Consider the following 286,320-nt stretch of genomic DNA (forward strand, 5'->3'; position numbering starts at 1 on the left):
TTAGACTGTCGGACAGTTTGAGGTGAAAGTGTGACAACATGTGCGGTTTGGGGTTTGAGAAAGTATTGGAGTAGCTGAGAAAACCATTACTAGCTGTTTTTATGGATGTGTTGTCTGCCGTCCAGAAACGTATTCCACCTGACAAATGATGAATCCGTTCATATGAGCGCTGCTTGATGGTTTTATTATTAAAGGCACCGAACTGGGAAATGAGTGAGAGCGAGGAGAAGGAAGTTCTGGTGTCTGTTAATGTTGTTGGCCCTCGGGCGGCTTTTCTACTGGCAGAGTGTTTGTGTTGGTGCATGTGTGTGTGTGAGTGTGCGTGTGCGTGTGTGTGTGTGTGTGTGTGTGTGTGTGTGTGTGTGTGTGTGTGTGTGTGTGTGTGTGTGTGTGTGTGTGTTTGTGTGGGAGCTGCTTTTACAGGTCACAGCTAAACAACTCTAGAGCTGCTCTCGGCCTCTCTGTGTTTCTAGAGTTTCAGTTGAACCAGAATTAGATTTCACCTGAGTTTAACTTGACCAAAAACACAACAGAGCTTATGAGCAGTAAGTTATTATAAATTAGAACCAGCTCTGTGGGTGGGCAGAGAGCAATTTGCTTGTAAACTAAATGTTATCGGGGTAAAGACTATATCCCCTTTGAACTGAGGTGAGGTAGAATTAGCATACAATGGAGTACAAGTACTGAAGTACTGAAGTAAATGCTCTTATTGTTGCAGGCCTCTACTGAACTTGTGATGGGCTTGCACTGCTGGGAATGTTTTATTTGAAAGTTAGCGTATGAATCTTTTTCCCTTTGGACTCATCGTCCACTAACCGGTTTTCATTTCCTCCAGAGGGGTCGGGGCGCGAGGACGCCCTCTACCAGAGTTCATAAATATCACCTACGTACCGGCTGCGGTGAAACAGACTTCGGCCGCAGTGTGTGGACTGAACCGCTCCTACCTCCTGCTGTGGAGTCACAGTGGTGTCATCCGCAGGCCGAGGCGCTGAGAGCTGACTAACGTGCTGCTATTTACGGTCGTCAGTGAGAGCTTCATGATTAACTGTGTCAAGTGTGGGAGGCAGCGCTTTCACACATTGGAAAATTTACATCACGTCCTTCCTCTCCACTGATTCGCTGGGTCTGATTTATCTAATGGCTTCGGTATCTCATCGGCAGCGAGCCTCCCCGATGCCCTTCACTGTGTTATTATGATCTACAGGAGGAGGGAGGAGACAAACATATGGTTCTCAATGAAGGAGGGAAAGCACACGAATCACAAAGTGGCCTGATAACACAGGCAGAAGTGAAACTGATGTGCCGCTGTGGCAGCTCCGCTCTAATGCAGGTGCAGTGTTGCCCTGAGCCAAACGCCAGCATCAGCTGATCATTAGTCTTTCTATGGGGAAATCTATTGTGAATTCTGCAGGTTACATCCAGTTATTATCACAGGCTGTCACCCTGTCCATACTTTTTGCAAAACAACATCTTCTCTGTGTTTGAGCCTCTCATCCACATGCAAACAGAGATTTAAATCACAAAAATAGGTTTTCTGAAACTCTGGTTTCTGTATGTCTATTACGTGACAGCTTATCCACTGTTGCTTTGCGTAATGATGGCATGCACCAGACACAACAACAACAACAATGGCGACTATATTTACCGGTTTCTCTATGCTTTAGTTAGCACTGCTAGGTCACAATTACAAGTTTCCAGCTAGATTTGGCAACACAGCGTTCTTCTTCATCTTTGTGTGTAGTAGACTTTATCGCCACCTACTGGCCCGATATCTGTGTTCTGGACAGAAGTATTATGTAAAAGGGAGAGAGAGAAATATCCATTCAAGTAAATATCAGCAGTAGTGTAGACGAGGCCTGCACGCAGATATGGAGGTGACTGATTATCTCCAATGCCCAGCAGAGGGCGACTCCACTGATTGCAAAAACAAGTCAGTTTCTGTAGAAGCGTGTGAGAAAACGATCCTCATGGGATCATTTTAGTCTAAATCTTTAGTTTCAAGTCTTCCTCAAAACAGCGTGATGTTCACTCTGTGAATTATTATAATCATTTAGAGTCAAATAGACATTAAAGCACATAAAAGTTTAATAAGGAGACTTGTACTCATCCCCTGAGGAGCATGAATAACGCCATTCACTATATATACCATTCATTAGTGTAGTCATTTCGCTGAAATCTATAACTGTGAATCTCAGGTTGGTGATAGAGGGGAAAGTCAAACAATCACCACAGTCAGTAGGTTTCATCCTCTGGAGACCACGAACGTCACCAGTAACATAAAGACGAGGGAATGAGGTCGTTCTGCAGCAGCTGAATCGCTCCGAACTCTCGAGACACATGTCTGCCTCGTTCTGAACATGTGGCTCCGGAGCAGCCGAGCAGAGATGGACGAGTGCTGCTGGGGAATCATTTGCCAGCGTGAGCAACGGCTTAGCCGAGGAGGCTCGGCATGCCCTGCCTCTGACAACCACATTGTTTAAGGCTTGGGGAGATTAGCTGAGCCACAGCCGCTGCCAGGCGCTGATACGACTGCAGCCGAACGCACAGAGTGGCCCGCTGGCTGGAAGCTGGGTCTACTGGGGGCCGCGAGAGGCAGGTGTGCTTCTTCCAGCTGAGCAGTGGGAGCAGGAAAAAACACATCTGTAGTGTTGTCAGAGCTGCATGGGGGGGGGGGGGGGCAGAGGTTAGGGCCCCCTCGGTGAGGCCCCAACCCGAAGGCAATCTCGTTTTAAAAGGTTCTCATTACCCTCAAGCCACTGCAATCACATGTGCCGTAAATCGTCCGGATCCAATTTATTCCTGAGTGGGCTGACAGGGAGCCTCCACGCCGGCTAATAGCTCTGCAGGACTCCTCACCTTCACACACACGGAGCTAATCCTCTGATTACAATACCTGACAAGGCCCGAGAACTGCTGATCAAATGGATTAACATTAACTGGGTTCATAATGTTGACCGTTAATTAATTTCTCACATCTTCAATAAAACACTATAGAATATCTTTTGGTTCATATTCTAACTTCCATTAAAGCCATTAAACTTCAATATTATAGCTTTGAATTTGAATCCATTCCAATCTTATACAGTGTCACTTTCTGTGCGTCTGGTGGGACTGATGGAAAAGCTTAGGGGTGGCATGGTGGTGCAGTGGGTAGCACTTTCGCAAAAGGGAGGCGTGTTCCTGGTTTGAATCCCGGTGCCCTGAGGTCTTGCTGTTTGGAGTTTGCATGTTTCTCCTGCTTCCTCCCAATAACAAACGAGAAATGTAAAGAAACGGAATAGACAGAATTATTTTTGATTGCCCATAATATGAATTTTGTAAACACAGTTTTTTCCCCATCTACAATGCCAAGCTGTAACTGGGATGAGAATCTCACCAGTTTTAACTAGCTGCACGAGACCCCAACATTTCCCAGCACATGCTCAGTGAGCTCAGCAGATGGTGCAGGAGCTCGGAGCCATGTTGCTGAACTAATGAGGACGCTTTAATTCCTCCTTCGGTAATAACAGAGAAAAATTGTTAATAACAGATGTATATTAAATCTGAATTTAATATTTGAGGCGTTTCCCTGAGGATATGAATTAGTTATTTTTTTAGTTTTTAAAGGAAAAGTTCTTTCAGATTGTGAAACAGCAAAAAGACAAATCCTGCAGCTGCTCCTCTGCCAGTGAATGAAAACCTGGTGATATGATGTTTTCATATTCAAAGCCTCTAAAGCTTCAGGGGGCTAAAAACTGAAATTTAATTTGGATGTAAAACACTAAAGCCTGAGTCGCCCAAAATCCTTCTCGTCATTAATTATTGGTGCAACAGCTCCGAGTTCGGTCTCTGGATGATTTCACAGATTGAGGCTCTTTGGTTTCCAACGTTTTTAGATTCATATGTTGAAGGGAAAGTGTGCACATGCTAATTCATCTATTCCAGTGCTATGAGCATATACCTCACACCAGGCTCCTTCACCCTAGTGGTCCAATTTATTCCTCATTATACAGAGGCCGTCCCAAACGCACCACATTCCCTCCACTTCCCAGCAAACACTGCTCATGAATGAGTAATGAAGACTGGAGGTGGCCTGCTGTGTGCACCGCGGCATTTTCTGCTGTTAAACGCCTTGTTAGCGGCACATCCCTCTCCTCTCTCCCTCCCTGGCGTGATTGGAGGTAATTGTGTTTGGTTTGCATGACTGAAATCCTCAGAGAAAGCAATAAAGTGCCAGAAGAATAACAACAACACAACCTCTCGGCCTATATCGCTCTCTCTGTCAGATTTGTTGTTATGGACAATTAGAAGGTTTTTATTATTGATTTTATTCTCATCTGTACGTCATGATGGAGTTTTAATGGAGGGTTTTGGTTTGGAGTGCGTGGCTTTCATCCTTGTTACCCCGGGATGAAGGATGTGGAAAGATCTCTCTGTTGATAACAACACAAACACAAGTCAACACGTATTTTCATTAATATATTCATTTATTTGCAAAAGATAATTGTTCAGCTGCGGATTGAGATCACTGGGGTGTGTTTTTTTCTCATCGCAAGTTTCCACATTCTTCAAAATCTGCAAAGCAGCCGTGGCTGAATTTACCCATTTTACAGAATTTGCATATTTTACATTCTATGCATTTCCCTCAGATGATTTAAATTTTAAAGAAGGGATCCGGAGGCATCTCCTATAAAAGGTTGGAACTTTCCCCAGGAGTTAAAGAACGGGTGGTTTGAATACTTTTGAATTGGTAATTTGGAGATATTTCACCATGGTTCTGCACAACAGCGCTGGGGGAGTAAATCTTTGTGACGCAGTTCTTGTGTCACCGTGATATTGACATGTTTCCAGTTTATTGAACCGTCTCTACGGCTATTAAATAAATTGTGTTGACGTTTGAATGACATTCACGCTGCTCAGGGGATGTGACAATAGCGATCGTCTGACCTTTCCCTTTATCTCCTCCTCGAGGTTTACATTTGTGGTTTTTCGATTGAGCCATATTGATAAATATTGATTAGATGTCATCACATGAGTAGCAGACTGTTCTTTCCCCGCAGCCTGAAGGGAATTGAGTTTAAGTATCTCAGGGTCTTGTGGGAGGGATCGTGAGATGGACAGTGGGTCGGTGCAGCGTCAGCAGTACAGCAGGTGTTATGTCATGTTATGTTGTGTTGAAGGAGTTGATAGAGGAGACAATTTTTTTTACAAGCTCTTGGTGGTGACGGAGAGAATGAGGTCACGAAAACAGCCTCCTCAGATGGATGGCTTGGTTTAGATTTGGTGATAAGGTTCAAACATCGTAACGCAGCTCCACCATGTCGAAAGGGTACAATATAGATGCCTAAGAGCATTCTAGGCGTTGGATGTTTCCTTAGCACGGCCAACCCCTGGAGAAGACCCTGGGGTAGACCTAGAACTCAATGGAGGGTCTCCATGTCCCATATGTCCTGGGAAAGCCTCAGGAGTCCGGATAAGCAGAAGGAAAAAGGATGGGTGGATGGTAAACTAAACAATATCTGCACAACATCGGCATATTAGCGTTGTCAGAGTGAGCATGTTAGCATCCTGAAATCTTTATTTTGACCCTTGACTCACAGATCTGCTGTCTTAACTGTAAATTAGTTTCATGAATGGCTGAGTAGAGAAAATTAAATTGTAAAAAAAATGTTTCCCATTGGAGTGAAACTGTAAATGTGTAGCTGATGTTATTTTGCCGTGACACAGGCTGTTGCAGCTGCTCGGGGGTCACGGCTCGGTGCGGCTGCCTGAAGTGTCCCCGTCCTGCTGAGTGAAGGGGACGCTGCAGAGCGAGGCCTGGTTCGTGTCTGATTGGAGACGATCCCTGGTCATGCTCAACTCCTCACAACACTGTGAGGCCGGCAGCGTTTACTGCCTGAATCGCATCTACAGACTGGGTTTGCTCCGCCTCCACTGGGAAACTGAGCAGAAAGAACTCAGATTTTCTAAAGGCAGAATTGAGAGAAATAAACAAGCAAAGTGGTAGAAATGTTTAATCACTGACTTGTAGCCCTTTGTCTGAAATTAAGTTTGTTTTAACATATTTGTTTGTAGAAGAATAATCATCACAAGGGATATTTCTATGGTGTACACAGTAATGTGTAATAATGGGTCTCGTTGCTGCTTGTATAGAAAGATGTTGCTCATAGATTTTTTTATATCACAGCAGCTTGTTGATCAGATGATAAAGTTCAGGTGCAGGTGGATTTGTTGGAGATCAGGAAACCAGAGGCCAGAAGTCAAACAACAAAAAACCACAATCCTAACTGAGATGAGACAAATGTCAATGTCAATTTTTTTTCTTCACATCATTACGAAACAAAAGAAGAGAATCTAGCAGAAGCCTAACTCGTCTCTCTGGAGATGGATTTGCCGGGATTTCCAGGATTGTTGGCAGCCGTCACCTATGATGAAATAATATTTGAACATTGCAGATTTGAAGCATTTGAACTAGTGTCACATACTGCACCTGAGTTTGAGGATTCTGGTTGTTCAATCAGAAGATTTATGGGAAGGTTGAAGATGTGACTGACATGTGGAGACTGGATTTGAATGGAGTGACAGCTGACAGCGATGGAGAGGAGGAGCACAGGTTTAAAGTTTGACAGTAACAGTATGATTGGTGGATTTAGATCCTTGCAAAATCGGATTGGATCAGCGTAAACACCAAAAAGTGATCTGATTAGAGGGGGCAGTCCAATTTCCATTGGACCAATCAGCTCCGGACGTTCAGGTGTGATGTCAGACTTGGCTATTTCTTTATTTCTCACCACAATAAATCACCATTCCATCTCCCTCCTCAACCCGTCTCACCATCCGTCCGGTGTACAGGCGCTGATGCAGCAGAGCTACGGGATGTGACAGTTTGCATATGCATCAGCTCAGAACTTAGAGCAGATCAAAGCCTGGGAGGAAGAACAGCCGGGGGACAAACTGAACGTCTGTGCAGAAACTGCGTGGGCTGCGAATCAAGCACAAATCTGATTTGAATGAGATAAGCAAACGACTTTTTTGCTAAAAATATAGAAGCTCTATCATTTTTTTATTTGATTATTTCTGTCTCTTCAATCATCTGTAGACTCCGACTTTTTTCCTCTCACACTCACATTTTTACGCTGACACTTACTGCTGTGAAGCTGGGTTCAGTATAAAGTTATATATGTGCCCTGCTCAACAGCTCGGATCACATCCAGCTCATTTGTCTTCTGTCTCCGCAGCTGATAAAACTGACAAGTCGAGTCCCCGTTCGTGAAAAGTAAAGAAGCCGAGATATTAATTCCACCGCTGCCTTTGAAATGTAAGCAGCGGCTCTGAATCGTCAGGAAGACATATCCCATTCCCCTCATTTATCTTTTTCAAAGTGAAAACCGCGAGCCGGGCGTTTTGAGGTGTTATTTATTTATTCTACTTGAAAGATGAAACTTCCTCACAAAGGTCATCGGGAGGCTCCACTTACACAATCCTCTCACAAACTGGCAACTTTATACACAAGTGTCAGCAGGGATTTCAGTTTCTTCCCTGTTAGATTCTGCTTGTTGCAAACTATAGATGCCTGATGTTAATGTGAGGCCAAAGTGTCTGGATCGCCCCCTGGTGGCTGGCTGCAGCACAGGTCATAAACCCGGCCTTCTCCATGTCGGTGGACGGGACATGGACCAAAGAGCAAGATGGAGAACATCCCATGCATAGATTTATTTAGATGCCAACAACTAGTTGAAGTTAGCGGATGCTAGCGACCACCAATGTGTTTATACTGTATGTACACACACACACACACGTAAATATATGTGTATGTTTGTGTATCTAATATTTCCTTTATTTGAAATCCAGTGCAGCTCTGAGTTAGTTAATTATCAAACTGTCTGTTGGAGCTGACGTTCAGTCTGTTGAAAGGTAATGACGAGTGTTGATGAAGGAAATCAGACTCGGCGTGTGGAACCGATCTGTGATGGTGTCTGTCTGCTTCTCTAACCCAGACACTGAGGATGATGAGTTTTACAATTAATTAGCACAGTGCGTATGTGTGTGTGTGTGTGTGTGTGTGTGTGTGTGTGTTTGTGTGTGTGTGTGTGATGCGTTCATAGACCACATCAGTATTCCCCTCCAGCTATTGTCAACATTTTCAGCGATAGCGTGTCATGCCGTGCGAAGATAACTGACAACATGGATCCAGAGGATAAAACAAGTGCGTTGGCTGGAAGAGCAGCTAGATGCACTGATGGTTGAACTATATACACATTCATGTTTAAGCAGTTCAGTGTTATACTGCAGTGAAGAATATACAAACTCAGTATTGTGCCACATCTGTCCTGACATGTCACGTGACGGAACATGTGCACGGAGCACACATCTGAAGATGATGATGTCCCTGTTGACCTCCTCCTCGATGAGCTGCCCCCTGTGCAGAGTGGCAGGTTTTTTAATGACTTCCTGCTGATCCCAAATGAATCAGAGGGACTTCTCATGCTTGTAAATCGCCTAATGGGATAATTCAAGTGGAAACACAATACCTCTGGTTAGGAAGGCGTCATACGGATGAAATAACCAGAGAAAAAGGAAAAATGACTTCCTGATGGGAGGTGTTTAATATCTGTTTTATTTTGAAAGTGTAATTTCGTTTAATCTGATTTTTCATTGTCTTGATTTGCATGGACTCAACAAATTAAACCTCACCTATTTTTGGCCTTTATCATTCTAGAATAAAAAATATTTACAAATGATTTAATTCATTCATGATGGTTTTAAATCCACCATCATTATAATGTGATGTGAAAAATAAAGTATCTGAGGACGTCAGAGGTCCAGCCTGTCGTCCTGGTTGTGTCCCCGGCTGGTATCTATTCTCCATCTCCTCTGTGGCTGGTGCCAACCCACTCACAAGCTGGGCCAAGTCCACCCACTCCCCCCCCCCCCCCCCCCCCCCGCCCCCGTTATCCACCTGCCACTCTCCGTCGTTCATCACAGAGAGAAAGAGAAGTCCTATCTTATCCTCCAACACCGTCCACCTAAATAAAAATCCCCCCCAAGTGGCCCAGTTTCTTTTGTGTGTGTGTGTGTGTGTGTGTGTGTGTGTGTGTGTGTGTGTGTGTGTGTGTGTGTGTGTCTAAGTGATTGCTCTCCTCTACCTTGTTCCCTGAGTAATAGGAAACCTGGAAACAAATGGATGCTCGACCGATTGCCTCTTCCCTGTCCAACAAACTGCTTCAGGGGAGTTTTCTACTTCCTGATGGAGCCTTGTTTTCTTCCACTTCACCAAACTTCCTCTGAAGTGACATCAAGGACAGGTTCAGCCTCAGACCCGAAGGTGGAACGACTGCCTCACCCCCACCTACTGCAGATGGAGGCAAATGTGACGGTAATTGCAGCCAATTACTTTCCTACTGCCCTCTGGTGTTTTGCAATAGATAAGTATAAGGGGCCTTCATCACGGCAAATGACGTGAGCACAATGTTGTATCTCTCTCTCTCTCCATCCCCAGCAAGCAGCCGCTGTTAAGACCAGAGACAAAGAAGATGTTTGCAAGGCCACATTGATTTTATTGCAGCCTGATCAATATTACTAATCTGAGGTATAGATGCATTACAAGCAGAGGAGGCAGTGAAAGGAAAGGTAGGTGTGGAACACCTTGTTCTTTTGTTTGCGCTTTTGTGCATCACCCTTTTCACATTTTGGGATGTGCATATCCAGCCGTGGCCGCCCCCTGGTGGCTGGTCAATAACCAGCTGCCTCCTCCATGTTGTTGGGTGGAACATGGACTAAAATGTTCCCTTACAAATGGTTTCTGTTTTTAGGCAGCTCTTAGGTTAGTTCTACAGATTCTGGGATATATTTTTGCAACGTAGGAAGAAGTAAGTCCTCTATCTTTGGGGGGGGGGGGGGGGATTGGTATATTCGCCATAAAGGCCTCAACGAGCCTTTAAAATTGCAAAATCTATAATAGATCCGTTTGTGGTCTTTTGTGACGGCTGGTGACGTCTGTGGACAATCTGGTTTCAAAAGTCAATGTAAATCACCTGATTACACCGTTACCAGTCAGTGAAGTGACGCACAAACAGAACCACAATACAATAGAATCAAGTCCCCACATGAACATAAGCAGCTCCGCCTCCAACAGGGCGCCATAAAAGAAGACAAGGGAAACACAAACCTGGGCTTCCAGCTGATTGATTTGATTATTAGTCAGTTTAATGTCCCTCCGGTGACGTCAGGAGACGATTGATCTGTGCAGCCTGACTCCAGCTCCTTAGCCGGAGGTGGAACCACATCAGCTGCTGTGTGACATGATGAAATGCAAGTTTGAGACAATTGCCTGCTCTGGTTTGTCAAACACCTTCTTGTGCAAAGTGTTTATTTAAACAGATGTAATGTTGGAACAGTGATGGGCGGGGAGGAAACATCTTCTGAGCAGTGAGGCCGAGTTGTTAAACCAGCGTTAAATAAATCTGCAGCCTTTGCGTTGCCACATAAAAATAAAACCTTCCCTGTTTCAGGCGTAACAGACACAGCGGACGAATAACGCACTTCTCTGAACAGCATTATCAAGCAAAACGCAGCCACCCATTTCCTGAGGCAAGATTTTTCATCTCAGACTTCTTCCCAGACGATTTTGGCATTGCTTATTATGTTTTAATGGGATAAAACCATTAATGTTTCATGGCAGTAACTAATCCTTTATTCTCATGAATTAGTTAGCTGTGTAGTTATGCTCGATGGCACCGAAGGGGTTTTTTTGTGTATGAGAATCCAGGCTGCAGCTCAAACTCAACGGGAACAGTCGTGGCCGCGGGAGATTATTTCACAACTAAGTGAAATGAGTTCTCGTCCATGTTCAGACCGTGATGAGACACTGTGTCATATGAAATCTGAGCGGAAGTATTTCAGTCAAGATAAATCATGAAAGTGCATCGTACAGTCGGAGTGCAGTGTTGTTGTTCAAAGCGAGAGTGCACACTCTGTGATTTTGACAGTCTTGCACAGCAGAACACTGCACAGCTCATTTGCAAATTGCCAGGTGTGCAACTCTTCTCTCAGACGATACTATAAGAGATGCATGGAATGGAAACAGATGCTTGTTAGCTTTGATAGTCCGATCATTTGAACTCTGTAGCTCTCTCCTCGGATTCATGCAAAAGACAGGAGCATCAAAAAACGTGATAAATAATGTGTCCCTCCGAGAAGAAAGATGGAATCATATCTGTTTACGATCTGAGACAGAGGCTGCTCCTGGCTGTGGTCATTATGTCAGGTGTCGTATTGTATCTATAACCTTGTTCATTCAATGCTCTGGGGACAGTTCTGGTGTGTCTCTAAAAAGCCTGTGCTCTAAGTCTTATTCCTCATTTAATTTTCCATGTGGATTGGCATCATTTTCCCTCTTATGGCAGTTGTACAAAAAACATCCATAACCAAAAGAGAGCTCACTAAGGCTAATGCCATCTTGTGAAATAGATCTTGATCTGACCTTTTAATCTTACATTTAAAACGTTACAACTGGTGTCAAGAACGAGTGAATGTCTTCTGCCCACCTGCACCAGGGGGCAGTAATGAGCCCATTTCAGTGAGGCGAACCACAGTGAAGTGAAGAAAATGTTGGGCGAGAAAACTGCCCTGCACAAGCGATGTCAATTTTAAATTTGTGTTTTATCAGAACGGATTTCAAACAGTATTTTACTGTGTTGGGAGTTGAATCCTGAGCTTTTTGAGTCATTACTGCACAGGGCTGCCTCTTCCAATTGTCGTACACTGTCTAACGTTCTTTTACACAAACATAAACAGTGGTACTCTCTGTAGGTGCGTTAGATAATGACGACATTTGAGCTGATATGTATTAAAAGCTGTATCTGCAATGCACTTTCATTAAAAAGCCCATAAGGACAATCAAAGCCTGCATGATAACACAATAAGTCAAATCCAAATCTTGTCCGTTAAGTTTCTGAATATTCTCCCGCAGAATATATTTATAGAGGAACGAAGTGCTTTGCTTTGGGAAGGTGCAGATAAACAATGTTCTTCTGCTGACAGAGCTGTCAGATCAGAAAACATGTTTATTGTTCCGGAGGCTGAGTGCTGTCAGGCGCATGAAACCCACAGCAATTTATTTTTTATTTTCTCTACAAGGTCTCTTTATTGTTGGTGTGTCTCCTGTGCGGAGCGAGTCTCATTGATCCACAGTGTCCTTGCTCCCTCTGCACAGTCTGTTATCTGTGCCATCCTCACACAGAAGCTCCTCAACGCTGGTTCTGTCCAATTCTCACTGGAACCAATCCGCCTGCCACCTGCTGCCAGCTGCTCTGGGACACAGCTTTGAGTTCCGTCGCGATGGAGACGAGCGGGACGTCTTCCTGTGTTTGCTTCTGAGGATGAGAGAGTGTCTGAGCTGAGCTGTGTGACGGGGGAAGCAGCTTTAGGGTCTCCGAACACCCCCCCGCTTTTAAGAGGCACATCACGGTTACAGTATGTGTGATACTTGACGAGGCCAGTGTCGCTTCTGTGCTTGGCTCAATTTTGTGCTCGTTAATAGTCTCCTCCACCCCCCCGCGGCCGACAGTGTGACCAAACCCAACCATATTTCAGTCTGAGCTTGAGCCCCTTGTTATTCTGGAGGATGAGTGTGATGAAGCCCAGCGTGCAGCTCGCGTGCTGCCATCTGCTCCCTCTCATCCGCTTGCCAGGGGAGAGTTATGTTTGCATTTTAAAGCACCACGGCTCCTCCGCTAAACTGCTCCATGTTAACACAACATTGGCAGTTTGTCAGACACAATGCATCTCTGCATGGAAGTCAGTGAGCAAACAACGAGGCCTAATCAAGCCGTGCACTGTGTGTACACCTGGACTCATCTCTGCAGAACAGGAGCCTGTCAAACGGGCTGAAGATTTAAATGCAATAGAAACAGAACTGGCTTCTCTTAGTATTCACGTTCTGTAGGAGCTTTGGCAAGGGCACGGGACTCCTCTGTTATCTATCTTGTGACATTAGCTCCTGTTCTTTTTTATTCCAGGCATAAAGGAAATATTGATCTGGAAGGTTCCAGCTGAAACGAACCGTCACAGGAACTCCAAACCAACTCCTTCATCTGCACCTATTCTCTTTTCTAAAAGCAGAATTCTTAATGAGAAAATGTCAAATCAAACCGCCTTTGAAGTTGTGTAATGTGACAACTAAAGGGAATTCGTGAGCGGTTCACTCAAGCATAACTTCACGTTGCATTGAAATATTCATTGCACTGTAACAGTACTTTGTGATAATATAACGTGGGATATAAAAAATTAATCCATCCGTGTTCATACTAAGAGATTCTGAATCGCCTGACTGCTAAACAGCGCAACTCCAACACGGTGGGATCTTAACGGTTTCATTGTTTTCCACTGATGTTGTGTTGTTCCAGTAGAAAGACTCAAAGCAGCTGAGGTTTGCAGTAAAATGGTAAATGGGTGAGTCGACGTCCCCGTCCCCGTTTTGGATCACTCGGTCCTGTCAGAGCCTGACAGCCCCCGCTGCAGAGGCCGGTGCTTTACGGTCATTTCCTGAACAATTCAATTCGCTGATTAATTACCCACCAGCCCCTCCTCCGGGGTAAAGGCCCTGGGATGCCAGAACAAAGACCTGCAGAATGAATCAAACCACGTTAACGTCCAGTGAGTGGCAGTTTGAAGCGGACGCAGCCAAAACGCCAAATGGCTCCAGAAGCAGATAATGACGGATTGTAAATATGTTTGGTTTTCTTTTTTTTTATCTTTGAAGTGCACGTTACACATATTTCACATCACAAACATGCAAATTGTCGCTGGTGCAGAGTCGAGTGTTTGGACTCATTTGAATAATCTCTTTGATAACATCTAGAAATACCCTCCCTCCGAGAGCCAGGCAGTGAAAACCCACAGTGAGAACCAATTTTTATTCATCATCATATTTGGAAAATAAATAGCTTCATCTCATGATAATCACAATGCAACTTTAGACGGCAGCACAAACAGTATTCCAAACAGATTGTGTTGACTCGTCAGGGTCCGTCTGTGTTTTTTTGCGAAAGGGCTCGTGTGGAAAAGATTGCATTTGCAAAACTTGGCTGAAAAGAAAGGGACGAATCGAGATTGGTTTTTGGTAACACTGCAATAGATATACATTTTAAAACAATGCACGACACTGAGGAATCACTGCTGCATGAACAGTTGTGTTGTTTTGTCCCTGGTCACACGTTTATCACAGTGTTCCTTTTAAAAAGCAGAAGGTTCGGAGGCTTCACACGACAGAAAAGGGGGAAAGGTTAACGCTGACATGTCATGCATAAATAATGACCGTAACAAATGGCAGCAATAAACATGTCCACTCAATGGCTTGCTTCCTATATTACAGCCTTATTCATTAGTCGGCTGTGATCGTTAATAAACCGTAACAAACTTCATCTTGCGATCGCGAGCGTCCAGAAAAGGAGAGTGAGGATTGTCATATTAGAAAAATAATTACATAAATTTAGAAAGAACCCTCCCCTGAAAAAATTATTACAAGTCAATCCTAAAAAAACGTCCCTGCTGGCAAACACGGTATTGATTAAACTCGGGGGAATAAGAGACAGAGGACTGACGAACACATCCGGCGTGGTGCTGCGATCAATGTGACCCGCGTGTCGGTGATCTCAGCGTTTCCCTGAAAACACTCGATGTCCTCGTTGTTGTGCTATCGTTAGTGTGTGCATCATCAGCCCTCTTTGTAAACACGCTCCCACAAACCGCCACAGTCAAACCAGCCTCTGAGCCATCTGGCCAGAATAGAAAATCACTCCCACAGAGCCACCGTCCGTCTTTCCTCCTCCTTCCCTGGTAGTCGGAGAAGTTTCTGGTAAACACTTCAGGGGGGAGCCTGAGTGGGGCACCGGTGAGGGGCAGATAGAGGAATGTGTTTCTACCGTGTGGCAGAACTCTTCACACCACGTTACAGTCACACCAGAGAGGTTATAAACGAAAACGTGTTGTTGTTGATGTCGCTGACAAAGTTGATTTGGCACTGCTCCAATCTGGCAATATCCCCGAGATCCAGCTCTGACAGCAGCTGAGTCGGGTCTGTGTTTGTTGTGAAAATCCTCTGTTTCTCCCACAGCTCCTCCACCTCCTGCTTTTCATCTTTGTTGTCCTCGTCATCCTCCTCCTCCTCCTCCTCTGTGATGGAGCAGAGGCGGGTGGCGCTCCCGGGGTTGTCAGCAGGCGGTCGGTAGTGGCACTGCCCGTTCAGCAGCCTCCTCAGTGGCATCAGGGGCACCGCCTCCTCACCCAGCAGCTGCTGCTGGCAGTGCCGGAAATCACTCTGCCGCTTCAGCCGCTTGAACTCGCTGAAGGCGGAGGTGGCGTTCTGGTAGAGGCTGTGGGAGATGGCCTGGGCCTTCTCCGACTTGCTGACCAGAACGGCGTGACACCGCAGCACCACTGCCATGTTTTTGACCTGGTGCCTGTAGATCCAGGCCAGGATCTTGGGCCGGGACGGGTCAGCGCTGCAGCAAGTGATTCTGTTCAGGGAGTAAAGATGCAGGGGCTTCTTTTTCCCAGATTTGTCAGCGCTCATCCTGATGCCCTGTGGCCCCACCGCTAACCTCATCTTGACACTCTGCTCCCCGTAGTTGCTCCTCGCCCAGATCTTGGCAACCGCCTCCTGGGTGCAGCCGGGTCCCTTGGCCGTGATGGTGACCACACTTCCCAGGTAGCGCACATTGTAAACAGGCTCCTCTTTGTTCAGCTCCACCTTTTGCCGTTTGGAGTGGAAGATGTTGCCCACCCAGTTGAATGGACAGTCCGGCAGCAGGTCCGGACAGGAGCGCAGCAGCGAGGAGAGGATGGACTGGTAGGTCAGCCCGGTCCCCAGGCTCTTGGGTTTATTCTTGGCTTCATCCTCGACTAGAACAAACTTGTTCTTCCTCCAGGGAAGCATGGTGCGGCTGGAGTTGGAGCGAGTGAGCCCCTCTCGGTTTGCACTCGTCAGCTCAGACACAAAAAGAGTCAGAACACCAGTGTGTGCGAGAGTGGGAGGAAAAACAGAGAGAAGCTGCTCCACGAAGCACTGAGGAGAGGCTGAGAGCTGAGAGCTGAGAGCCAGTCGGTTCCCTTCCCTCGCTCCTCCTCCTCATCCTCCTCCTCCTCCTCATCCTCCTCCTCCTCTTGCTCCTCTGTTGTCTGCATCATGCAGCGCTGATCAGTGAAGGAGCCTCAGCCCGGCGCTCAGACACCCTCAACCCCCCCCCCTGCTTTGTTGTTTCGTTCCAAATGGCTCCGCACCAACGCATTATTTATCCGTGTCACTGTCTTTATGTTTCTTGTAAAGTCGAGGACGAGAGAACATCGTCACTCTCTACCGGGGGAAGAACCACACTTCTTGTTAAGTCTGGTATAAAAGTCACTGGAGTCCAAACTGTGAAATAGATTCTTCTTGCTCGGTGTCATGTTTAATGTAAACAGAATGATCTTGTGTCATTGTAAGGACGAGGATTAAATCGAAACCTTGTGCAAGCCTCAAATTGTTTGAGAGCTTGTTTAATAAATAGACAAAGACTAAATCTTAAATTCTGTTCTGTTTGTTTTGCATCATCATTTCCCAGAGAAACTTGAAAGGACATTTCAATGCATCATAGTCTCCGTGTGAAAGTGCAGCTGAAACACGCAAGGATGGTCCAGCTCATCAGAAATGAGGATTTAAAACCCGCACTGTGATATTATCACTGTTTTACAAGTGATCATACTGAATAATTCAAAAAACAACTCCAAGAAAGAGCAAGAGCCTGACATAAAAAATACTTTATAAGCCCCAGCTTCTGAAGAGTCCAATGATGAAACATAAGCATTTCAAACTAGAAGCAGTATATATTTGAAAATGAAAAAAGGGGATTTGTATTCTGCACAGTCCAGGTTATTATATCCACTCTAAAAATGAGGCAGTGAAGCTTGGAGAAAGTCCGAAACCCTCTGTCCTGCAAATTGTGCTCGCACTGATTAATTTGTTTTGCCAATTTAAAGTTGGAGTTATCTCCGGTAAAGTTATTTCCCAGTGAAGAAAGTGCTACAACTTAGAAGTTATACTGGTTGAGGTGCAAAGAGCAACTTAGGCTATTAGGTTAGTTAATCTTAATACACTGACATGTACATATAAATTGGAGCTCAGAATTTCCCGAACTCCGAGTCAGGTGGACATATTACTTAGCCGTTAGTGCGCGTGAAATAATACATTATTATGAACTGTTTTGGCTAACAATGGCTAGCTGGCTAACGTAAACATTGTTTCCTGTGCAACTGGAACGTTATCAACTCTGACGTCATTCCGAGTTTCGAAGTTTAACGAAACGTGACATTATTCCGAGCATGTTAGCATGCAGATATTAGCATCTAGCTAGCCTCTCAAGGCTGCTAGCTTCACTGGAGACACTTCACCTTGTTTAATGTTTAACAGTTCGTTCACCGGACTTCAGCTCGGCCGTAAACATTCAACCGTGCTCTGGCTGCAATGAGCGGATATTGCAAGTATGATTGTAACAGGACAATAAAAAAAGATTGATAGTGTCATCAGCATTTTGTGGCGGGGGCGTTTATTATAAAGTTATTGTGTAAATATAAAGTGCGTCTGTTTCTCTTAAACATATTTGCTTTAGTAAATTGGTGTTTTACTGTATCAACACGGTTTCTAGGTGACTGGGCCGAGTGGCTGTGGTGCAATCTGCTCTGGAACCTGATTAAACCGAGACCGCTGAACATCTGTCTTATTTTACTCGTGTGTCCAAACATCTGTGCGATGGGCCGACACTTAATAACGAGAGCAGATAAAAGCCGAGCGCTCTCGCCGTGGAGGATTCTGCTGAAATGAATCAAAATAACTATCACCTGTTTCTGCCGCTGAGTCGAGCCGGCAATGGGAAATAAATTGTCGCGTGGAGTTGGTGGATGAAGTCCTCTGCTGGGGTCACTGGGGCCACACTGGAAAAATAAAGGTCTCTATTTCTCCCCCTGGTGTTTGCTGGTTTCATTGGAAGAAATCTAATTGCTTTGGAGACATGGCCTCATATGTGATTTACGATGATTATATCAGTTGAATAAAGAGTGACCAGGATGTAGCAGATAGGTATAGTATGCAGGAACAGAGTTGAAGAGGGAGGAAATTATACTGCAGACAGTACTTAATAAAACTCAGGAGACAGAGTTACAGTACATGTGTTACTCAAGGTACTATATGTTTTTAGAAATCAAGAAAGACGAACAAAATATAAATAATTCATAATATATTTAACCTTTGGCCGTCACATTATCACATTTCACCCAAATTTCCACAGGTGAAGATCAACTCAAACTTAAATTCTCCTTCTTTTATCTTATTTTCGAGTGTAGTTGTGAATATTCTGAATCCAAAACAAACTATTTGACGACTCCATGACATCATATACGCACGAATGTTCATTCTTCCCCAGCACTGGAATAACGCAAGATTTCAACACACAGGAAAACATCTATATACATCTACTTCTAATTTCTTAAACTACAACCTGGGTTTCAACGATCTGATCCCTGGATGAACCAGAACTTTCTCGAGAGGCCTCATACAAAAAGCTGTAGTCCCACAATTCACCGCTTGCTGTTAGATAACTCATCTCTCATCACAGAAGATAAACACAGACCCTGATATGCTAAATTGAAATAATCCATCATGGTTTGGCCTTTGCCGAAACAGATGTGTGTATTGACTCATCTGCCGTCTGAGATATGGTCCTGTAACGGGGGCTGTCTGAATTAGGAACTGTCTCGGCTCTCATCTGTTCCATCTCCAGTCGGATTATCTCCAGGTTGCTGGTTCTACTCTGTGTCTGGTTTGGGGATCGTGCAGCTGTTTCATTCAAAATAAACGCTGTAACTGAGGTTAAAAGCAACATATTATAATGATCTGCATCCATTGTAAACTGCTGTGATCAGTGAGGAGAGAGGAGGGGAAAGTTGTTCAGAGTGAATTAGCTTGAGCAGACAGAGAGTGTTCTGAATTTTAATGAGGCTTTCTGCAGTCAAGGTGAATGGTACAGAGTTTATAAAGAATCTTATGAATAAACTTTACTTACAAACAGTGGGCAACTTTAATCGTGTTCCTCATGAAAGGTGACATTATCCGTTCATTCATTTTTTTGTAAATAAGAAAAAGATAAATTATACAAAAAAGTGAAAATATGAACAGAAAAAATTACAAAAAGTGATGAGGATAAAAAAATAAAAGACTTAATATCCCCTCGAAATTATAACTTTGACCTGCTGTTAATTGGAGGAAGAGTCACTGGATAGGAAGTCAGCAAGAGTCCTCCTCTGGGGACCATGAACGTCCAATAAGAATTATCTTGGAACAACTAACCCACCAACACAACCATCCCATTTTCATCCCACACCACAATTCTGGCTTGGAACTGTTCCCCATTTATTGGGTAAGTTACAAAACCATCTCCAGCTGATGCATTGTCATTTCCTGTCACTCTGACTTCCAGCATCCCAGGTTCCCAGATGTTAAAACAACAAATCGATCTAAGAGACGTCCTTCCCTCCAAATGCCTCCTTCTCCTTTGCTTCTTGTCATTGTTCTCGAAGGCGGCTTTTTATCCAGCGTATGCTACATATTTATGTCTGTGCAGCCTAATTGAATTGGGCTCTCTGTTCATCATGCTACACTTACCCGGAGCAGTGTAATCAATGAGAGGGGCCTGGCAGAGAGGGTCGCAGCTCTCACACGGCTGATTAATGGTCGTGCATGAGGGCGGCCGGGCAAGCTGTAAAGAACGAGAGCGAGGGAACGATGACAGAAAGGGCCGCGGCACTCCTCATACATCAGGCGGCTGCAGATAACGCGACTTCGCCCAATAAACAAAAAGAGGCAAGTCCCACAGAAATGATAAGAAAAGACCGTGGACATTTTTGCTGAAGTCGTTTCTTTGTTTACAAAAAGGGTGGAAGTTTGAGCCCAGAGGGATGAAAATCATATCACCTCTTTGCCAGGCTGTAGATTATAATAGGCCGGGCGGAATCCACAATGAAGTTCAAGTGAGTCATCGGGTAACGAGCAGGACGTCAGAGACAGGAGGTTCATTCCTTCCTTTAATCAGGCGAGCGACACAGTCACAGGAGACCTGAAGGTCGACTCATTTACTCCTGAGCGGGAAGTGCTGCACAACAGCAAGAGATTTATTAGTTTGAATGAAAGGTCAGATTAAAAATGTTAATTAGCAAATGAAATAAGTCCATTAGTGCATATTGATGTGAGTAAGACGTCGTTTTTCTGGTCTTTAATCATCCAGATGTGACTCAGGGTTGAAACATATTCAGGTAAGTCGCATTCTCGCCAAGACTAAGACGAGAAGATCTGCCGTTGGAATATAGAGTGACAGTCGGCAGCCGGTTAGCTTAGCTTAGCATTAAAGCAGAAGATGGTAGGAACACGTGACCTGGACTCTGCCTAAGGTGAGAAAATCCACATATCAACTTCTCTTAAGCTCCGAAAACAACAAGTTATATCTAATTTATATATTCTGTACAAAAACTGAAGTGTAAAAATAGGAATAAATGAATAACAGGAACAACTTAATGACCGAGCCACTGACGGTCACAGCACCTTAACGTTAATGAGCCGCTGCTTCTACAGAGCTTTTGATGATTTCTGGAATAATTAGCTATAGATTATAATCGTTTTTAAGACATTTTATTGTATCTGCAGTGTCAAAGCACATTTTGGTTTCATGCTTGACGACATTCACACTAAGTGGATCACAAATAGATAATGTTTCTGTCCTCACTTATTCACACAGCGATAATTGCCAATTACTGATATCCCCCATATTCAGAATCATGAGCGTCATTATTCATTTTTAATGCAAGTGGTTTTTGTCCTTGAGTGAATACGAGAGGCATCACAATAAAAGTCTGGACCGAACAGCTTAATTATACATCCAGAGCCGCTGTTAAATATTCCTCAGAGAACACAATGCCAGCTGATTTCAATATATCAAGGAACTGAGACTGCTTTGTTCCTTTCAGTGGGAGAATAAGCAGATTGAACGCCTGAATAGAGCTGGAAGCTTCGCGATGTGTTGAGAGAACAAAAATATAAAAACCTTCCAATTATTCCAAATGGGTTTTTTTACACAAGAGACGGTACGTTTGAAGTTTCTTTTCTTTATCAGACGCCCAAAACTTTCTATTTTAGATCACAGCCTAGACTTTAAAAGGAACCTCAAGGAAAGTTGAAAGTTTAAAAATTATATCTATAAGCTGAACAATGGTTCAGAATTACATAACAGTTAAAGAGGGAGCTGCACTTACTCTGCTTCTTCAACTAAAACTAGCACAATGTTCAAATCTGACATTTTAAAGGTAAGCAAACTTATTAACGTGGCTTAGAATAATGTTTTTGCACTCAGTTTCTCATGCAGGCATCCTATCGTGTGTCTCTCAGCATTTCAGCATGTGTGCAGTAAATCCAACACAATATCACTATGCAATGCAAGCTGCTGTGTTTGGGTGTGTAATTGGATAAACTCAGGGACGGGGAGCTTGTCTCCATGTTGACAGCTTATCTGAACAGAGTAAATTCCAGCTGTCATCCTTTCAGCACTGCACCATCCATAGGAGACACACACATGATGTTCTTCTCACCTCTCGTGCTCCCGTAAAGCTGCTTCCTCCATCTTCTCTTTGACGATCCACTTGAGCGTGTGCCAGGCTGGCCTTTTGAACAGAAGTCCTTGTGTGACAGGCACAAAGAAAGTGAGGAGGAAGGAGTTCTTACGTGGGCAGCGGCTCCAGAAAGGTGGAGTGAGTCCACAAAACAAGGTGACTAATATCTCACTGACGACCCAAGGACATTTTTGTTCTTTCGCCGGAGTTGGAAAATGAGGTGTCACATTCTTTCGCGGGCAGAAGAAAGCTGTGAATTCTCGTGGGCTTATCACTCACGTGTCAGGTCGAGTTAGTCACACGGAAGTCGCCAGAGGTGCTTCTGTCTGTGCCAGACATTCCTGTTACATTATTAAACCGCTGAAGTTTTAAAAGGTTAGTTCAAGAGATCAGAGTAAAATTTATAATCTGGGACATGTTTTCTGTCTCAATTTAATTTTCTAATGTCAAGCCTGACTAAAACAATTAGTAAAGTATTAAAAGGTATTTAAAAACTATTCTGCTTGTGAATGTACAGGGTCTTTGGGCGAAGGACAAGTTTCTGGCGGGTGAAAGCTTCTGGCTTCCTTTTTCTAGTTTGACGAATCATGTTTGAGCAGCTTTGGTTGTCGGAAGGTAATTCATCTGCGCTCACATGCCGAAAGCTGTTATTAGCAATAAGCCAAATTGTTGTCTTGAATTAAAACACATTGAAAAACTACTATTGTTTGTGTTCGGTTTGGAGAAAGAGACTCGTGTGATAGAGCGAAGCTGAAACTCCAAAAGTCTGAGTCCGGTATTAGAGTGTATTCTATTTTTAATGTTTTATTAAACAACACGGACGAAATACACCAAACATATGTTGTTAGGATGCTATTCAAAGAAAAGGAACACTGACTCACACTGCCTTGTGTTTCCTCAAGTCATCTTTATTTATTTAAATGTACTTGTGTCCGTGCACTGGTGGGAATTGTAAGTCCTGGTTGACCTTGGAGGCTCCCGGTAACACCAGTGTTGAAAATATAATTTGTATTCAGCTGGAGGAAGAACTTCCACCTCAGAGGGTCGACTGAGGGCAAGAAAACAAATCTTCCTGACCTCCATCCGTCCTGTGGGGGCTGGATTCTGCATTTATTAGGGCCCGAGCACCGACGGTGGGAGGCCCTATTGTATTTGGAAGGATTTGTAGAAATCATCAAATTTCCCCAAAGTTAGCAGGAAATTCAAAACCTAAAAAACAATTTGAATTCTGGGCAAATTTGAAATGGGCGTGGCCAAATGGCTCAACAGCGCTATCAAAGGAAAAAGCCCCTCAGTTCGCTTTGACAGATCTTCAATAAAATCGGGAAACCTGTGTATGATGACCAGACGCACAAAAAAATCTGAAGTGCATCCTGAACAGGAAGCCCACCATTTAGGATTTGCTGGAGATTTTGGCCTAATTACACTAATTAGGCCAAAATTAGGACAAACAATAAAAAATTAAATCATTAAAGCAAACTTACAAAAGAAAAATGATTTGCTTAATGAATCTGTTGAAGTGTTCCTCTATATATAGGCTTTAAATAAAATAAAATTTTGCTTTAATGTCAGTGTCAGTGGTGACGAGTTGGATTTCTTTAATTTCTTGAGATATTAAATTATTGTTTGAACATAAAGATGAAATAAAAATACTGCGGAAGTGGAAATTTTACTAATATATACAGAAAATAATTGATATTATGTCACACTGCCACACTACAAGTTTGGAAACCTGAGGGTGGTGACTGCTCTTAAGTTCAATGTAAATGGTCCCTTTCGATAAAGGGTTGTATATCATGTTGACTTAGTTGAAGACTAAGTTTAATATATACATTAAACACACAAGTTATGTTAATATAGTCATTCTTAAGTTATTTGATTTATTAACATTCACTCAACATTATAGAAAACACATAATTAAAAGTGACCATATGTAAAATAAAATAAAGGTACATGTAATTGAAATAAGCTTTAAGCATGATTATTTATTTAAGTGTATGTGGGGACTATGTACTATATATTTATAAAACTCATTAATACAGAACAACACATTAAATATTTAAGATAAAACAGTTGACTCTGAGATTCAAATTCGCATAGTTTTTACTGGTGGTGTTACTGATGATTCGACAGCGACATCTTGTGGGCGGGAGGAGAAACTGCAGCTCGGTGTACTTCCTGCTCCTGATGTTCACAGAGGTTGTTGCTGTTGTTGTTGTTGTAGTTTCTGTTGGTTCCGTGAACTCAGCGACGAGAGACTCAGTGAAAACAGGTTTGAAACACATTTCTCAACAGATTTCCATCTGCTTCGTAACATGACAGCTCACAGGCGTCTATTAAACGAGGGGGTTGACGTGGAATGCTAGCGCAGTTAGCCGAGGGACCGCTAGCAAACGGCTAATTTCAGCTAAGTAGCCAGTTAGCTTAGTAAGAAACGAAACTAGCCGCGTGTCAGTGTTCGTACTGTAGAGATAACTAACTGAGGTTAGTAACTAGTAAGTGGAGCTGAAACTAGTCGTGTCACTTATTAGTTTATTCAAAAGCACAACAAACACAGCTAGCTTGATACTAACCATGCTAGCCCTGTGTCTCTGCCAGAGGAAATATACATACACACACATATATATATTAATAAAGTGTATGTCTCTATATAAAATCTGTATTAGTTCATGGTTTGTGCAGTGGCTCTGAAAGTCAGTTCCTCTTTGAGTTCAAGTCAAAGTTGGATAGATAGACAGATAGAGAGACAGATAGATAGATAGACAGATAGATAGAGAGACAGACAGATGGATAGACAGATAAAGAGACAAATAGATGAATAGACAGACAGACAGACAGTCAAACACAAGAGCATAATAACAATAAAAGGTAAAAATTAATCAAGGGGAAGTTCACTGCAGTGAGATTAAAGTATCGCCACCATGTCTACTACAAAGCTGTCCCCTGTAAAGTATTGTGCTAATGAAGATATGGCAGTAACTGAGAGTACTGCAGAGTATTGAAGATACTAGTATATAGGATAAAGAGTATTGAAGCCGAATATAAAACCAACAGATTGGTAAATGGTGTCGCCTCTTTTCCAGCAGCACAGCTCCCAGGATGGACTCCAGTGGGAAACCCTCCACTGCACAGATCGTGGTTCTGGCCACCAGCTCGGCGCTGACCGGCCTCTTCTACACCATCTACAAGAACAGAGCCACCACTGTTGCCAGACTAAAGGTTGCACGTGTTTCTACTCACTCTGTCTTTGTCGCGTTAATGTCACCAGCGTGGGAATTTATAGCCCTTTTTATTTTCAACGTGTTGATCTTCAAAGTTTGTTTTTCGACAGGAAGCGAAGAAAGTGACCATTGATAAGGATTTGTGTAACCTCCTGTCTGAAACTCCAGGGAGATGTGTCCCCTACGCAGTCATAGAAGGTGCGATCAGCCACCCTGACTCTTTTTAATCCTCTTATCTATACTATTAAATCATGTTTATTTATAACAATAGTTCCACACTAAGTCTTTACTTGTCGCATGCTGCAGGCGCCGTGAGGAACGTGAAGGAAACTCTGAGCAGTCAGTTTGTCGATAACTGCAAAGGCGTCATCGAAAGACTGACGCTGAAGGAGGAGAAGATGGTTTGGAACCGCACCACTCACCTCTGGTAAGTACGACACTGAGAGAGACGTTCACTCACAAGGTCTTATCAGGGGAAACTTCACATCATGAGATCTTTTAAAGTTATATTAACAGAACATTACCCCCCTGAACCCTTTGAAACGGTCATGGTCCTTCAGATGTTAACCTTTGACCTTTTCTTAAAAACCGGCCTTATAGGAAAATACGACCCTTTGCCTTTCCTACCATGTTTGGTACTTTTTTATTAGATTTTGTTTGAATACTTTTTAAACACAAGGTATAGATCTTGACGGCCCTTAAATCCTTTCCACATAGCTGCAAATACCTCTTCTGTGTATTGAGCTGCTGGTTTGGTCTTTAATCCAACGCAGCTCTGAGCAGGAAAATAGTTTTTCACTTACTGGAAAAGTAATAAGCTACATTTCTCTAAATATAAAACTATTAAAAATGCATTTAAAACATTATTTTCCAATGTACAAATTTACAGTTAAAAGTGATTTTATTTGGATTCTAAAGTGACAGACAAACACTTCAAATTAGCAACATGTTCAGTTTTACTTTTGATGATCACTTATTGAATAATAACAGTAGTAACTGGGATGTTTCTGAACAGGAACAGCACAGAGAAAGTCATCCACCAGCGAACCAACACAGTCCCGTTTGCCCTCGGGTCTCACGACGAGGACGTCTCTGCCTTTGTGCGGGTCATCCGTCCGCTGGACGCTGCAGAGCTGGACCTGGAGACCACCTACGAGAACTTCCACCCCACTGTCCAGTCCCTGTCCAGTGTTATCGGCCACTTCATCAGCGGGGAACGGCCCAAGGGGATCCACGAAACCGAGGAGATGCTGCGGGTGGGAGACAGCGTCACGGGGGTGGGAGAGCTGGTGCTGGACAACAACCTCATCAAGCTCCAGCCTCCCAAGCAGGGCTTCCCCTACTTCCTCACCCGGCTGGACTACGACTCTCTCCTGGGGAAGCAGGTGAAGAGCGTGAGACTGTGGAGGATTCTGGCTCTCGTCTCCGGCTTGGCCGCCTGTTCGACGTTCTTCTACATCCTGTGGAAGAGATACGTGCTTCACAAGCAGAGTAAGAAGGAGAGGAGCATGCTGGAGGAATTCAAGGAGCAGCAGAAGAAACGCATGCGTGAACTGAACATCGAGGAGAGCAGCGTGTCGCCCACCAGCTGTACTGTGTGTCTGAGCCGGGAGCGCTCCTGCGTGTTTCTGGAGTGTGGTCACGTGTGTGCGTGTTCTCAGTGCTATGACGCCCTGCCACAGCCAAAGAAATGCCCCATCTGCAGGGCGACTATAGACAGAGTGGTGCCTCTGTACAACAGCTAATGTGGACGTTTCACACACAGAGACTACTCAGCATTTCACAGTCACGGAAACACGTCATTCACAAACTGTCGTCTGCGGCTCCAGATGATTAATAGCTGCAGGTCCTGTTTTTCTTTCCCGTGAAATGGTCAAATCCTATTTGGAAACTATAATTCATCTTGATAAAGAAAATTGAATTCCTTCTTTCAGCCTTACAATGAAATGTTGTTCTTCTGTACACAGAAATACTGATCAGATAAGTCATTGATCTGTTTCCTGATAAAGATAAATAATTTATGTTAAGAGAGTTTTTTGAATGTTTTTTTAATTTAATAAGCCTATATCTCAGCAGAAGAGCAAATGAACATGTAATGAACAGCATCTGAATAAACATTAAAGAAATTAGAAAACATATCTGTAACAAAGCATACGACAGCATAAAAACACTTTAATACTTGGAATTGTTTGGTTTGAAAACTTTTGAACATGTTAAAGTCACATAAATCCTCAAAATAGCTGCACGACAACATATACACAACAAAAAAAAAACATGCCAAAAGGTTCATGTCAGCACTTTATAAGCTCATAATTGTTTAATGTAATTTAATTGGTAATTTAATCTGCCAGTTAAATGTTGTGGAGCTGAATTTATAAGGGACATAAATTGTAAGGATGAAAAAGTGCTTCACTGCATTTAAGAAAATGTATATAGTTACTGTACGATAATTTCTACGAATGTCTTTGCTGTTTCAAGACGGTTTATAAAATGGGTTTTACCATCATGAATTTTTCGGGGATATTTTGTTCTTTTAGTCTCTAATGTTGATCTGAACGTGTGAACAGATTTTTTCTATGAATTTTCAAGGGCTTTATTTCGGGGGTTTTGTTCAGATGAGGAAAACCTACAGCTCACACTGAATATTTCTGTGTCGAGAGTTTAAAGAGTGAGATCAGGTGATTAGAGATGCTGGAGGCGGATAATTGTACAAACCTCCGTCAGGTGGGGTCTGGCTGACCTGGTCTGTTTTCATTATCCACCTAGCACATGATAATTAAGGTTCGTGCTCCCCCGCACTGTGAAGAGCAAGTGGAAACCAAAGAGCACGGATTCAGGGACGAACTCTGAATCCTCACAGACCCTCACACTTGTAACCTGCTTTTGTTTGAAGAAAAACAAATGAACTCACTCGTGAAATCTCATTAAAGACGAATGATGACAAAAAAGAACAACTTTCACAGTCATTGTGTTAATGAAAGAGGAAGATGGAGGTTTCTGCCAGGAGGGGGGGGTGTCAGTCTTTCCAGAACATGCAGAGCCAAATACTCTCCCAGTGGAAGCTGCTGTTTCCACTCCTGCAAGCTGCCTGTGAATTGAAGTATTAAAATATAACTTAGAAGTGAGTCATCATGTATAAGATTTAGTTAAAATAATATAATATTGCACATTTCCCCATTGCCCGACCAATAAAGGACTTCCGATCTAATCTAATAGTTTCCATGGCAGAAAATCATTCTTTACAGAATCGTTAACCTTTATTTTACCCCTTTGCTTTTTCATAAAACAGATGATCCTTCAGGCAGATTTTCAGCTTTTGAAGACAGACGAGGGACCACGAGACAAATTCTTCTCCTCGATTGAATTTGGAGCCGGCAGGAAGGCACGTCCACCTCCGGGGGAGGTCGACTTTCCTCAGTCTGAGGACTGATCCTCCTCTGAGCTTTCAAATTATTCTCTTATTCTCCTTAAAAAAATCCATCTTATCTTCCCACATTATGTCTTGAAACCTCAGTTGTATTATTTAACGTGACACCGGGACCCTGGCATTATCATTACATTAGTATTCAATGGCCGGCCCAGGGATCTATTTTCCAGCAGTGGGCTGATGCTGAGCTAAATGTCAGATATAACGTGTAATCAGAGTATTATTCTCTTCTTCCTGCTGCATGTATGGACGCTGATGAAAGGCAATTTACCACCAGGCCAAACTGAGCCTGGTTTACTTCTAAATCTTCTCCACCCCCCGCGTCTCTTTATTTGTTGGTAGGCAAGATCACAAGAAAACAACTGAAAAGATTTCCATACGATTAGCTAGAAGGATGGGATGTGGGTCAGGGAGGAACCCATTAAATCATGGTTACAATTATTCAATTGCTATTACTGGTTGTGACTGTTAGAAAAGTGGTTTATAAATGGATTTTTTTGCAAATGTGCTGCAGCATTTTTTACTGTTAATGGCTCATATCTCAGTACACTAGTAAATTATCTTTTTAATACTTATAAATGCTTTAATAAACCCTTTACAAATGATCCTTATCAGAAAATCTCTATATCCAGAGGTTTAATCATGTTTTAAAGTTTAACTATAAGGATCAAACAATGATACCTCGAGATCTCACTTGTGAAAACATCACTTGTTCAGCCACTAGTCATGCATTAACAAATCACTGTTTCTCATTGGGCCACTAAACATGAGAGCAGCAGCTCCATGGAAACCCATCAATTTAGCAGTGGGATCTGTCACTGTACTCAACCATCAAACACATTCCCTCTATTATTCTCCTCTTAAGAGGCCGGGGCAAGAACTGCCCGATAAGAGCTGCACACGGGCCTAATGATGGAGGTGAGATGTCTGCCGCTCGCCATTTACTCCGGGATGAAGCACATTAGCAATTTAAAGGAGATCACATTTTCCTGCACGTTCCAGCTCCTCTGCGCTCACACAGCAGCACGAGCCTGTAAATCAGGTCGGACATGTTTCTCTCTCAAACGCACAGACAGTGAAAAAGAATATCAGGCCGACACTGATCTGAACAGCAGCTGGGATTATTGTGTAATCTGCTCCGACGGCCGTGGAAACCAGCACCTGAATCTTCCTATTAAAGCGACCCTGTGTAGCTTCTTTCAGATTCACCAGTAAACTCCCGAGACCCTCTGGGGTTTCTCCACAGGGGCTGCATGTGTGAACCGCAAATGTCAGAGCGGGAGCCTCGGGGAGTTTCTGTGGCCTCCATTTATAAAGTCAGCAGAAACTCAGCAGGATTCCCCACGAGTGATGGGGGGGGGGGGGGGGGGGGATATTTGCTTTTAACACGCGACAGACGCAAAGATGAAAGAAATCTTTGCAGGAAAAAGCGATGTCACACACGAAAAAGACACAAACGAAGATGTCAAGAGAGTTTGAGGTGATGAGAGCGACGTTGATCTGCCGTAAATCACATGATCCCTGCAGCAAAATTAATTAATAATACAGAATTATGTATTAATACCACAATCCCCCACCACCTGAATCCAGCATCAACTCACTGGACCTGATTCTGACAATCGAAGCTGCGTCTCTCAGTCAGTTCCACACTTGTCACAGGAGTTAGAGAAAGAAAAGACGTTAAGGCTGAGGCGTGGGAATGAAAGAATAATTATTCTCTCTATTCTAAAGAACTGAACTCATTTCAAAGCTGCTGTTTTTAGCCGTAGGAGGGAAGGTCACCTCACAGGAGGAAGGTTCTAATCGTCTTTGCATGTTCTCACCTTGTCTAAGTGGGTTTCCTGCAGCTTCCTCCCACAGCCCACAAACATGCAGATTAGCTTCAGCTTAAATTGGAGCCTGTAAATTGACTGTAGATGTAAAAGTGAGAGTGAAAGTTGAGTAGTGTTCTCAAAAGTTGTACAAGTGCACATAGGCCCACTCTTGTGTTGCCTACGTGCCCTTGTGCAACTTCTGAAGATGCATTACCTCCATGACTGATAATCATCACTGATATGTTGCGCAGTGTTGTTTAACTGTGTTATTCTGAATGTTCCTTTTGCAAAATGTTAATAAAGCCTTATTTAAGTGTGTGCTTCACTTTTCTACAGCATGGTAATTTAGTTAATTGCTGTAATAATGTCCTCTGAAGCAGTTTAATGACCAAACTGCAAATCCTGACTCATTCTTTCATGTTGAATTTGATCTTCACTCCACTCAAAGCTCGTAGACGTGTTTATTTGCACCACAGGGCTACTGCAAATGGTTCGACTCTCCAACAGAGCACGATCAGGCTGCCTCACCACAGAGCAGCACTTCACTCCTCTTATCTATAAAAGGGATAATAGCTGTCAAGGCGCAATTGAATTCCTTCCATTTAATATCCAGGCAGAGTGACATCGATTCTTTTCTCTCAACAAAAACAACTACAGTTCTGATAAGTGATCTTTGATTGACTCAGCTTATGTTTTGCACTGATATCCTGGTTTAGTAAATAACAGGATAGGGAAGATTTTAAAACTCTGCCAGCGACACTAACCCGAATAACATCCTGCATCTACAGTGTTTGTTTGTTCATAAATCAATAGTGGCTGTTGTGGACGAAGATGAGAACCTACTCACGTCTTCAGCTGTGAGATGTAAACAAGAACCTGATGCTCAGTGTCCGTGAGAATCCTCAGTGCAGCTCAAGAGTCCTCGAGTCAAACTCTTGAGTCTCAGCCAGCCGTGGTTTCTTTATTAGCATCAGCTTTCCTGCTCTGAGATTCTTCGAGGGTTTTGTTGAGCCACAGTCAAACACACACTGTCTATTAATACCGCCTCCATTAGCCGCCTTATTATTTACAGTATGAAGTAATGAAAGATATAAAAGACGTTGGGATTTATGGAAGAGAGGGGCCAGTGTGTGCACACGGCCTCAGGACGTTCACACTCACATGTCACGGGACAGGATTCATGCAGAAAGATGTCATGGTTAACACCTCAGACTCTGAATCCGTGGGACCTCCATCAAACCTGATTGCTACTGGCTGCGAATGCAAAGATTGAAGCTTTCGAATTTGTAGATAGAGGCTGTTTTATCTCTCACAAGTGTTTCTTGTTTTATTTTGGTAACCTCTGTCTCTTCTTTTTTCAGAGCCCACATCCTGTCAGGTTTTCCTCCTGTGTTTACTTTCTCCGCCCTTATGTGTCTCACCTGTGTGTCCTGTCCTTCCCTTGTCTTCATGTGTGAATAGTCTGCTGTTACAGTGGGAGGAAGTGGAGACACTTAGTCTATTTTTACCTACAGTCTATGACATTGTCCTGCACACACCCAGAAGTGTCAAATTCAAACTTATCTTCTGAGTTTAATTTCCGAACCACCAGTAATGTGATTAGGTTCTTTAATTTTAAAGTTGTTACCAATCATTGCAGGTTTAAGAGCCTAATTTAAAACTATAGCTGTGTTTCAGGGGCCTCATCCTCGGGAGGTTACATTTGAAGACAGATTACATTAGTTATTTCTGAGGGAAACTCTCATGATTACTGCACCGCGGTGAGAAAGCTAAGTGCAGCCTCTCAAACTAGCTAACGATGCACCGGCAGCGACTGGGACAAGCTGCTGATGCAAATCTGGAAAATCCTCCTCAGGTAGGCTAGACCACAATGAGCCAATAAAGAATAAATCAGTTTATTATAGTAGATAAATAAATTATATCTTGTACCAAGGCTAAACAAACATCATGATCTTTCTCCTTGCAGCTCTTCCTTGCTGGTTGACATTAGATAAGGTACTAATGGTTGCCATAGGAACTGCTAATCATGGTCTTAACCCGTCCCTCCCAGAAGTCGAGGCGACACCCCGTGACTCGCCTCTGCACGAGCCTCCAGTCAGACAGTGCTATTACTTAAACCAGCTATTTACGTGCACATTAACCTGATGTGATCTAGTGGCCTGGATTTTATTAGAAACCCGCCTCCTTTCGGCGGCCGGAAGAAATGAAGTGGCAGGAATGTAAACGTATAGTTGTCGGGGACATGATGACAGCTGTTGTTTGAGTGGAGGTGGATGATGGTGTTGATGTTTTTCAGTGTAAACCTAAATTAAAATCCTGTTTGCGTCGGTGGATCCTCATTAAAACTTAAAAAAAAAAACTCTCTTCTGCAGCTTCTCAGTTGAACTCACCTCATCGTTTTCTTTGTTACTCACAGACATAATAAGAATAAACTATATTTGAACTAAATTTATTTCAAGCTTCTTTTTTTAATAGCTTTATTGGCAGTTACTTGGCAACAGAATATGATTCAAAGTTCATCCAGGGTAATTTTCCTCTGTGTATGATATTTGGAAAGTTAACAAGTGTTTGCTGTTTGATTTCAGAAGCACAGGTAGAAGGAGGTGATTAAACGCCTCAGTAATGAGATTGGCTGTCAGTTGTCTTTGTTTGTTTTCAGTCTAGTCTGCCTGACACCCCCCACTCCCCGCCCAGCCCACCGCCTCCATTAGCCACCTGTGTGACAGCTTGACGGCGCAATGTTGACGAGGCGTGTGCTATGTGACATGGAAGAAATTCTACCTGCAGCTGATGTCACCTTGAAATCACATTGACTACTGAACCAGAAGTAATTACACAGAGCGTCTTTCCCCCTGGGACCTACACGAGATGTCCACGTTCATTGTGATTTACAAATGAACAGGTTCAGGATGAGCTGCGTGTGGGAGCAGAGGCTGATGTGAACGCAGTGGGTCGAGGGGAAATCTCAAGATTAACAAGAAGATGTAGGTGAAAGGGATCTATTGGCACTAGTGTGTTTCATCTAAATTGTTATTTTATTTACCCTAGAATGGGCCCTTTAAATTTAAATACTTTATAATAACATCAGGAACAGGTCCTCTCTACGGAGGCCACCATGTTTTTTACAGTAGCCCGAACTGGACCACCTAAACCTTTTGAGTTTTGACAAAAGACGGTTTTCACCTACGAGAGATTGGGTTGAAAGTGGCTTCCCATCATCCAATTGAGAAACCACTGGAGCAGGTTGAGTGGGGTCATCTGGTTGTGAGGACAGATAGAACAGGGCATCGTCAGCATAGTGACGGTAGTGGACGTGAGAAGATAGTCTCACCAAGGGAGAGGGTTTATATTACAAAGACAATGGGTCCCAAGCATTGATCCCTGAGGAACCCCTTAGTTAGTAAATGTACAATAATGGCTACTGAACATGAACTCTTGCTTGTAGAATAATTTTATTACATGCACCTGCAGAGCTGGCCACTGCGTCGACAGATATAAAGACACCACAGAAGCTTCCAAACAGTCAACAATCATTTAGAAAGGCACACACAGCAAATCGAAAGTTACTGCACCATACAACTGACCCGCTACATAAAAAAATACTTCATAATACAACTATAGCTGCACTTACTACAGCGATTTACGGCACAAAAATATTAGAATATGACATCTACTATATTTTTATTTTCATTTCAGTGAGTAAAAATACTGCACTTCAGGCTCTTTTCATTCATTAAACACCGTAACACAAACACATGTGCATGCAGAAGCACTATGCAATTCGGCCTGAGTTACAAAGAAAATGACAGAATACCTGAGTAAAGCAACACTGTGATGGAGTGATAAAAATAAATGGATATTAGAAGAGGATGATACAGGTCACCGATAAGAATCAAGAAGAGGGTCCCCGCTGTATATTATATATTATATATATAGTCATTATCAACACTGATAGAACTGCAGTGGACAGATCTGCATTTTCTTCCGACTTTAAACCTTGGTGAGGCACTTGGTGAGTGACAATGACTGACTGAGTCTTTCCTCTGATTCACAGAACAGGGCTGGTCGCCGCCCACTTTGGAATCAGGGTGCGCTAGCTGTTTGTGAATCTATTACTCAATTTGCCTGTAGACTTCTTCATAGTTCTAATTAGCTAACTAATGATTTAATAAATTAGTTGAGGGTAATTGAGGATTTTCTTTGCTGGTAAAGACTTAAATTGGGTGCAAGTCACTAATGAGCTGTTTGACTTACTCAGGGGTTTTCAAAATAAAAGTTGGGTAAAGGGGAGAGGTGCAGCCAATGTTCCAAAAACAAAATTCCATAAAATTCCCAGGCTAACCTTATATGAGAACTAGCTTGTGTGATGTAACCCCCTTTTAAACAAGTAAGGCATGATCATATTAAATTAGCTTAATTTAGATTATAACTAAGCTCATTATGAGGTTGCCAACAGCTGGTGCAACCGAATCCAGGTTTGTGTGTTAATCTCTACATATAAGAACAAAAGAAAAAATATAAACTGTGTGTATCATAAAGAATGAATAACATGCCAGTGGGATACACATTCAGATTCCCACCCAAGCCACATATTTTTGAAACGTAATCTTAACACATATTTTATATTTTCTTTAGCTTTGTTTGCATATTTTTCTGTCTCTGCTTTTATCGAACAGCACAATGGCAAATATTAAGAACACTGTAATGGTGACATTAGAAAAGACTGGACTGCTAGCAACTACCCAGATGTGTTTCACAATACAATCAGTAGATGTAAAAACTGTAAATGCATCAGTCGGTGGAACAGTTTTCCATTGTTTTTTGCAGCATTTTCCCCATTAACATCAATATGAGGACATTTAAGAGCTTTTCTCAAATGTTGATGGTCAGCGGTCCAGCATGCTACTAATAAAATACTGACATTCATCTCCTTGAAACTCAAACCAGAGGCAGAGATCTGATCAGACCCCTTGCTGACGGGGATCCAGCTACAGTATATGGCACCAGCGAGGTAATAGCTTGCACATCGCGCCTCTGAGAGCCTGTGATATGTTTTGGAGGAACAGCACACGAACAGAAGAAGAAACACATTGTTCACTACTGCGACGGCAAAATCAGAGTCCAGAAACATACTGCAGAATGAGAAACAGAACAGCCTCAGTTAGCATAGTATCGTATGGGATTGAGTGGGTCTGTATCCGCAGGGCTCAGACGCTGTTAGGGTTGTAACAGAGCATGTTCAGTTGCAGGTTCTCATCCCAGTGTCTGAGGATGATGAAGAGCTGGTTGGCAGCAGCCTTGATGGAGGCTAAATCTCGACCTTCCGGGATGTCCTGCGCACTCATCCACATGCTGGCCTTGGCCGCCACCAGTTCCCACTCTATGAAATAACTGGCCGAGCTGTGCTCCAGCCAGGCGAGGGCCACAGCTGTGGCCCACAGCATGCTCTCAGGGTTCAGCATCCTCTTTAGCACGCCGCCGGGTGACGCTCCTTCAAGGCCCCCGGACCCAGAGCTCCGACCACTGTCCCCAGTGGAGTGTGGGGAGACCGGGGGCTCGGCAGCACAGGAGGGACTTCCCAGTGAGGCAGGAGAAGACTCCGTCCAGGCGCTCCGGGGCAGATGAGAGGGGCTGGAGATGCCGACAGTTTGCTCTGCTGGTGGTTGATATGTTTCTGGCTCACACTGGGATTTGTGCCCGTGATCTGCGCTCTCGGTGCGGCGGCTGCTGGAGTGAGACAAGTGGCCCAGGCTGGTGCGCAGGCTGGTGAAAGGGGACGTCCACTTGAGCTTGTCCATGGGAACATTAATGGCGTCACACAGAGCTGTGTCCAGAGGAAAAGCTCCACATGCCAACTGCAACAACACCTGCAAGGGAAGATTGTGACACGTTCGTCTCTCCGGACAAATCTACAGTCCTTATGAATTGGAATCAATCAAAAACATGCCGGCTGACAGATCTGTATAGATTTGTTACGCACCACAGGAATGTAGTCTTTGTTCTCGTTGTCACTGTCTCCGATTGAATCACCGGACCTGCTGTGAGATCGACACATGAAGCCTTTGGCAGCTCGGGTCAGGAGACGAGTCCTGCTGAGGGCCAACCTGACGGAGGAGAGGACTGTGAATCACAATGCACAACATGTGCAGCACACGGCCGCTCAATTCAATCTGCTGCTCTCACCAGGGAAGGCAATTGTTTCGTTTGTAAATGGATTTACATACAGTTTAAATAAAAACAATTGAGGGTAGTGATGAGTGCCAGTTGTCATGTCAACGTGCTAAATGCAAAGATAGGCTGTGAATAAAGATGGAGGACGCATCTGGTAGAATAACTCCTTCAAACCAAACTTACTGGAAAAACAAACACAGCAGGTTGATACAAAATTGCTAAAGTTAAAGAAACTATATTTGGGGAAATGTATTTAACATGTACTTTCAGTTTTTAGTTTAGGTCCCTCTGCCATTGAGGAGAAGACAGGGGGGGCAATGAAGCTTTTGGGGAGCAATCATGTCATCCATCTTTATATAAAGTCCATCTTCATCCTTAGAGCAGCTGTTTTTTGTTTATTTATTGTTGTCAACACTGTATTTAGGAGAAATTTTCCATAATTGAAAGATTCTGTCCGTTTGTTTCTCTCTTTATTGAGCCCTGAGCACCGTCTGAGAAAGCTGCCAACTCCAGCTTCTTATCTTGGCTTTGAAAATCATAATTACATGGTCCTGACTGGTCATAAAAGAGTTTGATTACTCTTACCTCAATGGAGCATTCTCTAAAAGTCAAAAGAATCGGATGTCAATGTGCAGCGAGTCTCTTCCTTGTGACCCAGTTGTTAAAAAAGCTGAAGTTCCTGCACTCGCTCATGCAGCAGGACCACAACCTCAACACATTAGTGCTGCCAGCGAGTGTCCAATCACCCACCTGGCAGAAAAAAGGCTCTCCACCGATTTCTGTGATTGGTCCGAGGTCACAGACGGACTCCTCTGGGCGGCTTGGAGACAGAGAGACAGAGTTAGACAAGGGACGGAGAGAGAGAGAGACAAGCGGCAGCTGTGGCTCTCTCTCTATTTTGTTCTCAGCGTGAGTCTCAGGGAATAAAGGCGACAGAGGATGTTGCCCCTTTTTAAGCCCCATGAGACAAACAGTCATTAGTGAATATGGGCTTTTACAAATAAAATGAGATCAATTGAAAGAGCTAAAACACTTCCACTGAGCTTTAAGAGCAACGGTATATCCTCCACCAGCTGTGTCTCCTCCGCAGGTGAAACACGTCTGTGCAGCATTCGTCAATAGAAGCAACGAAACTATGTCGATTCCTCTCATCACTTACAAGACGAGGGACGACTGAAATGTCAATAAGCTCATGTTTCACCTCGGGAGCGATACTGGGACAAGCAGACAGTTCCGGTCGGGCTGATGTGCTGCACTCACCCTCTGTGAAGCTGCATCTCTCCCAGCCAGAGGAGGAGGGGGTGCTGCACGGAGAGACGCCATCCTCTCCACCTGAGACACAACATCACATCAGGTCCATTAATCCCCTTTAATTCTCAGAAGCCACATGGACATTGTTGTGTTGTTGATAAAATAAAAACAGACACTTTCATGGGAACATACTGGTGCAGCCCCCCCCTGCATCTGTGCACCTTCTTTTTTAACTGGCACATGTTCACCAGTGTGCTAGTCGTGCTGCTTCCTGTTGCCATGCCACCACTGAGAAACCAGCTCATTTAAAGCACGGTGCCCTTTTGCAGAAGTTGAAGTATTTTTTTTTTATTGTAAAGCAGGAGGCAGCTCCCTGACGCTGTTCAACAGGTGTCTGCAACCTTTAATATTTCATATAAAGACATTTTAATAGGAGCCTTAGTAAAACTTCTATTAAACCGCCGTCTGAACTGAGCTGAACACGACATACTGTTGGGCAGCAGTTGGACGTCCTCAGCTTCCTGCGACATGCCGCCGGACTGCGAGCGACCCAGTCCGATGGAGTAGCCTCGGTTCTTCCTGCTCCCCGAGCGAGAGCCGGAGTGTGAGCCCTTCTTCAGACCTTCGCCTGAAACCAAAATTCAATTCTCAAACTGAAATCACAGTTTACCACATGGGGAGAAGTCAGAGAGATGTTCTTGTGATCATAGATGTTTCCTTTTCTGCTCCAGAGGATGAAATTTCAGCCCGAAGCAAAACCAACATTTAAATCTAATAATTGACTTTGCTCAGCTTTTCTTAATATTTATCTAGACAAGCTGAAATACTCAAAAAACTTAAATGGTCAAACGTGGTGGAGAGGACCGAACAATGAGTTTCATACAGATTTATAAAGCAGTGTGACTCACAGGGGTTTAAGTGTTCAATGCACGTCTGTAGATACTCGTTCGTGTCCAGGTCGATGGGAACGAACGCTGTGTATTTGCTCAGTATATTGCAGGATTTGCTGGTGTGAATCGCATAATGCTGGTACTTCCTGCCAGAGCCTGGGAATGACAAAGTGCAAAAGTGATTATTTAGCATTGGTATCAGACTATGTGCAAGAATAATATAAATACAGTCACAATACATATTCATAACCTCTATTCAGATTAAAGGAACAGTTTGACATTGTGTGAAATTAACACCAAACTTTAGATGAGATGATAAATGCAACTCTCATATCTACTCATATACTTTAAAAATGACTTTAACGACACAACATTCTCACATAACTCTAAAATAATCCAATTGGCATATTTCATAAATCAAGAAGGAAACTGTTCCTTTAAGTTTTTATTTCCCAAATTTCAACGATTATGTGAAAACAAGCAGATTAGAGATAACAGCTAAATAGAGAAGAAAATTAAACTCCTGTTCTGATAGTTAAGACGAAAAAAGCACGATCTTCCAAACTCTACAAACTCTTGGTGCTGTTCGGAAGTGACGATTAAGAACCTGTGCCCCAAAACGCCTGGTAGATAATCGTTTGTGGGAGCATCATCCTTCTCCCTCCCCAGACCTCCCAGTAAACATCGCAGCCACACGGATCTCACCGTGCTCGATCTCACACTCCTTGTCCGCCATGTGCTCGAAGTCGTGTATGATGGAGTGACCGGCCAGGTGGTGGAAGGTCTCGTTCCACAGCTCCTCGTGAACCTTCTCCTCGCGCTCCCGCCCGTTCAGGTACGGCTCGATATCGAACAGCACCTCCCACTTCACGGGCTTCCCGCTCAGCAGCCCGGACACCACGGCCTTGCAGTCGGCCCTGTGGTGGTTGGCAGAGCCCAGTACCGACACGTGGGTCTCCTGTGGGGTTTCAGCTTGACACAACTGGTGTCCATAACCGTCTGAAACATCAGAGGAACAAGATGCCATCCCTTAATAAGCGTCTGAGGTTGACATTGGTTTCACATCTTCTTTCCTGCGACTGGATTTTAAATCTTTTGACAAGATTCATGAGATAAGAATACGTTTTCAAAGCGTTCCCTGTTTATGCCCCAATCCCAATATGCTAACTTTGCTAGCTGTGTTATTATAATGCCATTTATAGTTACGTCATCGCAACGTTATTTATAGCATATGATGATTGAGCTGATTAACCTGGAGATCATGTCTCTAATCATATTGGTTACAAAAGATATTAAATTATTTCACTTAATGACATAATTTTGTGACTTCATAGTGCTGTCACAATGACGTCATTTCTCCAATATGATTATTGAAGATATTGTTCAACCTGTATAATCTTTAGGTCATATCTGCAGTCCTATAAAATGCTAAGATACCACAGCATTTATTTTAGCTGTGCATGACGTAATATCCTTACTCCCTGGTGACGTAACTTCATATGACATTTATAGAGTTTTTTGATAAAGATCAGCTTAAGATTGTGTCTCTATTTTTTGCGGTGATGTCTGTAAAATGTGTTTTTCTCTGACCCTTTTGTCGACCTTGACCTTTAACCGATCAGCTCCAATAAGTGAATCATCCAGAGATAAACTCCCGAGTAATAATCCAAGTTTGGGAAAAATCTGTCCGTGCATTGTAGAGTTGTTTTGGAAACACACAAACACACAAACACACACACAGACACACAAACACTGGGGGTAAAAAAAATACCCTGCTTCCGGCTATGCTAGCACACAGAGCTATAAATCCATTATGATGGTTTTGGTCTGAATAAAAAGGTAATTTAATTGCCTCAGTTCTTCTATCATTACTTTCATTTGCTTATTCACGTCACATCATTTTAAAAGAACAGTTCTGGGAACTCATCGCTTTCTTTGCGACATTTCCAAGAGGAAATCAATGCCACTCCTTTGTCCGTCCATTAAATATGAAGCTACAGACAGAAGACACTTAGCTTATTATGAAGCAATTTCAATCAATGTCAGAGTTTTGGGGAGGCAACGCATAACTGCTATGATTTCATGATCAAGTCCTTTTATAATAAAGAGCTGAATACATTCAAACAAAGATGATGGCTATTTAAAATCATATGACAACTTTTCTGAATGTGTATCATTTAAAAAAGATCTGGATTAGGTCATAATTCAGGAAAAACAACAAATTCATGAGAAATAAAACCACTAAATTTGAGAAAAATCCAGATTCATCCTAAAAAAGGATTTACATCTGTTTCACATCAGTTTGTTCCTGCTTCATTTAGTATTTTCTCTCCGTCTCCAGATGCACAGACACACACTGCGGTTGATAAGCTGATTTAATTTGCTCCGTTCAGTCGAGGTTCCATATCAGCTCTGTATAACATGATATCTGTAATAGCTCTACGCCCTCAATTTAGGATGTGAGGCAGCAGTGGGAAATTGACCTGAGTGATGAGCGGAGTAATGACCCAACAGGCAGACATGAATCCTGGTATAGAGCCCATCGCCCTTTCCCTAAAACCCAACCTGCAGAACGTTTCCACCTGTTTTATTCCTGCTTTAACTTCGTCACATTCTGGGAAAGTATATTCGATACTTGCATTTATATATTTCAAAGAAAACTCTCTCCTAATCCCTTGCGTCCCAGAGGTTTGCTCTGTTGAAGGCAAAGCTCTGGTGGTTATCAGGTTTATTCGTTAATTGCAGAAGCAACAGACTCACAAGGTGGATTAGCGGAAATGTGTCCCCCGATATCAATTCGTTCATTAAATTTAAAAACAAGCAACAATTTATGAAGATCTGGATTCCCTTTCTACAATATGATGAGAACCAGCAAACTCTTAACCTCTTAACGTGGACGACCAAGCAGCTAATCAGAGATATGAAGGAGGACATTGGATACAACATGGCTGCTTTGAGGATCCTCTATCGGGGAACATAACAACGTGGTTCGTGCAGCTGCTGGTGGATTGTTGTGGGAGGGATGGGATTATATGAACCTTGTGTGTACTTGTAGTTTCTCTGATAAGCAAATAGAACCATTCAAATGTTAACAACATCAATATATATGTGATCTTAAGAATGTTTTATTGCATTCATTTTAGAATTCAACATTCTTTATGGTCATTGACCTGTGGAGAATAATACAATGAAACTGTAATGACCCTGAGATTAAGAAAACTCTATGAAATACTAGAAGAATAAATACAGGGAATACTATACAACTAGAAAAGCACTCAGAGTACATCCCACAACAGTCCCTGATGGAAGCACTTTTTAATTCACTAGATCTAATGGGTTGAGACAGACAGCCGGACGGACGGATAGAACAATTTTGATAGATAGATAGATAGACAGACAGACAGACAGACAGACAGACAGACAGACAGACAGACAGACAGACAGACAGACAGACAGACAGACAGACAGACAGATAGATAGATAGATAGATAGATAGATAGATAGATAGATAGATAGATAGATAGATAGATAGATAGATAGATAGATAGATAGATAGATAGATAGATAGATAGATAGATAGATAGTTAGATGGATAGATGGTTATATGGATATACAGATGGATAGATGGACAGATAGATAGATAGATAGATATATGGATAGATTGATAGATAGACAGACAGACAGACAGACAGACAGACAGATAGATAGATAGATAGATAGATAGATAGATAGATAGATAGATAGATAGATAGATAGATAGATAGATAGATAGATAGATAGATAGATAGATAGATAGATAGATAGATAGATAGATAGATAGATAGATAGATGGATGGATGGATGGATGGATGGATGGATGGATGGATAGATAGATAGATAGATAGATAGATAGATAGATAGATAGATAGATAGATAGATAGATAGATAGATAGATAGATAGATAGATAGATAGATAGATAGATAGATAGATAGATAGTTAGATGGATAGATGGTTATATGGATATACAGATGGATAGATGGACAGATAGATAGATAGATAGATATATGGATAGATAGATAGATAGACAGACAGACAGACAGACAGACAGACAGATAGATAGATAGATAGATAGATAGATAGATAGATAGATAGATAGATAGATAGATAGATAGATAGATAGATAGATAGATAGATAGATAGATAGATAGATAGATAGATAGATAGATAGATAGATAGATAGATAGATAGATAGATAGATAGATAGATAGATAGATGGATGGATAGATAGATAGATAGATAGATAGATAGATAGATAGATAGATAGATAGAGAGATAGATAGATAGATAGATAGAAAGATAGATAGTTAGGTTATCATGAATAAGAGTTTGGCTTGTGGCTTCACCTGTGTCTCCTCCGCTGCTGCTGACAGACGGGCTGTCAGTGGAGGATCTGGACGCTTCCTCCCCAGCTGTGTTCTGAGCTGCTGGCACCAAGCCGCCGCTGCTGATGCTACCGGGCAGAGGGTCGTCTTGTGGCTGCAGAGGGAAATGAGGCTCAGAGTCGGCTTCCTGCTGAGGGAGCGGCGCCGGCTCCTGCTGAGGGAGCGGTCGCTGGCAGATGGCAGGACGCCCTCTGGAAGACGAGGCGCACAGGCTCGCCAACTGTGGCTGAAACAAGAGTGATTTTCTCAGTGTAAAATACCAGGATTCTGTCACAGATTTTAATTAGACCTCAGGAAAAAAAATCCTGAAAAACAAAACCTGCACTTGGATGGATGAACTGATTTTGGAGGTCAGAGGTCAAGGTCACTGTGATCTCATGTTCTTTTTCTTCAGGGATAAAACTGTTTCATATCTAAAATGTAATTTCCTGCAGCTTCACCGGTTAGTGGAGGCACTAATTCTTCTAGTTCTTTAATTTGTGTAAAAATAAAGTAACTGTTTGCTCATGATAATTAGATTTGGATTGATTAAGCGCGACGTGAGGGCAAATAATCCTCAGCTGCGTTTTGCAGGGAGAGGATATCATTTCTTCACAGCCTGCTGAATTCTGTTAAATTATATTAGGACGCGACCTGAGAAATATTCAGACTTAATTATAAATCATAGATTTTGTGCTTTATTACTGAACAGAGCACATTAGCTTGTTCTTGCTCATTCACCTGTGCAGACAAGGGCCGGCTCTCTGTTTAATTTGCCGGTACAGTCTGAATACAAATTACATTTTTCCAAATGCAAAATTAGATTCTGCTGCCGGATGGCGACTGTGGGTAATGAGTCTATTTATGTAGCTAACATATACGTCACATGCTTTATTGTAATGATTCAAGAACTTTCTGTTGGGGCAAGAATTACAAATTAAATCAATATAATTTTAGACCAGAGCTGTAACGTGGATCACACCTGGTAGTCCTTCTTCCACTGGGCCTCGTGCTCCGGACTCATCTGGCCGATCAGCTCCTGGACCTTCGCTCTCCTCAGGGGATTCTTGGCCACCACAGAGCTGGGGTCGCTGGGGGTGAAGACCTTCTTCGCTGGGTTGTAGTCGATTATCTGGTTGGTGCTGTACGCCCTTCTCCTCGGGGACGTCTGATCCAACCCTGAGGTTTTTATCAGAGATGGAAAATACTCAACACAAATTATATCACATCCATCCATTGAAAAAGACACAGTCAGTGCAGCTCTGAAGACTTGAAACTAGATAAACTCAAGTCTTTCCTCTTCGACTTCTTCTTGCAACCAGTGTAGTTGTCCCCTTGTGGTCACTTAAGAGAATACAGGCACTTCGACATTTGGCTTCACTTTCCGGACCTGAAGTCTCGGTAGCAGGTTCTTACCCGTGGTGTCTTGTTCCGTGGAGACAGGGCTGCCGTCGGTCATGGAGTCCTGGTAGGAGTCATACAGAGGCCCGGAGAGCGCCTCCCTGTCCACGCTCCTCCCTGGGTCCTCCTCTTGAGAGTGGTAGAACACAGAGCTGGCTGACTCGGTGGAGCGCATCATGCTATAGCGCCTCCTCTTGTCCTGTAGGGGACACATCAAAGACAAAAAAAAAGACGCCATCTTTGCCTTTAAATTTCTCTGAACTGTTAAATTACATTGCATAATTCTTGTTATATTCTAAACCTCCATAATATGTATAAATATAAATAGCTTCATTAAACTTTTTTGTCTTCGATCTGTTTTCCTTTACCGTAAGACCAGGAATAGACGTGCATCAGTTTTCAAAGTGTGTTTACATTCGATGGACCACGGGCCTCTCCCTCTCTGCTCCCCCTCTCCTTTTCTACTGACCTCGATAATATTATCAGACGAGGATACACGGCTGCTACAACAATTTCAGATTGCTGTAATATCCTCGGCTGTATGTGCGGCACAGTGATGATGATGCTCGCTATGTTATTGCTTATCGAGTTTATCAGTTCAAAGCCAAAAGGACCATCAGGCCTCTGGGAAATGTCCCGGTGGCCAAATGTGCCGTCCGCCACTGAGCTCATCCCTTTCATCTCCACTGGGATGGACTTCAAACACGTTTTAGAGGAAACATAAAAGTGAAGTAACTGAAATTAGCATAAACAAAAGACATGGAGGTTCGTCTGCTGAATCCTCCTGCGTCGTCTCATTAATCACTTCTCACCGAGCGTCTTCCACTTACAGATTTGGGATTGACGTGGTAACGGGTGGTGTCACAAACCACGCTGTACCCAATCAGCCTGTCCCCAGGAAACAGGAAGGTGTTGCCCACAGGAGACAGCAGCACCTCTTTTGTCTCGGGGAAGAGCCACTCGATGGAGATGTCGCTGAGCACCGGAGACATGGTTTTCTTCAGGGACTTTATCATCTGTGGAGGAATACAAAAATATATACTTTCAAACATAAAATACAGCTTCCTTCTGACCGTTACACGCCATAACATTACCCAGAATGCCTCTAAAGTGCCCCCTGAGAATAGCTCTGTGTCGTTAGACGAGTACCTTGGGTTGCAGCCTCTCGCCCTCTGCCAGGAATTCTGCCGTCCCTCTTGAGACGGTCGCCAGCCCCTGCACCAGCCTCCTGCAGGCGTTTTGCCCAATGCCGAATGTGAAGCATCTGCACAGACACAGAAGTTTAATGTGTCAAAGAACCCAATGTGCATTTTGATTTATTCCATTTAATCTAATTGTTATAGATACACTTCTTTGCATAAATAGTTATTACCTAGTATGTAAAGGCTTGCAGTGACAATGTGGAACCTTTAATAATGTCCTGTACCTCTATGTCCACTTTTGGGGGACCCCTCATTACAATGTGACTCCAACTTCGAGGTACCATTTTTGGTGATACAAGTTGTTGTACATTAGCTTTAGTAGACTCCGGCCAGCGCAGACATCGCTCGACTCCATCAAATTCACGTGCACACATCGTTCTAACGAGATGCAGTGGAGATTTATAAATTCAATTAGATGGATATAGCTTGGGGATCTCCACAGGCAGGTTAAAAAGCCTAAATGTCCCTTTCTAATATTAAACTCCACACATGGATTATCCCCGTCTCTGGCTGGCTGTGCTGATTCGTAAGCATGGCGTGATAATGACCCGGGGGGTGTTGGCGAATGGGCCGAGCTCCGTGCACCTAATGCAGTCGTCTGCGGGCAGGCAGCCATTAAGAGGGAGAAGACAAAAAGTCAATTATCTCCAGCGTGACTCAGGAGAGGGTTTCACAGTGTGAGACTCCGATGGAATTATTTCCCTGACAGCTGCCGTCCACATTGCGCGGGGAGCGTTCACGCGTCCTTATTGCGTTGTGTTGTTTTAATCTAAAACTGAGCTCGCACTAATGTTGGCACAGATTCCTTGCAGTGAAATATGACGTTTGACTCGGACACAACATAAGCTGTGTGATTTCATTTTGAAGGGATTACGGCTCCATAACCAGGTGTTGTGTTTAAGTCCCTGACAATCCCTGGATGTGATACTTGTGTCTGTCGGTGAGCTCTGCTTTTGCTATTTGCATAATGAGTATAAACAAAAGAGGAATGTATATTCATTAACATTTCTCTGCTTGTGCCATTACTGCTACATTGCTTCTCAATAAGCTTACATCTGATGCATTTAGTCTTAACCCCGGTACCTTAGAAACATGTTAATGTACATATGTGTAGGTACAAATCCCATCTTAATCAAATTAGCTGCTTCAAGGAGCTGCTTTATGTTTTAACCCAAGTCCATTTGTTTGTTGTTGTTTGTTGACGGCTTGTAAGCAAGATTATGCAAATATCTCAAAAGGATTTCAAAGAACCCTTCGGATATCTGTGCAGATCTGGATCAGCAAGTTGTTTCTTTCAAACACTTAATAATTCATGGATCTTGACGCTGAAAACAATCTGGCACATATAACGCTAACCCTAACGCTAACCTCATGTCTGTGAGTGTGTGAAATTCGATGAAGCCCGGTTGACCTGAGGGGGACTGTTGGGCCTGCGCTCGCCTGACTGACATTCTAGATCTGCAATGTGTTTGTGTGTTGAACCGTGTCGTCCTTTATTCCAGCACAGGGACGGCACTCGCCTGCTGTAGCGAGCGTGTCTGCGGACCAGCTCGATCACTTTGCCCGTGTTGCTGACGGCCCCGTCGGTGAGCAGGAACAGCAGGCGGGGGTGTCCGCTGAACGTCGGCTGTCGCAGGATCCAGGTGAGTGGCGCCAACACGTTGGTGCCCCCCATGTCGGCTCTGATCTTCCTGACATACTCGCACGCCAGGGACACGGCCTCCTGGGTTTATCGTGGCGCGCAGGAGAAAATGAAAAGAACATTCACAGTTGCTTTCAATTAACAGAACACCATCGTGTCTGTCCAGAACCGTCCATCTTACCAGCCTCACACTTTGCATGTGGGCGCGTTACGGCAACTGATTCGTTTTCTCCAAACTTTGGAAAGCATATTTCTGTGCCGACTGATTTAAAAGCTTTACCAAAGAGCTGTAATCTACGAACGTGTGTCAGTGCGTGTGTTAGTGCAGCACAGAGCTCCTTTACCTCCTCGTAGTTCTGGCTGGTTGTGAACAGCGACTTGAACGTGGAGCCGAAGCCGATGATGTTGAAGAGGCAGCCGGGCACCAGGCTCTTCAGAATCACCACCATGGCGTCCTGAGATAGAGATGAAGAGCACGTCCAGAGAACAGAGCAGAGCAGAGGCTGTGAAACCCGAAGTTCTGACAAAAGAAATCAACTCTGCTGCTCATTAGGGGCCTGATGTCATGTTGGAGTGTTTGAACATTGCCACTGCAATTCAACTACATGTCCCGATGGAAGCACCATGTTCTGCTGTCACCACCGTGCAGCAGATTCTCTCCAGGAGGTGAGAGAAAGGTTATACTGTAGAATAACACTTGTCTCAACCTTTATGTAATTACAGGATGATCAGAAATATCTCATCGGCCAGACCATCAAGAATAAAGCAATTCAGGCACATAGAGAAAAGAAAAAAAATCATTAAATATATATATATAATGATCCAGCTGTTCTGTGAGAGTCCCTGAAAGATCAGTGGGAACGAGAATAGCTCTGAGTCAAGTGCGTACCATTAAATAAAATCACAGCTCACAGATAAGCCAACAAAATGCAGTTCGTATCTATCGAACCAATGTGGAAGAATGATTAAAAGACTAAACAAGATTACCCTTTATATTTTAAAACCTTCCAATTGTTTTGGGGATCGACACCAATTTGTATTTTGAAAATGTCAAGAAAAAAACTAAATGTTAAAGGAAGTGATGATTAATTCCTGAATCTGCTCCCTGAGTCAGATCCGCATCAAACCTTAAGGGTTCGGTTCATTAGTATTTGCCTAAACCTTACTTCCTTGGGGGAGGTGACAATAAGTGCAGCTCATACCTCCACCAAGGTTAACGCCATGCGTTGTCATAAAAAAGAGAAACATCCTATCTAACAATAAAAAACAAAAATGAAAGTGGTGAAAAAATAAGGTCGAGAACAGAAAAGCCTCCTTTGATTTAAAGCCAGAGCAGGTCACCAATGAATGGAACCGGCTGCTCAGTAGTTATTTTGTGATCCTGCCGATAAAATAAACTAATAAAACAAATGGACAGGGGGGGGGGGGGGGGGTGAAAACATAACCTCCTTGGTGCTGGTAAATATTCGCCACGTCCCCAGCGTCAGGCTCATCCTGGCCCAGAGCCCAGAACCCTCCAAACGAGACACATCCAATATAAAAAAGCCAGAGTCACAAATAAACATCACGTTACAGGGTCGGTGCACGAGCAGACAAACAACCAGCAAACATGTTCAATCACATGTCGAGCGTGAGTCTAGGTTTTGGAATGAAACCTCACATGAGCTCTGATGAAATGTCGAAGTCTCAGTATAGCAGCTGAGACGTTTGGCTGGTAGTGAATTATGTGTCTGATCGATAGTCGTGTGTACATGCCCTTCACACAGTTGGCTAACCACGTCTATAATCTGCCCAGACTGAGTGTTTGGCCGTGGCTCGGAGCCAAGGAAGCAATTACACAGCCTCTCATGCAGCCGCAGCTCTCCCGTCATATCACATCCGTCACGTGTTCTCTGGCTCATCGCTTTAAAATCATGTTTTCATTTTCTGTGTGTTTGGTTTGGAATCCCGGAAAGTTCTCTGCAGATCACCATTTAGAGAAAGATCCATCTTTAAACTGCTGCTTGCGTGTGCGATGTCTTACAATTTATATGTTAACAGGTGTCTCACACACACACACACACACACACACACACACACACTGACTGAGATCAAAATACCTTCACGCGGTTGATGTTGACCCCGCTCATGCTGCCGCTGCGGTCGATGAGGAAGACGAACTCGCCGTGCACCTTCCTCAGGTCGGAGCTGATGGACTTGAGGTCAGGACAGAAGTTCAGCATGACCACAGGGTTGTGGAGGATGTCCTTGTGGAGACGCCTGTGAATGACGTCCACCTGTGAAGACACACGGGGAACCAAAGGAAAGAGCATTCGTTATAGGAGGATTTGACACTGGGACATAACATAACATTTCCGTGAATGTGTGCAGGCTTTAATTTAACACTCAAGGAAGCCACGAGATGACAGAGGCAAGCGATGGGGGCGACAGACGGTGAATATCAATTATTGTAGATGTGCCGGAAATTCCAGGCAGACTGTGGTGAGCCTTTTGGAGTGTTTCCATAGAAACCGTTTTTTTATGGCCAAGTGCTCTCGCTCTCGCTCCTGCTGGTCTGTTGGTGTGTTGGTCACTTAACGACCTCATCGCCTCCGAGATGTGGACACACAACTCTCTGAAGTAAAGGACACAAAGCCCCTCAGCCCGGCAGCTGGACAAATAATAATACAGATCTGTGCTCACCGGGCTGGAAAGAGCGTGGCTTCCTTTTCTTTAAATGGGCTTTGAAAAATTTATTTGGGGCGGCTGGCAATTATTTGGGTTCTACATAAGGGGAATGTTTCTACCTCAGAGAAGTTATAGGCCTTTCTGTAGAGGTGCTATTCTGAGTCACTGAGACTTTACACGTATATAATAATCAATTACTTCTATGACAAATGATTGCCTATAAACATGCAGAAATCACAGAGGCACTTAGAGCTGCAGGAACTCACCGATGAATCATTGGATTTTTGGCGTTTTCTCCAGAAGGTTAATTATCCAGTCATAATGCAGTCAGTGCAATCAATGGTGCAATGAAACAGAGACTGTTAACAGCTCATTCAGCCGACTTAATTTTCCAAAGTGTGAATAAATAGAGTGTAAGACCAACTGCTGTGTTCATGTCCCTGATTGATAAACTGTGTTATAATGACATGTTATGTTTGGATTAACAATAATTGAGCTGTATCTACGTATATTTGAATAGTGGACTATTCTAAATTATGTTTCTATTGTAGGAATTACTTTTTAAAGTTATTTTATTAATCTATTTACTCTTTTATTGTTAGTCCCTTGGTTTGCCTGCACAATAAACCGAGCACCCCCCCCCCCCCACACACACACACACATTTCACCACATGTTTTACATTGTGTCTCTGTGAATGTGACAAATAAATCAAATCCAAATAATTAAAACTTACCTCATCTTACTTTTCTATTTACCCTTCTCTGGAAAGAAATACTTTTCATTTATAATGTTATCTTTATCTTGGTGGATTTCCAAATAAAAATATTCAGCTCACTCTATTTCATAAAATGATGGCCTTTATTTTTACAATATAATAATATTTTACGACTCTTGTTGAGATGGGAGCTGATTCATGCACATAGTCATGTACCAGACTCGTATTGGATTCCCTCAGATTGCAAGATAGAACAAAATAATGTGACACTATGAGAGGGCTCTGTGCAGGATGCAGCGCTGTCGTGTGCTCTTCAATGAAACTGCCTCGATATCATTGTCCTCGGCTCCGGTAAATGAGGCCGATGTCGATGACACACTCACTTTCCTCTCGTTGCTGGAGTCCTTCTTAGTGGCCTTGATGAAATCACCGCGGCCGTGCAGATACTCGTCGTACTCCTCCTGTGTCATGTCTCCGTTCTCAACGAGCACATGAGGCAGATGAGGCTCTGCAGGATCACAGAGGGTCAAGACAGAGACGTAACTGGATGGGTTGCAGGCAGATTGGAAAGCAGATGGACGAGACCTGAAAGACCTGCAGAGGTGATCTGTGTAAACTCCAAATGAAGATGGCTCTGAAGAAAACGATGAGTTCAGTGGACTGAGAGGATTCTGGGGATTTGGGATTGTCATTTCTCTTCAGTACCAGGAATCTGCATTCCTACAAGAGACGTATGAAGTGTAGATTTCATTTTTATTGAAAGTTTATAGATTGAAAAGTCTTTACTTGATAAAACATTATTTAAAGAATCAGACTGGAAAATTCCCAACACCACTGTTCTCTATTTGCCCTCATGTAAAGCTCATGTGAAGAAATTGTTGATTTGTTTGTTTGTTTTTAAGCAAGATTACATAAAAACTACTGAAGATATGGGTCTGGGTCGATCCTCTGGGAAAATAATAATATTTAAGACTAAATGCAAATAATAATAATAATATATTATTATTTTATTAATTGTACATTTCTTTGGTAATTATATATTTTATTCTACTCCATCTTTATATTAGTATAATAACTGTTCTGTCTTTTTTAATACTTACTTTACTAATTTGTTTTGCTGCTATAGAGCTTCCCTGTTAAAGTATTTTATACTATTATACTTATTTGATGATAAACATCTTGAGTCTCAAAGTACCATTAAGGACAAGTCTTAAAATAACAAACTATGTGGACGTCTTGTATTAAACTGGAGGCTGAATGAGACAGTTTGTGTTTCTGGCTGTTAACGGATGATCAAAACAGACTTCTTGTTTTCTCTGGGCACACACTGATGCCTGTAACGCAGCCGTATCCTCCATCTCTCCTGATGTTGTGACTGAAACTCCAGCGGCGGTCTGAGCTGAATTAAATCGCTCGGCACTGGTTTCAGGTCAGTTTGTGAGCAGAGGCCTCGTCAGAGACGTATTGGATCAGCGAGGCTGAGGCTCATTGCCGCCTTTGGGAGACGAGTGGCCCACTCACACTGGCCTGGAGGTCAAGGCAGCGGGGGGGGGACAGAAAAAAAAGAAAAAGGCCTGGCACTGCACCGCACACCCACACAATGGAGACAGAGTGCACTGATATGTCACACAATAACAACAGGAGGGCCTTTTATTCCAGTTGAGACACTTGTTAACACAATGTGAGTCCGTGAATCACCTCTCCACTGATCTGATTAGTTGTTCAACAGGGAAAACATTGTGTACAAGAAGCTTCTCTCTAGATATTTTACTTTCAAGAGACAAGAGAAGCATTTTTAATTGCATTTATATGAGTTTGGAAGCCGTTGACCTACCGCTGGGGTAAATGAGGATGTTGACGGGGCAGTCGTACGTGTATTTGTCCGCCAGAGTGACGACCACACTGGTGGCGGAGCGGGCCAGAGGGTCAGCGTCAGCTCGGATGGCGTGAGACGGGCTCTCGACACCTACACGCAGAGGAAACCCAAGAGGCAGATCAACAACCAGCGGCAGCTTCACCGTCCTGTGACAACAACTGATAACAAACCAGCAGGAGCCACGGAAACAACTGGTAATTACAGATCATCATCACAGTGATGCTTTCGAGTGCTGTCGCAGTTTGAGAAAACATGAAGAATAAATTATCAGTAATTATGCACCGTTATATAAAGATGTCTGTGATGCTCAAACCACCGAGTGGTCAGGTTTGAAGGAGAAACGTGTGAGTTCAATGAAGAGTACCACTTTAATGTTTTTAGGATAAATGTGATGCTACAGTGGGAATATGGCTAACGTAGCATAAAGACTGAAAACAGGGAGAAATAGCTGAGCAGCTAGTTCTCCCAACAATAATTACTAACATATAATGACAATAAATAGAATTAAATTAATAACTTTTGAAATATCTCAATAAATAAATGTAGAAATAGAGAATTTGCCTTCTTCACCTACTTAAACCCACAATACATTTTTTGATTTATTTTTGATTATGTACGACACTTTTGTTTTTGTTCATCATTTTCTTAAGTCCACTGGTTTTGGTTGCACAGGAGTTGAATCTGTTATCGTCATTAAGGAGCTTTAAAGGTGCCGGTCGGTGGTTTCTTTTTTTAGTTTAGAACAGAGCAGATCTTTATAATAACGCTGAACCTTTACTCCTTTGTTCCCGCTACAACATACCTGCTCAATTTGAACAAGATGTACATTTGAGTACATTTTTCCGGTGCAGCACTTTGTAACAGCGGTCATGGAGGTTGTGTTTTATTTTGTTTGTTTGCAGAATTTTGAAAGAAACACGTTTGGCATCATCCAGAAATTTGTTCTTTAACGTTTTTTGGCATTTTTACTGATTTCCAAAAGAGGAATCCATGGATTTCCTGACAACGAATCCGGCCTATTTAAGTGACTGATTTCTAAATGTGTGTGACATTTGTGAAACTGAAAGTGTTTTGTCTTCAGCACCTGATTGGAAGCCAAGTTTCCTGCGTGGGATAATAAATGACTGAATACTAAAAGCATCTCCAGGCTGCGGCTCCACACTGAACAGTCATGAGAGTAGTGTCCAATTCAACCCTTGAATGAACATATTTCATAAAATATCCAACCCCCCTTTATTCCAGCAGTTGTAATATAACAGACCTATGTCATCAAAACCCACTTCAGCTCAGAACCTGCTGAGAATTTTTCTCCATCACAATTGTCTCGCAGCACAGACCTGCACAGCTTGATTACAGTGAATAGCTCAAGTGATCAGGCTGATTGTAGCAATATAACAAAATCAGTGTCCCCCGAGGAGGAGGAGGAGGTTTGCACTTAAGGGGAAATAGTCAGTTCTCTGACCTGCAAGGAGGTAAGGAGCACGTATCTCCAGCTGGAAGTTGAACTTGTAGTCCATGGAGTTGATGGCCTCCTCCTCCAGCAGGGAGGTCAACCACAGCTGGGGAGAGTTGGGGGTTTGATCGTGAGGACTTGTGGCACAGGGATGTCTGTCCCGCCTGAAAGAGGCAAAACAGAACCATATAAAAACTGAGCCATCTTGATGCCACATAGAAAATATCGTTTCCTTCTACACATATTTCTATTTGAGGCATAAATACTCAGAAATCAATTTTGAACATGCTATAACGAGTAATGTCAACAATTCTTGCTTGCATTGGTTTATTAGGTTGTTTTTCTTACGGTCTTGAGAAGTTCGGGGACAGACCCTGCTCCTCGTTGATCGTCCTCTGTACCCGAGGTGTGCACACCGGTGGGGAGGACACCCGGATGCCCCCGCTGGGCAGGGTGGAGAGCTCCGAGGAGGTACTGACCAGAATATGGACTGTCTCCATAGGAGGGATGATTCCAAGGTTAACCACCAACACCGTCCTCTCCAAATCCTCATCCAACACTATGTGTCCTGGAATGGCAGACTAGATTAGCATTTGTTTAACTTGAATGAAAGTGAGGAGATCAGAACTAAAGTAAAGTTGTCCAGAAAGAGCCTGAAGCTGTAACTGATGTCTGATACCTTCCTTGATTTATTCTAATCCCTAAACAGCTCTCACTCCTAGAATACTGATTTTGCTGATTTATGTAGAGAGCACATACAGGCTTCACCTTCGGTTGTAACTCAGACAAACCTCTCGAAAGTCTGTAAACAACTTAGGCGCCCACAGCAAGGGATCCTAAAGTCGATGACTAATATTAAGAATGAAGCAAGCAAGGCAGTTGTTTGTCTAGAAAAAAGGGAGTTGTGTTATCACTGCTATCTTTAAAAGACTAAGATTTATAAATCTACAGATGGTATTTATATTTACTGTAATTGTAAAATACCAGATTTGACATCTCTAATCTCTATTTAGACCCATAGAGACTGTACAGACTTCATGTGATGGAAATCACATGAATCAAAGTAGCAGATGTCGAGATATCCTGGAATTTAGAAACAGTGGATCCTACATTTCCCATAATGCAACCCAATTTAGACAGACAGACAGTTGGATGGATGGAATGAAAGTTGGATGGATGAATAGATGTACAGTTGGATGGATGGATAGTAGGACAGTTGGATGGATTAATAGATAAATAGACCGACAGGTGGATGGATGGATGGATGGATGGACAGACAGTTGGATGGATGGATGGATGGACAGACAGTTGGATGGATGGATTGACAGACAGTTGGATGGATGAATAGATGTACCGTTGGATGGCTGGATGGATGGACAGATAGTTGGATGGATGAATAGATTGAAAGTTGGATGGATTGACAGACAGCTGGACGGATAGATGGATTGTAAGAATGGATGGACAGACAGTGGGATGGACAGTTAGATGGATGGATGGATGGATGGACAGACAGTTGGACAGACAGTTGGATGGATGAATAGACAGTTTGATGGATGAATAGATGTACAGTTGGATGGATGGATGGACAGACAGTTAATAGATTAATAGACAGACAGTTGGACGGACAGTTGGATGGATGGATGGATAGACAGTTGGATGAATGATTAGACAGACAGTTGGACAGACAGTTGGATGGATGAATAGACAGAAAGTTGGATGGACAGTTGGATGGAAGGATGGACAGACAGTTGGATGGATGAATAGATGGACAGCTGGACGGACAGTTGGATGGATGGATGGACAGACAGTTGGATGGATGAATGGACAGACAGTTGGACGGACAGTTGGATGGGTGGATGGACAGACAGCTGGATGGATGATTAGACGGACAGTTGGACAGACAGTTGGATGGATTCATAGACGGACAGTTGGATGGATGAATAGACGGACAGTTGGATGGATGAATAGACGGACAGTTGGATGGATGGATGGACAGACAGTTGGATGGATGAATAGACGGACAGTTGGATGGATGAATAGACGGACAGTTGGACAGACAGTTGGATGGATGAATAGACAGACAGTTGGATGGACAGTTGGATGTAAGGATGGACAGACAGTTGGATGGATGAATAGACGGACAGTTGGATGGATGAATAGACGGACAGTTGGATGGATGAATAGACGGACAGTTGGATGGATGGATGGACAGACAGTTGGATGGATGAATAAACGGACAGTTGGATGGATGAATAGACAGACAGTTGGACAAACAGTTGGATGGATGAATAGACAGACAGTTGGGTGGACAGTTGGATGGATGGATGGACAGACAGGTGGACAGACAGTTGGATGTATGGATGGACGGCTCATCTCTCCACCACCAATAGAAAGACCCATTGATTGGAGAGGTTTAACTCTCACCACTGCCACTCTGGAGGCCTCCATTAGACGTGTGGCAGCTGTCCTGGTAACAGTCCTCAATCTTTGCCTTGTCCTTGATTTGCAGTGTGATGATCTGACTGGATATCATCGCCTCGAACCCGACGACGATGGAGTTTTCCTCCAGGGGATAAATAAAGATCCCTTAAAAGGCAGAACGAGAGGAAGAAGTAAAAAAAAAAGAAACGAGTGCATGAACCAGAGACAGCAAACAAGCAATTACACATCCAGTCAATAATAATCAGCCTTACAGCAGCATGCGATGGGTTTGAATTGATCCAGAGTGGCTACTACAGTGCAGTGTTCACTCACCCTCGATTGCATGATCCTCAATGTTTTCGTAGGTCATGGAGGCTGTCAGAGCCAGAGTGTAGCCCCTGACACAGGAAGTGATGTCAGAGACGCTGAGGGGCAGGGCGCTCTGGTTCTCCTTGTTAATGAGTCCAGGCATCGTGCTGGTTTTAGGATACTGGTTTGTCAAACGTGGGGAAAAAGGGAAAAAAATAGCCTCATGAGATAAGAACGCTTCAGGAAGAATAGAATAGAATCCACGCGTTGTTTTGTATTAGGTTAATAAGAGAAAGACATTATACAATTCGCATGTGTAGGTTTCACATTGAACCAGCATTTGCTAAACAATGAAATTCAAGTCAACTGTTTTTTCATTACCTCCACTAAGATGGTTATAATCTTATTTGTGTTTTTCATAAAAACATGCCTAGTACCATGAAGGATGTGGTATGAGGGAGAAATCTATTAAATCCGGATCAGGGAGCAGATCCCGGATGTTCTTTTTAACCTTCTTGGGATTTCTTCTTGACATTTTCCCTCATTTCCCAGGGAATAATTTATGGATCTTGATGAAAACAAATCAGGCGTGTTGAGAGGGCAGATATTTATGAGGGTGTGCATTTGTGATGCTTGAGTGTTTGAATTTAAATGTGGTTTCATAATTGGACTGCGCTTATGAAACCAAATCATGCAAAATCATTTGCCTTAATTTTTGGAACAGATCTGGATAAACGGGCGGATTCAGGATTTTTGTTTTTCCCACCAACAGGTTCAGAGGTTCTCCAGCCTCAGTAACCTATGACGTCAAACGAACGGGTTCTCAGGGAAGGTGACAGAGGTGACAGAACTGTTTGAGATAAAGGTCAGAGCCATTAAACACATTTTGAATGGCTTTTAACGCTGTATGTGTCAGTATTCAGCTCCATGTGAGAAAAAAAAAAGAAACTTTAAATGTGTTGAGAATGCCTGATGAGGAATACAGCGTTTCTAAACTCAACAATAAAACGATCTGTTGCTCCGGGGCCGTGCTTCGTCGCTAATGTCGTCTCCTCCACCAGCAATCTTGGTTATGTGCTGTCAAAGGTCTGTGTCTGCGGCTCGACCAGAGCCCCGGCACAGGCTTAATAGGAAGTGTTATGACGAAAGCAATTTCCATAGAGACAGAGAGCGCTTGCTCGTCCGCTCGCCTGCAGACTGACCACTGGGATCTCTGGAGTGCGCCTTTATTCACGGCACAGTGAGCGATTGAAACAACAGGCAAAAATACATTTCAAAATCAAATTTACTTAGAAAAATTCCAACCTGGTCTCTACACACACACACACACAACTTCCACACTTGGGAGTCTGGCTGCATAAGAAGAGCTTCAGAATCAATGTGGGATTCGATCAGTCCTACTAATGGCCAAACTGGGGTTTTAGGCACCACATGGTTATTTATGGCAATGAAAAGGTCATTCAGATGCAGTTAGAGAGTACTGTGTCGTCTGTCTCAACAGTGCCATTGTGTGTCCGGTCCCCCACAGATTGAGAAGCAAACACACATGCATCCCTTTGTTTGGAAACAATCTCTTTTTTTAACATTTAAACAAAGAAAGACTTAATGAAAGAAAGAACATCCTGCAACAGATCCCCCCGCTGTTTTGTGAGCGATGCAACACGGGCACTGAACATGAATGAAAAAATAGATTAAAGATCTAGCTCACGCATGAAAGAGGGTTTGCAGAGAAATTGCACATAAGTTAACTTAATGTGTAAAAAAACCTGCCTTTCCCTGAGCCAGGCAGGTGTTTTTCTCATCTACAGCATTTCCTTTACGGTCTCTCAGATTACAGTAATTACAGTTTATTACAGATTACAGTAGTAAGTGTTGGAAGTGACAGTCCCAGGGGGCTTTCCCTCTGGTTGGCTCAGCCACATGAGTCACCCTGCCTCCCTCCAGGGGTTGCTTCTTTTTTTCTTTTTTTTTTGCTAAAAGACCAGCAAACCATTAACTCTCAATGTTTTCTATGAGCGGCGCCACACTCTTCTGCCCTCATTAGTGTCAAATCAGGGAGCAGAAGCTGTGTCAACCACCTGTTGAAACACACTGCCTGCATACACACAGATAGAAAGACACACACAAACACACAGGATTCAAGACGGCAGTTCCAATCATCATCTCACCGGCTGACCTTTTCTTTTTCATACATGCATAACCAGAGAGACACACTGCCGCATTAAAGTGAATCTGATGTGAACGCAGCATCTTCATCTTACCTTTCATTTGTGTCCACTGGATGTGTGGCGAGGATCTCTCTCTCTATCTCTCTCTCAATAAAGATCTCCTCCTCCTTCTCTCAGACCTCTCTCAACTCCCCCCTTTTTTTGGGTTCTTTCTCTCTCTCTCCCTCTCTCTCTCGTTCTCCCTCTGTGTCGTAGAGGGAATGGAAGTGCTGCCACAGGTGGCAGCCACTACAGATGCAGTGGCCACATCTCGCCAGTTGGAGATGCAGCGCAGAGACGGTGAAGGTTGGAGCTGCTGCAGCAACATGTGATAACAAGAACTGGATCCTTTATCCTCTCCTCCTGCTCCTCCTGCTCCTCCTGCTCCTCCCTGTCGATGCTGGAGCTGGAGGAGCTTTGAGAGAGAGAGGGAGAATGAGAGAGAGAAGTGGGGGTGAAACAGAGGATTGAATCCTTCCAATAAATATCCCCCCCTGCAGCCTCTATCCATTCAAAGCACCACCCACTCCTCTCTCTCCCCCCCCCCCCCCCCCTCCCTTAGCCATGCCTGACACTGATGACCACAGGAACCATCCAGGTAGCGTTTCTCATATCAAGGGATCAGTGTAAACAACGTGTACTGTAACACCAGGAGGAAAAAGAGGCTTGAGTGGGTGAGGGAGCTCTAAATACACACACATACACACACACACACACACATCTCCCCCACATCACCTATAACGCCTCCTTCCTCCTCCCTGGTGCAACTGGAAAGCCCTAAATGTCTCAAATCCAAACGTGGGTGTGTGGCTGTCTCTGTGTTTTGGTAAACACTCTGTTTGATCCATCTGTTTTCCTTGCTGCGAGGGTTGCCATGACAATTAATATGTGTTTATAAAGTAATTTCAGTGTAGTCGTGAAAATGTAGATGTGTGTGTGTGTGTGTGTGTGTGTGTGTGTGTGTGTGTGTGTGTGTGTGTGTGTGTGTGTGTGTGTGTGTGTGGGTGGTTTGGCAGAAAGTCAGCATCCGCCTCCAAATTGAATTTACCTGCAGCCAATAACACTTGGTCTGTATACAGCCCCCCCCCCCCCCTCAACCTCCATCACCACCCCCGCCAACCTCTCAGTGTCTGATCTCAACCTCCCAGACACAAACACAGTCTCTCTCCCTCTCTCTTTCTCAAACATCCTCACAGCAGGAGAGTGAAGCAGAAATCCCTCTCACATTTTGAGGGTATGTTTTACAAACACAGCGGGATAACAGGAAGATGTCATTTTGAATGAAAGTTTATTTGTAGGTCTGTGTTAAAGTCTGTCATGTAAGGTATCAGGAAAAGCACCCAATAAATTAAAAATGTGTAAGAATTGTATGTAAATGTAGATAGATAGATAGATAGATAGATAGATAGATAGATAGATAGATAGATAGATAGATAGATAGATAGATAGATAGATAGATAGATAGATGGATAACAAAATCATTACATTACAAAACCTAAACAATTAATCTATTACATTTTTTTATATAGCCCATATTCACTATTCAGTCTTTGCCTCACCGGGATTAACAAGCTATTTAAAATAATAATAATAATTAATTAAAGGACAAAAAAACAATGGTTAGAGTCAAATTCAATTCAACATTACTAATCCTATTATTTTGTTTGTGAAACATTTACCTCAAACTTTAAGTAGAAGTTTAAGATAAAACTAAATCCCCAAGTAGTATAGATAATAACATAATATAGTATGATTTGTTGAATAGAAATACACTATAGTCTAGAATATTAATGCATAAAGTATTAACATGAACTCAGATCAGTTCATTTCATTAATTGTTAAGTTTCAGTCCAGTTGCTCAGTTCAGCCTGGTGCCTTCAGATGTTGCTCGTAATCTCCATACATCTTGAACCCGCTGCATTAAAAGTGCTTTATTTACGTATTATTATTTGCCACAGATGTATAGAGACAACATGAAGACATAATAATACGTAACTGAAAACTATTATTAAACAAAAACAGAGGCAAAGACGATATAATGTTTTAACCAGCACAACTTTCCTCTCATTATAAACCACTGAATTAAAGTAAGCACTAACCTACGATATAAATAAAGCTTATTTATATATATATATGTATATGACAATTTATAAACAAAGCTGTGTGTGTTGCGGGTCCCTTCACGTCTCAGACCCGTTGTCTGTGGTGACCCGAGCCTTGAAAGCGCCGGTGTTTCCCACGCACCCTGAAGGCGGCCTCAGTGTAGCGGGGCAGCAGCGGGTCAGTTCTGGACGAAACGTCACTTTCACGCCGGCGGTATCAAACTTCTTTCAGCCCGAACTCCCCCGTGTCCGTGCGGCCCCGACATTCAGAAACAACCCGGTTCCTGAGTCAGCATGTCCGAGGACTCGTGGGCGGTGTCGGCGGACGTGCAGGAGGCGACGGCTTCATCGGCTCAGGTGAGTTTCTTTACCCGCAGGTGATGCACGCAGGTCCGGCTAGCTGCGCCCGTTAGCCCCCGGCTAGCTTAATCTCCCGCTCGCTCACCTGCCAGCACGTGTTTGTGTCAAATCTTTATATAAATAAAAATCCTATGGTCCGGTTTAGCTTCGTGTCCGCCATTAACTCCGAGAGATAATGTGCAGTGACGCAGCTCCATCGACTCCCCAGTTTAAAATTCCACTCACCATTGTTTCCAGTATCACTCGGTTGGATGAACTTCATCACAAACCAGTGGAGTCGCCTCACGTGATTCATCTGTGGGACTCTGTTGTTGAAACGGTCTCGTTTCTCTCATTTAAAACCAGTATAAAATATCAACTGGTGCCAAACAAAAGCATAAACTACCAGAACTAAAAGTAGCGCCAAAGCATAAACTACCAAAATTACTTAAAACAGCTCAAACAAATGTGTATTGTTATTATTATTCTAAGGTTTTAATTCTAAACAAAACAACAAAAAAACAATGTTCGACAGTTAAGCATTAGATAAACCAGTATTTAGCTCCAACAGGTAAACTTAGTGTCATTATTGCGTTTTCTCATTAAGCTCGTTAATGTTTTAAATACATCATCTTCTCCATTAAAGGTCATTTTTAAAAAGTCTTGAAAAGCTTTAACTTAGATTTTAATAATGGTGCCAGATCCAGTTACTACTCAACTTTAGACGTCCCCCATGTATGAAACCATTTTTGGCAGAACTGGATTCAGTTGCACCTGATGAATGAACTTTACAAACTTCTATAAAACTACAGTCGTTTGGGAGTTTAAATCTTTACTTTTGATGTTTTTAATGAATCCTGTGACTGTTTTTATTCATCCCTTAATTGTTGTTTTGTTGTTGCTCGTGTTTAATTGTTTGGCCTCTGTTGGAGAAGAGATCTTAATTTGACTGCCTAAATATATTCAATAAAAAATGAGTTTAGCAGGAATTGATTTAAATTCTATTTTCTCTTCACCAGTTTGACATTTCAAAGAAAATGTCCCGAACGAGGAGTTCACTGAGCACGAGAGGAGACATAAACGGTGACTTCCCAAACTCTTTACCCATATTTAATTTAATAAGACCAGAGATTCTATCTCTGACTAACAATATGTGTGTGTCTGCGTTCAGGCAACATTGTGCTGGGGGACGTTGAACGTGGAGACGAGCCGGGCCCGGCCGATCAGTCCCTGCTGCACAAGATGATCCGTCGCTCTCTGGTGAGGAACCGGAACGAGGTGGAGGTCCTGCAGAGGGACCCCAACTCTCCTCTCTACTCCGTCAAGTCGTTTGAGGACCTGAGGCTGTGAGTGTTTGTGACAGGAGCCCCTGCACACAGCTGGGTGCAGCGTCTCAAACCTGGGAGGGGGGGGGGGGGGGTATAATACAACTTCCCTGCAATAAGATCTATTCTTTTAATGCTGCCAAAATGTACACAAAAGTAGTCTGGTGCTAAATCGATATTTAAGAAATGGTGATATTGTCTAAACTGGGCCAGAAACTTTACTTAAAAAGATAAAATAAAGTTAGGTTGACGTTAAGATTGGCGTTTTTATTGCTCAGAAAAATTGGAAGCTGTTCAAAGTATACTCAATTGACATAAACCAATATAAATACACACAAAACTCTGAGCAGGTCAATGTGCCTGAATACAGCCACAATTTCAACCATGTGTTGGTGGATTTTCTCTCAACTTCCAACATCAACAAACGGTAATTTTCTCTGATGTGCACAGACTTTGCATACACCTGAGTTTGACTCCTCCTCCCCCCCACCCCTGTCATTATCCTGACTCAATATTCAACAGGAAACCTGAGCTGCTGAATGGTGTGTACAGCATGGGCTTCAACAGACCATCCAGAATCCAGGAGAACGCTTTGCCCATGATGCTGGCACAGCCGTGAGTTGATTCCAACTCCTTTGAATTTCTGAGACATGTAAATCAGTTCATAGACACGTCAATGGAAGGAAAACACAAGGACAACAACCAAGAGAACTTAAATTGTTTATTCGGTAAACTAAATAATGTCACACCTGCAAACATAAACGCTGATAACAATATATCCGTGAAAGACTCGGCTGATTTTCTTTTTTTATCTGCCAACCAATTAATCAATTTGGACTTTAAATCCATCATCAATAAAGTGTCTAATTACTGTTTTGTCAATCAGCTTATTGTTGCAGCTTTAACATTAACCGCAACTAATCTGATTGAATACCAATAGCTTAGCAGTAGTTGTTTTTAAACCATCCCTCATATCAGGTTTGCCTGTGTGTGTTTTCTGTGGTGGCAGCCCTCTGAATCTAATCGCCCAGGCTCAGTCCGGCACCGGTAAAACTGCTGCTTTCTCTCTTGCCATGCTCAGCCACGTTAACCCAGACAATAAGTGGCCTCAGGTAAGCGTCACATGTCACCAGCAGAGCCAGCCAGTGTTGTTATTTAGCTGAAGGCCCCAGAATGAACTCACCGTTGAAACCTGTTTTCAGTGCCTGTGCATCTCGCCAACGTATGAGCTCGCTCTGCAGATCGGTCAGGTCATCGAGCAAATGGGGAAGTTCTGTCCAGATGTGAAACTGGCGTACGCCATTCGAGGCAACAGAAGTAAGATGTGATCACGAGTGCAATCGCGTCTGATGGAATAGAAAAAGAAAATGGTATTTCAAGCATGAGGTTGTGTGTTTTCAGTGGAGCGAGGCACTAAGTTGCAGCAGCAGATTGTCATTGGGACACCAGGCACAGTCCTGGACTGGTGCATCAAGTACAAGTTCATCGACCCCAAGAAGATCACCATGTTTGTGCTGGACGAGGCTGACGTGATGATCGCCACGCAGGGTCATCGGGATCAGAGCTTTCGAATTCACAGGTGGACACCTTCCACAGGAAACTACAAATGCTTCTTGCAAATATTACGAACCAGCGTTTTTCTGTTGCGTCGTTCAACAAGCTCTTCCTGTCTCGATGTTTTTCAGGCAGCTGACGAAGGATTGCCAAATGCTCCTTTTCTCCGCGACCTTTGAGGACTCCGTGTGGGGTTTTGCCAAAAAGGTGATTCCCGACCCAAATATCATCAGGCTGAGGCGCGAAGAGGAGACTCTGGACACCATCAAGCAGTACTACGTGGTCTGCAGGGAGGAGGAGGACAAGTTCACCGCGCTCTGCAATCTGTACGGAGGCCTCACCATCGCACAGGCCATTATCTTCTGCCGTGTAAGTCCAGAGCCCAGAGACTCCATTTTCACATGATATAAAAATGCTTCATACACAGCCCTGCACTACAAATTCACTCTGGTGTAATTTAAATACACTTGTAATCATTTATTGTTCTTATTATATTATGTTTTATTTAGTATGTATATCCTTATGTTTAAGTTGCATGGTTATAATCGTACATATTTTACTGATGCTTTAAATCTCCTCTGCTGCTGCTGCAATTTGGCAAATCACACCAAAGATAACAAAAGATAATCCTTAATTAGTCCCATGGCGAGGAAACAACCTATTTTCATTTCCTAAATATAATCTTTTTCTGTCTTGTTAAAATTATCAATAATACATTCTGGTATCTGAAAACAAAGTACGAGCAGAGATCCACGTCTGAGCAGAAGTCATGTGATTAACAACATAATTATCTAACAGGTTTTTCAGTTTAGCTTGTGCATGTTTCTTCCCAGACCCGTAGGACGGCAGCTTGGTTATCTGTGAACCTGATGAAAGAGGGCCACAAGGTGGCGCTGCTGAGTGGAGAGTTGGCGGTGGAGCAGAGAGCCGCGGTCATTGAACGCTATCGCAACGGCAAGGAGAAGGTGCTGGTGACCACGAACGTGTGCTCCAGAGGTGAGGGAGATGAACAAGAGCCAGATTATAAAAAGCTTCATCGTAGACTTTGTTTAAAGATGAACCACATGACGGTTCATGGAGTGGAGCTAAAGCATCTCAATCCCCGACTGGTTGCTGGATAGTGGGAGGAAGTGAAGACAAGTCGTCCATCTTTATGTTCTTCTGTCTATGATCTTTATTGAGACACAACTATAAATATCTAAAAACCCGTTCTTGGCTCCGTTCAGGTATTGATGTTGAGCAGGTGTCACTTGTGGTGAACTTTGACCTCCCCGTGGACATTGATGGAAATGCCGACAACGAGACCTACCTGCACCGGATCGGCCGCACGGGCCGCTTCGGCAAAAGAGGATTTGCTGTCAATATGGTTGACAGTGAACACGGCATGGATATTCTCCGCCAAATCGAGATTCATTTCAGTACGTGTGCAGTTCCTTCACTGTGATCATGTCCAACACCAACTATAAAGATCCTGACTTTGTGTCCTTCCCTCCAACAGACAGGTCAATCCCCAAACTGGACCCAAGTGATCCGGCAGCGATGGAGAAAGAGTTCAACCGTTAGCTCTTCCCCCGCACCGCCCGGCGCAGCTCAGCGCGTTACCTCAGCTGTGACTCGAGTTCTTACCAGAGTTTGTGTCGGCAATTTATTGTTTACAGAAGAAATGCATGCAAGTGTTGATGCATGCGAAACCAGTGTGCCAAAGTTCCCACTTGGATTTCATTTGATACTGTGATTTATCACTGAAGTCACCTTAAGCCTTAATGCTGCGTCTCCCAGAGACTTTAAACTAACCACTGGCTGTTATAACAGCATTTAAGAAGGGTGGATATAATCCTACTGTTGATGGTTTGCTGTGTTTGACTTTATTTTATTCTTTGTTTTGTTTTGTTTTGAAGTGTATAAATGGGAGATGAGAAATGTCTCATCTCTAAATCTTTGCATGGTTTGATATAAAATATCCTTGAGTGACTTGAAGCGTTTTAACACTGCCAGTTTGGATCCAGTGGTAGTTGATAGTGAATTCCCTGAACTTTATTTGGTTGTTTATCAGTTTTGTGTGGATAAAAAATAAATAACTAAAGTTGCTCTCTCCTGTAAAAGCTCTTGAGACAGTTTATTGACAACACTTTTTGATTCTGGCTGTGTATCAGCCGCTGAACTTCCTCAGAATACACAATACATTTAAAAGATACGACACCTGAAACATCTGTATTCTCTGGGCACTCTGTGATTGTTTGTTTTAATAAAGAGTGAGCAGGATTCGTCTAGTGTTTTATTTTTTGTGAATACTTTTGATCATTTTCACTTCTCTATATCACATTTCAATCGACAAGGAATAATTCAGCTGCTCCATTCAGGGGGTAAAAATAAAAGTGGTGTTTATGACAATATGATTCATACAAAGAACTAGAAATATTGAAATGTGGTTGTATGAATCCAGAATATATTTTTACTTTAACTGTTGTTTGGCATAAAAGTAGGTTATCTGACAGCTTCCCTTTTGTTTTTATATTTCCACAGTAAAAACTAAATTGTGTGGTTGAAGTTTGTTCTCTACTGAGCTGTGTTCCACTTTTTATTTATTAGGTTTTCTTTTTTTGTCTACAGTATAACAACCCCACACATACAGAGGGAGTGTGAGACTTTAAAAAGCATAAATATAACTTCATTTATTCCTATTAACACACTTGACATGCAGTATACCCTCATTCCTCAAATATCAATATAGTGCATTTTATACAATTGATTTGGCATTAACCATAAAGGGTTGGACAGAGATATCATTCTCAGGGGTCAGAGGTCAAGCATCCAAATAAGGTAAACCATGGAGGAGGGGGCGCTGTACATATCACCACACAGACAAATTTCAACTGCAAAGCAAAACTTAAAAAATGGTTGCATCTCAATCATGTAGCTCCAGGCTGTCATCGTTGTTCCGTGTGATGCACAGCAGTGATCTGTTCATGATGCCGCTCTGGGCCAGAGTCATACTCATGTCCGTGAAGCTCCTGCGTGGCACGTCCATGGTCTCGATGGAGACGTCTCCATAGGTCTCTGTGAACCGGGCCTCTGCACTGGCCTTCACCGTCAGCAGAGCGTCTGTGGACTCAAAGTGCTGCTGAAACCTCCTGCCGCACGGTGCTCGCACGGCTAACAGCAAACCGACACTGGCTCCTAATGGTTCTGGGTCGGAGGTGTTGGGCCACATCCTGAGCGACACATCAGCCCGGTCGGTCCCCCTCTGCTGCGGATCGGTCTCAGCACACAGGCTGTCTACACTTCTGTCCAGGCCTCCTCCGGGCCTCTCCTCTGACCGCCTGCCCTCTATGGGTGGCAGGACCTTGAGCTTGTTCAAGGAATGTGGTGGAACGGCAGGAAGTTGCTGCAGCATGCGCAGGACCTCATCCTGGCTCGGCTGCCACATGGTGAACAGGGAGGGTGGGGACGAGTGGAGGTTGTTGTCAGGACTGTTGTTGCTTCGCCCACTTGAGAAGTCCTGTGTCCTGGGTCGAATCCCGATGTCCTCGTTAAGGACTCGAGCTCTGAACCGTCGCAGACATTAGTTCATCAATGAGTCTGAGAGGCAGCGAGGGCCAACTGCCTGGATTTGCCAGGCTCTTGTCTTTTTGGAAAAATCATAATGAAAAATCTGTCAGTCTGACTGTCTATCTATCTATCTGTGTATTTATCTATCTATCTGTCTGTCTGTCTGTCTATCTATCTATCCATCCATCCATCCATCCATCCATCCGTCTAACAGTAAACAAGGGATAACTTAAACGTGTACCTTACTGAATCCAGAATAGTGCCTGGAGGTTTTCGGCCCCTCAGTGGGAGAATGTGGCCCCTGATCCTGGATCAGCATCTGCATGGAGGACCTGAGCCTTCACTGACTCTGAGTCTGTTGAGTCTCTGGGGCTGGACACTGTGACTGTTTCTTCTTTAACGCATCAGTATCCAGATGTTGTAGAATCACAGCAGCATCTGTCTATAGATGAAGATGTCCACTCACTTCCTGAAGAGAGAGCGAAGAAAGTCTCTTAGTCAACAACAAACCTCCATTTCCCCCAGAGAACAAACATGGCCGACTTTTAAAACATGTCACACAACATGACACGTGTTTACATGTTCGTCCCTGAAGCTAAACTACACGTTAAATACACGCAAATACCTCGTTTCCGTGCGCAGGACTTTACTAACGTCTTCCTCCAGGTTTCACTTCCGGCCTCCAGCGTCCATGTGAGGCTGGTTGTCATGACGAAATCAGAGGCAGGTCGCCCTCTGGTGGTAGAAGTACGCAGACACACACACACAGTGACACACACAGTGACACACACACATACAGTCATACACGCACACACAGGACTCTAGTGTTTGAAGTGTCTTAATTTAATTGTTTGGTGTTATTTGTGCGACTCTATGTCACAGAGGTACAGAAATAATGATATTTGATTTATTTGATTAATGTGCATAAAATTAAATTAAAGTAATTCCCCTAATGAAATACAAAACTATACATATTAATTACAGCGCCCTTAAATTTAATGAAGCTGTTCCAAGTTTCACACACTCACTGATATTAGTTCCCTGTCTGTGCCTGATTTAAGATAGAGTGAGATAGAATGCAGATCAATGTAAAAATATATTTTAACGTATTTGTTTTATTGAGCTGCATTGGAGGCGAGTTCTGTTTGAATTCATAGTAATATATAAACAATATACAGTACTTTGCATGTAACAATACAGCATGCACTTCATGTACATTAGCAGAACCAACACTGGATGTTTGTGCTTCACATTTGGAATAAAAAAAATGCTCAAAGAACATAGAAAATAAAACAACAACTGAACTTTTCATTTAATTCAACACAAAATTAATGGAATTTTCTGATTCTGTGCGTTCGGTAGATATTTAAAGATTCACTTTGTTCAGCACTTTTGATTCTTAGTGTAACAGTCTGTTCTCTTCACCATTGAATTAGTTTGGATTTGGACTTTATTTTGTCTGTGGAGCAGTTTTATAACACTGGTCGAATTAGAGGTATTCTTAATATTTCATTAACTAATACGAGCATCTCACTGACACGTACAAATCACGATTGGTGTCGGATCAAAACAGCCCTGAAACCATTTTCTTTTTTCGCAATCAATCGTTAAAGAAAATCACCTTCAAAATCAAAATAATAAATAAGAACCCAGTGTTTTAAATTAAGAGGCAGCATCAGCGTGTCCTCTTTTTTGGATAAATAATGAAAACAAGCAGCTGTTGGCAGTGATTCCCACTTCAATGATTCCCACTGTAGTTCTCTGTAGAGCCTGATGGAAATACTGGGATCTGCTTACGTTTTACAATATGAAAGCTTATATTTCACAGAATGAACAATATAGAAAAGATCTTCATTTGTTTAATTTTAATTACTTAATAACTTTTTGTTTCTAGTTAATTATAATTAAGTTTATGGTTAAACTGTAAAATATCGATCCTCAATTCTCAAGTCTTATTTGAGGGGGTTTGATATCAACATGTCAGAGCCAATTTTTCTAAATCTATAACGATCGGCCTATAATTTACCGAATTAAACAGATGATTCAGAGATGCATCACTAGAAGTAAAGACAAATATGCAATATTATAGTAAACAGTAGATTTACATTCAGATCTGCAGTAGGAACAGACTAGTGTCAACGTAATAATGAGGAAATATTTGTGCCCAATACCAAACGGATAATACACAACTCTTAGTAGCAGCCCGCTCACCAGCCCGTCACCAGGGACACGTCATTAACAGTGTCACGTATAAAGAGGTAAACAACAGCCCTTCTCGCTCTCTACGGTAAATCAAGGAGGTTATGTTGAGCGTAAAGTTTCTCCGTGATGTCGTAAACCTCAGAGATTAGAGGCATGGCTTCTCCCAGCATGGCCACCACCTGCTCGGGGGGGCCCACGTTCATCACCTCGAAGAAAGCCGGACGCCCGGGGAGCACGTGGAACGCCACGCCCGCGGCCTTGCGGATCACCCAGGGGTGGTACTGGGAGAGGGACTCGTTGTAGGCCTCGCTGCACATGACCGAGGTCTTGCCATCCTCGCTGCTGGTGCGGAGGCGCTCCAGGAAAAGTTCCAGCCACCTCAGCGCGCGGTGGAGCCGCAGCAGGGTGCGGCAGCCGGACTCCTGGTGGATGCCTCTCTTGGTCACGTCCACCAGATCCTTCTCCAGCTCGTACTTCACCATGGACTGGATGGTGGCGTACTGGGACCCGTTCTCGCCATTCAGGTGGCCGACCAGGATGAGGATCTTGCTGGAGGCATCCTTGGAAATGAAGCCAAAGATGCTGCCTAAGCAGTTCAGGAACCTGAAAGAGTGATTACACAAAAACAGACTGTTAACAACATAGACAAATAGCTACGCATAAGTATCATATCAACATATATATGGGATAATGTTTATAAAGTGATAATTAGTGATATTGCTCTATGGATCAGCCATAGTTGAAGGTTGGTAATGAGGTTTGCTTGGAAGTCAATCCAAAGGTTTAACAACTTTTTAGATTTTGTAGTAAATCATTTTCACTCTTTGATTTCAAATTACATTCTAATGATTTGCTTGTTTTCATTTTGCCTCTTAGTGGAGATTGTTTTAAAACGTTCTCTATAATTAAAGTTATTGTTATGATTAGTATTATTTTTTAGCACACAACTGGTGCGTAGGGCTGAATATCACCAGTTATTTCCCAAATAGATTCAAACCTGATCCACAAGGTTTACCTTTCTGATTCACTTTGATTCAGTATTGATTGAGTTTGAGATTCTTCAATTAACAGTTTTGATTTGACTCTCAGGAGAATTAACACTGTAAACCTAACAAGGACACTTGGTGCGTTATTAAATATATTAAGGTGTGTCACGATTACAAAAGGTTGTTGGACGATATATTGTCCTGTAAATATTGCGATAAATGATTTTACAGTCGCCATCTCTTACCGCTGATGTTAATAACGATGATAATGATGATATAATGACAAAAATAATTCAGATTCACACTTTCAGAGAGCAATGGACTTTTAAATCTTCAGAATATTCATTTCTGACTTTGGAATTAGAATAATAAATATTCAAATATCCTAGATAAATAGTACATTTAATACCATAAAGCACAAATAACCAGGACAATGGATAAAATGGACTCTCTGTGTGGAGATGAAACCCAAGCAGCTCAGTGAAGAGGGTTTAATGGAGGATGAAGCACTCACTTGATGAGCCCTCGCCAGCCGTCCACATAGTGCTGGAGATCCACTTCCTTACTGTCAGTCAGACACAGTTTGAAGGTGTCGAGGATCTCCTGGAAGCTGAACTTCTGCTGCTCACTCGCATCAGCCATGTTTTCCAACCAGGAAGTGCAGCAGGTCGAGCAGGAAGCGGAGGAAAGAGCACAGGAGTGACAGACACGGACAGACTTCCGGTGGCGACGCGCACACGCCCGGATGTTTACAGCCGGAGAGGGAAACGCTTCACCTGAGAAAAACACGAAGACCCGAGAGGACACCGGGACATGTCTCTGTAGATGAGATCCACCTGCTACTGCGCAGACTCCCGCCGGGAAGACACCGGAAATCTACGCACGGTACCTTCATAATAAAAGCGGAGGAGGGAGACTGTGCAGCCTGTTGGGAAGAGAAATCAGAAGAAAATGGAGGCAAAACTTTTGCAAAAACAAATTGACACTTAAATGGTATAAACGTATTAACAAAAATCTATTTTTACATGTGTGTTGTTGCAAAAAACGACCATTTGTGTATGTATCTAATGCACAATTTTGTATATATTCTTTCTTTCTATCTATCTATCTATCTATCTATCTATCTATCTATCTATCTATCTATCTATCCTTCTTTCTTTTTCGATCTAATAAAACTCTTGAAACTGTTTGAATCCATTGACTGTTTTCTCAAGACTGGTTTTACTGTGAAGGTGCTCACCGGAAGTCTTGATGGCGGGTAACTTGACAGCCCTAACGCGTCACATGTCCTCATCAAATCAGACAATAAACATCTTTGCACATGGAGGCTCAGTAACAGGAAGCTGCGGAGTCGCGGGATCTAACTACAGCTGTGGAAACATCTGGGTGAAGGAGAAGGAGGAAACATGCCGGAAATAAAAGTAACTCCACTGGGTGAGTAAGGCTACACAGGCTAGCTTAGCACAGCTAGCACCTGCTAGGCTAGTCGTGCTAACATACTTTACCTCAGCTAGAGAACTTAAGGGTGAGCTCGTGTGTGTGTGTGTGTGTGTGTGTGTGTGTGTGTGTGTGTGTGTGTGTGTGTGTGTGTGTGTGTGTGTGTGTGTGTGTGTGTGTGTGTGTGTGTGTGTGTGTGTGTGTGTGTGTGTGTGTGTGTGTGTGTGTATCTGTGTCAGTGTGTGTGTATCTGTGTCAGTGTGTGTGTGTGTGCAAGAGAGAGAGAGAGAGAGAGAGAGTGTAAGAAAGTGAGTGTGTGTGAGATTGAACTATGTTGTGTGTGAGAGAGAGTGTGTATGTTTGTGTTTGTGTGATTGAGCGAGAGAGAGAGAGAGAGTGTGTAAGAGAGTGAGTGTGGGCTGTAAGAGAGAGAGAGAGTGTATATGTGTATGTTTGTGAGTGAGAGATTGTATGAGTATCTGTGTGAGAGTATGTGTGTGTTTTAGTGTGTTGTCAGTTTCCTCACAGCTCCTCTCTCTCTCTCTCTCTCTCTCTCTCTCTCTCTCTCACCCAGGTGCTGGACAGGATGTTGGTCGAAGCTGCATCCTCGTCTCCATCGGGGGTAAAAACATCATGTTGGACTGTGGGATGCACATGGGATACAACGATGATGTGAGTCAAGCAGCTCATCACACAGAAACACACTGAGCAGAGGAAGCTGCGTGTCAACAGTTTGTTTTGAGGCAGATGATGATATACACACCGATATGTATATATTTTAAAATATGTCCCAAATAAACGATAAAACAATAAAGATGATTATCCAGATCTCATCAGATTTTAAATTGGTCCATAAGTAAATGGGTCCGCCTCTTGCATTATCCCAGTTATTCAAAGTCTGTATTGTCGTTCCAGAGACGTTTCCCAGACTTCTCCTACATAACCCAGAATGGACGTCTGACAGAGTTTCTGGACTGTGTGATCATCAGGTTTGTTCTCAATTCAGCTTTTTGTTTTTAAATGTATTTCAAAGTAAATCAACAATCCTGTTGTTTTAACTCCAACCTGTTCGCTTCACAGCCATTTCCACCTGGACCACTGTGGCGCTCTGCCCTTCATGAGCGAGATGGTGGGCTACGATGGGCCCATCTACATGACCCACCCCACCAAGGCCATCTGCCCCATTCTGCTCGAGGACTTCCGCAAGATCACGGTGGACAAAAAGGGAGAAACCAACTTCTTCACCTCGCAGATGATCAAGGACTGCATGAAGAAAGTGGTGCCGTTGAACCTGCATCAAACCGTCCAGGTGTGTAGAGCCTGACGTGCCCTCGCTCTCTGTCTGTGAATCACTCCTGCACCAGCTGCTCGTCTCTTTTGATGGCAAACCTGGCTGTTTCTGTTGTGCTGCTGGCAGGTGGATGACGAGCTGGAGATCAAGGCATACTATGCGGGCCACGTCCTGGGAGCTGCCATGGTGCAGATCAAAGTGGGATCAGAGTCTGTCGTCTACACTGTGAGTGTCAACAAGTCTGCGCCGTGTTCAGACTCAGTTATTCTGCGTTTCATATGAAAAAGGGAGGCGTCTGTTTCAAGTGATGCAACCGTCACTGTCCACCTGTTCATCCTTTAAGTTTGTTAGGAAATCCATCCACCAGAGGGCAGTAAGGTTGTGATAATACAAGAAGAAACCCTGTGTTCAGGCAAAGTCTGTACAATCTAACTCTGTTCTGCCTTTATCTAAACGTCTTCTTCATGTCTTACGGTTGTCTTGAACTATCGATTTCCATCCAGCATCAGAACTCCACAACAACAAGCTTAGAATAATGTCTTTTCCTTTTCAGGGAGACTATAACATGACGCCCGACAGACATTTAGGGTAAGTGGCCTTTGATGTATCAATCAATTTCCTACTGGTGGTAATTTCTTGTGAGGTTACAGTCTTTTCATCCTTGTGTTGTATGTTTTCAGTGCTGCGTGGATCGATAAGTGCCGTCCTGACATGCTCATCACCGAGTCTACATACGCCACCACCATCCGAGACTCCAAGAGGTGCAGGGAGAGGGACTTTCTCAAGAAAGTGCATGAATCCATAGAAAGAGGAGGAAAGGTAGAATATTGTATTTTGGGGGGATTGTGGTTTTTGATTTATCTTGAAGTAATTCAATATTTAATTTTATTATTATCTTTTCAGGTCCTTATCCCTGTTTTTGCTCTTGGAAGAGCTCAGGAACTCTGTATCCTGCTGGAAACATTTTGGTAAGGGGTCGTTCCCAGTGACAAAATTCCCAGAAGTTCTTAATTTTTGATATTTTCAATGTAGGTTTGTGAACATAACAAGTTCCAAATAAATAAAAGGTCCTTTCACGCATGAGGGACTGTGAAGAGGTTACACAAAAGCCTTTTTATTAGATAACAAAAAAGCTACTGCTGGTAGTGTGTGAACTTCTCCATTGGACAGACTGTTTAATTACCCCCTCCTCACCAAACAGGGAAAGAATGAACCTCAAGGCCCCGATCTACTTCTCCACTGGGCTGACGGAGAAAGCCAATCACTACTACAAGCTTTTCATAACGTGGACCAACCAGAAGATTCGAAAAACCTTCGTACAGAGGAACATGTTTGAGTTCAAGCACATCAAGCCCTTCGATCGCTCCTTCATTGATAATCCTGGACCGATGGTAAAAGTTACTTTATGTTTTCCCCCCAAAGTGTGACAGTAAAGCTGCAGTGAGCTCCAACAATTCGTGCCCTTTCAGGTGGTGTTCGCCACACCGGGTATGCTGCACGCTGGCCTGTCTCTGCAGATCTTCAAGAAATGGGCCGGCAATGAGAAGAACATGGTGAGTCTCACGGGGAAATCGAAGGTGCTTTTAAAAAAAAACAACAATACTTGATATACAACTAATTCATCTTTTCTCAGGTCATCATGCCCGGGTATTGTGTACAAGGAACAATCGGCCATAAGATCCTAAATGGGCAGAGGAAGCTGGAGATGGAAGGGAGATCAACGGTAAGATGTTTGTTTATTTTCTGCTGCATGACTGCGAGTCGTGGGATCTTTATGCTAAGCTAAGCTAAGTGTCTCCTTGCAACAGCTTCTGCATTTTATGAGCAATCTAAAACCAGTAAGAGCACAATTCAATGGGAAAAGAAAAAGAAGAACACGCTGACATTGGTTCTTTGTTTCTCCTCCTTTGTGACAGTTGGAGGTGAAGATGCAGGTGGAGTACATGTCCTTCAGTGCCCACGCAGACGCTAAAGGCATCATGCAGCTCATTCGAATGGCAGAGCCTCGCAACGTGCTGCTGGTGCACGGGGAGGCTGCCAAGATGGGGTTTCTCAAGGGCAAGATCGAACAGGAGTTCAGTAAGAGTTCCTCCACTTGTTCACATCGGTATCGGTATCGTAGATTATGATACAAATATAATATATAATATTTGTGCGCTCCCACCAGGTAGAGCGGGGGGTTTCAGTCCTCCTTAATGTTTCTGTTTTTAAATGTCAGGCATAGACTGTTACATGCCCGCTAATGGAGAGACGGTGAGTGTGACAACAAACCCCAGCGTGCCCGTGGACATCTCACTCAACCTGCTCAAGAGGGAGATGGCACTCGGAGGTAGGTTTTCATTAAAGTTCAGGAGTTTTTTAAGTTTAATTTGCAGCCAAATGAGTCATAAAGGTTTTCTGGCATTTGGTGAACGAGGTTTAGGTGTGTTGTTCCCACATAGTGTGGTTTAGGGTTTGTTCAGTTCTTTAAATGACTGGTATCTGGCCCCGCGGTTAAATATCATGTCCCAGATCTGTTGTCATATGATAAATGTCATTTATTCAAATGACATAAGACATCAGAGGATGCATCATGTATTTAAGAACAGGATAAAACAATTCTTTTATACACCTTCTCCTGACCTTTTGTTCACTTTCAAAGGATGGGTGAATATTTAAATCATAGATATATATTTATGGTTTATGGCCGAGCCAAATAGTTTTCCATTTTACATAACAAAAATGTTGCCTATTTTCCTAATTCAAGTTCTTTATATATGGTTTTATTTGAGTTTTCTTTTTATTTATGCTTATTAATAATATAGTTTATGATCAAACTGTAAAAATGTCCAGGCTCACTCACATATCTTTGTCACAAGTGTTTGATATCAATCCCTGATATCATTCTGCATCAGGCCCCAAAGATCCAGACCTGTCTCGCTCTGGTTGAACTTATCAATATAGTTATTTAGTTATGGTAATACTTTACAATATTTAACAATCTACTTGGTTGTTTCTGTATTTATTCGCTTTTTTATTTTCATATACTTGTTGTCACAATGTACTAAATCATTCTTGTGTTGAAGGTCCTCTGCCTGATCCCAAAAAGCCTCGCACCATGCACGGAACCTTGATCATGAAAGAAAACGTGAGTTTACAAACTAGAAGCCAGAGTGTTTCTCTTTGTTTTGATATTTTGAAAACCTCTTCCAACAGAGGAGCTGCAGTCTAGTGGGATTGACACGTTCTGATTCACTTCTCTTGTCGTTTTCCCTCGAGCGCAGAGTCTGAAGCTGGTATCGTCAGAACAGGCGCTGAAGGAGCTCGGCCTCAACGAGCATCAGTTGCGCTTCACCTGCCGTGTGCAGCTCCAGGACCCGCACAGCGACCCCGACACACTCCACAGGATCTACACGCACCTCAAAAGGTGAGAGGAGGACATCATGTGTCTCATCTGCACCTCTTCTCTCTTTATTCCACCTGCGAAACCCATCAGGTTTTAGTTTTTTATTCAGAAATTAAGCTATTTTCTCCCACTTTGTCGTCTTATTCCTTTCATTTCCTTAAGTGTGTTTGGGAGGTACACTATGTTTCATTTTTGTCCTGTTTTCTAGTTAAATTATGTATCACTAGACAAAAGCAGCAAATGATGGTTCTACTTGTTCTAATGGCTTGTTTTCTGATTCCCGTTCTGTAGCGTGTTGAAAGGTTACACCATCCAGCACCTCCCTGACGGCACCGTCATGGTGGAGTCCATCGTCATCAAAGTGTCGTCGTCCCCTGAGGACACCAACACCAAGGTCCTTCTGCTCTCCTGGAGTTACCAGGTAAAAACATTTTCACTGTCTGAGTTCCTTTTACTTTGGTTTATGAATCAAATTCAACAATTAAAGCTGTTTAGTTTGTTTTTTTAAAAGCAAAGTCAACCTTAGGTCAGTTCGGCCTTTTGCACATGGAACAGGATTGAAATGCTAATTCTCTCTAATCACCGGTGTAAACATATTTTTGTATTTGATTGTTAATGCTTTTGTTACCAGTGCTGAAGATTTTAAATTAAATGAAAAGATGATAACTGAGGTTTAGAATACATGTTTTTTGCTCCGGCTCCTTTTAGCCACAGCAGTTTTGTGTGTTTTCTTTGGCTGGAATCTGGTCTGACCACAGCACCTTTCATTAGACGGTTTGTTGTTTGATGCCCACGCAGACCTGAGAGAAGGTCTGATCGGAAGAGGTGAAAACACTGGTGTGGGTGGACAGTATGAGACGAGGGGCTGTGAAAGCAAGAGGTGGGGAAAGCCGCCTGCAGAGCGGTGCAATGGAAGGTTTCTGTGGTTTCATGTGTTCCATGCTAAACAGAAAGGTGGAACCAGAACAGCAGAAAGGCCCGACAGTCCCCCTACAAACCCACGACTCTACTAGTTCACTAGATCTGGATTTTTATTTGGATTTGCACCAAACTTTAATGGCTTCTTCACTAATCCATACCACAACCTGCCATCAAGTTTCATGGAAATCCGTTATGTGTTTTTTGTGTAATCTTGCTTCGATTACAAACAAACTAACAAACAAATGGACAGAGGTGAAAACATATCATCTTGGCGGAGTAAATAAAATACTGTGTGTGAGAATTTATAGTCATCGTAAGAATTGCTGCTTCTTTTTTTTTTTACTTTAAGTTGTGGTTTCCTCCATCAGGACGAAGAGCTGGGCAGTTTCCTCTCGACTCTGCTGAAGAAGGGGCTTCCAGCTGGAGTCTGCTGAAATCCATTTTGGCCAAAAACCATAAACATTTGAAGCTTTACCATTCGTTGGATCCTGGATTCTCTGGAGGCTACAAACTTCTTACCAGTGCTCCCCCCCTCTCCTGTTGTGATCATGAATCTTAAATATATTTGTTAACATTTTGAAGGATTCTGGTCTGATTGGTCAATTTTTTTCACACGGACATTGTAGACTCACCTAGAGGCCCAAGATAAAGAAAATCGGATCCCTGTTTTAGATCCGTCCTTTTATTTGACGTAAAATGACAATTTCAATAAACACTTTTGTATAAAAGTCTCCCGTTCCATTTATAGGCAAGGAAGCAGAGTTATATTTACATTATATATCTACAGGTTCAGTCCTCTCAGTCCACTGCAATCGTATAAACACCACTGCGCCTCGGCACTCGTCTACACAGCCATGTCATCTTCAAGCGCCTCCATTTGAAGTGGCTGGTGGTGACATAGTACAGCACGGGGTCCAGGCACGTGTTGAGGGTGACGAGGGCCATGGTGACCCGTCTGGCGTCGTGGATGCGGTTGGCGGCGGTGCAGCTCTTGATGACACCCATGCGTCGCAGGAGGTGTAGCAGATACACCAGGTGGTTGGGCAGGAAGCAGAGCAGCGTGATGGCCAGGATGGTGTAAATGACCCTCAAGGCTCTTTGGGCTTTGTTAGTCCTGATCATGGAGATGCGCCTTACAACCAGCGGGTAACACACCAGGATGATTACGGAGGGCAGCAGGGAGCAGAAGATCAGGCTCAGCAGGCTGTACACCCCCACACGTGTGTCCCACTCATGCTTGGAGAAGTTCTCAAAACAGCTGTGTCTTTCAGATCGGTTGATTTTGGCTTCCATAGGCCCCCGGAGGACAAAGACCAGCATCGCCACTCCAGCGACGCACCAGAGCGCCACGCACACGGCCAGAGAGTGCCAGGGCCTCCGCTGCCTCTGGTAGGCGTGAGGATGCACCGTGGCCCTGTAGCGGTCCACACAGATACAAGTCATGAAACAGATGCTCATGTAGATGTTGGAGTAGAACAGGACCCCAGTGATGCGGCAGGCGACGTCCCCAAACACCCAGTTGTTTCCTTTGAGGTGGTAGTGGATCCTGAAGGGCAGGGTGCAGAGGATGATGATGTCCGCCAGGGCCAGGTTGCTGATGAACACACTGAAGGCTGTGCGAGGGGTGATCTTGAAGGTGAAGACGAAGAGAGCAGCCAGATTTCCAGGTAGACCCACGACTAACGCCAGGATGTAGACCACTGGGAAGAGGTAGAACTGATACTCCGCTGAGGGGGGGCTGCAGCCGGCGTCCGTCACGTTCATGATGAACGATTGAAGGGGGAGGTTGTTTTGTGTGTGTGTCTGTGAAAGAAGTCAAATTAACATGTGGGTTGGTTTTCATTCACGCTGCTGCCTCACACACAGTCCTCTGTAACTGTAGCAACACAAGTGTAACTCTAGCAACATGTTTCCATTCAGAGTTTTTCCAATTTTAGTTTCTCACAACAATGGAAACCAATCTTTTACCCATCGGCATCGACATTCCTTAATGTCTAATCCTTGCTTCTGATGTATTTCTCAGGAAACTTAACACATTCATCTGTTTTGTTCAGATATAAACTATGATAGAATTTTTTTACACTGCACACAACACATTGTCCTGTATTTGTTACAGAGAATATCCAAAAATACTGAACACAAATAAAGGCATCACTTCCTCTGATGGTGTCTGTGGGACAATAGATTTTTTTTATCTTACTGCTTTCATATTAGATGTTAAACCTCTGTGACTCTCCCCTACATTGAAGGAGCTGCTTCTAAGAAGGCAAACATGTTGTGGAGCAATAAACAAAGGATTTTGACACTAAACAAAGTGACTTACCTAGTTGTTGAGAGTCTGATCTCCAAATGTAGAAAGCAACACCTGAGATTGTTGAGCTGCTGCGTTGTCACCGTGCTGCTGCTCTCTGCGTTGTGTAGACCATGCAGCTCTTTGCTGAGGCTTCTTCATTTCCTGTCAGCGCACCGTGTGACGAGTGGAGCAGGAAACTATAGCATGACATGAGATTCACATCCCACTGCAGTGTAAGAATAATAAACTGAGTTATTATGAATGTGTGGCCATGTGTTTAGATGATTATGAATCTGCTTTAGAGAGTGAAGTTTAATAAAAAAAAAACATTATCTATCTTTTATCTTATCTGTCTGTGTATCTATCCATCCATCCAAACAAATTAATACATTTTTGGACTATTTTTATTGTGCAGGGCTCAGACTGGAAGTCTCTGTGTTTATCTCAGGACATGATGAAGATGAAAGTTGAAGCGCTTTTATCGTTTCAGGCTCATTTTGATGATTATTCTTTATAATTATATATAATTAAACACTATCCGGGTTAAAAACTAAGAGCTTTGAACACTATTTGATCTTATTGACTTAATTCAAGGTTGAACTAGTATTGTTAGCTACCGGCTAAGCTAGCGAAGCTAACCAGGTGTTGCTAAAGCTAACAGGAAGCTGCCAAACAAAACGTAAACTTTACGTGAAATGTAGTTCATTTAAAGTGGTTTTACATATAGATGGGTTTCTAATTATTCAGATGTGATGTTCAGGGTCGCAGCAGAGTTTTAATTTGACATGATTCAGGATAGCCAGGGGTCAGACTCGGTGCTAGGGAAGAAACAAATTGTTCTACACAGGGGTTCTCCATTGTTGGATCTGAAATTCAATGATTAGATTTAAATTTATAAATCAAAAACAGTGGGGTTGGCTTTGGTGTTGCGATGGCAGACACCTTGTAGTGTGGATTTTATCGTACATTTACCTAACCAAAACTATGGTGGGTAAAACAGTTCACCAAACTTTTAATCACACTAACTGATTGATATGCAGCGCAGTAATAGTTAGGGGTTCAAAAAATTCACTGGGTTTTGTAGCACACTGTGGCTCTTTCTCAGGTTCTCTTATCCAACTTGGGCTGATATGCTCGGCAGTAACAGCCAGGTACAAGCATTTTTACATAGGGCTGAAGGCACGCTATGTCTTAATTCAAAAGCATTTAACAGTTACAGAAAATTTCACAGCTTGACCAGTTAACATTAAATATGTGATATTAAAATGTTAAAAGAAATTATTAAAATTTCAACAAAGAACATTCAAATTGAACTATAAGCAATGATAGCATCTTTTAGTGTAACGCTATGAGGACTTAAAATGGTAGTTCCTAATAATGAATTATAAATAAACATTTATTTATGAGTAAATTAAATATCAGCACAATGCACTTGTTTGTAAATACGGTTGAATGTCTACTCATGGTGGCAGACTAGTGGAATTGAATTCAAACCTTTGGCTTGACTGAGATTCTGAATTAATTTTTTTCTGGGGTTAGGCCAAAAATGAAAAACACATTAATATTGCATAGTCATCATATTTGCCAACTGTACTCTGCCTCACACGGGGCACCATCAGTTTTGCGCAATAATGCTTAAAAAGTGTTACCATAGAATGGTGTGCCTTTAGGCATTCAATAAATGTTGTTATCAAAATAAAATATAAAACAATATTTAAAATATTAATATTAAATCCTAACTTGAATTGGTTTAAGTTGTCTCGGGGAACCATCCTTCGAAGGAAGGGAAAAGATAGCCATTTATTGATTAAGATCAGTCTCATTTAGATCTAGTGCAATTAGAAATCTCAATATTTACTATTAAAGATGATATAATGAACAGTGAAGGTTACAGAGTTCTTGACAGTGTAGCGGTCGGAAAAATTCACTTATACACCATTAATGGAAAAACATTGTGAAAGAAAACATTTATTATGAATATAAAGTATAAAAACACAAATTACTAAACAAACGTTCTAACTAAACAAAGATGTGTATCTGAATGTGTGTGTATGTATGTAAATAATGGTGTTCTTAAAATGGTGGCTTGCCAAAAGAGTAACATCTTCCTGTGGGCTTTTAAGATGCCCCCCTAATATAATAGCCCCCTCCCCCCCTTCTTCTGAAGGGGGAGGAGATAAGTAAGGTGAAGACTATGCGTGTGTCTGTGTATATGTTAATCAGATAATGAGAGAGTCAGAGAGAAAGCCTGTGCCGAGCCTAACTAGCATTAACTTTCATCAGAGGTGTGGACTCGAGTCACATGACTTGGACTCGAGTCAGACTCGAGTCATGAATTTGATGACTTTAGACTCGACTTGACAAAATGTAAAGAGACTTGCAACTCGACTTGGACTTCAACATCAATGACTCGTGACTTCACTTGGACTTGAGTCGTTTGACTTGATAAGACTTGCTCTTTTCCCCAAAACACAAAGATTCAAAAGTATGTTATTAAGGAGCGCTCTGTATCTTTCATCGTGTTTGTGTGCGTCTGTGTGTGTGTGTGCAGCGCCGCCGCTCCCATAACGCGCACTACGCGCTGTGCGTTGGGCACCAAGTCCTGAGGGGGCACCAAAAAAAAAGCAACTGAAAAATCATCATAGTTATAATAACTATGTAGCGGAGCGTTTGGTTGTATCATTAGTCCGGCTTCAGCCGACAAAGGACACGAGAGCAAGTCATGCGCTCGGGACAGCACACCCGTTTATTCTCCGTTCATTTTACAACTTCACTCATCACAGCACCCACTTCCTTTAAAACCCCCTTTCAAAATAAGAGTCACTACCAACAACCCACTTAAAACCGGAAATACAAATCAACCCTCAACAATAACGTCATTAAATAAATTAGCTTACAATTATAATGCCGATATTATTTCAGTATAGAAATATTAGGTACCTTTTAGACATGTATATCACAAAAAAGGCAGAACAAGAGATATATTAAATTGCTCAAAAAAAGTTAAAGAAGATTGACTATTCTTGTTTGTACTTATTGATGATTATTTAACGTAATCATAGAGGAGTTATGCTTAGGGCACCAAAATGGCTCGCAGCGGCAATTGGTGGAATCATACTACGTCCCCATCGTGCACAAATGACTGACAGACTTTTGGCCAATGTGGTCTTTTGCAAATGCAATGCAACATAGGGCCCTGACATATAAAAAGCACAACCCTGTTCATTGTTATGTTCAAGTATTTGTTATGTTTCTCACATGTACACACACACACACAGACAATATGACGTGAGATAAACACAGGACAGGATAATGTTGTTAGCACTTTTGTACAAATAATTACAGTTGCACTTGTTTTTTCAAATGTGTTCATTCTGTAGGAGTGGTTTAAAATGAAGAATATTCTTGCAAAATATTAGTTAAATGTTAAAAATGACTGGTTAATAGTGCAATAGGGAAGTGCAATGTTGGCACAATTTTTTCGAAAAGACTCGAAACTCAAACTGCAGGACTTGGACTTGACTTGAGACTTGTCAGTCTTGACTTTGGACTTGACTCGGGACTTGCCTGTCTAGACTTGGGACTTGACTCGGGACTTGAGGGCAAAGACTTGAGACTTACTTGGGACTTGCAAAAAAATGACTTGGTCCCACCTCTGACTTTCATTTAACTTATACCTAAAATATCATAGCATATATCAAACTTATAAACACCACACAGAATCAAATACACAGTCTTCTTTAGTCTCGTATCATTATTAAGCCCAGTATGTTACCAGTCCTTAGAAAGGGAGAGAGTTGCTGTGCAGTTTGCAGTTCTGTTACGTCTCCAGGCTTTGTGTAAGGTCTCTGCCTTAGCGTTGCTGGGGAGCCGTGCGCTCCGATGCTGGTTAGAAATCCTTACCTTCAGGACATTGAGTCGCTGCTAGGAGTTTGTAGAGCTTGAAGGGCAAGGAGGTTTCCTTGAGAAGGTGAACTGGAAGCTAGACCTTTGCATTCCTCTCTTTTGATGCGAAGAGAAGGGTTGAGCTGGAGAAATCAGGTTTCACCTCTCGCCGATGCAGGAGGAGAAGCTGGCTGCCTCCCTGCTGGAAGGTTCTGGAAAGAGATGTGCTGGAGCAGCCAGGCCCTCTCCTCAGCAATGCAGGAGAAACGGCTGGCCGCCTGCTTCGTCGGTGGGTGGATGGAAAGAGAGAGAGAGTTGGGGCAGATCTTGGTCTTATATAGGCCCGGTAACCTCAGAGGTCATGGGGCCAGAGTGACCAATTGGAGTTGACTATTGTGGCTTTTCACACCTATGTGTGAAGATGTCAGGAACAGAAAGAACATGCAGCATCCTGAGAAACAGAGTTCGGGAGGCTTTTTCCAAGAACAAAGAAACATGCTGCTTTCAGGCTTTGACTAACATGTAGGCCGAAAGGGTGCCTTTGGTTTCATAAAAACAGTGTTTCCCAACACTACTGTTATAAGTATTACACCCGTCGTCTGTGCAGCGCGACTCTTGACAACTCGTGCTGCTAGAGGCCTGGGGCTGTGCGTTGGGGACCCATTGCTGTGCTGTACCTTTTCATACCTTTTCATACCTTTTCATGGCTTCTAAATAAATACTTGTTGAACCAAACCAAGACCGGCTCTTCTCATATTTTGGATAAAAGGACACAACATCAGTCATAGCAGTAACCTTATATTTAGTACAAGAGTAAATCCTCCGGTACTTCACGTTTTCAATCACCAGGTCTCATCCTGCAGTCACAGTACTGGAACGGAAGGAAATAAAAAAGTTTTCGACATATGTTAAAGTTATTTCATTATAAAACAGTGGTAGTAATGTTTATTTATAGGTATCACATTGGCTGCCTCACACCTTCATTAACCACAGGCGCTGAAGGTGACTGGATTTGTCCCCCCCCCCCCCCCCCCCCAATAGAGGTGAAGCTGTGGAGTTATCACCCTTATACTAGATACTTAATATATATAAAACCCTTTAGTGAATGGATATTCAAATCACAGATACTACAAATGTTACTGTACCACTTTTTATTTAATGAACTTAAAAAGAAATACAATAACTTGATCAAATTCCTAAATCTTTGCACAGGTCAATTTCTTCTGTTTTAAGTTTAAAAAATATAAAATAACATTCCTTTAACATGAAAAATGTTGATTCTTAACGTCTGCTTGCTGAAGACTCATTACGAGACAGAACTGCACAATATAAAGAAAAGCATATTTTCGATCCTTCCCTTTATTTTGATGTGAAATGACAATTTTAATAAACACTTTTCTAGAAAAGTCTCCGGTTCCATATAAAGACAAGGAAGCTGAGTTATATTTGTTATATATCAACAGGATCAGTTCTCTAGGTCAACAGCAATCGTACTAACATCTCTGCGCATCTCCTCTCGTCCACACAGCCATGTCATCTTCAAGCGCCTCCATTTGAAGTGGCTGGTGGTGACATAGTACAGCACGGGGTCCAGGCACGTGTTGAGGGTGACGAGGGCCATGGTTACCCGCCTGGCTTCAAAAATGCGGTTTGCCGAGGAGCAGCTCTTGATGACATCCATGCGTTGCAGGAGGTGCAGCAGATTTGCCACGTGGTTGGGCAGGAAGCAGAGCAGCGTGATGGCCAGGATGGTGTAAATAACCCTCAAGGCTCTTTGGGCTGTATTAGTCCTGATCATGGAGATGCGCCTTACAACCAGCGGGTAACACACCAGGATGATCAAGTCGGGCAGCAGGGAGAATAAGATCAGGCCAAGCAGGTTGTACACCTTCAGACGCGTGTCCCACTCATGCTTGGATAAGTTCTCGAAACAGCTGTGTCTTTCAGATTGGTTGACGTTGGTTTCCAGAGGCCCCAAGAGGATGAAGACCAGCATCAACACTCCAGCGACGCACCAGAGCGCCACGCACACGGCCAGAGAGAGCCAGGGCCTCCGCTGCCTCTGGTAGGTGTGAGGATGCACCGTGGCCATGTAGCGGTCCACACAGATACAAGCCATTAAACCGATGCTCATGTAGTTGTTTGAGACGAACAGGACCCCAGTGATGCGGCAGGCGACGTCCCCAAACACCCAGTCGTCTCTGTTGAGGTGGTAGTGGATCCTGAAGGGCAGGGTGCAGAGGATGATGATGTCCACCAGGGCCAGGTTGCTGATGAACACGCTGAAGGCTGTGCGAGGGGTGATCTTGAAGGTGAAGACGAAGAGAGCAGCCAGATTTCCAGGTAGACCCACGACTAACGCCAGGATGTAGATAACTGGGAAGAGGTGGTACTGATACTCCACTGAGGGGGGGCTGCAGCTGTCGTCCGTCAAGTTCATGATGAACGATTGCATCACACACCGTCCTCTGTAACTGTAGCAACACAAACATGTTTCCATTCAGTTTTTCCGATTTTAGTTTCTCACAACATTGGAAACCAATCTTTTACTCATCGGATCAGTCACATGTCGACATTCCTTGATGTATTATCCTTGCTTCTAATGCATTTCTCAAGAAACTTTACATATTCATCTGTTTTGTTTCTTGATAAACTGTCACGGATTCACCCTCTTATTACTATCGTTATTTCTCTTATTATAGTTTTTCATATACTAATCCATTTGTCATTTCAGAACTCAAGTCTCAAGTCCCGACCACGGGGTAGGGGTTTCCAGTATCTGGTGGACTGGGAGGGATATGGACTAGAGGAGTGCTCCTGGGAGCCCGCTCGCAACATCTTTGACCTTACTCTCATCAAAGAGTTCCATAGGTCCCATCCTGACCAGCCTGGTGGGAAGTCAGAAGCCGTTTCTAGGTGGAGGGGTTCTGTCACGGATTCACCCTCTTATTAATATTGTATTTCTCTTATCATAGTTTTGCATATATTAATCCATTTGTCATTTCAGAACTCAGCCACTCCCCTCTGCTCTGCACTTCCTCATGTCACAGATCCCTCTACGGGCTCCATCCACAGACGCACCTGCCTTCCATCAACTCATTAGTCTCCCCAGTTTATCTTCCTGCCTGTTTCCCTTGTCCCCTTCCAGAACGTTTAGTGTGTTTGTACCTAGCCTTCCAGTGTTTTCCCTCCTGCCTTATCTTCTAGCTGATCTCCACCGTGATCTGCCTGCAATTTCCCTGGACTTCCGTTTTGCCTGGTCCTTGTCGGATTTGTTTGTAACCGGACTTACTGCCTGGCTCCTGACCCCTGCTACGTTTAATAAACCCTGAACTTTGCTCATTCCAACTCTGCTTCAGTGTCGTTGCTTTTGGGTTCACGCCTGCCATTCTGCCGGCCCTGACATAAACTATGATGGACATTTTTTATACTGCGCAAAACACATTGACTTGTATTTGTTACAGAGATTATCCAAAAGTCTGAAGTTAAATAACCCGAAGAAAATACTGAACACAAATAAATGCAGCACTTCCTCTAACAGTGTTGGTGAGACTAGATGTTTTATCTTACTGCTTTTATATTAGATGTTAAACCTCTGTGAATCTCCCCTTCATTGCAGGAGCTGCTTCTAAAAAGGTAAACGTGTTGTGAAAACTAAACCCAGACTAAATAGAGCAATAAACAAAGAATTTTGACACTAAACAAAGTCACTTACCTAGTTGTTGAGAGTCTGATCTCCAAATGTAGAAAGCAACACCTTAGATTGTTGTGCTGCTGCGTTATCACCGTGCAGCTACTCTCTGCGTTGTGTACACCATGCAGCTCTTTGCTCAGGCTTCTTCATTTTCTGTCAGCTCACCGTGTGACGAAAGGAGCAGGAAACCACCAGGTTCACCTCATATCATGCAATGGGAGTGTTAAAAAATAGACTGAATGAACATGAATTTGTTGCCTTGTTTGGACATGTGTTTATATTATAATGAGTCTGCTTTAGAGAGTGAGGTTTAAATAACGAAAACTTCCCCTTGAAGTTTGACAGCACCACAAACTGCAGCCTCCTAAATGATCTCAAATTTGAATCAACACAACATCACAACCTTCACGAGAGGAGGATTTACTACAGGGCTGTTTATCAGACAGTGTTTGTTGACTTTCATACACAGCTTATTAGAAAGAAAGAGAAAGCAGATAAAGATAATCACTGGCTCTCAGTTCATTACAGTGCTTATTTTTTCCTCTGTTCAACATGTAATGAGATTTTAAAACAACACAACACATTTCGTTGCTCTGTCCTGAACCTCAGACGGCCAACACACAAAAGAAGGTGATTATCTGCAGCGGGTGAAGGAAACTTTCTGTAAAAGTTTTGGGAGACATGTGAACAAACAGTTGCCGGTAAAGCTGAACTGCTCGTGCTGGTCCTGCTGCTCCTGCAGACCAAAGTGAGGATGCAGAACAAGGATGTGGATGATGAAGAGGAGGTGAGCGATGTGGTTATCTGTGAGGAACCTGTCGCAGCGACCGCAGGCAGCAGCTGCTGGAGTGCACACAGTGTGACTCAGGGTGTGATGTACTCGACCAATGCACTCATCAAGTTACTATTCATATGTGGTGTTCAGGGTCGCAGCAGAGTTTTAATTCGACATGTTTCAACCCACTTTGAAGAACAGTACGTCAGTGTTTAGTCATGGCAGTAATGTTATATTTAGATTAAGATGAAATCAAACAGTACTTCCCGCCTTCAATCACCAGGTCTCATCCTGCACTCACACGGACGGAAATAAAAAACGTGTGTACTTTTGTTAAAGTTATTTCATTATAAAACAGTGGTAGTGATGTTTATTTACAGGTATCACATGGGCTGCCTCACACCTTCATTAAACCACGGGCCCTGAAGGCGACCGGATTTGTCCTGACTGTGCAGCTAGTCCCCCCCCCCCCCCCCATACGGGTGAAGCTGTGGAGATATTACAATTATACTTGATACTCAATTTAAATAACACCTTGTAGTGAATGGACATTCAAACAACAGGTACTAAAAATGTTACTGTGCTGTCGCTTTTTATTTAATGAGTTTAAAAAAAGTAATACAATAACTTGTTCAAATTCCTAAATCTTTGCACAGGTGTATTTCTTCTGTTTAAGTTTAAAAAATATAAAATAACATTGCTTGAGAAAAGTCTCCAGTTCCACATATAGACAAGGAAGCTTATATTTTATATTTGTTATATATCAACAGGTTCAGCTTCTCGGTCCACTGCAATCGTAATAACATCTCTGCTCCTCTGCACTCGTCCACACAGCCATGTCATCTTCAAGCGCCTCCATTTGCAGTGGCTGGTGGTGACATAGTACAGCACAGGGTCCAGGCACGTGTTGAGGGTGACGAGGGCCATGGTGACCCTCCTGGCTTCAAAGATGCGGTTGGCAGAGGAGCAGCCCTTGATGACATCCATGCGTTGCAGGAGATGTAGCAGACACACCAGGTGGTTGGGCAGGAAGCAGAGCAGCGTGATGGCCAGGATGGTGTAAATGACCCTCAAGGCTCTTTGGGCTGTGTTAGTCCTGATCATGGAGATGCGCTTCACAGCCAGCGGGTAACACACCAGGATGATCACGGTGGGCAGCAGGGAGAATAAGATCAGGCTCAGCAGGCTGTACACCTTCAGACGCGTGTCCCACTCCTGCTTGGATAAGTTCTCAAAACAGCTGCGGCCTCCAGATTGGTTGACGTTGGTTTCCAGAGGCCCCCAGAGGACAAAGACCAGCATCAACACTCCAGCGATGCACCAGAGCGCCACACTCACGGCCAGAGAGCGCCAGGGCCTCCGCTGCCTCTGGTAGGCGTGAGGATGCACCGTGGCCATGTAGCGGTCCACACAGATACAAGTCATGAAACAGATGCTCATGTAGATGTTGGAGTAGAACAGGACCCCAGTGATGCGGCAGGCGACGTCCCCAAACACCCAGTCATCTCTGTTGAGGTGGTAGTGGATCCTGAAGGGCAGAGTGCAGAGGATGACAATGTCCGCCAGGGCCAGGTTGCTGATGAACACGCTGAAGGCTGTGCGAGGGGTGATCTTGAAGGTGAAGACGAAGAGAGCAGCCAGATTTCCAGGTAGACCCACGACTAACGCCAGGATGTAGATCACTGGGAAGAGGTAGAACTGATACTCCGCTGAGGGGGGGCTGCAGCCGGCGTCCGTCACGTTCATGATGAACGATTGATAGGGGGGTTGTTTTGTGTGTGTGTCTGTAAAGGAGGCAAATGAATGTGTGGGTTTGTTTTCATTCACGCAGCTTCCTCACACACCGTCCCTTGTAACTGTAGCAACACAAACATGTTTCCATTCAGAGTATTTCCAATTTTAGCTTCTTACAACATTGGAAACCAATCTTTTACTCATCAGATCAGTCACATGTCGACATTCCTTAATGTCTAATCCTTGTTTCTAATGCATTTCACAAGAAACATATTCATCTGTTTTGTTCAGGTATAAACTATGATGGACATTTTCATCTTTTATTTGTTAAGGAGATTATCCAAAAAGAGTGAAGTGAAATACCCGGAGGCAAATACTGAACACAAATAAAGAAAACACTTCGTCTAAAGCTATTTGTTAGACAATAGATGTTTTATCTTACTGCTTTTATATTAGATGTTAAACCTCTGTGACTCTCCCCTACATTGCAGGAGCTGCTTCTAAAAAGGTAAATGTGTTGTAAGAACTAAACCCAGACTACATAGAGCAATATACAAAGAATTTTGACATAAAAACAAAGTCACTTAACTAGTTGTTGAGAGTCTGATCTCCAAATGTAGAACGCAACACCTTAGATTGTTGAGCTGCTGCGTTATCACCGTGCTGCTGCTCTCTGCGTTGTGTAGACCATGCAGCTCTTTGCTCAGGCTTCTTAATTATCTGTCAGTGCACCGTATGACGAAAGGAGCAGGAAACCATAGCATGACATCAGATTCACTGCCCACGGCTGTCTAAAAATAATAAACTGAATTATTATGAATGTGTTGCCTTGTTTGGACATTTGTTTATATTAAATGAGTCTGCTTTAGAGAGTGAGGTTTAACTAACAAATATTTCCCCTCAAAGTTTGACAGTACTGCAAACTGCAGCCTCCTAAAGGATCTCACAGTTGAATCAACACAACATCACAACCTTCATGAGGGGAGGATTTACTACAGGGCTGTTTATCAGACAGTGTTTGTTAACTTTCATAAACATTTTATTAGAAAGAAAGAGAAAGCAGATAAAGATAATCACTGGCTCTCAGTTCATTACAGTGCTTATTTTTTCCTCTGTTGTAAAACAACACAACACATTTCGTTGCTCTGTCCTGAACCTCAGACAGCCAACACACAAAAGAAGGGGATTATCTGCAGCGGGTTAAGGAAACTTCTCTGCAAAAGCTTTGGCAGACATGTGAACAAACAATTATTTTTCTACAATACTTCACGTTTTCAATCACCAGGTCTCATCCTGCAGTCACAGCTGCCTCACACCTTCCTTAACCACGGGCCCTGAGGGTGACTGGATTTGTCCTGACTGTGCAACCAGTCCCCCCCCCATATGGGTGAAGCTGTGGAGTTATTACACTTACACTAGATACTTTATATAAATAGAACCCTGTAGTGAATGGATTAAAATGACAGATATGACAAATGTTACTGTGCCGCTTTTTATTGAATGTACTTAAAAAGAAATACAATAACATTGCTTTAACATGAGACCTGTTTTGTTAAGGTTGAGTGAAGGTTTGGACCCAAAGCAGACACGAACGAGTTGTTGGAGGTAAAAGAACAGAGTTTATTTGTAGGAGAGGTAGATGAAGGCTGGAGCGGCAGGGTGCTAGCTGGCTTGGAGATCCTGGTTGAGAAGAGGATGAGGAGCCGAGCGGTGAGACACACAAAGGTTCTGGGTTGAAGGAAAGCACAAAGGTTAGTAGACATCCAAAAGACACAAGGGTCGAGAGTTCTGCAGCGCAATAGCTACCGGAGTAGACGGAATAATCTGGCATTGACGTACATCCAACACTCTGTTTACCGTGTAACAGGGTGGTCCTCAATGTTAAGGCTGGGTGGAGGAGGCTCGGCAGGAGGACTCAGGGGACTGGTGGACACTGGCTTGAGGAGAGGGACGTGGAATGTAGGATGAATCTTGAGTGAAAGGGGAAGTTTAAGTCTTACCGCACATGGATTAATGATCCGATCGATCTCGAGCGGAACAATATACCTAGGGGTAAATTTCCGGGTTTCGGTCTGGAGAGACAGATCCCGGGATGACAGCCAGACCATCTGTCCAGGCTGGTAGTCAGGAGCTGGGGTACGGTGGTGGTCAGCCACTCGCTGATTGCGAGCAGCTGTGCGGACAGGGGCTGCCTGGGCCTCGCGCCAGACCCGACGAATACGTTGAAGATAGTCCTGAACGGATGGCACTGCCACGTCAGTCTCCTGGGATGGGAAGAGTGGAGGTTGGAAACCATTAGTAGCCATGAATGGAGACATACCTGTGGCGGAGCATACCAGGGAGTGGTCAGCATATTCAATCCAGGGGAGGTGTGAGGCCCAGGATGCCGGATGTCGAGCCGTCATACAACGCAGGGCCGCCCCCAGATCCTGGTTTACCTCTTCTGTCTGGCCGTTGTTCTGTTGATGGTAACCTGAAGATAGACTGGCTGACGCCCCCAACGCCTGGCAGAACACCTTCCACGTCCTGGCGGAGAACCGCGGACCCCTGTCCGAGACGATGTCCACTGAGATGCCATGTAACCGGAAAACGTGCATGACCAGAAGGTCTCCAGGGCGGATGGTAACTTGGATAATGGATTGAAGTGTGCCACTTTAGAGAATTGGTCTACGACGGTAAGGACCACTGTGTTGCCTTCAGAGGGAGGAAGGCCTGTGATGAAGTCCAACACTCTATGCGACCAGGGACGGTGAGGGATGGGTAGAGGATGCAGCAATCCAGCAGGAGCCTGATGCATTGCCTTGCTTCGGGCGCAGACAGAATAGGCAGCGACAAATTCCCTGGTATTGGTCACCATGGAGGGCCACCAGAAACGTTGTAGCAGAAGGGCCAGGGTCTGACTTAAACCAGGATGACAGGCAATCTGGGAGGAGTGTCCCCATTGCAGGACTGTAGATCTGACCACAACGGGAACAAACAACAGGTGGATGGCAGTATGGTGCTTCCCGATGTGTCCTCCACAGGGAGGGCAAAATGACCGGACAGCGCATCCGGTTTAATGTTCTTCGACCCCAGTCGGTAGGTGAGTGTAAACTGGAAACGCCCCAGGAACAACGGCCACCGAGTCTGGCATGAATTAAGCCTGCGGGCGCAACGGAGGTAAGACAGGTTCTTATGATCAGAACAAACAATGAAAGGAGGAGTGGAACCCTCAAGCCAGTGCCTCCATTCCTGTAGAGCCAGCACGACCGCCAGCAGCTCCCGGTTCCCAACATCATAATCTCTCTCCGCAGGTGAGAGCTGGCTGGAGAAAAAAGCACAAGGTTACTGCTTAAGGTCAGTGGTGGTGCACTGAGAGAGCACGGCCCCCACCACGGAGTCAGAGGCATCCACCTCCACAATGAACTGTAACGCAGGGTTTGGATGAATCAACACAGGTGCAGATGAGAACAAACACTTGAGTTTAGCAAACGAAACCTCGGGTGCCGGCGACCACACAAGGCACTTTAACTGACATCAGTTGGGTAAGAGGTGTGGCAACTCTGCTATAGTCCCGGATGAACCTGCGGTAAAAATTGGCAAACCAGAGAAACCTCCGAAGTTGCTTTCTTGATGTAGGAGTGGGCCATTCGGCCACTGCCTTAACCTTGGCAGGGTCGGTCTTGATTTGCCCCTTCTCCATAACAAAACCCCCAAAACTAACTGAAGACACATGAAAATCACACTTCTCTGCTTTCACATAAAGTCTATCCTCCAGGAGTCTCTTTAATACTAAATTAACGTGCTGAACATGCTCCTGGAGGTTGTGGGAGAAAATCTAAATGTCATCAAGTTACACAAACACAAAACAATTAAGCATGTCCCTTAACACATCATTAATAAGGGTTTGAAAAACAGCAGGGTCAGTAGTGAGGCCAAAAGGCATGACTAAATACTCGAAATGTCCAAGGGGAGTGTTGAACCCCGTCTTCCATTCGTACCCCTCCCTAATTCTCACTAAATGCCCCCAATGCAGACACAAACGAGTTGTTGGAGGTAAAAGAACAGAGTTTATTTGTAGGAGAGGTAGATGAAGGCTGGAGCGACAGGGTGCTGGCTGGTTTGGAGATCCTGGTTGAGAAGAGGATGAGGAGTCAAGCGGTGAGGCACACAAAGGTTCTGGGTTGAAGGAAAACACAAAGGGTAGAAGACATCCAAAAGACACAAGGGTCGAGCATTCTGCAGCGCAACAGCTACCGAAGTAGACGGAATAATCTGGCACTGAAGTGGTGAGACGACCAGGCTTTTATGGAGGGAATGATGAGATGAAATTGGGAGCAGGTGTGCCTTGTCCGCTGCAGCAGGAGCCTGCCACGCCCCCTGCCACCCACAACCTGCACAGGGAGAACAAGAAGGGAAGGAGGAGAAACAACAAAACACCACAACACCAAACACAATCCTCACATGTTTATTCTTAACGTCTGCTTGTTATAGACTCATTACAAGACACAACTGCACAAGATAAAGAAAATCAGAAGCCTGTTTTCGATCCGTCCCTTTATTTTGATGATAAACACTTTTATATAAATGTCTCCAGTTAATTATATAGACAAGGAAAGCAGAGTTATATTTAAGTTATATATCAACAGGTTCAGCTTCTCGGTCCACTGCAATCGTACTAACATCTCTGCTCCTATGCACTCGTCCACACAGCCATGTCACCTTCAAGCGCCTCCATTTGCAGTGGTTGGTGGTGACATAGTACAGCACAGGGTCCAGGCACGTGTTGAGGGTGACGAGGGCCATGGTTACCCTCCTGGCTTCAAAGATGCGGTTGGCGGCGGTGCAGGATGTCTTGATGACATCCATGCGTTGCAGGAGGTACAGCAGATACACCAGGTGGTTGGGCAGGAAGCAGAGCAGCGTGATGGCCAGGATGGTGTAAATGACCCTCAAGGCTCTTTGGGCTTTGTTAGTCCTGATCATGGAGATGCGCTTCACAGCCAGCGGGTAACACACCAGGATGATCACGGAGGGCAGCAGGGAGAATAAGATCAGGCCCAGTAGGTTGTACACCCCTGCACGTGTGGCCCACTCTTGCTTAGATAAGTTCTCGAAACAGCTGTGTCTTTCAGATTGGTTGACGTTGGTTTCCAGAGGCCCCAAGACGACGAAGACCAGCATCGCCACTCCAGCGATGCACCAGAGCGCCACGCACACGGCCAGAGAGTGCCAGGGCCTCCGCTGCCTCTGGTAGGCGTGAGGATGCACCGTGGCCATGTAGCGGTCCACACAGATACAAGCCATTAAACAGATGCTCATGTTGTTGTTGCAGTAGAACAGGACCCCAGTGATGCGGCAGGCGACGTCCCCAAACACCCAGTCATCTCTGTTGAGGTGGTAGTGGATCCTGAAGGGCAGAGTGCAGAGGATGAGGATGTCCACCAGGGCCAGGTTGCTGATGAACACGCTGAAGGCTGTGCGAGGGGTGCTCTTGAAGGTGAAGACGAAGAGAGCAGCCAGATTTCCAGGTAGACCCACGACTAACGCCAGGATGTAGACCACTGGGAAGAGGTAGTACTGATACTCCACTGAGTTGAGGCTGCAGTTGGTGTCCGTCACGTTCATGATGAACAATTGAGTGTGGGGGGGGGGGGGTTGTTTTGCTTGTGTGTCTGTGAAAGAAGTCAAATGAACGTGTGAGTTTGTTTTCATTCACACTGCTGTTTGGATTTTTTATTTTTTTGCATTTTTGTCAGATTTAAATGATTCAGATCATAAAACAAATTTAAATAATAGACAAAGATACGCCAAGTTAAAACATAATGCTGTTTTTAAATGATGATTTAATTTGTTAAGGGGAAAAAATCTATCCTAACCTACTTGGCCCTCTGTGAAAAAGGAATGTCCCCTAAACCTAATAACTGGTTGTGCAACCCTCATAAAATGTGGTTAATCAGAGTTCATTCATGATTTATCAAGGGGGGCAATTTCTTTTTCACATTTTTGTTTTATTTACCCGGGTTTTCTTTGTCTAATATTACAATTTGTTAGATGATCTGAAACATTTAAGTGTGACAGATATGAAAAAAAAACAAAGAAACCAGGAAGGGGGTAAATGCTTTTTCACAGCACTGTATATCTGTTTCGTTGAGGTATAAACTATGATGGACATTTTTCACACTGCACACAACACATTGTCTTGTATTTGTTACAGAGATTATGCAAAAAGAGTGAAGTGAAGCGGGGGGAGCGTGGCCTAGGGGATAGAGCGGGTGCTCTGCAACAAGAAGGTTGCCGGTTTGAATCCCGCTCTTTCTCATCTGCATGCCTAAGTGTCCTTGGCAAGATACTGAACTCCTAAAATGGCCCCTCATAAATGCTGAGTGTTCTAAAAATGTAAGTCGCTTTGGACAAAAGCGTCAGCTAAATGTAATGTAACCGGAAGAAAATACTGAACACAAATAAATGCAGCACTTCCTCTAATGGTGTTTGTGAGACAATAGATTTTTTTTATCTTACTGCTTTTCATATTAGATGTTAAACCTCTGTGACTCTCCCCTTCATTGCAGGAGCTGCTTCTTAAAAAGTAAACGTGTTGTGAAAACTAAACCCAGACTAAATAGGGCAATAAACAAAGAATTTTGACATTAAACAAAGTCACTTACCTAGTTGTTGAGAGTCTGATCTCCAAATGTAGAAAGCAACACCTGAGATTGTTGTTTTAATGTGCTGCTGCTCTCTGCGTTGTGTAGACGATGCAGCTCTTTCTTCAGGCTTCTTAATCTTAAGAAGCCTGTATGACGCACTGTATGACGAAAGGAGCAGGAAACTATTGCATGAAATGAGGTTCACCTCATGTTACGCAATGGCAATGTTACAGAGATATACTGAATCATCATGAATTTGTTGCCTTGTTTGGACGTGTGTTTAGATTATTATGAATCTGCTTTAGAGAGTGAGGTTTAAATAACGAAAAGTTCCCCTCGAAGTTTGACAGCACCACAAACTGCAGCCTCCTAAACGATCTTACATTTTAATCAACACAACATCACAACCTTCACGAGGGGAGGATTTACTACAGGGCTGTTTATCAGACAGTGTTTGTTGACTTTCATACACAGTTTATTAGAAAGAAAGAGAAGCAGAGAAAAGCCGTCCTTACATAAAGTTTGATAGAGGTTAAAAGCTGCAGACCGGGCCATTTCCAGCAGACTACACAATCTGTATGTTAATTACACTATGTGGCTGTGACTTTGTTGAATTTTTCAAGCCTGAAATCCTTTTTTTTTGTGACAAATAAACTGTGAAAAGTGTTTTTTACAGACGACTATAAGTGAAAATGAGACGTCTCAGTTTGGGTTAATTTTGTACAAACTGGGTTAGAAGCGGTTTTATTATCTTTACATCACTTCCTGTTTTTGAATATAAACAAACTTTTGAAACTGCTGATAAGTCTTTGGTTAAATTGATGACAATCTCAGGCCGGGTTTTGATGTGAGGGGGGATTTGTAAGATGTTATTATCTTGATTAGATTCAACCGAAGATTTTTTTTTGTTTTACTATTGCGACAACTTTTTTTTTTACGAAACAAAATAAAGTTTATCTCAGTCTGTTGTGATTTTAAAGTTCTCTGAAGCTCAAATTCTACATTACTACCACAATATACATACACGTATATTTAGTGCAGGTTTCTCTTCCCATCACAGTTTCCTCGGGGCTCTTATAAATCGAACCTGAGTTATGTTCACTTCTCTGATTTAGAGGTTGGGAATTTCTTTCCTTGCAAAACTGACGGTTGCAGAGCGTCTGTAAATCTGTCTCTGAATGTTTTGTCTTTCATCCAGATGTTCAGACGTCTACTAAACTACATTCCGGGTTTTTCAAAGATCTCTGTATGTATTTATTTTTCAGAAACGCAGATGCTCCGCTCTGTGAGTTGTGTGCAATCTTTGCATCCTCTAAAAATAAATGAAACAGAATATGCTGTAAATGAGCCAACTCCCTCCATGCACATTATTCATTTAAGTGGCCTGAAGTGTGCCGCCAACTTGCTGGAGGAATGGAGGAAGTGGAGCAAAAGATATTTCTCCATAGAAGTCGAGAGGAAGAGAAAGTCTGGTCTGAGGTTTTATTCAGTTTACAGACCTTATGCTGGACAAGTGACTCACGGTTGTGGCACTGATCATCACTTCCTGCTTCTTCCACCGCTTCTCTTAAACCTGCCCGGTTGTATGTGTGCATGAAAGAAACCTCTGCACTCCACTGTCTGACATAATGTACCTGGGCTTCTGGCTGCCGTCACAGGGTCAGACCGAGATAAGTTTAAGTCAATTGTTTCTTTTATTTATGTTCAGTAATGCTTCACTCATATGTTTTGAATATTGTTGTCGAATTTGTCATAATTTGTATCACTAAATATATGTTCCACTCTGTCCCAGTTATTCAGGTCAGTTAGTGCCACTCAGGTCTCCTTTGTAAAAGCTTGATTTCAGTTATTATTTTCAGTATTATTGTTTTTTTACATATTTTTGACACTTTATTGCTTGAATTATTCGTCATGTTGCTGTTTTTCAGAATGAACCTAAACACCTGCTAGGAGCGTCGAGGTCTGCAGTCAGGACAGATCATGTGATTCGGTGAGTTTTCAACCGTCAGTTCACTTCCTCGTAATCAAAATACACAGACAAGAAGAAGGGTTTAACTGGAGCTCCTGACGCCAACAAGCTGAGCTCATCTCTGCAGTGACCTCAAGGTGGCAGCATTGTGTTGAGCACAGATAAAACTATAAAACCTCATTTGAGGAAACTGAGCCTGAAGCTGCAGATGCTTTTCGTTGTGGTTTTCAATGTGCAAAAACTCTCTGAAAGATGAGGTGCTATTTTATACTTTGTTTATTGTAAATAAAACCTTAGAAAAGACCCAAACCAACAATATATGTCACAAAACATGGTTTAGCTTCTAAAATTCGCTTTTCATTATTCAATGATTGAAAAAAAACAAGCATTTCAAGATGAATTTATATTGAATATAATCATTTTCTACAGTTATACAATAACAGACGGATGTGGTCCACATCTCTAGAGCCAAAACCTAATTGTAAAAGCAAGTGAGTGATGATTTATCTTTTGCATCTTGTCGAATCTGGCTTCAGAGTATTTTTCGGTACCAGAGTGTGGATCGACATTTCACTGCCGGTGGACCAGGAGAAGATCTGAGGCGGCTCAGACTATCAAAGACTCCAGACTTCAAACAGGATTCATCTCCTGTGAGCGTCTGCAGGATTCCCTCATCCCGCCTCCCGCGTCGCCTGGCAACGCCAGCCTCAGCCAGTTCTCAGGATGTCGTTCGGCCTTACACACAAACACACACAGACACACACAAACACACACACTCTGATCTGCCGCCTCTCATCGTTTAATCCTCTGGAAGTATTGTGCAACAGCAAAAATAAACACTAATAATGTTATGAAATCACTGCACCAACATTAAACTCAATTAATTTACCTGGAGCCAGAAACATGTGCTCAGGCGTCACCTCAGAGATTCCTGATATCACACTGAAGCTGTTAAATCTCATGTGTTCCCCCTCTCTGTTGATGTGTGTGTTTGTGTTGTTGTCAGTGTGTGTTGTGTTTCTGTGGGCGGGGACGTGACAAGCCTCCAGCTCATCTTGCCCTACTTCCCCCCCCCTACGTGCACAGAAAGACAAACGTCCACCTTCTCCGGCCTGAGATGTTTGTTGGACTGAACGAAATGTCCAGTGTGATTGTTGGAGCTCTCCCAGTTTATTGGAAACATCGTTATCTCATCGGGGGCAGAACTCACACACGCATGTTTCCCGACATGTCTTCATATAAACATCTGTAGTTATTTGTCTGAAGATGCTTTGCTGCTGTGACAAACGTTTCACTTTAACCCTGCACGAACCCGACACCCCCCCGTTGTCCTTGAACCTTTCGCTGAGGATTCAAATAGCTTTTTGGCGAAATGAATATTTGATGCTCTAATGTGGCTGAAGCAGTGAAAAGTACTTTTCTTTGTTTCTCTCCCAGCTCTGACCCGGTGTTGACCCTCTCCACTCGTCCTGGGATCCTGTGCCATGTGTTTCTGAGGATGCCTGCAGAGGAAGAGGAGCTTTAAGGCCTGAGACTCCTGAAGCAATTAGACTTACCTTAGCACGATTAACAGACAAAGGAGCGGGGGTCCAAACTGCTTCTAACTCTCTGATCCACAGAGTCTGTTGATTGGTGTGACCCGTGTGTGCCTAGAAATTGAAAATGTTAGAAGTCAGTGACAGGACAGTGATGAGACTCGAGGGCAGTTTCCACTCGTGAACACAGAATCTATGTTGCAAAAAAATGTCCATGCATGTGAAGGTTTTTGTATTTTTCTTCACATCAGGTTGAAAAACTATTTGAGATTTTATAGAAATTTACTTTTTCTCCACCTTGCCAAGAGTTGGATTAGAATATCAATTCCATCTGTACGAGACTATAGCCCGGGGGTGTAAAAGTGAAAAAGGGAAAACAGTAAAAACACCAATCCTGACTCTGAACACCTACAAAATCAATTCTCAAAACCTTGTTTCTTTAATCTGTCCAACACGTAACTCCTTCTGAAACCACAACTTATTGTGTTTTCATTTCACGTTTTCTTGTGCAGATCCAGGATCGCTGCTGCAGCCACATCGTAATCCATAGAGAAGTTTGCTCGTACACTGTGTGTCCATGAAGATTCAGGGAGGAGACTCGAGGGCAGCTTCTCTGCTGCGCCTGAAATCCACATGAGGACAAACAGAAGACAGAAGCTGTCCAGGACGTTTACAGCTTCAGGAGGAAGTGACATCAGATCCTCCCTGACCCCAAACATCCCTTACAGACCATAAACCAGTAGGTTCAGCGACAGTTTCTTACCCACAAGCCACCAGGCTCCTGAGCTGCTGACACTGTTTCTTGAACACACACCACAGTAACAAAATGGCCAAATGTCTTTTATATGTCAAACTGTTAAAAAAAGAATTGTTGAATACAAAGACGCCATCGAACAAATTCTCAATCCACTCGTCTCTATTCTTCCATCCACCTCTGAAATACACTGGCACACACACACTCACGTTCCCTCCAGTGCGAGCGCTGTTGTCCTGTTGCAATGTTAAAATGATTTTAGAATAGATTTGGGAGTAAATCTTGGGAGTAAGTCAGTGAGAAGACACGTGCATGCATAATACACAACATCCACCCAGCATCCTCGCCTCGTTGGAGGAGGCTTGTAGAGCATCCGCAGTGGGGAGGGGGGGGGGGGGTAACATTACAAGCCGTGTGCTCGGCAGTGCGACTCGCCGCTCGTCTCTCTGCGAGCCAAAGAGGGGAGCAGAAGTAGGTCACCCTCCCAGAGACCCACACTTCTCTGCCTGTGATTCCACGCTGCAGTGGTGCCTGTGCCTGCCATGAGAGGGCCGCTGATGGGAGCGAACAACATGGCAGTCGACAGCTCCCTTCGGTGTGTGTTGTGCTGCCTCCTCCCTGACCTGGGATCTGCCACAGTGCTGAAAACAAAAGCAGCAGGAGATAGGTCACGAAGAGTCGATTTACTGATATGATAGAGAGGCTGCCTGTGCTGTGAAGCATCTCACAGTCATCATATGATACTGATAATCTCACTGACAAGGAAACATGTGATCAGCAAAGACAATAGGAAATAACTGTTGACATCCCCAGAGCCGTGGAGCCAGACTGCTGGCATGGCTAAAACTGATTTAAGGCCAGATGAGCGTCTGGTTCCCTGAAGTTAGTCGCTCAACACTGAATCTGTTGCTGTCTGCTGACTGGCCTGGTTCTGCACACGTTACAAAATGAAAAGGCAATCCTTCATTTCCAATCTGTGAGAGCGAGCAGGCGAATAATACATCAGGTGAACTTTGACCTGCGATACACCCATCACATTTGTGTGCGACCATGTCCACAAGAGCTGATGTGGGAGCAGTGCAAGTTGTGACGTACATGGAAATCAGTTGTGTGGTCGGTGGCGTGATTGAGGTTGTGGAAGTGTTTGTTGGATGAGCAGAAATTTGGAACGGGAAGTTAAAGCAGAGTATTCCCTGTAGAGAGCGAAGGGTTTGTGATTTGGCTTCGGTTGTGAGGATCTGTCTTGTCGTCTGTCCTCGGACATTGTGTCTCTCTGAGTGAAGACCAAACCTTTTGTCCAGTGTCCCAGAAAATCAGAGACAAAACCAAAATTGAAAAGATGAAATCTAATTAAAATCACAGACTTTATGCTTCTGCTCTATACTGCAGTGCTCCTGTATCACATACCACCATCATGAGCTGCTCCTGCTGCTGTGAGGAGAATCTACATGCACCAAGTTCGCTCCTTAACTTCCTCCAGCAGTTTGCACTTTCTGCTCAGTCGACTGCCGACTCAGCAGCTTCGTTCAACGTGCTCGGTGCTTTGATCTCAGATCAGTGAGGGAGCTGGGGATGAGGAGGAAGAGGGGAAGAGGGGAAGGAGGGGAAGAGGGGAAGAAGAGGAAGAGGAAGAGGGGAGGGAGGGTTGGTGGAGGGAGTCAGAGACAGAGAAAGTGTTGTTTTAATCCACAGAGCGGAGGACGACCTTTAAGAAACTAACACAAGGCCACAGGACAGGATTTTATATTTTTAATGGAGAAGTGGTGGAATCGATCTTTGACCTCCAGCTGAATTACAACAAGACTCATATATTCAACAATGATCTTTAACTGATATTCACTGAAAGGGTTTTATAGTTATAGATTATAATGATATTATAATACATTTTAAATAGTCAGTGTGGCCATACAGGCTTTTCGAGGTATGTACTGAATATACTGAATGTGCAGGTGAGGGATAAGATGCTGGAGATGGAAGCTTCTTGTGGTCGTTTCTATTTGGACCAGTCCCGTTTCAGCAGAAAAGAAAGTAGTTGGATTGTAATATGACACTTTTTCTATCACACAAACCATTCACACACACTTCAAGGGCAACGTCGGGGTCCAGGGTCTTGTCCAAGGGCATTCCAGGATGCATCCTGAAGGAGCTGGATATCGAACCACCGGCTTTCTCGCCGGTGGTTCGAGTGCACGAACTGCTGATTCATTTTACTCTGAGAATTCTGAGTTAGCTGCAGGTGATATACTTCCATCACCTCTACAGACTTTTGACCAAAACCAAAAATGATAACCTCACGGTGGTGTAAAGAGTTTGTAATCCAGAGGAGTTGAGTTATTATGATTCGTCCTCTGGGTACTAGATGATTATCTGTCAGAAATATCATTATGATCCATTAAGAGGATGTTGAGACCTTGGACCAACAGATGGACTGACATTCCCATCATGGACGTGGACTCTTTCCTGTGAGATTTCGGTGAATGACGGCGGCACTAACTCATCTCTGCTGGGAGCCGGTGAGATCATCTCCATTCACAGCCCGAGCTGCAGCCTTTTCTAAAGCCGGGATCGCAAGGAACAATGGCGCTCTATGAAAACCTGCAGTGAAATCCCAAGCAGCCGCTCCTTCTCCAGCCTTTTCCTGTTTCCTGTGAATTAATAATAGCCTTGCCGGGGAAATGGATGCACTTAAGATACCCTCATTTAACCGCTGCATGGGAAAGTAGGACTGTGGAGAAACCCTGGAAGGTGTTAAACGTGCGAAAGGTTTCTTCCAAGTGTCGTGCAATTAGATTCAGTGATTGAGGCTTTTACACTAATTCGATTTTCACAGCTTGTTCAGCAGTAAAATGATGATGATCCAACACAGAAAACACAGCAGAGGGAATGGAAGGTGTGAGAAGATGAATGTGACTGCAGGGAGCACGAGGAGAGGTAACTGAGGCTGACGTGGGCGGGGGGGGTGTATTCATCGCTTGAGTTGCTGCAGCAGAGGATGAGAATAACTTCTTCATTTTTCTGCTTCTCAGGAAAAACACAGAACGTGACAAACTCAATTTGAACAGGAACCAGAAACCAAAATCATTTATTATTAGACATTTGAATAAGAAATAGCAACAATATTAAGAAGTGATTTATCAGTCAAGTCATTTTCTGAGGAAACATTTTCACTGGTTGATAAGATTATATATTAGAAGGTGGTGAACATGTCCTGTGGGTATAAAGTTGTGATGATTGAGTAGTAAGTTGTTATTTACCAGTTATTTAGGTCCACGTGATACAGAGTGAATCTATAACTTTTAAAAGTTATAAAGTGCTGGTTAGAAATCTGACCTACAGTGATTTTTGTTTGATATGAGTTATTTGTTCTTTTCTGATTAATTATAAAAACATTAAAAAAAAAATGACTTTGATTCCAGGAGTAAAATACTGATGACGTCACTGAACAGAGAAATCAGGTCGAGTCGATTCAAATGAGATGGAACGTGACGTCAGTGTTCGACGTAGTCATGCAGGGGGTTGAGCGTGTGCTGCGTTTAAGCACAATCGGGAATATTTTAACAGTTGTGTTTTAAATGATATGAAGCAGTGGTAGAAAGTGGTGGAGAGAGATAAACAGCTTCACAACACGTTACATGTTGTATTAATACACGCATCTCCATCTTTCTAATTGTCCATCACGTGGTTTCAACGCTGCTTGTTCCTAAATGTGCCTCTCAAGTAAACTGGCCTGGGGGAGTGTGTGATCTCCGAGTGTACGAGCAGCCCCTGAACGCGGCGCGGGGCTCCGGCTCTGCGGACTCGCTCTGGAGCTTCAGACCCGGAGCGAGTGAAGCAGCGAGCGGCCGCAGCACCAGCAGTAGCAGCCCCCCCTCCCCCGGAGCCAGGCTCTCTGTGTCGGATACTAACCCTTGAATCTACCCGGGACATGAGCCCCGCGTTTTAACCCGCGTTGGAGAAACAGAAACAACCCTCGGCGAGAAAATGACGGTGGATTTTGAAGACTGCATCAAAGACTCTCCCCGGTTTAGGTAAGAAGGAGAAAACTCCGTGTCCCAGTGTTCCCAGTGTTCCCAGTTAACTGTTGAACGCCTCGGCTCTACTCGCAGGGTTCACTCGTGGTGGGTTTCACTCAGTTTCTGCAGGTTGCATGAGAACGTTGCTCTGAAACGTGATGGTGAAGGTTAACAGTCCCAGTGTGGACCCGTGCACCAACAGTGAGGAAGATGAGGGTGACGATGAGGAGGGTGATGAAGGAGCAGTGCAGCCTCACGAGCTGTCACATGGGACTGGAAGATGTCGTCCTGCACGTCCTTTGCCTCACACTGGTTTTCTAATGAGCCACATGTTGTTCAAGAGATTGAATCAACACAGTAAATCTGTTTAAATCAATTTACCAGTAACTCTTTACAAACTGAAATTATAATACAGACAGATCCTGAATCAGTTAAGAGTTCAACAGTTCTGCATATTCATAACCTGATCATATTGCTGCAGTGTATACATGTACATACTATATACATGTGTGTTTATTATAAGTAAAATGAAATGGAAATATGATGGTGAAAGAGCTCATCCCAAGTACAATATAGTATAATCACTGATATATATGTCACAGTATATATATATATATATAGGTTATTATAAAAGTAGTGAAAGTAATTTGATGATTACAGTATACCTGATATTATAACTGACATGCTGTTCAAGCTCTCAACAAGTACTATCTACTGCTAAGTACTGTGTATTCACCTAATTGAAAGTAACCTTCTTAGGGATGGTTGGTTGGATAAGATAAGGCACTAAGGTGTCTCTCTGAAATGCTGAATAATAATATTTTGATATATTAATAGTGACAATGGAGTACTTTTACTTGTAGTGTAGTATGTTCACATTGTATTGTCAGTACTCGTTCTTGGGTAACAGGATCTTAACACTTCCTCCACCTCTGGCTTCCTGTATTAATAATATATATCATTGTCCTGATCAAGAGGAACTAAAGGAAATGGCTGATTTACCGTCATGGACGTTAAGATTTCCAAATCGTAAATTAGCTCCGGTTCAAACCGGGGTTACAACTAATCCTGATTCTCACTATCGGTGAATCATCGGGTTCATGAAGCGTCAGAGGAAAGTGGAAAAGAGTCACCTCTCGTGATTTGAACCAGCTGCTGTCGTGAGATTAACGTTTAAGACCTGAAGATAGAGGAAAACAACTAGTAGGACAAACAGCTGCTTATTAATGCTTCACAGATTAATACTTCACAGATCTATACTTCACAGATTAATACTTCACAGATCTATACTTCACAGATTAATGCTTTACAAATCTATACTTCACAGATTAATACTTCACAGATCTATACTTCACAGATTAATACTTCACAGATTCATACTTCGCAGATTCATACTTCGCAGATCTATACTTCACAGATCTATACTTCACAGATTAATACTTCACAGATCTATACTTCACAGATTCATACTTCGCAGATCTATACTTCACAGATTCATACTTCACGGATCTATACTTCACAGATCTATACTTCACAGATCTATACTTCACAGATCTATACTTCACAGATCTATACTTCACAGATTCATACTCAGCAGATGGTTTGTTTCAGCTGCAGTTCAAACGGCGCCTCTGATCACTGGATCAGAGCAAACTGAAGGCTTCCTCCCGGAGTCGGAGCTCAAGCGTCTGACCGCCGCACACCCGAGGTTACACAAATACGACAGGAATTCTCTACACCCACATCAGAACGTGGTTCCTCAGCTCCCAGAGAGTCGAGAGGCCGCGAGGTGAGACTGAGCTGGCGTCCGGTTACAGCCGCAGAGCTGCGAGATCCTGAAGCCGAAGTGACAGTCAAACAATCAGAGGAGAGGCGACTGCGTTAGAAGAAGAAGTTTAGAAAACATAAAGCGTATATTATTACAGATAGAACTTTATTTAAATGTATCACAGGCTGCAGAGACAAGAGAAGAAGATCAGGTTCACTCTGTTTCTCATCTTTTAATCTTAGTTCTATGTTTAACTAAGCCTTGTATATTTCATGCTACAGTAACTTCTGCCCATATGTGTTCATCCAACCATTTCATGGTTTATCTTTTAAAGGGTCGCGGGTGAGCGGGTCGACACATTAGCAGTTTTCATAAATAAACTCTGGAAAATGTCTAGACGGGTCAGGACGTTTTCCTGGAAAGTTTCACACATGAGGAACGCAGCAGGAGATCGTCTGGGTCAGGCAGATTCAAAATAAGAAGAACTTTTCCAAAAACATTTGGGTGAGAGGAGGGATGGATTCTCCCCAAATCAGAGAGTTCCAGCCTGTGGCAGCTGAATGTCACCAGCCTTCTCCGTCCTTGTTTCAAACACTGAGCAAAGAGTCACCTGCCTCATTATCTATGCCTCGTTGTTTCTTGTTTTTATTTTGGGTGGATAAAGTCGTCTCTTATCTGACTGGATCTGTGAATGGGGGGTCAGAATAGGCCTCTCTCCCTCCCTCCCCTCCCTCCCCCATGCATCCCTGTAGAAAGATGTCCCTATTAGCTGGAGTCATCGTGAGCTGCTCTTCCAGTTTGTGTTGTGGGTCTTTAATCCGCTGCGCAGGATGTTTAAACAACGAGAAGAGACGTGTTCCTCGCAGCCACTGAGGCCGGGAACAGTGTTTTTCAGAGAACATCCAAACGTCTCCGTTGTGCAGCTAAAAGCGGCGCTGCAGCATGAAGTGTTACGTAACAGGCCTGGAGGTGGAGGACTGGGAAGGAAGCAGCGGTTTGAGAATACAGGAAAATCCGGACTTTTCACAAACCAGGACAGGCAGACTCCCACACATGATCCGCACAGTTTCCCCTGACACACTCTGTAGCTATCGGGAATCAAACTCGCAGAGGATGAATCTCCTCACCCTCCAGATATCCCTTTCCGGTCCAGAGCCTGAAGAACCGTCCAGCGAAACTGTTTTGTGTTTTGCCTCTCGTCTCCATGGACACTCCAGATGTGAGTCCGCAAACCGGCGCGGTCCCCACATCTGTTTTGGGAAAGTGGTTCTGTGATGAATACAAGGCTGCAGGAACCCGTGTGTTTGTGTTTGCTCCGGCACAACATTGGCAACACGTGACGTTTGAGCTGTGTTCTCCCCACTGACGTGTTAATTTGAGGCTGCACACGCATTCTGTGAGGGGATGGTGTTCGAGGGGAGGCTGGTATAACTAAGAAAAGATCGCTAATGATGGTTTTCATTCTCCGTGGCCGTTCCTTCCTCGGCCTGTTGTTTGGTGTTTACATTGTTTTATGAAAGCCTCTGAAGACCCTCGGCTGTTTGGGGCAGAGCGCTGTGTGTCGTCGTTTACCAGAATCCACGATGATGTTTAATAATGTTTTTTTTTGTCCAGGCAACGGTTCAGTCCTCAAACACATCCAGTCGTCTGTGAGCTGGGACGGATCTTTGTGCACTTGACTCATTATTTTCCCAGAAACCTGTGACTACATTAAATAATTTGTCATATTTCGTCCCGGCAAAAGTTCAGTATCAAAAAATGTTCAGTTTACTTTGATAGGAACAAAAGGAAAATCATATCAGAGAACAATTCGTTTTTTAATATATAAGCTTTTTAATGATCTCTACCAAAACATGTGAGTGACTACAGCCTCATTAAATGTCGGGAGTTTACTACAGACAGAGTTCACTGTGACTTCAGACCCGATCAAACCACATCCTGCATTTTGCTCCTCTCAATAATTCTTCATCACAAAAAGTTGTCTCTGAACTTAATCCTCATTTCTCAGCTTGTTTTAAACTATACATTCTAAACTGGTCAGATCCACCATGAATGGTTCCAGTCTCTATACTTTGGCCACGACGATCCTTTCCCGCGTCCCAGCAGAATATGACTATTGTCCAGTCAGCGTCTTGTTTCCGCCGAGAGACAGACTCGTCTCACTGCGTCCGAGTGGCCCAGGGCACAGACCCCCCCCCTCCTCCCATATGAACAGCTGGGGGCGGGGGGGCTGAGGAGAGGCTGTCTTCGTGGTGACGGGCCCGTCATCGACTCAGAGAGCGGCGAGCGGAGAGCCCTCGACAGGCGGGGAATCCAAGGCCAATGACCTGTGGCGCTCGCTGCTTGAGTGCATCCAGTGTCTGTGGGAGGACGACTGGATGGATGGATTTGTGACACAAAGTCAGATGACAGGGTGGGGGGGGGGGGGGGGGGGGTTGCATATCAAATCGCCTGGTTTGCAGGAATGTCAAGCATCCGGGGAGACGTCCTGCTTCGAAGGACTGAATTGTCTTTGCCTCTTTAGAGGAACATTAAGGTCAAAGTCAGTAGATCTCATGCGGAAGGATGCATGACGTTCAATAACCTGCGGCTGCAAATTGTAATCGTGCAAATATTTCATGATACTTTTCTCAAAATGGGGTAAATGTGTTAAAAAGCAATCTGATGTTCAGATGGTCAAAGAATGAACCAAAGATTCTTCAGATGTTGGTTTTGGTCGAACAAACAGTCGAAAACAGTTTCTTATCACGAAAGACAACAAAATAATTTCTTACGGTTTGTTGGCTTCCAGCTGATTAGGGGTCAGATCTTCATCAGTGCGCGACTTTTCAAAGCCAATTCGAACTGCATTCCTCCATGTGCCCTTGTCTCGTGAACTTTGAAGTACTGGACTTCAGGAATCTGTTCCAGGATCTGGTGGGAAGGATTTAATGCTTGAGTTAATATTTAAATTTATGTAGATGAACTTTAGCATCTGTCAGATCGTTCCTGTTTCTTACTTCTCCACATGTTGGATTCATATCGGTACCGACAGCAACTGATCTGAGGCCTTCTTGCTCTGAGTCTCTGAGCTGAATCCAGCATCGGGTTCGTCTCAGTTCACCGTTGTGTCCTCTTTGCCTTTGGAGGACGTCTCTGCAGCTGGACGTGATTTGTGCTGCGTGGTCTTGTTGACCACGACCTGCTTCCATCTTGAATGTGTGTCAGTGGCTCCTCTGTTGTGATGGAAAAAACACTTTGTCCGTCACATCCGTCTTAATGATATCTTTACAAGTACATTTACTCAAGTCCTGTGCTGGAGTACAGTCTGGAGGTACTTGTACTGCTTCACTACAGTTAAGATGGAGATGATGTATTTCTTTACTCCACCACATTTATTCAATAACTTAAGTTACTTTACAGAATATTTACTCATAGATGTAATATTTTGTCATAGATGAAACCACTAAGACAATTCTTACTCGAAAAGTCAAATAATATAGATTTAATTGCCATTTGAATTAATTCATTTGAACTTCTTACTTTTCCTGGGTTTCTATTATTACATTTTTGATTTTAATAATTTTTCTTTCATCCAATAGTTGATTAAATCAAACACACTTGATGAACGATACAGACAGAGCCTCCTTGTAGTAACTATATTAACAGAGTCAGCAGGTTCCAGGTCCTTGTGCAGCTACTGCAGTCAAACTGCTTAATTATTGATTCATCAGCAGAAACTTCCATAAAAATTATGTATTACACTCTTTGCAGATAGTATCAGTACTTTTACCTTTTCTGATTTACATACTTATACTTCATTCTCATTTTAAGGACTCACAGGACTTTTACTAGTAGCTAAATACTTTTACAGTTTGGTGTTAAAACTCTTACATCATGAACAATAACAGATATTTTATACTGGTTCTGTTTCTGAGGTCTGAAGCTGGATGAAGGGCTCATCCAGCCTGTGTCCTGGTCCAGTGACCTCTGCTTGTGACCTACACGTTAGACGCGTTAAACTCCGGCTCCACCATCGTCTCCCCCCCGCCCACCAGAGTTCATTCTGCTACTTTAATTTTCATCCTTGTGTTTGATTTAATGGCCGAGCGCTCAGCATCTTGTTAAAGGCGTCAGCGAGCTCCGCCTGCCAAAGCTAACAACTCCAGGTAATGAAAGTGACGGGGATTAGGGAAGCAGCGTGCGGTTTGGTGGCCCCAGTGTCCTAATCAGGGATTGGCCCACATTCAGCTCAATCCCTCGATGGCAACTTGTCACACCTGGAGGCTTAACACCCCAACGGGTGTCACTGTGATGTGAGGGAATGCAAATAGATCTAATGATACCAGCAGCTGGGCGATGTGATGTCTTAATCACGGAGCTGTCGGCCTCCTGCTGAGAAGCCGCTGTGTCATTAGCGGGGGAAAGACTTTCATCTTTTTCAAAATGAGACGAAGATGAAGGGGCCTCAGAGCTCAGCAGGCTCCAGAGCGAGTGGGGCAGCTGCAGGAAGACGAGCAGAGTGTCACTTCAGTGTCTACAGAGGCATGGAGACGTTTTCAGACATGACCGTGTGGGTAGAATCCAGAGAATCAGGTCCGGAGGTTACCCAGAGTTTGCCTTTCAACACAAGCACAACACAGCGTTCACAGCAACACAACCTGTGCGTTATTCAGGCGAGAGGTGGAGCAGCCGGCTGCAGAGACAGGAAGTGATGTAATAACTCTGCTGCGGAGATCACGTGATCGTTGTCACATCAGCCCGACTCTCTTCACATCTTCGTTTGTGTTTTTAATGGTTTTAATGTTGAACAACAGATTTGCCACACGCTAGAAACTGCTTTGCCTAAACATGTCAACTGTGCACGACCTCCTTATCGTCTGAGTTGTTGCTCTTCACTTAAACATGCTCCCTGTTACACTTCAGACTGTTCGGTTGTTTGTGTGTCTCGTAGCTCGTAGACGAGGAAGAGCACGTGCAGTTTTATTCAGTTCACACAGCATGAGTCTCTGCACTGTCTCCATTTCTATGCTCGAGAAGGGAATTGATGATTTGCTGGAAGTGGAGATCGGAGATGATGTCATCCCTTTCTGTTGGAGGAGGGACTCGCTGCATGGGCTCTGTGTGACCGTCCCTCTCCTTCCATTTGAATGAATAGAGAGACGTTTCGCCCACAAAGAGCCGTGAGAGGCCGGCTGCTGCCTGCTGAACACTAATCTGCTCCTGTCAGACGTCCCGAGAAGTGACAAAGAGCCCGCACCAGGCGGAAAGAGAGTGAAAAGTGATGAAAGTGATGAAACCAGAGGCTCAATTCCTCTTCTCTCTTTCAAACCAGCCATCCGGTGTTGCCACAGGTTGCGCTTGCTGCGCCGCAGACATTGAATCAGCACTGTGGCAACATCCTGAGCCCTGAATGATGGATGAGTCGTATTAAATTGGCGTTGCTATCGCAGGCCTCGGTGAATAAAACCAGTGATGACGAACCAGAGCTGCTCCAGCATCACACACACGGTGAAACACACTTTTAACACAGATGATCCAGGCCTCTGGTCTTTGTTCACAGGGCGGGTGAGCAACCCAGCTCACAACTCCACATTTGTTTACCCAGGCAGATTGGATTATGGTAATGGAGGCTGAACATCTGATGTTAATTCTGTACGGCTGCAGATATCAGATGTCTCATGCTGGTTTTTTTCGAAATCCACTTTCCCCCCTTGATAAGTCCATTGGAGGGATGGAGGGCTCCAGTTTGCCTGAGGACAGACCGGGCCACGTGTTTCACCTCCGGGTGGCGAACACAGAAACATCCAGGAACACGGGTGGAGCGTAGAGATCGACGAATCAGAGGGGAGCTAACAACAGGTTGTCGGAATCTCTCGTATCATCCGAGCACCTTTAACCCTTCGTGACCCTGAAGAGCGAGTTAATGTGCAACGTGAGTCAGTGCACGTCCGATGAAATGGACGGTAATTCAGAGAAAACGGTCTGACTGATGCCCCCCCCCCCCCGGATTATCGATGTCAGATGCAGGAGAGTTTGTTTTCTCTTCCTCTCTTCTCTGATCGCTCTCTCACTTGTTTGCTACCGTCCCTATGAATGTAGAGTCAGAGCCAGTTGGCTAGGCTTAGCACAAACTACTACACAAAAAACTTTAACGATGGAGGGAAGGTTTGTGATTGATGACGTGAAGGAGGTCGTGTGACAATATCTGACAAATAAAATACAGACTTGATGAATAAAGCCGTTTTCCCACAACACCAAACTATTTCTTTAACTGCTTTCAGAGGCTGGGTTGTTTTAAATTGCTTCCTCTCTTCCTCCCCCCCCTCTCTCTCTCTCTCTCAAGTGCATGACCTAGAAAACTCTGCACAGAGAGGTTCAAGCTCTAAGTCTTAGAAATCGCATTAATCTGTATCAGGTTTTCTCATTAGTGCGGCGGCGTGTTCACCGTTTCACCAGTTTTACATTCACGTTGGACGACTAATTGGAAAATGGCCAATTTCCTCCGCACACAGCATCTCTGTCTTATCTTGTGGAGCATCTCTCAGCTGCGTTGTTAGACCTGTGCTTCGGGGGGGGGGGGGGGGGGGGGGGGGGTTGTTTTCATCTATTTGGAGCGGGCCCTCCAGTCAGCGGCAGAATGTGAGGAACCGTCCTATCGGGGGAGACGGTGACTGGACTCGGCTCTGCGTCACTTGTCAGCAGACTCACAGATGTGACTTGTATTCGGTCTTAATGTACCACCGGACTCTCACGGCTGGGAACAGAGCTCCTCACTGGCTCCTTACTGGTTAATGTCTGAAACGTAGCGGCCGACGACCGGGCGGCTGCAGGAATCCGCCGTCTCCAGGGGAAAGTGACTGGATCATTTCCAGGTGTGTCAACATCAGCCCGAGCTAAAGGTTTATCACCATGTGGCTCAGGAAGTGGGATGGAGTTATTGATAGGAGGGGGGGGGGGGTTCTGCCGTACAGCTGTGGCCGTTTGTCGTCACCTGGGGAATGAATGAAACAAACGCACGTCCAAGAGAAACACGGAGTCGTTTCCCTGAAAGTGTGAAGAGCTGCAGAGGGAGAGGAATCGTGGGGATCCACCGTCGCTGCTCGGTTGCGAAATGCTGAATCACATGTGTGCTCGCATCTGTTTTTCATTTGTATCGTCCGTCTCTCTCTCTCTTCCCCCTTCTCTTCCCCTCTTCCATCACTCCCTGCCTTCCTCTGTGTGCGGGGGCAGACTTCTGGTCGGGGGCCGGGCCAGAACCGGGTCGAGTGACGGGTCAGGATGTGCGTCAGTCGGTCCCAGTATCAAAAGCAGGTTGGGAGTGAGGGGCCAAAACCCCCGGGGAGGGGGAGGGGGTGTGGCTGTGAGGAGGCTGCTGACTCCTCCGTGGTGACACCCGGACCTGAGTCACTGGATTAATCCCTCAAACACCCCTGAACCACTTCCAGCTTCAACACAACTTCATCACCTACTTCACATTTCTTTATTCCAACAACCTACAGCAGGTGAAGGAACACTTAACTAAACTGAATCAAGGGTTTTAAGATTATCTCGGTTTTAGATGATTGAACATTGTATGATTTGGGCCGAACCTTCAACATTTCTTTGTGTCGCTGGCATGAATTTTAATCGGCAACTATTTTAATGAGAAATGAATCACATCTCAGTTTCGGATAAACTTTAACGAGCATCTCACGGTTTCTGGTCGTAAAAAAATCGGAGAATTTACGGCTTTTCCTAGTTTCAAATTACACCGAGTTGAATCATGTTGGATTTTGAACTATTGTCCTGAAGAACGTTGGCTTAAGGAACTTGTAATGAGACCAAACATCAGATGTCTTACCAGAGAAATAACCATCAAGGCCAATAGATAATGAAGAGGATCGTTTATGCTGTAATTTTGTGGTTTGGGAACGTTCACATGACAATAAAATCCAAATGAGTTGAAGATGCTGTGAGGTCAAATTTGGTCTTTTTGATTGAAAATGACCCCAAGCTGCTGCAGACTGCTGTTCGGCAGCTTCTCCAACATTTGTTCACCTATTTTTTTCCATCCACCGGAGTTTGGACCCTTTTATAAACTTCTCTAGATCAGCCCGAGTTCTGTTCATCGCTCTGAACCGGTTGTTTTCTCTGCTGTGGATATTTGTTGGGGTCGTCTCTGCAGAGCGTGGTTTTGTGAAGAGACCGATGAGCCATGACTAGACTCCACTCGGCAGAGCCACTGTAGATGCAGTTCTCCAGGGAGTCATCTCCAGTTCCATGTTTCAGCCTCGTTAACCGAGGACACTCAGCTTCACTTTGCTGCTCTTTCCCGCACATCGAGTGTCACTCTGGATTTTCCTGTTGCCTGCGTTTTTTCTCACAACAGGAAAAAGATGGAGAAGAGCAGCCGCTATTGTCTTTTCACTTGTTGACCCGCCTGCGAGCTGTGGAAAAACTTCATGTCAGGGTTCCAGGTTAGTTCTCTGTTGACCCGGCAGTGACATCAGCATCCAGGCCCACGGACTGATGGGGCAGGGGTCAGGGGTCACAGAGCTGACGTCAGGGGGCACGCTGCTGACTCGGCACCACAGGAAACACCTGGTGGAAACCCAGGAGGAAATGAGAGGGTCCAACATGTTGCCTCTGACTTTCCTCCAGTCAGCTGAACTGACTGTGACACTCACAGGATCGATGGGCGGACACCGGCTCCACATGTTGTTCAGGGCGTGTCCTCCCAGGCTGCTTGATTTGTTTCGTCTAGTTTTTGGGATCAAATGTAAAACAGCAGACGTTTTGAGTGGTTCTTTGGGGGTGTCAGCGTATTTCACATGGGAGCCGTCTGTCGTTTTTTTCCAGCCGTTGTTTCTTTCGAGCCCCATCTCCCAAGCGCTCGAGACAGGAAAGAGCCGCATGCTTCACACGTCTGGTATGTCTTTCTAGTGCGAGCCAAGCTGCGTGTTTAGCCCACAAATATGCCGGGAAGACTCCCAGCTCAGCCGCACCACGGACACATCGCGTCTGCGTAGGGGATTTCACTGAGCTGTTCCACCGAAATGTCAGGGGTGCTACGCTGAAAAGGACCGAAGGCTCTGCCCGGCTCGGCCCGGCTCTGCTCTGTGTCGGGGGTTTGTTTTGCCCCGGCAGCCTGGTGTGCTGCCCAGAAACAGAACTGCGAGAAGCAACGACGTCTGTAGGCCTCATTGTCTTCCTCCCTTCAATGGAACATTGTGCAGGCCGGGTTCTCACAGCCCAGGCCTCCTCTGAATCCTCTGAGTGTGTGTGAGTGTGTTTGTGTGTATATGTGTGTGTGTGTGTGTGAGTGTGAGAGTGTGTGTTCTTTCTCTCTTGTGCTCCTCGTCCCGAATATCTCCTTTGACATTTTTGTGAGCTGCAGTCATCTCGGACCACCCTGAGCTAATATAAACCTGTGCCGCCAGTCGAGACCTCGCATATCCTGACCTTTCTTTACCCCCCCCCCCCCGCATCCCTCCAATGATCAACAGCGTCCCACTCCCCCCCCACGCGCTGTGACAGCGTCGCACACATCCTCTTGCATTGCTATTTTAATAGCAAACACTCAATTTTGAGACAGTCCCTTCATATCTGTTTCCCTCGTGATGACACACAGGAAGTACTCGCACCCCAGCTGATGACGTTGTCCTGCGTAAAGGGTTGAATCCCTGTGACAGTTCCCGCTACATGGTCATCATTGTTGAACCCCCCCCCCCCCCCCCCTCCTGGTCTGAAGTGCCCTCTCCCCACGGGCTGCGGTGGCCTAATTACATGACCCAACCACCATGTAGCTGATGAGGAGTGGATGGAGCTGTCATTGCATTATGCACGGCCACTACACCCAGCTGGTTTGTCAAAAAGCCTAATTGGAGCCAATAGTAACGCCCGCCCCCCCCCCTTTACCCAGCATGCAACGGTACAACTCTGGTCTGCTCCGTCCTCTGTGGTCAACATCTACATCAGGGCATTGGTTTGGTATTTTTAAGCTCCCCCAGCGGCTCAGCAGTCATTTTTACCACTGATTCAGATTTAAAAACTAAAATCTAATGTCTCCAGATTTTTGGAGATCAATTCCTCTAGATTCATAACCAACAGGTGGGGATGGGGGGGGGGCACTGAACCCCATAGACTAAAGCTTATAGGGACTTTAAACTATCACGTTTAACTGACCTTCGACTAGCTTCAATGCTTTAAATGTAAAATCTTTCTCTAATTCCCTGAACCAGGGTTTGATTTCCTCGCCTGTTTGAACTCTGTCATTTCCCGACCGTTGCTCAAGTGGAGCAGGAAGATGCTGTGGTTGAATGTGACCTTAGTTGCAGACTGTTGCATCACCCCCCCCCCCACCCCCCAGACCTCATTCAAGCTGGTGTTTGATCCCGACAGTGAAAGCGTAGCCGTGGTGGTTTTTCTTCCTGTGCACGTATCAAAGTGGGAGTGGCTGTTTATGGCTTCATCGCTGACCCACAATAACTCGAGGCCACGTGGGACATCACCGGGCACTTTCCCGCTCATTGTCGTCTTTTTTTTCCAGCTGTGTTCCTCCTCAGCTTCCAAGAACAGTGCTGTCAGCAGGAAGTCCAGGGGGGGAGAACATGGCCAGATTCACTGTTATCCCCTGAAATTGACAGCTGCATTTCTTTCTTGAAACCCCTGTTCTGATCCCCTTCTCCTCCGTGAGTGCACTGTCTCATTATGTGCAGTCGGTTTAGCTCTTTGTCTGGACCGAGGGTCGTTGGTTGTGTCGGACAGATCCCTGTAATCTCCTGCACTGTGGCTGTGATGCTCAGGGCAGACGTGGGGGATTTATTAGAAGCTAATAGAGCTCAAACCACAAAGAGGCTTTCAGGAGCACGGACGGCCTGTGTGGAAAAAACTGCGAGAGGAGCCGACCACATCGAGTTAAAACATCGAGACTAAATTGAAATCACAGTTAAAGGGACGGATCATCCTCGTCTGCACATCCTCACTGTCTGATGCCACATCTCTGAACCTTTCCACAGCTGACACCGGGAGTCACAGTGTCCACAGAGAACGTCAGCAAGAGCTCTGCAAGATGCGTTTTCCAGTAAACTTCAAATAGAGGGTGCTTCAAAGCCTGATTGGATTTTAAACAGCGGATTGAGTGGAATCATCTCATGTGCTCCCAGTGACGTTCTGACCCAACAACGCTCTGACCCGCAAAACAGCTGTTTTCATTATCGATAGATGCTATGATTATCTTCAGCTGTTTCATCTTCGACTTAATAAAAATGTCTGAATATAGTGAAAAGTTCCGTCACTGTTTCCCAACCCGACTTTAACCGACTGTCCTAAACTCAAATAGCAAATTTACAATCCTATTAAACAGAGGAAAATCCTCAGATCCTTCACAAATCACCCAAAATGGATTCAACTTTCATGATTACAAGGTAAAATTAACCAACTGACTTTCAGATTAAAGTTCCCAAAGTGACATGTTCTCACTCCTTGTTTTGTTCGACCAACAATCAAAAACCCAAAGATATTATATTCACTGTAATAAAGAAGATTAAGAACAGAAAACTGAAGTGTGGCCCAGTGAGTTACTAGACCACCTCCTCCACATGTCCTCTACATCACCTTCATCCCCAGGCTCTCAGCCCGGAGACACTATGGACACCCGTCCTCTGGCCACACAGGTTTTAATCCTCCCATAATACCTAGATAAACCTCAGTAGTGTTGATTGTTCTGTGGGAACTGTCCTGTCCTCCAACATTGATTGACACCCAGGAGGAACTTTTGATCAAATCCCTCATGGACTTGATAATTCTCTTATCTGTTTAATTAGACTCTGAAAATGTGCTTTGAGTCTTTCTTCTGACTCTTCTCCAGCACTGACATCTCTGCAGCCACATAATGAAAGCCGATATTGTGCAGAAGACATCTGTTCCAAAGCTGACCCATAGTTAAAACTCTGAAGTATTAGTGGAAAGGCTGACACAGGAAATAAAAACCTCACAGATCCAACTCCTGAGTAGCAGGAGAGGAGCTTTCTGCCACATCACTGTAATCAGGGCTTGAAGCTGTGGAGATGTTTTCTACTCGAAGAACTCTGCTTTATCATTTAGCTAATGACTCCGGCTTCACTTGGGTCGTGTTCCTCTAAATTAATCTGAGCAGAAGATCAGTGAATGCAGATGTTTTGTCTGCTGCACGAGTCCTGAGCTGATGAGCTATAAATGGAAACGCTGTTGTTGAGGGTTTTAAAAACAAACTTCAAGGAGCAGAAAGCAGCAGTGATTGTTACATTTGCATATTTTGAACTTGAAAGGGCCTTTTATCATCTGCTGATTATACCCCCCCCCCCCCCCCCCCCCCCCCAGTATTTCAACTCATGTAAATGTGTATTTTGCTTCAATCCAAATTATGTGGATGTCTTTGTCCTTGTTGTCCGGTGGAGCCGGGTTCGGGTGGACAGATATCTAAAGGAGCGGGAACACAAGGCCTCCAGCTGTTGCAGTGGTCAGCAGCAGCCGTCAGTGTGAAACACATTCTGCTTTCTCTTGTTTGTATGCAGCTCTGTGCAGCCTGAGCCCAGAGTGTGATTAGAACATGGGAGTGGTGGTGGTGGTGGTGGTGGGGGGGGGCTCAGGGCAGCTGCTCACTCCCCAGGGGCAGGGACTCTCTCAAAGCGTCGGGGTCAGGACTCCAGAGTGTAGTGGATGTTTTGCACGAGTCAATGAGCTGTGATCTGCGAGTTTATAAACTTTGGGCTGTGGATAAAGAGGTTGGTCAGTGAACGCATCGTTTGAATTTAAATATGTCTAAGTGGGTCCAGAGCTTCAGATTTCAACAATTACACGTTTGCCATGAAATCGTGTGTAAGAAGATTAATGATCCTCTGAGGATGAACCCGGGTGATCCCCTGACATTGAGGTTGACTTTATTGGGTTTTTGGTGATCTGCTTCAACAGCTGCAGTCGGACAGGATGAAATTCACGGTTCCCCTCCTTGACTAATACATATGTATTTTGTTTTTGATGATCCCCTGACCTTTCACCATCTAGCGCCACCATTGGGTCAATCCTTTTTGGCTCCCATCCCTTTTTAAGTCCGGGTTCTGGTTTATCTACTTGATTCTTTTGCACTGCACATGTCTGCAGTCTGGTTAAACATTGGCAGGCGTTTGTGCAGGAACAAGCTTGGCTGCAGATGTTTTCTTTGTTTCTGCAGGAAGACATCTCTGGTCTTATTTTCTTCCCATGCATATTGAGAGGGTTGGGGGGGTTCATCTGTTCAGCTGAAGTGGGGATGATATCCCAGTGATGTGCTCAGGGACGGTCGACCTGCCTGGGAACCTGCTGGTCGTTGGACAGCGCCAGAACTAATGTCTCTCGCCAAGGGAGGATCTGAAAATATGCACATGTGTTGTTCAAGGTCCAACGAGACACTGACTTGCTGATACAGGATATCAGAATATTGTAGAGTTTGTATCAGCGGAAAGAATGTTTCATTTTTTTTTGTTTTCTTTCTTTTGTTTGAAAAACAGTGTGAAAGAAGTGATCATCTTCCATAACTTGTTGTTTTATTTTCATGCAGGGATCTTAAAGGGACATTTTCACATTCTACACGTGAAAGTCATTTGATTTCCACTTAGCTTGTGAAAACTTTGCAAATCGTAACTTTGAATTCAGATTTCGAACAGAAAAACCTGTATGTCTCGTTGGAGGTATTTGAAAGTCTCCCGAATCAATCAGTCGGTAAAACCACAATGAAACTTATATTCGCAATTCTTTTATTGCTTTTTATGAACATTTGAGTCATTCTTGTTTTTCCTGAGTGATTAATGTGTCATGTGAAAATCTAACCTTTTATTTCAATGTGGAAAAACCATGGGGACGAGCGTTTGTCGTTTCTGGTAAAGGTCAGACAGTTTACACTGGCTTTGACCAGTCAGCCTTTTGTGGTATTGGTGTTGGCCGTGAAAAAGCCCTTGGTTAAGGCTTTATTTTAAACACTTGAAATATTTATCTTGCACTTCTGCCTGTGGCTTCAGTGAAAAAGATAAAAACCCAACGTGTTTCTGACTTTGTGTTTTTCAGTGTTTTCAGGGTGATTTCTGAGGAGCTTCTTGGGTTTTTTATTCCCTCAGGATTTATGTGCTGTGGTCTGCGGCTGCAGAGACGCAGCACGCTGCCAACCCGTGCACACGGTGGAGTGAGCTTTTGCAGGGGTGTGGCAGGGAAGGATGGGGGGGGAGGAGGTGTCGGGAGCAGACAGGCAAAAGTTCAGCCGCAGCCGGCAGACTGGTCATCTGAGGTGGAGAGCTCCCCCGGTCGCCAAAAGAAAGAAAACACGAAGGGTGTTGATCTTGGAGAGGTTGTGTGCGTTCGGGGAATCAGAACAAACGACCCAGACTCAAGTTCCCACTCGTCTCTCTGCAGACAGACTCCTTTACCTTTCCCCTCTTCTTTTACATTCTTCCATCCCATTGTTTCCAGTCCAGACAACGTTCTGGATGATCGATGTTCTGATTCCGGCCGGTTGCAGTAAAAGCTCAGTTGGCTCCTCATGCAGATCCTCTGCCTGTTCTGGCTTCTGGGGATTCCTCAGAGTGAAGCCACAGAAGCACACCGTGGAAGATGGCGCTCGTTCAATTGAATGATGATTCCAGTCTTCTCAGCCTTACATGTTTCCCATGCTGGCCTCATCTCTGCGTACCTGCTTGGCCCTTTACACCTTAATAAAGATGGACGACACGTCTCCAAAATCCCACCACGCGGTGGACGTGTCACTTCTCTGAAGCCGTTAGTGCAGGAGTGTGTCGTTGAGGAGAGTTCAGCTCAGTCTGGTGCAGAAATGTGAGCAGTATTTATAGAGCAGCCGAGTTCTCCTCCGTCAGAACAGAGTGCTTGCCGCTCTAAGTATGAGGGACACATCTAAGCCTTCGAGTGGAAATAAAAGCTTTGGCTTATGAACAATAGTCAGAGCTTTGAACACATGTTTGGGGGGGGGGGGGGGGGGGGGATTACCGGAGACATTTGAACTCTAACTGCACCTTCAATGCATTAGGATTGGGTTACTACACATTATGCGGCATTGTAAACCCTAAATTCTTGGGATGATGATGTAAATGTGATGCCAGTTGGATGAGTGCAGAGGCTTTCTGAGGTCATAAGGTCAAAGCTAGGTCTTTCAGCACGGGCAGGTTACGTTCTGCTGAGGAAGCATCAGGTGAACCTCCACCTGCCTCTTTAGTTGTGCTGTGCCTGACAAGCTTTCTGTCCTTGAACGACACATAATGGTGCACTAACTAATGTATTTTTACGGGTGTGAGGATTCATCGATCTGGTTTCGATAAATCAATTCAATGAGCAGCGACACAATGTATGTAAAAGTGAAATCATGGATTTCTCTGCCTCCGTCACGCTTGAGGCACGAGGGAGAAAATACAACAACATTAGGAAAATGACAAAGAGAAACACAAATCATAAAAAAGTACAGTGGTACCTAACTACTGTCTCATAGTAGTACTATAAATATCATAGTACTCTCACCTTAGTAACGTTTCTTGTGGGTTGTGTGAGGAGGTGACTTATTTCTGAGTGACTAGTTATTCTTCTGAAAATGCAGTGAGTGTCGTTTCATGGGCAGCGCAGCCTCCCCTCCCCTGCATTAGTGCACATAGTGGTCTGCAGGAGGAAGAGGAGGAGGAGGAGGAGGATGGGGCGAGCCGGGCAGGGCCACGCATCTAAGAATAACCAGAGCTGCTGCTCAACACAGCTGAATGGAATATGCTCGGGGATCCCACCCGCCCCGGCCTCCAATCAGCCACTCATCCGTGCACTCCAGCCACAATTAGGACACTCAGGCAATCAATACTGTGACAAAATGCCCACTTTTCTCCAGACAGGAAGCTGCTTTGTGACAATGGGTCCCTCAGACGAGACTGGGCCACCCTGTCTCCACCCTCAGCTTCCCTCCCCTCCTCCACGCCGGCCCCCGGCCTCCTTCAGTCTCCACACAGACGAAACCTTCCCTGGAGGAGTTTGAATTAAGATGAGATTAAAGATGTGGAGGAGCAGAGGAGAGAGCAAACGGCAGACTGATATCAAACAGGCGGCTGATTACTGAGGATCACTTGAAGCGAGCATCTAGTGGGCTCAACAGCTGGGCTCATTTCTACGCTGGCACCGAGACTGGAACGCATCACTCACCGGCTAATTCGCTCGCTCCAGCTGGCCTCTGTCTGTGGGTTTAGCTCCCGTGCCGCAGCTGGTGGACTGATTTGGGGTCAGTACCTGGACCCAGTGTTGGCTCAGTCCTTGACGTCCCACCTGCTCGCTCTCCACCCGGACCACCAGCCTCCCTCTGCCTCGAGTCCCCCTCCTAAACACAACCCTCTGGGGCATCCGGGCCCAGCTGCACCGCGCTCACACATCTGGCTCACGCACAAAAGCCAAGACCTGCTCACTGGCTGTGACAGAAAGTGAATAAGTACATATGTTCAAGTTTATATATAGTATTTGAAATATATACTTGTATGTACTTTAGTGAGGACATTATTTTCCCGCTGGTTTTTCTTCTACTGATTATATTTTTCTTTTTACTCAAGTGCATTTATTTGACCGGCGCAGTTGATGGTGTCTTTACATCTTATGAATTTACACATCACACATGAGCTTTAGAAAATATAAGAAATCGTTCATTTGAAAGCATTTGAAACCAAATATGAATCCTTTCAATTTCCGTTACTGAATCTACATCATTTCAGTGCTGTCAAGTTTTTAGCTTCTTCTAATCGCTAATAACCAGAACTTCTAATTGTGATTTAAGGACCAATTACCAGATAAACGTGACACTGACAGTAACACAGTGACTCAATAGAGCGTGCACCCCCGTCAAGCCCAAACCCCCCCCCCCCCCAACTGGATCCGCCCCTTAATCTGCATCCACTGTTCCCATCCCACAAAATGTTGAAAGACGTTCTATTTCACAATGTTAAAGAAAGTGAAAGTGAACTGCCCTCTGATCCGAAACTGCAACAAAAGTTTAAGGAGTTCTTCCGGGGATGGTGTCACACCCTGCCACAAAATTTCATGGAACTGGTTTGAGTGGCGTTTGCATATTCCTGCTAGATGATACACAAACAAACACGCTACCTCCCTGACAGCGGTAATTTCCCATGTGGTCAAATAATTGGTTGTTGCTGGTTTGAGTCTGAATTCGTTGTTTACCTCTGATACGAACCTCTCAAAGTCACAAACTGTAATTCCACATTTCATTTAAAAGAAGGCTTATAGTATGGATTAATAGTAGGGAATCTAATTAAGACTCTGTTTTGGTCATGAATTCCAGAGGTGGTTCTGAGACTCTTGGTCTGGTCGCTCCGTCAGCAGCCAGAAACCACCGGAGCTGCAGCTCACTCAGCACAATCCCAGTGTTTATTATGCCTTTTTTTTACGCCAGCGTTTAACTGCACCGTTCCCCTGTCGGATAAATGATCCCAGACCAGTCCTGCTCACTAACAGGCACATGTAGCCTCAACCTGCCCAGGCGCGCTCTCAACTTATAACCCTGGCGTTCAGAGCAGCCGTGCATGTGTGTGTCAGTCGGTCGGTGTCGTGTTGTGCAGCACGTGTGGACTCACTGCTGTGTAACGGTCTCCTGACGAGCTGTTAATGAGGCAGCGATGGTCATCTCCTGTCACAGAGGCCGTCCTGTGAGTCACGTTATTATCCCCCCCCCCCCCCCCCCCCCTGTGGTGTGAATACGGGTCAGATCACGAGCGCATCAGGTGACCTCTGCGGCCCACTTAGGAGTTGGTTGCTGTGACTACGGGCTCGGGGCCCTGTGTGCATCCATTATGGTCGGCATGTGCAGTGAGACAGGGCAGTGGGGGGGGGGTTACAGCCTGAGGGAGCATGGGCAGCTGCCCCATGAGACAGATTCTGCACATCTGGATCATAGAGCCGGGCTGTGACCATGGTGAGTGTCATCGGTTCAGTTGCATTCGGAGCAGGAGAAGCATGACCGACCCCCCCCACAGCCTCCACCATGAGATAATGGCGTAACTACGTGATTGATTCATTATCTGTATGTTTTGGTGGTTTGTCGAAACAAACCAAGTGAATCTGTGGTGGATGTTTTGTGTTATTTCATTTAGAAACTAGAGCAGCACTCAGTAGAGCGCAGTCTCCCCTTAAATACAGCTGCACCAATTTGCACACACACTTATATATATTCAGGCCCCTAAAGATCCATGAAAAATCAATGAAAATGTTGAAAAACTAAGAAGTGAATGGTCTTGGATCCTCACACCCACTTGAGTTTTTTCTCTGCCCCATAAAACCTCCTTCCACCAAGTTCTGTGACAATCCGTCCAGTAGTTTTTGAGTAATCCTGAAAATTAAGAAACTAACAAACCAATCGAAAAATAGCTGTTGTAGTCTTAAAAGAAAAATGCTGAGCTGGTTCTGTAGCCTGGTGAACACTGGTGACTTTATATTTTAAACAACAAAGATTTAAGAAAAGCCGGAAAAAATGAATCAAATCATGTGCGTGTAAAATTTTGTCGTCTTCGTTCCTGCTCAGTTAACCATCGCGTGACCCCTCAGATGTACTTTATGACCCCTCGGGGGGGATCTTGACCTCCAGTCTGGGCAACACTTCACCAAACACTTTGGTTTTAAAAGTCAGCTGTCAAGAGCCATTGTGTTCTTGAGATATGACGTCTAACAAACGAGCCTAGAAAAGCCACCGGGCAAATAACAGCATTGAACACTCTGTGAAGATTATCAGGCGGCTGTATAAAGTCTGTTTTACAGCATAATGAGGTGAAGATAGAGAAGTAAATAGTTAACGCATTGTTTATGAGGTTTACAATACGTGGAGAGGAACTTTCATTATATCAAAACATAAGAGACACAGACAATTCTGTGGTCAGTGCTTCTGAAAACCTCTGGTTGTTGTTGAAAATAAAATATCCAAACACTATTTCCAGATCAGCCTGGTTCTTGCAGAAGAGGCCGTAGGGAGGGGGGGGGCTCAGCATTATCACATTAAAAGGGCAGTTTCGTAAAATGACATCAGCAACGAAAACAGCTTTGCTCACTGTGAGCTTATCCCTGGGTGTGGCCTGGGTGTGCTCACTCGGAGATCAGCTGAGGTTAAAACAACACATGTGGAATAATACGGTATTGATTATTTAGGGAACGTATGTTCCCATTTCTTCATTTGCCGGAGCTTATGACATATTTCCTCTCTGGAGAGTTTTCTTTCCCTCTCGGTTCCGTATGAAAAGGGACGGTAAAAGCTTGGGGGGGGTGTTAGAGAGGAGTGTGAGAGCATGTGCCATCCTTCACTTCCCCCGAGCTCTGTGCAGCCCGGCCAGGAAGGCTAATCCACCCGAGGCCAGAGAGACAGAGATGAGATACAAGTTTTATATCCTGCCAGGCATGGCCGATGTACGCCACAGATACTCTCATCACACAGCTTCTCTCGGTGTGTGTGTGTGTGTGTAGATCTGTGATTTGTGAAACTGGCTCCTTGATATTAAATTAAAAACTTGCTTTAAGTGTGTGTGTCAGAAAGATCTGCCAGAATTCCTCCTCCCTGTGTCCTGGAAACGATGACGACTGGTGCACGGCCCGTTCTGGAGCTTCGTCTGTGGTGAAGTCGGCTTTTCTTTCTGAAACAGTTGAATTGAGCTGCAGTGAGAAAAGACCTGCAGCTGGACTCGGTCTCTGGAACCCTGAAGCCTCCGCTGCTGCACAAAGAGCTGTTCTTTGTACAGCAGAAAGTTAGTTCACTTTGTGTTCATCCTACCTGGTTTATCTGCAGTGAAGCCGTTGACTGGAATGGATTCCGTTTTTTGCACCAAATTGGTCAAATGTTTTTAAACTAAATTTGCGTTACTACTGTCCACCTGTGTGACTTTTATACACATTTGGATAATCTTCTTCACTGCTGCTATGAATGAATTGGATTGTAATAATTTTGTTGCGCAATCGACACAATAGTTGGACCCAAAATCACATATTTTCAAAATAAAAGCTCAGTAACTAAAGAGCAACATGTGAAACATTGCAGCAACCAAACGAACGCTGTGCTTTTACTTTGTAGACAAATTGGTAAAGAGGAAGTGATTCTATGATGGAGATCAGCACCTGTGACGTCTGTGAACGTCTGTGTCCGATATGATGAAATAGAATCAAAACAAAATCAAATTATTGCCGGTCAGTTGTCGACCAATGCTGGATCTTATCACCAAATTCAACAATTCACTTCTCAGACAGACAGACAGAGATTTCGGAATTCCTAGATAGATTGTAAATTGCGACTTGATGACATTTTATTGTAACGAGGTTTCCATCTTTTGTAATTCATGTATTCATGTTTTTGCTAAAATCACAAATGTGTTGACACCGGGTGTGTTCAACACGTTTTGGTAGCCGGTCTACACGGAGGCAGAGTTTACGATCCACAAGCCGCCTCCTGACGTCAACTTGTGGGGGAAGCTAATGGGCTACATCATCCAGCTGTTAACCTCTGGGTGTGTAAATCACCAGGTGGTTGGGGCTCCAGATGCAACTGGGTGTGGTGGTGGTGGTGGTGGTGGTGCTGGTGGTGGGGAGGTGGGTTCAGGGGCTGTGGGGATGAACCAGACAGCCGGGTTCTCATCGCTCTGCGGAGACCTTGCCTGTCACTTTGTTTTGACAGAGTTGAACTGCTCCCCGGACGGCGTCTCAGCCACTTACAGAACACACACTGACTCCTGCTGCTGCACAAACACACACTCTCCTGCTGCTGCACAAACACACACACTCTCCTAATGCTACACAAACACACAGACTACTTTGGCTTCTCCGAGCTGCGTCTGTCTCTCACAGATTTATGCAGCGTTTCGTAAAAAACTAAAACACAGGAAATCACAAGCAGATTGCAGAGCGGCAGTTTTCCAATGAAGTGCACGACCTTAATGGAACTTCTTTACAGTTATATGAAGTAACTGGAAACCAACACGTGAACTAACGGCCTCTCTTGTTCTCTTTTCTGTGTCTCAGGGCAAACATTGACGAGGTGGAGACGGAGGTTGTGGAGATCGAGGCCAAGCTAGATAAGGTAAGAGATGTTCCACTGTCGCTGTCACTGCTGTTTATCTGTCGGGCTGTCTGGTCCTGGATCAGTTTAAAGCGTGACAATAAATAAATCCCGACATACGTGAAGCATGGGACTTATTCATCAGATCATGTGGCGACTGTAACGTTTACTCAAATGAATGCATGTGAGTAATGATGCTTCCCCCTGAGCACCTGAGCTGGAGCGCTACAGCACCACCAGCTGTGGATTTCTAAGAACTTTGCAAACGTTCTGGAAAATCCGTCAAGATTTGTGGTGTTTGTTGAGGGAGCCCTGACTCCTGATGCTCCCTGCTGGTACACACAACCACATGTGGGCCCAGAGGGAAACCATTCAAATGTACAGTAAAGCACGAGCTGGGTCAATTGAGGTAAACATGAAAATACATCTTGTTTGGCAGAGCTGATTTTCAGCCGTGCCAGCCCCCCCGCTGTTCGAGCATGTTTGTTTTCCTGCTCTGCAAGTCGTCAGTGGAGACGAGTCCGAGCGACATCTGCTCTGTCTCCTGCTGAATCTATAAGGACTGGAAGATCCTGTCCAATCGGCTGCGGCTCTGCACCGGCCACGTTTATAAGAACACACCTGGAGCGGCGGTGACATCACAGAGGTGTGGCAGAGGCACAAGTCAACGTAACTTATCAAATACACAAAGGATTATTTAACCTCACAGTTCATGTTCATTGGGGCTATTTTATTTAACTTTATTCTTAGTATTTCCCTCAGATATTCTGTACACTGACAGCAGCAGTCAAACCCATGTGCAATTTTAATTATGGTTTCAGTTCACAACCTCTCTGTGGGGATCAACCCCCCCCCCCCCCCGCCCCTCAGGTCAGCATGATAGCATCAGAAAACTGCTATTTGTATATTTTCCTACATAAATCATATTAAATCTACTTAGTTTTACTCCACATTTCCCCCCTGGTCATCCACGCCCCCTTATAATTGCTCTATGCCCCCCCTCAGGGCACCCTTTGATAAACCACTGCTTTAGACAATGCTCTTACCCGTTATACTTAGCTGCTCATGCTCAACAGGATGTTAGTCAAGTCAAGTTTATTTATAAAGCACATTTAAAAACAAGAGTTGACCAGTGCTGAACGAAGTACAAGAATAAAACATCATAAAATAAAATCTCATACCAGCTCTATTTGACCCCAGGATTCAAGCAGACGTTAGAACAGATAACAAACTAAAGAACGTGAAGAAGGAGTAAAGGGATCAAGACAGGGACATGGGACTGGATCTGATCTGGAGAGATCTGGGAGCAGGAAGGTGGTGGAGATACTAGAGGTTTATTTGGGAGGTCCAGGCCTTTTAAAGCCTTGAAAATGAATAAAAGAACCTCTTACTCAATCCTATACTTGACTGGGAGCCAGCGTAGGGATACTGGTGAGATGCGGGTGAGATGCGGGTGAGATGCTGGTGAGATGCTGGTGAGATGCTGGTGAGATGCTGGTGAGATGCTGGTGAGATGCTGGTGAGATGCGGGTGAGATGCGGGTGAGATGCGGGTGAGATGCTGGTGAGATGCTGGTGAGATGTGGGTGACATGCCGTCTGTCGATCTAAATATATCGGGCAGTGTCTTGTGGCTCAGTCCCGTTGAACAGCTCAGTTCAGGACTTGTTGAAACGAGACGTGGCAGCAGTGTTAAAACAGGATTCACTGAAAACATGAGTCTCTAGTTGCCCTGTAACGAGGCAGCCAGATGTTTTGCCTGTGATGCTCTTGTCTCTGCTGCATCTGTGCATCTTCTGACTTTGAATCACAGTGTGTGTCACGCAGCGAGAGCCGGGATTAGTCAGCTTGGCTGCTCTTCTTTTTCCTGCTGAAGTTATATGCCTGCCAAAGGGATCCTGGGTGGTCATTTTTCTAACATAACTGAACCAGAGAGACGGCATTTTAACAACTTCCCCTTCGCACTAGCATCTGAATTAACATCATTAAGGGCGAATAGGAAAAGAAGAAACCATTAAGATCCACATTTCAATTGATGGTATGATCCTTCCCAGTCCCCTCGTCCTGAAACCGTCCCTGCAGTCTTACTGGGTGTCTGGTTAGCAGATGGGAGGGAGGGGGGGGGGGGGGGGAGCCTGGCGACAGAACACAGGCTGAACGATAAATGAAAGAAGCAGCTCAACAAAGCAAAGACAATGGAAGATATTTTCTAATTGTGCTGACGGTCGCACAACAGAATGAAGCGTGCTCACTTTGATACGTTACAAAATGTGGTGGACACACAAATCAGACGTCAGACATTCTGCTGGATTATCAGTGTGTGTCCACAATCCAGTGCTGGGCGACATTAATAGTGTTTACGTGTTGGCAGGAGTTAACACATGGTCCCTGCGCGACAATGACACCCACTAGCCTTCGTCATCACAGGTGGTCACTAGACAACAAATACACACATCTGCATCCATCGTCCACATGTGGTTAATTAATTGAAATAACTTGGCATCAGTTGTTGTGTTCTCATAGTAAATTAGGCTTTATTTATAGTCTTACGCTACCTCTGACTTTTATTTATTTTATTTGATCACAAAGGACTGTGTGTGTCAATATATCACATCATTAAAAAACACACAAAATTCTAATATCTCCCTGAACTGCTCACATATACCAGGACATTTAAAAGAGGGGCTGTGGCTCATGAGGTAGAGTGGGTCGTCCAGTAACCAGCAGGGCGGTGGTTCAATCCCCAGCACTTGATCCGAGTATGATGAAATTTGTGTGTGAATGGGTGAAACTGTGTAAACTGAATAAATACAGACCATCCACTTTATATTCGCTCCAGGCATGACTGACATCATCCTTGATTGTAACTACGTCTCTGCTAATATCAATATGTGTGTGATGAAATGTCCGGCCTGCTGATGTGTGTGTTTCTTCTCAGCTGGTGAAGCTATGCAGTGGGATGATCGAGGCGGGGAAGGCGTACGTCAGCGCCAACAAGCTCTTCGTCAACGGCGTGCGGGATCTGTCTCAGCAGTGCAAGAAGGACGAGATGATCTCCGTGAGTTTCTGACGATGTCCTCAGTGGTCTTATATTTCTCTGGCCGTTGCTGGAGGGGTGTTGTTGCGGTTGAACGGGGACTTTCCTCCTCAGCTCTGTGGTGGATGAGTGTGTGTTTGTGTGCGAGCGAACCCGATTACTAACACATTAGTAAGTGAGGATCAGATCGGGTCTGGAAACTCACTCCTCATGGCTCGGCTCGCAGCTCCGGCTTCTCGCACTGTTTTCACTGCCGCTCACATTAAGTGCTATTAAAAGCCTTCTTGGCCGCAGCCGTGTGACTAATTGTGAGTTTCTTGTTAAAGTCTTGTTCATATTTGTAGTTTCCATTGTAAAAAAAGATCTGAATCAGCCCTGCAATTACAGTTTCTTTTCCCGTACAAGGTTCAAGGGGAAAAATATCCTCTCCGGCTCAAACGCACACTTCAGTGACATTAACCAGCTTTGACTTTATTCTATAATTCAAAATAAAGTTCGGTATTACCTTGTAACAGCCTGAACTTCCCTCTTTTTATCCTCAAATATAAACACAGCTGCATTTATGAGAACATTTCTTTATGTATTTTAGAGTTTAAATAGTGTTTTGTGTTATTTTTGTGCAGGAGTTCCTGGAAAAGTGCGGGGAGAGCCTCCAGGAGATCATCAACTACCACATGGTAAGTCAAGCCGCTCTCCAGACTGTCCCCACATGCTCCACATGCACCCGCCTGACTCACACCAGCTCTATGACTCCATCCTGAGACGCTAAGTGGCTTTCAAGGGTCCTGTATTCCCCCCAGTGGGATGCAGAGGGTCAGGATGAGCTGGGCTGGACCCCAGAGAGCCAACAGGACAAGTTTGTCCCCTTGAATGGTTTTATGAAAAAGGGATTCCCTCATATCGGCCTCGCATTCATCAGTAATGAATGGTTTTCATTGTCAAATAGTCAGTAATTGGTTCATCTATAGATTTCAGCTGCAGCTCTTTTGTAGAAATACTCTACAACTACATTTGTACGCAGTTTAGAGTTATGAGTTATGAAGTCAATAAATATAAAAACATGCCCTCCTGAATATGTTATAACAGATCATTAACCCTCCATTAACATTAATAAAGCCCTATTTACATGTTTATAAAGGTTTCCCTGTCCATTCCTGTGAAAAATTTGTTTTTTAATGCAGCTATCGACTGTATTTTCCTAGTTTCCAGCTTTGTGACTGTATTTTAAATTATCTAAATCATGATCTAAATCTTTCCTCAGACGTTAAAGCTTGTGCATCACATCTGTGTAGTTCCCCCGCTCCGCCTTCAAGGCTCCTGACCCCCTGCCCCCATCCTGCCCCTGCACGGCCCTTTGAAGTCCATTAGCTCGAACCCCTCGTGTGCTTGACGATGCCGTAAAGTGCAGTGTGTGTGTGTGTGTGTGTGTGTGTGTCTGTGTGTGTGGGGATCACATTCCTTTCTGAAGCTGCAACAAAGATGTGTCATCACAAATCAGCCTCTCCCCGCGCCCCGCTCGCTCCCAGTCCGTTGGCTCAGGGAGTTTAACATCACAAGCGGAGGGTTAATGGCTCGGGCCGCTCAGGCAGGCGTGAATTAGCTTTAGCCGTTGGACATTAGTAACCCCGTGACCTCTGACACCTCACAGCGAGTTACATACGGGCCGGGCATGTGTACAGTATGTACGTGCGTGACTGTCGACAGCGTGAGAGTGGGTATGAGTAACCTGAGTGGGTCGGAAGTCCAACCAGACGGATCCAGTGAGGAGAGGAGCAGACAGGCAGGTTAAAGAGGAGTTGAGCAACAGTCAACCGTCGGCCTTGTTCAGACCTGGTAGGAACAGGAATCTGTCCGTTAGGGTTTGATTTTAATTAGTTGATTCAAGCTATAAAACCGGTGTGAAGTAAACTGATTGACGGCTGAGACTGAGTCAGGGTTGGTAGAGTAGGGGACTGATAGCTGCTGCCCAGACTGCAGGGGGCAGCGTTCGTTTCAGGGATATCTTTGGCTTCATTTATAAATAGCTGATGGAAGTGGAGACGCGTCGTCCATCTTTACCGATGGTGAAGACGCATTCCTAAGCCAGATGTGAACTGAGGAAGCTGTTCACTTGTGATCGGACTTCTCAGGATGTTTGAAATGACAGAAAACAACTTTAAAATGTTTTATTTAATGTTTAGTTGACTTTTAGTTTGGTCCATGTCCCTATCAACTAAATACATGGGAGGTGGGGTTTGTGAGCGATGCTGCAGCCAACCACCAGGGGGTAAATAATCTTTACGTGGGGTAACTCATATTAATATTGTTTGGGTGGCCACAAATGGATAAATAAGTGTAAAAGTACTTGTGACTCATTAGAAGACTGCAGCATCTCCGTGAGCTCCAGTCAAACTCAGACTCCATCAGAGCTCCTTCAGTCTCTCAGTGGCACAGGGTTCCTCTTGTGTTTTGCGTGTCACACGTTAGAGACCACAACACAGCGTGGTTTGGCCGGGGACCAGCTGGCCTCGTCCACTGTGAGCTCAGCTGGGGATTCGCCCTCTAGTTCCCCCCCCCCAACCTCCGTCCAGTCCATTAGGAGTCCAGAGACGGGCTGGACAGTAACATGATTGGCTCTCTTTTGTAGCTTTGATGTAAACAAAGAACAAAAGAGGAGGAGGAGGAGGAAGAGGAGGGGGGGGGGGGGGGGGGGGGGTTAGTGCGAGACTTGAGGCGATGAGACGGATTCCCCTGAGATGAAAATGATAATATTTTGCAAAGATGTGACCGGAACGCGTTGAGGAACCTCGTGATCCACTGACTTCAGTTTGATGAAGCTGTACAATCTTCCGATGCATGTTCATCTTTTAATGAGGAGACACATCGTGTGCATTTAGGCGTGTTGCTCCAGCTGAGGGACTCGAGCAGCGCTCCGCTGAATAAGAAATGACGATGGTTATATCTGCTCCTCCTGACGGATGTCCCTCCGCGGGCCTGCGGTGCCACGCAGCTGCCACATGTGCTCACATCTGCAGCAGACACTCAGGAATATTAAATAGCGCTGTGCGATGTGGGACCTTCGAGCGCCAGCTGACCTTGTCGAAACTCAGGTGCATTTAAAACCTGTGAAACAAACACAAATGTGTGTATTGTCAAGACGATTCCAGCGTCTGGGCCGTTCCCTCCCTCGGCTTCCTGGTCGCTCTCCTGCCAGGCTGTTAGCACACAACAGAACAAACAGGGTCTGTTTGTGTGAACATCAAACTCGAGCCAAGTGCAGCTCCGTCTCTCTTCAGGTCAGAGACCTTTTACTTTTCAATCTGCGTTTCCTTGCATCAGCAGAATCAGGCCAACATTCTTTCACAGTCTCTCTGTTTAATTCAAGCATGAAAGTCCATATGAACACTCGATAAATAATTGACTTGGGTTTGACTCTCGGAGCATCCATTAGAAATGAGTGGAGACTGACACACAGATGCAGAGAGAGAGACTCTCATGTGGGCTGCCAGATCTTAATGCACCAACACAGTAAAGGATTATATAGGGGCCGGGGGGGATTTACAGCAGGTAGAAGCGAGGAGAACATGATACGAGCGGAGGAATTTAGGTTGAGATCACATGAATTTTAAATAGAACTGGTGTCCTCGTGCAGTGGGGGCCGTACATACTGAATGAGTGAGTGAATTCCTACGGGAGATGCCAGTGTCTCTGAGTTATATTTGGAATCCAAACTGGAAAAAACAAAGAAAGACACAAGAGGAGGGCGTCTCTGTTGTCGTTACTACAGAACAGCAGCATTCTTAGTTTAGAATGGAAAATGAATTTGAAAATGTCACTTTAAATGGGGCAGAAGTGGCCTGACAGGGAAACTGGTCTTTGACAAAACGCTCATATGTAAAAAAACACTTTATTGATATTAAGCATGCATTGAATTCTTGATAATCCCTTTAGATTATCTGGAGGGGCTGTATGTGTAAAAGCAAAAGTACAAGTCAAGCTGATTCTCGGGAGCAGAGATATGCTCCTTGAATCCCGTCTTCTACGTGTTTGGCTCATATTTTCATCCGGAGACACTTTATGATCTTTGATAATCTTCTGCTTTATCCTCACATGAGCTCATCCGGACACTCTCTGGAGTTTTAGCTCGGGGGAAACTCTGGAGAACTTCTGGCAGTTGCTGACTTGGACGTTTGCCGAGAGCCCTGATGTGGATGGTCAACGTAAACCAAGTGTTGTCAAGTAAACAAGTGCACCTCTGTGATGTTTGTGAGCGAGTGGCGGCAGGAGAGCTGATGTGAGACTCCCTCACTCTGAGGTGAGGTGCAGCCTGCAGCATTCCTGAGCTGATCTGTGGCAGGATTTTGTCGGATTAGGGCCACGACACTTTACGATGACAAATACAAATATTTGATGCAACAGTGAATCAGACTCTATAAACAAAGCTCCTGCAGGAGACGGGCCGAACAAACCAGCTGTGACGGTTTGTAAGTAACTTTGAGCACGAAGGATTAAACTCGTCTTCTTCTCTGATGGTGTCTCTGTGATTGCACCGACCGGGCTGGAGGTAATTGCTTGATTGATGTCATTAAATCCGTCCGTGTCCCAACATGCCGGTGCTGTGAGAGGGGGAATTAACGAGGCGGTAGTCGGGACAGTGGTCCATTGTGGTGGTTGTTGTAGCCGTCTCATTCTTCAGCTGTGACGTCAGCCTCGGTGAAGATGTGCCAGCTCTCTCCTTCCCCTCTGACAACATAGAGTTTCCTTTGTTTTATCGCAGCCCCGCTCCGTTGACCCGTCTGTCAAAGAAGAGAGTAAATGTTATGATTACGTTCATAATGAAATGAACGTCTGGAGCCACATTAAAGCTTCGAGCAAAACCGATGACATGAGCACGACAACGAGTTTATTTACTCCGGCTCTAACTTTCCTGCATTCATGTAGTAATTTGTGAATCAGAGCCTGTACGTATCTTTTCCTCTCTCTCTGCAGATCTTGAAGTTTGAGAGCAGGATTTATTGATTTCCGTTTTGAGTTTCTAAAGCTTTGGACCCAACCCCTGCACTTGCACTCAAGTAGCTCCCGCTTGTGCTCAAAGCCGATCAGATGGTTTGTTACTTGCACAGATTTACCCTCCGGCTTCAGCTCTTCTCTTTTTCTTCTGCTCCGCTGGTCGAGGTCGATCTAAACAGGTCTATCCTGGTTTTCCCCGGCCGGGAGCATCAAAGTGTGCCAACTGTAAATCCTCTTCCTTGTGTTGTAATATTTAGACAAATAAGAATTACTCATATATGATGAAATATTTGTTACACAGCCAACCTCGTTCTTGTTCTTCCAGTCAGTGGCTCGTCGCCTTCAGTCAGAGAAGCAGGACGTCTGTGTTCAGATTCCATTTGGCTAAATCTTTTTTTTTTTTACATTTCCAGAAGAGAATGCCTGAGGTCCCAGTTCAATCGGACTGGTTTTCATGTGTTCATGTTGATCTGTGTTGCATTAAAGACTGTGTCACTGAGGACCAGTTAAATCTGCTGAATGCTTCAACTTTCCCATGAAACACTGGAAAAGGTTTTCAAACATTTAGAGGAATACATGATTTACATCAGTTCCTGTGCACCGCTACGTTAAGTGCATGACCCCCGAGTGTAGTCTGTGCGCTGCTGTTGGGGATTGTTGTGCAACTCTGACTTACACAGTGTGGCTCCAGTTTCATGCTGGTGGAGGTTTATCCTCGCACATTTTCTTTCTATCTCATCAGCAGTGGCTTTATTTACAAACTCCTGGTGACTGTGGGGTGGGGTGGGGGTGTGTGGGGGGGTAATTGCTGGTGCCATTTGGGTTCAGAGCATCATCAGCAGCAGGGGATCTCTCAGATGTGTTGTCTCTGCAGATTGTAGAAAGCTTCTCTTACAGTGTCAGCAAACTGCCTTATCGTTGATCTCAGATCTTTCAAGTTGTTAAAGCACATTTTGATATAAGCTTTATGTTATTTTGTCGCTGGTGGTAAATTACGTTAATGCTGCTGCTGCTGCTAAGTGCTTCTACCCTGTGTAACTGACATTCACAAGCTCCAGGCCTTTTTTCTGTAGGTGTTTATAAAGTATTGAACGCAAACCGAAGATCTCGTCTCTCTTTGCACCAGCGCTCGTTGGGAAACGACTTCAAATTCCCTCAAGTGACTTTTGTTGTTTGGCCGCCACTTTAGTCGCGATCATCCACCGATCATCCCCGGAGTCGCTAATTAAAACACAATAACCCCTCAGGCGGAGTGCATATCTTTAGGCGGTGCATTGTTCATCCCGCCTTCCACTCTGGGAGTTCACATCGCGCAGGGACGACTCGTGAAACCTCGACCCGATGAAAGCAGGGTGTCAGCTTGCCACAGAGCAGCTGAGGAATGCTGCAGGCTGCACTTCGCCCCACAGTCACAGGAAGTCTCCCAGCAGCTCTCCAGGCCGACTGCTCACTCACAAACAATCCAGAGGTGCACTTGTTTACTTGTCAACATTTGGTGAGTGTCCACCTCAGCGCCTTCTGCAGGACGCCCGACCTGCTCTCACACCCGGGTGTTTACGGCCCCTGCACACCGCCCGGCCTGCTGATCCTGATCCACTTCTCACTTGCACTTCCCTGAGAGCTTGTTAAGCTCTGTCCCGGGGAAACAGGTTGACCACACATGCACCATTAGTCACTGGTGATTCAGTCAAACGAGGGCTCTCAACATGACACTTTGCATGAAGCCATTAAAGGCAGCTTCTGGTTTTCTTCGGCCTGCCATCGGTATCGGAGGAATTCCTTTGTTTGTTAATTACAAACAGTGAAGTGGATGCTTTCTGATGAGCGTCTTTGTTTTTCCACTTTCACACATATTTAGACCCAGTGGGTTTATAGAGCAGTAAAAACGAGGCCTCAACTCTCGATCAAAACAAACACGTCTCTGGCAGGAATGCATTCAAACTGACCGCTTCCCTGTGAGTCACATTTTTATCCTCAAGACAAATTAGAGTTGTCTATATTTATTTCTTCTGCTGCCTCTGTGCACCGGCTGCACAGCAACAATAGAGAAGTGGCTCCCTCATCATCAGCGCCTGTTATCCCTGAGTTAAAACCCCCGTAAGCCCATTTACAGAGCCCTGAGATCTTCTCATCCACTCACACACTGTTCTAGATCCAGTTATTCAGGCGGGACTCAAACCTCTCGACCTGTCTAACCGCTGCTCAGCTGTGGTGACAGGACACAGGCCAACTGCACGACAACATGTCAGAGAGGGTTTGCACCGCTGCACTGGATGCAGACTCTGCAGTGTCACATCGAACCAAAATCCCTCCCTCTCCCTCCTGCCTCTCTGCCTGAGTGACCTAGTTAACGGCAGCAGCAGCAGCAATCAGACGATGTGCACGGTGTGAAGAGCGAGGAGGAGGGATCTCTGGATGTAACTGAAGGCGGCGTGTTGGTGCGTTGGAGCGGGTGTGTTCCGATCTGAGAGACATTCCTCCCTCCATTCATTCCAATATGCGTTGAGGGAGGATTTTTTTTTTGCATCATTTGAATGCAGCAAAAAAGTTGTGTTGCGTCGCCCCCTGTTGGTCAAAAATACATGTAGGTGGTTTAAATGCAACACAAACTGTCGTCTCTCACACAATATTACATTGGTTATATTGAAGTTGAACTAAGTTGTGCCACTGGGTTGATTAAGCTCTTTACTAGTGGGTTGTAACTGTTGTGTTAAAACTCTATATTGGATTTGTCTTTTGTATATGATTCAATTATTATATTACACATATACAGAGAGAAGGATTCGATATTAAAAGGATTTGAACAGAATGCAACTTTACCATTTTGGGTTTGTGTAAATAATCCAACCATAATATGAAACCAGTGGTTTCATATTCCAAACTGGGTGAAGTTTCCCCAGTTTGGAATTGATGCTACTTTGACACAAGTTGGTTTCTGATTTGTGATTATTACAATCAGATCTTATTTGAAGATTGGAATCATCAATTTATCATTGGATCTTGATGAAATCAGGCATATTTTAAGGGACTGATGTTTATGATGATTTTAACAAATGTATTATTTAACTATCTGATACATTAATATTTACCTTTGAGTCACTAGCATAGCAATACTGACCTGTTTTCAAACTCCTGCTGCACAAAGTCTTGTTGGGTTCTAACAGTAGTTCCTTGTGTTTCAGATTCTGTTCGATCAGGCTCAGAGGTCCGTGAAGCAGCAGCTGCACAACTTTGTGAAAGAGTGAGTAAACAAACAATACTTCAGTTTGTATCCGTGCAGAAATTCACTTGTATGAAAAATTCAACACAGGTAGAAAAAGCTGAGTTCCTGACCTTTAAAGAGCAGATGCACCCCCGCTGCCCCTGAAAACCTTTTTGGTTTTTTTAAATATTAAACAAGGTGCAGCCTGGATATTTTGTCAGAGTCATATCATGAATGATCCAGGAAGTAGGTTACAGCACATCTAACCTCACACTGACCTTGTGACCCCCGGAAATATCCAAACTCTGTTATTACCCTGTGTACATCTCCTGGATTCAGCTTTTCATCCGTTGACTGAGCTCCTTCCTCTCTTGTGTCTGTCAGGGACGTCCGGAAGTTCAAGGACACCAAGAAGCACTTTGACCGGGTGCGCGAGGACATGGAGATAGCGCAGGTGAAGAACGCTCAGGCGCCGAGGAACAAGCCTCACGAGGTGGAGGAGGCCACGAGCACGCTCAGCATCACCCGCAGGTGCTTCCGACATCTGGCTCTGGACTACGTGCTACAGGTCAGAGAAGGGACTCAGATACATGTGACCCAGTACAGGTACAGGGTTTCCTGCGTGTTTTATTCATGGGCCCTGAATTAACTTGAGTCTGTTGTGAGTCTCTAGCAAGTGTAACTGTGGTAGAGTTTTGGTCGTAGAGTTTTTGTCTGAACTCGACCGAACCCCTAAAGAAAATTATCTGAGCCCGACCAAAACCCTGAACCTGAGCTGAACCCATAAACAATTTCAAAAAGTCCCCTGACAGGCCCTCCAAATATACAAATAATCATCCTTTAAAGTCCAAAATGAATGGACTATATATATATATATATATAAATATATATTTAGGATTATTTTGTCATCTCTCCTGGTTCTTTTTGCCTTGATCAAAGGTTGACGGTTCAAATCTTAAACACTTATTGGTAATAGGATCATACACAACACAACAAAACTTTATTTATCCAAAAGGCAAATTGGCCCAGGGAAATCATAAGAGCAGCAACAGACAATAAAGATACAGACATGCATCCTCTAAATCAGTAAAACACCATGAAAAAGTAATTTAAGATACTAAAAGTGATAGTTAATAGATAAATGAGTAAATTAAATTGTTCACTTATTATATCTGCCTTTAAGAGAGAGTGAGAAAAAGAGGACGTTTACTCTGCAAAGAAGTGGCGTGAGAGGGAAGTGTATAATGTACCTGTGTGTGTGAATGCCTGATATCACGTGGACAGTTGAGAAGTGACATTTCCCCTCCAGCCGTGGGTTTATTTTGCCCGTGAGTTGGAACCTCCCACCCGCACGAGAGCCCACGGGGACAAAGAGACGGATTCTGTGCGATCGCTGCGACGGCCGAGTCCTGTTTCGATTCTGGACTCTGTCTGATGGCAGCCATCTCTCTCTCTCTCTCTCTCTCTTTCCCCCTCCCTCCCTCCCTCTCTCTCTCTCTCTTCCTCTCGCTCTCAGACGTCCGACCCTTTTGAGTCTCAGCTGAATGCGTCTCAAAGCGGAAGGAAAGGTCAAAGCTGCGGGGAGATGTGCAGTGTGCACCAGTGACCTCTCAAATGTAGCACAAAAATGTCATTTAGGTTTGCATCGGTTCAGATATACAAAGCACTTCCATTAATTCAGGAGACGTCTAAAAGGGGATGATGATGTGGAGTATAAAAGAAACCACAGAAAGGTCCCCTGACGGCCAGTGGGTTAAGTTTGTTCAGTCAAATCAGAGTGAATGTGGCACAAATAACCAAAAACTGTCAACTACCATGACACTGAGTGGATCTCACACGTTCTCAGATGTTCACGCAGTTTTCTCCTCTGCAGATTAACGTCCTCCAGGCGAAGAAGAAGTTTGAGATCCTCGACGCGGTGAGTCCCCCCCCCCGTCCCCCCCCCCCAACATCTGCATCTTTTACTCTGAACCCAGAAACACGTAGAGGAGTCGTCAGTGTGTTTTTATAACGATGATTTAAAAACTACCTCTGTCCCTCACAGATGCTGTCCTTCATGCACGCCCAGTACTCGCTGTTCCACCAGGGCTACAACCTGCTGGACGAGATCGACCCCTACATGAAGAAACTGGCGGCCGAGGTGAGGAGGGCGACTTCATCTCTCCATCACCCCCCACCCCCCCACCCCCTCGGGCTCATTGTCTCAACTGGAATTACTTTCATCGAACTACGGCCGAGGGACAGTTGCATAACTTGTCCGTTCGATTCCCGCTTCGTGATTGAAACATTGCAGCGGATTGAATTTCGGATCTATTTATATATACTATCCCCCCCCCCCCCCCCCCCCAAGCAGGATGAATCAATGCTTCATCCAGCCACTGAGCCGCTGTGTAGCTCAGTATGTGTTTGAAACCGTCCTGCCGAGTGTTTTTATGATGACTCCGCTGCAGAATGAAGAAGTTTCACATCAACCTGTTCCTGTTTGTGCTTCTCTGTGTGATCGGCCTTTCAGTTGGATCAGCTGGTGATTGACTCAGCCATGGAGAAGAGGGAAATGGAGCATAAACACGCCACCATCCAGCAGAGGGTGAGTTCCTGTTTCTGATCAAATCAACCAAATAGAAATTTGTAAACGATGCACATGCCGGGTATCTGCAGGTCATGAGAGGAACCTTTGACTTAGGGCAGTGGGGGTTTTCACACCTCAAGTTCTGAACCACGGGTCAGTTCGATCCAGACCCAGACCACCTCTTTGTCTGAGGGTCTGGAGAGGGACATGATGCAGCTTTCACACCTGTTACTTTGGTCAGATGGTAAATAAAACTCTTAGAAGAAGTCTGAGAAACTTCTTGAATCAATAATTTGTAATTTATGAATCAATCCGTCAAGTTCAGGTCACGTTCATTGATTCAGTTTTAGGAGTCATTGTTATTGAAAGCTGGAAATGTGATATAATTATAATGATAATTGATTCTACTGGTTTTCCATTGCACTCTTAATACTTAAAGTTTTATATTTCAACCCTGCAGAAACCCTGCTGCACGGTGGCCTTCTGCACATGAAGGATTCATTAGATCATCTATTTATTCAATCCGTGTTTGGTTTCCTCAGAGACGGGAGAGTTTATCTTGTCAACACACACTTGACACAAATTACAAATCCTGGATTCAACAGTTAAAACACTGTCAGGTTTGTAAGGATTCAGGTATTTCTGGGTTGGGCTGAAATGATGATACACCCTGAAAGAATCCTCCTTCTGTCTGCGGGGCTGGCAGGTTGACAGCCAGCCGCACTGTGGAGCTACCAGGGTGTGAATGTGCGTCTGTTGTGACTGGAGGGGGGGAGGGGGGGGGGGATTAGACCTGGGCAGCTGGGAAGTGTTTGATTAATCTCCCTAACAATGTCCAGGCATCGATTTAAGCACTAAATCAGGTGGAATTAAGTGTTTTAATCCAACTGTAGTCTGAGGTGCATGTGCATTTTCTGCTCGTATAACATAAATCTGTTGGTCCATTAAAGTGCTGATCTCATGTTTTGTTGAGGATCTGAATTCGAATGGATTGAAGTGATATTTGAATCACACTGACTCTGATGATTCCCTGGTTACCATGAGGTTCTTGAGATTTGGTCACAAGTCAGGATGATATCAATTTGAAGAAAGACATGTTTTAATCACAATGTCAAGGAGAAGCACTACACTACCCACAATCCTCAGCGTCGTCTCTGATTGCTGACGCTTAACCATGGAACTACAGCCAAATGGTGTCAGCATCAACGTGAAGAGCTACTCTGAGTTCTCTCTCTATCCTGCTGCTGGGTTTATAAGAGGAATAGAAAGGAATCATTCCCAATGGTTTATGGGATGCGTAGTTTCCATCACCAATATGTAATCCATAAATGTAGGGCACTCCCTCTATCTGCCATCGCCTTCTTTAATAATTCACAAACCAAACAGTTATATTCAGTGGGCGTCTGGCTCCTCCGCGCCTCAGGATCAGTGGCCATCTGTCAGGCGGTCAGCTCTCTGCCTGTAGGCAGCGAGGTCTGTGCTGAGGTCTGTGCTGAGGTCTGTGCTGCGGCCTGAGCCGAGGGGCCGGGTCGCACGTGGGGCCGGTTATTGATCTGCCCCCTCCCCCCCCCCCCTCCCCGAGCTGTCGGAGGCTGAGCTGCGTGCTCCTTCCATCCCAGAGGGAGAGAGAAGGAGTAGAGGAACAAGGTCACAGGTTGAAGATGCCTCCTGGAAATGTGCATGAAACTCGAGGTGGGTGAGAACGTGGGAGATGTTTTTCTGTCACTGAGCTGTGATGAGCATCCTCATCACTGGAGGACCTGTAGAGAGGATCATCAGAGGTGCATTCAACCTGAAAGATGATTGTGTTAACCTCATTTAACCCAGTCTGCTTCTGGAGACCTTCTAACGCCGTGTTCTCTCCTCTTCTCTCTGCATGTCGCCTCCATCTCCTCCATCTCCTCCATCTCCTCAGACCCTCATGCAGGTGAGTTCTCCTCTGTTTGTTTTCCAGTGTAAATGTCCATGTTGCACTTGAAGCAGCTCTGGTGTTGTGCAGTGGGGGGGGGGGGCAGAACATTAGCGAAAATCCTTTGAAGTTTCCCTCAGCTGTCGCCCCCCGACTCCGCCGAGCTGAAGTGCTGCGTGAATCATTTATGCGGAACAATTAGAAACACTGAGCGTAGTTGGAATGACCCGTATAGAAACCGTCTGTTACGTCAGCCGCTGCAGAGACGGAACTGACGGCTCCTGAAATAGAAAAAGGTTGTAGACGTTGATGCGGCTCCTGAGTAAAAATAGGTCAAGTCGACTGTTTCCTGTTGTTTTACTCTGAAAATCTGTGTGTTTATACCAGAAACTGTCAAATTTAAATTTACAGATTTGGATATTATGGAGAAAACTATTTCCAATACTGATATAGAAAACATTGGCACAGTTTCCTAAGATGCTGTTTTCAAACCCTTACGACAAAGAAATGCAACTAAGGATTGATGTTTTACTGTTTAACTAAAAAAACACAAATACAACCAAAGATATAGAACTTGAATAAAGTAAAAATAAACATAGATCCACATCTTTTCTGCCATGTAAACATCTAGAAAAGATGAGGATGAGAAAAGAAAAGATTCTAAAAAAGACTAGAACTATGCTATATGTTGTTGACTTGTGTACCTACATTGTCCAAAATGTTTCCGACAAACCCAGTAACGCGACTTTCTGTAGAGTAAAACCTTCCCCGTGACCTCACTGGTGAACTTGAGTCGTGTCACTGGTGGTGAAGACACCAGCTCCCATGATCCCTCTATGCTTCACGATGTCGTCGCTCTAGGTCGTTTGTTATTGTTTTGATTGAGCGACCCCTAGTGGCCCAACGTTGCATTTCGCAAATGCACTGATACTGTCTGAGAAAGATTCAAATTAACACATTTGAAACCAGTTGAGATCCACTACAGCCCTGAATGTTACTCTCCTCCCCTTTGCTCTGTTCATCCTCGTCCTTCGGAGCATGTGCAATAAGCCTTGTGTAAACCTACACAGGGACAAAGGAGCGACCGCTGCTCAGTACAAGCGGGAACCAGGGCGAGCAGAGAGCGAGTTAAAGTGCTCTACCTGTGGACGCTCGCCATCTAACTGCCAGAGCCATTCATTTTTAACCACAGATTTAATGGAGAAGTCCTGTCGAAGGCAGTCAGCTCTGCCTGCTGCTCTATATTTCTGCGTTTGTATCAGCGGTGCAGTGCTGCATGCTGCCCCCCCCCCCAAGTGTGTTACTGCATCTAGTTTTACAGCCTAATACTGCAGATACATGTCTTTATGAAATGCTGTTACTTAGTTTGAATGGTTTGAACTTTTTTATGTACGTCAACAACGCTCTACGTCAGAAATCAAAAACACCATGCATGTGGATATCCAGGAAACATAGAGGCAACATGTATGAAGTAACGTATCATGTAAATAAATAACGTAAAGCGCAGATTTGTCCTCTCTCTGTTTGAATATTCTCATTCTTCAGGGGATGACTCTTCCTCTATAGACGAATCCGGCTCAGTTTATTCTTTAACGTGTGATATATCTGCGCAGGGTCTTCATTAGAAGAATTCATCAGATGAAGCCAGAGACTGAGACATCAAGTCACTCGTAATTATAATGTCTGGAGCGCTGGCTTCTTTAATTTTGCATTCCGCCCTCATTAGAGGATTCTGTGAAGTTTCTAAAGATTCAGAGAAAGATCTGGGTTTTTTAGTGTGTAGAGAGTCCAGTGGAAGGTTATCACACATTGAAACCCTCTTAATTACAACATCTATTTTTCTTTTTGACAGAATATCGCTCAGATCTGGATATTTAAAAAGCTAGTGGCTTTTAGCGGAGGAACATTCGCTTCAGGCTCGACTCAGAACTTGTGATTCCAGTTTTACTTTAAGCATTAATCCTTGAGAAATTCACAAAGTCTTGCAATGTTAAACAAAGTCCTTAATCGAGTCTGCTCCAAAGGTTAATGGATTCTTTCTCGGCACAAACTTCCACCAAGTTTCAAGAAACTCCAGCCCAGTAGTTGCTGCATAACCCTGCAACAGACAATGAAATCATAACCTCACTGGTGGAGATGATGAATTAATGACAGGAGATGGAGGATTTCATGGCTGGAGGAGTTTCATCCTTCAGGTCACGTTGTGCTGAGGTCCAGCAGCTGTGTTGTGGATCAGTGAAGTAGAAGCCGAGGCTGAGCCGGTTTGATGAATTCACTCTGTTTGTCTCATTCTTCCTCCGGCTGCTCCGCCACAACTTCCTCGTTTGGACGTCGCTGGTTCCAAAAGCTCGATCAATAATTCACCGGCGTTCAGTTTCTGTCCTCGTGACGCTGCATCATTAAAAATAGACGACCTTTGTTGTGAGCTCGAGAGATTGCAGAGCGCCGCCCATCATCCAGTGCATCCAGAGCGTCTGTCATGTTCCACGCTCAGAAATCCACGGCTTCAGACAGATGAAGGTAAGATGGATTCCTGTGGGTTGTGCCTGACCTGAAGGGGATTGTGTGTCTGTGTGTGTGAGTGGAGCTGCTCTCAGCCTCAGCTCCAGAGGTCACGTATTTGTTTGGTGATGTTTGGCTGCCTCCCAGATGGAATCCCCCCCCCCCTTCCCCTGTGAGTGGACATGGGGCTGAAACTCCCACTTTCTGCAGAGAGGGAGGTGTGATCAGGGATCTGCAGCCCAGGCTCTGAAGTGTCAAAGCTTTCTGTCCGTGGGTCGAGAGCAGCTACAGTACCGGGCTATTCTCCCTGCCCTGGATGGATTGGCAGCTGTATGGTAATTAGGTGTAATCCTGAGGCTCGCGGGGCGGCGACCAGGAGCTGGAGTAGAGTACACACATGTCAGTGTGGGAATTACTCAGTCGACACAATGTGCTGTGAGAGCTGCAGAGCTCACCGAGAGAAGAGCGACATGTCCCCACTCTGAGGGATCCGGTTTGTAGGAGCCTCTATATTCTATTTTTATTAGATTTGAACTTTTTTCTGGTGCGTTTTAATGTTGCTGGAACAAACCAAACGTCTGAGGATGAAGATTTTGTGCCGGTGGGAACGCAGCTTGGTGGGTTGATTTGTTTTCATCGGCTGTTTGATGCTGTAGATCTCGTGTAGTTGCTATTTTAAATCATCTCATCGGAGTTTGTCCTTTTTTAAATTCCTGGCTTTATCTCAATCCCTCTCATCACTCTTTTCCCTGCAGAGTATTATTGAAATCTGAATTTAAAAAGTAAATATTCAGGTTTAACACTAGTATACTTATCTTCTTTCTATTCATTTGTATTCAGCTGTCTCTGATTTGTATTGTTGTCTTATTTTCTAAAGGTGTTTGTTTGCTGGTTATTGTCAGATTTCGTTTTTACAGCCTGTGGATTTTGGTATAAATATCATAAATAAGCTCCATGACAGAAACGTGGTGTCTCTTAAACTCTGTTGTTGTCTACGAGCTGGAATTCGACCTTTGTTTGATTTGTATTTCAAGTTTAAACTGTGATACACAGAGAGAAGTGAGTGGAGCTGTTATTCAGACAGGGAGAAGTTAACGGTGCTCAGAGCTGCAGTGAGTTCGATTCTCTATCTCTCTTATACAACAAGCGTCTGTGAAGTAGTTTTTATATGGGTCGCTCCAGCAGACGCTTTCATATATTCTGCAGCACAGTGTTTTTTCATGATCGTCACATCTCTGCAGTTAAAGCGTCTGAAACAGCTGAAGTGATTTTGCTTCGGAGACTGAGTTCTGTCTTTTCTCAGGAACCCACATGCATGAGAAGTTGAAATAGAATTCTGAATATATGTTAACTCAGGACTTGCTGCCCCCTGTTCCTCTTCCTTTACAAGAAGCAGCAAAGAACTGATGGAGAAACAGTGATTCCTCGGTTTTAATGTAGGGTTACCTCGGCCCTGACTCCCTGTGTGGTAGCACTAAAGATACAAAGGTGTCATCAGTGAGCTGCAAGTCACAAAAAGGTCAGGAGCCAATTTCCCATGAATCCCTCTGTTTATGTAAGGATCTGCGTCACACTCACATCTGTTGAGTTATGAAATGCCCCCCCCCCCCCCCCCCCCGTGTGTGCCACACAGGAAGATGGCATGCGACTCCACTCTCGTACATGCACGGACTCACACGTGACCGTTTCCACATGGTCGCACACTTCCTGATGACTTGGTTGGTTTATGGACTGTATGTACAGTACGATGCACATCGAATGCCACTGGTATTCCAGGAACAGCACACACACACACACACACACACACACACACACACGCAGCCACCTCATTACGGAAAATGATGGGTAGAGTTTCCCGTTTGACGATTTAAAGGTCAGAGCGTCTTCCTGCCGATGGACAGCTGGTCCTGTGACCTGTTTTTGTGCGATGGCCGGGGTTAACGTTCGGGTTGTGCGTCTCTCTTCCTCTCGTCTTCCAGGACTTCTCGTATGACGACTCGAAGGTGGAGTTCAACGTGGATGCTCCTAATGGTGTGGTGATGGAGGGCTACCTGTTCAAGAGGGCCAGCAACGCCTTCAAGACCTGGAACAGGTAACACACACTCACACGCTCTTTATTAACGTCTGTGAATACAGGGAAATGAAGAGATAAGAGTGTAGAGCTGCAGAAGTTACACACAATTAGCAACTGTGAGATATTAGAACATTATTTGTAAAATATTTGAAAAGGAAATATACAGCACAGCAACACAGACAGGTTAATACAGATAAAGAACAATTATAATGAAATACATTTTCAATAGTAAATTAAGAATTTGAATAAATTAGGGAGAGATGACTTAAAACTGTTTTAGACATGTAACGGAACAATACAATATGTATGAATTTGTGTGTTTTATGTTGTTTTTGTGTTTTAATGCACATTCAATTATAAATATCTTGCCATTGTTCTAAGTTATGCAGATTTTATTCAATTTCCTCCTCCGCTGACGGCTTTTATCTGTTCCTGTCACGTGATCAGGGTTCAAAAGCAGCCTCGGCCAAAACACATCTCACTCAGCGATGCTTTTACTCGTCCCTCGATCCCTCGGCGTCCACGGCGGTTCACCTTTTTGCACGCTGACCCTCAACCATGGAACGAATATCCATCTAAACCATGTTTTATTCATCCCTCCCCTCTCTGCAGGCGGTGGTTCTCCATACAGAACAGTCAGCTGGTCTATCAGAAGAAGCTCAAGGCAAGTCCATACATCTTCCCCCTATTGGTTGTCCCTGGGGTAAAGGGGGATCTGAGAGGTTAAGTGCAACGCTAATGGGGAGGGTGGTTTTTAACGTTATGGCGTTGTCCACTGAAATCCATCATCACTCATCTTCTCACGGATCCTGTGAGTCGAGAGATATCTGATATCGGAGCACTCGCTTTGAGGCCTTTGAGGTTTTCAGGTCATTTTAAATTCTCTGCTGATCCGTACGTGAACATGTCGAACGCGTCGTGTTCTCCAGGTTCGGTGGTTTGTGCCGTTGGTACGAGGAGAAATGAGAATTGGAGGATTTGTGTTTTTCAGGACTCTCTGACGGTGGTGGTGGAGGATCTGCGGCTGTGCTCCGTTAAACCCTTTGAGGACATCGAGAGGAGGTTCTGCTTCGAGGTCGTGTCCCCTACGAAGTAAGACACTCTCACGCTAGCTTCATATCATCAAACACCCTGAGTCACCGCTTTGTTCCGAACTGAAGGATCACGACTTTGGTGCAGAAATTCATGCTCCCCAGAGGATTAAATCAAATGGCATTAGAGCGTTAGACTTTTATCTACAGATCTACTACATAGATAAAGTGTCATTTTAAGTGTAACATGTTCATGTCAATTTTCACTTTGGAATTCACTAACATGGGGGAGGCAGGGTTTATTTGCTATACTGCAACCAGCCACCAGGGGGTGATCCAGATGTTTTGGCTTCACTTTTGGGAGCAGTCATGCCGTGTGTTGCTGTTTTATACACGTTTCATGGATCTCATTCCAGTACATAGACTGAAAAAGGATGTTTTTACAAAATTACTTATTTCATTTAAACCTTACAGATGCTGTGATTTGCTAATAGTCACTTTGTTTTATGTTTTTTTTCCAATTAGCAAAATGATGCTGGTTATCTCATGCTAACATGTTGGTTGGACACGTGTCCCTGAATGTTTTACACACACTTGGAACACATTGGAACTTGTAGCTCTGTCGTAAATTAACCTGTGCTGGTTTGTTTTTCAGGAGTTGCATGCTGCAGGCGGAATCTGAAAAGTTAAGACAAGCGTGGATTCAGGCAGTTCAAGCCAGCATCGCTTCAGCCTACAGAGAGAGTCCAGACTCTTACTATATCGAGGTAAATCACACCAACTAGAAATACACTTTACCTTGATTGTATTTTCTCATTAGACAAAGTAAAGCAGGAGTTTGAGGAACCGGAACTTTATTTTTAACTTTAAATCCGACGTAGCGAGTTCCTTTGCAGTCCGCTCTGTATTGACCTGACGTTTTTTACAATCGAACCTGTTTATATTTAGCACCTGGACAGAACCGCCTCGCCGTCCACCAGCAGCATCGACTCAGCCAGCGAGCCACGGGACCGCAGCGCCCGGGGCGACACCATCCTGCAGCGGATCCAGTGTCTGCCGGGGAACGAGCGGTGCTGCGACTGCGGCCAGGCCGACCCCCGCTGGGCCTCCATCAACCTGGGCATCCTGCTGTGCATCGAGTGCTCCGGCATCCACAGGTAGAGAACATACTCTGGATGTAAATGACCTGATCAAAATGTGGTAATTCCTCCTTCCTCCCGAATTAATCTACAAGTGTGGAACAAGTGTGGAAATATCTTTTTACTCTAAAAGTAAACTGCAGAATTCAAAATGCCTCGTACATCAGTGAAAGTCAATTGTGCAAATCTTCCTCGCGGCTTCTCACCTAAAACTCAGATTACAGACACATGGAAAGTTTCCTTTTTCACAAGTAAAGTTTCAAAACCGGCGTTTGGTTTCAAGCTCTGCTCATCACACCGATCTCAATTCAAGTTCCATAGATTCTATTACATTTGTGTTTTCTTCTCATTTGTAGTTATTCAGTTTGAGGTTAAACTGTAAAATATCAAACCTCATTCACATTCCTCTGTCACGGGGGTTTGATAACTAAAGTGTTTTAGTATCAGCTGTTAAATCGGTATTAGAAACGTTTTGCTCAATAATATCTGTATCAGCATCGGGGGGGATTATTAATCCGTCCTCGTAGAGCTCAGTGAAGGTCAACTGGTGAGGTGGTGAAGTGGTTTCTTCCTCCTCCACCACTTCCATGTGCCACGTGGAAGTGGTGGAGGCTCTCACGACCCCGGTTACATCACACTGCTGCGTCACTAACTTCTTTTCTCAAGCCCCCCCCCCCCCCCCCCCGGAGGAAAAAAATCAACCTTGTGAGTTGTTTGAGAGTGTGTATGTGTGTGTGCAATTATCACTGCTTATGTAATCACAGGCCACGTCCCTGTGTGTGCGCTCAGCTGTTGAATGTTCATGTCCCTGCTCAGCACCCCCCCCCCCCCCGTCACAATGAGCGAAACCTCACTAAACCGAGGGGGGAGAAACTCTATCAGTTTCTTTTCCACTCGACTGTGCCACTGTTGCCAGGAAGCCAGTCGGCGTCATCGGGGGAACTCAGTGATTTGCATGACATTAGCAGCGGCTCCTCTCATTTCTCTCAGGATTAAAAGTCGGTGGGTTCCTGCAGCTTCTCAAACCAGGTCCACCGTCATGGTCAGGGGCGGGTTGTGAGAAACTGGGGCCCGGGGCACAGACAAGTCAAAAAGATCCCCCCACACTCCTGAAATATGTAAACAAGACACAACAAATCTTTATCTTAATTTTCTATCTCAGTGTCTTGTGTGTCTTTGTGGTCTTCTGTAGTTGTTTTATGTCTCTTTGTGGGCGTTGTGTGTCTGTTTTTAGTAAGTTGTCATTTAGTTTGGTCATTTTATTTCTCTTTTGCATAGTTTTTGTGTCTCTCCGTAGTCTTGTTGTGTGTTTGTGGTCATGTTGTGTCTCTCTGTGGCTGTTCTATGTCTCCTTGCAGTATTGTTTTGTCTTTTTGTGGTCATTTTGTGTCTTTCATAGTTGTTTTGCGTCTCTTTGTGGTCATTCCCCTCGTTGGGATAGCTTTAGTTTTTCTCCATTGTCATTTAGTGTCTTTCTGGTCATGTTGTGTCTCTCTGTGGCTGTTCTGTGTCTCCTTGCAGAGATGTTTTGTTATTTTGTGATGTTATCTAGTGTATTTGATACTGAGGCAGCAGTACCAGGTGACCTCTGACCTCTCAGACCTGGTATTGACCTGTTCTATCTTCCATCCACAACCACTGTTTGACGAACCTCTCGAATAGTTTCCTCTTTCTCTCGTTAGCAGATTATAAACCACTGCGGCCGTCTGCTGCTTCGAAGTCACAACAAAGTCACATTCTTCAACTTTTGCCATTTTCGTCCGACCACAGAACATAAACAGAATATTTTTAACTCGACGTTTGTTTTCTGTTGCAGGAGTCTCGGGGTTCACTGTTCGAAGGTCCGCTCCCTCACACTGGACACGTGGGAACCAGAACTATTAAAGGTACAGTTTGCAAAAGAATAAAACAGTTATCTTTTTTATTAGTATTATTATTATTATTGAGTCATTAAGCAGATGTTAATCCATTAAAGGAATATTTTGACATTTGGAGTTGACTACTTAAATTGACAGTCTTGACGAGAGAAATGTGAGAAGATCGTTACCTCTCATGTATCTGTACGTTAGATATGAATCTACAGCCTGCAGTCAGCTAGCTTAGCATAGCACAGACATTTCTAATTGTTCCCTCAAAACGTCTCCATGTCATTCTTCTAGTTGATGTGTGAGCTTGGGAACAGCGTCATCAACCACATCTATGAAGGCTCATACCAGGAACAAGGTCTGAAGAAACCATCGCCCTCCAGTTCAAGGTAAGAATCACAAAAATGAAAAACACCTCAGCTATCCGAACAGAATCGGACTCATTATTTAAAATCTGTCACTTTCCGACACTGTGCTTCTTCACAGGCAGGAGAAAGAAACTTGGATCAAAGCAAAGTATGTGGAGAAAAAGTTCCTGAAGAAAATGGGCTGCACGGAGATTCTCATCAACGGCGAGCGGAAGCCCGAGCGGCGGTGGAGCGTGAAGAAGTGCCGGCGACACAACAGCGCCTCCACCGTCCCCAAAACCCGGCGGAGATACCGACAGGAGCCCGGAAGCACCTCCCCTTCGACCCTCTCCGCGGGTACTTTCACTCAGCTCTGTGTATCTAATGTCCCCCCCCCCCCCCTCTTGTTTATTACTGTTATGCTTACTCATCACTCTCACGTTTGTCTCTCAGCTGCTGCGAAGTTCAGACGAGACTCCCTGTTCTGTCCCGACGAGCTGGACACGCTCTTCTCCTACTTTGACACGGGATCCGGGCCTCGAAGTAAGCACCTCGCTATTCAGTCTGTAGTGTAGCAGCCAGACGCCTGAATGTGCAGTAGAAGTGTGTGTGTGTGTCTGTGTGTGTGTGTGGTGCTTTAAAACAGAACCGGTCAGGCTGAAAGAAACAGCGGTAACTAATGTGTCCATGTTGTGGCGTCTGCTGGTCCGGCAGGCCTGAGCAGTGACAGCGGGTTGGGAGGCAGCACAGACGGCAGCACTGACATCCTGGTGTTCGGCTCCGTGGTGGACAGCGTCACAGAGGAGGGTGAGTCCAGCAGATGGACGTTCAACAGACTGTTGGTAGTTTGACTCTGCAAATGAGTTTCTAAAGACAGACGTGCACATTTCTCTGTGGTCCTCAGAGTGCGAGGTGTCCGAGGACTCGAGCGGCGAGCCGGAGCTGGAGGCCGAGCCGGAGACGTCCGACCCGGAGGACATACGGGACCTTCACCCCGGAGCGCTGCTGTACAAAGCCTCGAAGGCCCGCAACCTGCCCGTCATGGCCGAGGCGCTGGCTCACGGGGCCGACGTCAACTCGGTCAACGACGAGGATGAAGGGAAGACGCCCCTCATACAGGCAGTGATCGGGGTGAGTGGGACATAGTATAAGACCAGTAAATGACACAAACCAGAAACTGAATTTAGCTCAAATATCATTTTATTATTGATTATTCGAAGATCGAATCCCCCCTAAAGACACCAAAAATGACCTGGAATTGCCCGACTGACTGAAAAACTCTAAGTCAGCAGCATTAATGTGCAAATATCCACTTAAACGACCCTTTTAGTCCCAAATCAATACCACCATGAGTGTCTCCGTGCTGAGCTGCTCTCTTCACTCCAGGGCTCGTTGATCGCCTGTGAGTTCCTGCTCCAGAACGCCGCCGACGTCAACCAGAGAGACGCCAGGGGGCGCTGTCCTCTGCATCACGCCACGTATCTCGGACACACGGGGTGAGTCCGGAGGCAGAAAATGTGTTTTTGTGTTGTTTTATTTTACGTCTTCATAGGAGGTTGTGTTTCCTCTCTGTCCCTTTGTTTGTCGGTGTGTTTGGAAGCGTCTGATCGCTGACGTGTGATTGATTTCAGTTTTCTTTGTGTTTCCAGGCAGGTGTGTTTATTCCTCAAAAGAGGGGCCACCCAGAACGACGGGGACGAGGACGGCCAGGACCCTCTGAGCATCGCAGTGCAGCAGGCCAACGCAGACATAGTCACACTGTAAGTGGATTTGATCTAAGCTGTGTCACCGTCCTCCTGCTGCGAGGAGTTTCTAACCCTCTGCTCCTCTTGGTTCTCGATCCCTCAGGCTGCGACTGGCCAGGATGAACGAGGAGATGCGGGAGTCGGAGGGGCCCTTCGGACAGCCAGGTCAATACCCAGTCAGCAGCCCCACTGAGCAGCAGTACAAGAGATGCATTCAGGAGTTTATCTGTCTCACTATAGCCGAGTGCTAGAATCAGCCACAGGTTGAATTCCAGGGCGGAGGGTGCAGGGAGACATTGGACTGACTGAGAGAGAGAGAGAGAGAGAGAGAGAGAGATCCTGTATTTCACACTGTGCATGTCGTCCCTGAGAGGAAACGTTCCATCACCACATTAACGTCTAACATCTCAACATCAGACATATCCAGAATATCTGTAGAGTTCCTCTCCCCGGCACCACCAGCAGTCAGCTCCCCTTCTCAGGATCACAACCAGAACTCAGCGTTAACTTTCAAATGATGTCAGATGTGAGCGACTGACTTTGCCAGAGGAGAATCGGTGTTGTTGTGAGGACCAGTGAGTCCGTTCACTGCCAGGAAAGAGTCAGACGCTTGTTTTTAAAAAGAGTGTCCAGCAGCACCAAGTCATCAGCAGTGTAGTAGGGACCAACCTTTTTTACTTTTAGTTTGAGAGGGAACAGGGCGCTCTGAACCAAAGACCTGCGACAGCTCGAGGGTTCCTTCAGTTCTAGGTTCTATTTCGTTGTGTTTTTGTTGTTGTGCAAAGTGGGACAAGAGGCTTTGTTCGTCTTTGGTTCTGGAAGTCGTTTTTTTCTCATAGACTCGTGTGAAAAAAGGGACTAAACAGTCAAATTTGCATTGGTGAAGAAATTCTCTGGTTGTTCGATGAAAAAGTCGAAGTCTGGGTTTGTGAAGACTTTGGGGCAAAAGTTAACTACGATTCCCATGTTGCATTTGGTCAAGAAGCAAGTACTTTAAATCTAGATGAATTACGGGTGAATCCAGCTTTGAAATGCATCTTGGGAGTCGTAGTCAACTTTCTACCCCAAAACTTTTCTATACACACAGACTTCAACTTTTAATAAAACCACCGGATCCTTTTCTCTGCATGCTGCTGTGAATAGTTTTATTTTCATATTGATATGAATATAATCTGATAAATCCATTAAAAGTGGGTTAAAGTTAACTACAACTCCCAGGATGCATTTCCTCAAGAAACATTAAATCACAGAGCATAAAGTAAACAGATTAAATACGTTTACTTTTAAATGATGGGTCAATAACGTGTGTTTTCTGCAGCTCAGTATCTGTAGCACAGACGACTAAACAATCGATAAGTTCAGGGCGGTGCAGCCAAACTTTCTCTAACTTTCCTGGGACCTGTGGTTCGTGCTCGTTTGTTCGGTGGCGGTAGAGCTCTTTACTTTTCGTTGGATCAGCCGTGAGGGGGAAACTGTGACGCTGCGATAACTGTGACTGAGAGAAAAGGATCCTCGGGTCATTTCTCTGTTTCGATCGAGAGATTGATCAAGTGAAGCTTTTATTTTGAATTAAAAGCGAGATTATGCACTTTTTCTTACCAGCAGTGATTTAAATCTTCTTTTTGCTGTCGTTCATTTGTTTTTTACTGCTTCTCTTTTAATTTATGACAGAAGTCCCAGAGCAATAGTGCAATGCTAACGTCAGCGATCTGTATTTTTTTGTATTACGTTGGACAACAATGCAGAGGGTATTTTTTTAAGCTGGATCTATTTTGTTAGATTTTACTTTGCTGAGCACTCGCACCCAGTATTATATTCTCATGATGAGAGAGAGAGCCATTCCTCCACAGTTTCAGTGTAAATACACACCTGGAGTAGTTCTGCAGAGGAAGATGGACATTTTTGATATTGTTTATTACTGTATATACAGTATTTGTAATTTCAAACGTTTGCTTATGGTAATGTAATGTGTCAAGATTTGGCCGATATTGAATTTGTTCTTTGTTTTTAGTGCATGGGTGGCTGTTGCTCAGGTCCTCTGAAGCCCTGTAATTGATCTCTCGTATTGTCGATTAATGTTAATATCAGTATTCCAAATATATATATTACTAAATCATGACAACAGTGCATGAAGTGACATTCAAGACAAACACCTCACACCGGCTGGATTCCTGTTTGTGCCAAACGCTTGATGACGGTGGACGTGGTTGTTTGGCCGCTTTCTGAAACTGAATCTAATGACCCCTGTTACGCTCTGAAATGATGTCAGGTCTGACGCCTGGTTTTTGTTTAGTTCAAACCAAAGACCAGAGACAGTTTTTCAGAGAAACAGGGAAATAGTTTGACCCTTTTCTATTTCTTACGTTTCAGGGACTGTATACAAATTACTTGAATTGAGGAGGGAGGTAAAAGCTAACTTTAGCTTGACCCAGAAAAAAACAACTAAATCTTACCCACTCCTTTTTCAACTCGAACAATAATAGTGTGGCTAATAAGTGACAGGCCACCAAAACTTCATAACATCCCCTTGTTGACTTCTTCTTCCTCGCTAATAATCTCTATCCCGACCCTAACTTGTATTTGCGGATGTTTTTAACGGACGTGGCATCAACAGAAAGTTCCACTCACTCATCTCCCCCCCATCCTTGTTGCTTGTCGGTGAAAAATTCAACGCACACAATCTATCTTAATCGTCCAGTATTTTCTTATTCCGTGCAGTACTTTACTAAACGTTTTACTACATGAATGATGTCAGCACCAACCGATCGTTTCCATCGAGCCACTGAATGAGAACTGTTCCAGCACCGTGTGTCTGCAGCGTATCGTACTTCCAACAAGTTGACTGTTGTGTATATAAACTAAAAAAACTATTAACACTTTAACTGCTTGCTTCCTTAAATGCAAATTTTTAACTCCGTTGTACTTTCTCTGTCTCTGACTGTTTCTTGTACGATTTCTTGGACTGTTGTAAGAGGATGTGTGTCTCTAAATAAACAGTGTGTGTGCATATTAACACTAAATGCTATCTATGTGTGTTTCTTTTTGTTGAATAACTCCTCCCAGTGTCGTCTGAAATGATTCTGATTAATAAATGGACGATAAATTAACTTCTCCCTTCGATCCTTTTGTCTCATTTCTCCTTCAGTTCTTGCATCTAACAGAATTAACACACTTCTAACCTCCTGTGCTGCTCGTGCACTAATTATAGATATTTCAAATATTCTAACATTTATGTTGTGCACTAGAATATGAACAGCGTGTGTGAATCTGCAAGTTTCTCATAACTGACTCTGAAGAAACAATAACACAGTTATAGTTATAATAATAAATGGTTTATAAAACACTTGATTATAGTCGTAAACATGTATAAGGAAATTATTTGTTAACAATTAAATAATTATTTTAATACTGCAGGATTGATAACACATTGATATTACAGCTTTAATTCTATTTAATTATATATGATTAAATATCATAAAGCATATATTAGTTGTATATTTAAATGTAGAAAGATTTATTCTTTCCCTAAAGGAATATTATGTTTTAAACTCGAGGTCCGATTTACTGCATTTATTCGGGGGCTTTATCAGCTAATGAAAGTGTCATGACAGTTATAGAACTTAAAGAAAATTCAGATTCGGTAATTATAAAAGGAAGTCTCCACCTAGAAGGATTAAGGTTGTTGCCAAATATATAAAATAAATGTTTATTTATATCAATAAACTCTAAAAGTGCACTAAAATCTGCTTAAAGTTCAATTGAAGTGTTTTATAAACCATGTGTAACAAATTGAAATTTCTTGTTTGGTCAAATCAGTAGTTTAAAAACAAAATATTTCCAGTTTACATTGATTAATCAATCGATCGAAAAATTGTTTCATCTCTTGTTTCTTATAAATGTCAAATTCAGAGGTGGTTAAAATAACATGATGGAAAGAACGCGACGTAGTTTAAGGTTTGAACTTACTGATCTCTCACACACACACACACACACACACACACACACACACACACACACACACTCACATATGCAGAGGGAAAGCCAGGAATGTCCATTCCCCTTTTTAATTAGCCGGGTCTGGGAGCTCTCACGGGACAAAAGAGTCGAGCTGCTTTTGTTGAGCCTGTAGATTCAGCCGTTGCCATGGCCCCAGTTAAAGTAAAGGCTCAGTATCTGGAGAGTTGAAAGAGAGAAGCTTCACGGTGCCTCGCTCTGTCTCTGCTCCTCCATTCATCAGGCGTTTCCTACCCAGAACTCCCTCTGTCTCTCTCACTGCTGCTAGTTTTCTCCACTTTCATGTGAAAGATGTTTTCAGTACGAGGGAGAGACTTTTCTCTCTGGGACGAACAGGGACCGGTTTTTATATTTTCATATAGAAATAATGTTCAAAAAGCTTCTGAGGCTGAGACTGAAGTGTGATATCTGCTGCGTGTGAGACACATTCATCCAGAGACCTCTCCAGCAAAGTGTAGAACAACTTTAAACTCAGTTAATCGATGAGTTGATCAACAATAAATATATTTTGATAATTGATTAATCCTTTTTATAAGGTTTTAACAACAATGGCAGAGGATTTGATGCTGTGTTAAACATGTGATAAACTGAATGACTTTTAAATCACAACAGAAATTTGTCTTTATTATTTGTTATATTTTACGGACAAGTGTTTAATCGATTCATCCAGAAAATTGTCAGCGGATGAATTGATAGTCAAAACAATCTTTATTCGCAGCCTTTTAAGAAATTGTGCTCAGAGAACATTTACAGACTGACCCTGAATCTGCCATCTTTCTTTAAAACATGCCTTATACTCTATTCACTGGTTCTGTATATTATTGTTTGAGTGCATATTATAATCTTAAATTCAGGAAAATTATCTTAAATTCAGGAAAAATCTTAAATTCAGGCAAGACATTGTAATGGTAGTAAATGAGGAACGTCAGAGAAATTATACAATAATTCGAATTTAGTGTTCAAATGCACAAATGCTTGATTATATTGCTTCACATGTAATATTCTCCTTAGGAACTTAGATTAAAGAGCATTTTAAAGTCTGAAGCAGTTTGGTGAATGTGGGCCTTGGTATCAAGGTGTTGGGTTGTGGATCATAATTTTCATAATGTCATGATTCTCATCGTTATTATTCTCCGTTGTTTTCCTTCAGCAGGAGACGCCACGTACCTCGACATCTTCCGGGAGTTCTCCCACATGGCCTCCCACAACCCGGAGAAGCTGAAACGAAGGAGTGTGCACTTCCGACACTCCTTCAGGTAGTCGGCCGAGGATCCAGAGCAACGTGACATACTTGAAACGTGCAGCAGCCACTTTCCAGATATCACTGTCCACCACCACCACTTGAGGAAAGATCACATGAATAATACTGTTCTGTCATTTTTACAGTGCAGTGAAGTGAAAGACAGTTCCGTGATGCTGGGGTTCTTTATTATTCTGTGTTTAGATGAGCTCAATCAAATCTGTGCTGTTCTCAGATCAGTCTTTTATTTTGATAGGATTTTTTGCATTATGAGGATTTGCTGGTAATCTCCTCTTATCAGTATATATAAATAAAGCGTTGCTTTTCTCTTTTTACAATGTTAGATTTACCTTTGGATAAAATGCCAAGCACTTGTTTTTATATCTTTTTTTTCTTTAAATCGTCATTTGTTTGCTCTTCTCTCAATGTCATTGAAGGACTTTCATCAAATACTTTACAATAATTGAATTTCTCTGTTACGCATGCATTTACTCTCATTATATTTCAATACTCAAACTTGAATTCTTCTTTGTTAAATGGATAAAGTGTCATATCAGTAGTTATCACCACCGAACCAGCATCTTGAAGTGTCAGTGTATTTCTCTTCTGTCTCTCCAAGAGCAGTTTATTTTGAATGTCTTATTCTGCATCGACTACGCTGGTGTAGTCTGTGTCATGTTTTTGTTTAATTGTACTTTGCAGTACCACTATGAAATACAGCGCAAAGTTATTGCAAGCAAAAATGCTAATATATCTGCAGGAGCAGGGAAGCTGATCTAAAGGTGGAATGAAATAAACATTGTCTGTGTTTACATATGAGCTGTGACATCAGGCCTCCTTTTTTGAAGCTGACACACCAGCGCCCTCTTGAGGTGAAGTGTGAGACCAGTGAGTGAACGTCACAAATGGTTTAATCTCTTTAAATACATTATCTTTAGTGCAACAGAACTTGTTTTTAATTAGATTTATTGTAAGATAATATGGATTTATGATTTAAATATATCCAGAAATAAACAATTAAACCAAACCTGTCATTCAAATTTTCATTTTCACTTGAAATGTAAACATAAATGATTTGATTACTTTGTGAAATAAGTGTTTTCATATATCGTTGACATATCAGTAAACATATACATATATGCAGATACTGTTTGAAACGTTCATATGATTTATATCGGTCAAGTTCCAACACTTTCACATACATGCACCAGAACTAATATCTCTATGCTTTTATAAGAAAATTCAATATTTATGTTAATAGTCCAGATATTTTCTTTCTGACTAATTTTATTTTAAAACCATTTTAAGATATTTAAAGTAAAGTTTGTGGAGAATAGTTTTATAACTTTATATACATTAAAGTAAGTGTATTTTTTTACTTTAACTTACAGTGGAGTTTTTTTTCTTTCTTTATAAACTTTTGAAAACAGATGTAAATCCTAGTTATGATTATAAGTGTTCAGCGTTTGAGTGACAGATTGTGACGTGTGGCCGTCAGTGACGTCATGTTGACAGGAAGTGGGACGTCACTGGCAGCAGCAGATGAAGATGGAGCTGAGGGAAGATGGAGCTGAGGGAAGATGGAGCTGAGTGAAGATGGAGCTGAGGGTTTTCACGCTTCAGGCTCATTACGATGATTTCTGACAGTTCCTTCTCTCTCTCTCTCGCTGCATCATGTGACCTCGGAGGCCAGTCACATGGGACTGGAAGCTCGTAGCTAGCTGTTAGCAGTTAGCTGTTAGCTGTTAGCTTGGTCCTCCATCCTCCCTGTTGCAGCTCAGGTGATCAGCTGCAGCTGAGACAACATGGTGAGACCTTAATGTCCCAACTGCAGCGGTGTGTCCGGACATCTACAGGTACTAATACTACTACTACAAAGGTACTGTTACTGCAACACAGGTACTGTTACTGCAACACAAGTACTGTTCCTGCAACTCAGGTACTGTTACTACAACACAGGTACTGTTACTACTACACAGGTACTGTTACTGCAACACAAGTACTGTTACTGCAACACAAGTACTGTTACTGCAACACAGGTACTGTTACTGCAACACAAGTACTGTTCCTGCAACTCAGGTACTGTTACTACAACACAGGTACTGTTACTACTACACAGGTACTGTTACTGCAACACAGGTACTGTTACTGCAACACAAGTACTGTTACTACTACACAGGCGCTGTTACTGCAACCTAGGTACTGTTACTGCAACACAGGTACTGTTACTACTACACAGGTACTGTTACTGCAACACGAGTACTGTTACTACTACACAGGTACTGTTACCGCAACACAGGTACTGTTACTACTACACAGGTACTGTTACTGCAACACAAGTACTGTTACTGCAACACAGGTACTGTTACTACTACACAGGTACTGTTACCGCAACACAGGTACTGTTACTACTACACAGGTACTGTTACTGCAACACAGGTACTGTTACTGCAACTCAGGTTCTGTTACTGCAACACAGGTACTGTTACTACTACACGAGTACTGTTACTACTACACAGGTACTGTTACCGCGACACAGGTACTGTTACTACTACACAGGTACTGTTACTGCAACACAGGTACTGTCACTAATTACATTGATGTACGTATTAACATATCTCCCATTATTCAGAAATCTGAGTAGAAAGTTACAGATTAAGATGAATACGTTTTCAAACTCTCCAGTGGTTTTTATGAAATGTATTTAAAGTTGAAAATTGGAAGTGACATATGCAACCAATAATGGAATCGTGCAGCCGTGGAAGGCTGGAAGCAAAGTTCAGTGTCAAGTCCAGTTTGATGAAATGTGTGAAATGAACCTGCAGGGATCAAATGACAGGCGTGCAACAAACAATTTAGCAGCATGATGGTGGAGGTGGAATGTGATGTACAGGGTTGATATCGTTCAGATGCTTCATATTGTTTCTGTAAGGTCAGTCTCTTATTCAGCCTCTTGCCTCGGGGGGGGGGGGGTCAGATGTCCAGCTGATGTTTGCTTCGTCTCTTTACTGTCCTCCACAGACATGGCGTCGCAGCTCCAGGTGTTCTCCTCTCCCTCCGTGTCCTCCAGTGCCTACTCCCGTTCAAAGAGGCTCAAAGTGGAGAACCCAGCCTGGGAGGCGTCCAACCAGCTGGGAGACAATGGTTTCCTCCAGCAGAGCCCCACCCAGGGAGCTGCACCCTCCACTTCTGGCTCTAACTTCAACCCAGTGTTCAACCCCAACCAGGTCCCTCCGCCGGCCGCCGGCTCCCGGGAGCAGACGGTGGTGCGGGCAGCGGACAGCACGGGCAGCCTTCGCGGACCTCCCTCCTCCTCCTCGTCCTCCTCCTCCAGCCGTCGGGTCAAGGACACCGAGTCCTCCTCCCAGCAGTGTGACCTCTACCCCAAGCAGTACAGCCTGAAGCGGAAGAGTGAGGAGGTGGACAGCAGCGACAGCGTCCAGATACTGGAGGAGCTCTCAGCCCCAGTGGTCTCGAACCGCACCGGTGGTGGAGGGGGCACCACCACGGCTCAATCCATAGCACATTCCACTTCTACCACGAAGAGCAGCAACTCCCACAGTGAGGGCGACTACCAGCTGGTGCAGCATGAGATCCTGTGCTCCATGTCCAACAGCTACGAGGTGCTGGAGTTCCTGGGACGCGGCACCTTTGGCCAGGTGGCAAAATGCTGGAAGAGGGGCACGAATGAGATAGTGGCCATTAAAATCTTGAAGAACCATCCCTCTTATGCTCGGCAAGGTCAAATAGAAGTGAGTATGATATTTGTAATGAATTAAAAACACCAGGTTGGATAGGTGGAGAGCTGTTGTCACCTCTCAACCTTTAGTTTCACAGATCAAACCCCCAGAACTTTCCTGTGAATCCTCATGTTTCTGTCTTTCCTTCAGTTTCTCAATCAGCCTGTGATAGTTGTCTTTACATTCATGGGGGGCCGGTCCAAACAGGAACTACTGGACCATTGACACCCTCCTCTGTCTTTAAATACTTTCTCAAACCATATAAAGTACCATTAAAACATTTCTAATAAGAAGGGGTTTAGATGTAAATATGAAAACTGCAACATTAACAATGAAACATGAGGATTCAGACACAAAACTGATTCAAATCAATGTTTTACCATCCTGGGCTTGCTGGTTAAAAACACATAGTCCAGCTCTCTCTTGTCACGCTGGTGCACATGAGAGTTAAGGCACAATAATCAACCCTGTTCAGAAACGTCAACATGTCCACATGATGTGGGATGAGTCTTGTGCTTTTAGTCTGTTAAGTCTGAGAGATGTCCTGGAAATGCTTGTCCAGATTAACTGTCTTAGGAACGTAGAGATAGCCCCTCGAGTGGACACTCTCACAAAGTGCTTCTCGCCCAATGTCTGCTGGGATTGGCTCCAGCCCCCTAGCAACCCTTAAAGGATATGTGGTTTAGATAATTGAGGGATGGATGTGACTGATAAAGTTAATTAAACCTGTGGATACACAGGGGGGGGGAGCTGTGTACTGCAGCATGTGTAGTACAACACATTCAACTTCTGAATCCCGCTCACAGGTGAGCATCCTCAGCCGGCTGAGCACGGAGAACGCTGACGAGTTCAACTTCGTCCGCTCGTACGAGTGTTTCCAGCACAAGAACCACACGTGCCTTGTGTTTGAGATGCTGGAGCAGAACCTCTACGACTTCCTGAAGCACAGCAAGTTCAGCCCGCTGCTGCTCAAGTGCATCCGGCCCATCCTGCAGCAGGTCTCCACGGCGCTGATGAAGCTGAAAAGCCTGGGGCTGATCCATGCCGACCTGAAGCCTGAAAACATCATGCTGGTGGATCCTCTGAGGCAGCCCTACCGGGTGAAGGTCATCGATTTCGGCTCCGCCAGCCACGTGTCCAAAGCGCTTTGCTCCACCTACCTGCAGTCACGATACTACAGGTGAGAGTCTGTGCAGGGAACCATCAGCTCATCATGTCTACTACATGTAAACTACCAGCTGTGATTTATGTTCAATTCCCACAGAGCTCCTGAGATCATCCTGGGTCTTCCTTTCTGTGAAGCCATCGACATGTGGTCTTTGGGATGCGTCATTGCTGAGCTGTTTCTGGGATGGCCCCTCTACCCTGGGGCCTCAGAGTACGACCAGGTGCTGCCATGCTAACTGTAATAAACTCCACAACCAGATGAATATACACCAGGTTCATCCACTAACTCATTTTGATCTCATATCATTTGAAAGTGCTTGAAAAGTGGAGCTTTTTTAAACTTCTACCGTACAAAGTGCAAGTAAAGCAAAGCAACGGAACCACAATAGAGTTCAGAAACGCATAAATATGAATGAGCAATGTTTCCTGTGATGCCTCCAACATGTGCTCTATTTGAAATGTCTTGAAGAAGTCCATAAACAACATAGTACACAGTACAAAGCGAATGCCTCCTAGTATCAACCCTCTCATTGAAATCTCAGCTAGAAGGGAAATAAACAATTATTCAAAAACGGTTGAACTGCTCCCTCAAGAGCTCATAGCTCTTCATCTGTGAATGTGTCTGAGGTGTGAGAGTCGGTGATTACTGCTGCTGGCAGTGGACTCATTTGAGTCATGGCAGGTTCGTCAGGGTGTCAGACACCAGAGGGAAGATATTCATTGAAGTCTCTTAGTTCTGCGTGTTTTCACTTGTTCTTCATGTCGGTGGTTAAACCTCCGGTGGATTTAACTTAAACTGTACGTCTCTTTCTCTCACACCAGCCGCTGACATTTTTTGCGTTTCTCTTTCAGATTCGTTACATCTCTCAGACCCAGGGGCTTCCAGCAGAGTACCTGCTGAGTGCAGGGACCAAGACCTGCCGCTTCTTCAACCGAGGCCCTGACTCCAGCTACCCCCTCTGGAGACTGAAAGTAGGTGTCTCTCTGCGGAACCAGGTCATCAGTCACAACATGTCTGCTGCAGCATCTTCACAGGACATTTACTGAGCTCGTGCTGTGGCTCTTTTTTCTGCAGACACCTGCAGAGCAAGAGGCCGAGATGGGAATCAAGTCAAAGGAGGCGAGAAAATACATCTTCAACTGTCTGGATGATATGATGCAGGTGAGGAGCAGTTAAGAGAACATTATCGTCAATGAGACGGGGGAGTCAGGTGAGCTTCCACAGTTGACTTTAATATAATCGCTGGAAGTGTTTATTTCACACAAACATCCTTTCCCCCGGCAGGTGAACATGACCAACCTGGAGGGGACGGACGTCCTGGCAGAGAAGGCCGACAGGCGGGAGTTCATCGACCTGCTGAAGAAGATGCTGACGCTCGACGCAGACAAACGCATCACGCCCCTGAAGACTCTGAACCACCCGTTTGTCACCATGACCCACCTGCTGCACTTTCCTCACAGCTCCCAGTAAGACAGGAGGTCTTTTAATGGTTTATCAGGAGAAGTATTGGTTTGTATCGTCTCGTTGACCCCACGAATCCATCTTTTATCTCCTCTACATTCAGTTTGAAGTCCTGCTTCCAAAATATGGACATATGCAAACGCAGATGCAGCGCCTTTGAGAACGGGAAAAACCTGTTTGCCAGCAACAACACCCCGAGTGCAGCCACCAACCTCACCGTCACCTTCAGCAGCCAATTAAACCAGCACAATCAGGTGAGGAAACCAACTGGGAGCTGGGTCAGAGTCATTTTGTTCTACTTTTCAAACGTTAAACAAAGTGTTTTCCAATGTGCTCCTGTGTTTTCCAGATGTCCTCGACAGGAGGTCAGTCCCTGTCCCTCAGCAGCAACGTCCCGCTGCTGAACTACCAGCCCGGCCTTTACCAGCAGGCCACCATCAACATCCCCGGCCTCACCCAGCAGGGCGTGCCGCTGCAGACCAGACCCACACAGCTCTGCACCCAGACGGAGCCCTTCCAGCAAACACTCATCGTGTGCCCCCCCAACATCCAGGGTGAGAATATTATTATTTTGTTGCCGCAAAGAAAATAATCTGAGGTTCTATAATAATTTGACCAAAGGGCAACAGCATGAATTACACGTGATACTGTGACTTAAGAGAAACAAAGGATAAAAAAAACATTCACTCCCGTTCAGCTAATTTCATAATGTCTTATATTCTTTATTTTATATTTCTCTTCATGTGTGTGTGTTATATTTTTGACATAATCTGTGTCGTCTCATCTTCTAGGTCTTCAAACTTCTAATAAGCCCTCTGGTTATCCACTGAGGATGGACAACTCGGTGCCATTGGTTCCTCAGAACCAGTCGTCCCAGTCTCTTCACATCCAGCCCGGCATAATGGCACAGGTAGGAACCAGTGTGGACCCGAACAGATGTTTTAATGAACCTGAATCCATTATTAAATTCATCAGGGTTGAATTGATTAGCATCAGCAGTGGTGGAATGTAACTAAGTACAGTTACTCTGTACTTAAGGTGCTGTGCTCAAGTTAACTGCTTTGATACTCGTTCTTTGTTTGAACATCTGGCAGCAAACTTTTACATTGTAAACCATGTGTTTTAATTTTTAATTAAAAACAGGTGGGTAGATCCAAAATGGAGCCGACCTGCTGGACTGTGAATATCAGTCACTTACTCAAACCTCTTGATCCGAGGCGGAGTCTTCATCAGTCTTCGTCCTCTTTAGGACTCATCAGAACATGAAGCATGTCTGTGTCTGTGTTGTTGTCCTATCGCGCCCTCCCTCCCTCTACCCTCCCCTCACTCCCTCCTCCCAGGCCTCCTTGGACCCCCTGCTGTTTGGCAGCCTGTACGCCTCAGTGGCGGCGGTGCCACGTTTCGGCTCGTCCCGGCTGCCAGTTGGCTGTAGGGGTGGAAACCTCTGCAGCTGTCTGGACCAGAAAGCCTCCACGCTGGTAAAACACCACAATCACAACAGCCACTTTGTTCCAAATCTCTTCCTTCTTACTCCGAGGACGTTTCGAAGCTCACCCTCCTGGTGCTCCTCTAACTATAAACTCTAAATTGCTGTTTTGAAAGGTCATGGCCAGTAATGAGCTCAGAAGTGTTTCCCTTTAATTACATAGACAACATTTGTTTAAGCTTCAGGAACTTCAGGTCTGGTCCCCATAGCCATGAGACCAGCGTTGACGACTTCCTTATCTCAGAACATCTCATTCCTTTCAGGTTCTCTTTCTTTCCACTCTGTTGCTTCTGTCACCTGCTGTAGCTCATTTTCTTCTGCAGCAACAAGCAGTTCTCCCTCTGCACAGGAACATCTCATCTTCGGCCTTTTGTATCTCTGATGTGACAGCGTCTCTGTGACTTGGTGAAGGACGGAGGTGGACTCTTTTGTGTTTGTCTTCAGGCTGCATGTCTTCTCTTTCACTATCATTCTCTGAGGAAATAATTCCGACCTCTCTTTCCACCATGTCCAACACACAGCACCTGGATGGATTCTCATTAACTGTCCACTGCAGTCATTATCGTATCATATATATTACAATCTTTTTTGTTTTCGTGTGTTAATGCAGCAGGGCTGGCCGGCCGGCACACAGCAGATACTCATCCCCTCCACCTGGCAAACGATGCCTGGCATGGCCATCCACAACCCGGGCCAGACCGTGGTGCCCGACTCACCGATGGAAGCTCCCGTCTCTGACAGTCAGCAAGCGTCTGTCTGGAGGTGAGTTCGGTCGAGGAGGGATTTGTTTTATTTTAAAACAACACTTTGTAACTCTGTCTCGCTCCGTATCAGAGTGATTATGTGTTTTATAGAGACAAAAACAAAGTCTACCAATGTGTTGAGTGGAGTTCTGACTGTGTAGTTCCACTCACGGTGGATATTACCCATGATCCCCGGCTCCCGGAACCACAAGAGCTGCTGATCCTAATCCACCAAACTCTGTTTAGAACGTGTCCTGCTGAATATTGAACACAAACTCTGGTTTTGAATAACTTCTGGGTCTTTTTAACTGATCTCAGTTCAGCTTCACTCTTCAACCTGCTGGAGCTGATGTGACAGTTGAAGCTGTGACTCTCAGTCAGTTCTTCTCACAGGAAATCGAACCCACTCACCTTAGTTACAGAGAACAGACGTTCAGGGTGAAGAGAGGGAATGAAGAAGGAAACATTCTGCACATTCACAGAAACTGAACCAACTTTTTAAGGTTAAAAAGTGTTGCTTTGAAACGTCCTGATATTAAAATGTAATGGTTCTATTTGTAAATGACCAGACAGTCATACAGAAGTGATGAAGCTCAGTAAAATGATTTTTTCCTTTTCCACAGGGGGCGTCACGGCAGCCAGGACGCTGGCGTCGGCCGTCACGCTGCCTCCCAGAACCACACCTCAGGGGCCGCTCACTCCAGAGCCCAACAGGGCAAGAGGTCCAGGGCGCGACACGCAGAGACCAGAGCCAGGTACCCAGTCAAACCATCACACTCTGAAATGTCCGTGTTGTTAGGGAGCAGGTCTTCGCTGACCTGTAGCGCCCCCCTGTGGTCAGACGTCCGAACCTATCACGTGAAATCAACCAGAGTTTGTTTGGAATGAGGCGGTGACAGTTTGTCTGTCCCCCTGCAGGCCGGTGTCCTCAGTGCACTCAGCCCACACTGTGGTCCACAACACGACTGCTCTAGGCGGGGACCAGTCTCAGCCCATCGTCATCTCTGACACACCCAGTCCCGCCGTCAGCATCATCACCATCCACAGCGACTCGGAGGATGAGGACGACAGGAAGTTCCCTGCGGCGTGGTGAGCTCTCTTCCTGTCTGCAGAATTACCAGAGTAACATTGAGAGGTTTTGATTTGCTGATACTATAATTCCCCTTTTCTCCTGCAGCTCCGGAACGAGCCAGAGGCCCAACGTGATCAGCTGCGTGACGGTGCACGACTCCCATGACTCCGACTCCTCCACCAGCACCCCCCTCAGCCCCAAGGCCTCCTCCCAGCCCGCCAAGGCCCTGGCCGTCATCCTGCCCTCTGTGAAGAGCCAGTCTGGAGAGAGCACAACCCACAAAGCTCCAGCTGCTCCAGGTTGGATTGAGCTGCCGTCAATGTTTTACCTCTAACAGCTGGAATTTAAACTCTTCTCTGTGCTCACAGTGTTCAATCTTTTTTTTCCGTCGGTAGATCAAACCACAAGCAATGTTGGAAAGTCCAAGAAGGTGTCGACTCTTCAGTCCAGTCCACCTGGAGATGCCAACACTGAGCGCAGTCAGCGGCAGTCGGCCTCCAGCAGATCTCAGCCTCTCAACCTGAGTCAGGTCACAACTTTCAACAACTGCAATCACACAGTTGTCTGTTTATTAGATTGAATGCTCTTATTTTGAAGGAATCTGTTAAAGGAAAAGACCATTCCGATTAAATTAACAAAACCTAGATCTAATAAACATAATTTCTGTAATTCATTAGCTAAGTAGGTTGATGTTGTTTTGTTTAAATAACCACATGTCTGGATGCTGAGTCAGATTCTCTCTGATCTGTCGTTACAGGTTCAACAGTCTGTGATGTCATCATCCGACGACCCAACAGGAAGCAGTAGTTCCCTGAGGCGGCAGCCCACATACCCCCCTCCCGTCTCCTCCCACTCCTCCTACCACCTCCAGGACAACGCCCTCTTCACCTCCACGCCCAACCTGTACGCGTACCCGGCGTCCGCCGCCCTGGCCTCCGTGTCCCAGGCGGTGGATCAGATGCAAGGGGGCTCGTCTCGCCACGGCAGAGTGGGCGGGGCCTTCTCCTCTCTGGCGCTACTGCAGAAGAACAGCAGCCTGGTTCTGGGAGGTTCTGCTCCGGAACAGTACGCCAGCCACCCCCAACACCTCCTCCCTCAGCCGCCGCCGCCGCTGCAGCTCGGGGAGCAGCCGTTCCAACGCACCAGTGCTGCTTACCAACGGAAACTCAACCAGTACCCCTACCTGTAAAGACTGTGGGGGGGGGGGGGGGGGGGGCGGACGGACGCTCTGCATGAAAACCAAATTTAGACCGAGACTAGAGACGAGCACAAGCTCATCACAGGCGGCTGTGATTGGACATTTCCTTTACAGCCCAGTGTTTGTTTTCTCCGTTTTATTTCAATCACAACCGTTTATTTTTAATCTATTCGTACTTTGGAGTTTGTGTTGCGTTGACTCACGGAACTTTAACGGCTCGGCCTGGAGGCGTTTCAATTCAGATTCAGCAGATTCGGTTGGAAACAGCGTGGACGAGGTTTGATTTAACTTTGAGATTGTTGCCACTTTTAAACACCGTGATCAAATGAATGTGATCAAACGTCTCGACTGCACTTTGTGTTAATCCTGAACACGTAAAACACAAAATGGAATTTTAGTGTTGATGAAAACTGGAACTTGACTATTATGCTGCTCTATTATTATTATTATTATTATTATTCATGTGATAATTGTTTAAAAGTTGCATTCGCATTTACACAATCGCCTTAAATATCTAGGCCAAGTTCTTTAGTTCTTTTAAAGCTAAATATGTCGGCACGTTGTGATGAGTTAGATGAGTATGTTGTGTGTTTTCTTTATGAATGTACCGTGAGTGTGTTTGTGTTATCTGTTCTTCATTTGTAAAAATTTCGAGGAGGTGACCTCTGTGTAGTTCGGTGTAGTGAAGTGTCTGTGTTCCATGTTAGTTCTGTTTCAGTGACTTCATCACAGGATGCATGTTGCTGACGTGTCGTAGCATTCAGTGTCGCTCACACGGGAATCTGTCTTGTTCTGTTTAATTTGTACGACAAATGCATTAAATACATTGGGGAGGGGGGGTGTAAAAGCTCTTGTCTTGTGACGTCTGTAAAGTGAACGTGCAAATACAAATCTGATCGATACTCATCACGTGAGAGTTAAAGCCATTTAGATGACCACTGTATTTGCATTTGACTTGTAAACAATGAAATCCTCCTGATTCATCGATGTTCAGTACGTTGCTGCTTCTTCACTAGATTGAGATGATGTCATTCTTACAAACCTGCTGTGTTGTGAAGTGCTACGTGACATAGAACCCACGAGGAACCTTAACCCGTATGTACGCAATAAAATCTGATCAAAACACAGAAGACTCTTTATTTTATTAACAATTAATAAACTGTGAAAAATGTCCTGCATGTTTACGTCTACAAATGTGTTTTCCTATCACTTTAATCCAGTGTTGGATATTACAGCCTGAGTGAGATGTTGTTTATTCGCTAATCATATAATAATATCAGGCAGAATTTTTCCAGGTTGTAAAATTAAATAGGTTCTTTCTTGTTCATGTTCCTCCAAGTTTCATCGAACTCCCTTCAATATGTTTTTGCATAATCAGGCTGAACAGACACACAAAGAGACGAGGGCGGAGTTAACAGTCCTCGAAGTAACCAGCCGCTCTTCACTTGATAAGAAATATTTATTGTTTACCAGTATGTTTGCGATACATTTTATAAAGCCGTGTTAACATTCTGTTATCTGAAATCGTATTTTACAATCCGAACAGGACCGAGGACGAGGAAAAGACGAGAGACTGTGGCCGGATCCAAATCTTCCACAGGTCCACAGGAAGCAGAGGAATGTTAATTCCACGGCTTGTGCATGCGTTTAGAAAAATGGTACGGGTGGAGTTATTAATACAGAGCCTTCAAAATGGAAAATAAGATGGAGAGGAAACTTTAAAATGTGACGAGAGTTCAGCTTCCACTGCTCAAACATACAGCTGATCCAGATTACAATGATATGATTTTAACTTCACTCACACATTCATAAATCAGATTGTTAATAGCGATAAAAACTAAACAGGCTTTTACCACAGGAAACATTCTGACCTGACTCCAACACACACATATATATACTGAACCATGTAAACAACAGTTTCCATTTTGGAGACCACATGAGTCTTATTGGTGCCACAAGCTTTTCCTTCCATCGGTCCAAATGCACAAACTGTAAAAAAATAAAAATGAACGTGACCACTCTTGAAAAGTGAAGACGAAATGTTCTGCTCGCCCCCTGCTGGCTGGCTGCAGTATAGGTCATGAGGTCAGGACACACCCACCCGGCGGAAACGGACCAAATTAAAAAGTCCTAACACATGTGGGATAAATAATTCTCAAAGATAGTTTTTGTGGTTTTAGGCAGCAAGATGGCGTCAAACATATACTTCATACTGCACATTTGTATAAGTGTCAGTCATCTTTATCTAGCATAACATCCTCCATGAAAAAGAAATACAGCTCTTATATATTAATCTATTCTCCACATCTTAAATTTCATTAATTTAAGCCTATTAATGTTTTTTTATATATATGAAAAAAGGACGGATTTTATGAAAACCAGTGAAATTGTGCATCACTGATGACCCCCCCCCCCCCTTGAACATGGCAGAATAAGTGACAGTGTAAAGTCTGTGTGAGAGAAATAAACTCTGTATAATTATCTGGTTTCTCTAGCAGGGTTGTTCCTTTCAGCTGCTTATTTATATATTTACTTCTACCATCTTTTACCTTGGTATGTGACCATGAATATTTACACTGTTTACAGACACGTCAGCTAAAAACAACAGATCCTGCGTCACACACACAACTCGCCCGGCTGAACAGACTCTCTCACCACTGCACCACGGAGAAGAAAATCTAATATTCCTCGTATACACACATTTTACCTTGAAACACAAATTGATTTGGAGTTGCTGCCGTGCGGCACACAGCGGGCTGACCGTGTCCACGCTGCTGGGTGGCCGACAGCGCAGGGTGAGGGGCGTACTAACTGGAGTCAGCAGTGAAAGAGGCCGTCGAGGCTCGGCGTTAAACACACAATTGCACACTACAACATCCTATCGCTAGGTTGCCTCTGTTACTGGCCTGTCCCTGAAGCAGATGGAGGACGCCGCCCGGCCTCGCCGAGCAGACGGAGGACGGACGAGTCCTCAGAATTCCTCGTGAACATTTCTGGCGTAATCCATGAGCTTGCTGCCCGTGAAGTATTCGCTGTACTTGAGGATCTCGTCCAGCTCCAAGTTATGATTCTGATTCTCATCTGCGACGGCGATCATCTGCTTGGCCTCGTTCAGGGCGTTGTGCTCGTTCATCGGGTCCATGTACTCCTGAACAAACACACAGGGGGACAAGCCAGAGGACGGATGTCAGTGGTGATCAAGGTTCAATACAATCTCATATTTAAACTCCATCATATTCGATCAAGGTCTCAATGACAACAGAATCTCACAGGTCCAGTTTTCTGGTCTACTCTAAATCCTGGATCTGGATCTACATCCCTGTTTCTGGATAATCAAGAATTCCCTGATTAACCAAATTATGTAGAAACGTGTTTGAAATGTAGATCAGCTGGTTTAGTCAATAGAGGAACCTGTGACCTTAATCTCCCATCGAGACTTCCCACTTTAACCACTGACCTCCAGCTCCTCCATGGTGACGATGCCATCGTGGTTGGAGTCGATGACGTCCTCGAACTCCTTCTTCCTCTCTCGAACCCAGTCGTCATCGATGTCCTGGGCCTGCTGGTTCTCCACGGTGCCCACGGGCAGAGAGATGAACTCCGACAGGGTCAGTTTCTTATCACCGTCCTGGTCTGCAAAGCAAAGCACCGTCGTTGAAAAGGAGGAAACATTGACATGACCCAGTTAATGTCATCCTCGCCTGTTTCATATTTATTTAAGAATCTAAGCTAAACAGAGTTCCTGAGGTAATATTTACACACGCTAACAAAACAAAAGTCAGATCACCTCACGAAGTGAAGAGCAGAACTTTCTCTGAGCAAACTACGATGTTTGAAATGACTTCATGTTATGTGAGGAGGTTTGTTTGGAACAAAAAAAGCCACAGATTCCACTCGGCAGAAAGTTTTATCATCTTTTAATTCAGTATTTTGGTTTTATGGCTTTAGAACTTTACGGTTTCAGTTCACTCTCGCTGCGATCAGTCATAAAAACCAAAACACTGAGCTGAGAGACTGTAAAACTCTCCACAGAGCTGGACCTATGGCTGAATCAGCTTTTTGACAGAAAACACTATCTGCTCGACAAACCAACAAAGTAAACAACTGGACAGCTGAACATTTAATAGCGACAGACACAGATATTTCCTATCCCCCAGTTTTAAAACAACAAAGCTCATGACTCAGATATTTGAGGTTAACTGTACCTAGGTCCCGAACGATCTCCTTCACCATGTACTGGAGCATTCCTTTGCTGTGCTCCGGGTGGAGGAAGGACAGGAACTCCTGCTCGTTCAGCAGCTGGTCGGCGGGGGGGCTGTCGGCCTGGAACCAGCGATCCTTCAGGCTTTCCAGAACCTCCTGAGCTGCAGTGAGCAAAGTGACAAGAGTTCAGTCAGATTTGAACTGTCTGCAGATCATATTCACAGATTTAGCAGGAACAGGAATCTATGGTTATGTTAAAACATTATGGGATAGGGTTTTAAATATATTACTTTAATATTAACTGGTAAAACAATTTTTCTCTTAAATCAGTGTGCTTCTTACTTCTAACTATTAATAACACTGAGGAGCACATGTCGCATCAACCAGAGCCATGAGGAACCTCCTTCGCCCTTTGTCAACGCACTGTGTGGATTTTGTGTGTTTACATTGGGTGTTGTCTAATTGACACTGGTTGACTGTTGATTTGATTTTAAATCTAATGTTAATAAACTGAAGACAAGTGCAAACAGTTCATATATTGGTTTTGTTGACCTGTTCGCGGTCGAGGTGAAGACTCTGGTGTTAACAAAGAATGTGTTGGCACTGGTTCTTCATGTTAAATAATGAATATGTTCACGTAACTGCTTAGGAGTAAGGTATACTTTAATACTATCAATGATAAACCAGGTTCCTTGTTAAAGTTCCAGCTTTAGCCCGTCTGAAAATCCCTTTCCACCAATCATCATCAAATCCATTCGGTCAATCTTACCCAGCACTATTCCAAACATAATTTATACTTACTTTCCTCGTCCAGTTTCAAATCTTCATTATTCTTAATCTTCTCAGCCATTTCTTTTTCATTGAATCCTTTGCTGGCCAGAAATTTGATTCTGTATTCATCCCATGTCACGCGACCTACGGAAAAGGCAAGAATTCAAGATTTGAAAACAGAGAAATGAGTCTGAGCGGAGTCTGGGTGAGAGTGGATGTGACTCTGTGTGACTTTGTGTGACTTTGTGCTTGGTCATGTTCTCTTACCGTCTCCGTCCGGATCAACAGCATGGAAATGGTTCTTGTTCTCCTGCGTGGCCTCCTGGAAGTGCTCCTCCGTCTTCTCCATGATCCAGCGCTGCATCTCCTTGGCGCTGACGCTTCTGTCCTGGTTGAAATCAACTCTGTAGAAGAGGAGTTTAAAAAGAGACGTTAGTGAAATAGATGTCCAGTTATTGAACATTAGCACTGACATTACTATTCACAGGGAATTCTTCAGCTTCTGATAACAGAAAAGTAATTAAAGAATAAAGGATGAGCATTATTTTGATTCCTGAAGAACGTGACCAGCAGATCAGAGCAGTGTAAACCCATGACAGAGATTCAGTGAGTGAAAAACAGGTCTTACTTTGTGAAGATCTCAATAAGCTTCTTCCTGTTCCTCCTTGGCTCAGAGTCCTCCTCAAACTCCTCGAGGTCTTTCCCCAGGAACACCTCCTGATGGAAGTCCTTGTTGAGGTGTCCGTCCAGCTCCAGCTTCACCCCGTTCAGGTGGTCCGGAGGCAGGATCTCGTTCTCGTCCTTGTTGGACACAGGCTTTTCTTTAAGGGCCGACATGTTGGCTGGTCGTGCATGCACGTCCATGGCGTGGAGAAGAACGCAGAGAAGCAGAGATACAGCCATGATGTTCCTGCACCACAGTATCCTCCAAACGGCCATGATTGTCTGTGGAATTTAAAAATAAATATGTTAACCTATAGAAAACGACGGCAAACTCAGAAAAGGCAAAGACTGAACAATGCAAACTGACAGCCTGCAGGGCTGCGTTCCTGTTCCACGAGCAGCCCACCGGAAAGTCCGGTTTCTCTCAATTTTGACACATTTACATAAAAGGTGAACAAATAAACTCAACGGTTTCACATCCAGGAAAACACAGATGTACAAAGTTCAAAACAAACAAAAAAAGGTAAACAAAGAAAACAAACTATGTGTGATAGATTGATTTTAGAAGACATCCTGTGAAAAGGTTAAAGTTTTAAACAAAAAGGGTAAACAAAAACAAAAAAACCTTTTGAAAGGATTCTTCCGGCAGATGGTGTTTTTTTTAATTATTTCCCAGGGAATAATTCATGGATTTTGATGAAGAAAATCAGGCATATATAAGAGACTGATAGGAGTGTGTTAAATTTGGTGCAGCTTGATTGAAATAGACGGGACTATTGGTCCTTGGCAAAGGTATGTGGTCTACCGAATGTCATTCTATTTGACTATTTAACCAAAAACTGCAATCCCTCTTCAACCATCACATTATTCAGATTTGGAAATATTCAGGCAAAGCTATTTCCCCCATTTTGTAAAACCACCTTCTAGATTCATGTTTAGTTTTGCTCATCAATCACAGAATCACTTTCCTGATATGAGCTGGACACATACATCAAACAGACAGAAGGCCGCCTGAAAGATAACAATATAAAAGTGTTGACAATTTCAATTTGTGATCAAATTATAAGAATAAAAGTCTAGAAATAATTCTTTAAAAAATATCTTTTATTCCCTTCAGAGCAGTTTCATATGGCGACAGGATTGTGCGAACTGCTTTAGGCTGGATTTCCCCTTTAAACACTGAATATCCTGGTGCACTGCATTGAGACATGCAAACTTATTCTCAGGGAGATTAAGGACAATATAATTTTGAATTTGAAGGCAAGAAAATAGGATGTCATATTTCAGAGGGTTTTGCATGGGGCTCCACTTTAGCCGTGGGAGTTTCCTCACACATCTGGCGAATCTCTCATCAACGAATGTCTGTCACTCCAATATAAATGAGTTTCCGAATCTTCAGAGCGATATCTGGATTCTACAAGTGGTCGCTGAGCGCCTGAGGGTCTGTCTGGATTTGCTTCAGGATCATGCACATGGCTGGGTCGGACAGTATCTGCTGCACTTCTCTGTAGCTGGAATCTGACAATAACTCCCGGGTCAGAGCATTAGTCTCCAGCTTCTGATACAAGTTGCACACAGCGAAGGGGTTCGCCTTGGACGACATCTAATTTTGCGGGGGAGTGTGCGATGGATTGGTGGAGTTATGTTTAAGGTAATAATATTGTCTTTTGCACACTCTGTCTACATATTCTTACACTCATAGTATATTATATTATCTATTGTATCGTCAAATACTTATATTTATACCCGTACTATATATCATATATTATATCATACTCTTTGTATATTCTTTGTATATATAAGTCTATTTACCCATATTTATACATGTGTACACGTTATTATTATTATATTTTACTATTATTATTATTATATATACTGTTGCTGCCTTTATTACTATATACTGCTATTATATTGGTATAATTACTATCATATATAAATATATATTATATACTATATATACTGTACTATTTTTATATACTGTCTAACGATGACATTACCATCATATCATCGGCACTATTACCATCATCTGCCACTGCACCTTATCTACCTATTTATCTTGTGTTTCTGTTTTTATTCTTTCTACCGCAATATTTTATATTTTATATTTTATATTTTATTCTATTGTATTGTATTCAAATGTACCGGCTGCTATGACGACTTAATTTCCCTTCGGGTATGAATAAAGTAATCTATCTATCTATCTATCTATCTATCTATCTATCTATCTATCTATCTATATTCGAAATAAATAGGTAAAAGTACACAATGTATACAAGTAAACATTAAAATATTCAACTGGTAAATGGTGGAAATACAAAAGAAAATTATAGTTAAATGTTTTGAATAGTTTGATAAACGTTATTGATTTGAATTTAACATGATTTTAAGTCTTTCCTGAACACAACAACATGAGATTAATTTAACTGACAACACTTTTACTAACCATTTACTTTATTAACTTATTAATGTGTCGTCATCATTAAACCATGGGGGTCATGAGGATGGTTCATTCATATAAATACATCACCTGGATCATTAAGCGACGTAGTTACGCTAAGTAGCTAGCAAGGGCAGGCTAACGAGAAGCTAGCTAGACATAATAAAAGTAAACCACCGACCTTTCAGTCTCGGTAACTGACCACGACACTGCGGGAGGAGTCGACCCGACTTCGGGTGGAGGACCGACGGCTAGCTGCGGTGGTGAGGTACCGGTGGTGGGGGGGGGGGGAGCGGACGCTGAACACGGACCTGTGGTGACTCTAGTTCGGACTGTAGTGAGTGACGTGTTCTTCCGGGTCGAGGACGCGTCGAAGCGCGTGTCGCGTAAATGCAGGAAGATCTGGATCGAGTCCTATGTTGATGACGTATGTGGTGATTTTCAGAGCCGTTCATAGAGGGCCGGCCGTACCACGTGACTGAGTCAGGAAATTCGAAATATAAGGGGCAGAGAAACGCAATGCCCCCCCCCCCCCCCCTCACATTTGGTGGACTTGGGACTTTAAAAAAAAGAAACCACCTTAAACCCAGCACTGTGGAAAAGTTAAACATTTTTAATAATAAAAATGGATGAAATGTTCATATTTTATTTCTCACTTTCCTTTTTGACCCCGTCATTGTATCATTAAGACAGAAACCATATTAATGAGTTCATAATCCATGTATTGGCATAATCAGAAACATCATTCAGTCATTTATTCAATTCAAAGCTTCATGGTGTCATTGTAATCTCTTCCTATTTTACATTGTTTGTCCATTTTACATTATAATTAAAGGCAATGTGTAAATAGTAGCTATAATGAAGCAATGAGCACAAACTAAATTATTAAATAAACTTATGTTAAGGAATAAATCATGTAAAAGTAACAGATTAATGTTTATATAAATAGATAAGAGTAATTCGTAATAGTTTTAAAACATAGCTTGAAAAAGACAAAAACTATATATATATATAAATATTTATATATTATATATACAAAGAATATACAAAGAGTATGATATATATTAATATATATAGTCTAAATATATAGCAACTGACTAATGGATACATGTTGGGGAAGAAGTGGTTCAAACTTGCACAAAACTCACAAATGATATTCTTTAAAAACATTGTCTTATTTCATACACGAGAAAATGTCATTTTTATTTTATTTTGAAGGCAAATCCCTCTTTTTGATGACGTCTGTGTGTCCCAGTTTGTCAGCTGATACAGGAACTCCCACTGGAAAGGTGCTGGTGAGTTGTTTGTACTTCGAGCTGTTGCCTCTGGGTGGCGCTATGTTAAAATGTAACAGCTCAAGCAAGGGGCAGACTGAAAATCTAAGTAGTGGAGTAGTGGAGAAAATATCAGGTATAGGCACTCATGAGCCAACATGTCATTTATCCCAATCAAACTTATTTTAATGAATTGGATGAAAACAACAATTTATTTTGACTGAAACCTGCAATTTGAGCTACATGAAATGTAAGTGTTCCTCAAACTCTTTTCCTACAGAGCATTCAGAGAAGAAATGTCCCTGAGCAGCAACACAAGACAAAACCAACAGGTATGCTCTGTTTATACAATACAAAACACAAAGGGAGAATCATTGGCAAATTTCCACGTCGTAGATACAAGATAATGCCTCAAAGTTTCAAAATTTGTTTCTACATCTTGCCTGGATGTAAACATGGGGCTTTAGAGTAGAGTAGGCTAATAATGAGCCAACGTGACAGACAGATACACAACTTTACACATGACACACAGACACACAAGGTCAACGTGTCTGCCAGAGAAGCTCCTCAGCTCGAGCATTTCATCTATGAGATAAAACAGAGCTGAATAAGCTTGTATGGGTGCCAACAGAGAGAGAGAGGGAGGGAAGGGAGAGAGAGGGAAGGGAGTGAAGGAGAGGGAGTGGAAGAGGGAGAGGGGGAGAAAGGGTGATGATAAAACTCCACTGTGAGCCCTCCTGCAAGCTCAGAGCACAGGAGCAACCCAGACCAGAGGCGTCCCCACAGCAGCTCCCTGCACACGGCCTTGGACCTGATGATTTGTGGGGACAACCAGTAGCTGCGTCGGCCAGAGGAGGAAGGAGCTGAGGAGCACACCTGTAGAGTTCTGTTGTTTGGTGTCAAGACTCTTTAAGAAAGAAGAGAAGAAGACTGGGAAGAGATCTAACCTGGACCTCATCCACCTCCTCTTGGGCCTGGTTCATCCCTGCTGTGTTGAGACTGGGGGGGGGGGGATTCTGGTTCTCAGACTGACGGACTCCCATCGTTTTTAAAATTTTCATGAAAGCCCAACGTTTCTGGATCTTGCAGCTTCTCCAGGGACCACGCTCCTGGTCTGCAGACTGGTCCCAGTGCTCGCTGTGAGGAACCAGCAGGAGCGAGCAGGCAGGGCACAGAAAATAGACATCAGTTATTGCCATCCATCTCTTAGAACCCTGCAGCCCACCCTCAGCTTGGGACGCCCCTCCTCTCTGCCTCTTCTTTTGCCCCCTGTGCCCCCCCACCCCCCTCTCCTCTGCACCTCACCCCCCAACAGAGCAGAAAGCGTGAAAAATCTCACTAATGGGTTTATTTGCTGTCAGATCTGCGCCGATCTGTCATTCCCTTGGACCATTCCTCTTGACACATTTCATAGTTGAGTAAGCCTCCTGGCTCTGTGTCTAGAGTTAACAGTGCCCCTGCAACGTCGTGCTGGCTGAGCGCTCATCAAGAGGGGAGCAAACGGCGGCGGCAGCAGTCAGTCTTGACAGTCTCTTGGACGGGGAGTCCCTGCAGCTACATTCCTCTGGTCTCCCTCTCCCTGGTGGGACTTTCAGTGTTTGTGTAGAGCCTCGCAAGGCATCCTCCAGCTTCTGTGCACTCACACGACCGCTCCGTCACATAAGATCCAGGCTCGTTCTGCAGGGAGCGGATCGAAGGAGTGTGAAGATGTGGTGTGGGGCCGGGCCTCTGGCGGTGCTGGCCGCAGTGTTTTGGACTCAGTGCGTCCTACTGGATGGGGTGGAGGCCAAGAAGGAGAGAAAGAGGCCAAAGGAGGCCACGCCACAACACACAGAGGCGTTCAATGCAACTCTCTCCAACAGCGAAGAGGTCGGTGGAAGCATCAAGGTAGTGACACGAAAATGCTTCTGAGTGTTTGATCTTTTAAACGTATACATCTGTTTGTAATCGATGAGCTGCTTCATGGTGGTATCAGATATAGAAGTTTTGAAGGTATGTAGGATGTGTGCAGATGTCTCACGTTGAAGCGTGGCCACGGTGAAGCCGTGGACAGGGCAGGTGTGCCCTGCTGGGTCAAGCCTCCGACACTGAGATGGACGGAAAATGTGTGAAAGGCTAAATGGATGACTTCCGGAAGTATGTCAGGAATGTGGAGATCTAAGGGCTGATCAATGCATCAATTAGCGATCGCTGCGGGTGTCCGACAAGCAAATGTTTCCAGCCCGTGAGAACAAATCAAGATGTAGGGGGGCTTTATGTGTGGGAGAGAGTTGAGATAAGATAAGATAAGATAAGATAATACAGGATAGGATAAGATAAGATAGGACAAGATAAGATAAGATAAGATAAGCACTTGTGTAGTTTATGCTGCTGATACCCACTGTTGATTATTGACCTACAGGAGTAAGTGTCTTATCTATGCATTTTCATACATTGAGGTTTCATTAATTTGTAACGTTTATTCTATTTAGTGTAACATTTTTCAGGATTTATAACTTTATTCTTTTTAGGGCTCTGATTAATTTATCTTTTTTCGTGTGTATGTTCGGATGAGTTCGCCAAGACTCACCTCTGTCATTATGGCAATAAAGTTCAAAGTTTAATAAGATATTTATAATAATAACAGGAAGTTTAGTTATAAAGAAAATAACCAAAGTTTCTATGATATATTACTAGAGAATCGTTAACAGTCAGAGCAGTCGTCCATAGCTGAACACCAGGGTTATTGCTATGAGAAACTTATTCCACAGGCACCACAGCGTTACAGTGGTACCGTCCCACTGTCGGGAGCGAGCGTTGGCCCTTGACTTTGTTATTTATTGGTTTATTGCGGGTGTTGCATATTTGCAAGGGTTTCCAACAGGCTATTTGTTTTTCTTTCAGCCCACCCATTATGTTGGCATTCTCGTGTAACTCTCTCTCTCTGCCCTATATACCAGCCTTCTCTTCAGCGTCTACCAAACTCTGGATCCCCCCCCCCCCCCCCCCCCTTGAAAACCAAGCAGTGAGGTCTCCTTTGTATCTTTAAGAACACATTGTAGGTGGTTGTGGCCTGGTGGTGTTTATTTGACTTGCTTTGCCCTGTAAAAGCACAAGCTATGAAGAATGACCTTGTGTCAACCCTCGAGCCTGCGGAGGACTGCACCCCCGTTGGGATTTCACTCCTCTGTCTCATAGAGCGTCTTCACAAACACAGCCCCCCCCCCCCCCCCCCCCGTCTCCTGCAGCCCCTTATAGGCCCACCGCCGTGATGTAACTCCTGGGAAAGTTAGGTAGGCAGATATTTAAAGACTTATGGTGATGTTGTTCCCAGCCCATTGATTCTGTCATTCACAGGCCTAGTCTGACTCCGCTGTGTCTGGGACATCCGATAGGGGCGGTGCGGCCCCGAAAACTGGGGCAGCATGCCGTGTAAGCCCCTCACAAAGCCCCATAGAAAGGGTCCTGAAAGAGAACACCTCGGCGAGGATTAGCCCCCAGTGCCTCCCTCTCTGACATTCTTTTCATCTCATCTCCCACAATCGGAGGGTAATGACATAATCACTCTTAAGACACAGTGTTGTGCCAGATTGTGTCTTTGCCAAACATTGTCACCTCTGGACGAGAACCTGGGCGGAAGTGGCCACACTCAAGGTCGTATGTGTCGTTGCCACTCTATCCGGGTTTTTTTTGTGTGTTAACGAAGAAAAGAGCGTGCACCACACACGGTGAAAACCAGTAAACTGGATTTTTCTTGGGCAGTTTGTGAGTTTATCTTATTACACATCTGTCAGGTCCCAGGGAAAAACAACACGTTCATTTGAAGCTGTCTTGGCAAGAAAGTTGTGTTCTCAAACAAGCCAAACATTTACACTCCACATTTTCATAGTTTTTCCCCTTGTGCCCAGTGGAAACAGTCGAACCAGTTCTTATGATGGCATTTGCTTTCTATCTGACCGATCCCGTGTGTGGGCTGTTGGCAGCGTGCAGACGTACACTGCATTCCTCTGGAGATTTTCCATTTGAAAGTGATCACAATAGCGAGGTATGGAGTTGTGCCGTGAGTGGAATTTTTTTAATGAGACGATAAGTGAAGTACATTTCAAACAATGTCTGTGAAGCGTCACGTTGTAGAATTTCAGGGCGATATGTCAGAGGTACACAGTTGTAAGCCTTATTGGCCTCCACTCTAAAGATGAGAGGAATCTGTCACTGTTGAGAGCAGCGAGGGATCTGTGATGGCTGTAATTGGGGGAGTCAAGTCAAACATCACGCCTGGCGTGTTGAGTAATGGCTGGGTTTAGCCCGAGGCAAGGGTTTTTGTTTCCTCTCTCTCATTCCCAGTGATGATTAATGCATCGGTGTGTGGGACCTTTCTGTTCAACCCACACACAGGAGAGGAGAGCGAGTCCCACAGGAATCAGGGCCACTGTGAGAGCACACACCTCATGCCCCACTGACAGTGTGAGCCACCTTTTAGTTTGTGCTGTGTGATGATGAACTCTGCTTTCAACACATCGGACCCCCGACAAGGTTACGCTTGTTTAACTCGGCGAAATTTCCTAATTAAGTCACCTGAGCAGGGGCGAGGAAGAGACAAATAATAAACAGTCTTTAGTCCTTCCATCTGAAATTTGCAAGTAAAATAAACTGCACGCTGCGTGAGTTTCACTTCACAGACGGAGACTGTTTTATTTGGATTACGTTTTCAATTATAATAGCTTCAGATTGATGCCAGATTTACGGAAATCCCTTAATCTCGCCTGATCTGCTCATGTGCTGGTCACGTTCCTGAAACTCCAATTTCCCAATTACTGCTACACTTTACAATAAACCCGGGCATCAAGAGAAAACAACTAATTAGTCAACATTATATGTCCGTTATATTTAAACATTATTTTCTGATTTATTCGGCAAATACATATGATGATCAGTACATATGTGTAAAATTGATTTGGTCTTACAATGTCTTGGGTTGCAGAGATATTAAAACAACAGTTAGAGATTCTGGCGAAAAAGGGCTTTATTCCATTTTAAAGATTCATCCCACTCTCGTCCAGCAAAGACGCCTATAGAAGCTCTTTAGCCTAGCTTAGCATAAATCTTTACCGACAATTTACCAGCACCTACAAAAACTTCCTCATTGATGTTTATCTGGTTTGTTTGAATTACAGAAAAATCTAAATATCTGCAGAATTGGGTTTGGACTTTTGTGCAGAGTTTACCTTTTATACCTGAAGAGCATCTTCAACTGTGGACATCACATGTTTGTGTTACAACACATCAACACAAGCTCATGTCACCTATAACTCTTGAATCTCTTGTCTTTCCAAGTTGACATCTTCCATGTGCATGTATGGATCTTATATTTCCAACTGAGCTATTTTGTAGCCCCCCCCCCCCCCCCCCCCCCCCCCAGATCATTTCAGAAGATTATCAGGAGTTCAGTGAATATGTGAAAGCAGCTTTAGTGAGCCTTAAAGGTGCTGGTAGTTGGATTTGTAACCTACCGCTAACAGTCTTCTCAGTATTTATGCCAAGCTAAGATAAAAAAATCTTCGTGTTTACTCTACTAGCATGAGAGGGGCATCAATCTTCTCTCCGAAAAAAAACAAAAAAGTTGTCTGCTCCTTTAATGAAATCAGAAATGACTGAGGAGTAACTAATGATTTCCCTCCTCTCACGTCGAGCCTGCGAGTCAGGCCATGGGGCAGATCTGTGCCTGAGATGGAACTGGATCACTGGTGCTTGTCAACAGCTCATTCTATCCACCACAGGGAAAATGAGCACTCGCTCCGATTTCAAAGCTATAATTTGTTCACAGAACAGATGTGACACGGCGATCAAAGCAATCAGCTCCTATCGCCCTCTCGTATCGAGGCCGAGCCAAGATCGTCTCTCGCAATTTCTTCAGCAAAAACACACATTCGCTCACTTTCTCTCGCACACGATAAACACATAGACAACTCTGTTTAGGCAACAGGAAAGTTGAGAAACAGCAAATTAAAATCCGGCTCAGCTATATCGTTTTATGACCGCGTCTCAGCTACACGTCCAACTGGTGTTCCTGCTGCATTTGCTGAATTAATGGTGCGGTGGAGTAATTATGTTTTGCACACGGTGCTTGCCAATTGAGTAATAACACAGTGAGAAGGGAACAGAGTCAACATTGCATGCCTCACTGTATTTAGCTCTTTGGCGATAAATCCTCAAGGCAGTTTGTTTCTGTAGGAACACAGGGGTGGAGACATGACGGCTGGGATGCACGCAGGTTACCAGGATCCCCTTGGCCCACACAGCCCGGGGATGCCTGCCTCCTGGGGTGGGATGGGCCCAGCGTCAGACCCGTCCACCCATGCGTGGACGACTGCACAGGGAGCAGCATAGCGATATAAAAACAAGAGATTAGAGAAGAACTCTCTGTCATCCTGTCCAACCTCAAACCTGCCTGTGCAACATTGTTATCAGCAGCGAGTGGTTTCGTGTCATCTCGTGCGCACGAACAGGTTGAAAAGCAGATAACACGTCAAAGAAAACAAGTTCCACTGTACACATGGGAGAATCCAGGAGCCGGCTGCAGCGGAGTAGAGTTTCTGTCTCTGGTTGCAGCCCCAGAGACATGTTTTAACAGTTGTGTTTGTGTTTTTGGTGGCATGCTGCCCCAGGGAAAATATTTTCCCGTTTTATTGCTTCGAATAAATTCAACCTAATTTTCCCCAAACTACATGACAAACATGCTGAGAGCGGTGCACCTGAAAGGATTATTCACGCAGACTCAAATCAATCCTCGGAGGGTAATAAAATCTCCTGTGCTCCTGGGAATGATCAGCTTTGATTACAACTGATTCGGTAATTGATCCAAACACACGAGGGGCTGTAGGATAATAAAACATTCTGTGTTCACGTTTATTGTCGGTACTAAACAAGTTCAGCGGTGGAAAGTGATACACGATATCTACTCAAATGCTGCTCTTTGTATGATTCAAGGTACTTGTGCTTTCCATTTGATGTTACTAGTACTTCTACTCAAGTAAATACACTCATTTTAAGTTAGAAAAGATATGATATAAGAGATAATAAAAAGAGTAATCCAGTGATTTCCAGCACTGGCTTGGACACGTTTCCCCTCTAAACTTCCCAGGCTACATCCATACTATTAGAAGTAGTTTGGAAACGCTGCTGGTCTGTTTTAGTTTGAAAACTCCCGGGGCTGCATTTTAGTCTGGACGGGCAGAAATGGAGATGTTAGGCAATTATGACATAGACTCTCATGACCACTTGCTGATTAGGTCTTTCGTTCACGAAGTAGCCTTCGCTGATTCGTCAGGCTCCTTATCACATGACCTCCTTCTGGAAGAAAACCCCCGGCATTGACCCGAGTTAATAAAGTTCCAGTTGAACAAGAACAATTTCAACGTTATCCAGCTAGCTAGCTTCGAGATGAACTGGGAGGCGGCAGTAGCCTCAGATTCGTATTTCTCCCCCTGCTGGCACTGAGAGTAATTACACGGTTCTGTCAGTCCCTTCTCTTCTTTTTGCTTATTTATGCATTACAGCAATAAATCTGTAATGCATAAATACATGTTCTCTTAGGTTTTATTCGGTTCCTTGCTTCGTTAGATGAGAAGAACAATAGTGTACAGAGCTAGTTAGCGTAGCCTTGAGACTGGAAGCGACAGAAACATCTGACCTGACTGAGGTCAAAGGTGAACAAGGTTTGTTTAATCTGTACAAACACACGAGGACAACTTGACATTTTTACTATTGCAGAAGTATGTTAACTCAAAACAAATGATCAGATGATATAATTCAATCTCTCTGCAATAAAAAGAATATGAGAAACATATTGTTGAACGCAGGACTTTTACTGGAGTAACATTCTTGTATTGGGACTTTGCCTGAAGTAAAGGATCTGAATCTTCCACCAGTCAACACAGTGCATCACATTCTTAAAGTCTGAGCATCGGCAGCCTGTCATGATTTACAGCCCCATCAAGGAGGATAAACACGGCACTGGAAGATTTGGAGTTTCTCACCTTTCGACAGACACGGTCCGCGCTGTAAAAGGCGTGCGCTGCCGCCCGCTGACAGACGAGGCCACTTTGAGGCACTCTCCCATCAGCGCTGATCAAAGCAGGGGCCCCGGTGTTCTTCATCAACCCTCAGACTGATACCTGGATCCGCTCCCTCCCCACTTTGTTCACGGCTTGTACATGCGGCTGCAGAGCAACGCCACGGAATCCATAGTTTACTTTACGCCACAGTCGATAGCAGCCAGTGAATGATTGAACGCCCCTGACAGGTCTTTCTGTGTCATCGAGCAATATGGTTTTCATGTCTGCGTGTGTGGACTCTTTGAAGTTGTCGGCCGAGACGGAGACTCACCTGCACACAATGAATCACACTTTTCTGTTGGCAAGTTGCACGGACCATCCCAGCTGTCACTTTGTACGTCATGCTCTGACAGCGCAGACCTGAGGAGCAGGGAACTCAATCTGTCCAGATGAAAAGAGCCCGAGCATTCTCTTAAGCTGATGATTAAATTATTTACACAGTGAATTGCTGTTATTTTTCAGCTCAGATATGAAGGTAATAATTACCTTGCTCGTAGCCTTTCTTCCCAGAGCACAGACAATCCTGCAGGGCAAGGTTTTTAATGGTTTAATTACAATGCTGAGTATTAAAGGGGATAACAAGCTCAGCGTACGGCTGATTTCCTGGCAATGATAGTTCGTCTTTTTTATGATTACGCAGCGCTAAGGTGTGTAATTATAATCCACATGTGTGGGCCGAATTGCTCCGGAACATTAAGACAATGATCTTTAACATAAACAGGGTAAATGTCGAGTTCTCACTTTTTTGGGAACAGCGGCCACTGGCTGTCAAAACGGCTTTGGGATCGCGTTGAGCCGTCTCAGATGATGATTCACGCTTTTATTATTATTCCCAGTGGAAACATACTCAGACTGCCACAGGCGTGGAATACTTCTCCAACCCTCAACACAAACCCCTTTCATAATATTCCCTGAAGCTTAGAGAACTTGTTAAAGAAAAGAATAGCATGACATTTTGGACAGTATTCTTTTTTAACTTTCTTTGCGGAGCCATTTGAGACAGATTGACAGTAGACGGCTCGCCCGGCCCCGTCTGCCTGCCAACACCTTCAAAAACTCAGTAATTAACATGTCATATCTCGTTGGTTTAATCCCCACGAGAGCTGACATGGAAAAACAACACGTTTAGTTATTGTCGTCTGGATGCTGGAGGTGGGAAAGATTCCTGTTGTTAAGATCAGGATCCGACGACACGTTGCCGCTGGATGGTGGCAGAGGTGTGAGAGTTTAAAACACAGTGCACAACAATAGACAACAACACTTTAGGCGTAAAACTTAATAGTTTAATAGTACTGAACAATTCAGAGTCTCCTCATTGTAACCTCGACTTAGACGATGATGTAAAGGTTGGTTAGTTGGTAACTTGGACCTATGATGCCTCAGATGACATAAAGTCCCATTAATTAAAATCACAAATTATTATTTTTACACTTCGGTTGTTGTGCCGTGGCTGCTGTAAACCTGTCTGTTTGTAACGTTGTGTTCTCTTGTCCTGTGTTGATGCTACTTCTGAATTATTGCTGGTTATGGGGCAGAGTGACTTCAGAAAACTTTGTGTTCATTCTACCTGGTTTATCTGCAGTGAGGATGAATGCGTGTAATGACATGAAACTGAATTTGCTTTATTACTGTTCACATGTGGCTTATATACAAGTATGAAGGATTTACTGAACTGGTGTTAGGCCCAAGTTCAAAACTTTTTAAAATAAAAGCTCTGAAATTCAGCTCGATATAAACTATTGCAACAACAGAAGATACCCAACAATACTTGTTATATATACATTTATACAGACAAGTTATTCTAACATTATAATTTACAGATCCAATGATTTCCCTAAGCACTTGGTGGAGACTCAAATGGAGCTAAAAGAATGAACACAAACATGACTCTAAATGAATTATAGTGTTGATCCACAAGCCCTAATGTTGTGCTTGTTTAACTGGGAGTGTAGATATGTATCATCACCATGTCCAACGTAAAAAAGGTGATGAAATGTTGATGTTGTGTTAAAAACTCCGATGCCTCAGAGTCACAGAAAAAACTGTTTTTGTAGGTTTCAGTGCATTTTCTTTCTTTCATAATATGTAAATAGATATTAAAAAAATTTAAAATGCGGTGGAAAAAATCCATTTAACCAACAGTCACATGGAAACAGAACAGCGTAGCAAGGATTCTTGTCTTAACCGAATCACTCTCGCTTTCATCTGCATCCAAGCCTCGGAATCACAACACAAGCAGAGAAGGATCCAACACGCAGCCGACACAGTTGTTTATTTTCTCTGCTGTCGGACAGAAGTGAAAGTCGCAGAGAGAACGAGACTCCTGTTTAATCCGAAATATATATACATTAAAATCCCACAAAGAAACTGTCCTTTATTCCAGCAGATTGAAAAGACAAACAAGGAGTCACTTTGTTGTGGTGGAACGAGAGGAAAGTCTTTAAAAGTGAAGAGAGGGGCATGTTGGTTTTGCAAGATAAGTGATCCGTGTCCCTCCGCCAAACCTAAACAAATTCCATTTCAGACAGCTCACCTCCACGGCCCGTCGTTATCTGCTGCTCTATCTCAACCCAAGGCACTTGACATTCGGGGAAGGGTTCGGGTAGAATTCAACCTTCACTGTAATTGGAATCCGTTCAGCCTCACGATTTACCGTAAGGAAAACATGCCACTTGCGGTATTACGCATTAAAAAACGTGGCTTCCGGGAGTTTGTGTCTTATCTCCGTGAGAGATCCCAGTCTCTTATGCAGTGATTTATTATACACCAGTTATTTCAGATAAGGAGATCGAGCGTACGTACGGCTTTGGAAACGATCTTAAATCATAACTCAGACTTGTATACATACTGGGTATACTTTTGTTATCTTGTTTATGAGATTTTCCATCATAACATTAGTCACACTGGTAGTATTAATAAAAGAAACAGACCAGCGTGTCTTCGGATGGAGGAGAAAGTTTTGGCCTTTTTGACATGTTGTTACAAAACTACAGTAATTGAGGTCTGCGATCCACAGAATCTACATCACACCACTCATTTTTCAACGGAGTGCTCATGGAAATGTTCATGTGCTGAAAAACCAAAAACCCCTGACGAGGTTTGTTTACATGAATCGGGGCATATTTGGGCGAATGAGAAGTGACGTGGCACCTGAGTGGATTAAAGTGAAGCTTTTCAGAGGAGAATGGTGACTAAACTTGGACCAGTTCTCAACCAGTGAAAAGAAAAAGAGGGTTTTTTTCCCTGTTCGACCTTCCTCGGTGTCTGGCACCATTTAACTGTATCTTTGGTGAACATTTTCCACTGATGGTTTAAAGGGAGAAATAATGACACATAGAGTTTCAAACGTTAAACATGAAACACACGATTTAACTGGTAAATTGCCCTTTTTAAAAGGGTTGTAGTAATTACTGATTAACATTCTGTGTATTCACCTACCGGTATATCAATAATAATTAGACTGTAGTTTTCATTATAATAATAGTAATAAACATTATTCATATAGCACTTTAGTATTGTTCAAATTAATTGAGTGAATATAGAGCTTAAAACACACTTAACGCATAAAATTAGTAATATGACAATAAAAAGATATTAAAAAAACACGACATCACCTGAAAGCAAGTCTATAAAAAGCATAATCTTTATTTATTGCTGTTGGCTGAATAATTAATGGGGGAAATCTTCTCACTGTCTCTTTTTCTGCCGCAGGCTTCTGAACACCAGAGAGTCGACCCACTGGGATCATGGATGGACTTTGTCAAACGACCTGTTGGCAACTTCCCTGGAAAGTGTCGCAAACGCAAACGTCCCCTGGTAAATCCAGAATAAGCACTGTAAAACACATTAGATGTTGCTTTTACTTTTATTATTTTTTTCAGTTTAAGTTTGACGCATTGTTCTGTTGGTCTCCCACCAGCCGGGCCCACCTGGTCCTCCAGGTCCCCCCGGCCCTCAGGGACCTCCTGGCTCTCCTGGGGCCGAAGTGACCCAGGAAGTTCTTCTCCAGGAGTTCAAGGAGATGATTAAAGGTACAAGCCCAGACACTTTCCAGCTCCTCTTTAGGCGAAAAGGTTACTAACCAATCAATATGCACATTCTTACATCCCCACTATAACGTCCATTTATTGGTATTTCACCACATTATCATGGAAGCCATGTTTGAAAGTCAAAGTTACCCCAGTCTGTTGCTGTAATAGCCTGGGTGTGTTTCTTCCAGAGGCTACAGAGAGGAGAGCAGCGGCACTTGACAGACAGACCAGCCCCAGCCAGCTCCCTACAGCCCTCCTCACCCTGGAGGGGATGACCCCCTACCGGCGAATAGAGGAGGCTTTCCACTGCAAGCTCAAGGGGCCGGTGGTGGTGGACAAGAAGACGCTGGTGGAGCTCCAGAACTTTCAGACAGTATGTTTGTTTGAAACTGAGTAAATGTTTATGAACTGCTTCATCTTTGCTCTAAAGTTTTGGCCGATCCTCCTCCGTTTGTTTCTGACCCATTTGCTTCCCTGTATTAACTGTTTGTGAAAGAGTGACTGTTTGGAAATCATTGCTTTAGTGTGCATGCGGGGGGGGGGGATTACGAGCAGATCATCCCCCCTCGCTGGTAACTGGCACTGGCGAAAGCATGCAGTGCCACTCCGGGACTCAGACTCAGCTCTTTGGTCAAAAATATCTACTTTTCAATCCTACACATCACTCTCTGGGCGGCGTACAAAAGGCACTCTGTCTCAGACTTGGAATAAAGTGCGGAGAGGACAGAAATAGACACAGTTAGAAACAGCATGCTGTAGTGGAAGAACTATGCCTTGTTGGGATGGGCTGACGAGGCTGGAGGGGGGGGGGGGGGGGGGGTACGAGGCTCTGCCAAACAATTTAACATCTTAATGAAGCGCTGTGTTGGCGGAGGAGTGTTACTACCAAGTTATTTTTGAAAAATTTGGAGGCAGCAGGATGAAAGTGAGGCATTCGTGGTCAGAGAGTGAAACCGCACAAAATTAATCTGCATAACTTTACAATATAAATGATTTATGTTGAAGTTGGTAAAGAGCACAGCCCTCCTCGCTCCCCTCCCATGTTTACTCCCCTCTTGGCATTGTCAGGGTTGCAGATACCCAACCTTGAGCCGTTTTCAGACATGAACTCAGGAGAAAGTTTTTATAATGGGCTCCAGACTTTCTCTGGAGTTTGCCTTTCACACATGAAACACAGGACGTGTGTTTTAATTCTGCTGCAGAGATCATATGTTTTTGTTTACGGCTTATTACCTAAAGCTCTCTTGACACCTTGGCTAGCTCAGCTCTATGCGTGGCTTCGCTTTTCATTTGCAAATGTATGTATTATTTTTATGTATTTGATTTTTGAAGTTTGGTCTGGTGTTAGAATCACACGCCCATTCGCTCACAGTGAAAGTGCAGCGGACCTCTCGTTGTATTCAGGGACTTGTTTCAAATTTGGCATGCTTGAAATGCTCATGAGCAAGGCACTAATCACCATTACAAGGTTATACTCTAGCTTTTGTTTAAGAAGACGTGTAAAGGAACGACAGATGGACAGTTTCCCAAAGATGAAAACTTTAATTCGGATTTCTTTGTGCTTTCAGCCGCCTGCTAAAGGAGCCTTCCTCAGAGGATCAGGAATGGACCAGTCCACTGGGAGGTTCACAGCTCCCATCACAGGGATCTACCAGTTCTCTGCTAACGTCCACATTGGTAAATGTTTTTCTTATCATTGTTATTAATAAATGGATGAAAGAAGGAAAGACGGGGCTGTTTGTAATATAATAGTTGTAGTCGCGATTTTCAAATTACCACAAAGGCTCCGATTGTTGCGTATCCAATTTTGTCACAATCAACAATGTCTCTTGTGTTGATGAGTCCCAGTCGCTGCTCTTACAGACATCTGGTCGCCTGTTTATTTAAAGTTTATTAATATTTGACACTGCACTACCTCAGGCCCTTAACTATACAGATGCCATGTGTGAATCCATCAGGATGAACGGTGCTTGAGATATGAGAGCAACCTACAAACAGAGATTTCTTGGAATTATTAGATGGATAAAGAAGTCGATCAGTATCTTTTGTAAACAGCTCATTTAGGCCCATTAGGAAAATGCTTGTTTTTGTAGATACTCTAACTCTAACTGCTTCACAACAGAAGCCACTCTGTTGTTCAGCAGCTGAATGTTTTCACTGTGAATTACAAGTTGTGGCAAATATCAGATTTCCATTAGCACAGACTTTAAAGATCTCCGATACAGCTGCAGGAGCCAGAACAGTAAACAGAGACGTTAAAGTCGATGAGATGAAAATGAGATTCCACATCATTCCCGTGAATCCCTCGTGGGCGAGTGAAGATAATTCGGTAATTTCAGAATGTACATTGAACGACAGCAGCTGAAAGAATCCCGACCACAGGGGTTTGATTACAACAGAGAATGTTGAGGCTTGTACATTTTTAGATCGTATTCACTTTGGCTGTTGTGAATGTTTTTTGGTTTTTGGGAGCCGTGGGGTAAGCCACTTATTATTAATATTTTATGTGATCAATTACAGACCACAACGAGGTGAAGAGGAGCAAGAGTCAGCTGAAGGCCAGAGACAACGTCCGGGTGCTGATCTGCATCGAGTCCCTCTGCCACAGATACACGTGGGTATTCAGTCCCGTTTGAAAACATTTTGGATCCAAATCAAACACACACTAACATCATCCTATCGTCATGTATACTGGGAAGTTATTAATCTCACTGCTCTCTGAGTTCTTGACATTCCTCTTTTGACAGTTGTTTACTATTCCCCTTGCAACAGTGATATATTTATTGGTGTTTAATGCTGCCCCTTACTTTCACCAGTATTTACGAGCTGTTAAAGGTGTTGTCTGTTACAGTTTGTGTGGAGCCAGTTTGGCATTTCCTGTATAAAACCAGAGCGTGGTCTTTATAGGAAATGTCCCTCGTCCCTGTCGCCTAACTAATCTTTATAGTTTCACCTTTGACACGCAGCCTGTAGCGTTCGCCAGCAACAGACGTGACGAGCAGGACATGGGAGGCAGATAATCAAGTATCAGATGCTGCGGGCGAAATATTACAAATCCAGTTGGGAACCCTCCTGAGTTCTTTCCAATATTTCCAAATTTCTATTTACATAAAGTCAGGGGGAAATTGCTGAAATGAATTGCTCCCTAAAGTCTCCCACAGACTGTGCAGCGCTCCGAGGCCTCCCGTCCAGTGTGGTACAATGAGGAGAACATATAAATAATACTATTATGATGTGTTACCTAACCCAGAAGAGTTTTTCCGGGATTCGAAGCCCCAGCCAGTCTCGCTCTCCCACACATGAAAATTCAGAGAATGTGAAATGAGGCTCATTGTGACGGCAGTTAGAGCAAAGACAAACATGATTGATTTGCCATAAAAAATGTAGTGTTTTCCACTGAACGGGAGCCAGAGTTCTCACTGTGTGGTTGAAGCCTGCAGTGACGTTACAGACTCTGAGGGCACCGAGTGGGTAAAGGAAAAGTTCTGGGCGTGCGCTTCTTTTTTGCTTTCTTGCTCAGATGAGAAGATTGATACCATTCAGATGTTTTAACCCTCGGGTTTGGGGACATGGCTGAAAGGGATCCCTCCACATGATTGAGCACGGTCTTTTGTCTCTCTATGTTGGTGTCGCGATACACTAACAATCGGCCAGGGGCGTACCCCACCTCTCGCCTGATGCCAATTGGGATTGGCACCAGCTCTGGAAGGAAACTTTGGGAGTTATATATGTCTTGACACTGGGCACCCTGGACATGCCGTCAGCATATTGAAGGGACAAATTGAGACAAACAACCAATTCACAGATCTTCAATTGACCTTATCCCAGTCTGCATGTCTTTTGGACTGAGGGTACCCTAGAGAAACTCACACCGATACGATACCATCAAGCAAACACCATTAAGATTAGGTGTCCCACCTTCTCACTGTACTTACACAATGCATACTCAATATATTGATATATATTGGACTTTAGTCATATTGCTATTGATGAAAATAACTATCAATATAAGGACTGACTGTACGGCCCTAATAGATTCTAATAATTAAGCTACTTCCAGTGACTTAGCTTAAAGACTAGAAGCAGGAGGGAACAATCTGCCTGAGTGATTGACCACAGTCCTGACATAGCTCAGTTCAAGTAGCATCTATAGCTCTCATCCAGCAATTCTTTAACACTTGCCATCTTCTTGCCTACTTCTCAGCAAGACACCAAATATGTGTATTTCCAAATAATGTCAATGTTATAAGGAGTTTCTAGTGACTGTCAATTTGACTTGATCGCACTCTTTACTGGGAATTGTTGTTTGTATTTTGACTGCAGCTCATTGGAGATGATTGTTGGACTCGAGAGTAACAGCAAGATCTTCACGGTCAGCGTGCACGGGCTGCTGGAGCTTCAGGTGAGAAACATTCCAACAGACACAAGAACAGAACATATCTGGGTTCCTGCTGCTTCAGTGTTGTTTGTGTTTCCTCTGCAGGCCGGGCAGTACACCTCCATATTCGTGGACAATGCAGCCGGAGCCTCCATCACAATACAGAACGGTTCAGATTTCATGGGCATGCTGCTTGGTGTATAGCCTCCCCCCCCCTCCCAAAGTGAACGGGGCACCGTCCAACCCGTCCACCGCCCCCCTTTTAATTTTTTTATTTCCACGGATTGATTTTGAGCACCGTCACAAGGTCTGAAGGAGGAGAGGCCGACACTGACTTGACTGCTTGTCGGATGTTGAAGGACAATGTGGAGGACTCGAGGAATGAGTTTTCTACGGTGCACTGCAACTCCCCTGAGGAACTTGGTCGCCCGTTGCTTCACCAATAAAATAACCTGTATATAAAGCAGTGAATACGTCTGTTACAGTATATGTGTCATGGTTGTTGAACGCCTTTGCAGTAGCCCAGACCAAAAATCCATGTTTCTTGTGTTCTCTGTGTAGATGAGCTGGGGAACATGAACAAGTACATGTCTGCGTTTGTGTATACGGACATGTCCATGTTTTCTCTTGTATACACACACATGAACCATACTTATTATTAACATGGGTTCAATTTTACATTTAAGTTATATAGTACATAGACTCTGTGAGTACACTGGACAATGGAAATATGCCCCACCAACAGAATGTGGTCTTAGATAAGTTATAGCTCACATATGTAATTACACATTTCTGTAACATAGCTATCAGTGCATATTTAGCAACGTTAGCAGCGTCGCCAGTCGGTTGCACCGCCATTTTGGTCCAGACCGAAATAGCTCAACATGTATACGAGGAATTGAAGTGTGACTTTGTACAGATGTTCACAGTTTCCAGAGGATGCATCCTACTGAGTAAGGTGGCGCGATTCATTTAGCCTCGCCATCACATTCGTGGTCCAGAGTGAAGTATCTTGTGTATTAGGTGGATTTCCATGATCACGTTTCCTTCAAAGAGGAATTGCAACGATATGTTAACTGCCAACATGATCAAAATGAGATGGTACAATGGTTAAAGTCAGCTATGGCTATGGGTTCCATCCATTTGGAGGACGCAGTCTATCCGAGCCTTAGAGACCGGAAACCAAACCGAAAAGAGACGGTCTGGTCTACAGGGCTTTCCTTGATGAGCTGCGATTACCCTTTTGAAAAATGTTTCTGGCAGGAAGGGTTTTTTGCCTCTTGGAGCCTTCGTTCCTCGGGATGAAAAGCCAAAATTTGAAGGAGCCTTGGAAATGGGAAAGTCTACAAAGAATGCAACCCCCTGAATTGAGACACAGCATGTTAGCAGTTCAACCTCGTGAAGCCGTTAGCAGAGCTGTTAGCTCGTATTACAGTGGAAAAACAAGGCTCTTTGGATGATGCTGCCCACAGATCCTACTTAAAGATACATGACAGGACAGCTACCGAAAGTGAAGCCAAAACATCTTGATTGCCCTCTGGTGGCTGGCTGTAGTACAGGTCAGTTAGAAAGTTAGCAAATAGGATAATTTCCAAGGATTGTTTCTATTCTTTTTAGGTAGATCTGTGGTATTTTGGCTTCATTTGAACAGCGGGAGGAAGTGGAGACATGTCGTTCGTCTTTATTTTACAGTCTGGTGCCACCTAAGCTGCAATTGTAATGCTGCTAACAGAGGATAGATGTATATAGCAGTGTTTTTGTAACAAACCTTTAGCTGCATCTGCGGTTATATTTCTCTGAGGTAACATCTTTTTGTCCGGGCTTGTTATGAGACCAGTGTTTTATTGCAAATTTCTGGAAGTACAGAAACCACAAGTGATTAGGAGCTCCTCAATCTTTCATTTTCAACCAGCAGTAAAGATCAGTGCAGCTCAGCAAGTTCAACACATGTGAACTTTCGGTTCCAGCCACTCCACCACTGACATTTACGCAAAAGCTGTTTTTCCAGGATGATGTGAAAACACCTTTAGTTAAAATGTGTTGGACCGATCCGCATTCACCTTTTTGACTGTTACACAGCTGTAAGAGAACAACTCAAGTTTCTCCTGAAAGTACTTTCTCTGTTGTCATTTATTAAACTGTATCTTATTCTTTTCTTAACATTCAGATGTTTGTAATTTATCATAACTGATGTACCAGTAACATTGGAAAGCAGTTGAAATTTGATATGGTATTTATGTTTGAGAAAATGTATCAGTCGTGTGTTGATTTACGCTCCTGTGGACAGTTGAGACCACAGATTATTACGAGAAGAAAATTATATGTCTTTGCTATTTTTTTATTACCCATTATATTCTGTAATTTCAAATTAAACTCTTCAGAAACGTTGCTATTTGGTGTCTGCACATGATGGTGATGCTTCTCGATGAAAACGCCTATAATCACTACCTATCTAATGTCTGCTTCACTTTCTATTATCAGAATTCTCCTACATATCTGACTTAATTTATCAAAATATTCTATGCAGGACAAGACATTTCTTAAGCTTTGCTGACACCAGCAGATTGAAAACAACTGTAAAATATGACTAAAAGATTGAATCATATTTGTTCAGGGAACCGAATCAATTGCCTATTACTTAGCCCTGTTTTTCAAAGTGTATTTTAAAGTCCCTTATGTTTCCACTTTAATTAAAACTGAATAGATGTGGTCCGTCAAGCAGCAGATAAATCTTGCTGCTCTTTAATATCAGTATATTGCTCCTCGGTCAGTATCAGAGGGCTTTAATAACAAGGCTCTAATAAGGGCTCAGACTTTATGGCTCGGACGCTTGTCCAGCCAGGGAAATTAGCTTGTTAGCATCATTGCATGAATGCCTCATAATAGAGGCTTCTCATGGAAGCATTGCTGAGATGCCAAGTGTCACATACTGTACCCGAGAGCTGACCACAAGAACGTTGCACCCATGTGCTATTTCAGCCACCTACCGTAGCTGCTTCGTCCAGAGGGGAATGAGCGGCTCGCTGAAAAGCAGAGAACTCCCCAAATTTAACAAAACAAACATCTTTCATTTTTTAAATAAATGCCCGACAGATTTAGGTAATTTCCTCCTATTCCTCCACATCTATTTAGTACCAGTGAAAAGAAATGTTATGAAAATGACAAATCAAAATAAAGACGTCGAAAGCAGCATGAATATATCGTGTATACTAGGTAACTGGGAGCTTTTCCTTTTTTTCCCCCGAGCTGTCGTCTTTCAACATGTTTAACTGGGCAGGGATGACAGACGACACATGTTTCAAATAATATTTGCCTTTTCGTTGCTCAAGGAGCGAGAGAATGGCACACACTTGTGAGTTTTGATTGTCTTATGTGTTTTTTTTCTTCTTTTTCAAAATGTGTTTAATGACAGCTATGTGAGCATGCCATAACGCATTCGCTGCCCTGCAGTGGAACACAGAGCCTGCCAAAGTGGTTGTGAAACCACCCTGCGCCACGACTCTGACAGGAATTTCCCATCACCCCATTATCAGCATCAGACAAGCTGAGTGATTGCAATTACATCTGCCCAAATGCTAAGAGCAACTGCTTTTTCTCTTTCCCTTCGGAGACATGGGGTATTATGAATAGGCCCATTGTGAATCTGCGAGGTTTCTCTCTGCCTGTAAACCAGCATAGTTGAGCTGTGCAGCTTTAATGAGGCCTTAATTACGAGACTCCTCTACCTCAGTGACTGACTCATTGGCTGATGGCTCTAAGCAAATCCTCCTTTGTGCAGGAATCCTCAGAAACAAAGAGACAACAGCACGGAATGTGTGCACGTGTTCTCAAATTTGCACAATTAAAATCAGTCCAAATTAGTGTTTTTACTCCAGATCTGCAAATGGCTTTGATTTGCAAGGTGACCATAGTTGGAGCACAAATATGAGGAGGACATGACGTTTTGGCGAGGGGCCAGCCACCGGCCCCGGACCCCAGCATGCATTCTGTCTTTCTTCTGTGTTTGTCAGCACTTCCAAACATGGCTACCTGCAGGGAGGAACAGACAGCGAGACTCTCTCTTAGGGATGCCAGGCTCCTGTATATTATGTTTTTAGCATGCCTCGGATTTTTTCACAGCAGCCTAAGTTACTCCAAACAGAGCCCGGCAGTCCGAGTCCTGCTGATACCTAGGCGGCGCTAAACAAACCTGTTGCTGTGATACTGTCCCCGTCCCCTCGTGTCTCCTGAGGAGCAGATGAAAGATAAATGCACTGGAACTCATTACTTGCTGGTTTTCATATGAATATAATATGTAACATTCATGCTGGTGCCACTTGGTAATCAGGAGCCTTTTATACTGATAAGGACGACATTTGAGTTGCCAGGTTGTGGAGAAAAAAACCCTCTTTACGACTCTTTACGAGAGGTCGTTGTAGTGATGTTGTAGTGATGCACTTTTGGAGAATAAGGAGAGAATGAGCAACTTTAACGTAAGCTTATGATTTATAAAGTCTGCCATATTGCAACATAATTATATCTTGCATTTGTTGTTCTGCAACTTTTTCTCTTTCTTCCATTGCAGTTTGCAACCTCAGCTAACAATATTAATTGGTTCATTAATTTCCACTTAGGTGTCATAAAAAAAACGATTGATGCACAAACACTAAAGCTGCGTTCAGACACGCACTGACCAGGATATTCTCCTGAAGCGATCCAGAGGGGCTGTGTGTAAGACAGCCAAGCACAGAGTAACAGGCTTCGGACATTCTCTGGAGCAGCACCTGAAACTCTGGAGACTGACCACAGCTGGAGAATTCACTGAGGGCAAGTGGACGCATGCGTGATGACATGTCTAACATGCAACGGATGAAAACAAAACTAATACATACATATCAGGATGAAAAAGAGAGCGCAACAGGTGTAGTAGAGGCTGAACAAGATGTCAGCTTGGAAAGGAACTTTTGGTGATAAGACGTTCATGTCTGAAACTAGGTTTAATGGAGTTGAGAATTGGGGAATTGAAAGCTACTTATCCAATTAAATGTTTGATTTACCACTAAAACATATTTACTAAAGTGGCAGAGGGAGATTCGAGGAACCTTCCAGCTACACCAGTCAGTCTTTACTGGGACTAACCAGACAGTGGGTGCCTCCTCCATTGAGATGTTGAAGCACCAAAGGCTCAAAACAAAGAAATCTGCTTTAGCTGCGGTAGAACTAAGGACAGAGGATGTCACACCATGTTAAAGCCCTATGAGAAGAATTGTCAAATAAAATTTGATTGATTGATTGATTGAAACTAAACAAGCTAGACAACAATTTTTTAGCTTTGATTTGTTCTTTGTATACATTTTACAACTTGTTTTTCGTGCCACATTTCTATAAATTCCAAAAAACAGACAAATATTTAGTTAGAGGGTGTTGGGGTGTGATCGCTGCCAATCTCCGTGATTTATATTGCGTTACAAATGGAAAGAGACAGATATTAATCCACATTTGTGTCTGGGTGTTGTTTTATCTCTACTTGATTTATTGTTTGCCGCAGCGACTTAATTACGGCCTAGACGACGCAGAGGAGCACAAACACTGATCACATCCTTAAACAGTGCCTGCAGGACATCATAAGATACCTGTGCACACTCAATGCCATGAGCACTTTCCTGCAACTCAGGTAAACTCAATGTGTCATGTCTCCCGCTGAATAATCTTCCATTCACTGTGAATGGTTTCAAAATCAGACAGCAGCTATGTAAGTATTCTCTGCAATTTAGTTCTCAAATTGTAGCTGTCAAGCGCAGTTTAGATTTCCCTCCGTCATGCACGGCCTCTCAGATTGTGTCTCGTGTATCTGTCATGTCGACATCTCTGCACCTTCACAGGTTCACTCAGCGGCCCGGGGGGCAATTACACCCACAGATGAGTTGTATGAGGACACAGGAGGCAGTAGAGAAACGCTGGTCCAGCTTGACATTGACACAGCAGACACACACACACACACACACACACACACACACACACACACAGACACACACACCTCACAGCATGGACAGCGACCAGGAAAGAGACTATTCTAGCTGGAGTGGAGACGCTGGGTTTTAATGACACGGTATCTTTCAGAGCGCCATTCCCATAATTATCCTCCGTCTGACGTGGATCTGTCATTGTCATTGATTGTTTGTCCTGATGCCCACCTCCTCCTCGGGAGGGGGGGCGGGGGAGACGTGTGAGTGTAGAGGGGGTGGGGGGGGATGTTTAGCTCCCCTTGAGTTGGACAGGTTGCATTCAGCAGCCCATGGGGAGGCCCAAACTGGAGCCATTGGGAAGATTGGTATCGTGTTAATGGCTCCACAGGCTCCAAGATACATAGCAGCAAAACCATAAGAGGCACTGGAATGTGGACCCCCTTGAATCATTGTCATAATTAGGGACAATTGCGCACGCAGATCCTGGGTCTGTTGTCCTCATTTGGAATCTGTCTCGTCTGTTTTTTCTCATGTCTCCCTGCGCTGCTTGTGTGCCTCTGTGTTTGTGTGTGTTGGAGGAATAGTTTGACATTTTGGGAAATGGATATTGTTTGAAATGACAAGATTGCTAGCACTGATGTGCTTGGGAATGTGACATTAGGCTACAACAGGGGGGGGGGGGGGGGTAGGCGAGCCTCTGTCCAGCTGTTGGGGTTTGGAACGGATGAAAGTAGGATTTAGTAAACTCTGACTTTGCAAACTAACTACATTTGTTCAGTGTAGGTCATAATAATGCTTTGGAACTGAATTGTGGAACTACAGGTCCCACAATGCTTTGGGGGGTGTAACAATGAAAACTATTCTCATTATGGCTTTTGGCTACATCTTGATCTTGTGACACAAGCCCCCTTTTTTATTAACATTCACTGTTTTTGTTTACATTTTCGCAAATTGTATATGTGGAGACCGAAAGGACGCGGTCGGGTATCTGGGCTCAGCCTGAGAGATACAGGGTGAGGAGTTGAGACATCGAGGGGGAGCTCAGATGAGAACCGCTGCTCCTTCACGTCCAAAGGGGACAGTTGAGGTGGTTCGGGCATCAGGATTCATTCTGTTGGTGGTTTACCAGGCATGCCCAACCAAGAGGAAACCCCCGGGGTGAACCCAGAACTCGCTGGAGGAACTTCATATCCCATTAGTTCTGAGAACGCCACACGATCCCTGGAAGAGCTGGAAAAGCATTGTTTCTTTGTGTGTTTCTGATCCACCACAATGTTGGACATGGTACGAAATAACCACAACATCAGGGAATAACCTCAAGTGGCCTTTCGCAGTATATTTTGTTGGTAGATGTCAGATACTTGTGTTCAACACGTCCCGATCTTCACTGTAAAAGATCGTGGCTGATTTTCCTACTTTTTAACCGGTGTTTTCAGTCTCATATACCAACAGATACAGAGTGGTATACATTTTCTTGTCCTAATATCAAGAACATGTATAATCGTATTTCCAAAACGTGGTTGAACTGTCCATTTAAAGATGTTTTTGACCAAGCAGTTTATCGAGTCTCCAGTTACAGCAGCATTAAACTCTGCTGTTGTTGAAAACATGTCAGACGTCCATGTTCGTCTCCGTAGGACGGATGATTGGACCTTAAATGGCTCCATTGACACTAATGAGGGCAAATCTCCCTCATTATCTCTCCCCCAGTGATGGCAGAGGATGGAGCGGGGGGGCTCAGGTGAGGCGACTCGCTCTCAGCCTCCTGGGAATAAAAACGGCGGAGTCGCTGGTCTGGCCGAGGGCTGGTGGCTCGTGTCTGAGGGTGTGGTGAGTCTGAGGCTGATGGTGGAGATAAGATAAGTCCTCGCCGTGATGACGGTGAATCCAGGGAATGATGTGTCTCAGGCCAAAGTTAGTCATACGTGACAAGAGACTTGATTATATAGTCACTGTGATGGTCTGCATGCATTTCTCCAAGACACAAAGTTATATTATAGTTATTATATCATAGTACAGTCATTTCCTTTTAATGCCCCTTTTCTGAATTTGGCTGCAATTCCCCTAGAGGGCGATCAAGAGGTAGAACCCACTGATTTGCAATGTTAGGAACTAGACGACTCAAATAAAAATGTACACTTGTAAACAACCACAGATTCTACAGTTCAGGTTCTAGATACTTTAATCTAATGGGGCTATACCGATATTTGGGGGGGGGGGCCTTAAAGAGACAGAAGCTAAAACCAAGTGTTTCAGACAGAGGCTGAAGAGAGGAGCTGCAGCAACGGACAGTCTGAGGTAAGTACCTTGAGAAACGAGCCTTCATCCGAACCCCCTCTTCCTCCAGCCTCTTCCTCCTGCTGCAGCTTGACCCTGTGAAACACCTCGAGTGTCACCCCAGCCCGTCTCACGCCGCAGGCAGGGCCGGTGTGGCTTTTCATTTTCTTAAATCAAGACTGTCAAACAATTGTGTATATATCCTGGTGGACACTGATCCAGGAGGCTCATAAACGTCCAGGCTCCTGCCGTCCATTTGTTCACATGTGTGATCTCATATATCACACGTGTCACTCCTGGGGAATGAGAATCTCCCACAAGCTTTTAGGAGAAATCCTGCTGACATTGTTATTTGAAACACCCCCTGATTATTCATCATAGAGTTTACTTCATTTATGAGGATTAAGATACACAACAACAACAACTGCAAAGCAAAAATTAAGTTTGATGTTTTTAATAAGAACTAATTAAATATCTATGTTTTTATTGTGTATTCTCACATATTGTTGCCACCTTACATTTGCCCAAAAATAATAATATGCATTGTGGTGTGAGGGCTTCAGTATGAAAGGAAAAACACAAAACACAGATGTGCTCTCACACACTTGACAGACTGCAAACTATAATCTTCCAAATCCTGTCAAATCCCAGGGATGTATGTTCTCCTGGTGAAGAGTCACACGTGCTGGATGAACTTCTTCTTTCTCCCACTGCAGCCGGATCACACTCACAGACGACCGTGGACAAGAGAGAGAGAGAGAGATAGAGCATCTCTACATGTTTTGGCAAACTGATAAAAACCCTTCACAAGAAAAAAAATAGAAAAGGCTTGAAAGAAAAAAGAAGTAATATTTGCGGACGTAACTCTTCTGCCTTGAGACAGGTTTACAGTCTCGTGCTGGCAGGACGGATTCCTGAAATAAACTTTCCAGACCCGGGGAGTGAAAACAACTCCCTTTCTTTTGTGAGGGAGACGAGGCTTGGGCCCGATATTCATCAGTGGGGATAACCTCTGACCCCAGAATCATATGACGCTGAGTGCTGGAGATCCCGCTGCAGCCAGACAGTCTGTCTGAGATGCCATCTCTCTCTCTCTCTTCCTGACACTTTTTCCTCCCTCTCTTTCTGCCTATCTCCCACTTCTCCTCCCTGGGGACCGTAGAGACAGTATCAGGGTGCTGAAGAGAGCTGAAGCTTGTTTTTCAAAACCTTTTAAGAAAGAAAGACCCCCCACAGAGTTCTTATTAAACCCTGTCATTATTTCAGAATGCAAGCAGCCCAATGAACTCTTAATCTGGAGTCTTATCGAGGCGTAAAATCAAACTGAACTTGAATTGTGGAGGTTTATCTTCTGGTTTCAGACAAAAGTGACACATCACCAGTTGACTGTGTTGGTTGGCTGTTGTCAACAGGTCAACAGGGTCAACGTTTGTTCGTCTACGCTTTGTAATTCAATGCAAAGCATTTATTCCATCGAGCTTCTGAATGAAAATGAAACCAACTGTTCCAGGAGTTTACTTTCGATATTTTCAGAGAAACTGGGAAAGAAAACGACATTGAATACATCACATATACGATATTTAAAGATGGACGTTTTATAGAGATGGACGCCATCTTGCGTTGATGATGTCATCTGGAGCCAGAGTCGCACAAAACAAAGTGGGTAGTGTTGCTTTACAAATGTCACATTTCTCTGTATGATGTAGGGGTAGTGACCATCCAGCCCTTCAACCATAGTGTAGTCTGGACCTCCCTAAATATGAAGGGGTAGAGTAGGGTAGCACAACAAGGTGAATTAACTTGTTTCATCCAGTGGAATATCTTAGTTTAATCCAGGAGCAAATTGAAATGTGATTGAACGTCTGTGACAAGCGTTTCAGGAAAATCACTGTTCATGCTGTCAGAACAAGCCTGTGAACAGTCTGAGTGAGAGAAATGAGCAAAGTTTGTTTCTCCCATGTCCCGTAGATGAAGTTTGGAAAATTGACAAAGTTCTTCAGTGCGGGGCAGAAGTTTCTATTGACAGGATTAACTTTATATAGAAATAAACAATGTAAACACATTGAGTGACTGTGTATTAATCTACAGATCAATCTATCCCGTCTGTCCTGCAGTTGTCAGATGTGTCACTATTTTAATTTAAGGAGCTTTCATATCATCTGTCTTTGTTTGTAATCTATGTTACAGCACATCATGTTGAAATCAATCTCTTAAAAACAGTTTAAGCTTCGTTAGCAAATAAAAACTACAACTGCCTTGATAACGCTGTCTTCTAAAGTCTTTGTTGAGGTTCTTCACATGGACTCCACCTCTTCAGTTTCACAGTAACATGAAGGTTCTGGGTTTATGGGACATTGTGTCCTTGAAAGTCGACCAAAAACATCGAAAAACAAAGTCTGGATTAACCGTAACTTTTTGGAATCACCATCTTTATCAAAACAAATGGAGTGAACCGCACAATTTATATGTGATCTGAGAAAAGTTCCAGGGTTTGAATTTTAATTGTTTGCATAATTACGAATGTCGGTGGGATTTATTATTCAAATAAAAATCGAAGAGGTGAGAAAATGAAGAAAAACACTCCTCAGGCCTTCACCCCCCCCCCCCCCTGCAAATACAAAAAGAAAACTTGCATAACCAGCCCCCCTTTCTCTGACCTCCTCCCCCCTAATCATTTTAATGCAGCCCCTTAATGTGCCCCCCGTTTATAAATATTACTAATATACAACCTTGTGTCACGCAACACTGTGTAAATGTATTTTTGCAAGACGAGGAAATCTGGAAGATATTAGACATATATACCGTAGCAGCTTCACTGTCGCCTCCACCCTGAGATACCAGCACACAGACGATGGGCTATCACCACTCCCAACAATTACCATTAGGTAGGCCCTGTAAGAGTCTTTCCACACCGAGCAGCGGACTGAAACAGCTGCTGACGTGAGCGCACCTCTCCGGAGCCGCGCTGCGACGCCACAACTCCCTCACGGGCTTTCAGGATTAAGTAACTCAGGACATATACGAGCAAAATACCTAATGGGCTTCCGACGACATTTGATTTAATTTACCTGAAGTCCAGGAACTCTCCTAAATTGTTTCCATCTTGCAGCAGCACACTGTTGCTAATTGCGGCTGCTTATCAGGGGCGATCACAGGTTTGAACCCTGACATGATGGAATGAATGTCACGGTAATGTATTGCAGGGCTTTTGTATGAGACACGCTGTAATTACAGAGCAACTATGGATAAATCTCAGGCTAAGATGCATTCATACTTTCACTGATCCAGACACGGAGCCTCGGAACATGTAATTACCTTCTAAAAGAAGTATGTCCCGTTTACATGCACTCAGGTCATTCAACAAAATGTCGGAGCGGGATAATGTGGTGATAAGTACTCGGATCTGGTGTTTATGCACTAATCAGTGTTGGAGCGATTGCGCAGCGCCTCCATAATGAACGTGAGCAATTACAGAAGCTGTAATTTCATGTTCTCGACCGCAGACTATGATCTCACTTTTACCGCTCTGGTGTTTACAGTAAATGAGATATACGTACATGTGAAGTATGATGGCAAAATGAGACGCTGTGTTCTGATTGCAGGTGAACTGCCCCCCCCCCCCCCCCCCCCCCCGCCAACCCCCTCTGCTTACAGGAAGAGAGGGCAGAGCCCCTCGCATACATTTCTGTTCACTTCACAATTTGGCATCTGTAACGTTCAAGACATTTCACTCAAGTGAGTCATGGCTGGAGTGGAGCTCTGTGCCAGAGACGTGTTGGGTTTGAGTGCCGCGGCGCTCAGAGCGTGAGGTGACATGTTCTGCTGGTATAGGGGATATGGGAGATGCTCCTGTAATGAGTGCTTTGTGAGATAATGGTATGCACAGGCCCGCCTCCTGCTATGTTTCCTCATTCGGCTGCACAGGCAGAGACAGCAACTGGGACAATGCTGAAACATGTCATGCAGTGGAGAGCTCGGGACGCACACGCATGCAGAGCTCGAGGAGTGGTTGGTGGGTGTGTGAAGGCCATGTAATCTGATTTCTGGAAATGCACATGATTGTGAGAAACTGTGGTTCAACACTCAAAGGCTCCTATCGAACTTAGACTTCAGGGGATCACCGGTGCTCAATTTGAAGTGTTCCCTCTGTCCATCCATCGACCTTTGAGGGTGTTTGGGTTCCTGGAGCTATCCCAGCTGACATTGGGGCGATAGGTGGGGTACACCCTGGACAGGTCGCCAACAGAGAGTTTCACTTTCACACCAATCTCCAATTTACTAGCTTCTGCATGTATTTGGACTGTTCCCAGAGAAAATCCAATGCAGACACGAGAACATGCAAACTCCAAACAGAAAGACCCCCGACCAAACCTGTGAGGCAGCAGGGCTTATTACACGTTTCTAAAAAGAATGGTTACAAAAAGCAAACAACAGCACAAGACAAAGCCCACAAGCAAAAGTCAAATAACAACATCAGGTCGGAATCTGTCCCGCAACCTTTCACCAACTAGTGAAATATGCAGCGATATTCCCTCTTGATCGGTTTCTTACTCGCTGACTTTCTCTTCTCCTCCTCTTCAGTGTCTTCTGTGGCTCGGCCGTGATGTGAGCTATTTGGCTCTGATTGTTGGTGTGTGACGTAAAGTACATTTTAAAGCAGGTCGTAATGTTCCAGCCCGGTGCACCAGAGTCAACACAGTGTCAGGCCTCCAGGGAGCGCTGTGGCAATGACAGACAGGCCATTCACCTCATTGTATGTTTGAGCACAATCGAAAAATCTAATCTGAGCTGCAATTTCAAGGACTAAAAACGAGTGCAGCTTTAAAGTACTGCACTCCGAGCGGGAGCCTCTCACGGCAGCTGCCTCCCTGGCAGCGGCAGAGAAGTCGTACAGTCCGTGGATGCTCAGCCGTGTTTGTGTGTGTTAACGTCAAGCTGCGGCAGCGTCTGGACCGCACCGGAGTATGGCTCACAGCTGTGTGCTCCTGTCCGGGGACAACTGCCTGTGACGGCATGTCCTTGGTTATTCTCTCTCATGCTGTGTCTTTATTTCCAGTGGTCAGGCTCCCATGCGGCACCCACCGTGGATGAAAGCAGCTTTGTCAGGAGTTTTTCCCTCGGAGCAGCCGCCTGCAGCCCCTCAGGCCGCCTCCTCCTCCGGCTCTGCAAGCCAAGCAAGTGCACGTCGGCTGTCAGATTCAGGCTGAGAGACAGTTTTCATTAGGGAGCTCAAACTACTGTTAAATTTAATTTATCAAAAAGCCCCTCGATGCATCGTGGGCACGAGATGTGTGTGGATAATGCACACCTCGTTGGAGACTGGCATGGACACACCACACACCTCAAACCATTTCACAATTCCTGGTAGTTACATGACTCACCGTTTTGTGGATGTTCCCAAAGACGGTTCAGAGTCACACTAAGCTGTTATCATTCCGAGATTATGTGGCCAACAACACAAACACGGAGATCCAGCACTGCTTTGACCTTAAATAGACATAAATGGAAAAATGGATCCTCGGTGATCAAAGAGCTGGTGTCTGTTACAGAAACTTCGGCTTCTGTACTTTCTGTCTGTGTGTCCCTCCCACGAAGTGGCATCAAAAGCTGACTGCTCAGCGTCTGTGAAGCACAGAGCGAGAAGTTATCGGCAAGTTCAAGGAGCCAAAAAGACTGAATTGGAGATTTGATCAGTGAGTGAGGAAGAGAGAAGCTGTAGTGGCCTGAATACAACGCCCCCACCCCTCCATCTTGTCCACCGCGTTGGACTCGAGCTATAAGAGACAACTAGAGGAAGAGAAAATCCTGTCTCTCGCCTCAGATGTCATGTTTGGCATTTGGATGCTCCAAACTCGTCAATCTGGACTCATGCTCGAGCTGATTTATTTGAACTTGTGGGTCAAGCTCCTGTGACTCGATGTCCTGGAGACGTCCACCAGCTGGGTGCCACTGCCAGTGGACTCGTGGACCTGCACACAACGCCGCTGGCTTCTCCGAGGTTTCCACAGCGCGCTCATCGCAGCAGTTGTAGATACTTCAGCCAGTCGTCCTCCTCTCTTCGGGAGAACAGGTGAATACTGTGTTTATTCACAAGCTTAATGCACGGTTTGTGTGAAGCCAGCGATGATGTGAATATCGCAGCATATTTCACTTCATGAAGTTAAAAGAGGTCTAAGGAGACAGGACAGATGCCGACCTGGCCTTGGTGTTATTGGACAACTCAGCCATAACTTGTTTTGGTTGCTTTATCTTCTGCTGTTCTTCTTGCTTGATGTTGAGCTTTCTAAGTGAATTCTCAACTCTGGTTTACCAACAGAAGCCAGGTGAACTCATTTCTATTGGGCTGCTGCTGGGTTAGAGGATCTGACGATAATCCAAGGTTATGATGCAGATTGAGGCTTTACAGGGAGTTTGTAACAAGGCTGTTAGATTCACGCCAAATTGTTTCTAGATTCTTGCCTTACAGAATCAGGTAATTTGTTAGACAAATAGAAAAACAGCTGTGAGTGGCTGATGAAATCCATGAGATGCCTTGGAGGGTGTGAGCCAGGCAGAGCTGCTGTGTCACTAATAAGGCCTTGACTCTTACCTGGACTGACAGCCAGAGAATGGGAGGAGAAGGGCCGGCTCCACACTGCTCAGTCAGCCAGAAAGCCCCCAAACGGCAGGGCTAACGCAGGTCAAGTGATTTGGCGCCTCGGGTGTATTAAAGCTATTTACAAGGGACTAAAGGATTTACGTTGCTTCACCCATTGGGTCTGCACTTTTATACGACCTGGCACCGCGCTGCGTTTCTCTGACCCTCTCCATCAATACCAAAGGGTAATAAAGAATGTTGCCTCTCCGGGTGTTTGGCTTTTTGTTTAGTTGCAGAGGAAAGAGGTTTTTACGGGCGGCTCCCGACGCCTGGTGTGAAGGCTAACACATGAGATTACATGAGATCCTCTGCACTTTGTCATGCACAAACGCACAACGCACACAGACATGCACACACACACACACACACACATTCATAATCACAATCAAAGCTTTAACCCTCTTTGGTATTTAAGTGTATGAACTTTGGATAAGTGATTTATAACAGAGTTCTAGTGTAGTTTTGAAATGATAATAATATAGTTGTAACTAACTTTAACGCTTCCAAAGTTTTATAGATTTTGCCAATATAATTAATTAACTTTTATTTAAACAAACTTAATTCAATTAATTAATAAGTTAAGTTTAAGTTCTTTACTGAAGTTTTAAATAAACAATATGCCTTTTCCTGTGTCTTCTGTGTTTTCTCCAGGTTCTTCTTCCGCTCACAGTCCAAACACACTCAGGTTAATTGTAAACTTTAATTTGCTTGTAGGTGTGAATGTAAGTTTAAATGTGTGTCTGCCCAGCGGTGGACTGGTGACCCGTACTGGGAGTTCGCCACCTCTGGGATTGGCTCCAGCTCCTGCACCTCCCACGAAGGACAAGCGGTATAGATGATGTGTTTATTATTATAACAATAATTATGATTTAATTGAACTGTTGCATCTTGTTCCTGAGCAATGATTGGACATACCTGATGCTTCTAGATGTCCAGGTGGAAAAACAGAGGTGAGCTGCTCTTTATATCTGGATCTGTTCATCTCTTTATATCAGAGCATAATAAAATATGAATGCACACAAATATACTTTGACTGAATCCAACCAACCCAGAACCCACAAGTAACGTCACATTCAAGCCGAGTCTTTGGCAAAGAGAAGGTTTACCACTGTAATACTTTCTTACATACCTGGTTTAATAAGGGCACAAGGAATAAGCTCAATAAATTCATGCTGTTTAGTTTAGTGTCTCTTAAAATGAATACTTTGAAATAATTGTGCTGAGAATTCCACAGTTTCACTCCGTAAACAAAAATAAACATTTGCTTAAAATTAATAATCTGATAAAACATCAGTCTAGGGCCAATTATCATTTTTTTGTTTGACAGTTTAAGTACATTTTGGTCAGATTTTACTATTTTAAATGCAGACCTTTTACTTGTATTGCGGTATAGTTGTATTGGTACTAAGCAAAGGATCTGTTCGCCGTTAACTACTCACTTCACATACAGACAGATACTGCCATCTTGTGGTCATCTCTATAGTGTGAAGTAGGTTTGGTGACATTTCTGTTTCCCTCCTTGGATTAAAGTGAATCAGTGATACGTGTCTCCAGCATCAGTTTCCGCCCTGAGCTGAAAGGTCACGAGGTCAGTGGAACCTAATGGATCCTGAATGATGCGCTGCCCTTTGATCACATCACTCCAATCAATGGTGGAAATTAAGCCTGTAATTAATAATACATAAAACAAATCCACACTGAGCAGCAGGCGTTGTGAGGCTTCAAAAATCGATTTCTGTCAAATTGGGGGGGGGGGGGGCGATAAACTGTAATGACTCAAATCGTTCAGAAACTGCGCCTCTGGGGCATAAACACACACACACACAAGAACACACACAGGGTTTTCACCAGCCATTGGCCTGTCGGTGCCCTCGCCTCCTGGTTCCAGATTAGATCAAACTCCAGTTTAACCAGTTCGATTCCAAGAGCAGCCGTATGGCACTTTGTTACCATGACGACCCCGGCAGCCCGGTCTGCAGTCTGCGGGGGGGGGGGGGGGGGGGGGGGGGGGGGGGTAGACGATGGGTGGATGAGGTTCAGTTCAGGACTCGTGGAGATGATGGAGGCCAGGAGACAATCAGAAGACGCTCCTTGATTACACCACTGTCATTAGGAGGAGTCTGCACTGACCTTTAATCAGACTGGGATGATACACATCAACAGGCTGAAGGTTGTGTTTCCACAGTCACAGTGTGTTGGCCCTGAGGTGAAACAGGTGCAACAAATTTACCGCAAAGAGATACAAAATGAGCACAAACAGATCCACATTGACTAAATAGAGAAACAAAATAACGCCAAATAGATGCAAAACAACTAAGAACGAGATGCAGAACAATCCAACATCAAAGATACATAGAACCATCACTAAAAGATGCAAAACAACAACATAGAGACACAAAACCAACACAAACAGATGCAATATTAAGAAAAAGAGACACAAAATTACCACCAAGAGACAAAAAACGACCACAGAGATCCAAAACAACTTAAAAGAGATCCAGAACAACCACAAAGATACACAAAAAAGCCACAAAGCTACACAAAACAACCACATTGAGATGCTATATATATATATTTATATATATATATATATACATTTTCCATTTAAGTTAGTTTATTTGGTGTTAATTTATTACATTGAATGAACAATGCAAAAACAGTTTATAAGTCCCAACAACCAGGGCTTTAATATTTTATGAACTTAGCGTTCCTTTCCTCTTTCTTTAAAACTTTACCTCCATCTGGGTCCAGAACCTTTCTGAACACTGATCTGTGGTGAAGGGTCACGCGTTGTCGGTCTGTGTGATTGTGTGTCTGTCTGTGTGATTGTGTGTGTGAGTGTGTAATCCAAACCTCATGTTTCTTGCAGCAAGAACAACCTACAGCCGCTCGCACACATCACAGCCTCACAATGTCTGTTCGAGTGACAACAAAGTGTTATTGAATAATTACAACAGTCAGGGTGTGTGTGCGTGTGTTTGTGTGTGCGAGTGTGTGTGTGTGTGTGTATGTGTGTGTGTTACATGCTGGAACCAATAAGTCGGATCAACTGCGGGGACCAGTGAAGCCATAAATGTCTGACTCTTGTTTAATGGAGTAAATGCAACGCTGCAAATGTTTTCACTTCTGAACGAGAGTTTAACAGTTTTGTGTTGTTTTCCTCAGATTACTTTAGAAACTGGATCTTAGTTCTGCTGACACAGTCTCTGTTTAATCACTGAACTTCTTTTCCTCTACGAGTATCGCTGGCGTCCTCCTCGACTCTCTTTATGTGGATTTGCCCCTGAACGGTTTGGTTCTGTTCACATTATAAACACATTAAAAAACAACACATACCAGGAGGAATGTTGTTGTTGTCTGCTGCTCTTTAAGCGTTTTAATAGTAAGAATTACATCTTAAGTGCATCCACAGTGGAATATTCTTTAAATGCCATTATTTAGCTGGAAAAAACCTAATTTCATTATTTTACAGCAACACAGGCTTTGTCTTCTAAAAACCTTTACTGTCTAATCCTCATGTTCTGCTTTCATGGTGACTTTGTCCTTTTTGTTTCAGGGACTTCATTTGAATTACAGCCTCTTATTTAACTCTGCATCCACACCAATGTTTATTAATGTGCACTGTTAAATAAGCTCATAAATAAATGATTGCAGGCTGTAATGCAACTGATTGTGTTTCATCAGGAGGATGCATATGATAGCAGAACTGAAACAGTGTATGGATTGATGTATACAAAAAATGCACTCTTAATTTAACCTTTCCAAAGAGTAGAGCCAAAAACGAGCGTCATCAAAACCGAGTCCTAAGTTTAGTCCGTGTTGAGTTCGAATCCCTGCTGAGACAAACACACGTGCACACACTTCCTGGAGCACATTCAGTCATTTTTTTTATTTTTTCCCGGGGACAGCGAGGGGTAAGAGGCTCGAGGCTCCTCCCTGAGAGTTTGTGAAAACATTCCAGCAAAGTGAGGGCGGTCAGAGAAATTGGGAAACTCTGAGCGGCCTCTCGCTCTCTCTGTCCGTCGCACCTCTTCACACGTGTGGCTGCACTTTGTATACTGGTGTCACTGGTTCGTGTGAAACTCTGGGCTCACAAGGAAACTCTAAAATGAGGCCGGTGTTGGTGCTGCTGGTTTCCACAGCCTGGACCATGACAGCAGCTCAGTACTACTACCAGGGGCTGATGGATTATCTGGAGAACAGGTTGTTGGCTATCGAGGTAAGAAGCAACCCCTCCTTTGAACCTCTGATCGGTAAAATGTTGTTTTAATGCACAAAGTGGCAGCAAACCTCCCTCTTAAGTAGCTCATTTGAAACAGGAGTTCATATTTTTCCAGCTCCTGATGGCCGCCTCCTCCTCCTTTGATTTGAATTTAATGTCTTAACTAATGCGGGCCAATTAATGCAATGTGTGCCCAGCTCATCAACTTGGCAAGGGGCCTCTGGCGGGATATCAGCTGGTGCAGGGCGCCTCTTCTCATGCGACACGCAGCCCCTGTTCAGCAACGTTACAACTCCTTCAGCATGTAAGACAATGACACACAAAGTAATGAGAACAAGTGCAACCTTTGCTGCCGTGGCATCAAACATCCCCGAGGACTAATGGAAAGGTGTCTTCTGCAAATGGGGAACAAATCTGTTCTGCAACAAAGAGCCTCCGGGACGGAGTGGAGTTTGGTTTTGTTGTTGAGTTTTAAAGTGTGTTGTGTGTTTGTGTGTCAGGGAAACACTTCTCTGTTGGTCTTGAGGTGAGGATTAGAAAAATGTTTGTGTTCCTCTCGGGGTCATTCAACTGAACTCTAATTCAAGGAGTTCCTTCTTTTTCACCAAGTGTGCGGCCGTGATGCAAAAAGACAAATCATCGAGCTGTAATCCGCATGAAATGAAATGTCTATTTACGTCTAAATCCCCCCCCCCCCCCCCCGCAGCTTCCCTCCAGTCTCAATTTCAATATGCACTGATACGAGCACGGGTAATTCATCAGCAAGTTTTCATTGAACTCCCTTTTTCCATTTGACCACGGGCCTCCGAGCGAGCGTGGGGGGGGGGGGGGGGGGGGGGGGGGAAATGAGAAGCGAGGCGGAGGAGACAGAGGAGCAGCCGTCAGTTATTACATCTCACTGGTGAGTTATTCACCTGTCAGTCACGACAATGAGGAAACACAGCGCTGTCCAGTGGTTGCTGATGATGCTTTGATTCAAACACTTTTTACCATCTGGAATTCGTGGTGGTGGTGGTGGACAACACAAACCAGCACCGAGGCCCAGCGGTGCTTTGAGGCAACATGCTAACGTCAGCATGGAGACGCTCCTCGTTATGATAACGCCAGCAGGTTGAGGTTCGGTGCATTTAATGCAACATCTGCAGGATTTGCAAGAAATAAAGAAAAACACGAGAGGTGATTACAAACCGGTTTGCTGTGGTTATCTCCCCCAAGGAGGTTTGTGTTTACACCCTTCTCTGTGTGTGTGATTTTATGCAAGATTACACAATAATTAATTGAATGAAACCATGAAACTTGGTGGTAGGATTTGAAAATCCCATCACATGTTGGTGCAGATCTGAATCAGGGGAAGATCCAGGAATTTTCTTTACTCTTTAACATGTTCCCTGTTAACCAAGGAAGTAATTCAATGGATCTTGATGAAATTGGTATATTAAGGGGAATGATATTTATGAGTGTGTGAGGATTGGTGCATCTTGATTGGATCTAGGGGGTCGGTTGGGTCATTTAATGCAAACAGGGATTATTAGTATATTCTGATACGTATATATACATAACTAGATACAAACAGTATATAACCTGTCGTCTTCTATTAAGATTCTTCTTGGTTAAGAAGTTTAGGGTCATATTCCACTCGGCTGTTTAACATTATGATTTAAACGAACCGATGCAGGATAACTATCATGTTCACCATCTTATTTTGAATGATTTTTTCATATTCTTTGTATTCTCAGCTGAGGGGAATGTTGTCACTTTTGCAAATATTGTGTCGCTCAAATTTAAATGTTGACCTTGCTGTGCAGACTGTTCAATATTGTGAGGAATCATCAGCCATAATAAGCTATTAAAACACAACAGCCCTGCTCTCCACTGATTTTCCTAATTTCCGTCTTAATCATACTTTATATATAAAAGCTCATCAGTGTGATTGTGAATCGTGACCGAGCTCAGTCGCTGCCCCTCGAGTTACCTAGAAATCCGATGTAACTGCAGTAGACTCTTCTTCCCTCAGTCTCTGCACCATTTTCCTATAGCATCAGATAATTCTATCAAAACTATGTTTCTACCACAAACCTCAACCTTGACAGACCAAAGGAATCATTAGAATTCATCCTCAGGGATCGGAGAATATCTGCACAGGATTTCATGGCCATGTGTTAAATAGTGAATGAGATATCAGAGTGTGGGCCAACAGCCTGCAGCCCCTGCAGCCATCAAGGGGCTGAAAGGCTCAACAAAGTAAACACACTGTTGTTCCTCGTCAGGTAACTTTAGTATGAACCAGACAGATCTCATCCTGCAGTGGGTTACAGCACTTGTTTTTTGCTCTTCTCAGGACCGTATGCAGTTCTGGCACGACCAGTCCCACCGGTACCACACCGAGCTGCAGGATTTCAAGAAGTTAACCGCCGAGGCCGTGGATGGGCTGAGCAGCGAGCACGGCTCCCTGTTCAAAGACCTGGAAGGAGCCGCGGTCCGGGTGGACCGGGTGGAGCGGGAGATGGACTACGTGGAGGCGCAGACTTCGCCTCGGGCCTGTGCCAGACAGGCAGAGAAGGTGGTGGAGCAGGGGGTCTGGGGGCTGGAGGAGAGCAGAGGAGAGGAGGAGGAGGAGGAAGAGGAGGACTGGGAGGAGCTGCACTCCAGAGTCTCTGGTGAGCTGCAGGGAAAAACCCACTTCAGCTGCTTTTCATCCTTTATGCTTCAGCCCACCCTGGAGGTTCGGTAGCACACAAGCCTCAGAGGTTCAGTTTGTATTACACATCTCAGCGGGCACCACACCAGCTCCTTCTGCTGGGCCGCTGTCTGGGAAAAACCAGGCCACTGGAAAATGGCAACACAAACACAACGTTGTTACGAGTCCGTGGACTGTCACGTTTTCCAGGAGAAATGTGGCTCATTGATGCGACTCATTTATTTCAGCAGAGCTCAACTCCCACAGAAACGGCTTCTGCTGTGTGAGCACAGCGCTCGTCTTTATAATCTCCACGTCCAAAAGAAGTAGAAGTACAAGTGGAGCCTTCACTCAGGTAGCACATGGATTTATCACCCAATTAGAGCACGAAGCGGAAAGTTGTGGAATCAGATTTTAATTCCATGAGACACATCAACCCTGAGTGTGGCACATTAAGCATCAGATCCGTAACGTTACACTTAATTGGTTCCAGAAGCTAAACGGCTGTGGTTAGATCATCAAATTCCTTTGGTACCATTTACACCGGCTCTTCTCACAAAGCAAGAAAGTAAAGTACGGATGTTTTTGTTATTCTGACTTAACAACACAATCGATTACGCAACAGAATTATGCAGAATAAAGGTTTCTCTCTCTCTCTGTGTGTGAGATCTGGAGCGGTGGCTCTGCAGAGAGGAGGGACAGGAAACTGCCCTGAGGTCAGCGGCGTTAATCTCCGAGCTCATGTTCGCTGGAGTGAGGTCCGCACACAGCGACCCATTGTGAGCGTCGGTGAAACGACCCAAAACGAACTGCACGGCATCGCGGGGTCACCACTTTGCATGACTCAGCATAATGCTAAACTCCCCTCAGGACACATCAGTTATTTTTACTGCTCTCACAAAAAGCATCTTCGTGCTGTCATGTTCGCTGCACTCAAACTTCCTCTCATTATGAGTCTGTGTGTTCAATTTCCCCTTCACTGCTTTGAATCTGCCTGAATTTGGAGAAGTCCATATTCCGACTGCTGCAGGCGGCTGGAAGTTTCTAAATAACCAGACTGCGAACACACATTTCATTTTACTGCAACATGGTAATGGAGCAAATGATGCCAGGCGATTTAAATAGTTGTATTTTCAGTTTCTCAAACATAGTTTTCACTTTTAATTTCCCTTTAGGTTGATTTTTACCCCTGAAATGTTTCAAATCTTAAATTTTTTCTCGTTACCATTAAATATTTATGATTAAATGGATAATGAACAATGTGGAAGCAAAATCTGCTGTATCAGGGAATGTGGGAGCTTCCCAACTCCCTCCACAATGAGTTCCACAAAAAGTTTAGGAATTGAAATACAAATAGGGAATCTGTGAAAACACTTAGCAGCTCTGTTACATCCCACGAGAGCCTGAAGGAGCTCAACGGGCGAAGGAACAGAACAGCCGAGTTCCTCGATGGATCCTGGTTTCCACACATGAAGCCTGAAACTTCTACTTTGTCTTTTTTCCTTTCTTTCAGACTGTGTTGAAATCATCTCTGGCATCAGATCAGTGAAGATCCTGAAGAGAGTGGGCGGTCCCAAGGGGATGTGGACCAGAGACCCCAGGTCCTCCAGGGTCTACGTCTTCAACGGGACTTCAGGAGACGTCATCTATCGGTTCAACTCTGTTCAGGACTTCTCCCGTTCTCCTGGACTCGCCGGCGGCACACAGATCCGGCTGCCCTTTGCCTGGAGCGGCCCCGGCAGTGCTGTGCATAACGGGTATTTGTACTACGTGATGCAGGAGGCTGACACAGATCTGCAGGTCGTCAGATATGACCTGATGAGTGGCACGGTGACGGATATCGCCATGTTCCCTGTGGACAGCCGGGCGAGTGTGTACAACCTCAACCCGGAGACCGTGGCGGACCTCGCAGCCGATGACGAGGGCCTCTGGCTCCTGTTCGCCACGAGTGACAGCGAGCCCAACATCAACCTTGCTAAGATGGACCCCGCCACGCTCGATATAGAACAGATCTGGGACACCCGGTGCCCAAGGGAGAACGCGGAGGCGGCTTTTGTGGTGTGTGGGACCGTCTATGTCGTGTACAACACCCGCCTGGTGAGTCGCTCGCGGATCCAGTGTGTGTTTGACGTCAACGACATGGTGATCAGCGAGGAGGCTCCCCTGCTCTACTTCCCCAGGAGGTACGGGGCCCACGCCAGTCTGAAGTACAACCCAGAGGAGAAGCAGCTCTACGGCTGGGACGACGGATATCAAATCATCTACAGGCTGACCATGAAGAGGAAGATGCTGGTGTGACAGCGGGGGAGGTGGTGTCATGTTCCCGAAGGCAAGGAGAGAAACATAGGAGCATTAAATCTGTACATATCCCTCCCATGATAGGGCTTAACGTGGCCTGAGTAATGGGATTTCCACTGTTACTGAACATGCCTCTGTAGGAGTCAACAATGCATGTGCCAGATGCCTTCAACCCTCGAGGGAAAACCTGTTGGAAGCTTTGAACAGAGACTGGGAAGCGTTTCTCCTTTGCTTCCAGTCCCGATGCTAAGCTAAGTTAGCCAGATGCACTGGTTTGTATTCTTGTATAGCGCCATCTTATTTTATTTCAAACCAAAAGTCTCCATATTTGGAGAAGTGGGGGGGGCAGGGGTGGAGCCTGACTGAGTCTGAGGACGCTGCATCTACACCTGTGATCTGCACCGATTGGTCGGTAGTAGCTGTCAATCACACAGCATCCATGCCCCAATGCATATTTGACTCTTAAAGGACCATTATTTACTAAATGAACCTCATACTGTATTGAAAACTTGAAACTAGAGATTGAGACATAAACTGTTTTATAAATGTAAGTGTAAATCAAGAAGTGGTCATTTTTTCATACCTTTCCCTTTTTGTGCAACCAGGGGAGTCGCCCTCTGCTGGACATTTAAGAGAATGCAGGATTTTCAGGGTCGATGCTAGGTTTCTTTAGGCCTGTTTTGAGGTTATATATTATATTATCATATAAATCTTTTAAATGTGTGATACACTTTGTTCCCGTATCACGCTCAGGCTTGAGGAATTAGCTGGATACAAAAATCGGAACCTTCCACTAACCTCACAATCTGTAGACGCTACATTCAAACACACATTTTATGCAGATCACACATAATATATAGCTAGATTTGCCTCTTGACAGAATTATCTCCCGATTTTATCCTTTTCATATTGTGTAAAATACCAGAAAAACTACAAAAGAACATGGAAATGCCATTTAGTTTAATTGGGTTTGTGGAGTCTTCTGCTCTGTGGTGTGTATGTGTGTGTACATGTGTGTGCGTGTGCATGTGTGTGTGTGTCCTCTCCTCATTTAATTTGACCATTTGACTCAGCAGGAATCTCGTTTCCTTCGCGCCCCCCCCCCCTCCCGCTCGTTAAGCCACTCGCTGTGTTGTTATTGTGTTTTGTGTGTTTTTGCCACAAAACCAACAACGCCGAGCTCATTTTGCATAAGTCTTTTAATCAAAGAAAAAGAAACACATCACACCGCATGGGAGAGAATAGAACAAACTTGATTATCAGACCTGTTGAAACCAGACAATGAGGATTTGTGGCTACTGTGCGGTTTCATTTGACTTTATTACACACGGGCCTCACGTGGTGCGAGGCCTGATAACGATCTAGAATCTAAAGTGAACTCATAATAGACTCGTCTGTTGATGTCCACCAACCAGAACGTTTCTTTTCTCAAACATTTTCTATAATTACAGATACAAAATGCTCAATAAAAAAATTGTAAATTCAGTGCTATCATGACAGGTAGGAGAGGAAACGGGATCATTTCAAGAAACATCACGACAGTAGGCAAAGCTAGAGGGTTTTTGAAACAGTCGATATAAACGGAGGCAAGTGATTTAACAGGTTTCTTCTACGATGAAAACACACAGCACATGTCAGAGAAATATATGACCATCATAAAACACGTGTTTTTGTCTTTTTCTTCAAACAAGAGGTGGAACAGAAACGACTTTTTCAACGTCTTGTTTAGATTTTTTTTTTTTCACATTTAAATAAAGTATCAGAAACCTAAGGGGAGGGAGGGAGCCGTCGGAAAACAACAGCGTGAAAGAGAGCGAGCCTCGAAACTGTCACGTCCAATGAGGCACTGACTCACTCCCGCTACAACAAGTGCCAATTAGAGAAATGCCACCGCTGCGTGGATGCTGACCCGTCCACCCATCATCAGCTGTCGTCCCCCCCCCCCCCCACACACACACACACTGAGCCACTGAGCAGCTCACTCACTCTGGGTAAACCACACCCACGGAGGAAATGGCCTAAACAGATCCTGCTCGGCCTGCTGAACGCATCTTCGTCTCCACGTCTGGCCAACGAAACTTTCCCAGACTCTGTGATATATTGTGTGTTCGATGCATTGCGTTGTTCTGTAGCAGTTTGTCGTTCTGTGCTTTGACTCATCCTCTGCTGCTGAGCGAGGCCCCGGCAGCAGAGTCTAGACGAGTCCTCGGCCAAGAACACGGTTCCAGATCAGATTTAAAAAGTTGCAGCTGTTGAGATAACACTGAACTGAATTCTGTTCAATAACGGTCCTCACATCAAAAAGACATTATCAGTACAAGTTCTACCCAGTTTGCACTTTTACTGCCTGATATCACATCGACTCTGGAGCATTTTCTGGCCTGAGTGAACTGACTGTGTATCTGAGTTGGCCAATTACAGCAAAAATATATATAAAGACACGATAAAATATCAATTTCTAATGGAGTATTAACTGAGAACTGGAGGAAAATAAGGTTTATCACAGAAATATGGATCCTCCTTTTCATTAAGACCCGTTTTCTTTTATATTATAAGAGACTCAGGAAGCAGCAGGGGATAGAAAACAACCTCATCATGTACATAAAGTACATATGGACATTTTCAGTGTTTAGAAGATAAGCAGCTTGTTGGAAAACCATTCAAATAATTGAAAAGGTGACTTTGTACGTGGCTCTAACTCTTACATTGAAATGGCTTATAGAGGAACAGTCAGTACAGTGGAGATCAACACGTGCAAATAGAGCAAAGTTAAGCAAATCAAGAAATACGTGATGCAGGTGGATGAGATGTTCTAGTGAGGAGAACCCAACTACAGGCACTGAAGCAAAGACAGGGGAAGTTGAGTTCAATGGAAAAACACTAAACACACATGTAGTCATTGAAGGAAGGTAGAAAACAGACAATCCAATCAAACTGGAAAAGTCAAGCAGGAAAAACAGGAAGAAGCAAACGGATCTGACAAGAACCGAATATAAAAGACCACCTGAGACAAAGGGACACACAGAGACTGTAGAGACAGTTGTGTTCATAATTAAACACACGTGACACACATGAGGTGCAGGTGAAGACAATCACAAGGGAAACCGGAGGAAGACGAGGAAGAGGAAGGTAAAGGAAGAGTTGGCGAGGAGAGTTTCAAAATAAAGCAGCAGAAATGGGAAAACAAGGTAAATCCATAACATAGAAACGATCATAGAAGTCAATGAAACTTTCTGTGTTGAATACATTTAAGCAAATTAAACTTTCAAACTCAATAACTTCAATAAAGGTCACAAACTGAACTCAGAGCAGGTACCAGGTCAGTTCATGGATCTTTTGTTCGTTCCTGTATTGGGTTGCATTGTCTGTATATCTGCAGCACATGTGATTTCAATTTGCTTTGCTTGGGTTTGGTCTATTTGCACGTGAATAACTAAAAAGTGTTTCCATCCACCCATTTTTTTATTTGCACATAACGACACAGAGTGGAGACACTGGGGAATTTAATATTCTCAGGATTCTTCTGTGTTGAATTGGGGATTTTTTGGGGAATTAGTAAAATCAAAGCAAGTATCAAAGAGCAAATCTGGAAACAGGTTTAGAGAATAAATCTTTAGAGATGTTAACATCCAAAGAGGCTTCAATGGAGAAATGACAAATAGCAGCAGATGAAACATCAGATCTTTGACTCACAGGAAACATAAATTCAACATTTCCACCTTGTTTTATCCTCTTGTTTTCATTCTTTTGAAATTAGACTGGTGCTCTTTACTTTATGCACCTTGTGCTTCTGCAGAGGTTTAATAGAAAATAGCTATAATATAATAATTAGCGGCACCAACTGTTATTCTTCCATTTACCTGAATCAATCTTAACAGTAGTGTTTGGAAATGCAGTTTAATTTGCAAATCTTCTTTAATTTTGGAGCAGATTTGTGCGAATGGCTGATTCTAATTCTTATTACAAAAAAAACCACACACACAATAATCACATCTGACATCTTTCTGTCCCAGAACGTCAACACACGACACAAATTAAATACACAAAAGCTTCCCTCACGCACAACAGCAACAGGGATGAGATAATATTGATTGAGATAACAAAATGTACCACACCCTAGATCCAGTAAAATGGCAGATGTGTTACATTCAGTGCAAAACTGCGTATTAGCTGCAGTTTGTTCGGCCAAAGCTTCATTTGTTAAGATCAAATGTGTAAATATGAGATTTATCATTTCAGCCGTGAGACTCTTTTTTTTGTTCTTCTTTTTCTCTGACAAATGATAATTAAGACAAAGTGATGGGTTTTTCTAAAAGTCATTAGTCCATCAATACTCCAGCGTTACTCCTCCCGCACAATTAATCCCAACACACTACAAAGTGACGAGCTCGGCATCGATCACAGCGTTTGACAAATGGCCACAAACACACAACCTGAAAACAAATCCTGGGACGTGACCAGAAAATATGATGTACTGTCTTTCATGGGATATCAAACATTTTCCTTTTTCTTAATAATCAACCCCAGGTTTTGTTCTTTTCCACTTTTGTGCACTCGCATTTAATGAAGATGTTGCCTGCAGCAAAATAAAACTACTTCTGGAGATTAACCTGCAGGAACATCACACTATATTGTTGTCATCGTAAAGTTCTATAGAATCAGGTAGAAAACAGAACTCCAGACCTGAATGGTGCGTATCCGTGGCTTGTTTTAGATTTTAAAACTTATTTTGTGGTTATTTTCCATGGCTTCATTGCCTGTAGATGAGTCAGCAGCGGATCTGTGGATCTTATAACAAACACTTATCATAAATAGAGCAAATGATTCAAGGGGATCCATAAAAAGAATCAAAGAAATCAGATTATAAGAGCAGTGCTGCATTTTCCTCCTCATATCAAATATGTTCAGAAATATTCCATACGTTACGTTCAGGATGGATTCTCCCTGTACTACAGATAAATGATAAATATCAAGAGAGGTGCATGTGTTAGGAGTTTAGGTTTTTCTCAATCATCACCACCAACAAGGCTACATATATATATATATATATATATATATATATATATATATATAGTTTTTTGTTACATATCATCACATCTTTTTCTGTGTGGACAAAAGGAAAAAAACACACACATACACACACACACACACAGTTAGTTCTGAAGAGTGTTTGTCTGAAGGATGAGTGTTTGTGTTGAGTTTTCACTTGGAAGAAAAGGGTGAGTTAGCTCTGAATGTTAAACGGAGGAGAGGTAAAGGTGTGTAACGTGTGCTCACAATTCCCCCAGTGAAACCTCCACAGCTCCAACAGCTCTTTTCAAATCTTCTACTTTGAGCTATTTGTGCCTTTAACAGGGAATTAAGCCGTCTAATATTGGGAATTGACAAAAAACTGAAATCAGCAACAACACTGCAGCCATTTGGAAAAAATAAACCACAACACAATAATCCCGTTCTTTTTTCTTCTTCTTCTTCTTATTCATTCTGCAAATCTGTTTTGTCACGGCCGCTTGCGTTAAAGCTTCAAATCGTGAAGACGAGAATGTTTTCGTTTTCGGCCTCGGTTCGACGGGGATCCGCCAAATCGCTGAAGAAACTGGGAGAACAGCCGGAGCTCTGGAAATCACCGCACAAAACGATGCCTGACGGAACGGCTTTACATCTAAAAGTTCCAAAATGCTACAGTTCGGTTATTGTTCTATGCTAATGCGGCACTGGAGAACCCGACGTGAGTCTGTCCTTCAACCCCAAACGTGTCCTCAGCCCGACTCCCTGCTGCTCCCAGCGAGCGGCACCCAGCTGGGCTCTTCCATCAAAGAGTCTCTGCAGCTGAACACTGCTCGGGCCCCGGACGGCTCAATATCAAATGTCCGGCCAGGCTCCTCTGAGGGACGAGGACGCCCACGTCTCAAATCAGAGACCCCTAAAACCCTGAAAAGACGAAGTGCTTCACACAACATAGCCAGTTGGTCCTAGATCAGTTCTGGGGGAGAGTGCTCCGGGACTAGACTCGAGGGACGGAGGACAGAGAAGGAGAGAGAGAGAGAGAAAGAGAGAGAGAGAGAGAGAGAGGGAGAGAGACAGTGGGGTTGTGTTTCTCCTCAATCAGACAGACAGGACGTGGGTCAGCAGGAGGGAGGAAACCCCCTTCTGGGCGGCCGGGTCACAGGTGGCTCTGCTCAGGGGCTGGCGGGGGGGCGGGGCGAGGGGCAGGAGCCCTGGCTGTCGAAGCTGGCCGTCCTCGCCTTCCACTGCAGGACACAGGGACACAAGGCGATGATTCATGGAGACACACACTGCTTATTTTTACAGTCTGTCACTCTCGGGTCACAACACAGAGTGAGTATCTGCTCTGAGGAGAGAGACTGTGCTACAGGAACATGAGGAGAGAATGGATTCACTGTTTTCATCTCACGTAAGAATAACAATAATAATAATAATAATAAATAAATAATAATAAATAATAAAAATAGATATATTAAGATAATGAAGGGAAATCAAACAATGAAATCTTTATTTATATGCATTTATAATATTAAATAGTAGAGAGGTGATAAAGGTAAAAACAGTTTTTTTTTCTAATGTGGTGAATAAAAGACTAAATAATTAAAGTTCAAATAAAATCGATAGCCTTAATCGGTAGCTAGCATGCTAACGCTACATCGCTATTGCTGATTTATGCACGATTATCCCATTTCGATATAATTTCATTCCCTCCCCACCTCTGTGTGGTACTTCAACTTTTACTTGATTGCGTTTTTGTGTATTTATTTGTACTTTTACTGATTTTAAACGTTTCAGTTCTTCCTCCAGCCTCTAGCTGTGTGTAGTTTAATTGCATGGATTACGTTGATTTGAGTTCATTTGGAGTAAAGACTGGTTTTCACGCTGGTTCTGGGGTTTTACAGAGCAGCATTTTCTCAGCAGAAAGTGTAAACCAGTCTACCTTGAAAAATGTGTGTATTGTGCATTGAGGATTTCCTGGGATATCTCTCAGAGCAGGAGTTCAGTCGCTGCAACGCAATTGACAAACATGGGCTGTGCTGCAGCTGCAGCCGTCTGGAGCCTCGGCCTCGGAGCAAGGCATTACCGGAGTATTACCAGGAAAAAGCCTCTGATTCCTCACGCTGCACGATGAACACGCACAGAATGATCCTTTAAAACAACGGCTCTCCTCAAACCCACCTCCTTCTCGGATTTCTTAGACTCCAGCAGGGGGTGCCAGTGAGCAATGGGCTTGCGTGGATAGGCCAGCATCTCGTTCCAGTGGTCCCTGCTGAGTCCCTCGGCGTTGCACCCAACCCGCATCACGCCAATGATCTCATTATGACCTACCCTGTGGGGACACACACAAATAAACACACGTGTGAATACGTCTGATGCAACCTGACACCACATCTGCATACATCAGAGTATTGTGTGTAATTGCACGGAGGACGTCTCGTAATCGAAGGAGACACAAATCTGCATCTGGACGTGGTCTCGGTTGAGGCAGTGGATCTGTCCCCGATCATGTGACACCGGAATTGACTCGTCTCACAGAGGCCATCAAAACAGATCTCCTCTCTATTAACCAGGTGTGAGGGTTAAATGGGAGAGGACTTTGTTCTCCTTGACAATAATCCTGAGATTATTAACAGGACCTGATTTAATCGCAGCATAAAGAGCAGACGACTGAAAAAAACACAAGGATGCCATGTTTCTAATCCTGGGTGTGTCTGCTCCCTTTATAGAGCACAGTTAAAGTCTGACCTTTTGAGTCTGACCTTTAACTTGCACGTTCTCTTCCTGTCAGCTCTCTGCAGCACGTCCACCTCCCTCCCTCTCCACTGAGAGCTCCTCATGTTGTAAATACAAAAGGTAGCAACTGAGCTTTTCTCTGCAGCATTAGACACGATGGAGGATCTGAATCGTTGTCGGATTAACTTCATACATCTTTTAGGACTCAGGGCTTCTAATAATTTATGTTGCTTTTCCACAAGAGAAAGTTCAACTGCCTTGTTAAATATCATTGAATAGTAAACACCACTCATCTCCCTCACTGAAGAAAACCCCACACTCTCCTACTTCACTTCAAGTTTCTGTATATAGTTTTTATTGGATTATGACCAGCGAGTATTAAAATAATACTTTAAATTCAAGGTGAGCAAAGAGGAACGTCCCAAATTGTGAAACATCCCAAAATGTCAACAAATGCCATCACAGCTGCCCAGAGTCCACAGGGACGTTTTCACCAATTCACAATCACATTCACAAATACCACATAAATTAAGTTTAGAATGATTTATTACAAGCTATAAATAGATGCAAGGTTTGTCATTTTAGAGCCTGGAACCAGAGTTTCCATTTCCTCAAGTTGTACAAAAGTTACGCTAAAACATCGAGGATTCAGGTGGTCATCCTATTGGACGTTATTTAGAGCCAGAGCATCAAAAAGTCAAATAATGTCAAATATCAGTGAGATAAGAACGACCTTAATTGATAGAAACCAGCTTTGTACTTTGAGTTTTTAGTTTGGAGCACTTCCCATCCTCTAGCATGGAGGAGGCGTCAAGTCGTCCATCTTTACATGGAGTCAAAGGCTGAATCCATCATTAACAAACTAGCTGCTGGTTTCTATCGATCGACTCATCGACCAGTTGACTGATGGCTGTGGTTTGTTAGGAACCAGTTACGTACAGATCGTAGTCCATGACGGAGATGTGCAGGCTGACGTGGTCCATGCTGTCGGGGGGGATGTCGAAGATGATGGCCTCGTTGTAGGTGGGGTTCAGAGTGTTCTTCTTGATGCTCGTCTTCTTCTTTTTCAAACGCCTGCCGTCGCATATGAGCGACACCTTCACGTAGGGATCTGATGGGCGAGAAGGGGAATGTTAAAAATACCATTGTGTGTTTGGAAAAAAAACTCTCAAAGTGAATCGTCCTGTTCAGGAATCTGCAGGAGACATAATGAGCGTGAAGATCAGGCCTCTGGGACACGAAGCTTTGATGTGTTTGCTTTGACTTTAACGGTTGAAAGACGTCCTTCAAGCGCGAGCCGTCCGTGGCCCTGTCTCATCACTCAGTGTGTGTTTGTACATGAGCACGAGAGAACCCCCCCCCCCGAGGACCTGGCATCAGCAACGTGCAATAAGTGTAGATGAGTCCACGCCGTGTGTAAACAGAAGGAGACGGCAGGCCGCGGATTCGCTTAAATAGCTCGACTTTGAAAAGCTCTCCTGATGAATGCTGATTTCCATCTTCATCCCGACGCCTGTATGATCCATCGCTCCGTGTTTCAGCCCGACGTAAGCCGCCCTGAGAATCTGTAACAACAAACGCCTGCTTTGCAATACACAATGTGCTCGGAGGCACAATTTGGTAGCTGCAGGTTTACGAGGCACAGATTGGAATAATGGCAGACAGCTAAACCCCCCGAAAAACTTGAGGGGATTAGAAACTGTGACTCACTTTAGGATCGTGAAATGTCATTAAACACGGCAGGGGAGAAAACGTCACACTCGCGTCTGAACCCTGGAAGTTAATGCTACAATAAATGTCACAATCGCACAAGTGATATCTGTGTTTTAGGGAAACGTGGGCACGGAGAAGTGGAAACAGCGAGTCTATTAAAACACACAACGCCTGCAACAAAGTGCTGACAACGTCTGATTATTGCAAGTGTTGAATATTTATAGTGGCTGAAATAAACAGAAGGCGGCGGTGGAAGAGGCTCTCCGCTGTTTGTGTGTGTGTGTGTGTGTGTGTTGTGTTGTCATTTTGCCTCATCTGCAGCTGGAGGTGAATCACACAAACACACACGAGATCTTACCTGAGTATCCGGTGATGTCCATGGCCTTGAGGTTCCTGCACTTGATGACGGTCAGTGTGAGTCTGCCGGCGGTCGGCAGGTAGCAAAGTGAAAACATGATCTCTCCAAGGTCCACACTTTCCTGCAAGGACACACACACACACACACACACAAAAGAAGAGAATCTCCTTTAGTGTCATGTTTATATTCAGCACACTTCCGTTCCACAGTCATGTTCACTAAGAGGAGAGTTTCTGTCTCAAGGTCTTTCTGGGATAAAAAAGATGTTTAGTTTGTTGACAGGTTTGAACAAGAGAAACTAATATAATATCAATAAACAGGTGTTTGGGTCAAATCCCACATAAGATCAGGGAACGAGCAGATTTGAGCACAGATTAGAAACCTGATGCAAATTAATGTGACTTTTCCATTTGGATATTTGGCTTTGATTAGAACTTTTTGCAATCGTCCTTTTTCTAGCATAGAAGTTTATATGTTTTCTGAATATGTATTTAATTTAACTGACTTATAAGTTCAGCACTGTCAAGATGTTTTGCTTTTGGTTTTTGAAAAACCCTTTTAAAGCTTCACTAATTCATATGCTGGTCTTTTATTCAATATTTACACACCCTGAAATCTAAAACTAACTGGTTTTAGATGATAAAACACAGGAGGGTGAACTTTAGAGGTTTTATTGTGTGGATTTCATGTGATTTACAACCCCCCCCCCCCTCCCCTGCCTGCAGCTCCATAATGAATGCACAGACATAAAATCAATCTTCACATCTAACTTGTGACGAGAAAGCAAATCAGTGAACGTCCCAAACTGATCGACTTGTCCTAAATGAAACTCTGAGTCCTTGTTAACAACCTTAAATCCTGCGTCTCCTTCTCAGGTGAGTGTGTTCACATGTTGTCTGATGCGGCTTTCGAGTGAGAGGAGCAGATAAGTTAAAAGGTGCCGAAGGTCTTATTAATAACAGTAGATAACTGTTCAGCTGAGGGCAGGGAGGTAAAGTCTACTCTATCGCTCTCTGGACTCGAACCCAACCACCGGCTGTGTGCTCCAGTTTCCTCCCACAGTCCAAAGACAAGAGGCTGAGCTTCATCCATGCAGCTACGATTTCAGTAGACTGGATTTACTCGGTAATAGCTTGTAGACAACAAGAAATCGATTATCCACTTTTAGCCAATGATAATGCCGATTGTTTTCTTCTGGAAGGCGGCTGCTGATGACATGTGGTGTATCTGTAGCACATTAAACCTCTGGATGCATCCTGAAGTGCCCGCGGGTGTCGATGGTGGTCCTCGGTCTCCGTGACCCCGTGACCCCGTTCACACCCGGCGGCTACTTTCTGTTTCGCTGTGTGAACGCAAATGCCACATGTGAAGGATGATGATTGCCTCTGTCAGATATTAATACAAGGTCTGAGCAAGGCCAGAATGTCGGCCCTGTAATGGACCCGGCGAACTGCCCAGGGTGAGCACGCCTCTCGCCCAGTGTCAGCTGGGATTGGATCCAGCTCCCCCTCCCAGTGACCCTCAGAGGGAAAAGCAGTAGAGATAGAAGATGGATGTTCGAGTGAGGAAAAGATTCCAGTTCCCAGCTGAAGGGATTAGGATTCAGTCTGAAATCAAGACCAATCAACTGGGTGTATTTGCCCAAACGGATGATTATGATGATTAAATAGCGTAATTTCTAAAATGTCGTCTCCACATGATTATAATCAGAGGAGATTTACAGCTCAGTACTCAGACATAAGCAATTACCCACAAAATTAACAAGACTCAGTAAAATGTTTAGAGGTTTTTATCATTGAGTGTCATCGTAAATCAGAACGAGTCAACGTTTTGAATTTCGACTACGACAAAAACATAACTGTTAACTGGTGTAAACCCAGTCCGGTGGAGTCAGACTCCTCTTATCTGTCCCATGTGAGTTCTAACGCATTAAGGTCATGCACCCCCCCCCCCCCCCCCCCCCCCCAGCTCGGTGAGAGAGCTCCACTGATTGTCGAATCCCGACACGTCTTCTGTGTGAGTGTGCGCTTCTTAACGCCGCCTCCTCCTCCTCGTGCACCACTGAGACTCGGCTTCTCCCCGCTGTGGGAGTGAGGGATTCGGTTTGAAGGGCGTGAAGGTGCAGCCGCGATGTGAGAGCTCAGCAGAAACGTGCAGTGTTGTAAAAAGCAGCGAGTGACACTTTGATTGTGGTCGTAGAGAAACACGGGCTGGCTTGTTGCCGGTTCAACGCCTGAGCTGCGTTTTGGTGTTTTCGCCACGTTTGCTGTGTTGCTCAGCGGACGGTGTCGGTCGGTCCGGACTGATCGATGTAATTTAACAACCACCTCATGGGGAAAACAGCAAAAACACTTTTTAAAAGACTTTCATGGTCCCCAGAGGATGAATTCCTCCAACTTATCCTGCAGCACCACCGTGAGATTTGACTTTTAATGAAATATCTCAACATTTCTTCTCTGTGATGAAATGTTCATCCCTTAAACTCGTCACATGACGTCATCACCAGGTCAAAATGTTATTATTTTTTGTTTTTAATTTTTGTTTATGACCTAAGATCGCGTATAAGTGTGATTTTGAGAATATTATAACAAGAATTAAGTCCCGATTGAGATTTGTCTTAAGTCCCACCTACTCCATGTGAGCAGACGGGACATGAACCAAACTAAAAAAGTTAAAATGTTGATTAACTCTTAATTTTCCGTAGCTCTCATCACACTGTATGTATGTTTCTGTAAAGTTCAATTAGTCATTTGAGGGGAAACAGCTGAGTCTGACTCCTGATTGGTCGACCTTTGCTGCTCTGGCTCCACCCCCTGATGACTGCTGCACAGACTTTAAATGCACAAGATCTATAACCAGGACAGTTTTGCTTTATTTGTGGACAGTGGGTAATTGGAGAAACTTCTCTGTCTTTATATACAATCTATGCCAATTATCTATATGAGAACATCAGCCAGACATCAACAGTTTACTTTAAAAATCAGTTTTTAGTCTGATATCATTTCCTTATTAGTCGTTTTCTGGATTTACATGGAAGCCTTGTTACAAAGAATGATTCCCTTGTGGTGTTCGGTCACTTCCACAGTTCATAAATAATCTCAGTAATTAAACCTTCACAAAGTAAATGTTAAGATTGAAGTTATAGATGATCCCTGAATCTGCTGCCCCCCCTCCCCCCCCCGATTGATACCCACTCATTAGGCTGCACAGTGTTTTCAAAGTCTTTGTCTCACCCAGAACTTTCATTACACACCACTACATGATTTATTTATTTTTTGGGGGAGGTTTCTACTTTAAATCCCACCATCTGTGCTTTCTTTATGTTGCCAATCTTGACTTTAATGTGATCGAGGGATTCTGTCATAAAATCATTTGGTTGTTCAATAAAGTTTGCATGCCAAGCCGAGCCCCACCCCCCCACTGCTTTTCTGTCTCCTAAGCAATAACGTTGAGATTATCGAACCATCCTTGAAGAAGCTCAAGTTCAAGAACCACAGGGGGGGGAGGGGGGAGATGGTCTGATGTAAGGGCAGTGAGGAGGTGATAAAGTGATGAAGGCCCTGAGAGAACAAACACAGCCCCCCCACAAGTCACAGGAAAACAATCTCATGAGTGATATGAGAGACAGAAATATCCTCTCACGTTTCCAGGAGTGTTGCGGCTGCAGCGAGTCCCTTTATGTTTTTTAAGAAGTGCCAATTATGTTTATGTGCAATTAAAAAAAATAAAAATACGAGCTACGGATCTGAATCGTAATGCTTGTTGCTGATGGGGGCATTTCTGGTGACTTGCTTCACATTACAGAGGCAGGGTTTTTAAATTCCCTCAACACACGGTTCATCCTCACCTCAGATCTTCAGCACTGAAGAGATTGACCCGACACAAAGGACATTTTCTAAACTTGTTTGTTGTTGATTGGTACCGAGCCCCTTAAGTCCCTACAGGAGATATTTATTCATCTTGCACGTACAAATTGAATCATATATTTGTGGGTGTGAATACTCATACCCTTAGATACTAATCCCACAATGTTGTAGATATTGTAAGTACTTTTCAAATGTCGGATATTCCTGCTTTAAGACTAATTTACACTCAAGTAGATAAAGAAACCGATATAGCATCATGTCTGGTCTGTATTCGTACTCACTTTCTGAAAGATTACAGATACACAAGAAACACAACAGACTAAAGAGAGCAGAACCACACACAATTGTGTATGTATGGGGGGGGGGGGCAGTGTAGGCAATAGTTCAAGCGAGACAACCTAAGTCAATCGTTGCACCCTTATACATATTCACAGCACAAATGAGCCTTAAATCACATTAAAAGTTATAATCTGACGTTAAAGTGAATATTTGAAGGATTATTCAATTTAAAGTATTTAGTTTGTTGTTGTCAGTACAATCCTGAGACGAGCGTTGACCTTGTCAGAGCAGCTCAGCTGAATCACGTCGTGTTAACACTGAGCCGAGCGGGGGGGGCGCCACAGGAGCCTGGAACCGCTTCACCTGAGCAGAATGTTGTCGTTCCTAATTTATCGAGGACACCTGTGCTCCTCCTGCCGTTATCTGCCAGAGCGTCTGCCGCCATAAAGGACGTTCAGGGTTCACGTGGAGGTGTCGACTTCCTGAGCGACTGCTGAACAGAGTGAAGCGTCTGTTAGTGCGACATCTGTCAGGTCCACTCTCCTCAGATCAGTTTCCTGTTCGGAGGAAGGGGCAGGAAACACTCGTGGGACTGATGCTCATCTGAGGTAACCCCCCCGACTCAAGTCTCCTGATACAATCACACGACACAACTCCAGGGCCGCGCATATCAAAATATCAAACGCACCCTTTTAATCAGCGAGGTGGATCCAAGCCTTCAGCGCTCGGCTCCTTCTGTTGCTTCACGCCTGCACATCACACACAAGCAATGCAACCAACAGCAATTCCAAAGAGGGTGCAGCACCCCCCCCCCCCCCCCCCCCAAAAGTCCCATCCACCTGACGCCTCTGACTCTTGTTTCCATCTACGTGGGAGAAGATACAACATCCTCTCACTGCTGAGCCGATCTGAGCCGAGCCACTGAGCATGAAGACGTCTTCTGTACATATTGTTCCCTGCATTTACATAATTATTCCACATGACTCGGCAGACTGACTCGTTGTTCCTCCCCCCCCACACACGCACACACACACACACACACACACACACACACACACACACACACACACACTTGCTCACTTTATGTTACAGAGAGCCTGTTGCCTTGACGCTAATAAAGGTTTTAATTTGCCGGTCACACACATACGAGTGATGGAGCACGACAACCGGACTGAGGCCGACTCCCCTCTGCACCATGTCCTAAATACCAACAACTCAGTTTGAACTGCCTCTTTTCAATCAACCTTATTTAATGAATGAATGAAGAGTGAGAATTTATGAAGAAACGTACAGTTTGTATTAGAGCCCGACCGATATAGACCTTTCTGGAAAGCTGCAAATATTAGGGCGTAATGGCAAAGATCCCTAAGATTTAATTATCCTCATGAATAGAACATCAATTAAGAAAATAAACAAATATTTGAATGCAACATATTGAATATTAGTCTGCATGTTGCTCGTATATCTCGAGAACCGTTCATCAGACCAGCTTCACACTTGTTGTGTGTTGTGTTAAGGACCCAGGGAAGTGAGGTGTTGAATTTGTACACATGATACGTTCGATATTACTAAACGTTGAATGAACAGGTGACCAGCACTGCATAGATCCACATCTTTTCTGTTAATTCTTTAAATAATAAAGGTTTTCATATCGGCAATCACCAGTTTGTGTGTGAAAGGCTCAGTTGTTATCAGCCAGCTAATGAATCAGTGCATCTAGAATGTATGGGTAAGTGCACTAGAGCTTACAAGTCAATACGAGACATAAAGGTCACACTGACTGTAGAAGACAAAAAGCGGATGGATTCTTACACTGGTGGCGTACTGGATGTCCCTCCATATGTTCGTCTCCCTGGAGAGGTCTGACGTCTCGAACAAGTTGTCCAGCTCCACCTCCCCGATCATATCGTGCCGGGAAAACCGATCAAAGTCAAAGACGCTCATGTGCAGCTTCCTGATGGCCAGCTCCTCGTACGGCACGGGGAACTGGAAGGTTTCGCTGAACGTGGGGTTGAGGGTTTTCCGGTGGACGCGGGTCTGGAACTTCTTGCGGTCCGGGAGGAGGTAGACCTTCACGTAAGGGTCGGACGTGCCGCACAGGTCCTTGGCGGGCAGGTCCAGTGCCTTGAGGATGTTCACCAACAGGGCCTCGTTTTCGTAGTCGTACTTGAGGGAGAAGTTAATCCTGCCACAGTTTTTGCTGCTGCCGTTCTTGGACGACTCCTCCGACTCCGGGGTCTTCGCTTGGTAGAGCTCCGGCTGGATGCGGCCGATGCTGGTGGGCTTCTCCTCTTTGTCCATCATGAAGTCATTTCCCAGGTCGAGACTTCCCACCTGCAGGTGTCTTTTGAATGAGTTGTGGCTGCAGGGACAGAATGAGCAGAGAGAAGGAGAGTGACAGGGAGTAAAGGTGGTTAGTGTGGAGGAGCGGTGGTGAAGGTGAAGAGGGAAACTCTGCATGGCTTTGAATTTGAGGGTCGACTGAAAAAGAACAACTGACCGTCTCCTGTCTCCTCACATCGTCGGGTGAAAAAAGCAATTTCTCAGACAAAGACAACAGCCGACGGTAGCCGACTTATTTCCTGAGTGGGAGGAAACAACTTGTGCCCTGTGGCCTGTATTAATATTGTTTTAAAAAATGCATGAAAACATTTTCCCCTTGAAAGCTTCTCTGTTCTAACGTCAGTCTTATAATATACTGCGTATATAAATCTTAGAATAGGTTTGATTTGCAGCAGAGGCTTCTTGTAAAGTTATCTGGTGCTTTGCTTGACGAATGGGAAAATACAATAACATATAGTAGAAAGGCTGTGTCAGGGAAATAAAGGTTGAAAAACTTTCCAGTGAGAATCAAATGAGGACACAGTGGTGACTGAGGATTGTGTTGTTTCAGGACTTTGAATAGGATTTTGCTGCTTTAGACAGAGGAGGATAAATGTCATAAACCAGCTGAATAAACTTATTAATAACACATTAAAAACATAAGCTGATGTCGGACCTGCATCGAACACCGGATATTCTCAGAATGTCCGAATGAGCCCACGTGAGAATACAGCAGGAGATTATCTGGAGGATTTAACCATGTGCGAGTGGTTGGCATAAAAAATTTAGAAAAGGAAAAAGGAAATAAACCGATATCCTCATCCTAGAACAAATATCACAGGAGACAAAGACGTCAACGAGACTCAGGATCTTCCTGTGATGATGCCTGAGGCCGTTGTTGATGTGCTGGTGTTAATGTGAACGTGTGTGACTGGAGAATCTCCTTCTTCATATGTGAAACCCTATAGAAAGTGTGCAGACGTTTCCTGCAGTAAAGTTCAGCTCGTAATGCAGAAGCAAACGTTTTTTTTTTGTCTATATCCACTTTATTTAATTAATACTCATAAAGAAGCCATCAGCTCGTAATTAGCTTCACAATAATGACCTGCGAAGAGAAGCCTCTGAGGCAGAGAGCAACACAATCTACAGTATTTATTTTAATTAACTCTACAAAGTAAATTGCCTGGATAGAAAAATATCTCCCCTCATTAATGATGTATTAACTGTATTTGTCGGCTTCTACTGAACTCCGTGTGCACACAGGCATGTTTGTATGTGACCCTGTTTACACATGGATACCCACAGCACGCAGGACACACACAGTGCACGTGACTGACCGGGTGGAGGAAGTTGGCTCGGTGGCTTGTCTCTGCATGCGTTGCGTGCGGCGCAGGAAGTGCTCCCTCATGGAGAGCTGCACGTCCGTGGGGATGTCAGGAGACGTGTGGCTTATCTTCACCGCAGCCTCCAGGAAGCCCATCGAGCCCATCGAGCCCACGGGGTCCTTCACCTTCTCCGTCGCCATGGTGACTGCCGGCTGCTGGGAGCTGGGCGATGGGGGGGGCGGAAGCGGGAAGGGGCAGTGGTGCTGGCCGCGGGCCGGGGTGAGCGACGGGCTGGGGAAGTGGGCCTTAGTCCGCCAGGGCACCCAGCACAGCTTCCAGGAGATGAACGTGAGGAGGCCCAGCAGAGCCAGGCCACAGACCACAAACACACCGAGCAGGAGGCCGAAGGGAGCTGCTGGTGGAGAGCGGGGGGGACCAGGGACACAGGATCACACAATATGGACAAACAGATGGTGATTACAAGGGTGAGAGGGGGGGGGGGGGGGAGAGAGAGAGAGAGAGACATTCGATTAGAGAGGGAGCTTTTCAAACGGTCTTTTTATACATAAGACTGAGGACAGTGAGCCAAGTGAACGGGGAGATGAGCTTCATAAATATTACAGCAACCTCCATTAGTCTGCAGTTCAGCCAAGGGATAAGAAAAAGCATAGTAGCATAATAATGTAAACATAATTCAACCGTGTGCAGCCACACACACGCACACACAGACACACACACACAGACACACACAGTCCTCTCTGTCGCGGTAAACGTAATAATCGTTTGACAAACATTTAAAAAAGAAAAGGAACAAGAAAATGATATCATCTGTTTGAATAAAAAAGAAAAGTCACATGGGAATAAATCCAAGATGTCAAAACGCTTGGTCTGGTATTTTCAACATGAGGCAGATAAAAAAAAAAAGAGCTGGCACAGTCAAACTCATTTATTTTCCTGTATGTTGAATATGCTTCCTCGGGGGGGGGGGGGGGGGGGGCGCCACATACAGAGACCTGGAGACACAGACCAAGAATGCTGACGAGCGAAAAAACACACAGCTCTGTATCTCCGGCCTTTTGGAATTCTCCCCCCCCCCCCGAGTCGCCGCTCCACTCTTGATTTTAAAGTAAATATATTTTCACCAGCTAATACTCTGAGTGTTTTTTTCCACACACACCAGGATTGAATTATATTTTTTGCTGGAGCGTTTCTTTTCCCTCAGCCCGTTTGCTCAGATTTATCTCCAGTACCTGGTGGAGCTGCTCGGTGAACCTCTCGGAGGAGGAGGCGCTGAACTCCGGGCCGAACACTCCACAGATAACAGGACGTTGAATTAGCACTTCTCTAATATTTACCTGCCTCAACCTTTTCTCTCTCTGCAGTAGAAACACGGGCATCAACCGTCTCTGAGGAGAAGAGTTGTTTATTCAACGTCGGGTTTGCAGATGATTTATTGTTTACCTGGGAAATCAGAGAACTTGTGGCGTTCGACAGCCGAGGGAGATTTGTTCAGTCTTTGAGTTTAGTTGAAGAAATATCTCACTGAGTAAATTCAAAATGTTGGCTTGGTTTTATCAGTACTTGCAGTACGGAGATAAATGTACTTTACAGCAGTTTTTCAATTACTTTCTACTTTATAATGTACTGTACATTTTAGTCCATTACATATATAATATGGTTGTATCGTTTTAATAGATCAGCCAAGGTGACCTTGTATGTATTCTACTAGTACATTGGGGGCTTATAATACGAATCCACCTTCACTTAAGTAGTATTTTTATTGCTATGACTGAATGATATAGTAATATAATAGTAATAAGAGTATTATTTGATCTGTCGCAGTGTTTCATATTTTTAATAAAGTCGTCTCAAGTCTTCTGTGTAAAACCGAGGTTAAAGGTTTCACGTCAGCAATAATATCTGTCCCTCCGGATCGTTCTGATTATTTTAATTAATTTAATTTCACCATATCGGACACAGACGTTCACTGACAATGATCACGTCATGACGGCAACAAAAATCACTTCCTCTTTGGCATTTTGTCTGCAAAGTAAACAGCACAGTGTTGTTCCATTTGTCCAAATGGCAATAAAGCAAATATGATAAAAGCACACAACTTTAAACATTTTGACTGCAGATAAACCAGGTAGGATGAACACAAAGTTTTCAAGTTTTCAAAAAGCTCTGCTCACAAAGTCCAGAACAGAAACAATAAAAGGTGACAGTAGATTGTAGAAGTGTTTGAAGACGACTCACTGATGACAAGGAATAAATCTGAAGTAGCTCCGGAGCATCAACACAAAACTGCACTAGTAAGTATAAAGTAGCATAAAGTGAAAATATGCAAGTTAAGTCATAAAAACTCACTTATATAAATGCTTGTGTGACGACTGCTTTCAGGTCTAAACTCTCCTCAAATGACCGAAAGGCCCAAAAGCAAAATTTCACCTCATTGCACAAATTAATGAGATTTCACGTTTCAAAATTCAGACTAAGTGCGAGTGTCCACTAAGGCAGATTCATAGCTTAGCCGAGCGCTGGACAGGATTCCAAGTCTAGGGGATTTATGCCTGAGGAGGATTTCTCAGCCGTCCGCGGCCCTGCAGCTTCTCCGTGTCATCTTGAATTTCACACGGCTCTCCTCAAAGCTCCATCTCCACCGGACTGTCTGAACCCGACCCGGCTCCGTGCACCGAAAATACACCAGCAAACGCCCCGTGGTGACAATCTGTCGCTTCGCAGTGTGTTGACAGGTAGGAAATTGTTTTTGAGTTTGTAACTTTCTTGGCTCGTGTCCCTCCGGTGGCAGCAGCCGTCAAACAGAGGGGGTCTCGCACTCTGACAGAACGGACTCCCCACGGACATTAAAAGATTCTGTCAGTCCTCGGCTTCTTCTCATTGAACTTAATTATGTTTGATGGATACTCAAATTATGTTCTAGCTTTGGGGACCTCAGTTTCCAGAGTGCTTCTTGGGGATTTGAAGCAAGAAGGGATCATATTGTCACGGATTTAGTAAATTACTTTAAGTTAGGGCCTCAAACTTTTAACTTAGCCTAGAATAGTTTGTTTTTTGTTAAATAGGCACGTTTAAAGAATATCGAATTAGCTTTAAGGAGTTCCTGATTGAGGCGTGACGGACAAATGTCACAGGATTCATTTGATACGGAACAAGACTCAAAGGAAACATGATGCTTTTTTCAGGTTTTCTTACTTCTGGTGTGTTTTCGTGAATGTAAACATTCTCTACAAGTACAAACAAACCAAATATGTTTCCTTTAAAACCTTTCAAAATAATTCTGGAGTCCTAGGGGAGTGTCGTTTTTTTCAAATATGATTTTTAAGAGCAATTATGGGCTTTTATTTGTGACTGATTCGACTGAATTATGCCTCAAAGAAAGGTTTAAAGCAAAAGAGGTAAAAACTACGGAAAACTAACTTTGTTTTCGCAGCCCCTGCATCCACGTGCACGTCACAGGTTAGAAACCCCAGCTCTTTAATAACAGTACAAAATGTCTGTGAGTATCTTGTTCACAGCACAAGAGCAAAATCACGCCCCAGCTTCATTAACTCTCACTTTATCGACTCCTGCACTCTACGTGACAGCTGCTGTGACTCATAAAGGTATAAAAAGACCAGATTTTCTTTCCCTTCAGCGTTTGATGCTTTTCTACTCGAATCTGAGCGGCTGCAAGCGACCCGTGCACCTGCCACCCGTCTTGTTTAGTGTGATAAGGTTAATGAGAGAGCTGCAGCACCACAATACGCTATTTCTACCTCAGTGACTGCAGCTGAAACGCTGCTAATTTCCCCGTCTGTCTTGTCTCTGCCTCCCGGCGTCGAGGAGACGTATGGAGCCAGCTAATGATGCCGCGGTAGCGAGACATTGACGGAGGGCCTGGGCGTGAACGTTAAAGAAATAGAGAGTGATATAAAAGCCATTGTTCTCTCCGCTCCAGGCACGGAGGGGTAATGGGGCAGAGCTCTGTGAACGTATTACTCCCTCCGGACACCACCTCCCCTGACAGCGTGGGACTGCACTGGCCTCGGGGTTCATTGGTGATTACACCCCATGCAGTGGACGAGTGGACTATCAGTGTCCAGCCGTGAATCTAAAAGGGTCTTTGCAGGTTCTTTCGTGCTTCTATCCACAGTCAATACTTCAGAGGCTGAATCAATCTCACTCCAGAGCTCCTTCAGGTGGGTTTCAGGAGCCAGAGGAGGAGGAGGAGAAGAAACTCGGTGTGAGGAGAGAGTAAACCATCAGGTTTTGACCTCTGACCTGCAGTGACAGGCTTGAATGCGGCTCCTCGCTGCCGCTTTGCCCGACGTCTGTTTGATTCCGAAGTCAAGCAGCGATATTGCTTCCCCCCCCCAAAACAGGACAGGCCTGGATGTCGTCAGGTTTTATCTGAGGTTGCACAAATGTAATTAGAGAGCAAAGTGAAGCCTCAGGGTCGCTTTTATTTATTTAATTTTTTTTTTCAACTCATCAAGAGCTTTCAAATCTAACCTGGTTTCCATGGTAGCCTGGTCATTAGAGAGAATATGCAATCTCTCTCTGTTTGCTGTGATCAAGTGACTCATCTTCTTCAGCAGGAAAAGTCCACTCACACTGAAGAGGCTGTTTCACACACAGGTCAGAGACACAACCTGCAGTTTGATGGGTTGTGTTACACTGAGCTGAACGCAGCAGCTCTTTAGTCCTTTATAGTGCGAGTGTACTTTACTCTTAGCTAAGTGTGTCTGCTCAAGAGATATAAAGCTTAACACAGTTATTATACGAAGGGAAATAGATTACAACCCGCCTATAAAAACATTAATATCTCCTTTTATTTGATTCTGCACCAAATTGTGCAAACTGGAAATCATATTTATAATCCAACTAAAAGGGAAACGCAGATCCAAACAAGATAGATAGATAGATAGATAGATAGATAGATAGATAGATGGATGGATAGATGGATGGATGGATGGATAGATAGATATATGGATATATAGCTCATTTAATAGTGCTAATGTTGCTAAGCTAGCTGTCATTCACGTGAGACGAGCCTTTGTTACGTCTCTTTGCAAATTGGCCTTTTTCTCGGTGGACATTTTGACATGTCGTAGTCGGGGGGGGGGGGGGGGGGACGAAGGTGTTACTGATAACACTAACAATGGCTCTTTTCACTTCCTGCATCCCGGTGGAGATATCCCAGTGTGACAGTGAGCCGGCAGGAACAATAGCCAGACCCTGAAGGTTAACACGAAGCTAAATGGAACCCAGCCACCATTCATGTCGTTATTTACACATGTGGTTTTTCCTACAGTTTCAAAAAAGAAACCGTCAGAGGAGAAGAACCTGTTAACATCGGCAAGGAAGTGTTGGATTCATTAGTCTTGCTCAAAGGCAACCGGCAGCCACCGACAACTTTTAAGGTGGAATCTTTTTGTTACGTCTCATCAGTTACCACCTTAAATGTCAATATGACTTCTTGGACCATTTATATTATTTATTATTATCGATGATTTCCAACCACATTGTGATATATGCTGTGTTGTTCCTCTTTAAATCCTCTGTTCTTCCCCTCATGTTGTTATGAATCCGTATTATTATATATCATTGCTAAATCAGTATTCTGGGAGTGAAACAAGATTCAGCACCTCTCCAAAAGATTATTTCCACATAGTCTCTAACTCCGCTCAGTGATCGATAGCTATAAAATGGCTGCTCTGTAGTGTCAGCCCTGTTTACCTGGAGGGAGATAAGGACGCTGGTGAATAATGTTTTATATCTGTCACATGACAGCTGATATTTCCACAGGAAGGAGAGAATGAAAAAAAAAACGACAAGGTAGAAAGTTAAAAGTCAAATATCCGACTCTCTGTCTTCGATTCTGACATTTTAAAAATAATCCTTCACCCAAATTCTGGTGCGTCCTCCTCATAATACACTGAAACATGTATTTCTTCGAATTACAGTGTGATTGTGGTGCTGTGGGACAAAACCACGGAAAATGTAAAGAAGTAATTTACATGCAAATATAAAGCGTAAAGAGATTCTCGTACAGTTTGATTGTTCCCAAGGTTTCTACGATTACCGAAGGAAAACTGTTAAAGGAAAAGTTCCATTAGGCGACTTTAATCAGCGGCACCTCGCGAAATCGTTGCATCAACCGACCTCGGCACAAAATGGGCTTCGCTGTTCGCTTCAACCTCCTTAAAGTGTAAATTCTCACGAGCACAAACTGTCAGTAGTGGTTCCTGTGTCCTGTTTCCCTAAGGGGGGAAATAATACGCTCTAATCTTGATGTGGGTACCTCAGCCATTCCCTGGATTTCTGTATCCCTGTGGTGTCTTTTTCAGAGCAATCAGAAAATCCCATAATCTCCCAGATCCCCCAAAAGCCCCGCCACATGCGAAGAGGAGTTTAAACCCCCCCTCCCCCCCGACAGATCAGGCGGAGGTGTGAAGAAGAATTTGTGGATGTGTCAAAAATAAAAAAATTCCACTTTCACACTTCACCAAAGTGGGAAAAAAAAAGCCACTGTGTTTATGGGAGAACTCTCTCTAATGAGCCTAATAAAGTATGGCTTAGTAATTATACTTACTTTAAATACCTCGAAACCTATTACCCTTTGCTTTAATTTGAAATAATCTGTTTCTGGCAATGCTGCAAACACACGGAGAAGAGGCTTCCGGCTCAGAGCACCCGGCTGATGTGGCAGTGAAGATAGAAGGGGGATGAACCCGTGAAAGACAGGCAGCCGATTATTTATTTTTCCATTATGTGAAGTCGTCAGCCTTAAGCCAGAGGAGCTAAATATCGGATAGGACATCAAATGCACACAAAAGATTGAGGGGGGGGGCACTTTCCACTAAAAACCCTCGGCCTGTGTTTGTCAGCTCCGTCTGGTTGACGTGTTCCAACCTGCGAGGCCAAGATTTACCGTCAAGTGGAAATATGTTCAAATATTTGTTCGAGCGGAGGGGGTGGTGGTGGGGGGGGGAGTTTGTTTTTTTCTTCCTGTCACATTTTTGACAAAATATCTGCGACAGAGACGTCTCGTCCAGGAAACGATTTGGAGACTCGGTGGCAGCTGAGGGACGCCGGGAAGCCGAGGATAAATATCTGCCGTTGAGATGAAATATATTTCATGTTCCGCATCCCCCGTTATTTAAGAAGAAGATGAAAATCCAGCGAGAGCGTCTTGGAAATCCGAACAGGCTGTAACCGCTAGAAAAAGGTGATTTGCATCAGAAGCCTTTGTTGGTTTCAGCTTCATTAGGTCGGGCTTTGTGCCGCTTGTTGTAGATAATGATGTGCATCTTCGTCATTCTATAGGAACCAGTGCAGGAGCGCTCCCCTTAACAATACGCATTCCGAGTGGGAAGGTGATGAAAGTCTAGAGATCTGCAAGCCTCATACAGACAGACAGAGATATCTGGAATTACTAGACAGAAAAATATGTCCATTTGTTTTTTTGATGGGAAGCGATGAGATCCCTGCCACTGCCTTGTGCGCTCTCTGAATATAGGGCTTCAACAAGTGGTCAGAAATTGACGATGCATCTTCTCACGTTTATAGCTTTGTCCACTGTGGTTCAACGTACCGACAACAGGTGTGTGTCCCAATCCAGGTGCTGCATCCTTCAGACGGCCAAGCTACAGAACGTGCAGTGGCTCAGGCTTTAGTTTGATGCTCCTGACACCGGGGGACTCGGTCTAAGGTTGCCATGCTTGTGGTCTACTCCCTTCAGGACGTTCTGAACGATGCTGCCTCTGTCTCTTCTCTTTTCAGACCCCATGTCCTGTGTGATTACTTCCTCCGCCCTAATGTGCTTCACCTGCGTGTCCTCTCCTTCCCCGTCTTCATGTGTAGTTTGTGTGTTTCCCTTCGAGCAGTTCCAGAACGCAACCAGCCTTGTTCCTTCTTCCAGCGATCAGTTTCCTCGTGTTAGGCCTTCGTGTACCGTTTCTTTTCCTGATACCTCTCCAACCCTTAGCTTGCCTTTGAGTCCTGTGCTACGCCCCTGCCTGTAACACCACCACCATGTTAAAATCCTGGACTCTGACTAGATCTCATGCAAACACAAATCAGGGAGGTTTACTTATGGAATTATTAATGATTACACACACTGCTTCTTTTATCCATCTATCAAAAACCAGACATTGGACTAGAGGCAGCAGCTTCAACCTTGGACAGATCTCCAGTCCACCAAAGTTATTTACTTTTCTGTGATATTAAAGAACGTCCTTGAGCATTCATTATATTACATTTCCTAGGTGGATTGATTCATGATGATAATAAGATCTGATTTATATTCCAGTTTTTTGAAAACCCCTACCCCCTGTAAATCAATTTTCCGTTGTGTCTCCCACTCGGTGACTTGTGCTTCCACAGCCTCACACCGTAATGACTTGAGTTTGCTAATGGACTTCAGAGGGTTCACACAATGTGCCAGCACTCACACTCAATACTCCACCCAAGAGGGACTCTCAGAAAGCTGTTATCTCCTCCACGAGTGTGAAGTTAATCAAAGCGCGGCTTCCCCCCCCCCCCCCCCCCCCCCCACCCCCCACATCTTTAAATCCTCTGCTCAGGTTTTGAAGCCGTCGTCGTCGATGCAGGAAAGTTGAAATATCCAACTCATTACAACATCCGGTTCATTTGGCCCAGTGCTCGTTGTCCCCCGTGCCAAATGTCATTTGGCACGAGGAAGCTGCTGTGTGTCGGTGGCAGCCGGGCGCCGCGGTGCAGCCTCCCGTGGGGCTGTGTTGAGTCTCGTCCAGTATTAGCATCTGGTCCTATCGCACAATTAACCTGCTTGTTGACCAGGAGCCCATATCTCTGTCGAGCAGCCTTCAGCGTGCCAGGTCGCCTGAATTCACGGCCGCCGTTTGCACAGAGCGCAAATATTGAGCCTGATTGCAGAACCTCCACAGGCCGGCTCGGGATAAAGTAAACATTAAGAAATAAGAAAAGAAGAATTAGCAGTTGTGTGTGCATTTGCATTTGCCGCTTACATGACCTGGGATTCGTGTGTGTTGCAAAAAATCAATCCGTTACTCATTAACTGTTCAGCTGCAATGTGACTTCCTTCGGGCAACCAATAAAAGAATATTGATTTCCGACAAATAACTCACTTTCCTTAACATCTGACTCTTGAAAAATGGGATTTAAATTATGCAAAGGGTCGAGGATTGACAACATTTTAATGGTGTTTAATTGTAGCCGCATTAAAATGTCTCATCAATAGTTATAAGTGGGAAAAAGGGATGTTTGGATGCAGTTATAGACAATTACTGAAAAAGTAAATGGCAACTATTTTGAGTTTAAGTAGAATTCAGTGCTTTTTTAATTAAATAGCTTTAACAAGTCCAGCAATGTTTATCAAAGTGATTTTCCAGCTACACTCATACTGATGCTTTGGAAACTACAGAAATTTAACCGAGCTAAACCGAAACTTTAACTTTACAGAATAAAGTGGAAAGAATAAATAGTACAAACCACTGACGCCGTGTTTCAAACTGCGCTAAGCGAGATGTCAGCCTCGGCGCCACGGCACAACACACTGGAGATTTGTCTTGTTTACTCAAATAAACAGAAAAAAAAAAGCTTCAGCTCTGTGACTGTTGGGAAATCTTGCTTTCAAACCCTCAGGAGGTAAAAAATAGAAAAGAGAAAGAACCGTACATATTTATGAACTATCTCCTAAACGGCAGCAAGTAAACTTCAGTCCAGATATTTTTCACTGTGGCATTAAAACACCACAGGTTAGCAGCGTTGGTTCAGGGGCAAGGTTTTAGTAATATTCAAATTTTTCCTCCAATGAAAAGGTCTAGAACCAACAATGAATTTCTTCTATTATCCAAACCCTGACATGTAGAGCTCTATCCTCTGCTTCTGTCCTGGTTGGATATCCAGTCTCTACCTACAGGCTCATCCATCGCTCCGACCTTCACGGGCTTACTGGGGATTCAGACCAGGGCCGTGTCCAGGTCCAGATGAAATACAATCCTGCTGGAGCAACCCATTTTGCCTTTAAAGGCTTATGTGACAGGTTTTTAAAACCCACAGTGGGAGAGTGTTTCATCCCCCTGTTCCAAACTGTCACGTCACAGAGTCATGCAGCAGGAAGTTGAGCCTGAATTAATTCTTCTGCTGGAAAAACCTTGTGTTGTTTCGCCAAAGTTCTTTGCTTTGGCACCTCCATCTTGGCACCGGCACACTCGTCCCCTTGGCTCGGTTTTTCAGGTTGTTTTTTGAGAGAATGTCTTTGGTGTCATGGCCCCGGAGACTCTGCAATAACCTGCCAGAGGACATCAGACTTTACCGAGTCAGTTCATGCTTCCTTTTTTAAATTATTTATTCTCTCCTCAAAGCTGAGCCGGCACTGAGCGACTTTAGAAATGTTACCCTCGAATTCCACCTCACAGATCGTCTGAAGTGTGAAGCCAGAGCTCAGGATTCATGTGTCGCACCGCGTCGTCCGACTGTCTGACACAACCTCACTGCTCAGGCTGAGGTCGGGGAGTCGACTTGTGAGTAAACTTCAACTGTGCGAGAGACTGAAGACGGCCGACCAAGAGATTCATCCGACCGTCCAATGAGCAGTTGGGGGAGCATCCTTGCTCTCCTCGAACTTCTCCCCCAACCCCCCCACGCTGGACAACAAAGGATGCACAACAAATGGAATGGTAGGATTGTCCTCCTGACATCACTATGAGGTCAACCGTCATATGTTTTAACGACAACTCCACGATCGAGGTCAACACAGCTCACGTGCCGGATCTCGTCTCTCTGACGCTTTTCATTTGTTTTGCATCGACACCTTGTTTCGTTTTCTCTCAGATCTGCAGCCGGTGAGACTTCAGTCTTCTAATCCTTCCTCCGAGCATCACGTGTAGTTTGGATTATCTCACCCTCAGCAGTGAGATCCCACTCTACAGAATCTACGAGCGCGTGATCTCCCGTCAGCTCGTCCTCGCCCCTCGTCTCCTCGGCAGCCCGAGTCACTGAGGTAACGACCACGTGACCCGTGGGTCGTCTGCTTCCTGCCTGATCCATCATCCTCCCGGGGCCTTGTCTCCCGGGACTCGACTCATCACACTGTAACTAATGAATTTTTAACTGTACAGAGAGCTATAAATATTATGTCCAATATGAAGTAGCATGATTTGTTTTATATGAGATCTGGAGCAAAAGGATGTTGGAACCCAGGAGCTGGTGAGACCAGGGCAGCAGGTGGACCTCATGATCAAAGAATAAACACTCACAATTCACGACAGTACGATGTTTGAGGACCTTCATCGATCCGGCCCTGTGCCCGCCGCTCTGTGGACGCATTCATTTCCAGAATTATCACAATAAAAAACTAACAGGGCTGCAATCTGGCACCAGCAAAAAATAGCTTAAACTCATTTTCAGTCTCGGTAATTTCCAACCACGAGGGATTTTAAATGGATGTGCTACCTCCATTACAGGCAGATGTTATGAGCCCGTGGTATTTGCACCGTGAAAGCTTCTGCTGCCGTCAGAAAATGTTTCATTGCAGTGAAATACTGCATTGTTACTCCTGATGAATAAAGAGGACGTGCAGCCGCCCTGTCGTGTGTGCAGGGAGAGACTGAGTGATGCCTGAGTGGGACGACGGCTTCTTAACGCCGCTGATTAGCTTCAGCAAAACATATGTGGGAGAAACATAATGGAAACGTTAATATGTTGTGGCTCCTTCTTAAGAGCCTATTAAAATGTTTGATTGTTTACCACAGGCTGCGAGGGCCATTCATATTTTATCCACTTTGTTTTTAAAAGACGAAGCGACGCAATCAATATGTGTAAATCACTTTATAATTATACTTGTTTGTTTGGTTGAGCTACTTTAGATGGCGAAGTGGAATTTTAAAGGAATAGTTTGACATTCAGGGGGAAATTCTTGGACGCTGCATTTGAAGAGAGACAGGTTGGCCAGTTCCCCCAGTTTAGGGTCTTTACGTTGAAGCCTTTATCAGTTGTAGCTTCTTATTTACCGTACAGACCATAGGCTGAAGGTAAAAATGGACGACATGACAGCTCCCCAGTATCTATCTCAGAACCCATCGGATATCGTGTGACGATGAATTAGCCTCGGAGGGCAACGGACAAAACGTTAAGGCTTGAATAGCGGAGACCAAGACAGTCGGACTAGTAAAGCCCCCGTAGAGAATATTAACAAGTGAGGACAAATCATCATGATCATGCAGAGTAGCTCATAAACCCCTCCTCCTCCAGGTTAGCAGACAGGACATGAACCTCGAGTCTTCATTTGTTAGTAGATGACATGAAAACAAGAAGACACATCATCACTGACAAACAAAACATAACTCATCCTATAGCTTTAGAGTTATGTTGCTTTGGACCGAGCTTGAGATAAGCTAAGATTAGATAAGTGAAGCTAACCACCTGTAATGTACTTTATATTTAAAATACAGATACTTGGGTGGTGTCAGTCTTCTCCTCTGGGTTTTCTGAAGGAACTTCCTCTGTACAGGACTTTTGAACCTTCGACCTTGAACACTTTATTCTCCGTCATACAAGGATTTTGTTTTGCCTTTGAAAATTAGTATTTCCTGTTTTACTTTTAGTTCTTATCTTCTGTTTGTGTGCTTTCCCCTCTGATATGATTGGCTGCCCCCCGATGGGATTCACCTGTGTTCATCTCCATTGTGTATTTCCTCTCTGAGGGCCTCACTCTTCTCTGTTTGTTCTGTTTGGTTGACTCCTGCTCTGCTGCTGCCGTGTTCCCTGGTGTTTTCTGTTTTAAGTTTTAGATCCCATGAGTCCGTGTCTTTATACTTTCTAAAACAACAATAAGCGTTTAATCGTATAAAATGGTTCTGTTTGGGATATTTGTCTCAGGCTTAATCACATCTTTACTTTCAAGGACACGTCAAATTATGCTTACACAAAACCCCCTCAAAGATAAAAAAAATAAATGTCAGGGGGGGTGCAGCCTGACCTTTGGCCCCGGGGCCATGAATGATGTTGGCAAACAACAGGTCAGCATGAGGAAAGGATGCATTCATCACGGACTCTGCTGAATAAGCCGAGTCCTGACATTTGGGACCCGGAAGCCATCGGCCTCATGATGCATTACGGCTCAGCTGATAACAAGAAAGACGAGGAGCACAAAGCGTTTTACCACGAGGAACCGAGTCGGCTGAGCCCAGAACCTGCGAGGGGCTCGGCTGCTGAATCCACTTATATCTCATCTGTGTATCAATCCATCAGAGCTTGATTAATGATTATTATCGATTGTCTAATGCAGATGCATCTCAGTGGCTCTGCTCCTCGTGGACACACAGTGTTAACACAGGTGAATGGTTTTAATGGTTAATCAGTGTTTGGGTGAAGTTAAACCCCCGGAAATTACTCTTTAGCTATTTCACATTCAAAGAGAAACAATTGATTAGCCGGTGACGGATGACGTGGGCTTTTGTAAAGATGGGTTCATTGATTTAACTCAGCTCCGCCACAAAAGTTAAAAAAGATACTGGTACAAACCTCTGCAGCAGCAACTGTGCTTATCGACTTTTCTTCCAAAACAACGAACAGTTTGAAATAAAAAACTAAATTTATATTCACCTGTACCGGACGAGAACAGGGAAAGGGAAGCGCTCCTCTGGGGTGATTGTTTTTTTATCATTGCTGGGGGTGTTAGAGAAGAGATCACAGCGTTCAGCTTTGCTGTTGACTGTAGCTGCAACGTGTGATTCAGTCGGAAGCACCTGAGGTCCTAATGAAATCAAGGCTTTTAAGCTCACGGCCGCTCCAGACTCTCTTGGATTATAAGGTTCTTTTTTAATTCAATTTAGTTTCCTGTGAGTTGAGGTGGAAAGTGTCATCGTGGAACAACGTCCTCACTCATGGGTTGAGAGGTAACTTGTTAACAGGGTTCAACATTATTTTAAAGATGTGTTTGGTGAATGTATCACCTGCAAGTTCAGTGCTTTGTTTTCAGAGAGCCTCAAAGATTGTTTTCCCAAAGTTACGTGACTATTGACTCAATAATGAATTGTTGAGTTTGGTATCACGGCCGAGAAGCTTGATCAGGACATCCTCAATCTTAGACTTTTGTAAATCAGGGGCCTAGAGGGTCTTTAATGTACAGGGGGCTGAGGATAACATCCATGAACCTGTCCTGATTCAGTCAGGTGTACATTTAAAGGTTCAGTGTGTAGAATTTAGTGACATCTAGTGGTGAAGTGTCATATTGCAGCTGACAACTCCCTCCCCTTCCAAACATGAAGGAGAACCTGTGGCAGCTTCAGATGTCATAAAAACTGGGCTACTATAAAAAACATGGCGGCCTCAGCAGAGAGGAGCCGCTCATCATGTACATATAAAGTATTTGAATATAAAGTATTTGAATATAAAGTATTTAAATACGAACGGCCCATTCTAGGGTAAAGAAAATTTGTACAATTTAGATGAAACACATCACTAGGATTATTTTATATTCAATTTCTGCCAATAGATCCTTTTAACCTAAATCTTACACACTGAACCTTTAAGTCCTTCCATCTTCAGCTCTGTACCACACATCAATGAACAGATTTGAAAACGTTGTTCCATAGCAAATTGGTTTTGTCCCAGATATGCCCCACATCCCACATATCCCACATCTGACCTACAAACCGCGTGAAAAGATGGCACTTGTTCACCAGACCAGAAGTAAAACCCCTGGATCGGCCCCTTTCTGTGAGAACCATCATTTAGCAGTTTTCTCCAGTGAAAGTGGGTCCCATGTTCACTCAGAGTGTGTTTGCATCCATCAACTGTTTGTTTTATTTTATTTGTAGATAAATTGTGTCTCAGGAGGAAGCAGATCTAGAGTCTATCTCACTGAGATCCGCGGATGAGAAATGTGTTTAGGGATTCTCCGGCTGCGGAGCTTAACAAATCTGGGTATTTTACCGTAATGGATCCGGCTATCAGCACCAATCTTTGCAGCCATTTATGTTTCAGTGGCAGCTTTGCCCTGCAGAGTGTTTCCTCGGCGCTGCCACATCACAAACGCACAAATCTCCTCCTCTCTATTAGCTTCTTGTGTTTCCGCTTAACAAGTGCAATCATTGTCTGTCTTGCAGGATCCCGTCGCTTACAAGAGCAATATTGTTTCGGCTCCTTGGCGGCCTGGTTTATTGATCCCGGCCACGCCGCTGTCAAACCGCAGGCCCAATTTTATATCACACTGAAACAAATTGTATCTGGAAGTGTCCGTCAGCGAGCTCAGCATTACCCCCCCCCCCCCCCCCCCTGTGCGTCCAGAGCTGTGTGCTTTACCTGGGTTTATCACACCACCGTGCACTATTGCTCACACGCTAAGCCCCCCACATGGGGACGCTTTACAGGCCGGCTTTAGTGAGTGACATTTTAACAAGAAGTCATAAGACATGTCGCAGAAGAGAGGGCAGGAGGCAAAATGCCACAATCCCTGAATCCTCTCACAAAGAAAAGGAAAGACCAGCCCTGTGGCTATTCTGATCACACACAATCATGTCAACGCAGCCCCACTGCACACACACACCCACCCCCACACACACACACACACACACACACACGTGCATGCATGCACTCGATCACATGCGCTTTGTACCCATGTACTTTATATCTGCACTTGTCCAGAGCAAAGCCACAATCTCAAACACACACACACACACACACACACACACACACACACACACAGACACACACACACACTCGCTGCCAGGAGGGAAGGGCCACTGGGGTCCAGTCATGGCAGGAGGCAGCACAGAGCTGATAAGGCTAGATTTGTTAAATTCAGCCTTCTCCCAAAGCTGCTGCTGCTACTGGTGGTGGTGGTGGAGGGAGGAGGGAGGGGGGAGGGGGGGGATAAAATAACTGCACTGTAGGAACAGGTGAAGGGAGTGGGGGGGGGGGGGGGGGGGGGGGCAAGTCAACCGCAGAGATAAACATACACAGGATTAACGCTCTGCTCGGTTGTGAAGGTTGTAAATCTCAAACCTTAAGATACTTTCTGGTGGTTTGTACTTTAAGTCCTGAGTGTCAACGTGGCAGACGAGCATCAGAATAACACAATCCCCTCAAACACACACACACACACACACACACACAAGGCAGGGGGAGGGGGTGTCCTGTAGTATCTCTCCCCCTATTAGCCCCACAGCCCTGGCGTTTCATCAAAGTGTCATGATGCGCGTTGATCAAACCCAGCGAGGGCGAGGAGGAGGAGGAGGAGGAGGCAAGGGAAAAGTCACACAAGCAAACAGAAGCAGACAAGAGACACACAAATTGAAAACACACACACACACACACATGCACCCGAAGCCGTGACCTGACTTCACGTTTTGCAGCAATCAGCTCCTCACCTCTGACGAACAGGTGAACCAGACCACTTCTTCAATAATGGATAGAAGCTGCGTGGACGAGAGACCAGGGACGCTCACAGCAGTGTGACGGACAGAGGTGTGTAAGACCGAGGCGGAAAGTGCAGCTGCAGACATCCACTCTAATCAAATATTAACACACGCTGCTTCATAAATGATGGAGAGGAGTATGATACAGTCGGAGAGGAGCCACCAGACACAGCCAGAGAAGTAGTTTGACATCAGTGGGGATTATTCAAAAGTAGAAAACACAATCCCAGGCGATGACTGATTAACAAATAAAGAGAGAGAGAGCCAGGGCTGCTCTGCATCCATCATCTGCATCCGAGAGCCTCTCACAACCCCCCCCCCCCCCCCCCACCACGCCTCCTCCCCATGCACCCAACTGACAACCTGTTCCCCAGCCGGCGGGGGGGTGGAGAGGAATCAATCGACAAACAAAGAAGCAAAAAATAAAAGAGATGCTCGAACCGTCAGATTTTTTACAACAATGTGCTGTGACAGCTTTGTACTCACCAGTGTCAGAGTCTCTCACTTTTTCCTCTCTTGATCTCTCACTCTGTCCTCTCTCTCACTCTCTCTCTCTTCCACACACACACACACAGACACACTTCTCCCTCGCTCTATAGTGTCTCCTCTCTGTTCTCTCTCTCCCCCCACACTCACCCTCTCTCTCTCTCTCTCCGATCCTCTCCCTTGCCTGCTCCTGCACAGAATGAGCCTCCACTGCGCTCGGGAACCCTGTTTCTATGGCAGTGTGAGCGAGCAGGCAAGTCAGCAGGAAGCTGTGGTGCAAATGTCTAGGGGCAGATCCCTCACTCCCAGTCACACACGCTCAGTCGCCTGGTGCTGAAACACCCGCGAGCCACTTCAACTTCTGTAGCAGGAAAGCACTGTTGAGAGCCAACATGCTGTGAAGGGGGGGAAAAGCAAAAGATAACAAAAAAATGAAAGAAAATAAAACTGCAATGGGAATATTTACTTGCTCCCTTAAAAACACAGGCAATGCAGCAAAAAGCAAAAAAGGGAAACATGCACAAGTTTAAGGTGCATGAATATGGATGCTCCTCATACATATCAAAGCTGCTCTGTGAATAGATGTCCAGATAACACGTTCAAAGAGTTGCTCTATTTCTACATGGAAGGGGATTAGGCAAATGCGTCATGTGGGATCAAAAGAGACTCTTCTTCTTCTTCTTCATCTGTGTGTGTTTGTGCGTGTGTGTGTGTTTGTGTGTTTTTTTGATGAGCAACACATACAAGCTCTTTTTCTGCTTTGTTCTCTGTGAGGAGGGCAGGCGGCGAGCGGCTGTGATGAACACATGTGCAACCACACGCACGCCTCAAGTGGCACACACCACTGATTTAATAAGCACGCCACAGATTGCGCCTCAGACTGCGGCTCTGACTGTGGTCATGCGACATATTGCACCACAATCAGCACCATCTTCAACAGAGGGAGAGAGAGAGAGAGAGAGAGAGAGGAGAGAGAGAGAGAGAGAGGAGAGACGGAGCGGTGGGGGAAGAAAGTGCAACCCCCCCCCCCCCCCACCCTCCCACCCAGTCTTCCCTCTCTCCAGATTAGCATCAGCTCCTCAGCAGCCTCTGGTCTGCAGAGGACGCTCCTCTGACCAGAGGCTCCCACTGCAGGAGCACCTTGAAATCAATTAGATGTGCAACTGTGACAAAAGAAAGAGAAATGAATTGCGTTGGAAGCTCGTGTGAATTGGTGCAGATTCATGATTGTGATCCCAGAAAGCGTGTTTGTGGAGAACATTTTTTTTTTGCATAATGCATTAAACTGAAATACTCATGCATAATGTATTTTAAAACTCTTGTGTGATACTGCAACACATTGGCTTGTCCTTGATTCATATTCTATCTTCTAAGCCATCAGGACACCTCCAAGGTTTTCAGACCATCTTGTGAAGAAAATGAAGAAGATCCCTGTGAGGCCGCCCTCTAGTGGCTGAGGTGATAAGGATGGAAGTAGCAGAGGAGGAAAATGTTCAACACATGCTGCGACTGATTCTGAACAACAGCGGAAACTAGTTGTAAAACACAATAATGTTGTACATATATTTTATTTTGCCATAACTTTTAAATGAAGCTGTATTGTTATTCTGGTTTCGTTGATTTTACACGCCTTGTCTTTAATGCATTTTATTCTTGTTTTTATTTGTCCTCACCATGCAATCACCATTTGTAAAGGTGCTATTTAAAACAAAGGTATTTTTGTTAATATAATCTCCTTTTCATATTGTGTGCTTGTTAGCAGTATCATACATTTTTTTTTGTTTCCATTTATTGATTCTAAATCCTCCTTCTCTTTCAGCTCTGCTTTTGGTCTCCGGGAAGCTCCAGAGGGAAATATCTGTCTATTTAGCCGCTAACTGCTCGGCACCGTTCAGCAGCTGCTCTCTAACTGCATCTGTCTGCCGGTCGCCGCCGAGCAGGTAATGACACCGGACCCTGAGCTGCAAACTGCTGCCAATGACACCGGGGGGGCGGCGAGGGGCTGAATCCAGGGAGAACGTTCACTGACCAGACAGAAAAAAAACGAGCTGGAACCTGAAGTTCAACAGAGATGAGTGGAGCTGATAATTGTCTGTACCTGTACCCACGAGGTGAAAACTCAAACCTTAACAAAAACCTGGGAACCCAGAACACAACGTTTTCGTAAACATAACCAAATCTGAACCATGGTATGTTTCACATCGTATATGAACATGCTGCAGAACGAAAGAATAACTGGTGTCAAAGATCCGCTCCTGTCAAAATCCAGAGTTCTGTCTGAATCCTCTGGCAGCACATCCCGCTAAGAGGATTACTCAGATTCTGACCAGCAGCACATCCTTTCATTTCTCTGACGATTCAAAATCAAATGAGAGCAAAGAAGAAAACACGTCTAATATCAAAGAGACGGCTGGACCTGATCCGCCGGCCCTCCTTGAGCTGTGGCTGCTGCAAAACAACAATATCCTTTAAATATTAATACCGCGTGACAGGTCGGTTCTTTAAGAGGCGAGCAGCGTGACAATCGGCTCGACGAGGCCCTGACGGCTGTGAGCAGAGGGAAAGTGATGCCTCAGCTGAAGGTGAAGCGCTGATGAGCCAAACCAGTGACAGTATTTATGAGCTTAATGGGAAAGAAAAGCCTCTTTCCCACTTTACAAAACACCTGCTAACATCTGTCTCTTCTTGCTCTTTCAGGTCAAATGACTGCAGAAGATCACGTGACACCCACGTGAACACGTTTATTTCTACTTCTCTATTTTGAGGTTCTAGACGCTGGACTTTTTCTGGGTGACGTAAGGTTGCAGGTTGAACTCCCGTGCACTGGCGCGTTAATAGCTACCAACGCTTTTTACATCTTGGGAACAAAAACGATAACTTTTCATCATATTGTGAAAAAAATGGCATTAAAATGAGGTACGAGGAATATAGCCTACTATAATCAATTACACTCTATTCATGCATAAAGAGAGATTTAATCTAAGAAACGTCAAGATTTTAAAGTTACAAATGGCCTATTTTTGATTAAAGCGTGGACAGATAGTGTATTTAACTGTGTGTCCTCGTTATAAGATTACACTGTATAGCAGAGCAGTAATTAAAAGCCTGGGACAGTCAAGTTCATACACATAAAACATGCTTCACACATATCCACATGCAAATCACATTAATCTGAATAATTACAGAGCTGTAATGAAAGGACAATATTTCAAACGCAGACTTCCTGAAGCACGGTTAATTGATTATTTTGTCGCAGCTCCGGGGGAAGACGTGTAAACAGAGCACAGGCCACTTCTCACCGAAGAGTTATTATTCTACTATTTGTCAGATAAACATGCATAAACATTTACATCCGGCAAAGAAGTACAAGATTAAATATCAATGAGAACATGAGGCAACATTAGAATTCCTCCCGAGTCGTGTTTCTGTCCACCTGATAAAATACCAGTCCAATTTCCTCTCTTCCTGTGGCTCCGGTTCGACTCCTGAGGGAAATATCCGGCTCCTTAAACAGCTAAATGCTGCACTGTGTTCACCAGCAGGTCACTAACCACGTCTGTCTGCTGTGTGGTGGAAAACAGGGGGGGGGTTGTTCTCAGTATTCACAAATACCGATTCATGATTCATGTACGACACAGGATCTGAGCTGAGTTCTCTGAACGACAAACCACTGCAGCAGCAGCAGAGACGGATCAATGAGGAGAACTGGACAATAAACACTGCTTCACCTCATTCTAAGCAACAATCAGATGTGGTACAAGTACACACATTCTTCACTCAAGTAGAAGAACAGATACTTGTGATAAAAATGACTCAAGTAGAAGTATACGTAGATTCAACCTCTTTATTCCAGTAAAGGTATAAAAGTACAACCTCTGACCTTCTGAACATTTCTACCAACTGTGTCTGTGCCAAGCAAAATGAGACTCATGTCACATTGTTGTAGTTTGAAGATTATTTACCTTCAACCACAGAAGTGAAAGAAAGAACAATAACCTCAAAACAGGGGTTTTATGTGTTTTAATAATCATACAGAATGTATTTTTGATTTTGCTAAGGGGCTGGTGAATGTTGTGTTGCTGTGCTTCATCGTGGATGTGGTAAACGTTGTCAGTGATGTCAGTTGATTCTTCACTTTGCCTCCTCTTGTCTGTTTTCATCTCGATGCCTCTTTTAATGCCTTGTTACATATTGTCCGTGACGCACTGATGGATAAACTGCATCGAATCATCTCCTCTGTGTTCCTGTCTCATCCGTTTAGGTTGAAAGCTGTTTTGATGTCGGGAAGGAGGAGCTTGATAACACAAATATAAAACATTCCACACAACTGGCCCACATACGGAATGGGATGATGCTTCTTGGGCGATCTGCCATTTGTTTTGTGCTATTCGGGCCATATTCACCATTTATCACATCTGCCTATAGCACCGCATGTTTGCCAAAAGAGGTCCAGGTTTGTTTTGTGGTATTTGGATGATATTTGCAATTTAAAAATGGACAACATTAGGTTTGAATTAATTTTCTCCAGGCCACAATGAGGCCAGAAGTTTCACATCATTGCCAGAGGTGGCCCACGTCTGTATGCCGTTTGGGAATGCATTCAAACAGAAGGTTTCTGAAAACCCCTCTAAGATTAAAAGAGTGTAAACACAGCAGAAGTGTCGAGGTGCTTGTAACTGGAGTCCGGACGAGGACAGAATCCACTTGTTCTTCCTTATTATAAATGCAAATAACCACAACAGAGCGCGTCCCAGCGGACTGCAGGAAACGTTATCAGGGCAAACATGAGATGAGAGAAGGAGGAGAGGCAGGTTCCCCATGTGGTCCAGAGTAATGAGGGTCTTGACCTGACTCCAGGGTCTGAAGAGAAGCACACAAAGACCTCCACAGGCCACGAATCCACATGCTGTGAGGTCAGCTCCCTGCATGCTCCCTGCTGGGACTGACACATATGATTTGAAACCATTAATGTGTGCATGCCAGTCGAGGCGGCAGAGCAGCAGCAGCCGTTTGTTTTTGGGCTTCACCTGGTGAAAGCATGGGAGGGGAACCAATAGACTCACAGAACCGATCGCAGCGCTGCAGGCGGTGAATTCTCCTGCGGCTCGATGGTGACGTCGGTGGAGGTGACGGCACCGAGGGCTGAAACACCGCAACACAAAATGTGTTCTTTGTCTGGGGCTGTTGTGCAGAGGGAAAGGTCACCGGGTGCCATGTTGTGTTCTTGTGCTACGAACAGGATCCGAATATGATAAATGAATAAACACAAAGACACAACAGCAGCAACAACACACACATACACACACACAAAGGAGATGGGAATCCACCATGATGCCGGGCCACTGATGAAAACACAGATGTGAGATAATGTAAATTGCGGAGCAGCAAAAAAGCAGAATTCAGGTTTTAAAGCAGCAGATAGAATTTGGCTCTGGATGGATGAGGAATCGATTCCTCCCGGAGCAGCAGCCGGAGCATGTGTAGCTGACGAACCTAAGTGGATTAACACTGATTAGGAATCACTCAGGGTCCGACTCCACCCGAGGGACCGAGCAGGGAAGTCGCCGCGCTACACAGTGCAAACCTTGAATAAATCAGGGACAGAACATTTAGCTGCTCTCTGTTAATTTAGATGCTCTGCTCACAACAAAGCCAGAAATACCCTGAGTAACAGAGTGTAACTAAGTATTATAGTCGAGTATTGTGCCTAGAGGTGAGGTAGTCAACACATTTTTGTCTTATTCTATTTGTACACCAGTTGTATTAGATTTGTGTATATTTCTACTACATGTTTGTAACAGCTATGGTAACGTTTCATATTAATATTCCATCCTTATCCCTTCATCTGTGCCGTTAGCAATTAAACCAAGTTGACATTTCTCACATAGAAGCCTCAGGTTGTTTCATTTAAACAATAATTACAGTTGAGTCGAGTAATTCAATATTTTATTGAACGATAGATTAAAGAAATGTCAAAGATACTAACGCAGATTTGTAAAGGAAAACGTTTCCTTCTTGTAATTACTCTTTTCATTGGTGAATGTACAAAGATTAATCTACAGCTTTCAACATGTTAACGACACAGTGGAAAGAGATAAGATGATGTATCAGAAACAGAAGAGCGAGTGACACGTTTCAGTTTTATTGAAATGAAAGTATAGAAACTTGTTTCTCAGACTGTCGATGTGATAATGAAGCGACCTCCTAATGACCTGGTCAATCAGAGACTCAGGTGCCGTAACCTCTTTACCTTTCACGTTTATCCAGAGTTAATCACGGCCTTAAGCGAACAGGACGGGAGATTTATTTCCTCCACCGCTGGCTCCTCTTCACTTTATTCACGATTTGCTCTAATTGCATATAAGAGCATCACTTCACGAACAGATCGCTTCTCTCTTCGTGTCTCCACTGTTTCCTTTGGCTCGTGTTCTGGGTCAGAACTCGTCTCCGAACAAACAACAACCTCTGTCTGCAAAGTGCATTTGTCCACTTCTTTGCAATTTGTCGGCAAACGTAGACTCAGGTCAGATCTGAGATCAGTTCTGTTGGACTGATGACTCCTCTTCTTTAACCGACCTCACCCGAGCTGTTGCGGAGCCAGACAATCTTTTATTTTGAAAAATGAACCCCCGTCACCAAAGGACGAGGCTGGAGGAGCTTCACTTATCTGACCCCTGGAACAGAGGACAGGCGCCTGGTGATTAGTCAGGACCATTTATCACGTGTGAATATTTTTAGAATGAATGAAGCAGAATGAACACGTTATTCTGACAACCCCTCGTTCTCCTGGATCCACCTGCACTCGATGTCTCATGATCTCCTGCTGGTTTTTTAAAGCTCAAACCCGGAGCTCTGCTTCAACTACAAAGAAACGTGTGTTCTACATAAAAGTACGACCTATTATCATCGTGAGTACAAAGGCTTTTTAATTTACTTCAGTTCCAGTTTCCGGTCTGCGGAATGGTTTTTATCACACTGGTATTGGTCCTCAGAGGAAACTGTTTTCTGCTCCCAGGCTGATTTCAGAGCAGATTTCCACTCATCATAAAACCCTTACCTGGTTGACAAGGACGTGCAGGAGCTGAAACCTTCTCCCGGGCGGGGGGGGGGGGGGGGGGACAGAGCGTCCTGCTTTTAAGAGAAGGACAAAGCCGTGATCTGACCGGTCACCTTCTTAAAACACATTCATCATCCCGCCCAGCTGCAGCTGTTCAACACAAACATCATCAGATATCAGTTGAATCAGTTCCTCCTCTGAGCCCGTGAAGCCTCATCGGAGTCACGAGGTAGTGATTATGGGAAACGAGAGCTTCTATTCTTGTGTGTCTCTTTTCTAGGAGGGTTGACTCTGGTGCTGTGCTGCTGGAGAATGTGGAGAAAGCAACAGCCTGAATAGATACAGGTCCAGCAGGGTCACTCCTCCTCACCGGGGACGCTACTCAGCACAATTCATCTTTTTAATGAACCGTACATCAAGAGCCTCGCGTCCTCTCAGGCCTCAAAAAACACATTGGATCTGCTCGATGTCGTTGACCCCATCCGGAAACAAGCTAAGTCGAGTTCAAAGGGAACCGAGCTCGGTGCCGGAGGAGCGTGTTCCCGAGGGCCTGACGCTGGGAGAATGAATCTCTCGCTCAGTATTCACCTGAGGAGATTCAATACCACTGGCCCTAATCCCTCCATGCCTCGGCAAAGGCAAACCTGGAACTGGGCATTAACTCAGGGGAAGGACGTGAAGAGGGTTGAAGGAGAGACTTAAGCATGACTGGACTCTCCTGTGGGTCGGTTTCTGCTGCTTTAATGAAGGAAAAGAGGTTTTTTTTATCTCCTGTGTCTTTTAGTTATTGCTTTTCACAACACACTTTAACTTGATCCATATTTAACACTTATCATTTGAGGGTCGCAGGTCGACTGGGGGCCGATTCCAGATGATATTAAACGAGAAGTGGTCGACACACGGAGACACACAACCACCCACACTCCCCTTCACACCTACGGGCAATTTAGAGTTTAGATTTAAACTGTAGAGCGATTAGAACATTTTTTTAAATAAACATTTCACGTAAAGCAAAGTGGTAAAATATTGTTAAGTATATAAGCTTATAAGGAAAACCCCTGCTTCTCCGAATTTCACGTGTGTATCCTATTGCATTCCAGGCATGGCTGTGTTTTTTCTACCTGTGCAGAATTCATTTCTATAACTTTGTATGACACATTCAGTGGCTCCTGACACTATTCATGTCTTTTCACTCCGAGCAGCGACTGTCCATTGAGGACAACAACACCAGGCTCTCACTGCAGATGAGGCTGTGTTAACAAGAGCTCGGAGGGTGGCGTCTTTTTTTAGCCTTTCGAAAACCCAAACACACAAGAGCTAGAGGAGAGAGAGTGGATTTACGTGTGTGTGTGTGTGTGTGTGTTTTTTGTTTACCTCCTCGAACGCCTAGGGAAGTTCTCTAAAAAAATCTCTACTCAACAAAGCTGTAAAACAACAGTATGTCGTTTTTATACCTTGATTTAAAGCTTCAAAATCAATTTCATGGCACTTAAACTCATACCAGGGAGAATGTCATGTCTGTCACTGCCACAGCGCCCCCTGGAGGCCTTGGTACTGCACCACGGAACTCTGGTGGGCCGTGCTGAAACTTTACGACCTGCTTTACTGCAAAGGTCACACACCAACCACCGGCTCATTAGCAGCTATAAGAAACAACCAGCTTGACATCGTTATCGCTGATTGAGGCTTTTTTGCTAATGAATACGTTTGTAGGTATTTGTGCGTCTCTGCACTTTACATGTTCACAATAACATTGTGTTTTACTACCTGATACTACACATTCAACCGCTTGGCAAAAAAAAAAACAGTGGACTAACAACGTGAGCATAATTTCAGTTGTGTTAAATTCTCGTCGACGTGGTTCTTTGGTTTCTGAGATTGTCGGTTTCTTCTCCATCAGCTCGTCAACAAATGCACTATGTGTGTGACGCACAACTCAAATCTATGTCTTGTTTATCCAAGTATGTAAATTAAGGAGCCAATCAGAATGACTGATATGACATTTCACTTCATCGATTGAATTTAACCTTGAATAATGTTTATTTTAATGTAAAACAGAAACATAAAGGAGCTTTACACATTTTGTACAGGGAGCTTTTTAAACTAAGAAGCAACTTCATGATTTGTCTCTTCAAAATGACATCTAGGTCACATCAGTTAACTGTGAATCAGCTTTTGTAGTTTTGAAAGAAATAATCTGTGGCTGGTTTATATTCCTAATGTGTTGATAGTGAAGGATTTGATGAACTTTAATTAAAGCTTACAAACCCGTTGGAAACTTATCGCAGAGCCGGCACCATTTTAAAACCTGAGAATAGATCCAGTGGAAATCCAGATCAAAGTGAGGCACAGAAGCTTTTCACTGGGCCACAGAGGGGAATTATCATTTCCTGATGGAGTGAAGCAGAGGCCGGATACTTCAGCACTTCTCCTTCCAGCGGTGTGAGCCGTCCGCTGAGAGTGTTTCTGTTTCCTCTTCGAATGCAGCGCGGCTCTCACACTCTGACACGTCCTCTCCTCAGTCTCCGGCCGAAAACGCCACAGCAGCGGCGGCGGCTGTAAAAAGCTCCTTCCAATCAAAACGTTTAATCTGTGGACTGCGTAGGAATCTGAAGACGGACTCATTAGCATGTGGCTGTGTGTTGGTATGCAGAGCCCACTCACAGCGTGGAGAGGACCCACGGTGAGGGCTACGTGGAGAGAATCCTCAAGAAGGGGAAGTCCATCATTGTCAGCTGAGTGGAAACTTCAGGGGAAAAATGTGTCAAAGCTGCTGAAAGCTGCACAGAGGAGAGCGCACGTGATTCCACTCTCAATGCAGGTGTATTTGTACAGCGCCAAATCCTAATGTACATTATCTCAAGGAACTTTACATAGAAGGTGGAGAACCAACAGTGAAGTGACACGTGCTGGTAGAAGGACTATATAATTCACTGGAGAGATTATCACGGAATCTGGTGAAAGGACGTGGTGTGAGTCAGGAAATGACCTTTAAGACTCTGGTGTGGATCTGGATCTTTAATACTACGAGATGTGTTTCTCAACACTTTTAATTTTCAGAGTAACACAAGGATTTTACTGAAATGCATCAGGCATATTTGGGGGACTGATATATGTGGGTGTGGGTAATTTGGTGCAGATACAAATAAAAAGTGGATCAAGTGGATTTAAATGTGGTTTCTTTAGAGGATGCTGGTGTGGCCTAGAGGGTAGGGTTAGGGTACGTTTCTTTGGAGCTGATCAATCAAAGGTTTAAAAAAAAGGATGGTCTGAAAAATGTAATATCCAGGAAATCTCTTAAATTCAACATAGACAATTTAATGATTAATATAAGAGACATTGAGCCGAGTTTATAAATTAATTTGATTATAAAGACAATTGATAGTGGACAGGATAAGTATTGTTACTGAGGTTGAAATCATGTAGAGAGTTAGTTTCTTGCTAAATCCAACAATCGACAAATTAATGCAATAATGGGAACAATTTGATTTTGTATGTGTCACTGTGTGAACTGACATGTATTTCCATCACTGGACTGGGCTGATGTTGCCAGATAAGCAGAAACTAGCCTCTAATGCTGCCTCTGCTGCACTGAGGTGATGATGGTTAATCATGAAATGGACGCTGCATCGTAAAAGGTGTTTTCCGCCCGAGGCTCCAAACCTCCGCTGTCGAGTGGAACCTCTTGAGAAACATGTCCGTGGTTTGTCTTCCTGTAAATGAAAATGAAAACCTGGAGCCGGTGACAGACTGTTTCTGTCCGGAGGTAGAATCCGATGCTCAGGCTTCACTCATCCCCGGGTGACGCTCCTCTCCTCCGCCTCCATCCAGACGCTGCTCGTCATCGAAGGCGCTCGTGTTCCGTGGGAAGCAGCCGGCTGGTGACAGGTGATTAGTTCCCACGCTGCCGGCGCACACCGCTGCTTCACTGTCCACACGCGTGTGCACCACCACACACAGCAACCTGCTTTTAATTACACGCATGGCTGAGGAGTAGCTTGACAAAGTGGGGGGGGGGCGGGCGATCATCTACCAGGGGATGAATTGCCATCGGTGAAAGTGACCCCCCCCCCGGGTCACAGCCAGAGCTGCAGGTGACTCATTACTGCCCCCCCCCCCCCCCCCCCCATCACGTTCTCACCTGTCGTAATGTTAATGCCACATAAAAAATTCCCAGCAGACGTTACAGGAGTGATTTATGACCAGATGAGCCCATGAGTGTCATGGAAGAGAGAAGGATGGATGTTTGGTTCAGCATCGACCTGGTGACACAAATGCAAATCATCTACTCTCCATACGGGCAAACAGTTCAAATACTGTAACAAGGAGTCTTAGAGATATTATTTATTTTTATGCTCCAGTGAGCACAGTCTCTTTTTTCCCTATGGTTAATACCTAATTTGATAATTAAAAGATAATGATAATAAACATTAGTGTGATGTTAATGCATTAGAGCTTATTCTCCAGTGGTGTGCCGTAAAACCATGGAAAAAGAAGAGCAGAGGTCGATAAATGAAAATAAAATCACAATATTCCGACTGTATTCTCATCAAATAACGACTTTTTCTATTTATTATAAAACAATATCACGACTTTATTCTCGTGCTATTGAGAATTTACGAGTTTCTGATTTCAACAGACGTGGCATTAGGAGATTAAAGTTGTTCTATTACAACTTTAGTCTAGTAATATTATGACTTTATTCTCATTTTATTAAAAGTTTCTTCACAATTATGACTATTAGGATTTCAGTTAAATCATCATATGAAAATAATCAAATTACAAGAATGTGTAATTATCGTAAAAAGATTCGCACTCTAATCTCTTTATTCTTGTAATTTACAAATTTCTTCTCAACTACTAATTTATTCTCGTTATATTACAACTTAACTTAACATGTTTTAACATGGCTGTAATACCAACAATCTCCTCTAGTGTATATCGTGTATAACTAAATTACTCTCTTATAACTGGAATAGGATCCAAAAGGCCCAATAACATGTGAAGACTCTTCGTTGTGTAAAATCACATTTATACTGTGTTTATTGAGTCAACCCAGTAAAACCAAGGTAGTGTTACACAGCAGTCGTACAGTAAATGTAATATTCAGTGGTATCTGTGTTGAAACTGTAACTTTACTGAACTCTGGTGCTGCAGCTTGTGCTGTTTGTTTTGTTCACCTCGTTTATATCCGTGAGGCTCGACTAAATAAAACATGTCGGCTGTAGAGTTGAAGAACTACCAGCAGTGTCGAGTCCCACTGTTCCTTTATTTACTCTAACTGTCTCCACATCGAGCAGGAACATAAGAAAATATAACTCAGCTGCTGAAGCTGCTTGGGAAAGTTCCGATTCTTCTATTTGACGTTTCCTGATGTTTCTTGTCAAACTGTTTTCTGGGCAGAGCTCGTAAACCTCCAGCTCCTCAGGTTTGATGAATTTCAAGTAATTATGTCGAAGAACAGAATCTATAACTTGGTATTTATTTCCGCCTCCACAGAAAAAAATGAAATATGCAAATGTATTGGACGCATCTGTTGATGATAAATGGAAGTCGGTCCCCGGAGAGTGTGATTATAACTCCTTGATGTCTGGCTGCAAGTCAGAAATTCAATATCTGATATATTTCATATAGGAAGCCCCCCCCCACCCCTCCTCCCTTTTATCCCTCTCATCTCCCGTGCATCAGTCTCACATTTGTTCCACTGATGAAACGTGAGTGATAAAAATGCAACAAGCGATTCGCGGCACTTTCCACGGCCCCGGTGTCGCTCTGTGGAACCGTGGAGCCGCTCCCCCGCTGGTGGACGTCTTGTAAGGTCATTCCATCAATTCCTGTCAGCTCAGGTAACGTCATCCCCGGCCGGGCGCAACCGCTTCGCAGAGGGCGTTAATTTAATCACAGGATGAAATGTCACAACAAACCTCTGATTGCCGGTCTCTGCACCCCCCCCCCCCCCCACCCCTCCCATTCTGTGTAAAGCAGGAGAATCAAAAAAATCTGTAGTTTGGATGAAACACGATCAACAAGGCGTTCGAGCGCCGGCCCCTCGGCAAACTGCACGACCCCTGACCCCACATACACACGCACAGACCGACACGCTCACAAATCCACACAAGCACACACACACACACACACACACACACACACACACACACACACGTGGACACGGTTTGTTGTGCCCCCCAGACTTTTGTCATGGGCTTGTTATTGAATCTGTCCTTCCTCCCCATCTCCCTGATTCTGCTTCTTGTGGGTCATGTGTCCTCGGGGGGGGGGTCGTTAATGGCGGTATAAGTGAAAACACAAAATATAGGAAGCAGCCAGGAGATTCCAGGAAATGGGAATGATACAGGGTGAAGTGATGGGTGGGCCTCGGGCTCCATATGTTCTAGGTGCACTGTGACTAACACGATTCTTTTATCCGGCTGCTCGGGAACAAAGGGTTTACAAACTAATGTCCATGTTTAAAATAGATACGGTTCAGATTGTACAATGGAAGATCTCCCTGTGCTCTTTCTTTAGAAATCACAGAACACAGAGTTTTAATTCTATGTCGTCCTCGGAGTTTAAAACAATGTGTTGTGTTGTGTTGTGTTGTGTTGTGTACATATCGCAGCCTTGGATTGTCCCCTGAGCCTTAGTATTGGTATTTTAATTTAGCCTCTCATGCACGTAGCGCCCCGATCTAATTAGTGAATACGTTTTTAACATAGTATAACGTCCTCCTCCTCCTCCTCCTCCTCCTCCTCCTCCTCCTCCTCCTCCTCCTCCTCATTATCCTGTCGTCGCCTGTGGACGCTTCCAGTTTTAGAAGGAAAACATCTCACATCCCTCAGCCACGGGCGAGCAGATGAAACAAGTGACACCCTGCTGTCGACTGGACCTCTGAGACACGTGTGAGAATAACAACAGCGTCTCACTGAGACACTCCACGGACACAGCGGGACGCGCACAGCACTGCGGCGCACACAGAGATACACAATAGAACATATGGCATAATCAGTGTACGACAGAAGATTATGCGGAAATACTAATTTCCCTAAATGAGGCGTGACTTCATATCACAGCGACATCAGGAAGCAGGAGAACGCTGAAGAGAGTTATCGGTTATGTGTTGTTATAATTAAATCAATTTTTTACACTAAACTTTCCATCTGGGTCAAAGAAAGACGTTTGGAAATGATAACTTTTTCGTTGGGAGATGTTGAAATAATGAAGATACACCATCAGGCTGATAATGTATATTGTAATAAGGACATTAGTGTCATCTATATAATCTGATGATGAATGATTGCTTCATCTAAACAAGCTGTTGATTGTGGCTCTAATCTTATACATTGCAAAAGTTAAAGCATCATAACACTTTATGTTGTGTCTATTGTCCTGTTTATTAATTAGATCATATGACTGACATCATGACTTCTTCATGACGTCATGTGAATAATATTCTGATAAATATGAGCTTTAGATCATCTCTTTATAATTCAAATCACATCAAATTGTATTCATATAGCCCATATTATCAAATCACAATTAGCTGCCCCTTAATCTTCGACTAGTGGGAGGGAAAACGTCACAAAAAGAAATCAGTTTGACCGATCGGCTCAAAAAGTTGATCATTTGGAGACAACTTCCTGAGCAAGTATTTCACCAAGTTTGATGGAAATGCGTTGATGAATTGTTGAGTTATAATGTTCACAATCACACACACACACACAATCACACACACCCACAGTACTGTGCTTCTGGCTAATCTAACTCACGAAGTGTAAATGTTTACTGTAGGTCACTTTAATGTTGTTTTATTGTTTTTATTTATTATAATCCTCTTACTGGTTGAAGAGTGGGACATTTTTAATCTATTCATCCATTCATAACACATAATAAAGCAATTTATCCAGAGCATCTGAGTTTTCCAGATGTTGCTTAGTTCTTTTAATTTTACTGGCGAATAAAATCCATTCATAAAACAGATTGTTCCATTGGCCTGAATCAAAGGGCAGATGTGGTTTCCACCGCCGGTAATTGAGAGTTACAGCAGCGTGTGTTCTGAAGCAGATTATTCACGCCGGTGTTTTGTTGTTTTCTTTCCACAGCGACAGAGAACAGGAGCAACATGAATCTATTTACTGTAGATTTTCATGTAAACATGAAAGTGAACATTTCACCTGGTATTTGTGGAGCAGGAGCCACAGGCCAGTTTTTTCCTTCCATTGCGTCACACTGTCAAACTATTTCAAGCCCTGACTCACTTTTTTAGACGTATTACTTTGACATTATTGTTCATGTGAAAAATCAGAGTGGTTGAAATATGAGATTCACCTTTCACAACGATGAATATCTTCAAGGAACATTCCCCATCTTGTCCCGTTTTCAATATCTAAATATAAATCGGTGCAGATTTTAAGTGAACACGTATTCAAAACAAATCTGTGACATTTATGAAATGTGGGGTTTCATAAAGCTGCTCGCAGGCTGGTGCCTTTTTAGGAACAAATAATTACCATAGAGTAGGTTAGTCAGTGCTGTGGGTCAGTGCTGAGACGCCTCCTTCGTCTGGGCCAGCAAGGAAATGTGCTCTGCCTCTACAGATGCTGTAGAATCACTGACTTTCACATCTGGAGCTGGTCAGTTACAAACAGAAGTACTTAACAAAATGTGTCACATGTCACCTGTAAACCTCTTCCCTGTTTATTTTAATGTCCTGGAACAGTTTGGATCTGAGGCAGCGAGACAGATTGAGAGTAAAGTTCAACGATGACACATTTGTGACGTCCCTGTCATCTGCACGGTTTGGGAGGATTATGGAGAAATGTGACTCATGTGTGAACAGCTGCTCTTTCAGATACTTCACCCTGCACCTCCCTGGGTCCTCAGCAGAACTCCCCGTGAAGGCTGAAGTCAGGAATGAGAGGAAGATGAGAAGTTTGTCTCCTGAACAATCCTTTCAACGAGGTATTTCTCTGCTTTGGAGTCGTGAAGGTCTCAGTGAGGATCAAGACTTTGAAAGGTCGAGAGCAACTCAGAGCTCAGACGCCACAGGAAGGAGAAAAAGACTCGATTTTAACGCAAATCTTTAAATCCTGCTCGTGGAAAAGCAGATTTCTGCAGAGTAAGGAGCCCAGCAGCTCATAGAGAGTAACATGTTTATACAGAGGACACATTTGTCTAGACTCAGGATTCAAAATGCTGTACTTTGCATAGGAGACACAGTTTGTTCCCACTTTCTGATGAAGTTGTTTACTTGTGCTCGATGGGACTTTCACTCCATCTGGATCCCCCCCCCCCCCCCCCCCCAAACATTTCCTCCAAGTCAGTGTGGAACTGCCATGAGAGTATATTGCAAAGTCGTGATACTTATGATAATGTAGCGTTACTTTACTCTTTATAAATGTACAGCTTCACACTGGAAATATTTGTTTACACCTAATATAATATTTTACAGCACAAGCCGAGTCCAGTTTAAAGAAGTTAGAAGATGAAATGTTTGTTCAACTCACAATATCGTCTAGAGTAGAAATCAAAAGTTAATAATCGGTTAGGTCAACAAACAGGAAACTGTGAGCAAACAGTTAACAGTCGTCTGGACTTCAGTAAAAGAAGAATGAGCCACATTGAGCTCTGAGAGATTATGACGAACATTTGTCACTATTGTGAGACGTCTTCAAGCCAAGTCATTAATTAGTGAAAGTATTAAAGAGATTAATTGATATGGAAACACTGAGTCGCACAGAAACACAACTTTCAACCAGTTGATGATGTGTCATAAAGATCTCAGTCTTTGTTTCTTTGTTTGTGTTGTGTTGTGTTGTGTTGTTTTCACGATGTTTCCCTCTCACACTGCACATTAATTTGTGTGATGAGGTGAACAGACCCCACGTCTGATTCTAATCCATCAACACTGAGAGCGTGACGGGAGCGTGGGCCCCGGAGCCCCCCCCCCCCCCCGAGCTCCCACCATGACAGACAGCTCGGCCGCCGCGATGACACAACGTGGAGAGAGGAAGAGGAAAGAGGAAGAGGAGAGAGGAAGAGGAAAGAGGAAGAGGAGAGAGGAAGAGGAGAACGTCAGCGACATCACCTTTTCTTTTTCTTCTTCTCAGCGTCTTCCTGATATTTTAATCCTGTGGTTGAGGGATGTGAGTTTTAATTAAAAACTCTGCACATCTTCCATAACCGACTTTCTCCAACTTAAATCGTAGCTTAGCAGCTTAACGACGCACAACTCACACAGGTTATTTAAACTTTCTTGCTATATTTCTTAACTTAACTTTCTTAACTCTTAACTTTTAAGCAACTGAACTGATTTGTATTCTTTTCCTTTGTTTAAATAGAAATTTGAACTTGACTAATAACATTTAAATAGTTTTTGACCAGAAGTGACTTGTTGGTTCACATTTTCTTAATTTGAATCTTTTGTAATTGTGTGTATACACTTGTGTTCACCTGCCTGTTTGTAATGTTGTGTACTTGTGTCCTGTGTGGATGCTCCGAAGCTCTTTCAGAATTATTCCCCGTCATTAGCGCGTGGCCCTCGATCACTTCTACGATCCACTGTCACTTTTTATTGTGTGTGTGCAGAGCTTTGTATAAACAGTGTGTGGGGCCAAATCCAGTTGTATTATGACCGAGCTGAAACCTCTGCAGCAGGATTCCTGCAGATGGAGGTGATAACTCTGAAGAGGCCACTTCTCACTGTTGTTATATTGTGTTTAATGTGGCGGAAACATCCATTACAGCCACGTGCAAATCAATCAAGTGATTTTTAACCAGTTCATGGAGCCTCAGCCACATTAGATAGAGTTTGCTGGCAACAGCAGGAAAACAATCCAGGGTCAGCGGCTAAATATAAGAAGACTGCTATCGACCACCTGTCAATCAGGCAGGGATTCAATACGACAGCACGTTTCACCGATGAGTGCTCACCAGGCCGGGATGCACAGCTCCACAGACGTGTAGCAGCGGTACTGGGGCTCAGCAAAGGGTCAATTAAAGCTCAGATGTTGCATGTGTGCACCAATTTGTAGGATAATGTTAGGTTCCAGTAGGGCACAGGGCAAAAAGAGAAGGAATTCCTCTTGCTCTGCGTCGTGTGAGGGCGGCGCTCTCACTCAGATTCTTTAGTCAATAAACCGATGTGTCTGCTCGATGGCGCAGCAGAGGCCTGACCCACACCACAGGTTCCTTCATCACTCATCCTCCTAACTCCTTCAGCCTTTAGTGACACTGATGCATTTTTGCGAGAGAAAGCTGTACGGGGGGGGGTGCGTCCTGCGGGCAAACAAACAGCAGTGCCGCCGCCGCCATCGCCGCTACCGAGTCAGAGAAGAGGGATTTTTATATTATTTATTCATGGAGAGTGATTCACGACAGTTCCGTTAATATCGACAGAAATCTGCAGCTTCTGGGACGTCCCAGTTGCTGCTGAGCTTCAAAGTTAAAACCTGGGGGGGGGGGAGCCTTCAGAGAAACACTGATGAAGGTGTTTGTGTTTCTGATGCCGCTCACAAAGGAGCTGATTGGTATTCAAGCCGCTGACTGACTTTTTGCCTTTAGTGCATTCATTTTAATAATGAAAATTCTGCTCCGCTTGACCGGTCACTGTGTGTCCTCCTCCTCCTCCTCCTCTTCCTCCTCCTCCCGAACAGGCTCACTGACCCTTACAGCCCCGTATCTGTTTGATTTTAACCCCCGGTGTCATCAACCCCCCCCCACCACCACCACCTGGGTAAAGGTGCACAGGAAGGATTAAAGGCAGCATGAATGCATAAACCTCCCTAACCCTGCATCTTAGGGGGGGGGGGGGAAAGAACCAAAATGTGTTTTATTATTCAAATGATTTCAGTAATAATGGCGCCCGGCGTGGAGGACGGGCGGCTGATCTTTCCACCGCAGCTGAGACAGACATTTTGAGACGTATTATCTCTCACAACAGGAGCCCAGCGTGTCTCCGGCGTTCCTTTATGGTCTACAGTGAGATGCTGTGTCAATAAAACACAGAGACAGTAGATATGAATTATTGAAAGGCACAGTTGTTCAGATGGGGGGGGGGGGGGGGGGGCTCTAATCTCCACAGTGCAGTTAATTTGATGTTCTTGTTTTTCCAGTTTTTTTTGGAATCAACCTGCAATGCACCATCTGTGCCAGAGGGACGCCGCGGACAGAAGCCGGGAGAGCGGGCCGGTGGGAACCACACGAATGATCCACTGATGCTAATGTCCTCTGCCAGCCAAGGTCTCGCCTGATGAACCTCAAGACGAGACGAGCCCGGCGAGAAATGATGTGATCAAGAATAAGCCTCGTCAATTCAAGCCCACACACACCTGAAGCTGCAGCTGACAAGGAGGGTGGAATTTGTAATGAGGGTGTGTGTGTGTGTGTGTGTGTGTGTGCGTGTGGAGGAGGGGGGGTTATAGGTGCATCTCACCATCCAGGAGCTACACAGGCTTAAGGGATGTGTTTTGTAAAGTGTATCAATGCTCCAGAGCGAATATCAATATCTGAGACGAAGCAGCTGATCAGTGGGAAATGTGAGCTCAGCAGAGTGGGAGCGTCTGATCCCAGTTCTCATTTATCTCACTGGGAAAGTCCAGGCGCTGCGTTTCACACCAACAGCAGGTGGGTCCGGGAGCAGTGACATCCAGAACTCCTCCTCAGATGCAGGCCCCCCCTCGAGATTCCACAAATTGGTCGACAGGGACGGTCGGTTATTATCTCCGGCGGGAGTTCAAGTCCCAGGTTTTCCAATTAGTCGTTCTTGTTTTATCATAATCGATTTGAAACTTGGGGAAGATGAAAGCAGAAGGTAAGAAAGGGGAATGGAGCTGCTGTGAACCTGACAGCCGACGATTCACTCAAACAGCTGCAGGTTCAGAAAACTTCACAGAGGAGAAAATAAGGTGACTGAGTTTTTATATTCTCCACAAAACCTGAGAAGAAGTCGATAGAAAAGATAAAGAAGTGGTTCTCAAGCCCAATTCATGGTTCTGCATTGAAGCTACACCACAGCCCACGCAAACACATGTAGCCTCACATGCACATCCCCCAAAATGTAACTATACACAGACCTGACGCCATTTTTTAATTGGTTTGAAGGAACAATCATGGACAAGGTCTTTCTTTTCTTTGTTGCAGTTCAGTAACTGCTCTATCTAACGATCAGCTCCAACTTCAACACGATCCCCTAAGCCTCACCATTGATCTGAAGAAACCGGAAGAAACTCAACACAACACCAGCACAGAATCTCCAGCACCACTTAAGATTCTGAGCATCTCACACACATCTACACACAACCACGAGTGCTCGGCCCCGTGTGGAGGCGACATGCACACACACCAGTGTCTCTGTGGGTTTTTCTCTGGGTACTATGACATCCTCTCCTTATTCCAATGACATGCAGATTAGGTTTTGGTGACTGTAAAATAAGCCATAGGTGTGAATGAGAGCGTGAAGGATTGTTTGTCTCTACTTGTAACGCCTGTCGCACAAACGTCAGCTTGGATTGGCTTCAGGCCCCCTGGGGACTCCAAGAGGAAGTGGTATATGGACTGATGGATAGATGGGAGTTTTTTAAAGACAGGTCAGTAATGAAAGTAAAGCAACAAGTAGCCCAATGTGACGCATGTGAGTAAAGTTATGAAATATCTTTGTAGTTTGAGTTTGGGATTCTTCTCCCTGCACATTACCTCCTCCTGTGGACGCCTCCTTGCCTCAGGTCAAACACCTGCAGGCACATTTGTATCCGAACACATTTTCTTTCTGTTGACTTTGTTTACAGTCGCACTGCGTCTAAAAATTTGCATGCACGAAAAAATATTTGTCGAGCGTTCCAGACAAAACTCAGATTGCAAAACAAACACTGTCATTTAGTGCGAAAGACTTCCACCACCAAACACAAGAGGGCGCTGTCCTGGTGGAAAACATTATTATATAAATCGTAACAAAATAAACAAAATCAAAATAAACAGCTTTTCCATAAACTGCTAAAAAGACTGAGGTTGGGATTTTTCTTATCAAACCAAAGTTTTAATATCGATAATATTGGATAAATAATCAATTTTTGTCATCATGCATTTTTTTATTGTTGGAGAAGTAAAATGAAAAAAGGGTTTTATGTGTGTCTGTGTTTGAGTGTGTGTTTTGTGTGTCAAGGATATTTAAACCAGTTTGGTGAACACAACCACATTTTGCTCTCTGTGGGATCCAGGATACGAACAAGGAGACATTTCATGACAAACCCTCAACCTACACATCCTCTGACTTTCTGAGAAGCAGCTTGTCTGTAGCGTCCATGTGGCAGAAATCATTTACATCAATGGAAACATAACATGCGATGGCATTTAATGTCCCCGCAGCGCAGCAGCCGCCGCCAGTGGCTCTGTGATGTACGTTCAATTCCTCCACTGAGCATGATGTGAGGTGACAGTGGATTTGGTCGGGATCGGTTGACAAGCCCGTCCTTTGGAAAAAGCAGCACAGATGATATTTTCTCCTTCCGTGCACCTGCTGACGAGGCTGTCAGACGCATAAACAGAATCAAATCGCTTCTGGTGAATTTACCACAAACTCTTTGCACGGGAGGAAAGATAATACAGAAAATCAAAAGTAAGAGTGGACAGGAACATTGAATGCTTTGGCTGTGAAATCCGAAAACCTTGTGAAAACAGTGTGAGAGCCCCGTCTCTCCGAATCCATAAAGCTCTGATTATTCACACACCCTGTGGTCATATCCTGTGAACACTGTTATCTGCAGTGCAACACCCAAAATCCCAAGTTCCCTCTGTGTCGAGACAAATCAACCGGTGTTTGCCAGCTCGGAAACAGCCACAGCCTCACAACTAGAATTCACACAACAGAGACTTAAAAAAACACACACACACACAGTTCCGCTGGAGGCTTCGTCAGAGCCGCTCCGTTAACAAAGCGTTTGAAGACGGGGCGGATGATTCCCTGTGAACAGAGTGAAGCTCCACTACAAGTGCCAGAGCAACAGATGCACGAGGCTGCAACAGATGTGTAAATCACCCCTCATGAATAAGGCAAACATCCAATTCAGGAGGTTTTAAACTTCGCAGAGCGGATTAAACGCACACAACACAATGCTGCCGACACACATCCACGTTTTGTTGGGCACTCCGACACCAGAGGATACATTTCTCCAGAGGTTTGTTTGCTTCTCGCCTCTTTTTCTTCGTCAGCCTGAGTGGTCAGGACAGCATCAGCTGGCATTAGTCAGCCTGGAGGCGGATCTATTGACGGTATAGGATCCCTGCTCTCTGGAGCAAACCGCGGGAGTCAATGTGAGTTTGTTTTATCCACCTATTGCTCCCTGTTGCCCCGCGGGTCACAGGGAACTCATTAAAAATGTATTAATGGCTTAGAACGCTCTGTCGAAGCCGCCTGTGAGCGGACATGTGCTAAACAAAAAAAGTACACACGTTAAAAGGAGGATTAGCTGCTCTGCCTCTGGAGTTCATAAAAAATAATCCTGTGAAATTAGCTTCAATCTGAGGGAAAGATAACCGAGCATGGAGGCTGAGAGAGATCAACATGAGAGCTGCTGGGGATCAGGAGTGAATCGTGGTGCTTACCCGGGTCCTTGTGGTCAGAGCTCTGGCTGGACAGCAGGAAGAGGAAGTCCTGGCAGGTGTCCCGATCCAGCAGCGTGCTGTTGTGCAGGCAAAGGTCAACAAGTAGGGTCACAGCTTTCTGACAGACCATGTCATGCTCCTCTCGGTCAGGACTCATGCTCCCAGCTGCATCCTCAGCCGTGTGTGCTCATCCAAGGGGACTAACACACACACACACATCAACACACACACACACACACAGGCAGCAGCAGCCGAGCATGCAGAAGACAAACGCAACTTGTCTCCGTCCTCCTCGGCTGATTCTTCTCCTTCTTCCAGAATCTCTCGTGTGTGTTTACGCACCGACACACATGAGTGCTTATGCATGTGTGTGTGGGTGTGTGTTTGTGTGCTTCATGTGGAGTGTGTGTAAACAGGGCAGGATCGTTAAGTGGTTGAACATGTTGTGTGCATGCTATGTCATATAAGCGTGTGGTAGTATGTGTGTGTCTGTGTGTGTGTGTGTGCATGACAACAGTTGTCGACTTAATGAGTCACAGTCGCCCCCAGGTGATGCAAGGACGGAGTTATTACATCACATCTATTCCAAAGAAGCCAAATGAAACCAAACACACAACGTGGCTGTAGTCGTGGGCGGTGAACCGTCAAGCGTTGTAGCCAAATTACCCCCCCCCCCCCCCACACACACACACACCACACCACACACACAAACACTGCTCCCCCCATCCTTTATCTGACTATAGCGCCGCAGCCACCACTCCACCCATCATAACGACCACTGGGCTTGTTTTTCTCCGGTCGCCTGTCATGGCTGCTCCCTGCAGGTCAGAGTGTCTCAGGTGATGAACCCCCCCCCCCCCCCGAGCCCGAGCCACCTGTGACTGCCAGGTCTGTGCCGCCGCTCCCACCGGCAATCCCTCCTCGCTCCGATTGTGATCCCTGTTTACAACCTGTAATGATGAGGGTTTAACGATGTGTGGGTGTGTGTGTGTGTGTGTGTGTCACAAAGAGAGGGGGAGGGAGGGAGAGAGATCACAACACGAGGCTGCATACAAATGCTGATACACAATAAGTTGGCATTTTATTACCTCCACTGTGGAGGCTATGTTTGTGTTGGTTTGTTTGTTTGTTTGTTTGCAGGATTACACTAAAAGTTTGAGGTGACAGGGGAATGATGCAAAGAAGAATGTGGGGAGAATGTAAGAAAGTTATTTTAACTTTGGTTCTAACTTTTTCTTTCCCATAAATAATGAATGAATCTGGATTTTCAAACATTGGGTGAAAGTGGGGGCAGCTAGATAGAATTTAAGGAGTTTCACTTTTATTTCCAAACGTCAGCGGATTGACTCCAAATGAATTTCTCATATTGTATCTGAAAAAGGTCCAGAGAAAAAACCCTGATTAACTAATTGACTCGACTTTCTTACTGTATTATATCAAACCTATATATATGGTTTGACCTTATCTCTTGATTGTGTTCTTACCCACTTTACCATTAATCAAAGTAATTTAATAAACCCGATGATGAATAAGGCTCCAGGAAAATGATCTCATCCTCATCTAATTAAAGTGATATTGAGTTTAACAAGCTTGTGGTCGACTCCCTTTTTTAATTGAGTTAAATCAGGGCGTAAATACTACTCTGCCTACGCTGGTGGACGATTGTTCCGAGGTGGCTTCGATAAGTAACAGCTAATCTCAACCCAACCTGCCCCCGAACCCCCTCACGCTGGACATCCTGTGTTTCCTGCTACTAAAGATTGGATCTTTTCTTCTCGGGAAAATCCTGATTAAGAGGCAAACAACAAATGGTTTCTGGCTGAGCGTTTTCCAAAGAGTCAATTAACCTCTGTGCATCTGCTGCAGCTGATACTGACTCGCCCCCTCCATTGTTTGCCCAGTGGTTAATGCAAACAGGTCCACTGCTACACAAGTGTTCACAAGAGCAGCTCAATAATTCCCCAAGGAGCTGCTGTATAGCAGCATTAATGGTGGTGGACGGAAATAGCCCCGGGGTGAAGGAGCTCTTCCTCGTGTCATTACATTAATCAGAGTGTTTTGTCCGGGGGTGTCCAGTGTGTCTGACAAATAATGCTCCTGTGTGTAATGGTTCTTTCTTATCGTATGGTTTTGAGACAGCTGGGAAATGACCTGCCGTTAAAGAAAGTTAATGCACCATTACCACAAAGAGCGTCTGGGTTTTTCCAAGTCCCTCATTAGTTGTATTGTCCAAAGTTTGAGTTTGACTTCAAAAATCAATACACTTTAAGTACAGGGTGAATATTTGGAGACGGGTAAAACTCAGCAGAATTATAATCTGCACGTGCAAAGAGGCTGTAAGTGAAAGAGCATAACACATCTCAGATTTAACTGCACGAGAGGTTTGATCCTCGTCATCAATTATTAACAACGCATAGCTAGAAACAACACAAAATAGTGTCTCTCTCTCTCTCTTATACAAACGCATTTTCCCAGCTATAAATAATTTAAAAGCTGCGCAGCAACAACGGTGCTTTAAAGAAAAACAAAAACACGAGCCCTCCGTTCTCCGAGGAGGAAATTAACTCCGTAATCAAGACGACTGCTGAGAGAACTGGTTTCTTCAACAGGTAGAAACTAACTGAGAACCCAGCAGATTCCAAACGGCCCCTCCCATCAGGGATTCTGGCTGTAGAAGGCTATATACGATTTTGTTGCAGGTGTGGGCATATTGTTCACAGTAGATGAGGGGGCTGCTGCACACAAGCTCCCCCCCCCCCCCCCCCCCCCCGGTTTGATATGCAGATTAACTTCATCTCCAGCAGATCTTCCTGCTGCTTCCTGGGCCCAGATGTTGAACCTGATTCATTTCGGTAAACGCATGACAAAGGCACGGCTCTCTCAAAGCTATGCTAATCAAAAGCAGCACTTTCAAACTCCTCCCGAAGGGTCGAACGGTGTCAGGAGTTCCACAGCGTGTGTGTCGGTGCCACGTGTGTGCGTGTGTGTGTGTGTTATATTGTCGTGTTGTGTTCATCATAGGTGCCCACGTCTCTGTTTTGACTCATCGTTAAGCTCGTTAGCGACGGTCGTACGTTGTGTAAGCAGGATTTGACGGATGACGCTCGGCAAACCACAATACAACAGATGAGATCTGAGAACAAATAGATCTGAGCGAGTGTATCACACAAGCCTGTAAGACGCACAGTGAAACAAGCTATTTCCGTGAGGCTGCTCAAAGGGCTTAAAATGTGATCTGCAGCTACCTTATGGTGTTTCTCAATGAGGCTGAGTACACAACAGCGCGGCGATGAACAAGCGTGAAATCATCCCCCGGTATGGATCAGCATGATCACTCTGCATCCGGCTGTAATGTGCACGGAGCAGAGTCTCATCCAAACACGTCCTGACTGACATTGAGATGAGGTGTTTAATTGAGCTCCTGTCAGCTTGGCCCCCGACGAGTGATGGAGTCCAGAGGAGTCAATTCATAGCAGCCGCTGTTATGCATTTTAATCCTGAGGCATGTGAACGCTGCCAGCTTTCACCTGGTCATATTTTCTCATTACAGCTTTTACATGTCAACGCAAAACACAAAACCCTCAACACGAAAAAACCGAATTTACAGGTTTGCACCAGCTTCTCAGGGAAATGAGAACCACTGCTGAACTCAATTAGTGACAAAGTGAACTCTGCCCCTGGTGGATCCCTCGGCTTGGGGTTGGGTTATGAGTTAATATAACTTATGATGATCATAGAAGTGAAAACAGACCCTCAGGGTTTGGTGGCTAAGAGAGAAAACCTCATTTTGTAACTTCGCTAATAACTTAAACTCTTATTAACTTAAACAGTATTTCTAAAAATATTGAAAGCCGTTCAAAGAACAAACCAATTACAAATATAGTAATAATAATCGTTTAATTCATATTTTGTAATAAATATAGTAAATATTGTTTGGATAATATTCATTTATTATTTTGGGGCTAAACATCGTAAATCATTTTCAATGAGAATTTCATATTGGGGTCATTGAAGGTAATTCCAAGAATACAGATGTGGTGACAAACTGTGTCAGCAGCATGGAGTCATTACAATGAGGAACCAGTGGAGGAGGAAATGTTCTAAAAGAGAAAAAACCTCCACAGTCGTCCCTGAGCTTCAACTGATGAAAGTTATGAATCAGTTTTAGAACATGATAATTAGCTGCAGCATCGACTGCCTCATCTTGGGGTCGGTGAATTCCCAAAGTCAGGATCGTCCTTTACAACATTAGAAGCAAACACAGCCTCACACTGGGCTCCAGCTGAGTGCAGTGAACACAGCGGCTCCTCCACTGGGCTCAGGAGATAATTGTAGCAGACGGCGACTCCTCAGATCTCAGAGTAAATGAGGGCGGAGGAGATCAGTGATGTGTTTGATCCTTTCTCTCTCCGGAGCGACACGGAGATGCAGAAGAAAGGATCGGCCTCTGAGAATTGGAACCTCGACAGAAAACGTGTTCGTGGAGCATTTCAATGTTTTGTGCCGTGTTTTCCCCTTTTTCATGTTTCTAATGCAGGTAAAAGTCTTTGTTGTACAAAAGTGAATTATACAAGATTTTTAAAAACTGCTACGTAGCTGCAGTGTAATATTCGCTCTCTGCTCTACGCGGGCTCCCCCTACAGGTGGGATGTGTCCATGCACCCAGCTGTACATCCGTGCATTTTATTGACAAACTGATAGAGAAGATACCAGATTGGCTAACTTACTAAACCTCTAGCGAAGTTGTCTACCAGGCTTCCGATGATTAAGTCTACAACTTCACGTACAACTGTATGTACACAGCCCGAGGTGAACGATACAAGACGAAAAAACAAGTAAAAGTTCTGACTTACCTATTTGGGCTCTTTAACTCTCACCAACAAGTGAAGCATGATCAGATATTCACTCTGTTTCAGTCACTTGCTCTTTAACTCATTTCAAACCAATTTGACAGAAACCATCTTTCGAAAAAAAGTATTTAACATTTACTTTGACTTTTTTGTTTGGTCATTGTCCTATTTGTGAACAGTGCACTGCAGCCAGCCACCCGGGGGCGATCAAAAATGTTTTGTCCATCTTCATACACAGTCATTAATTACCCCCCCCCCCCCCCCTTGGGTATTGAGAAGCCAAGATGTTTTCTGGGGCATTTTTGTAGCCGAAGAATTAAACTTCTCAAAATGAAAACTGCGACAAACTGAACAACAGCACGGAAGCTACATTTTTGTGAGAATACTTTGAAAGACATCACGTGTCTTCTCTCAGATTTGAAATAACTTTATTTTGATGGCAGGTATTAAACACGAGGGGCTCTCTACCCTCCAGACATGTGCTTTTCAGACAAAGTCCACCTTGTCCAGTGCTATTGTGACTTAATTGCCTGTATCTCAATGTGACAGTGTTGTGTGTTTCTTCCTCTGCAGAATACAAATCGAAGAAATAAAACCGGACCCGCAGCACAGAGCGTTTGGCTGAGGAACACTTTGCTGCAGCAGTTGTGTGCAGATGGAAATTCAAAAAACTGTTTAGCTATGCTAGCTGCGTGGCTCTACTGTGTCCACTCTATTGAAATATCTCCACGACCACTGGATGGATCGCTGTGACATTTTCTACGGACGTTAATGATCTCCACAGGATGAGGCCTGCTGGCTTCACTGATCAGCAGCTTGACATTTTGGGTTGTGGGTGATATGTCCGTACAGCTGTCGGATGTATTGTCGTTAACTTTGGCTCAGATATCCACGATGCCCAGAGGATGAACCCTCACGACTTTAGTGATCCATTAAAACCCTTTTTTCTGATCTGAGCTCAGGAGAAAATGGGTGAGGACTTATTTTAGAGATTTTAGCAAAGTTTAAGAAAGTTATAACAATTCCTGGATTGTTTGCTGTGTCGTGTCTGCACCAAAATATGAGTTTCTCAGATAGTTTTTGTGTTATGATGATAACTATCAGACAAACAGACAAACGCAGATGCTACATAAGTAGTAACTGTATTTTTAGTGGTGGAAGATAAACTCAAGTACCACAGTGAAGAAATAATCAATAATTTACTTTTGTAGAAGAATAAACGCAGGCTCATGAAATGATAATGATATCTTAGGAAGGGTAAGGTGCTTTCTTTGGGTTTCATACCAATTAACAAACAGCAATATGCTGACCTGCTAAATTAAAGTGGTGAACAGTAATGTTTAATTATATCACACAGAAATAAATTAATCTTTTTCACAAGAAATCTGCCTCCAAGCAGTTCCTTAACTTTTCCATAAACTAAATATCATTTTCCTGTGTGTCAGAGTCTTGTGTCTTTTCTTTAGTCACAGAGTGGAATTCACTTTCCTCTTCTTAAGTAAGATTAGTTCCACGATGGTTATGGAGGCTGCTTCTGTCGGAGGACGCCCACACACAAACGATCTACTGCCCGGGGGCCACTTGTCTCAGGTCTCCTAGGTGTGTTAGTGATGTGATTTAGAGCCTCTCGCTGAGCAGGTGCAGAGACACTCAGCCCACAGATGACAAACTGAATGAGCCTGTTGTCATTTCACAGGAGGAAGTGTGTCATCCCCACAGCAGCTGAATCCAGGGGCTCACACAAGTTGGAATTAAACCAGTCCCCGAAATATACCTGATGTTTTTTATTTTCTATCAGGATCCCTCAGCTGTTCTATTCCCTGTATCGCAAAGGTAAAACCTGTTTTGGATTTATGGGTTATATCCTGATGCACATTACATTGTGATGACCCGTAGGAGGTTTGTTAATCTAAATATACTTCAGCTGAAGTGTAGCGAGGAACGAGGTGTCAGGGAAAGGCCGACGCTTCCAATCCGACTCCCGACAGGTGGCGAGGTCACAGATCGAGCCCGGCGTCCACTGGAGGGGGCGGCCAGCAGACCACGTCACGGTTCACAGGCGGGTGGACCACGTTGGAAAGTTGGGTTAAAGGACGAAGTGTAATCCATCAACTCCCTGGTAAGATTGCTGAGCAGCACATTGGTAAGTGAGGCGCCTCAAAAGAACCCAGGTGAACGTGGAGGAGCGAAGAGAACTGGCTTTGCATTTCTATGTAGAGTTTAGTTTCTCTCGTAACACGAATCCTTCCAGCAAGTGTTTGGAGTTGTGCATTCAATAGTTTTTGTGTAATCTTGCGAAACAAATAGACCGTTGTTGAGCAGCAGCCTAGCATTGCAGATGTTTCTCTCTCCTCCCAAATCTCGGATTCATCCCACCGTTTCTTTGTGCTATTACACTCGTGTGTAAGTGAGCGAATGAGATCGCTCATGGATCCTTTCAAGCATATTCCAAAGCGCCTTAAAAACAATTTAGGGATCGATAAAGACACAATATAGCAGAACAAAAAGGAGGCCAAAGCAAATGAGCCCTCGGTGTGTGGTGCTCGAGCCCCACAGGTCTCAGCCCCCCTTCCCACCCGATATATTCTCCCTATAACCTCAGCTTCCACCGAGCATGAAATCGTTTGGACAGGATGATGGGCTGCTCGGCTGTGGAGCAGCAGCGTGAGATTTGTTTCCGTGCAGATAAACACAGCCCCGACTGTTGTCGCTGCAATTGAGAACACTTTCCCATTTCAATTTTTAACAGTGCGAGGCGTAAAATAATCACACGAGGAGCAAACAGGTTCAGCAATTCGCGTAACTGCCCTGGACGTCTTAGTTGTCACACGGGCGATGAGTTTTGTTTTGAAATTGCTCCGTCACCACAAACACATTTGAATTAGTCCTTTTGTTTGGAGTGTGATTGTCACAATCACCGCAACTCAGAGGAAGATACGAGAACAGAAACATGAACATTATGCCAAATTATACTTAATAAAAAGTTAGTTTTGTTAAATTGTTGTACTTACGGCTAATCTGAAGAGCTGAGGTTCACAGAATGACTTCTCAACAATTATATCTGATGATGTTATTACCAACATGTCTCTTTAGAAATGTCTGTATTGTATTTGTATTAAAAGGAGCCACAGCTGAACCTGATGCTTCAGTTACTCAACACAGCTTCTCTCTTACTAAGACACATCAGCTTACTCTATACTGCACAGTGCACAACGAGAAACTGAAACCTGCAACTGAGTTCAACAACTTTTAGGTTGAGTCCTGGGATCTAACTCGGAGACACAGCTCCACTCTCCAGGGGCGGATCCAGGGGCCAGGCCAGGGGGGGGCACCTTCCCCAGTTAAACTCTGACTGACCCCTGAAGTAACCCTGTCCAATCATTATTCTTTAAAAAGTAATTCCCTAACAAAAGTAACAATGATTATGATAATATGTTAGATTTTCTGAGCTATTTCAAAGAACAGAATGAGCTTAAACAAAGAACAATTTAAAAAAACATGTTAAATTTTGCTCAAAGCTTTAGAGCTAAAGATGAACAAGGAATGATTTAAATGTGCACCTTGTGTAATCAGGAATAGCTGATTGATGGTAGACGTATAATTTGCCCCTCTGTTTAAATTCAGGCCCCTTTATGGCCCCTGATTTAGTAAAATCCTTGCCCCCCCCCACTGTAAAAACTGGCAAACTGCCTCCTGGGTAAAATCTCCCATTTCTAACTCTCAGACCCGACTTCTGTGTTTGAAGAAACTCCTTTGGTTTCACGGCTCTGTAATGTGTTACAACAGATCCAGTCTCCAGTGGCTGACAAGTGAAAACATCCAGAGACGGTGCAAAACCGAGGTCACACTTTATTGTACAGTGCACTGACAAGAAGTAAGAAGTGTTATAAAACCACTTCAGGTCATGGAAGCATTATTCCCCACTGTTGGATCCCTACATCCTTATTAGAAGG

General features: G+C 44.2%; 17 protein-coding genes across 19 annotated transcripts; 7 read left to right on the plus strand and 10 right to left on the minus strand.

Annotated features, from left to right (window-relative positions):
- Positions 1-13,769: 13,769 nt before the first annotated feature.
- fam43b (family with sequence similarity 43 member B) lies at positions 13,770-16,207 on the minus strand. The gene has a single exon (XM_062391197.1). The coding sequence runs from the start codon at positions 15,914-15,916 to the stop codon at positions 14,936-14,938; it is 981 nt and encodes a 326-aa protein (XP_062247181.1). The 5' UTR covers positions 15,917-16,207; the 3' UTR covers positions 13,770-14,935.
- A 7,604-nt stretch (positions 16,208-23,811) lies between these two features.
- mul1b (mitochondrial E3 ubiquitin protein ligase 1b) lies at positions 23,812-27,331 on the plus strand. 2 transcript variants are annotated; one of them, XM_062392634.1, is made up of 5 exons: positions 23,812-23,938; positions 24,753-24,885; positions 24,998-25,085; positions 25,194-25,314; positions 25,903-27,331. In XM_062392634.1, exons 2-5 carry the CDS (start codon positions 24,766-24,768, stop codon positions 26,630-26,632), a joined length of 1,059 nt encoding a protein of 352 aa, XP_062248618.1. In that variant the 5' UTR covers positions 23,812-23,938; positions 24,753-24,765; the 3' UTR covers positions 26,633-27,331. The 2 variants fall into 2 exon arrangements, with proteins under 2 accessions (XP_062248618.1, XP_062248619.1); XM_062392635.1 differs by having other exon boundaries at positions 23,817-23,938; positions 24,750-24,885.
- A 6,268-nt stretch (positions 27,332-33,599) lies between these two features.
- vwa5b1 (von Willebrand factor A domain containing 5B1) lies at positions 33,600-56,712 on the minus strand. Its single transcript, XM_062391193.1, has 21 exons — positions 56,553-56,712; positions 56,223-56,384; positions 54,147-54,366; positions 53,808-53,962; positions 52,304-52,435; positions 50,853-50,977; positions 49,186-49,362; positions 47,431-47,541; positions 46,965-47,167; positions 45,392-45,506; positions 45,073-45,258; positions 44,258-44,441; positions 43,824-44,020; positions 42,824-43,088; positions 39,146-39,439; positions 38,459-38,596; positions 38,041-38,178; positions 37,560-37,631; positions 37,050-37,119; positions 36,109-36,232; positions 33,600-35,995 (listed from the first exon to the last, which is right to left on the minus strand). The coding sequence occupies exons 1-21, from the start codon at positions 56,689-56,691 to the stop codon at positions 35,336-35,338; spliced, it is 3,867 nt and encodes a 1,288-aa protein (XP_062247177.1). The 5' UTR covers positions 56,692-56,712; the 3' UTR covers positions 33,600-35,335.
- A 4,247-nt stretch (positions 56,713-60,959) lies between these two features.
- Positions 60,960-66,291, plus strand: ddx19a (DEAD-box helicase 19a). The gene is made up of 11 exons (XM_062392964.1): positions 60,960-61,194; positions 62,196-62,259; positions 62,348-62,522; positions 63,024-63,116; positions 63,511-63,613; positions 63,704-63,818; positions 63,903-64,080; positions 64,187-64,424; positions 64,889-65,051; positions 65,282-65,473; positions 65,554-66,291. The coding sequence occupies exons 1-11, from the start codon at positions 61,132-61,134 to the stop codon at positions 65,616-65,618; spliced, it is 1,449 nt and encodes a 482-aa protein (XP_062248948.1). The 5' UTR covers positions 60,960-61,131; the 3' UTR covers positions 65,619-66,291.
- Positions 66,292-66,446: 155 nt separating this feature from the next.
- Positions 66,447-68,313, minus strand: ubxn10 (UBX domain protein 10). Its single transcript, XM_062392965.1, has 3 exons — positions 68,230-68,313; positions 67,846-68,073; positions 66,447-67,680 (listed from the first exon to the last, which is right to left on the minus strand). Exon 3 carries the CDS (start codon positions 67,480-67,482, stop codon positions 66,961-66,963), a length of 522 nt encoding a protein of 173 aa, XP_062248949.1. The 5' UTR covers positions 67,483-67,680; positions 67,846-68,073; positions 68,230-68,313; the 3' UTR covers positions 66,447-66,960.
- Positions 68,314-68,699: 386 nt separating this feature from the next.
- Positions 68,700-71,604, minus strand: cptp (ceramide-1-phosphate transfer protein). Its single transcript, XM_062392057.1, has 2 exons — positions 71,307-71,604; positions 68,700-70,409 (listed from the first exon to the last, which is right to left on the minus strand). The coding sequence occupies exons 1-2, from the start codon at positions 71,432-71,434 to the stop codon at positions 69,887-69,889; spliced, it is 651 nt and encodes a 216-aa protein (XP_062248041.1). The 5' UTR covers positions 71,435-71,604; the 3' UTR covers positions 68,700-69,886.
- Positions 71,605-71,665: 61 nt separating this feature from the next.
- Positions 71,666-78,554, plus strand: ints11 (integrator complex subunit 11). Its single transcript, XM_062392055.1, has 18 exons — positions 71,666-71,785; positions 72,025-72,226; positions 72,804-72,901; positions 73,145-73,218; positions 73,310-73,538; positions 73,647-73,745; positions 74,074-74,108; positions 74,201-74,339; positions 74,424-74,488; positions 74,722-74,911; positions 74,990-75,073; positions 75,154-75,243; positions 75,437-75,599; positions 75,739-75,849; positions 76,586-76,647; positions 76,784-76,926; positions 77,197-77,326; positions 78,195-78,554. The coding sequence occupies exons 2-18, from the start codon at positions 72,199-72,201 to the stop codon at positions 78,258-78,260; spliced, it is 1,806 nt and encodes a 601-aa protein (XP_062248039.1). The 5' UTR covers positions 71,666-71,785; positions 72,025-72,198; the 3' UTR covers positions 78,261-78,554.
- Positions 78,548-79,590, minus strand: LOC133956760 (lysophosphatidic acid receptor 6). The gene has a single exon (XM_062392056.1). It carries the CDS (start codon positions 79,588-79,590, stop codon positions 78,625-78,627), a length of 966 nt encoding a protein of 321 aa, XP_062248040.1. The 3' UTR covers positions 78,548-78,624.
- A 5,565-nt stretch (positions 79,591-85,155) lies between these two features.
- Positions 85,156-86,444, minus strand: LOC133956850 (lysophosphatidic acid receptor 6-like). The gene has a single exon (XM_062392194.1). The coding sequence runs from the start codon at positions 86,442-86,444 to the stop codon at positions 85,470-85,472; it is 975 nt and encodes a 324-aa protein (XP_062248178.1). The 3' UTR covers positions 85,156-85,469.
- A 2,785-nt stretch (positions 86,445-89,229) lies between these two features.
- LOC133957196 (lysophosphatidic acid receptor 6-like) lies at positions 89,230-90,219 on the minus strand. Its single transcript, XM_062392660.1, has one exon. The coding sequence runs from the start codon at positions 90,217-90,219 to the stop codon at positions 89,230-89,232; it is 990 nt and encodes a 329-aa protein (XP_062248644.1).
- Positions 90,220-94,201: 3,982 nt separating this feature from the next.
- On the minus strand, positions 94,202-95,851 carry LOC133956838 (lysophosphatidic acid receptor 6-like). Its single transcript, XM_062392175.1, has one exon. The coding sequence runs from the start codon at positions 95,812-95,814 to the stop codon at positions 94,822-94,824; it is 993 nt and encodes a 330-aa protein (XP_062248159.1). The 5' UTR covers positions 95,815-95,851; the 3' UTR covers positions 94,202-94,821.
- A 9,073-nt stretch (positions 95,852-104,924) lies between these two features.
- Positions 104,925-160,395, plus strand: acap3a (ArfGAP with coiled-coil, ankyrin repeat and PH domains 3a). Its single transcript, XM_062392258.1, has 25 exons — positions 104,925-105,122; positions 127,879-127,936; positions 130,852-130,971; positions 131,574-131,627; positions 139,122-139,180; positions 139,526-139,709; positions 141,015-141,059; positions 141,186-141,281; positions 141,654-141,728; positions 143,626-143,637; positions 148,101-148,213; positions 148,808-148,859; positions 149,187-149,287; positions 149,882-149,993; positions 150,175-150,383; positions 152,182-152,251; positions 152,525-152,619; positions 152,717-152,934; positions 153,031-153,120; positions 153,292-153,384; positions 153,482-153,708; positions 153,964-154,073; positions 154,227-154,337; positions 154,426-154,487; positions 159,490-160,395. Exons 1-25 carry the CDS (start codon positions 105,076-105,078, stop codon positions 159,594-159,596), a joined length of 2,520 nt encoding a protein of 839 aa, XP_062248242.1. The 5' UTR covers positions 104,925-105,075; the 3' UTR covers positions 159,597-160,395.
- Positions 160,396-161,111: 716 nt separating this feature from the next.
- On the plus strand, positions 161,112-170,457 carry hipk1a (homeodomain interacting protein kinase 1a). Of its 2 annotated transcripts, XM_062391189.1 has the most exons (17): positions 161,112-161,432; positions 162,598-163,328; positions 164,123-164,496; positions 164,581-164,704; positions 165,336-165,455; positions 165,559-165,645; positions 165,769-165,950; positions 166,049-166,199; positions 166,295-166,499; positions 166,737-166,855; positions 167,286-167,423; positions 168,042-168,193; positions 168,798-168,929; positions 169,093-169,263; positions 169,352-169,545; positions 169,642-169,775; positions 170,004-170,457. In XM_062391189.1, exons 1-17 carry the CDS (start codon positions 161,396-161,398, stop codon positions 170,433-170,435), a joined length of 3,483 nt encoding a protein of 1,160 aa, XP_062247173.1. In that variant the 5' UTR covers positions 161,112-161,395; the 3' UTR covers positions 170,436-170,457. The 2 variants fall into 2 exon arrangements, with proteins under 2 accessions (XP_062247173.1, XP_062247174.1); XM_062391190.1 differs by lacking the exon at positions 167,286-167,423.
- A 1,427-nt stretch (positions 170,458-171,884) lies between these two features.
- sdf4 (stromal cell derived factor 4) lies at positions 171,885-178,872 on the minus strand. Its single transcript, XM_062391192.1, has 7 exons — positions 178,700-178,872; positions 176,047-176,363; positions 175,686-175,822; positions 175,449-175,562; positions 174,650-174,808; positions 173,902-174,077; positions 171,885-173,592 (listed from the first exon to the last, which is right to left on the minus strand). The coding sequence occupies exons 2-7, from the start codon at positions 176,355-176,357 to the stop codon at positions 173,416-173,418; spliced, it is 1,074 nt and encodes a 357-aa protein (XP_062247176.1). The 5' UTR covers positions 176,358-176,363; positions 178,700-178,872; the 3' UTR covers positions 171,885-173,415.
- A 1,688-nt stretch (positions 178,873-180,560) lies between these two features.
- On the plus strand, positions 180,561-198,682 carry c1qtnf12 (C1q and TNF related 12). Its single transcript, XM_062390926.1, has 8 exons — positions 180,561-181,679; positions 191,597-191,701; positions 191,805-191,916; positions 192,105-192,289; positions 193,485-193,593; positions 194,437-194,530; positions 196,240-196,318; positions 196,400-198,682. Exons 1-8 carry the CDS (start codon positions 181,500-181,502, stop codon positions 196,496-196,498), a joined length of 963 nt encoding a protein of 320 aa, XP_062246910.1. The 5' UTR covers positions 180,561-181,499; the 3' UTR covers positions 196,499-198,682.
- Positions 198,683-215,164: 16,482 nt separating this feature from the next.
- Positions 215,165-220,871, plus strand: olfml3a (olfactomedin-like 3a). The gene is made up of 3 exons (XM_062392289.1): positions 215,165-215,372; positions 217,714-218,032; positions 219,566-220,871. Exons 1-3 carry the CDS (start codon positions 215,262-215,264, stop codon positions 220,348-220,350), a joined length of 1,215 nt encoding a protein of 404 aa, XP_062248273.1. The 5' UTR covers positions 215,165-215,261; the 3' UTR covers positions 220,351-220,871.
- A 4,571-nt stretch (positions 220,872-225,442) lies between these two features.
- syt6a (synaptotagmin VIa) lies at positions 225,443-255,037 on the minus strand. The gene is made up of 7 exons (XM_062392870.1): positions 254,867-255,037; positions 237,966-238,365; positions 236,119-236,668; positions 230,162-230,282; positions 229,030-229,201; positions 227,536-227,686; positions 225,443-226,601 (listed from the first exon to the last, which is right to left on the minus strand). Exons 2-7 carry the CDS (start codon positions 238,151-238,153, stop codon positions 226,530-226,532), a joined length of 1,254 nt encoding a protein of 417 aa, XP_062248854.1. The 5' UTR covers positions 238,154-238,365; positions 254,867-255,037; the 3' UTR covers positions 225,443-226,529.
- Between the last annotated feature and the right edge of the window lie 31,283 nt (positions 255,038-286,320).

Source organism: Platichthys flesus, chromosome 7, assembly GCF_949316205.1.
Source record: "Platichthys flesus chromosome 7, fPlaFle2.1, whole genome shotgun sequence".
NCBI classification, from domain to species: Eukaryota; Metazoa; Chordata; class Actinopteri; order Pleuronectiformes; family Pleuronectidae; genus Platichthys; species Platichthys flesus.

What these genes read in the sequence shown, in the direction of transcription:
- cptp (XM_062392057.1), bottom strand. Translation starts at nt 71,434, where the DNA reads ATGGCTGATGCGAGTGAGCAGCAGAAGTTCAGCTTCCAGGAGATCCTC. An exon ending in GGCTGGCGAGGGCTCATCAA is followed by an intron (nt 70,410 to 71,306) that starts GTGAGTGCTTCA and finishes TCACTCTTTCAG; the next exon opens with GTTCCTGAACTGCTTAGGCA.
- LOC133957196 (XM_062392660.1), bottom strand. Translation starts at nt 90,219, where the DNA reads ATGAACGTGACGGACGCCGGCTGCAGCCCCCCCTCAGCGGAGTATCAG.
- mul1b (XM_062392634.1), top strand. Translation starts at nt 24,766, where the DNA reads ATGGACTCCAGTGGGAAACCCTCCACTGCACAGATCGTGGTTCTGGCC. An exon ending in CCACTGTTGCCAGACTAAAG is followed by an intron (nt 24,886 to 24,997) that starts GTTGCACGTGTT and finishes GTTTTTCGACAG; the next exon opens with GAAGCGAAGAAAGTGACCAT. An exon ending in CCCCTACGCAGTCATAGAAG is followed by an intron (nt 25,086 to 25,193) that starts GTGCGATCAGCC and finishes CGCATGCTGCAG; the next exon opens with GCGCCGTGAGGAACGTGAAG.
- ddx19a (XM_062392964.1), top strand. Translation starts at nt 61,132, where the DNA reads ATGTCCGAGGACTCGTGGGCGGTGTCGGCGGACGTGCAGGAGGCGACG. An exon ending in CAGACAATAAGTGGCCTCAG is followed by an intron (nt 63,614 to 63,703) that starts GTAAGCGTCACA and finishes ACCTGTTTTCAG; the next exon opens with TGCCTGTGCATCTCGCCAAC. An exon ending in CAGAGCTTTCGAATTCACAG is followed by an intron (nt 64,081 to 64,186) that starts GTGGACACCTTC and finishes GATGTTTTTCAG; the next exon opens with GCAGCTGACGAAGGATTGCC.
- LOC133956850 (XM_062392194.1), bottom strand. Translation starts at nt 86,444, where the DNA reads ATGAACTTGACGGACGACAGCTGCAGCCCCCCCTCAGTGGAGTATCAG.
- acap3a (XM_062392258.1), top strand. Translation starts at nt 105,076, where the DNA reads ATGACGGTGGATTTTGAAGACTGCATCAAAGACTCTCCCCGGTTTAG. An exon ending in AAAGACTCTCCCCGGTTTAG is followed by an intron (nt 105,123 to 127,878) that starts GTAAGAAGGAGA and finishes TCTGTGTCTCAG; the next exon opens with GGCAAACATTGACGAGGTGG. An exon ending in TGAAGAAACTGGCGGCCGAG is followed by an intron (nt 141,282 to 141,653) that starts GTGAGGAGGGCG and finishes TCGGCCTTTCAG; the next exon opens with TTGGATCAGCTGGTGATTGA.
- syt6a (XM_062392870.1), bottom strand. Translation starts at nt 238,153, where the DNA reads ATGGCGACGGAGAAGGTGAAGGACCCCGTGGGCTCGATGGGCTCGATG. An exon ending in GGACATCACCGGATACTCAG is followed by an intron (nt 229,202 to 230,161) that starts GTAAGATCTCGT and finishes CTCGCCCATCAG; the next exon opens with ATCCCTACGTGAAGGTGTCG. An exon ending in TCCGTCATGGACTACGATCT is followed by an intron (nt 227,687 to 229,029) that starts GTACGTAACTGG and finishes GTGTCCCCACAG; the next exon opens with GGTAGGTCATAATGAGATCA.
- ints11 (XM_062392055.1), top strand. Translation starts at nt 72,199, where the DNA reads ATGCCGGAAATAAAAGTAACTCCACTGG. An exon ending in CAGAGTCTGTCGTCTACACT is followed by an intron (nt 73,746 to 74,073) that starts GTGAGTGTCAAC and finishes TTTCCTTTTCAG; the next exon opens with GGAGACTATAACATGACGCC. An exon ending in CCGGCAATGAGAAGAACATG is followed by an intron (nt 75,074 to 75,153) that starts GTGAGTCTCACG and finishes ATCTTTTCTCAG; the next exon opens with GTCATCATGCCCGGGTATTG.
- sdf4 (XM_062391192.1), bottom strand. Translation starts at nt 176,357, where the DNA reads ATGGCCGTTTGGAGGATACTGTGGTGCAGGAACATCATGGCTGTATCT. An exon ending in TGTTGATCCGGACGGAGACG is followed by an intron (nt 175,563 to 175,685) that starts GTAAGAGAACAT and finishes CCTTTTCCGTAG; the next exon opens with GTCGCGTGACATGGGATGAA. An exon ending in TCACCATGGAGGAGCTGGAG is followed by an intron (nt 173,593 to 173,901) that starts GTCAGTGGTTAA and finishes GTGTTTGTTCAG; the next exon opens with GAGTACATGGACCCGATGAA.
- LOC133956760 (XM_062392056.1), bottom strand. Translation starts at nt 79,590, where the DNA reads ATGAACGTGACGGACGCCGGCTGCAGCCCCCCCTCAGCGGAGTATCAG.
- LOC133956838 (XM_062392175.1), bottom strand. Translation starts at nt 95,814, where the DNA reads ATGAACGTGACGGACACCAACTGCAGCCTCAACTCAGTGGAGTATCAG.
- c1qtnf12 (XM_062390926.1), top strand. Translation starts at nt 181,500, where the DNA reads ATGTGGTGTGGGGCCGGGCCTCTGGCGGTGCTGGCCGCAGTGTTTTGG. An exon ending in TCCCTCTGCCACAGATACAC is followed by an intron (nt 194,531 to 196,239) that starts GTGGGTATTCAG and finishes TTTTGACTGCAG; the next exon opens with CTCATTGGAGATGATTGTTG. An exon ending in ACGGGCTGCTGGAGCTTCAG is followed by an intron (nt 196,319 to 196,399) that starts GTGAGAAACATT and finishes TTTCCTCTGCAG; the next exon opens with GCCGGGCAGTACACCTCCAT.
- fam43b (XM_062391197.1), bottom strand. Translation starts at nt 15,916, where the DNA reads ATGCTTCCCTGGAGGAAGAACAAGTTTGTTCTAGTCGAGGATGAAGCC.
- olfml3a (XM_062392289.1), top strand. Translation starts at nt 215,262, where the DNA reads ATGAGGCCGGTGTTGGTGCTGCTGGTTTCCACAGCCTGGACCATGACA. An exon ending in ACAGGTTGTTGGCTATCGAG is followed by an intron (nt 215,373 to 217,713) that starts GTAAGAAGCAAC and finishes TGCTCTTCTCAG; the next exon opens with GACCGTATGCAGTTCTGGCA. An exon ending in GCTGCACTCCAGAGTCTCTG is followed by an intron (nt 218,033 to 219,565) that starts GTGAGCTGCAGG and finishes CCTTTCTTTCAG; the next exon opens with ACTGTGTTGAAATCATCTCT.
- vwa5b1 (XM_062391193.1), bottom strand. Translation starts at nt 56,691, where the DNA reads ATGCCTGGACTCATTAACAAGGAGAACCAGAGCGCCCTGCCCCTCAGC. An exon ending in ACCACGTCAATCCCAAATCT is followed by an intron (nt 44,442 to 45,072) that starts GTAAGTGGAAGA and finishes TGTCCCCTACAG; the next exon opens with GACAAGAGGAGGCGCTATAG. An exon ending in CAGCAGCGGAGGAGACACAG is followed by an intron (nt 39,440 to 42,823) that starts GTGAAGCCACAA and finishes CTGATGTTTCAG; the next exon opens with ACGGTTATGGACACCAGTTG.
- ubxn10 (XM_062392965.1), bottom strand. Translation starts at nt 67,482, where the DNA reads ATGTGGCAGCCGAGCCAGGATGAGGTCCTGCGCATGCTGCAGCAACTT.
- hipk1a (XM_062391189.1), top strand. Translation starts at nt 161,396, where the DNA reads ATGTCCCAACTGCAGCGGTGTGTCCGGACATCTACAG. An exon ending in ACCAGAAAGCCTCCACGCTG is followed by an intron (nt 167,424 to 168,041) that starts GTAAAACACCAC and finishes GTGTTAATGCAG; the next exon opens with CAGGGCTGGCCGGCCGGCAC. An exon ending in CAAAGCTCCAGCTGCTCCAG is followed by an intron (nt 169,546 to 169,641) that starts GTTGGATTGAGC and finishes TTCCGTCGGTAG; the next exon opens with ATCAAACCACAAGCAATGTT.